This window comes from Rhinolophus ferrumequinum, chromosome 7 (assembly GCF_004115265.2).
Source record: "Rhinolophus ferrumequinum isolate MPI-CBG mRhiFer1 chromosome 7, mRhiFer1_v1.p, whole genome shotgun sequence".
In the NCBI taxonomy this organism is placed as follows: Eukaryota; Metazoa; Chordata; class Mammalia; order Chiroptera; family Rhinolophidae; genus Rhinolophus; species Rhinolophus ferrumequinum.
The window spans coordinates 34,583,505-34,871,862 of NC_046290.1; the positions used below are offsets into that span (position 1 = coordinate 34,583,505).

Here is a 288,358-nt window from a genome sequence, read left to right on the forward strand (position 1 = left end):
CTTTGACTAGGAGTTCCTCCAGGGCAGGAAGCCTTTCCCGTTGTTCTGTGCATCCCCAAGCACTACTCATGGTGGGTAGGAGACACCCAATCCTTGCTGTTGATTAAATGAATGGATGAACAAATAAATGCATGTGATTTCCACAGATGCAGGACCAAGGTTAGTATTCAAGAGCCCAATTTAATTTGGAGGCCCTAAGTCAGTATCTGAGATCTAGGAGGGAAAGATGGCAAAATGTAGCATTTCGAGATACATTAAGTCAAAGATAACTCAGTTGGGAAATGGGGTTGAACCACAGTACATTGTTGAACGTGTTATAATTCATCCTCAATCCACAGAACTCCAGACGTTTCTTTTGTGGTGAGCTCATGGTGTCCTGGTTTTCTGCATGCAGAGACTCTTTGTTCAGCCACTGTGTAGCCAGAAACGTGCCCTCTCCATCAGCTGGGAGTGGGGCCGCAAGGATGATTTTTTCACTCCTCTGTCCTGCTGCATGTGGTAGAAACAGAAGGTTAAATGTGGACACATTTATGTAATACCCAGGCTTTTCAAAAGCCATAAAGTGGCATCCAAAGCTCACCCTAATATTGTAAAAAGCTGGGAAGAAAGTCCAGAAGTAGGAATGGAGAAATGCCATGGAAAAAAGCCCAGAGAGCTATGAATAAAACATACTTAAACGTAAAGGTTAGGCACTTTATTAAGACAAGGAAGAGAGTGAGGGGTCAGTGACGGCGTGCGGCATCTGGAGTGCTGGAAGCTTCCAGCAAGACCTGCCAGACTGATAAACTAGCTCTGGAAGATCTCTTAATGGATAGAAGGGCTGTGCAGGGGGAAAAAAGACTTGTCAGGTGATTCAGAAGAAAAGTATTTTTAAGTTGAGAAGAGTGCAATTGTATTACCATCCCCTCATTTAGAAATGAATAAAAAAGGCACAAAGAAAGGAAGTGGGCTGTTCCATAACTACAGTCCAGCTCGGCTTCCTTATATAGGTTTCTTTTTGCACACATGCTCTAGGCTTAGGTTTCTAAAGCCAATGGTTATTATTTATAGGTTAAGCAAACCCCAATTTTTCTAAATACTCACTGAAGGCGATGCTGGCCAGACCCTAATTTGTGTTATCACCATGCCTACCGCCCTCTCCTTTCTCCTTCCTATCTGAGTCTCTTGAAGAAGCAGGGTGACCTCTTTATATCTATAAACTTTCCCAATTTTCTTCCCTTTTCTCTCTTTTTTTTCCTTTCTTTTCCTCTTCTTCCTCTCTTTCTCTCTCTCTTTCTCTCTTTCTCTCTCTCTCTCTCTCTCTCTCTCTCTCTCTCTCTCTCTCTCTCTCTCTCTCTCTCTCCCCCCCAACACCCCCCCTCTCTCTCCTTTCTTTCTTTGCCAATGTGTCAGTACAGCTGAGCCTTCTTGATCCCCGTTGGCTGCAGAGACCCAGCTTCGGTTCTGTCCCTTTACTGGAGAACTGATGTCAGCCCCGTTGGAGTACAGCCCAGCAACCGTTCTGTTGCTAATGACTTGGCAGGGAGAACAAAACGCTGCAACTCTCCTGGAATTATTTTGTCATCTATCGTTGGAACACATAAAACCTCAGGATTTGGAAAAGAACAAATGCCATCAAGCTTGCTTATTTGCCTTAGGATGTCAGGACCCCCAGCTCACCACACCCTGAATGTTTGTCTGATTACAGAAGTCATGCAAATGACCAAAGGTTAAAGGAAAACTCCACCCTTGCAGCATTTCTGTACTCATTTCCCACCCCCCACCCCCACCCCCCAGGACTGGCTGGCAAGCCTGGGTCAGGAAAATTCTTATATTTATAGTCCTGTGAATAGGGGAGCCAGGCTTGGCAGCTTCCAATGGGCTGAGCGAATCTTGGAGAACTGGGATTAAAATAGCCCTAAAGGAGCATTAAGGCCAACATTCTCCTCTAAAGAAGAGAAACTGAAGCGAGAGAGGTTGCCTAGTGCTATGGGTTGAATTGTGTCTCCCCAAAATTCACTTATTGGAGTCCTAACATCCAGGACCTCACAATGTAGCCTTCTTTGGAGCTAAGATCTTTACAGAAGTATAAATTAAAGTGAAGTCATTGGGGTGGGTGCTAAACCAATATGGCTGATATCCTTGTCAGCAGGAGAAATTTGAACACAGAGACATTTTTACAGGGAGAATGCTGTGTGTGCAGGAAGACGGCCATTGATAAGCCAAGGAGAGAGGCCAGGAGTAGGTCCTGCCTCATAGCCCACAGAATGAAACAGCCCTGCCAGCCCTTTGATTTCAGACTGCTGGCCTCCAGTACTGTGAGACAATACATTTTTGTTGTTTAAGCTCAGTGTGTGCTCCTTGGTTATAGCAGTCCTAGCAAACTATCACACCTGGAATGTCAGTTCTAGAGTGGCCAAGTCAATTGGCTCTCCTGACTCCTCTGCCCAATGCTCCCCTGGTCACATTGCCCCCTAGACTAGAGATAGACCATGAAATTATTTAGGAAAAACGAGTACTTTCAAGAGGGACAAAATTTGTCTAAGAATTTGAAGAGCAATGTGTCCGATCTTCCCTGCTGAAATCTGTGTGTGTAATTAAGGGCAGGAAGATGCTCCCCACCTACACCCATATTATTCAGTTTTAAAAGCTTCCCCCCTTTAATTTATTTCCTTGGAGCCTAGTAAATAAGCATTCTCTTTTTGTATGATTGACCTCATTTTTATATGATTGACCTCATTTGCTCATCGCGATCTGTTTAAAAAATTACCTGGCCTTTCTTTTCCTGTGAGACCATTCTCAGCTTAGCCACTGTCATCATCTATATTATTATATCAAAAGTTATGTTTCTTATTTGTTATTAATGGTAACTTTAGTTTCTAGCACCTTAAAATTATGAATGGGCTTGAATTTTATTTTTATGCAGATAAACCATGGCACTTTATTATTATTGGAGGAACCTATTTCAGGCACGGAAAGATATGAATAATTTGCAATAACTTTTCACCATAGAGTGAAATTCTGATCTCAAAGGAGTTAAATCAACAACAACAAAAACAGCCTTTACTATTAAGATAAGCTCTTTTCCACAGTGAAGGCCCTAATGGGGCATTAGGAGATCGGGGACTGACTGAGGACATGAGAAAGTCTATTCTCCCTCATGGCAAGGTGCTGAGGAAGGGGCAGGTATAGTAAAGCATTTGGACTAACTCGGGAAAGCTTAGGAACATCCCGAAGAAATCCTGATGGATAGGTAACGAGCCTGAGGACAAGCAGTGGGCACGAGGGGTCAGGGCTTAGCCAGCTAGTCCCAGAATAACATTCTGTGAGAAATCTGTGCCTCTGCTACCACCCCAAAATGTCAGTCAGGCTGGCCTATGTTGCCAAGGACCGGCCACTACACCAGCTTTACAATGTAGCTGATTTGTACAAACCCCTGAATCTGAAAGGGTGTATCCATGTGGGTTTGTGATCAGTGGCTCCCACAGTTTAGGATTTCATGATGTCTCCTCCCCACATAAAAGAGAGGCCCTGGCAAATGGTTGGCAGCTTTTAATTCTGCCAATAAGAATACTATTTAAAAAATAGTATCTTCTATCAACATGATTTTGTAAAAATATGAATATTTAAACAACTTATTAAATTAAAAAGACAAAACCTAAAAACAATGACAGTCTTTCCATCAAATGACGTTTGGCAATCCTGAAGTGAATTTTTTGTTCGTTTGTTTGAAAAAAGGATATATTTATAATTTTTTCAAATTAAAAAAAAAATCACAACATAATATTTTATTTATCATTCCTGCCTCTGGTACAGTTCCTGGTGCTTGAGCCTAGCCCCTCTCCCTGGGGTCCTTAGTTCTTTTAACAGGCCCAGTTCCCTCACTGCTTCAGCTGGATGGTGTCAGGTATGACAGGGATTCCTTGCCCTGAGAGTTACCCCCTTTTGTAGTTCCCTTGTTTCTACAAAAACAGATGCCTCTCCCAGAGAGTCTTTGCATCTTCTTACATTGTAAAGAATAAAATTTGTTATTATTTACAGGTAACTCCTTAAAATGCTTTGTTAGTCAGTATCAGTTCTCAAAAGGATATGTCACCCTCCCACTACAAAGGTGATGTATCCTACTGTCTTAGGTTGGGTTTTCTCAGAAGCAGATTCTGAGACAAGGATAGGAGTGCAAGTAGGTTATTTGCAAGGAGATCTAGGTAGGGGCATGGGGACATGAGACAGGGAAGAAAAGCCTGCCCATAGACAGGAAGCATTACTGAGCCTGTTACCACGGGGAGACCCCGGGGAAACTGCAGAGTCCCCCTTGGAGTGTTGTACCATAATTCCCATCTGTTGTAGTGGTTGAGTTCTGCTTCTGACAGCATGGATTGCCCAATACTTACCACCTACCATGTGCACAAGCCGCACGAGCTCCTGTAGCCGGAGCAAAACACAGAAGCCACTTGTGTTTATAACAGGGAGTGTTGGCGTACGTTTGTGGGGTATCAGAGGCATCAGCTATACCCTCTTCTGCAACCTCTGAACTCTTGATATGAAATCATATCACAGACTTTGCCCTTTGATAAAGAAAGGCCAAGGATCAATGACTCATCTTTACCCTTAAAGGAAAAAGGAAGGGCTTTCTTCCCCCCAAAAGCCACATCCTGCTTTTCCATGGGTAGCCAGACCACCTCCCGTGATCCTCGTCTCACATCCATGGGCGAGACCACTGATACACATCATGGTAATAACGTGCAGATAGTCAAGACAAAAACCTCCCACCACCACACAGAACACTTACTAACAATGACCTAGTCCAGAGATGGCAAGCTGATGCCACAATACACCAACTGAGATCAATTGGTAGTGGCCATGCAGAAAGCACTGTGTGGAGAAAAATTCTGAAGCTCGAGGAGAAAGAGTGGGTTAGTTATGGATTAGGGCAACTAAGTCCACTCCATAAGAGATGAGAAAACAAAAAAAAAAATCACTGGAAAACTTCAAAACTCCAAACATAATAAGGTGGAGAGAACAATATTTTCAAGAGCCTTTCAGAAACATACTCTGTATATATCTGATTGGAAGGAATTTTTTTTATCAGACCCTTGGAAGTTGGTGGGTGAGGGACAAAATGAAACCTTCAAAGGGCAGCATGTTCTATCACATCTTAGGTATATGTGTTGTGGGTGGTTAGGGTGGGAGAATAGTCTAGGCTCTGTTGTCAACACGGATGGTAAAAACCACTGTAGGCAAAATTTAAAAGTCTCTTAAAATGTCCCAAAGTCACTTGTTTCTGGCTGCTCAGAAGCTTAAAAGCCTGTGTAGTTAAATCTCCAAATGTATACATGATGCAATTCTACTGTAACAATTATGTAGTCCTTACTAGCCTTCTAAGGATGGCCATGTGGAGTGGGTCTGGGGGCGCTGTAGAGCTTTTATTTTGCTGAGTAGATTGCATATAACCTGGTGTTTGCCTTTAGCTGCATCCCCAAGCCTAGTGTTCTGCTCCTCCTTTCCTGAACCACTAGTGACAAACTATAATGTTAGGCCCCTACCTTATGTAATACATAAAAGGAAATTTCAGATAGGTTAATGAGATAAACATAAAAGACCAAGATTATTTTAAAAACTTTAATCAAATTAAAAGTTTGATAATCCCCAGTGTTGGCAAGAGTGTGCTGTCATGGGTACAATACAATAAGAGGACTGTTTCTACTAAAATTTTGGCTTCGTTTCTGGTTATCTCTCCTATGAAAATACACACTGAACTAAGATACCTGTACAAGATTATTCATTGCAGCATTGTTTGTAATAGTGAAAAATTAGAAATAACCAAAATATTCCTCAAAGAAAAATGACTAAACAAATTAAGGTTCACCCTTACAGAACATTACATAGCTGTCAAAAAGCATAAGGTAAATTTATACGTACTGACATGAAAATAGCTCTAAGACATTCCACAGTTTATTTGAATTAAATTTGTTCATCTGTAAGATGGGGCAGTTGGACTAAAAAAAAATCTCTAAGATTCCTTTTAACTTCATTCTGTGAAAAGGGAAGTGTGTCATATAACTCAAGCATTTTGTGCTGTTAAAAACAGAATTATCTCTTTTTCATCTTTTTTCCTTGGGAAAATCTAAAATTCACAAAACCAATTAACTCCCTCTCCACTTTTTCTCCTTTCTCAAGGTGAAATCTACTTTCTTTCTCAATTCAGATGATCAAAATATCTTGGAACCTAAAAGTAAATAAGGAAACTCTGAAGTTAAATATGTTCAAACAGCTTTTCTAAGGAAAAAATAAAACCCGAATGCGTGGGTTTCGAAGACAATATACTCCAGATTCAGCAATTGAATGAATACTCTAAGTTCTCTTTAAATATTTATTGGTGAACTCTATCGATAATGATCTGTTCAGCCAGAAGGGAGTTGTGTTTGTATCGTTAGGAGAGGCCTAAGCAGAGGCTCCTCATAATCTATGACTGGGGTGTCCTAGAGAAAATCGGTTCTGATTAGAGGGGATTCCAAATTTCTGTGTGTCAAAAAACAATCCCCTAGGACCTGATGAAATGGAAAGTATTTTATTTTAAACAAACAGGAAAGATCACCTGAGAAAGCAGAAGTTTCATTTCCATGTTGACTGGATTTTCATAACCACTTGAGAACCATAGTTTCTTTGTTGCACGAGTAGGAAATTTGCTTAACCTTTTTGGGCCCCCAGTTTCCCCATATGGAAAGCAGGTGGAACTTTTGACTCATTTTTCAAGGTCACTTTTGAAAACTAGGTGAATATTAGAAAAGTCTTCTGAAAACAGAAGGGAACACATCAATCACTGAGGAAAAACCAGGACATAGTGCATAATGAAAGTTATCCACTGCCTAAAGAAGTCCTGGATCCAATATAGACAATCATTTTGGTTCTTATTTACAGCCAGAGAAACCTCTAAAACTCTTTAGAATCTGGAATTACTTCATACACTGGATTGGAAATTTCAAAGGAAAATTTCAAGAAATTTTAAGGAAATTTCCAAATCCACTAGCTGGTTTGTTCTTCACTAGATGTTAACTGGATCATCTATTTTTAAAATCAGGCTGAATTCTGCACTGGCTGAGCCAAATTTTGCCTTTATCTCTGAGCAACTCTTGCTGTTGTCAATGTAGCTCTGTGTGGGGACAAGAGAAGAGAATATGGCCCATTGTCTTACTCGATGCAAATTATGGTCCCGATTCAACAAAAAAACATCTGTCCTCCATGCAGGGAAAGTAAGAAGACTCTAAAGCCAGAATGGTCTGATGTAACTTGGCATTCTGCTCTCGTAGAAATTCATGTTGTGGTTTGTGATAGCAAGCAAAACACAAAACAAAACAAAACAAAGATCCTGAAACTGATATGATTTGTCCTTTTTCTTAGTTTTCAGGCCTGTGCTAATGATAAAATCTTTATTAAAATTTACTCAGAGAGAATAAACTGATAGTTTTTTTTAAAGAGACAAAAGATTTTGTAAGAAAAAATTTTTATTCATGTTACATAATTGTACATGACAAATTTGATGCTTCTTCACTCCATCATTCTCTCTGGACCTTTAGGAAAACAATACCCACTAAAAAGCAGTATCAATAATACTAATTGACTAATTTCATAATAATCTTTAGTCACTGATGATTCTTTCATTGAGGGTATGGACGACTGAGTTAAAATGTTGGTGGACTACATGTAGATTGCATGCCTCAATTTTATAAAATACATTTAATTTCTACCTACTTTTGATAGAATAATAGTTTAATATTAATCTACTATAGTTTTCAATTCTTTGTACTCCTACCGCTCTCTCATCATTTTAGTGGCAGTGAAGGCTTTTGTTAAGCACTCTTCCTAAGGTAGGGTCTCAACAGCTAAAATGCAGAAAAAGAAACTGATTTAATGACTAACTTTGAGTTTTAAAAACCTGGTTTTGAAGATCAAGAGCCAAGTATGAAGGAATGTCCCCAAGTCACTGTACCCTAGTCAGCAGTGAGTACTATAATTGATTTCTTTCTCTTTTTGTTAATGTTAGTTGTTAGAAAATGGTGTTTCTTTGTTATTTTCTGGCTATTTGTACTTCCTCTTTTATGAATTGCCTGTTTTTATGTTCTTTTCTCATTTTTGAAGTGAAATCTTAGATTCCCGCCCCTGCCCCCATTTACCTCCATATTGCTGTGCCATATATGTAGTCATTATTTTCCCAGTTTAATATTTCTCTTTTAATTTAGTTTATGATTCATTGGATCTATAGAGTTTAAGTTTTATGCAATCAGATCTATAGCTTTTGCCCACAGATTTCCTCCATGATCCTTAAACTTAGGATAGTTTTTACCCATACAGAATTGAAAGAAATATTCACTGAGTTTCTTCTATTTTATTTGTAGTTAGATTTGTTGCAACAAATTTTTTATTCTGTCAGGTATTTTACTCATTCCATCAACAAGTATTTCCTGAATACTCATCTGTGTCTGACAAGGTGTTAAGGATAAAATAGTAACCCACACATTTAGTGTGGGAGAGACGAGAGAGTAATAACAGGTAATTTCCATACAGTTGAGAAGGGCTGGGGGAAGGTGGTTTGGATGTAGTATCGAGCCTAGTGAAGTCGGTCAGGGTGGAGAACTACTGGAACCTCTCCAAATCTTAGCTGTTTTTTTCTCAGAGAATTACAGTGCATAAACTTGACAAACGAAAACAATTTCTGCAGTAGGCTAAATCTGATTAACCATAGATCATTCATTATTCTCCATCTATTAGGCAAAAGGTCATCAGAAACAAAGGAACCAAGAGAACTATTTAAAAAGGACTTAGCAAAACAACAAAATATACCTTCACCAAGATTTCGAATCAGGATTCAGAGTAGCAGAGCTGTCTGACATGATTTAGACTTGGCCTGTACATAACAAACAATTAAAGGAAACCTCAAAATAACCACTAAATGTGGGGAAAAAAAAAAGGGAACTATTTCACGTAATCAAAGAGAGGTTCTGAACTTTCCATGAGAGAGCTGTCACCTAAATTTGACCTGATGCTACTTTTTGGGGTCAGTCTGAGGCCTGGGAGGTGCTGCGCCCAATGGACAGAGATTAGAACTGCCTTGTGAGGGCACTGTTTGCTCTGTGCCTTGCTCAGTGGCCTGACCACAGGATTAATTCACACACCTCACTCCAGGTCCCAGAGCTGGCTGGTCTATGTAAGCTATTCCAGTTGGGCCTTCTCTCTCAGTGCTTCAGGGATGCTATCTGCTGGACCTGCCATCACATGACATGCTGTTTCCCTACGATGGCACATCCAGCATCCCCCCTTGGACATTCATAGCCTTACCTTAGGAAATTTCTGGAAAACTGGCAAGAAAGAGAAGTAAGGAAACTGTTTCCAACCTGCTGTTGTGGTTTGTAAGCTGGTGAGCGTGATGGTTATTTTTGTGTTAACTTGGCTAGGCCATGGTATCAGATACTTGGTTAAACATGTCTGGATGTTGCTGTGAATATATTTTTTTAGATGAGATTAATACTTAATAAAGTAGATCCCTCTCCATAATATGGGTAGGCCTCATCCAATCACTTGAGGGCCTCAGAAAAAGACTGACATCTCCTGAGGAAGAGGGAATTCTGCCAGCAGACTGCCTTCAGACTCAAGCTGCTACATCAACTCTTTCCTGGGCTTTCAGCCTGCAAGCCTGCCCTGTAGATTTTGGATTTGCCACTCCTACAAATCACAAGTCGATTCCTTAAATTCTCTCTCTCTCTATCTTTCATATTGTTTTTTTTCTCTGGAAAATGCTGACTACTATAGTGAGTAAAGAGCTCAAGTAACTCAACTTTGGGCTTAAACCAAGGCAATAACTGGGGAGTAGGGTATTTCCAGTACTTCTTATATGCATGTAAAACAGTCACGGTTTTGCCAATAATATTAGGACTAAATAATCTAACTTGTTTGACATAATTAAATACACAAATATTTTGTGTCTGTGATTTCCGGGTGTTTTACCACCCACAGCCACTTGAAAATCACTGATCTGATTGTACAAGGGACATAAGATTTCTTTTCCCAGCCCACTGCCATGCTTCTCTTTGTAAGCTGTAAAACTCCTTAGAAGGGGTCTGGCCAATTCCATGAAGTATTTTCAGGAATGTAATGACATAATCCTAAAACTGAGTATTTGTGCAGTGTATCACAGTTTAATAAAGCACTTTTACATACAATGTCCTAAAATCTATGAGTTAGGTAAGAGAGGCATTATTATAATCAACCCTATTCTGCAAAAGAAGAAACTGAGGATCAAGAAGTATGGTATGTGTCATACAGTTAGTTCATTCAGTGAGTCTATGGCAAAGCCAGAATTGGAAACCAGTTCTGTGCCTCACCTAGCATTTTTTCTTACCACCCAAACACATTATCTGGCCAGGTAAGCAAACTCTGTGCCAGATTAGAGTGTCAACTCAGCATCCTAACAAGGAAATTTATTGTCAGTGATTTTTGACAATGAGGTAAGAAGAAAGTTGGGCCAGCTAGTGCTGAGGATAGCTGGAGAGTTGGAAGTTCAGGCAGTAACTGGTGAGTCATCCCCACTTTTCTGTGGAAAGAATTTCTAAAGTCTAGGGACTCAGGCTTTTAGTCTTCTTTCTATGCTTGTCAAAATAAGTCTAATTCAATGGACCCTAATTAGAAATTAGAAACAATTTCTAATCACCCCGTCAAAATTAATCATATCTTCTCTGTGTGCTCATTGCCATCTTTTATTTTGGACTAATTGTGTATTAGACATTATCTGTCTCCCTAACTAGATTACAAGTCTGTTAAGGATGAGGACAGGTCTTTTGCCAGGTACTCATCCAGCTGAGGTTTACTGCAAGGACCTCTTCTGTTGCAATGTGCTAAACCCAGTGAATACAAAGATGAAGTTCGTCATCCTGCTGGGGAAATATATACAAGCCAGTAATTACAATACAATGTGACAAATGAAACAATAAAAGCATGTATGAAGTGCTGGAGAGCATAGAAAAGGGAGCACCCAAATTATTTGGGAGGTAGTTAAGATAGGTGATTTTCAAGCAATGTCCTGAAAGATAAAAGGCTGTCAAATGTACAAAGGAAAAGGGACATTCCAGGCTTAGAGCATAGCATGTACAAAAGCAGATGGAATAAAAGTGTATGGACCATCAGAGAATAACAAATAGTTTTGAGTGAATTGGTCTTAGATGAAGGTGGAAAGGTATGAAGATTGCAAAAGGGCTTTGGATACCACGCTTAAGTATTTAGACTTTGTTCTCTAGGTTGGTCCCTCCCAAACTGCAGACTAGTATTTTTTCAGTTTTGTAGTGTAGACTGAATAAGTAAGCATGAAGTGTGTGTACTTGTTCAAATGTCTATATATACTGTAATAATATATTCAAAGCTATATATAAGTGGTATAAAAGGTACAGTAGCTTTTTGTCATTATTTTTATCAATCAATAAACACTAAAAGTACTATTGTGTGAGGGTCCACAGGATAATATCAAGAGAACCTTATAGTTAGCTTGAAGTGATGAGAAATCAGTGAAAGTTACTTTTTTTTTAAGAAACAACTTTTATTGCTTTTTCTCATAAAAGATGATACATTTTTACTTTAAAGCTTTAGAAAATGCAGATAAACAAGAAATAAAAAAGAAATACCTAACAGTCCTAGCACCCAGAGATACCTAATGTTCATATTTGTTATATAAACGTCCAGACTTTTATATATGTACAATCATGTGTCACATAATGACGGTCAATGACAGACCACACATACAACAGTGGTCCCTTAGGATTATAATGGAGCTGAAAAATTCCTATCACCCAGTGACGTGGTAGCCACCGTAATATCATAGCTCAACACATTACACACGTGTTTGTGGTGGTGCTGGTGTAAACAGACCTACTGAGCTGCTAGTCGTTTAAAACTATAGCACGTACAATTGTGTCCAGTATACAATACTTGACAATAACAATAAATGACTGTTACTGGTTGATGTATTTATTATACTATACTTTTCATTGTTATTTTGAAGTGTATTTTCTACTTATAAAAAAAAGTTTGCTGTAAAACAGTATGTTGTGTTACGCCGGTAGCAGCCTCATACATCTCGTGTTTACAGTCTCTTGATTGCATCATTTTCTCTTGTGCTTGGTTTACTCTAGTGTTTTTTTCTACAGTAACATACCATATAGACTTGTAGCGTGGGAGCAGTAGGCTGTACCATAGAGCCTCGGTGTGGAGTAGGCTGTACCATCTAGGTGTGGGTAAGTGCCCTCTACGGTGTTCGCACAATGACAAAATCGCCTAACGATGCATTTCTCAGAACATATCCTCATCATTAAGAGGCACATGACTGTATAAACAGATGTCTTACATTTTATACATATTTAATTATGATCTCTGTTCACTCATATCTATAAACATCTTTTTGACATTACATATATACATCTGCATCATCATTTAAAATAGCTACACAGTATTCCATAGATGGATATTCCATAATGTATCTACTGTTGGACATTTACGTTGTTTCTGATTTTTCCATTATAAATAATAAAGGGATGAACACATGAATATGTATGTTCATACTTGTCCAATTATTTCATTAGGATACACTTCTGGAAGCGAGTCAAAGCCTCACCTTGAGGCGTTGTGCATATGCATATTGCCAAATTACTTGAAGAAACTCTGGATCCGCTATTACACCTACCATTTGTATGTGTGCCCATTTTCCACACTTCTGCCAGGGTATTATTATTATTTTAGTGTTGGACAAGCAGAAAGCATTTTAAATTATGTTTCCTTTTCAGCTAGTGAGGATGAATATTTTAAAAACAGCTTTGAGTGAGGGATAATGTACATACCATAAAATTCAACCAATGTAAGTATACAAACTCAATGATTTTAGTAATTACATAGTTGTGTAACCATTACCATGGTCCACTTTAAAACAGTTCTACTACCCTAGGGAGTTCCCTCATACCCATTTACAGTTAACCCCTGCTCCCACCTCCAGTCCTAGGCAACCAGTTGTTTTCTGTTCCTATAAATTTGCCCTTTCTAGACATTTCATATAAATGGAACCATACAATGTGTAGTCTTTTGTGTCTGGCTTCTTAATGTTTTTAAGGTTATCCATTAGCATGGATCAGTAGTTTAACTCTGAACTTTTTTTCTCTTCATGTTTATCTGTAGTGTTTCCTCTTGAGAGCTGTCTGTCACAAAGGCCCTTGACCATTTTTCTATTGGAGAACTGAAGGATTTTACAGAGGAGAGATGTAATCAATGGCATATTAATTAAAGAGAATTCTGGCAGCATTGGGAAGAATAACTCTATATTTGCATTTCCAAATCTAGGACAGAAAGTAAAAGTTCACTGCACTGGATTAGGCTTTATCTACATACAAATAAGGACTATAATGTGGCACTAAGGGGTAATTATTTGAATGGTTTTAGTTTTCTTAAGTGTCATGGATTTCTAATTTATGCTCTAAAAAAAAAAGGTAAGTTAATCCTGCAAAATTGATTTTACTTTAGTGTAGTAGAAACAGATCCTTTCTGGAATATAAATAAATAAAAGTTGCCTTAATGTTGCTCTTGATAACTTGTTTACTGCATCAAGAGCCATTAAACAGTTCCTCATACCTAAGACTCATCAAATAGCTATTTGACCATTAAACAGTATTCTTTGAACTCTTTATTATCTCTATAAAAAATTAAAAGAAGACAAAACCCAAAAAACCCTGTAGGACCTACCCCCAAGTAAAAACTCTAATCTAAAAAAAAAAAAAAAAAAAAGAATTCCTATTTTGATCCCAAATTAACCATTACTGAATTTGTACTCCTTGCTATTTTGCTAAATCCAATTTGACTCTTCTAGAAATAAAAGCTCAGATCTGGTAAAAGTTGTAGTTCTTAAAGGTAGCAGAGACACTCAAAGCTTGACTTATCAGAGTGCCCCAAATTTTTCTTCATTACACTTCCTTCTGCCTTCTAAATCCCCCGCCCCTGGAGCAGTTTGTGGATGATTTACCTTATAGCTCAAGAAGCTATTCAGGACTGTATTCCTTAATTTGCTCACTCTGCTTGAGTATTTTAATTTTTTATGTTCTTAATTATTTGTGAACCCTTTTTATGAAGGGGCCTCAGAACTTTCACAAATTGAGGTCTGTTATTCAAACTCTTTCTTTTTTAAAAAATATGAAAATTAGATTTAAACATTGAGTTTGTGACATATCCACTAAAAGGTATATTTTCAGTTCTCCAATATGCTTGTGTAGTATCTCCTATTGATTATTCCTACAGGAGTATTACTATTATTGCCAATTTTTAAAACTTGCCTTAGATTAATAAAGGCATTGAAAAGAAAAAAAAAAGAAAAAAACAAACAAACAAAACAAACAAACAAACAAACAAAAAGAAGCTATTCAGGGCTCCTCACTTGTACGGGCACCTTCCTAGTTTTGTGTGTTTTTCTTTAAAAGGGAACACAAAATTATATAAACTTTAGGCCCCACAAAACCTGGATCTGCCCCCGTAATCAACGATCTCCCTCACCCATCCCAAAGGTTCTTTATAGATTGGTCTTCACTTCATGGGTTGAGTGGAGACTTATTTCCACAAGCCTTCTTTTCCATGATTTACCCTTGTGTTTTAGAAAACTTGTCATGCAAATAATAAAACATAAATGATTCACCTAGAATCTCATCACCTCAACAGGTCAGTCATGTTCATTCTTCTGTGGCCCCTTTCAGTTTTTGTCCACATATCTACTTAATTTTATGTAGATATAAATAAATGTCCTATGATTACAAAAGTTTCATGTTCACTTTACAAAGTCGCAGTTATTGCACCCCTATCCTGCAGGCATCCCTTGAAATTGTGTATGATGTGGCGTCATCACAGCATTCAACAGAGATGGGGCAGTAGGAAAGGGTCAAAGCCTGGCAATTCAGTGGCACTTAGTGAAAATGACCAGCTGCCAGTGCTCAGGAGGATGGGCAAAGGATGCTCAACTGCCAAAGCTGCATCCAATTTGTTCACCACTGTATGCTCTGTGCTTAGTGCAGTGTCTGGCATCCAGTAAATTCTTACATATTAACTGAGGGACTAATCTTGAACCTGACTGAACAATTGTGTTTTGAGATATGGAACAAAATCTTAGAAAACAGCAATTAACTTGTTGTTTCCCATTAAAGTAGAATCTTGCCTCATTAATTAATTGATTAACTAAACATGTGTATATTAAGTGCGGGCTATGACCAAACATGACTGGATTACTTGGGATTAAGAAAGGGCCACAGGAGGGAAAATCTGGAGAGTGTGCTCTTTCCAATCCTTATTCCACAGTCCTGTAGTTTATGGCCTGAGAGAAGTAAGGAGAATGGACTTTTAAAAGACTGCCTTATTTTATCTTTGCATTAGAGCTGGGAAATATAGGACATTGGGGAAAACGTTACTCAGGGAAGACAGAAAATTAGAGCTCTTTATTGCCTTAAATGGCTCTGGACGATTATGACCCCAAGCTCTGCCAGAAGCTGGGCTATACTTATCTGCAGTGTCACATTCATTCTGAAATGTTCCTAAAGGGAGAGGTCACAACAGTTTATTGTCAAAAAGGGATGATCATTTTAGGTTTTGGTTAAGATAGCCTTTACCTTTCTGCAGAATAAGAACACTAGGGAGGGCTCCTTATGGCTTGATGTGACAGATGCAGGAGTCACTTGAGTGACTTAATGTGACACATGTGAAGTCACTTGAGAAGTTTGACCCTGTAAAAGATGAAGTTCAGCTTCTTTTTGCCCTGGGGTCAAGTGCTAACCGACAATAGCATTTCCTGGCAAAATTCAATTAAACAAAATCCCACAGTTGTTTTTCTTCAAAATAATTTTGATTTAATTTCTTCTTTTATATTAAAAAAACAACAAATTACATTTCAGAGAGTACTGTTTAGGTTATGAGGTTCCCGTCAGAGCTGTTTTGCAAGACATGTTTACATAATCTGAAGTGAAGACGGCGGGGCAGTCCACTGTGAAACTGGGGCCAGCCAGGCCGTCTCGCACACATTTCACTTTGGATCACAAACTCATGTATCATTCTATTGTTTAGGTGTCAGCTAGATTCGGATTTTGTTTTGGACATTCAGATTGAGACGAGAAAACAAACCACCACCACCAGATTCTATCAATAAAAAGCAATAGGTCAGTGCTTTGTAAGGAAAACAGGCAGCATCAAAATTTTCTGCTCTTATCAATGAGCTCAAACATTTGACATTTTGATACTGCTATTTCAATACATCTTTGGAGAGAAAATTTTGTAGACGCTTTGTTTGTACTGCCCAATGTGCTACTAATTATTTCCCCTACTAATAGATAGTGCTTTGCTGTCCATGATTCAGAAGTGAGTAAAGCAGGATTAAAAATGCGGAGAACAATAAATGGTATCAGAAGCAGTTAAACACTTCTGATAAAACTTATCTTAGAGGAAAGTTGCCAAAATAAAAGCAATTATTTTACAAGATCCCATATGATGGTGAATGCATCAAATATCTAAAATTTTGGACCGTTATTAGAAGTGTGGAAATGGTCCTTGCTGTGTCACCACTCCGCTTGCTTCCTTTCCCAGCCCTCCCTGAAGATCCCAACTGGAAGGGTCGGTTTCTTTCTCTAATAGTCCCTTGCATTATAGTTAACTATATACATAATTTCTTTCCTAGATTAAAATTTCCTTCATGATAGGAATAATGTCTTATACATCTTTGCCTCCTCCAAAGCACTAAACATAGTTTACTCAATTATTTATGGAAATGAGTAAGTCAAAATACAGATCAACAATTCTCCTAATGAAGTCCAAGTAGAAACAAAAAACTCTCTTACCTATACATATAGTAGGTATATTGTGTTTGGAAAATATATTTAATGTAAATAAAATGAATATCTCCCTTTAATGTAGCCCCTTTTTGTGAGTAAGTGTATCGTTTACTCCAATATATTTTTTGGATATGATGATGAAACTGATTTTGGATGATCATCCATAGGTGTCAAATGTCAAAGGACATTTCTTTGTCCATTTTGACTTAGTGTTAGCATACCACATATTCATCCATGGGCCTTTTTAAGGAAGACTTTTATAAAAAAAACCCTCTTTTAATTTTATGATATCCTCAGTTGTGTGTTAAATAAGCTAAATTCAAACCGTATCAGAGCAAAAAGTGAAAGAAATTTAATTAGAAAATCCAAAGAGATCACAATAGAGAAAGCCTAAAATTAATTATAATGGGATCTGAATGAGTTCACATCTCAACATACTGATGTGTGAGCCAGGACACACACACCCACACAGAGTTTCTGACCAAGCGAAAACACAGGCCAGAGGAGTTGGTTTCATGACAAAACATGAAAGAGGGCAAAGTGATCATGACAAGAAACGAAAGAGGGCAAAGTCATTCAGCTCAAGTCCAAGGGAAGATTTTGGAAGTTCTGAATTATCAAGTCTTTTAAAGAAATTATCAAGTCTTTTCAAGAATTATCAAGTCTACTTAAAGCAAATACCCACATTGCTTTTTACTTCAGTAAATAATACATTCATTGTCATATTTACTTTGATCATTAAATGGGCAAAAATACATCAAAATATTTTTCCACGTAAAAATATTCAAGTATATATTTCAAGTATATATGAAAAGAGGCAATAAAAACTCTGTTTCTCAGGTTTTTAAGGACAAGAAGGCAAGCAGGGATAAACAGGGATTAAGCAAAGAGGATCTCTCAAGGAGCTACCTAGCTTTTGATTCCTATGTTTCTTCTAACTGAATAAGAGTCTGAAGTCATAAAGATGCAGGGACTTCCAAGCAAAGAGAGACATACTTTCTCCATGAATCATATTCCTATTCTAAGAGAGGTTAACCCAAAAATCCACGCACCTAATGCAGAATTTTCTAATTAATCCAACTTCTATCAGCAGTTTCTGCTAACAAACACTTTCGAGACTGTCTCCATCAATAAATGTAACTAAGTTCACAAGGCTATTTAGTACATATTAAAGTTTGTAGAGAAGAAACGACATAACATCTGAGACTGGCTTTAAATATTTCAGTGGAAAAGAAAAAAGGGGGATAGGTAAAAAAAATACAGCAGTCTAATAATTACTAAATCTAGGGGATGGGTATATGCGGGGGGGTGGATAGCATATTATTTTCTCTACTTTTTTGTATGCTTGAGAATTTTTATTATGAGGCTTTTTAGAAAAGAGCTTTAGGAAATATAGTTCATCAATATAGGTACGCATCTATGGACTGGACTGAAAGCTTTCTGAAAGTAATTATAGCTGGCCACAAATCGGGGGCTCTCTACGAGGTTAAAAAAAAACCATTTCACTCATCTTTCTTAAAGGAAGGAAATAACACAAAACTACACACTATTCTGGGATGTGAGATATGTATTAACACAATAGGCTTTTTAATGTAAGCCTGAAATTAGAGAAATCTAACTTTTTCAGTAGAACACTGAGGTGGTTACATGGGAGACATGCATTGTGATTCTGGTTTAGTTGTAGTTTGAATGAAAGAGAGGAGACTGTTAATACCAAGAATTCAGGTTCCCTAATCCTTTCCTCAGATCCAAGGAGCTTTCTTTTGGGATTTAACCTCTACCCTGCCGGTTACAGAAGTAGGGGGGTGGTAGGTCTCCTTCAGAAGTCATACCTCAGACAGAATTAATCCTTTCCTGTAGTAAAGAAACCACTTCCACCCCTCACTTTTCCTGGCCCCCTCTCTACTTCCTGTCTCCCTTGTAGGGTCTCATGTATCCCTCTCTGCCATGCTTCCTACATTCTTCCTCTCTGGTCCTATCATGACATCCTATTCAATGCTCAGAAATCCGAAAAGCAAAAGACACCCCCCAGTCACACTTGTCCCTATGCAAAATCTGGCCAGGAAACTAGAATTTCAACCTAAGTCACTGGTACTGGATTAGAAACAAAAGAGAAGTCAGACAGCAACAAACTCTCCTAGTTCACTTATTTTATATACTTTTCATGACTATGGGGCCTGTACTGACAAGGTTCCTTCCTCCCTCCCTCCCTCTCTTCCTTCTTTCCTTCCTTCCTTCCTAATAGAGATTGAGGACATAGTTAAAAATTCACTCTATTAACACTGATGTCATGGAGACCTTTTTTTTTTTAAATGAGGTATCTGATTTACTGTCCCAAACAGTAAAGGTTTGGGCAACCTGCAAAAATGGTCTAGCAAGTAAAATTAAAGTGAATATATCGAAACATAAAACAGAAACAGGATCTGGCCATACCCTCCTGTGTGACACCCTGAGAATCTTTATTGTAGCTAAAATAAACCCACCCACCTTATATCTACCAACCCACAGCATGATTTTTCCTAAGGGCAAATATTTCTACTCAGAAAAGACAATGAGAATAAAGAGGTGAGTGAATATGAAAAAGGTAAGGACAAAGATCATTCTTATTGTCCCTTTCCCCACTCTAACTGACATTACTTATTGATGGATCACTATTTCCCTTGTTTTCAAATTATCTTAGGAAAACATTTAGAATTACAGCAACAACAGCATTTACAAGAGAATTTATGTGGAACTGGTGTCAAAGTTCAAAATCCCATGAAAGATCTTGAGAACACTGTCGAGTGTTTCACATAAAAAACTGAACAATTAGGTTAGCCAGGCCCAAAATGATGATGAAAACATGAAAGATTAATTTCGCCCATGTCAGACGCTCTTCTTGGTGTAGGGAAATTATATAGATGAGAGATGGATATATGAATACAAAGGCCAGGCCGCATGCCGCTCCTGAATATCTGCAAAATAAAAGCTTTTAGGGTTAATATTCATCTTGCATTTTGCTTTTTTTGATTTACAATTAAGGTAAATACAGTATAATTTAAACCCTTTTTAGTCTGATATAACAAAATTATTTTTGATTCATCTGTTGTTGGCATAAAGCATTTGAGTTTAAAACATTTTACTTCCTGTTCATCTTTATGACATCTGCTTGACAAAGAGATTTTTATTCATCTCTCAAATCTCCACATTTCCTCTGAGTCTCCGTGATTGTGGCTACTTCCTCAGAAACATCTGGAGATAGTCTTCTATCTTTGATCTTTTATAAACTAATTATGCATTCTGAGTTTTTAAAGGACTGCTAGCATCTGCTTAAGAATGAGAACAGATGAGAGTGCCTCCCTGGCATTCAGCATAATTATCAAAGATAATAACAAAAATACCTAAAAATGAGACTGATAGAGGAACCTGTACTTTCTCCTCCTTTTCACTATGCTCAGTTTTCTTGAAGAATGGTTTAATAGGAACTTGTAAGTCTATTATATTCCTAAGCATCAGGCTAATAATCTCCCCTTTAATTTCTTGCTATTTTCTTCAGTAAGGTCTTCAAAAACAGTGATTCAGCCCCGCTTTCTATAGGTTAAGTAAGAGAAATCACATTAGTCTAAACCCCAGTCTTCCACGAGACTCTGTGGTCACAACTTTATTCCCAAACTACTTCACAATGTTTTTAGAAAAAGGATATTAAGGAAAGAGCCACCCAGGGTCTAAACTCTTATCTAAACTCTTACTTTCTGACTACAATTGACACTGAAACATGTTCTTGAGTAGAAATGGATTAAGAAAGTTAGGACATAGCCTTGATATATGAGACCTCCCAGGTACCGCAATATAATACATTATATATTAAAAGTTACTTTTTATTTTGGATAAGGAGAAAGGAATACAGTAGAAAATGATAAGAAAAAGGAAAGGAATATGTGGTTAAAGCTAAGGGGTAATGGAGCGTCTAGAATTAGAAATAAACAGAAATAGAAGGTAGTGAGCACCTTAACCGACACCAGAGAACTACATGTGAATATTACCAGTTTTAAATACTGAAATTTCACACAACTAAATTAAAACAACAATAACAGGAAAAGCATAAAAATAAAGACACTATATGAAGGGGCACAATTCCCTTACAGATAGTACCTTATGATTCCTCCTATGTTTGGGTATATACAGGCCATGATCACTCCAGCTCCCACAATAATTAGATTAAGAATCAGCACATGGAAAATGCTAGAAATTGAAGAGTTCGGAGGAAAGAAAAAATATAAAAACAGGCAAATTATAACCATTAATATGAGAATAAAATTCATTATTAACATCTTTAAATTCAGAATGTCTTAAACTTGACAATAAAATCACAGCAAAACTAGAAGGCAACAATAGTAATTGATGCTGGGATGGGACACTTGAACTTTTGTGCAATTATGTAAATAATTTAAGTTTTGTAGGAGCTAACTAGTAATGCGTATCAAACTAGTAATGTGTATTAATCCATAATTCCACGTGGAATATCTTATGAAAATAATCAAATCATGAAAAAGCTATTATCATAAAGATATTTCTAGAAAAATGGAAGATATAGAGCAAGGTACCAATTTACTTGATGGGATACATTAAAAATTATTTAAAATGCTTATCATTGTTAACTAGATGGTAAAAATTGACCTAGGTAACTTGGAAAAAAGCTAGTTAGATTTTTTTACTCCACTGGAAAATCTGAAAATATCTGAAAAAATATCAGAAGGAAACACACTAAAAAGGCAGTAGTGATTGTGGTAAGATTTGGGGTTTGGGGTAATTTTTCCTCTTTTCTATATTTTACAAATTTCCTATAATTCAGAATATTTTTTTAAAGTGTTTATTTTACTTTTATAATTAGAAAATAAATTATATTAAGGAAAAGGCAAAGTGGGCAGCTTTTTATTTTTTAAATTTGGCCATTTAAAGCTATTCAGTAGTCACCATAAATAGAATATTTACTAAACACTTGAACTAGATGTTAACAATTCAAGGTCTAAGGAGTCAATTTAGACACAAATAAAAATCAAGTAGATGAAACCTGATCCTCAAGAAATAACTCCATTTCCCAAAAGCATGATTCTTAAAAGCCAAACTGACCCATGAAAATAAATTTGAGCCCAAGTTATTAAAGGTTAATTAATCCCAGATAAAAATTACAAAGAGAATTAAAAATAAGAAAAATAACTTACACAAATAAGTGGTTAATCATACACCCTGAAGAAAGATATTCAGACTTCCAGATCTTACTATTTATCCAGAAACTCCAACCTTAAAATTGCTTCAGAGTTTTGAAACATTGGCTAGGCCTTTGTTATTTCTGTATCGTAAAAGGAAACAACTTTGTGTATTTTCCAAAGTAGTGGTTCTCAAAGTGTAACCACGAACCCCAGGGAAGTTCCCAATACCCTTTCAGGAAGTCCCTGAGGTAAAAATTATTTTTATAATCATACAAGACATTATTTGCTTTGCAAAAGCAATGGTGGGCAAAACTGCTGGCCCCTTAGCATGGACTGGGGCAGTAGCAACTGTCTCTATTCTACAGACTGTATTCTTTACTGTAAAACACCCCTAAAAAAAAGTTATATTAAATATTGTCCTTGATAAAGGAGTAAAAATTATTAGTTGTATTAAATCTCATGTTTGGAATACACATCTTTTTAATATTCAGTGTACTCAAATAGGAAGTAAATAATAAAGCACATCTACAGCATACTGAAGTACAATGGTTGTCTTGAGGAAAAGTACGTGTAACTGAGCTGGAGGGCAGCCTAGCCCTGTTTCCCAAATAACGGTTTTTTCTTGAAAGGCAGACAAACTATGGTCCCTTTGACTTGGGTAGCTGACAGACATTTTCTTGAAAATGAATGATACAAACTTGTCATTTCAAGGAAAACAACTGGTAGTCTATGCTGCCAATGCTAAAATCTGAGTTTTCAAGTAAAAATTAGAATTTTGGAGAACTTGTATCTGCCACCCTGAGCTTGACAGTTTTCCAGTATTTAGAGACATTTATAATGAAACTGGTGGTGACACTAACAAATGTGTGTTTTGAAACTGTATAATGAAGTGTGTCAATATTTGGAAGATCTGAGGAACTCAGTAAACCAATATATTCCAAATGACCAAACATGATGTTGCAAAATCATGCATGGGTAAAAAATCCAACATGTAAGATGGAGTAATGGGTTTTAATGTAACTGAGTTTCAGATTCAACCAATTTTTAAGAAACCACCACTTGTCAAGGTTTAGCATCAAAGAAGAATATCCATAATATCTGAAAAGGTTATTAAAAGTACTCCTTCTTTTTCCAACTATGTGTCTATGTGAGGGTGTATTTTTTCATATATTTAAATGAAAACATATTACAACAGTTTGAATGCAAAAAAAGATAGGAGAATCCAATTATCTACTAGAAAATCAGACACTAAAGAGTTTTGAAAATATAAAACAAAAGTTATTTTGGAAATAATTATTTTTCATGAACATGTTATGTTTATGTTAACAAGTAGTGGTTTTATTATTGCTTTTTAAATAAATTATTTTTATAAGTTATATATTATATAAATTATATATATTATAAATAAATTATATAAATTTATATATTTTTAAAATTCTTGGTTTTAATTTTAATATATGTTAAATATTAATAGATATAACCCATATAAACTAAAATTCCTGGGGGTCCTCAATAAACTTGAAGAGTATAAAGGGGTCCCAAGACCAAAAAGTATGCTTCAAAGTCTGTAGAGTACTTATAACTGTGGGATAAATGATAGTGTGTTCTTAGTGGTAGGGGAAGAAATGTAATATGAACACAAGGGAAATTCCACACTTTTTCCAAGAAGAAAAAACATTTTAACAGCCAACATTATGCAAAGTAAGGGCAGAAAACAGGAATAACATATTTACCCAGAATTTTTACATCTATGACTTCACTGTATTCATATTACTTCGGTGAACGTAAATACCCCACAGGGTATAAACACAACAGCCATCTTATATTTACTGAAATCCAGTCTTCTATATGAGCAACGTTGGAACTGTAGCTGCTGCTGTGCTCAATGCTAGAGACCTAGAACTCTTGACTTTTGGTTTTAATAGTTTAAGATCATTTATTCCCAATAAAATAGGTTAGGACTAGGTACTTTTCACTAGGATGAATCCATAATAAAATTGAATATAAGAGTAGGAGTTAATCAGGGGTCTATAAGGAAGTTTCAGGGAACTCCTGAAGCAGCATATGGAAATTTCTCTTGTGTGAGGGTGACTAGTCTGGACTCACAACTCCTCCATCACCAATAAGAGATAAGAAGTTATAGCAGCACAGGCAAATGAGAATTTAAACTTGTTATGTATCTCACCTTCAATTATAAATAACTATCATGTAAAAATGCATGAATGTTAATATACAGGTAAATATCAGTAACTAATAATTAAAATAAAAGTTGCTTTTCATTAGCCATACACTGCTAACACAGGTTCTGTATACTATTAACTTCTTGGCAAGGGGTAGGTTAATAGCAACTACATCATAAGATAAATATAACTGGTATCAGACTTAATATAACTACACCGAAAGGAATTGACTTTAAATCATTCTGGACAAGGGAGTGTCTTCTATTTTTAAAGCTCTTCAGGGAAAAGAACGCCAATGATCTATCCTTAGTAACCGTTTTCATTAGGCAAACTTTCATAGCAAAAGGATCAGTCACATTTTAAACTGACCTGTTTGCACAGTCATTTGTTGCTTGGCACATCTTGCTGGTCAAGAGAAGAGCTCTTACCTAGGATAAATGTCACCGAAGACATGGCCCAATAGCTGGACGCGAGCCAAGTAGCCTAGGAGTGGGTATACAGTCATCATCTGGAACAGCAGGAAGATCCTTGCAATGAAGGACAGGATGTCACTGCTAGGAAAGTTGTCTAGAAAATTCTAATCCAAGAAAGATAATGAAGTAATGTTAAAAATCAAATTCAATATATACAAACTTATAAAATGGAATGTCTTTTGCTTATTTCGAACACAGGTGCCACTCAGATTGTGATTTGTGGACTGGTTGGTGCCTGTCCACGAACTGTTTAACTAGCATTCTTCAATGAGCTAAGTACAGAAATTGAAAGTAAGTGTTTCGAAACTTTTACAGAAATTTGACATTGCCACATTTTTATTCTATTTTACCAAAGATCAGTCTGCAACTGATTTGACATTAAAACAGTGACAGAGAAAACCTTGTCCTGCACCACCACAGATCATTTGAGAAGCACTGCTCCATAAGGTTTAAACATAAATTTGTTTGAATATATTTAAGTGGCTAATTTAATTGAATACTGTTTCATCCTCACTAGCTCTCTGGCTTTGCCTCCTCTGAAGCACTTGTAGCACTTTCAAAGTCAACATTACAAAATAAAGTGAGAGCATATCTGTCACCTAGTACCTTTATTATTTACAGTCTATCACGGCATAGAAAAGGATTTATTTCTATTTCCTTTCACGAATCTTTGCTCCATTGTAGTTTGGCATCTAAAAACATAGTTAATCACTCAGTTTTTTTTACCCTTTCAAATACAAATACCATAGATATTCCTATTCCTAAGGGAGTGGACTTTATATGGGATTATTCACATCAGGGGGATTTTCAGCAAACATGTAGTTGCCAAAGAAGTTCTGGAATCAAGGAAATCAATAGAAGAACATTTCAAGCTATCATAACAGCAGTAACTCAAACCTATTTCTCTTACAAAGATGGAACATCATTAACACTATGATGTTGAAATAAGCTTTAGAATTCATCTGTAATAAATCACATTGTATATTCCACTATATTCTATTACAGAAATTTCTTTACGACCAGAAATAAAGTTACCTGTGAAATGCTATTTTTTTGTGAGAAATTCTGCAGTCACATTAAACTACAGACTATACTATGCCTAAGTTTATGATGGGTCAAATCAAAGAAAATATTACTTATGGCAACGTTTTAGTAAAAAAAAAAAAATGTTTCTTTTATTCTTTCTCTCAGTCTCTCCCTCTATCTTTTTAACAGCCAAATAGTCTGTCTTTGTTTTGCTACCTGCCATGTAGTACCAAAGTGAAATGTGAGACTTACTGTTAGGAACTGTTGAACTGAGGCACTAGTTTATTCAGGACATTTCTAGATCCGGTCTTTGAAAAATAAGGGAGGTGAATGTATTCTCTCTAGAGGCTTTATAAATTCATGACTATTACTAGTGACATTTTTCCACACAAAGAGAAATACTATGCATGCAATAGGAATCACCTATTTGAGTATCACAAGATGACAGCCTAAGGTAGGTTTTCTCAGAGAGTCCATCTAAAAATCTATGGTGAATGTATATGCCATTTTAATGAAAGAGGAAACTGACGTCCAAAAAGGATGGGAAAGGTGCTTAAATTCCCACATGTAGAATAAAAAGTAGAGGTGGCACGCAAACCCAGTCCTGTCACCATTATATTTTGCTACAGTATTACCCTGACTGCTCTGCCAATACAAACGTAAAAACAATCACACAGAGAGGGTACATAGTGCCTTACCTGTTCTATACAATCTTTGGATAATGGTGGTGAAGGAAATGACGCAAAAACCAGGACTCCAATATAGAGGTAAGTTAATGTCACCAACATATAAGCAATGGACAAATCCCTTACCTGTAAATAGAGAATACAAGTCTCACAATACTGAATCAAATTGCAGTAAGTCTGCCTGAATAGGCTAACTAAGAAGACTAACAAATAAATACAAGATTTATCTTTTTTGCTCAATATGTGTGCGTGTGTGTGTGTGTGTGTGTACGTATCCCATTTGTTCACACAAAGTAATTAAAACAAAATCCATATACTTTACAATTAGTCTGATTTTTTTTTTACTATTCTGGAGTATGTTCACTAAGCTACCTATTGGCAAACTTAGGAAGTTAACATAAATAGTGTTTTCCTCCTTAAATGATTGAAATTCTGACTTAATTTCAAAAAGTAATTTATTTACCAAATTATAAAATATTTAACTAAAATATTAATAATAAAACTAAAGGACAACAAGAAAGCAAGAATAAGTCACTTTCTGTATGACCCACAAAATTAAATTTTTTTTCTTTTAGTAAATTAAATCATCAAAGCATGCCTAGACCAAAAGAGACTGGTACATAATAAAATATATTAAATAAAGAAGGAAATCTAGTTAAAGAGCAGAGAGTAAGCAGGTATTAAAGACAAGCTTAATAAACCTAAACAGTAAACAAAAGGAAATTAAAAGGCAGCTGTTCAAACAGCTGCACAATGTTATTACTGGAATTAGTAAACAAATGCAGAACATTAAATAAAGTGGATTGCTATTCCCACCCTCCTAACCTCCCAGGCTCAAGCAAAGTAAAAAGATTCAAGATATTTAATGCAGCCAGCTGTCAGATCCAAACAGAACAGATCCCACAGCTCACAAATCTGGTCTCCATCACCACTAAAGTTATGGCCAAACAATTCAGTACAACTAAATTATGGCAATAAGCCTATTCATTTTTCATTTTAAACACAAATTACTTTGAAAGCTAAGAAAACAGATAAGAAAAAAATTATATACAATTTTACTTTAGTTTAATAACACAATAGAAAACTGGAAATTTGGTATTAGGGAACATTTCTGATTGTTTGGACAACTTTCCTCCTTAAATGGGCTAAAGCAATAGCTGAAAAGTTATAAACTTGAGCATTGATAAATTCATTTAGAAAGCAAGTAACAAGCTATGAGATATCCTAAAATCAGGTCTAAGATGACAATCAGCTTGAAAACAAACCAGGGATTCCCTACCCTTAATTCAATGGATAGGCCTAGGGAGCTAAAGGAACCTGGATTATGCATATTGGTTCCAGCCTTCTCAAAGAGCCTTTACCGGTAGTTATTTAGGATTGAGAAAGGAGAGGCTGACCAAGCCTCCAGGGGGGTGGTTTTCAAAGTTTCCCTTTTTAGTTCATGAAGCTCTAGGGCCCATCTGAGACTACACTTTAGTTACCCTGTGGGTTGCCTCATTGTCTTGGATAAAATGAACAGAAATGAACAAGGCAACTCTTATTTTCATATCAAAAAGTCGTAGTTTCCCATGATGATGTTTCAAAGTCATTCTCCCCTCTACCTACTCAATGCCACTCAAGAACAAGGTAGTCCTGTAAAATGCAAAATCTTGGGAGCCAAACAGCTGTGTCAGAGAGAGCTATAAGTAAAGAGGAACAGCTATCATCTTATGGACAGTCTTTAGCCTATATACCACCTGATCACCACATTATTTTGGTCAGGCTTCCTGCAAAGATGTGGAAAATATGACGAAGATGAACAGGCTAAGACGCAAGGGCTTCTCAATAAGACAGTTTCCCCGTTCTTATAGCACTGTACACATATCTCAAATACAGCATAATGACAATTATCATTAACTTTTATTATAAAAGTAATCCATGTTCATAACATGAAGATCTCAAGTGGAAAGAAAATGTCCCTTGACACCGATAAAGTCGCCAAGGTTAATAGTTCTCTTATCATGTTGGCATTTTAATTATTCTTATTTAAGTTGGTCTAGACCACTAGGCTGTGTGATCCCTGAAGACAGGGGCTGTGTCCTTTTCATCTTTCTATCCCCATACTCAGAACAACACCTGGCACATAGTAGGAACTCAGTAAACATAGAGAAGAAATAATAACTACATTGGCCATAATTATTAAGTGCTTCTAGGTATTAGTCTCTGTGCTGAGCACATCACATGTATTATCTCATTTAATATAGGTAAATCATTTTCTTCATTTTATAGATGAGTACACTGCACAGCAAGGTTACAAAACTTGTTTGTGGTTACAAAGTGAGTAGCTGGTGAAGTTAATATTCAAACCACAGTCCTTCTGGCTTTACATTGCATGCCCTTAGCTACTACGATGGAGAACTGACATCTCTAATTGATTTGTGTCACAGTTAATAAATAACAACCAGGAAAACAATGAAAAGAGAGGTAACAAGTTATGACTAACCAAAGATACAATAAAGCACACATACAGATGCAAGAGAAATACTAAAATCAAAAAAGTTCTATTTCATAGTAGTCCAAATGTACAGTCAGTAGAACTAGGGCAAAAGTTGCAGATCTGTTTTCATCTGCAAATCGTCTAATGAACAGAAATGCTGTTTTAATATAAAAACAGCTGAGGTTTAGCACGGTCCTGGGAAACATGCCACCTATGAATAGCATGCACACATGTGGGTTTTGCTATTCTCTGGCTTGAACACAAGCCATCACTGTACTAGGCCAGGACATACAGCCTCTTAAAACCCATTTAATGGAAAATGGTAGAAAAAGCTATCTTTTAGAAAATGAGGCTCAAAGAAAAAAAAAAGATTAAAAAAGAGGCACAAGTGACAACATGAACTGGTAATGTGTCAAAAATCCTATATATTTAATAAGGTAACCTGCTCGGCCTCATAAATAAGCAATGGCTGCCAGGGCTTAGTAGAGAACAAATGACAGGAAGAATGCCAACTCAGAATGAGGACTGGTTTTACAATGGGGCACAAGTGGGTCTGGGAGCATGTTCTATTTCTCAATATGGTTTGTAATTGGTTCCACATACCATTCATAGTGAAAATATTATCCAGTGGAACATTTACTAACAAAAGTGACAGAAAATGACCACATAGACCTACCCCAAACGTTTACATAAAAATTCTGCTGATGTATATAGTCAAGTAAACTACACAGATTCATATGAAGCAAAAAATTAATAACAAATGAAGATACAAAGCATCTCAAATCATTTTTTAAAGAACTAAGCAGGGTATAAAGCTAAATAAAGATAGGCAAAACGAAACAAAAAAGGCACCGTACAGTTTCTGATTCAATGGGTAAGTCAGATTGATTCCCTCTGTCTGCCAGAAAAGCATTTCTAGTTAAGAATTTTAGGGAGTGGAAACTTAAGCACAGACAGTCCTCTCTTTGCATGGTAGTATGAGACTGTAAAAATGCTTGGACACTTCTTTAAGATATGGCCACAGGTATGGAGGAACTCAGGTTCTCATGCCCCTGCTCCTGCCTCAGGGCTGTGTGCTCTCACCCAGGTTGGTCAGGAAGCAGTTCCACGGCCATACCTTACAGATTCCAGAAAGACACCCATAAAACCAAAGGTAGCCATTTACCGAATGAGAATTACCCTAAGCAGCCACAACGTAAAATCCCTGAAGGTGCATGCTGACTTGATCAGAGACACAAAGGAAATGAATCTCAACTTGTCACCCAAAGTGGAAGGACCAGTGCGGATGCCTGCCAAGACTCTGAGAGTCACTATGAGAAAAACTCATCATGGTGAGGGGTCAAAGACTCTAAGATTTTCCAAAGTCGGCTCCAGATGAAGATCCACAGCGACTCACTGACTTGTACAGTCCTTCAGAGATTAAGCAGATTACTTTCATCCATATTGAGTGGTTGAAGTCACCATTGCAGATGCTTATGTAAGCTATTTTAATAAACTGATTATCAATTGTTAAAAAAAATGACTGAGCAACATAATCATAATGATCAATGGGAAAAAGTATGATTGTTCCATGACTTTTACCAATATTTGTCAAAACATTAAAAACTCATTGTCAGTTACAAGGGTATAAGAAAATGAAAAAAAAAAGTAAACCTAATATTTATTTAGTATACTAATGTAAAACATCAGAAACATTGAGAATTAAAGTATTTTATTTCTTTGTAAAAACTTACCAAGAGTAGTTTGAACTGTGCTTCTCCCCACTCATGGTATAATTATAATACAGAGCAAGTACCTTTTCCATGCCTTGATGAACTGTCATACTCATTTCTTCTAAGTTTGCAACAACTTCCAGCATTGCATCCGTTGTGCTTTCAATGTAGTGAATTATCTCTGAGAATTCTTTCAATGTGAACTTCAATGGGAAGTTTCAATGTAACTTCCTCTGGGACATCTTCATTCTTTTCATCACTTTCCTCATTCATGTTGATAATTTCACCTTCCCTAAGTTCCTCTGGCAGCATATCAAATGGTAGCAGTGTCAACATTTCCACAATCAGATATTTGTTTTATGAGTCAATTTATGTTTGATTCAAATTTCATTTCCAGTGTTATTTCCAGTGTTTCCAGTGTTTCATTTCCACTTTTTATTTCATTGTTTCACTTTCACCTTTGTTTGCCAATTTCCTTTTTTGATTCTCCATTTTTGTAAAATATCACATGGGTTTACCACAAGGAGACAAGGAAGCAACTCAACTATCGCTTTGCAGTCTGTGTGTAAAGTGAATAACATCTATTTCATCTTCACAGGAATAGTGTATGTCATTAACAGTGTATATCTTGGTGCCAACTAAGTAACCTGTCTATCCTAAGCAACTGTTCTTTTATGACAACTTATACCAAATACCCCAGGAACCCATTTTGTGACGTAGGATTCTCATGCAGTGGATCATTCTATCCATGAGGCTATGCTTCCCAAACTTTACTACCAAAGTCTCTATAATGACAGAAGAGAACACCTTGTATACCTGGGAATCTGGGAGTGAAGACACAATTTTAATGAAATCTCATATTCGATCTTAAACAATCATGTATATTTTTAGTGTGCTCATAATTAGTTTGTCTTATTTATTGTGCTCATAATTAGTTTGTCTTACTCATTGTCTTCAATCTAGTTGTGGAGGGCACAGCTCACTGGGCCATGTGGGAATCGAACTGGCAACCCTGTAGTTCAGAGCTTGCACTCTAAGCAACTGAGCCATTGAGCTATCCCCCGATTTTTGCCTTCTTAATGACTCTGCCAAACATTACTTGAAGCCTTCTCAGAATCCCCAGGCACAGTGAACTCTTCTTTCCTTTGTATTTCAGTAACAATCGTATAGACCTTTATTAGACCTTCATCATGATTTTTGGTTACGTGGTTAGAAGCTATCAAATTGAGTTTAAAATCTGCAGACAGACCTTAAGTAAGTGCTTAACTTCTTGCTTTGGATTTAGTTTGTTCTTCTTTTTCCAGTGTCTTAAGGTAGAAGGTTAGGTTATTGATTTGAGGTCTTTCATCTTTTTTAATGTAGGTGTTTATAGCTATAAATTTCCCTCTAAGCAATGCTTTAGCTGCATCCTATGTTTTGCTATGTTGTGTCTTCATTTTCAGTAATCTCAAAGTATTTTCTGTTTTTTCTTGCAATTTCTTCTTTGACCTATTGGTTATTTAGGAGTAAGTTGTCTCATTTCCACATAGTTGTCAATTTCCCAATTTTTTCTTTTTTCCCCCCAAAAGTTATTGATTTCTGACTTTGCTATGGTCAAAGAAATAGTTGGTATGATTTCAATCCTTTTAAATTTATTGAGACTTGTTCAATGACCCTGCATATGGTCTCTCTTGGCAACTGTTCTATGTTCATTTGAAAAGAATGTACATTCTGCTGTTGTTTGAGAGAAGACTTTTATAAATGTCAATTAGATCAAATAGGTTAATAGTGTTTTTCATGTTTTCTATATCCTTACTTATTTTCTATTTGTTCTATCAATTATTAAGAGAGGTATCATGAAATCTCCAGTTGTAATTGTGGATTATCTACTTCTTTCAGTTTTGACAGCTGCTGCTTCATTTATTTGGAAGCTCGGTCACTGGGTGCACACATTTTTAGGATTATTATGGCTTCTTAATGAATTGATCCCTAAAGATCCTTATGTAATGTTCTTCTTTATCTTGGCAATACTTTTTATTCTGAAGTCTACCTTGATATTAAAACAGCCACTCTACCTTTTTTATGTTTAGTGTCTTTATGGTATATATTTGTATTTAAACTTAGTTTCTTGTATACAGTATATAGTTAGGTTTTTTTTTTTTTAATCAGTTTGACAATATCTTTTACAGTATAGACCATTTTTATTTAATGTAATTATCAATATTATTGGGCTTAAATCTACTATGTTGCTATTAGTTTTCTACTTGTCCCATCTATTCTTTGTTTTCTTTTTGCTGTCTTTTAGATCACTTGGGTATTTTTAAAGATGTCATCACCACTATTGACTATTAGCTATACCTCTTTATTTTTTCAATGATTGCTCTACAGCAGAGGTTGGGAAACTATCGCTCATGAGTAAAATCTGGCCAACTGTTTATTTTGGTAAATAAAGCTTACTTGAAATATAGCCACCACCATTTATTTACATATTGTCTGTGGCTACTTTATGCCACAACAGTAGAGTTGGGTAGTTGTAACAAAGACTACATGGCACACTAGGCCTAAAATATTTACCATCTGAATCTTTACAGAAAAAGCTTGCTGACCACTGCTTTACAGATTAAATTTAAAAATTAAGATCCAGTAACAAAAATCAATTCCTCAGATAATTACTCACATTGTTTTCTTGGTTCTTGTTGTTCTTTAACAGAGTGATAATACAATTATGAATAAAGAAAGCAAGGGTAAGCACACCAGTCAGCTGTGGAAACTGAAATCTTATCTCTAGGAGAAAAAGAGAGGGGGAAAAAACATTAAAACTGACAACTAGAAAATGAATATTAATAGCCAAAAGTTGATTACTAAAAACCAAATATCTCTGGAAGAATAATGTTAAAATGTTTTTACAAATTTCCTAAAAGCTAGCATTATACTTGAGCAAAGTACTTGAAAGAGAAAGAAATGGAATCAAGAAATGACTACTTTGTGATGGTACTTTATATCAGTTATTCCTGTTTGAGGTCACTTAACTAGTATATGACAGAGCAGGACTCAAATTCAGGGTCTATCTGACTCTTAAGTTCCTCTTTTTCTAATACTTGAATTTGCCAGAAAAATACTGTTAGAAAGGAATCAGGGAAGGGAGAATTGGTCATTTAACAAGAAAAATATTGATCACTTTAGATCAACAGTCAGCATTATATGTATGTAATTATAATAGAGGTACCAATTTTGGAAAGATGATAAAATGATTATTTACATTGACATTATCTGAAGATATTCTTTGCAGAGAAACAACTGAAAAACTCTTTAGTAAGAATTCAAAGTCATCAAGTCACAAAGGAAGAAAGCATGAAAGAAATTACAAAACAACCAGAAATCAATAAACAAAATGGCAATAGTAAGTCCATACCTATCAACAAGTACTTTAAATGGAAATAGACTAAATTCTCCAATCAAAAGATACAGAGTGGTTGAATGAATAAAAAAACAAGACCCAACTGGATGCTGCCTACAAGAGACTTACTTCAGCTTAAACAACACACAAAGACTGAAAGTAAAGGGATGGGAAAGATATTCCAAGCAAATGGAAGCCAAAAGAAAGCAGGGCTATACTTATATCAGACAAAACAGATTTTAAGCCAAAGACTGTAACAGGAGACAAAGAATGGCATTATATAATGATAAAGGGATCAACTCATTATGAGGATATAACATTTGTAAAAATGTACGCTTCCAACATAGAAAAACTTAAATATATAAAGCAAATATTAACTGATCTTAAAGGGAGAAATAGACAGCAATACAATAATAGTAGGGGACTTCAACACCACACTTGTAACAGTAGATAGATCATCCAGACAGAAAATCAATAAAGAAACATTGGACTTAAGTGACATGTTAGATCAGGTAGACTTACTTAACAGAAATTTACACAACATTCCATCCAACAGCACCAGAATACACATTCTTCTCAAGTGTACATGAAACATTCTCCAGGATAGATCATATGTTAGGCCACAAGACAAGTCTTAATAAATTTAATAGAACTGAAATCATATCAAGCATCTTTTCCAATCAGAATGGTATGAAACTAGAAATCAATTACAAGAAGAAAACTGGAAAATTCACAAATATATGGATATTAAACAATATGCTACTAAACAACCAATGAGTCAAAGGAGAAATCAATAAATACCATGCAACAAATGAAAATAGAAATGCAACATAGCAACACTTACGGGAGAAGGCAAAAACAATTCTAAGAGAGAAGTTTATAGCAATAAATGCTTATTTGCTATATAAGCATTTATTGCTTATATTAAATGCTTACTTGCTATTTCTTATATTAAGAAAAAGAACAATCTCAAATAAATAACCCAACTTTATTCCTCAAGGAAGGAGGCAAAGAACAGCAAACCAAGCCTAAAGTAGTAGCAGGAAGGAAATAACAAAGACCGGAATGAAACTAAATGAAACAAAGACTAAAAAGACAATAGAAAAAAATTGATGAAACTAAGAGCTGGTTCTTTGAAGCGATACACAAAATTGACAAACTTTTAGCTAGCTTAATCAAGAAAAAAAGAGAGAGGATGCAAATAAATAAAACTATAAATGACAGAAGAGACCTCACAACTAATACCACAGAAATACAAAGGATCATAAAAGACTATTGTGAACAATTATATACCAACAAATTGGACAACCTGGAAGAAATGGATAAATACCTAGAAACATATAACCTACCAAGACATAATTATGAAGAAATAGGAAACTGGAAAGACCAATTACTAGTAAGGAGATTGAATCAGTAATAACAATCTCCTAATAAAGAAAAGTCCAGACAGAACCAGAGAGCTCCACTGGTGAATTCTACCAAACATTTAAAGAAGAATTAATACTAATCCTTTTCAAACTCTCTGAAAAATAGAAGAGGAGTGAACACTTCCAAACTCATTTTATGAGGCCAGTATTACTCTGATACCACATCAAGTCAAGGACATTACAAAAAAAAAAAAATTACAGGCCAATATCCCTGATGAACATAGATGCAAAAATCCTCAACAAAATATTAGCAAACTGAATTCAACAATACATTAAAAGGATCATACACCGTGAACAAGAGGGATTTATTCCACGTATGCAAGGATGGTTCAACATGTGGAAATTAATCAACGTGATACCCCGCATTAACAAAATGAAGGATAAAAAGCATATGATCATCTAAATAGACGCAGAAAAAAGAATTTTATGAATTTCAACATCCACTTATAATAATAAAGGTCACATATGACAAACCCACAGCTAACAATATACTCAACAGTGAAAAGTTGAAAGGATCAGGAACAAGAACAGGATGTCCACTCTTATCCAACAACTGGATGTCCACCAATTTTATCCAGCAGAATACTGGAAGTCCTAGCCGGAGCACTTAAGCAAGCAAACAACAACAACAACAACAACAAAGAAAGAAAGAAAAAAGAAAAACCATCCAAATAGGAAAAGAAAAAGTAAAACTGTCTCTGTTTGAGGATGATAATAACAAATTCAGTAATGTTGCAGGATACAAAATCAATATACAAAAAATATATTCTATTTCTATACACTAACAATAAACTGTTCAGAAAGAGAAATTAAGAAAATTTCATATACAATAGCATCAAAAAGAATAAAATTCTTAGGAGTAAATTTAACCATCGAGGTGAAAGACCTGTACACTGAAAACTATAAGACAATGATGAAAGAAATTAAAGAGGACACAAATAAATGGAAAGATATCCTGTGATTGTGGATTGGAAGAATTAATATTGATAAAATGTCCATACTACTCAAAGCAATCTACAGATTCAATGAAATCTCTATCAAAATTCCAATGGCATTTTTTACAGAAATAGAACAAACAATCCTAAAATGTATATAAAACCACAAAAGAACACAAATAGCCAAAGCAATGTTGAGAAAGAGGAATAAAGTCGGAGGACTCACACTTCCTGATTTCAAACTATATTACAAAGCTATAGTAATCAAAACAGTATGGTACTGGCAAAAAACCAAAACCCAAAAAAAACCCAACCAAACAACAACAACAACAAAACAGACACATATATCAATGGAACAGAATAGAGTTAACCAGAAACATATGGTCAGTTAAATTATGACAAAAGAGCCAAGAATTATAATGGGGAAAGGATAACCTCTTCAATAGATGGTGCTGGGAAAACCTGGACAGCCACATACAAAAGGGTGAAACTGCACCATTATCTCACACCATACACAAAAGTCAACTCACAGTGAATTAAAGACTTGAATGTAAGACCTGAAACCATAAAAGTCTTAGAAAAAAACATAAAAGGTAAGCTCTTTGACATCAGTCTTGGCAGTGATTTTTTTGAATTGACACCAAAAGCAAAGGCAACAAAAGCAAAAATAAGTAAGTGGGACTACATCAAACTAAAAGGCTTCTGCACAGCAAAGGAAACCATTAATAAAATGAAAAGGCAACCTACAGAATGGGAGAACATGTCTACAAATCATGTATCTGATAAGGGGTTAATATCTAAAATATATAAATAATTCATACAACTCAGTAGCAAAAAAGTAAATACTCTGTTTAAAAAATGGGCAGAGGAACTAAATACCGTGTTTCCCCCAAAATAAGACCTAACCAGAAAATAAGCCCTAGCATGATTTTTCAGGATGACACCCCCTGAACATAAGCCCTAATGAGTCTTTTGGAGCAAAAATTAATATAAGACCTGGTCTTGTTTTGGGGAAACACAGTAGATATGTTTCTGAAGATATCCAAACAGGCAACAGGCACATGTAAAGGTGCTCAACATCACTAATCATCAGGGAAATGGAAATCTATTGACCTCTTGGAGACATACCGTGTTTCCCTGAAAATAAGACCTAGCCAGACAATCAGCTCCAATGCATCTTTTGGAGCAAAAATTAATATAAGACCTGGTATTATATTATATTGTATTGTATTATATTATATTGTATTATATTATATTATATTATACTCTGTCTTATAGTAAAATAAGAGTGGGTCTTATATTAATTTTTGCTCCAAAAGACGCATTAGAGCTGATTGTCCGGCTAGGTCTTATTTTCAGGGAAACACAGTAGAAGCCTCTCTCCTAGTTCAGCCAACTCCAAATAAGGGGAAAGGAAAGTCTCACAGCCAAAGTTATTTTTAGCTTAAGAAAGGTCTTCATGATCTGGCATTTGCCTCTTTATCTTTATCTCCTATCACTTCGCCAGCAAGTATTCTTTCACTCTAACCATCCAAATTCTTGAAATTTCCTAAATGGGTCATGTTATCTCAGGCCTTCAGGGTTGGTCAAACATGTTGTTCCCTGGATGCGGCATACATCCCTTCCTTGAATTCTTCATTTAAAGAATTCCTTTTGGCCCTTAAAACATTCTCTATTTAGCACCTGTCTTTGATTCCTAATTCTTACATGCAATTCTTCTACAGTACTATGGCTCTTGTGTATATCTTTGTTCTATCATCATTAATTCACAAATTGATCTTAGTGCTCCACTATAAATTCCTGGAGGGCACTTAGCCATGTCTTTTTTGACAATGATGGCACATAATCAGAGGCATTTATTTATTTTCGGAATAAAGAGCTCTCAGCCAGGGAAGTGGTCAAATTCTACCTTAAACTGTTCTTCAGAACGATTTTTCTTTCTGCTAAGATCTATTCGTTTTCAATAAGCTCATCAATTTAGCTGATCTTTCCTGTCTCTTAGGGCAATCAACATCTATCACTGTAAGATGCCTCCTGAAGCAACTTGTTAGTGGGTCATTTTCTAAGGCAGGTGATACTATTCTCGTTTCTAACTTGTCAAATTAGAGTGAGTAAATATCCAGTTTTTTCCAATTAACAAACAAAAACTATCTTTTGAGCAAATTCCTTAAAAACCTAAGATTCTTTTTAATAGCTTTATGAGATATAATTCACATACATCTCACCCATTTAAAGCATATAAATAGTTTTTTTTAGTATATTCACAGAGTTGTGCAACCATCACCACAATACTTTATTCCTTTCTATTGCCAAATAATATTCCATTATATGGATATACCACCTTTATCCATTCATTAGTGATGGACATTTGGGTTGTTTGCACTTTTTGGCTATTATGAATAAATAATGCTGCTATGAACATACATGTAAGAAAAATTTTTTTAATGGAAAATATGCCTTTTTAAAGAACCCAGGTATTTCCACATGCTCACTACATAGTGAATCAACAAAGACAGATTCCTTGACAAAGTGGTTTTAAAGAAGCCCCAAACTTATGATCATTTTCAAGATGCCTACTGTATTTCTTTGAGAAGACATATTAAGAAAGGAAGCAAGCAAAGGGGGAGGAGATACTTGTAATACATTAATATGATGAAGGATATATATCTAGAATGAATAAAGAATGCTTATAAATCAATAAATTGACAAAAATGGGCAAAAGACATGAAAAGGCACTAGACAAAGGAGGTGATCTTAACTGCCAATGAACGTATAAAAAGGTGGTAACTTCATTAGCCATCATGGAAATTCAAATTAAAACCACATATCCACCAGAAAGGCTAGATGGAAAAAATAGAAAATACAAGTGTTGATGAAGATGTGGGCAACTAGAACACTCAAACACTGATGGTGGGAACGTAAATTGGTACGACCATTTTGGAAAGCTGTTTGGCAATATCTACTAAGCAGAATATATGCATACCCTTTGACCAAGCAATGCCACTTGTAGGTTTATACACAAGAGAAAGCAGCCATATGTTCACTAAAAAATATGTACAAGAATGAAGAGTGCTTGAGCTGAGCTGCCGCTGAGCTCCCAGATGGCTCGGGTGGTTGGAGCACGTCCTCCAACCATAAGTTTGCTGGTTCGACTCCCGCAAGGGATGGTGGGCTGTGCCCCCTGCAACTAGCAACAGCAACTGGACCTGGAACTGACCTGCACTCTCCACAACTAACATTGAAAGGACAACAACTTGACTTGGAAAAAAGTCCTGGAAATACACACTGTTCCCCAATAAAGTCCTGTTCCCCTTCCCCAATAAAACCTTAAAAAAAAAAAAAAGAATGGAGAGTGCTGTAATAAACACATTAGTAGAAAGTTGGAGACTACTCAAATGTCCCTTAACAGTAAAAGCTAAACAAATTGTGGTATAGTTACACAATGAAATACCAATGGGAATGAATTAACTACAAACAACATACAACAATATGGATCATTATCACAATATAATGTGGAAAGAAGCCAGACATAAAAGAACACATGCTGTATATTCCATTCATATTAAGTTACAAAAACAGGCAAAACTAACCTTTGGAGTAAGAAGTTCGATCAGTGGTTATCTTTGCAGGGAGGTAATGACTGGTAGGGAGAATGAAAGGGACTTCTGGGGTGCTAGTAATTTATGTTTTTGATCTGGGTGTTGGATACGTGTTTTGAGTTTGTGAAAATTAACCAAGCTGTATACTCATGAGTTGTGCATGTTTGTGTGTATGCACACACACACACACACACACGTACACACATGGTGGAAAGTTTGCGAACTTAATTGTCTGACCTTGTGTATATACATTATACTTCAATAAAATGTTCAAAAGCAAAACCAAAAAAGGTGGGACAAAGACAAAAACATAAAAATAAGGAGAGAAATTCCAATGTATTTGGAGGTATTATTAAATTTCAATGAGTGAGTGGTAAAACATAGTCTGCTCCTAATGGAAAGTGAATGAAACTATTTAAAGCATATGTGGTTAGAAAATTATTTTTTCTGGTTTCAGATGAACACAATGCTGCTGTCAAATCACCCTATAATTCTTGAAAATCAGTGTCTACAGTCTCTTTGAAGTCAGTTTCAAAGCATTTAACAGTTTTTCATTTTAAAACTATAATCTTAATTGCAGTCTTAAATGTATACTAACTGTTAAAAGTTAAATTGCATTACAAGGCTAATAAAAACCAGGATTCTCTTGCTTCATAACTCCCATCCTGAATCCTATTTCTGAGTGGCAACTAATTCTAACTCTTCTAACTATTTAGCATATTTTAAATTTATAATCCTGCTTATTTTTAAGTAATATGCTTATATTTCTTGTCTTTTATTTTTAAATTTTAGACATAATCCATTGATTTTTCTACTGTAAGGCTTTAATCACCACCACCACTCATATTTTCCCATCTTCTATTTTCCCTAATCATAATTATCATTTTGATTTTGCAATGTCAATATTAAATGTTTTAATTTTTATGATTATTATGTATTATTCATAGTTAATACATGGACTGTATTATTACATATTCTTTCTTATATAAAAATACTTTTGTTGACCTGTTTTTTGGGAAGTAATCATTGACTTTTTCCTTTATGATTGCCTAATTTTCTAGTGACCTAATTCTTCCCCAAATTCTCCAACAGAATGGTAAAATTCCTCTCTATACAACAAATAGAATGACCTTTTCCATTTTACTTTTCTATTGGAAAAAAAGCCTCCTGGGCTCATTTGTCTACGTGCTATAATCTGGGCTGGTTGCTCTCTAGGCCTGTTGAACAGCTGTTTCCTAGGATTTCCTTTCACCATCACTCTGGGAATTTCTTGCTTTACCACTTCTTTTTGGTGGAGCACATGAAGCAGTTTTTTCCTGAGAAAGAGTGCATGGAAGGTAAAATTTTGTGAGACTTTACTTTCTGAAAATAACTTTATTTTTTTTAAATTTTTATTTTATTTATTTATTTAATTAAAAAAATTTTTTTTAAGGAGGGTGCAGCTCACAGTGGCCCATGTGGGGATCGAATCGGCAACCTTGGTGCTATTAGCACCATGCTCTAACCAACTGAGCTCACCGGCCACCTGAAAATAACTTGATTATGCTCTAACACTGGAATGAAAGTATGGCAAGATTTAGAATTTTAGGTTAAAATAACTTATTCTGTGAACCATTGATGACACTTCTATTGTCTTCTAGCTTTCAGAGTTGTTGAAGTCTGATACTCTTCTGATTCCAGACCTTTTGTATAGACCTGTTCTTTGCCCCTAGAAGCTTTTAGGGTCTTCTCTTTATCCCTGGTGTTCTGAAATTTTATGATGATATGATTTGTCACAGGTCTTATTTACACTTCTGGGTATTTAAGCCCTTTTCATCTAGAAATTTATGTTCTTCAGTTCTAGAGAAATTCCTTAAACTGTTTCTTTGATAATTTCATCCACTTCATTTTTTCTCTTCTCTATGGAACTATTTTTAGTTGGATACTGGGCCACCTGAATTAATGCTCTAATTTTCTTATCTTTATTCCCCTTTCCTTCCCCTCACCCTCATTCCCTTCCTCCCTCCCTCCATTTCTCCCTTCCTACCTCTTTTCATTCTTTCCTCTATCCATCCATCCATCCGTCCATGCAACCATCCATGATTTCTAGTCTACTTTTTGGGAATTTAGCTTTGTCTTCCAAATTTTCTCTGAATTCTTATTTCTATTATATTTTTTTATTTCCAAAACCAACCTTTCTCCTTTTTTCCTTCCTTCCTTGGCATCCAAATATTGTTTCATGGATATGTCACTTTGAAGATATAATTTTTTGGAAGTTATTTTTCCCCCTCTTATTTGCTTTTTCCCTTTATGTTCCTTCCACCTCCCCCCTTTCCTATTTCATTTTCATGTAAGAGGCTTTCCACAAATATCTAGTGCTCTCTGTCTGTTTATATTTAAAAGTGAAGAAGTAATACCATGTATACTTAGTAGATATCTAAATGGTTTGATACAAGCAAAGTACCTGCCTTTTTTTTTTTTTTAATTTTTTTTTTTGGCAGAAATCAAATATCTGAGACTCTAGGTCTTTCCTCTTGGGCTTGTCAGTTTCTCCAGAACAGAATCCTCTGTTATCCTATGCTGTCAGCATTCTTGGAGCCAAGGAGTAAAGAAAAGAGAATTGGAGAGGTATAGGGAGAGAGTATGGTCTCATCATTTAGCATATACTCTTTTACTTAATCCCTGTTTTCAGACTAGAGCCTTATCCCTACCCTTTGTTAAGCTAGATGAACCTGAGTTCAGAGTGTGATTCAGTTTAGTCTATGTCTTGCTAGGTTGAGGAGGGAAGGAGAGGGGGTTATATCTAACTATTCCTGAGGTAAACTTTTAAGGAATTCTCCCATTTTAAGTCCTTAACTTACCCTTGCTTTCAGAGTTATCCAAATGGCTCCAAATGCTGAGGCTTTTAAGAATTGTGTAGCTCAAACTGGTCTCTTTTGTGCTGGAATCCATTTCTACAGATACTTACATTCTCTACTTTGCTGTCAGTTACCAACCATCTATCACTTTTCCAGCTTCTAAAAATCTGTTACTATCTCTTGTCTGCTACTATCTCTTCTGTCTCTTTGTGTTTGGTTTTTACATTTATTTATTTACTGTTGTTTTAATGGAATTTAGGAGAAAGTAGAAATAAACACATTTATTCATTCAACAGTTATTTACTGAACACTCACTATACACCAGGAAGTATTATAGGCCTCAGGGATACAACAGTAATAGGGATGCAACAGTAATAGAGAAGTATAAAAACAAAAACAAAGAACATCCCTTTTCTTGGAGAGCTAACATTCTAGTTAGAGATAGAAACACAGGTTAAAAAACAAACAAACAAAAAAGCAAACAAAAATCTTACCATTTATTCCTTATCATCTGAACTTTCACTATCCAAACACAAGAACCAAATAGATTCAGAAACATTTTGGATAAATCCCATGTTATCTTAACTTCTGCTACCTTCTCTTTGAAATTCAGGAACCAAGTCCATTATAATAATAGATATCCCTCAATATTTCAAGTCATTATCAGAATCAGGAACATAATAGATTTAGATAAACAGGGACACCTGCATGTAAGATTTGGTAATGATAAGAACTCTAAAGAAAAATAAGACACAAAACAAGGCACATGAAAAATAAGAAGGGGTGGGAGTAGGCAGGAAGTCAGGGAGGACCTCTCTAATTATACTAACCATGTAGATACCTGAGAAAAGATAAGGGCATTTTATGCACTGGGGACCGTAAATGGAAAGATTCTGAGCTAGGAGTGTGTTTGGCGCTTTTGTAGAACAGCAAGGACAGTGTGGCTGGAGTGTACTGAATGAGTAGGAAAGCAGAGGGGGATGAAATCAGAGAAGAAGCCAGGAGTCAGATCATGTATGGCTTATGGACTATAATAAAGAATGTCTTTATTCTGAATGAGATGGGAAACCATTAAAGACTTTTTAAGGTGGTATATTAAAAACATCATTCCGGCTGCTGGGTGTAGAACAGGCTATGGAGGGGGAGACAGACTGAAAACAGTGAAACTAGTTAAGAGGCTACTATAATAATCCAGGTGAGAGATTAGTAGCTTGACATAACTGTTTTCGGGGTAAATGATAAGAAGTAACCATATTCTCAGTTTATTTTGAAAGTAGAGCTGACATATTTTGTAGATGTGGGGTGGAAAAAAAGAACAGTCAGGTATGACTCCAAAATTTTTGGTCTGCTCACGTGGAAAATTAAAGCTACCATTTTCTGAGACAGAGATGCCCGGGAGAAGAGCAGGTTAAGCAGGTTAGTGGGATGGGGTGGATGATGAAGGAAACATTTGGTTTTTGTAAATTTATGTTTGAGATACCTAGTGGACATCCAAGTGGAGATATACAAGGGACAAGTAGATATATGAGTATGGATTTTAGTGGAGAGATCTGGGCTAGAGATACAAAATTGGGAATATTCACCATATAGACCATATATAAAGCCAGGTGACTAGGTGACATTACTTAGGGAATAAGGGTTGAGAGAAAAGAGGTTTGAGTTCTAAACCCTGGATGACTCTGTCATTTAGTGGTCAGGAATATGAGAAGGAGCAGTTATGCAAAAGAATCAAGACAGAATAGGGTTTTAGAAGTTAAGTAAATATAGTGGTTTAAGATGGTAGAAGTGATCACATGTGTTCCATACCACTGATATGTTGAGTAAGAAGAGTGTGAGAATTGGTCACTGGATTTGGAAAAATGGAGTCATCGGTTGTCTAATAGAGTGACATGACTGGGGCCAAAGCCTAACAGAAGCCAGTTTAAGGCAAAATGGAAAAAAAAGTGGAAACAGTGAGCACAGACAACCCTTTCAAAGAGGGAAGCAATAGCTAGAGGGGAATGTGAAATCATATGAGTTTTTGATTTTTAGTTTGGGAGATAGGTTTTTACACTGACAGGAATAGTTCAGTAAAAAAAAAAAAAGATGATACATGATTAAAGACAAAAAAAAGAAAGGACAACTGCAAAAGTGAAGCTTTTGGCAGAAAAGAATAGGATAAAATATATGACTAGGTTTTTTTCTCATTATTTTTCCAATTACCTAAGAGAAAGGATGATAGGGTCTACAGCACTAAAAAAATTTTTTTAGAACTAAAGAGTATATTCACAAAGATTCAATCAGAACTACAAGTTTATGTGAATTATTCATCAAGATAGGAAAGATTCACACCCTCCAAAGTTCTTTGATTTTTTTTTTTTTTTTTTTTTTTACGTCAGACGGGTAATGTGCCGATGTCGTAACAAGGTTTATGGGAGGCACATCTCATGCAAAAGCGTGACCACCCAATCATCACACTTATGAACTACAAAAGGATCAGTTCTTTGATTCTTAATTAGCCTTTACTCAAAAAGATTTATGATATATCTTTATTCTTGAGAAATTCTTATCACAACAAAGTAATTTATTTCAGGACCATAAATATTAACACAAGTTAATAGTCCTCATAATTCTCCCTTCATGTCACTTAGAAATAAAGGGAAATAAATCACTTAATAACTATTTAAATATGTTCTCTTTTTCATCTTATAAATAACTGTTTATACTCTCTCTTTTCCTCATATTTATCTCTCATGTCCTATCATTAGCAGAAACTTATCCCTAAGATTCTTAAAATAAATCAATATGGATCTAATTTTAGAAAATAATATCCTAGACTATTTTTATCAATCAACGGAAGAACTAGCTTAAAGTTGCCATTTTCATCGGTGCCCAATTTTAAATATAATCTGGGAGAGAAGGATGCCTTTCAAGCCCTAGCACTTCCTTTATCCTGAAATTACACTGACTTTTTATTTTCAGTCTTTGTGGGCTTCTAATGGAAACAAGATATGAGAGCTAACACAGCCTGGGGTGGCCTGCTGGCTCAGTTGGTTAGAGAGAGCATGGTGTTGATAGCACTGAGGTTGCTGGCTCGATCCCCTGCATGGGCCACTGTGAGCTGCACCCTCCTTAAAAAAAAAAACACAAAAAACAAAACAAAACAAAACTAATGCAGCTAGATGATCTGAAAACAAATAACTATGGTAACATAAACAACAACTTCCAATGACCACAAAACCAATACACCTGAAAAGCCCAGGAATGTTGTAATAAAAGAAACAAAAGGACACCAAAATTATAACTAAACTACAAAATAACCATTGAGAATTGCCTGAAGTCTTGCTGAACTGAAGTACTACTACAACTAAGGGTAGTACCAACTAAGAAACCATCTTGAGACTGGTAGGAGGGGCAGAGATGCAGAACGGGTTGGTCCCACACTCACATGTGGCAGTTAAAAACCGGGAGGACTATCAGCTGTGGAGGTCCCCAGTGGAGGAGTGAGGGATCCCAGCCCCCCAGACCCGGTACCCTAGCCCAGGGTCCCAGTGCTGAGGAGCAAAGTCCCCATAACATCTGTCTGTGAAAACCAGCAGAGATTGTGGCTGAGTGAGAAGGAGGGGGGCTGGAGTTCCAGGCTGTCCTCTTAAAGAGCCTTCAGATGGACTTACAGACTCGCTCTGAGCTGCAGCACTAGGACAGCAGCTCGAAAGGTGCCAGGACATACAGGGAGGAACTGAGTTGTCTAGCTACAGGGTGAAGGCTGGAGGGGCAGCTTTCTCCCAGATGGAAGTGCTGGCAGAATCCATTGTTTCTTTGTTGAGCCCTTCCCCTTCCTGGAGTGGAGCCATTGTATCTGAGTCTCCATAAACCTGGCTAACACCATTTGTCCGCCCCATCCTGGTGAGTCCCTGAGACCCTGTACCACCCAACTTTCAGGCACACCCAAGTGTTTCCAGTGGCTTATCCATACAAAGGGACCATCTTGGCTCATGCTGCATACTTTCCTAAAATTTCTCAAAGGTTCACAAATCCTAAACAAGAAGCATCTGGCTTCTATGTGACCCATACTTTTTCTTGAGAAGCCCCAAGCCTGGTACTAGCAGCAGCCAGCTTTGGTTCCCAGCTTGACCTCTCGAAGCACGTCCAAGCACAGTGCAAGTGGAAGCATCTGTGGATTCTTTTGTGGCTCATGCCAGATGGCCCCAGGCAGGGCACAGGCTGCTGCTGAATTTGGCCTGCAACGGGGCCCCTTCCAGGAGGCCCCCGGGCTGGCACACCTGGTGGCTAGCTTCAGAATATGTAGGAGGCTGCCTCCAAGGATGACACTCCCAAAAGGCAGACTGGGCAGGCACCAAGATCTTGCTAAAGTGAATCCTGCTCTGTAGGGTCAGCCACTGCACAACAGTTCCTCCACTGGAGTCACAGTCAGTCCTCACAACTAATCAGCCTGAGGGTCAATCCCTCTTACTGATGTACAAACAGCAACCAAGGCTCAACTACAATAGGAGGGCACACACAACCCACACAGGGTACACACCCGGAGCACCCAGCTCAGGTGAACAGAGACTGTGCCATAGAAAACCTACTACATAAGGCCACTCTACTAAGACAGGGAGTCATAATACATAGAAAAAAACACAGGGAGGCAGCAAAAATGGGGAGACAAAGAAACACGTCCCAAATAAAAGAACAGAACAAAGCTCCAGAAAAAGAACTAAAAAAAAATGGAGACAAGTAACGTACCAGATACAGAGTTCAAAACACTGGTTATAAGGATGTTCAATGATCTCAGGGACAACGTCAACAAAGAGATAGGAAACATAAAAATGGAGATAGAAAACATAAAAAAGAACCAGCCCCGGAAATAAAGGAAACAATAACTGAAATGATACATTAGAGGGAATAGACAGTAGAATAGATTAAGCAGAAGATCGATCAGTGATTGAGAAGGTAAGGAAGTGCTGGCAGAAAAACACTACTGTAAGGTTGTGTTTTCTGTAAGATTGCAGAAAACATCCAATCAGAACAGCAAAAATAAAAAAGAATCCCTCTAATTGAGGATAGTTTAAGGGGCCTATGGGACCTCATCAAGCATAGCAACATTCATATCACAGGAGTACCAGATGGAGATGAGAGCACACGTAATTAAAAATTTATTTGAAGAACTAATGACAGAAAACTTCCCTAACCTGGTGAAGGAAATAGACATAAAAGCCCAGGAAGCCCTGAATCCCAAACAAGATGAACCCAAGGAGCTCACATAAGGACATATCATAATTAAAAATGTCCAAACTTAAAGATAAAGAAAGAATCTTAAAAGCAGTAAGAAAAAAGCAAGAGACCTACCTACAAGAGAGCTCCCATAAGACTTTGATGTGATTTCTCAACAAAAACTTTGCAGGCCAGAAGGGACTGAAATGAAACATTCAAAGTGATGAAAAGTAAGGACCTACAACCAAGATTACTCTACCCAGCAAGGCTATTATTTAAAATCAAAGGACAGATAAAGAGCCTCCCAGATAAGAAAAAGCAAAAGGAGTTAATCAACACCAAACCAATATTACAAGGAATGTTGGAGGGACTTCTTTAGGAAGAAAAAAAAAATTATCAAAAATATGAATAATAAAATGGCAATAACTACATATCTATTAACAATTACTTTAAATGTAAATGGATTAAATGCTCCGATCAAAAGATAGGGTGGCTGAATGGATTAAAAAAACAAGGCCTTTACATATGCTGCCTACAAGAGACTCACTTCAGATTGAAAGACACAGATTGAAAATAAAGAGATGGAAAAAGATATTTCATGAAAATGGAAAAAAAACAACAAAAAACCTGGGGTAGCAATACTGACACCAGACAAAACAGACTTTAAAATAAAGGCTATAACAAGACATAAAGGAGGACGCATTAATCCCACTTCTGGGTATTTATCTGGAGAAACACAAAATGCTACTTAAAGATGTGTGTATTCATATGTTCACTGAAGCATTGTTCATAATGACCAGGATGTGGAGGCAGCCTCTGTGTCCATCGATGGAAGAATGAATACAGAGGTGGTGGTACCTATATACAATAGAATATTGCTCGGCCATGGAAGAGAATGGGTTCTTGCCATCTGCAGTGGCATGGATGGACCTGGAGGGTATTCTGTTGAGTGAAGTATGTCAGACAGAGAAAGACAGATGTAATGTGTTAATAATTTCACTTATATGTGGAATCTAAAGAAAAAAATGAAGCAAACAAAATAGAAACAAGCACATATACAGAGATCATTTTGATGGTTGCCAGATGGTTAGGGGGATGGGAGAAAAAGGGAAAGGGATTATGAAGTACAAATTGGTTGTTACAAAGTAATCATGGGGATGTAGGGTATAGCATGAAGAAGACAGTCAATAATATTGTAATTAACTATGTATGATATCAGATGGGTATTAGATTTATCAGGGTGATAAATGGGAAGGGCATTGGGGGGAAGAGTGAAAAAAGTTAAGGGATTAAGAAGTACAAATTGGTAGTTATGAAACAGTCATGGGGATGTAAAGTAAAGCATAAGGAATACAGTCAATAATATAGTAATAACTCTATGTAGTGCCAGATGGGTACTAGACTAGTCAGGGGGATCACTTCGTAAATTATATAGATGTTTAACCACTGTGCTGTACACCTGAAATTAACATGGAATGTGAACTATAACTAACAAATTAAAAAAGGAGGGAAAAAAGGGGAATAAGAGGTTCACATTTCTCGGTATAAAACAAGTCATGGGGATGCAAAGTACAGCATAAGGAATATAGTCAATAATATTGCGATAGCATGGTATGATGTCAGATGGTTGCTGGACTTATGGTGATCACTTCTTTAGATATATAAATGTTGAATAACAATGGTGTATAACTGAAACTAATATAATATTGTATGTTAGCTATATTTTAATAAAAATCTTTCAAAAAAGAAATAAAAAGGAGTGGTAGACAACTAAAACTGCAGACTTTAGAGAGTAACACCAGATCCTGAATAGAGACTTGAAATTTTAGACCACCTGAATCAACAGTTGAAGAACGGAAAGAAAGCAGTCTTACTAAACCAACAACAGAATTTTGTACTACTCTCTTTTTATTAGTTTTCAAGAGACTAGTGTAACAGTCACTTCCATTTTCTAAGCTGTCTCTCATTGAGCATTCATTATCCATTCATTGGTTCTTGGTGCTTTTATCATGTCCAAAATCTCCTAAAGTTGGGTGAAATGTAAAAAATTGCCAAGTTTGAACCATAAGGGAAAAAAAGGAGGGAGGGGACACTTAATATCACCATCTTAATTAGGCTGAAAAACAGGAATATTAAAAAAACAAAACAAACAAAAAACCCCAGAAGGGGAACAATGATGTCAATGAGCAGTATATCCACATATATTAATCACTGACCATGTTTTAAGTCTCTGAAATTCTAGAGGTATGTTTTCTCAGAAAAGTCTAGAGAATGCGTTCTTGATTTTCCAATTGCATTGTAACTTAAATGAACTTCAACTCCCACGGAGAAATGACAAAGGGCCCTGGTTACCCCTAACTGCAGGAAAACCAAAGTAATTTCAACTGTGGTCTTATTTTTAGCTCAACAGCATTAATAAAAATGCTCATATAAAAAATACCATTACTTGTTTTAGAATAGCAATGGTTAAAAATAGTTAACTTAAAGATCGCATTATTACAACTTATTAATTCTTTATTTGTCTGAAACAGCTCACCTGGTACAAAAAATTCTGTTGGCACAAACCAATGAAATTCCAGATGAAATCCCAAGCGAATAGCCTTCAAGGTGACAAGGAAAATCAAATAGAGAACGGACACTGTACCTGTGAAAAAAAAATCGAGAAACGATGTATCATCTTTGTATTTTTACAGACTATTTTAAAATCAAGCTTTGTTTCTATGTTCTCAGCAAAGGTTGGAATATTACTAACTTCACTGATTAGGCACACTAAAACCCACGTGGGATACAGAAGAATAGCAACAAGCTATGTTAGTTATCAGAAAACAAAGCAAAAAACTTGTAGTAGGCCTAAGAAGAACCACATGAAGGTTGCGCATATATTGCTTAATGCAAAACTGTCTAATTTTCTCATGAGCTGAATTTAGTGCAGGATACATGCTGAGTCCATTACAAAACTGTTAGGTTACAAAGGGGAAAAAAGACAACATGAAAATGTCTTTTATTCCTGTATTGAAACTATTAGAGACGGTCAATAAGTTGGAAAAGTCTGTTACAACACTTAGTGTACGATGATAAGAAAGTAAAGTAGTGAATGTGGATCATACATCTATTTGAGAAAGGCAATAAGCCAAGTAATCCATGACTAATCTGATCTAGTCTCTAGGTGAGGTTTTGATTGGGTAGTATTACTTGCTAGATGGAAAGGTTCCAGGTTCCATTCATAGGTATTATACACAGGATAAAGTGGACATTCAGAATTTTTCAGTAGTCTAGAAGTTAGAGGATTATTTCTGTTAAGGAATTAAGTCCAGTCATTATGGAGTTCAGTCCAAGAAGTTTTCTAGAGGAATTAGATACTGATTTCTCTAAAGAAGCTACAGATTTAACAGAAATGGAAAGTACCAAGAAAAAGGGCAAAAGCAGAATATCCTTAAGGAGGTGGAGAAAAATCAACCTGGTTAGAAGTCTAGTGATTGTTTTGCCCAATTGAGCAAATTCTTCTATAAATTTGTATGCTAACTTTTAAAGATTTGTTCCGTAGGAAAGTCAGCAAACAAATCAGGAAACCACAAATGAGCTATATGAGCTCTTTTGTGGGCTTGGAGATTAGCTGACTCACAAAGGAAGAAAACAAGAGTCCAAAGCTTATATAACCACAACTTTTCATTTCCTGTGTGTCTTTGGCAGACTTACAGTGAATCCTGTTGTGAGGCAGAAAGGTACAGAGAAATAACCTTACCTGCTCCTTTGGTCTTCTGGAAACCCAGAAGCTACCTCCTGGCTGTGATGAGTAATCTAATTATTTTGTACTCTAGGCTGCCTACCAGGAGATCAGCTCTATAGGGAGGAGGTGAAATCCTATGCTGTATTTGGGGTTATCAATTCTTTATGAATGATATCTTTGTCTTTAGTTAACCAGATCTGAGCTTTCACTGGGGATTCCTTTTGCCATCTTAAGACTGTAAAAGAAGACACGGTCAAACATAGCTTTATTGATTCAGAAATTTCTGAAATTTTTTCAGTGATTTAAAAAATTTCTGAAAAACAGGGCTCACAGAAAGAAGTGTGTTCCCTTAAGGAGGCAATGGTGTTCCAAGAAAAAAAAAAGCACTGAGGAAGCGAGCAAAAGCAGAACAAACCTTAGGAATTTGAGCTAGAGAATGATATCTCAGGTTGAAAATCAGGTGATAATTCTGTGCTATATACTTAAATAGAAACCATAGGAAAAAATATTCCGGTAACCTCCCTTAGTAAGTTCTAATGTTTCCAACCTTTAGAATTGAGAATTCCTATAATATCCTTTGGATCTCTCTTCCTGAAATCTTAGTCTATTTCCTGTAGTTATATCCTCAGAGGAAATGAGGAAGGCTTAGTTGTTCAGTAAGGATGGGCTGGGAAACCCAGTAACTTAAAAGGGACTCGAACTTGAAACTCGAACATCTACATTTTCCTCTGTGCCCAACTCCATAGAGAAAACCAAAAAGCAGGTAACATACCAGTGAACAAATTAAACTTAGGCGTACAGGACTAGAAGGTAACTGTCTACCCAGCCAGACCATATTTCCACAGAATCCAGCATGTATTCTCCTACAAAGTGGCTCTATAACTGTGCCTCAGCTTACCTAAGATATTAAATTTTGAAAAAAATGAAGGGGATTTGAAATTCAGCAGTGGCAGGAGGAGCCCTATGAGGTAGAAGGGCACAGTCTTGGACTTATTCCACCACTTTTCAAACTGTTGGAGTCCCGTGTCATTGGCATAGAAAATCACAGAGCTGTTGTCAGGCTGGCCACCACTCCCGGCACTTGGACAAATCACTGCAACAGGAAAACATCAGATTAGGGAAGACTTCAAAGGACAGAAAATGACCCCCAGAGACTGACACTTGCACTACCCACCTCAACTTTTACCATGAATACTAAGTTTCTCCTTTCTGGGAAAAAACTGAGGGTTATATTTAAATATAGTAAAAATATTTCACCTATAAACAAAGATGGAAGAATGTTAGAAAATTTTGAGGTATCTCCTTCATTTCTACTGGAAACTATAGTTTCCAGTGATCGCATCAAAAATCCTCTGGTTCCATTGCCAGAGAGAAAATATTGGGCTGGATGGTATTTAAACTTATATAACAAATACAATTTAGGGTAACTGTTTGTTGTGCAAATAACCCATACAAAGGTCAAAGAACAGGTTTCTTCTAACAATAAACAAAATCTTGGGTTTGGATTAAAAAGTTGACATCATCGGAACAGCAGTCATGGTATTGCCAAAACCTAACTATTGCTTATAGCTTAAGAATCCTGAATTCCAGCAATTCAGAGTAATTCTCCTGGAAGTTTATCACATGTTATAGTGGCCCAAGAGTCTAGAAGATATCCAGAGAAAAGGGAAATGAGCAAAATGTATTTTTCCTAACACTGACCTAAAGTGGCAATAGCTTCTACTAGTAGAATACAAATCGTTCTCACTGTGTTACTAATTTCATAATAGCACTTTTGCTAATAATCAGTTCTTTGTAAAGAACTCTTAATGCTGGTGAAAAATATTCATACTGAGCAACAATCATACTCATCACTAGTCAAAGAGAAAATGATGTATTCATTGTAAGTTCTGTTTTCAATTTTATTCTGTCTTCATTATTTGGCATGCCACAAAGCCAAACACTTGGTTTTCTTTCTCCTTTCTTAGTCAGCATTTTGACATGTACTGTTTTCTTCTATGCTCTGGACAGAAGTAAATTAACTTCACTTTTTCTTGTGCTAGTAACAGTGGTAAAGAGCATAGGCTAATGGAAATAAATTCACTGAGAAATGAGGTGACTCTATCACCTAACACGTAGTTAGGCAATCTTGGGCAAGTCACTAACTTCTCTGCTTTGGTTTCTACATCTAGAAAGTGGAGGTAACAGTATCTACCTTACAGAGTTGCTGTAAAACATTTAGAACAATGCCTGCACACAGTATCCAATAAATGTTGGCTGTAATTTTTTACATGAACTGAAATGGACTGTTTCATATACTGCTTAATACGTTGTTCAAAATAAACACAAGAATCAAAAAGTGCTAGTATCAACATATGATATCACTATGCAAAGTAAACGGACTTTGTTATTGGTGGTCTCTCCAAATCTTCAGTGTAATTGTGATATTTATAAACTCAACAATGGACTCCCTACTGAAGAAATTCTATTAGATATTAATAAACTAGTTTCATCAATTGATACCAGAATAGCTATAGTAAAATGAGTTTCTCTTTTAAGACAAGGATGTTATTCGGGCCTTTGAATATTTTGAGGTAAGGAATAGGATGTAAGAGATATATTTTAAAATTGTACTATTTTAGTATAACTATTCAAAAGTGTGTGTGTGTGTGTGTGTGTGTGTGTACACGTGTGTGTCTACAGAAATAAAAGCTGGTACTTCATTCACTCATTTTCTAGTGAACAAAAGAAATTAAACAGTTAAATTAAGGGCAAAGTAAGACACTGGAATGAATGTATGTTTCATGGGAGGGAAGACTTTTGTCTGTTCATTATATTCCCAGTGCCTAGAACAATAAGTTGTCCTTTTGGTGATCAATGTGTACCTCCATCAAAATGATATCAATTTAGTATTTTTGAAACCTAAATACGTGAAAGCTTCAGGTGATATTCAAGGTTAACAGTATAATTGTTAACAAAGTTACATTAGCTTTTATATTCACTTTCACCTATGACTGCCATACTGGATAAACCCATAGGCCACAAACGTTTATTTTTAACAAATTAAAAAAAACTTTTCTACGAAATTAAGATTTTTTTTTTGCCCAATCTTCAATTTATTTTTCCATATTTACTAACCTCTGTTCATTACAAGGAAATTAACTATTCTAAAGGACACATATTTGTATATTTTAAATATTAGTAACTAGAACAATAAATGTCTAAAACTAAGTTAAACTGAGAACTATTCTGCCAGACTAAAACAATCAGCAGTGATCTAGTTTCCTGAAAATACGTAATGATTATTCGTAGGCAAATAGGGATATGATAAATGTGAGCTACCGTCGTGAATTGTACAATGTGAACTAAATATTGTTTAGCTCACATTAACACAACCTTTTGTGGCATTGTTTTTTGGTGTTTTTTTTTTTTTAACACACGGATGCCAACAATTTAATAGTGGCCCAGTTAACATAATGATAATGATTTTGCACTAATCATTTACCTAAAATACAGTTATAGGTTCTACCTGAAATCATTTTTGAAGTAAGGTGGGGAATAAAAAACAAGCTAAACTTTAAATTCCAAACTACTTACCAGGGTTGCTATCATTGGTTCTCAGCACAGTGTCGGTGTCATTAATGTGATGGATAAAATCTAAAAATTAAGGAAAACTATAGTTTAGTACTGAATGAAAGATGCTAAACTGATCACCCTCTAAAGACTTTTGTCTATAAAAATCCTTTAAGATCTACTGGGTGGTAATATTAACTAGTTCACTGAACCAAGGCAGCCGCACTGTTAACATGGCTTCACCTTCTTCAGCTTTCTCTACTGACAGGAATGATGTCATTGGCTTCACAGTCCCACTGTGGAAAATTTTACATGACTGAAGAGTTTTAAAAAAACCTACCTACAGGCGAATTTAGTTAAAAGCCCTGGAATAAACAGAATGTGTACAATTTTTTTTTCATATACTCTCACTAATTTACGCAACTGTAGTTACATCTTAACATAAAGTTGTAAAGTCTGTAAAAGGGGAAAACCAACACTTGTCACTGCCGAATTTATCTGGAAAATCATTTAAAGTTTTTACAAAGTGCAGTACGTTCCTTTATAGACCATAGGCTATAGAGTAATTAATTGCTTACAAGCACTACTAAGTTATACTAAAGGGAGTAGCAAAGTAGAAAGCATATGCAGAAACCTGACCATTCAGATCATTCTATCGCAAATGAGAGAATGGGTAAAGGATGTGTTTTCTTGCTAGCCTGATTGAATTTATTTGGTTTGATGTTAACCTTTTATAACCTTAGTAATGAGCATTAATAAGATTGTCTGATTAAAACTTAAATGAGATGGTAAAAATGTTGGATTAAATTTTAAGGTCATAAAGTAAGTTAAATATGTGAATTATTCACCTTCATTGTATGTATCTCAAGATAGAATAAAAGAAGTAGTTTAGTGCTCGAAGTTTTTATAGTAACTCCAAAGGTTATTAGTGATTTAAGATTAGAAGTTATGAATCTTTATGTAATTCTTGACGGCTAGACTTACGTATGGCTGGCTAGTAAATCCTGATACCAAGTATACTGGGTTGAACAGTGTCTCACCAAATCCATGGCCACCAGGAATCTTAGTATGTGATCTTATTTGAAAATGGGGTCTTTGCAGATATAATCAAGTAAAGATGAAATCAACTGGCTTAGGGTAGGCCCTAAATTCAATGACTGGTATCCTTAGTAAGAAGTGGGAAATTTGAATACAGACATATTAAGGGAAGACAGCCATGTGAAGACAGAGGCAGAATTGGAGTGATACAGCTACAAGCTAAGGAATGCCAAAGACTGCCAGCAACCAATCACTAGAAGCTAGGAAGAGGGAAGGAAGGATTCTTCCCGAAAGGTTTCAGAGGTAGTAGAGTCCTACTGACACTTTGGTTTTGGACTTCTAGGCTCCAGGACTGTGAGAGAATAAGTTGCTCTTGTTTTAAGCCAAACAGTTACGATAGTTCGTTACAGAAGCCCTAATACACAAAGGCTTAACAAGGACAGCATGAGAAAGAAAAACTATAGGCCAGTATCTCTTATGAAAAGACACAAAAGTTCTAAAAAAAATATTAGCCCCACTCCTCCCAAAAGTAAACTGAATCCAATAAGAAATGTAAAAATATGACCAATACACTAATTTATGTTTTCCCAGAATATAAGAATGATTTAAATATTACAAAATGTTCATTTAATTCACTATATTAACAATTTGAAGGAGAAAAGCTTATCAGCATTACAAGAGATGTAGATTAAGTATTTGATAAAATCCAGCACACTTTAATAAAAATGCTTAAGAAAACAATAGGCAGGAACATCTTTAAATTACTAAAAGATACAACCGATATCCCACAACAAATTCTGTGGTATGTTAATAATATATTTATTACATAACTTCCATTACTCTATTATTTTCTAATTTTTAAATCTTAATATTTTTAAAATAAGCGATTGAAATTTGTTTCCCCAAGACTCTAAACATCAAATTCTTTAGTAACAAACACCAATGACCTTCATGAATTCTGTTATACTAAAATTTTGTGGTAAAGATTGAAACAATGTTTAAAATATCTGCTGAAACTCAGAAAAATTTTATATTAATTAGAGAATTTGAAGGAATATTGTTTATTCAAAAATTAGTTTTTGAAAATGAACATACACATTATACTTGAGATCATAACGATAGAAAACAAACTGAATCGAGTGCATTTTCCAGAATTACAAATATTACTTTTTACTTTATTTATTCCAACTTCAGAATTTAAGGTTGAAACTAAAACATTACAGTAGTTATTGTATCTGAAAGTAACTGTGTAAAAGCACATGCTATCGATACTTACTAAAAATAAACTTTCCAGTATTAAAAAGAAAATTAGACATAAGCACCCAATAAACTATCATTGCTCCAATGAGAGACACCAAGGAGAAAAGGAGACTCGACCACTGCCCAAAGGAGCCAAAATAATATCTGCAGACATCTGGATATTCCCAGGTAGTGGTATCCACTGAAGCTAGATAAAAACAAAGGAAAAAGAATAAAATTAGATGTTAATTATATATCCCATATTCATAATTTGTTTTTCCCAAATTAACTCAAAATATTTAGTAAAAGATTATGGGTATTCCACCAAAAGATATTCGACCATATTATGAAACAACAGAAAATAAAACAAACATATAAAAAGAAACATAGGTCAATGGAATAATACAGATAATCTGAGAAATAGATTATAGTATCATAAAATTTTATAATTAATAGAAGCAAGTGATAAACCAAGGCTACACAAAATCATCAGTAAGGAACTGAAGACATTACCCAATAATATTTGACATACTTAAATAACAATATGGAGAAAACTTTTCTTGAGTCACATTTTATACCACGTGCCAATTTAAGTCTTAGACAATTGAATTAAAAATTAAAAAATTAAGTAACAGAAAAGTTAGAAGACAGTGTAAAATTGGAACCTGAAAGGTTATCCTTTTTCTATCAACTGAATAACAATGGAAAAGATAAATATAAACAAACTCATACATATAATATAAAAGCCATTCAAGTATTGAATGGCAAAAAAATTGACAAGAAATAGCAAATAAAGGGCTAATGACTAAATCATATAAAGAACTTAGCAGATCTATAAGAGCACCAAGGGACTTGTGGATAAATGGGAAAGGGATATAAATAAATACCACAATTAAGAGAAAATATACTACTGCTTAGTAGAGACAGAAAAGAATTGGAGCCAAAGCCTGGTCTGTTGGGTCATACTTGGTAAAATTCAATTAAATAATCTATGTTTATTTAGGTCCTAAACTATTTTAAAACAGACTAGATCTAGACTTTAGAGACATGAGTGTAGGAAATGCATTGATACAATGGAATTCACTGCAAGGACACATTGTTCACATTTTCACATTTTTCTAGTTACAATTTCTACATTTAGGTCTTTGGGTAAGGATAGGTCAAAACAAGCCATCATTAACTGATAAGAATCATACATTCTCAATTTAGTTCCAGCAAAGACCTTACTTTCAAAATATGACTTTTAAAATTATTCTAATGAGGAAATTAACACCAAAGTGAACGCATTCTGCAAAGAACTCTCAGCCTCTTTGAATTTCAGAGGCAGTCACTATCATTCAGCCTAATGCTATGAAATAGAGAAGTAAATCTATAGGCACAAAATACTAATAGTTCACACACACGCGGAATGTACACACTAGGAAATGTGTACAGGAAATACTTAACAGGAAGTACTTATTAATACCAACTTATTTTCACTGTGGCAAATTCTTACATATCATAGCTCGTGATTTCACTACTCTGTAGCAGCAATAAAGGGTTAAAAGGCCCATCAGCATGATGACGCACATTCCAGTAGTAAATCCAGCCTGTTTAAAAATAACAATATAGAACAACATATATCATCATGTTAGAATACATATGCAGTCATTATGCTACCCTAAACAATTACGATAAAAACCTGACAACTAATGAGAACTTAAATATAATAATCTATTTTAATAAATTTTATGTAGATTTATTAAAATCTCCATTGTAAAGCTTACAATGTAAAAAGAAAAAAATTCAGGCAAAAAGTATGCTGAAAAATTATATTACCTGTTTTATGCCCCAAGGAATACTTAGTATAGATGTTCCCATCATGGTATTCCAAATCATAAAACTGAAAAGACAGAGTAATAACAGTAAACACATATTGAAGTTTGACTCTTCAAACATTTTAATTGAGACAAAAATTAAAATAACCAGAATTTTCATTTACATACAGTCTAAGTTATGCTCCAAAAAGTAGTTTTACTCACATGGTTACTAAACTGGTGTTTTTACCATATCCTTCATTGTAACCTTGAAGTTTATAAGCAGAACCCAATGGACTATATACATAGCACTCTTCTGGAGCTGGAACTACATGATCTGGGGCAATCTGGTAAAAAGAAAAACAAAAACAAAAAAAGGAAGGAAGATAGGATGGAAGGAAAGAAGGAGGGAAGAAAGAAAAATGTTAGAACCAGTTAATGCGCAAAATAGGATATTTTCTATACATCAGAATATCTGACTCTAGACACGTTTCTAAATATCATGAACATATATGAGTATGCTTCCCAGATTTACAAATATATATATATATATATATATATATATATATATATATATTAAATGTAGAAGACCTAAAGGAGCAAGAATTTAAGGACAATAAACAATAAACTGTTCATCTGAAATGAGAATGAATTCCTAGAATATGCAACTATCAAAGTATTTTTCTCTTCATTTTCATGAGAAACAAGGAAGGAGAGCCAGCAAAGATTGAGATCAGGGAATTTTAGATGGAGGAGACTTCGGCATTAAGTGAGGAGAATTTCAAGAATCAAGTGGTCACTGAACTCTTATCTTATGTGAGGGTGGTTTTAGTAGAGGCAGGTAGGGAACTCAAATTATAAAGAAATAAGGAGTCAATAGAAGGTAAAGAAAGGAATAATAAATATAGATGCTCTTTTCAATGCTTTGGTAGAAGGAAAAGGTGAGCTAAAGTGGCTGAGGGAAAAGGCAAAGAAAGGATTCTTAAAGATGGAAGATGTAAACAAAAGGGAAGGAGCCAAGAGAAAGAGGCTGAAGACATACAGAGAGAGAATGACTGAACAGATAACTGTTTCTTATACACATAGCTCCTACCTTACCTCCACACTTTTCTTCCTAACTCTACCTCCCTATTTTGGAGGGGGAAAAAAAATACAGTCTCCTGATGGAATTCTGCCCATGTCCCTGAGACTAGTCCTTTGAAAATATGTAGTCCTTACATACAGTAGTTAAAGACATCAGAGTTGACTTGTATAAATCAATAATCTTTTATATTTAACACTGACCACACAAATCTCCAACTTTGTGTCAGGTTTAGCATTCAAGAAATAAAATAATATACAGCCCCTAATTTCAAGAAGTTTAAATTCTAGTTGGAAGACATATGAAGCAATTAGACAAGGCTATATAAGACAGAATAAAAATTAAGTGTTCAACTCTATTGTATACTGTAACACAGGAATGATGAAAAAAAAACCAGTGGGACTACAACAGTTTGAGAAAGACTTCAAGGAACTGATGGAACATTAGGCCTCAGTAGGTAGACAGAATATGGACTGGTGGACTGGTACAAAATGAAAAAGTGTCCAGTCCTTCTCTCATTATGCATATGACTGGTGGTGTCTTAGGGGCAAAGAATGTCTCGAATGCTTGACTGGTGTGACTTTGGAAACAACTAGTACTTCCTAGAGACACAAAGGCATATATGGAAATGGGTCTGCTGCCTTCTCTCTACCCTAACCCTATTGGGTTTGAGTTCTGTTGTTTTATGCCATGGAGTAAAAAGAAAAGAAAGGGGCAGGACCTTATCTGTATCAAGCCGGAGATAAACCATGACAGCTAGCAAAGCAAGTTCTGGAAAAGGGAAAAATCAAAAGTTGCAGGGGACAGGATTAAAAGCTAGAGTATAAGAAGTGGTAAATTCTTAGGAGATAACAGAAAAATTGGAGGACTGGATCCCACATTCTGAAAGGGGTCTAGAGCAGTGCTGTTCAGACTTGAATGTTCCTGTGATTCACACATGGATCTTGTTAAAATACAGATTTTGATTCAGTAGGTATGAAGTAAGACTAAGCTGCATATTTAACAAGCTCTCAATGATGCTGATCCTTCTGGCTATGCAGGACACACTTTTATTAGCAAGGATCTATGAGACGTTGGCAGCCAAATAATTTTCTTCCCTTCCCCATTTTAGAATAAAAATATTAAGGCAAATGAGGAAATTTTCAGAAATAAAAAGATATTAGTCTGTAAATACCTAAGACCAGTGGTTTCGTATTGTTCTTCCTTTAAAAATCCTTTGGAAAAAGTAATTTTGGGATTCTCAGAAAACGATGTGGATGTATAAACGCATTCATTAAAAATGGTCATACCACATTGTTAATTTTAGATCACAGTTTATGTCCTTTGATATACTAGAGTCCTCTCACAATCAGTTAATAAACGGGATCCAACTTGGTGAATAATGCTGATTTAATTTTCAGGCAAACATACATTCAGGCCTAGATTGGCCCAGCTGGTATCTCTGAAGTATGCTTTCACAAGCATAGCCTCTAGGTCCAAAGATACTGGATTACTTCTAACTCCCCAGAAGGCTTAAATAATTCTGTTATGAAACTAAGACTTTACCATAACTACTAATATAAAGCCCTAGGGAAGGAAAAAGAAAAAAATGGGGAAATAATTATCCCACCCAGAATATTTTGGAAGTCTCTACTTTGGTGATACAAAAGAAGATCTTAATACCTCACATTGCTTAAAATGAGATATCTATGTTCAAGTGACTAGCCCAAACCTTGGCCCCCTTAGTAAACATATAAAGAATGCTGGTTCCCTTTTTATTATTACCTATAAGAAAATCATTATCTTTTCTCCCAGAATGTTCCCATTTTTCTTTATGCTTTCAAGTTTCTGAAAATCTTACATGTGGTAATTCTTATAAGCAACAAAATTAATGATAATACATAGTATTTTTGACTCTAAAATAATAATACATATTTTAGGATCAAGAGTCAACAAACTATGACCCAGGGGCCAAATCTGGCCTTCAACCTGATTTTTTTACAGCCACTTTGCTAAGAATGATTTTTATATTTTTAATGTTATAAAACAAAAGTGAAGAATATATGACAATATGTGGCTCACGAAGCCTAAAATGTTTACTAGCTCCCCTTTGACCCTTGTTTTTGATAGACAAAAGGACACTGCTAAAGAGAAAATATTTTATATATTTGTGTGTGTGCGCGTGTATTTTTCAGTTTCCCACCCCTGCAGAAAATTTCTATAAACATTTTCTCCTCGTAGCTTCATCTTAAAAACTGAACACACTAACCAGAACCTATTATTATTTATATTAATCAATGACCTAAACTACTTCAAAAGTAGTCTCTCCTCCTCAGAGCTTTTAGGATTTGGGATTAGCAGAATATAATCCAACAAATCTCTAGACGTGTTGTCAACACAGAGAGATTGTTTCACATCTCTCTACGCCAGCCTAGATAAGAATGAACTAGCCGGAGATGCAGGACATGTATTAATTACTATCTTTGACTTTCCATGATGCTATCCTGGGAACATGGCCAGCAAAAAGTTCAACCACTGGGAGTTGCCCTGGCTTATGTTGTTCACTGTTCCTTTCAACTTAACCTCAGACAATCAGCAGCCCCTTGCCCCTTACCAGTGCCTTGTCTGTAGGAGCGGTGAGCCGGCTGTAGTAATGAATCCTCTTGTTCATGGCAGAGGCATGGTCGCTAACCCTCTGAACGACATCATTCACATTGACGATGTTTGTGGGCTCTATATGGAAAGGCCTAGGGAAGGGAATATACACTTGACAAAGAACATTCAGCCAGAAATTCTGGAAGTCAGCCATTGAAGAAAGTAACTTCTTGTCCTCCATTAGAAATGGGATATACCAAGCAAGGCATTTACTTCTCACTTTTAGTGGGAAAAGAAAAGAGCACAAAAGAAGTATTATCCAATCCACAGAATAAAGCCTTTGTCTCATAATGCTATTATTTTAAACACTTTTTTAAACTTAAGGAATTAGCAATAGAGAAGACATAACAGAAAGAGCTTTAATCAGTTATTAAGAAGAAATATAGCAGCTGTCAATTTTCAACCATAAACTTTGGACAGACACAGCTTTGAATATTCTCTCAAAGAGCTTTTGGCACTAAATCAGAGAAATTATAGACAAAAATGTTCCTCTACTAACGAATGTCTACTCCTTCTTCATGGGCCAAAGTTACTTCCTACGATAAATAGGATTCTTATTTCTTGGTTCATGTACTAAGGATTAGTGATCTCAACCATCTCCCTTGTGAAATTTATCCAAGGTACTATGAAATGGAACATTAAGATACTAGAAATATTTTGTCATCTTCTACTTTTCTTGGATTTCAGTAATATACCCTATTATGCTACTATTTATGTATATGCCTCCTTCTCATAACTGTCCCAGTGAACTGAAGATTCTGGTTTTCAGTTATCATTTTCAGTCATTAACCCCTCAATTCCTAACAGAAACTCTCTCCATTTGCTTCCTAAGCTTCGAGTAACACATTATGCAAAACAGGAAGACCAGGCAGAGTCGCAAGAAAGGACTGCAATCCTCGGATGATTCTCAGATTCCTTGAAGTCACAGATGATTTTGTGCCTCAAATTGTATATAATTTGCTACTTCAGATCATATAATACATAGATCCAAATAATGAAGGGGGAAAAAAGGCCAGAAATTTATCATTGGCTCCATATTATTCCTCTACACTTATGGTTCCGAAAGAAGCTTAAAATGTATTAAAGTATGGTAATCATTTCTGGAGACACTGTTAATCTAATCTTGCGGGAAGCACTTGAAAAACTAAGTGACTGAAATTTTAGTTTCTGCTATTTTTCCAACTAACTTTGTGATATCAGAAAAATGGTAGTATATTTGTTTAATTTAGTCCTGTATCTCTAATTAGCATACAGAATCTTTGAATCTTTACTATTTACTCTCCACCATAAATATGGTGGGTACTTTCTAGTTTAATCCAACAAATATCTAAGTAGAGCACTTATTACAGTAAATATGTGCATACGGATCAATATGACTATCTATCAACATGACTATATGTGGATATAGACCAGCATGACATAATTGCTAAATGAATTAAGTGGTGTCAATAAATCTTAAGTGGATAAAATGAAAACAGAAGGCTCAGAGGCAGAATAAACTGTCCGTACTTATGAATTTGGTAGCCTGAGATAACTACCAGTTCTCGCAACGCATTATAGAGTTCTATATAATTTACATCTCTACTATGACACTAAAAAGCAATGTAAAAATATTTATGTCTAGGAGACAGTTTGATCATACCCAGGGCCACATTCTAATAAGAGTATTCCCTTCTTGTTTTGCAAGAATGATACCCCCCAAAATTCAAGGAAAAAAATATAGCTTTAATGCCAACATAAAGCAGAGATTAAAACTAATCATGGATTACTAAAAGAGACGAGTAAGTTTTATATTGATGGAAAGGTATGTAGAGGTTCTACTTGTAGCTTATTACTCTGAAAATTCAATGGTATTAACATCAAACACTAAGTTGGCTTGAAGGCCTGCTGAAAAGCAGTCCAGGAAGTGCTACATTTCTTGGCTCCTGGCCCCCTACAAAAGTGTTAACTGTACCAGTTTAGTTGGCTTGGGTACACTGAGAGCAGAATGACTGAAAGTTTTTCTTTTCCAACAGTTTTCATCGAGATGCTGTGTGCCTGTTCAAACAAATATTGTGGAATCTTCAAAACAGATTCTCTTTAAAAATATACAACTCAGCATATTTTAACTGAGTTATTAGAAACATATGCTTAAAGCTTCATCTGAGAGAGCAAATATATAAATTACACCTCTGAATTGACTTTAGTTGGATCAAAACACTTTTAAAATTAATACTACTATATAGAGAATAATATTCAGAATTAAAGACTTTTGAAACGTGGGCTTTTTCTTTTGAACAGTTTCACATGACTGCTCCCTACCAATGGTACTCCCCATTTGAAATGTAGCTCAACTGTTCCTTAAATTATGATATTTATTAATACACCTTAAATTATGATATTTCATGTAGAAGTTATGTTTGTCTCACATTATAAATATTTATGGTCATGCTACAGAAAAATATTTAAAAATTCAGCAAAATTTAAAAAATATTTAAAAATGTGACTCAAACCCCCATATTTTGTTAATATACTTAGAAACAAAGAAAGCTTATTTCTACCTAATGTCTTTTTTTAGGTTGCACTGCTTAAATTCCTTAAAATTTTTGGCTTTTAAATCTGTCTCCACCCTTCTACTGACCAGTTACGCTTCTCTGAAGCTTAATAACAATTCCATGACTCTTAAGAAGGTTCATACTCAATGTGAAGACCCTTGACTTAAAACTGTTCCTTTATTCACATACCTGAAAGCTGAAGCATCCAAACACCTGCCAGCTTGGGTAGTTTGTTAAAAAATGAAGAGAGAATCAAGTATTCAAAAAATATCACGCAAATATTCAAAATAATGAACCTACTATACTTTTTTCTATCTCCTTGATAAAACATTGTTTGTCTGTCAGGGAGCTTTTAAGCACAAACAACAGGAAAGAAGTTAATCAGCCATTGTAGCAGGAAATTCCTTGCTGCTACCAAAAAAATGATTGGTAACCTCTGGCTGGCTGGCCTGTTTCTCATCGTCTCTGACACATATACACCATCCTCTTTCACAAAAGCCCTGCTCCACACTCCAACTTTACCATCTGTCTCCAAAGGCTCTTCTCTTTCTATTATGGTTAATTAATTTATATTGGTTTTCAAATGTATTAAGTATTACTCGAGTGCCAACCACACACAAAGCATGGTACTAAACATTAAATGAGGAATGGGATGTGGAACCTCAAATATCATAATCTCCTGGAGGAGAGAGGTAAGTTAGCAATTCTAATCCAGAGAGAAAAAAATAGAAAGAGAGAGTGCTCATGAGCAACAATGGAAGAAAAGAGTGGAGAGGGTTGTGTGAGGCTCGGTAGGTGTACGGTACACAAAAGGGGAAGCTAAACCACTCTGCAGGCCACTTAGGAAGGTATAGTTGAGGTGAATCCTAAAAGATATATAAAGCTAGTCAGGGTTGGGGGAAAAGGAGGAAAAAAAGTGTTTCAAAAAAATGGAAAAGCGCGTAGAACAAACCAGGAGAAAGAGAGCATGATGTATTTTTTAAAACTGTAAGAAGAGATGTGGTTAGAGACGAGGTAATCCTTGGCTAGTACATGGAAGATTTCAAATGCCAACAAAGGATATAATCCGAAAGGGAAGAACCCTCAGTCTCAGTCTCCTTTGCTGATTCCTTCTCAAGCCCCCAAACCTGAAGGTCAGAGCAAGCTAGCATTTAACCCATGGATACTTTCTCTTCCCTATCTATACCCAATCTCTTGGTGGATTCACCTAGTCACATAACTTTAAATATAATGTACTGCATATGCTGATGGCACTCCAACTCTTATCTCCAGCCCAAACTCCTGATTCATATATCAAACTGCTTCCTCCCCCACCCGTCTCTTGCCCTTCCTTGCCCACACTAGCCTCTTCGCCATTCCTGAAACATTACAGGCAGGCACCTACTTCAGGACCTTTGCTATTAATTTCCAGTAAAAAAGCAAATGCCCTGAAGACCTTTCCCCTAAATATTTGTATAGCTTGCTTCTTTACTTCTTTCAAGTCTTTCCTCAATTGCTCCTTTCTCAATGGGGCATTTGGCTATCCTTGCCACCATATTTAAACTTCAACCCCTCTTCTCCACCATTCTCATTTCCTATATACACCTCTGCTTTTCTGCTTTACATTTTCTCCCTGACATTTATACCATCTGACATAATATATGCTTCTTATTTACTTATTATTGATCACCTCCAGTAAATAAAAGCTCCATGAGGGAAAGGGGTTTTTGTCAATTTGGTCACTACTATATTCCCAGGGCCTAGAATAGTACCTGGCATATTGTAGGAACTCATTAAAATATGCTGAGTAAATAAAATATGCTGAATAATATGGTGTATTACTTAAAGAAAAAGTTTATTTTGAAACAATTTTAGAATCACATAGAAGTTGTAAAATAATACAGAGCGTTCCACTATATACTTCACTCAGGCTCCCTAATGATGACAACTTATATAACCATAGTATGATCAAACTTGTATTACTTTTATAATCAGGAAAAAAGTTAATGAAAAATTATGGGGATAATGCTTTCAACTTTTCGGTAGGTTTACAAATTTTAAAGTAAATACTTGGGGGAGAAATGATGGAGGAAACAATCAAAGTATCCAAATGAGAAGAAGCAACCTATAAGAAAATCAATTTAGTGTGGTATCCGCAAGCCAATTAAGGATTGTTTTCAGGAGCAGAGAATGATTGTGTCAAGAGCTACTGCTAAGTAAAATGAGATGAGACTGACCAATGAAAGGTGTCCTGGATTTGAGCAGTTTTAGTGGAGTGGGAAGGGCAAAAGCCTGTCTAAATTCAATTTAGACAGAGAAAAAACTTGATGTGGTCACCTTGCAAGGAGTTTTCTGCAAAAATGTGTGAGTGAAATGGAGTGGTAGCTGAAGGGGTAAGTGTAAAGACTCTAGAAAGTATTAAAAATATAAAAGTCACCTATATCTCACAACTAGAATCATTAATAACATTTTGCCAACCTCATTCTCTTGCAAAAAATAACTAGTAGGAAGTAGAGCAAATGGAAACTCTTATACACTATAGTGAGAATGTAAGTTGGAATAACCCCTGTGGAAAATACACGTAGAAGCTAAAGGAATAAAATACTAGAAACCACTGGAACTGAAAGAACTATAGTTACACGCAACTTGGATGAAAATTACCATGCTGGACAAAAATCACAAAATCATACATACAGTATGATCCCATTTACATAAAGTACACAAACAGGTAAAACGGAATTCAGTATTTAGGGATACACAGATCATAAATTATTTTAAAAGTACGGAAATAATCACACAAATGTCAGGAGCGTGGTTACCTGTAGGAAGGAAGGGGGATGCTGTGGTGAAGTACATATGGGGTAATTTGTGGGGTGTTGCTATTTCTAGACCTAGGTATTGGTTGGATGGGTTTGGCTTTATAATTATTTAAAAGTTGTACATATGCATTATGCACTGTTCTATGATACATTACGTGATAAACTTTAAAAAACGTAATTTAAATTAACATATTATTTCAAAATTTAGTAATGAGATCAAGAGGGACCAAAAAAACCTTTTGTACTATACAAAAACTTGTTCGTTGTCTTGTGGCAACATAAGGATTTGTCAAACTTAAATACAAGTTACCTTCTTTTCTTGTATAGAAAGACCACTGTTTGAAATTGGTTGACCTCTTCTCTAATGACATGTGGCTGTCAACAGTATGCTACATGGGTACACAGTAGGTATTAAAAATGCCCTACATTCTTAATCTATCTCCCTTCAAGAGAAAGATAATATTTTAATAATGACTGAGAAAGTAATTGCTATTTTAAAAATACTTACATTATAGAGAGAATATTCTGATAACTGATGTTTAGAAATGTTTCCACCGTTACATGATTATATTGCTGAAAATGTCTATCACTATTAAAAATTATTTGTAATCTTATATACATAGATTAAAATTTTTCTAACATTTAAAGACTGCCAAACAATGAAAGTAGATAATGGTCTTTGAACCAATTATTAAACATAAAAAAAAATCAAGGTAATAATTGTAATAATGAAGCAAATGACAACACTAGTATCTTGGTATTTATTCCATGCAATACAAGGACTAATACCAGTATTTTCACTACAAAAATGTTTACAGTATAAAATGTTTAAAAATCAGTGAAATTAAACATTCAACATTCCAAATATGGAAATTTGCAAACATTATAACCATCAAATAAAAGATTATTTTATAAAAACATAAATATTAAAAAGTTATAATTCTAATGTAAACTGTTAAATATGACTATAGCTAATGCTTTTATCCCCTTTGCATCCTTCTGCCCAGGGTACCTTCCAAACTGACACCTCTGAAATAATCAGTCCAGAAAGCCTTCAGGACCTTCCTAAAGTATTTAGTGCTTCTCCAGTGTAGTTTTCAGACCAGCTAGGCAGCTCTTACTCTCTGTCCAGAAGCTACTGGGTTATAGCAGTTTTTTAAATTAAATTTAATTTTTTTTATTAGTTTCAGTGTACAAAACAATGCTATAGTTAGATATTTCACCCCTCACAAAGTGATAACCTCCCTTCCCCAATCTACATCGTTATAGCAGGTTTGATTTCTCTCCCAGGATGGTTCTGTCTATTAACTCCTCCCCTTCCCCCAGCAGAAAGAGCAACCATCTTCTGAAGGTGCTCTATAAATCAATGCTTTCCCCCCCCACTTCTGGGGGAGTGTGTGTGTGTGTGTGTGTGTGTGTGTGTGTGTGTGTGTATGTTGGGGAGTAACTGGAGGCACTGAGTGGTAAAATAGATGTAGGAGGACGTCAGGAATGAAGGAGAGGAGAGGTTTGGGAATAAATTGGAAAGAACTAAGGAAGGGGAACAAAATTACTGGTTCTTTTCAAATGAACAGTATTAAACCAACAAAAACATTTGTATTTTGGACTTTCAAAATAGCATAGGATACTAGAATATACAAACCAGCACTGCAATCACTAAATGTAAGAATTGAGCAATATCAAGGAGCATGAAAATTTACCAGGCAAATTTCAACAAAAACTTAAGACATAATTGTTGAATAAGACTGAAATAAACTTCAAATCAGTTTGAATTATTGTGTGACAAAGTGTTATATGATTTTCAAAAAGCAATAAAGCCAAACAAGTGTTGGCAAGGATGTGGAGAAAAGGGAACCCTTGTGCACTGTTGGTGGGATTGCAAATTGGTGCAGCCACTATGGAAAACAGCATGGAGGTTCCTCAAGAAATTAAAAGTAGAACTACCTCAGAACCCAGCAATTCCACTTTTGGGTATTTATCTAAAGAAATCCAAAACACTAATTTAAGAAGATATGTGCACCCCTATGTTCACTGCAGCATTATTTACATAACCAAGATATGGAAGCAACCTAAGTGCCTATCTATAGAAGACTGGATAAAGAAAAAGTAGTACATATATACAATGGAATGTTACTTGGGCATAAAAAAGAATGAACTCTTACTGTTTGTGACAACATGGATGAAGCTGGAAGGTATTACACTAATTGAAATAAGTCTAACAGAGAAAGACAAATATCATATGATCTCACCTATATGTGGAATCTAAAGAACAAAATAAACCAACAAAACAGAAATAGACTCATAGATACAGAGAACAAGCTGATGGGAGGAGGGTAGGAGGGTGGGATGAGAAAGGTGAAGGGATTAAGAAGTACAAATTGGTAGTTACAAAACAGTCATGGGGATGGAAAGTACAGTACAGGGAATATACTCAATAATATTGTAATAACTAGTTCCAGGTGTGTACTAGATTGATGGGGGGGTCACTGCATAAATTATATAATTTGTCTAACCACTATGCTGTGCACCTGAAACTAATATACAATAATACTGAATGTCTACTGCAATTGAAAAATAAAATGATTATTAAAAAAATATTGTGAATCTAAAATAAATAAAAAAATAAAGCATACTCAATTGCTATTGAGACTATAATATAGCAAAAGCAAAAGTTTTAATGTACTGTTAACAAATAAAATTTAAAGTTAACTTTATCAAGATTGGTTATTACTCCTTATAATTTTAAAAACTTCCATTTTCACGTTTCATAATGTATGTAATATAAGTACAGAAGTACATAATTTGCAAATGCATACATGCGCACACACACCTATATGCAGTCCCATGAAAACTTTTTAGGTTGCTATTATTATTTTTTAACTGATGAGTGTGGTATGATGAAAACAGCAAATGTTAACAAACATCTGGTTTCTGGATTCCTTATTTTAGAATGCTGGTACTTAGTTGCAAGTAAACATCTTCATCAACAATATATGGACAAAGAACTTGACCTGAATATTAATTCTCAGGACCATATATCTTGATTAAATACAGATTTTTACTAAGAATGAATTTCAAATTCTTTTAATGCAATTCATGCTTTCAAATTTTGGTTTTAGAAAAATCTATAAATTATTTTAATTCTACTGTCGTGAAAACAATCTCTTATTTTATGACCAGTAACAGAAATGCAAGGGTTTTTTGTTCTTACTATCAGCACTAGAATGAGACTAAAAACATTATATAAATACCAGGAGCATTTCAATCAAGTTAAGATACTAGGACCACCTGTAAGTAAATACCAACATAACAGTTCTTCAGTTTTTCTCTAGATTGATATAAAACAGTACCACCACCACCACTGGACGACTATCTTCTAATCTAGAAAAAGCAGTCCCAAATGGGTCATGGTGAGTGACATTCAACAAAGAAAGATTAGGAATGTGGGAAAATTCCCAAGAGAGCACAGTTCTCCAGGCATCTCCTCCTTCTATCCACTTTATGAGAATGCCAAAATAAATCACAAATTGTCTCAATGAACTTAAATGCAATAAATTAAGAGTATTATTAACTTAATACTTTGAAATAAACAGCTTGTCTTAATTATAAATAAAGGGTAGGCTTCAGCCTGCAATGTCATGCCAATTACTCTACTTCTTAAACAAATCTATCAAAAGAATTTCTGGGAAAAAAAACCTTTCCAGTTTCATAATCTAAGTATTCCCCATTAAAAAAAAAAAAAAGCAGGAAAGAAGAAAAATGCCAGGCCAGCATTTTTCTTTATATTTTATTTAGTTATATTTTAACTAAATAAGTTATATTTTAACTAAGCCAGCATTTAGTTATATTTTAATAAAACTTTCCTTTCCTTAAAAACTGAAAAGGTAATGAAAAAGATAAAGAATTCAGCATGTGTGTATATATATTTATATATGTTAAGATAAATCTTATTTTTAATATATACGTGTGATTCTTCAAATGAATACTAAAATTGCTTCCTTCATCTTAATTCAGTTACCTAGAAACTGAAAACACAAAAAACAAAACTCATCTACTCTTTAAATAGATCACCAAAGAACAAGAGACTCTTTCTTATTCCTCTCCCATAACTTAAGAATGGGATAATATACGTCAAGCCTTAGAAATCTTCATCATGGCTCTCAAGAAAGGTAGATGAGCTAGAAGAACTTCTACTTTGCCACTGGAAAGACACGAGCAAAAAACAGTTCACACAAAGTGGTCTTTCAGGTGATGAAGGCTACATTTTCAACCCAGATGGCAAATACTGTAATAGACTGATCAGAATCCATGGTTGGTTGTAAGGCATGTTACTAAGCAGACCAATCACAGAATAGTAGCATAGACTGATAAAGGCAAGAGTCCAACAGGAAACCTGTCCTGCCAACTGGGTCCTATCAACTATTACTAACTAGTAACGTTTGTTATTGTCATTGAGATTTCTTACCGTCAGTTATTGTGATTTTTAGTTCCAGAATTTCAGTTCTTTTTTAATTCAACAAATATTTTCTGTGAATTTGGTTCTTTGTTTTATTTCTAGCCAGTGCCAAAATTCTCAACCTTATTTCAATTTCCTGAACATATTAAACATAGTGTGTTAAATGTCTATTTCTGATAACTGCATTATCTGGCTCACCTGTCAGTCCTTATTTTGTATCGAGTCTCTTTATTTCTAATCATGTCTTGCCTCCTGTTATGCCTTCCTATTTTAAATTAAGTACCTGACAGTGTACTTATGGAATTCCAGTATATGGAAAACAGTGTAAATAAATTGAATCCTAGGATAATATTATTTTCATTAGAAAGGATTTACATTTGCTTTTGGGAGCCAATTTGAGATGCAGCAATCCTAGATTACTGTCATCCAGTTTTGGGGATTGAGTTCAAGTTGAGTTGCAGTCCCTGCAAGAAGGTCACTCTATTTCAAGTTCACTCATATTTCTAGGCTTATAGAGCTTAGGGCTTCCAATCCAACGTTTGTATGAAATCTCTTAGTGAGCCCTGGATTCCAATTTTTCTCCCTCTAGCCTTGTAAAACTGTCAAAGCTCTGCTCAATTTACCAGCCTCTCAGCTAATGAACTGGAAGTGGCAGATACCCTTAAGGAAATGTTAGACTCTCCTTTCTGGGTTTCCTTCTTCCTTTTGATCTAGATCTCATTCTTCATTGTCTTAATAGTTCTCCCGTTATCTTTTAAAGGATTCAGGACAGACCTCCCCAAGGTGTGCTACTTTGGCATGTTGTTTGTTTTGATCTAAAGGCAATAGAAACCCTGTGGGCTCAAGATGAACATCTGCCCCCCACCTTCCTTAACTACCTAGAAGAATTTAAATTAGGGGCCTTGCCCATAATAGTTAAAACCAAAGATAAGTTTTTATGGCAGAGCAAACATCTAATTACTGATCATCTGCTTTTCTTATCATCCCCTGAGGCCTGAAGCCTGTTAACTCATCCTTAGTTCAGAATACCCTATATACCTCATTTTATCTTTCTGCCTCTGAACCCCTCATATTTGTGGGCTCTCTGACTCTCATGTATCTGAGGTTCCCATATATATGTACGTAATTAAATTTGCCTATTTTCGCTTGTTAATCTGTCTCATATAGATTTAATAACTAGACCAGCCAGAAGGGAGGAAGGAAGGGAAGAAAACAAAGCACAGCTAGTTTATATGCAAAATAGAAAAAAAATAGCAAAATCAGATAGAACACATGGATCTAGAGATGGAAATGGAAGCAACTCAGGCAAGCAGATTTGGGTACAGGAGGGCAGTTAAGCAAAGAGGACTGGAAGGAGAGGAAGAAGTGAAAAATGTAAGAACCAATGAGTTAGAGAGAATAAAAGGATTCTGTTGGGACTAGAAATAAGATCCTACTCTAATAAAGCCTCTAACTTTATTGATATTTATATTTAAAGCATCTCTAACTCCATGGCTAAGATTGTCCTTATTAAGCATTTAACAAAAAGAGTTACACTGGGAAAGAATAACGGTGGAAAGTGGAGAGAAAAGAGGTGAGAGAAGTGGACTCACCTCTTTTGGTGGAAAAGAGGTGAAGAGGGAAATAAAAGAGGAGGAGCAGTAAGAGAATAGGAAGAAAAGGAAGGAGAGGGAAGGGTACAGAAGTAGTAAAACAATCAGTTAAGTTGGTCATCAGCTCCACGGCACTGATAAATGGTCAGGCCCTCATTCCATCTACGTCACCTGGATGGCAAGTTCCTCAAAAAGCAATTCACGCAGCTCTGGAAACCAACCCTCCTGGAAAAACTACTTTTCTATCTTTTGTTGTAGATCTGTATAATCCCCAATTATGAAACTACAAAGCCTCAGTAATCACTTCCAATCACTGTTTTTGAGCCAGAATCTACCTTTACATATTAATTCATAAACTCCTCTGTTTGCTTTGTTATTCCCTTTCTCTTCTAGCACTATAAGTACCAAAAAGAGTCAATTCAAGCTGCTACTCAGTGATAGTATTAATGACAAATGAAAGTGAGAGAGGCCATTTTACAGATGCACCAACTAGTAGCCATTCTAAAAAACCGGGGTTACAGCATATCCAGTGTGTTTGAAGGGCACCAGGAATACCACTGGCTTACCAGAGCACTTAAAATGTTATCAACTAGGAAAACCTAACTTTTAGGTAAGAGTTTTTTATATCTAGGATTCTCCACATTAAAATGCAAACAGGCATAGAAAAGTAATAGACTAGGTCTCTGACACATCAGATTATTTGCCATTCTAACACTAAAGAGACAACAAAGCCCTGCAAGAATAGGACAGATAAATACTGGTGAATAAGGGGCAGAAGAAAAGTATGGTTTACAAAGCATTGCAGAGGGAATTCTTGAGTGAATTCTTGCCCTGGGGAAAACTGGACATACAGAGAAGAGCTTGAAAGCCTTAGTCTCCAGGAAAATTGGAAAAACAGAGTTAGAGACAACTGACAAAGGAAAGCTGAAAAACTAATAAACCACTTCACAATTTGGTTTCAGGCTGGCTGGGATGATCATTTCCCAAAGGGAATAATCCCAGAGCAGCAGCAGAGTTATGAAGCAATCCTGAATACCAGCTCTATCTTTGATTACCAGAAAGTCTGAAAAAGGCAGGAAAACAATCTCTGTGATTACCTTGGGAATACAGCAAATACAGCATAGGAGATTTCCAAACATTTCTGTCCCTTCACCCACATTCCTCACTTCACCAGGTGAAAAACTGATGGGGGAGGAAAGAAAAAGCATGCAGAGGGGAAAGTGGACTTGTGTAGTTTGCAAAAGTTCCCGAAATGATCCAAATGATTATGTCATGTACCTTTCCTCTATGATGACAATCTCCCTCATCCACATAAGTCTAATTAGTACCCATGTCCACCAAAATGATAAGCAGATCCAGCACATTCTTTCAGTGCAAAGGAGTTGTTAAAATTCTTACGTTTGAACTGATATATAGTTTTGATTGCCACCTAGTGGAAGAGATAGAATTAACCACAAGCCAAACTAAAGGTAAGATCCTAAAAGTATCAAATGTTGTTTTCTACACTCTGTTAAAAAACAAACAACGAACAGGCCCAAATAGGGTCACTTCTGCTAATCCCATTCAGCAACAAACAATACTGAATTTGCAGTTTCAGCTTCTCGCAGAAAAGTAACCTTTTACCAGTCAATCTGGAATTATCTGGTCAACACTAATGAGGTAATCTGCCTGATCCCTGCTTTCCCCTAAATGAAGACGACCTTGCTTGCCTGAACTAATTCACAATTTTATAATAACTTCCTCATTTTTCCTCTTTTCTGTCTTTAAAAGCCTTCCATTTCAGAAAGCTCCTCAGAGCTCCTTTCTATATGCTAAATGGGATGCTGCCCGATTCATGAATTGTTGGATAAAGCCAATTAGATCTTCAAATTTACTCAGTTGTATTTTGTTTTTTAACAACTGCGACAGCTGGAGACAGTTTCCCAAAGTGTGGTTATACGTAAGATAAATAGCACAAGGATGAATGCTATTTTAGCTACCTGGCATTTATTGCAATGCATATAAGAAAAAAGTATAAACGATACCTCAAATCCATCATTTACCAATTATGTGAAGATGAGGCTAAATTAACCCTAATTTTTAAAAATTAAATTAAAAACATACATTAGAGCATAATATACAGATGGTAATATCACCAAAATCACATCGTGACTCTAAAATGACTGAAATTTTGCAAATAGCTGTCTAAGCTGATTCTTCCAATGGAAGATAAATTCCCCTCAGTGTGTCTGACTTTTATTTACATATATAAAATGAAGGAACTCATAGTTTAATAGAAATAACAATGTTTTAAGGTACTCCTACTTTTTCCCCCCATCAAATAAGTTCTGTTTTCAATATAAATTATTTCACAGGCAAATTAACATTCAGTACTGCTAAGTCCGTACCAGTTTTTGCCTTCCAAAACGTGCTTACCTAGGTAGTTATCCCATAAATGTAAAGAGTTGATTCCCTTTCATTTTGACAAGTTTCATTATAGAAAATATATTCCCATTTAATCTACACAGTTAACAAATCCTCAGACAACTGTTTGAACTCCTGTCAACTTATTGCAATGGAATATACTGTAATGACCTATGTTCTATTGTCACAATGGTCAATTACTTATCATAGAATTTAGAGGTTTCAAAAAATCCTGAGATTCAATTAGCATTCATTAGTTCTTATATTCACTGATGTTGGAATATACAAGTAAAAATGATAAGATTCATTTCATTATTTTCTCTGATGACACTATAAATGACGATGTTAAATTTGCGATACATCTCACATTGCTACCTCTCAGTGCAAGAAAGGCTAAAAAGTTAAGTACAATCATGTGCCACATAACGATGTTTTGGTCAATGATGGACTGCAGATACGATGATGGTCCCAAAAGATTATAATGAAGCTGAAAAATTCCTATCACCCAGTGACATTATAATGAAATGCATTACAATTGCCTAAAATATTCAGCACAGTAACATGCTGTATAGGTTTGTCCTAGGAGCAACAGGCTATACCATACAGCCTAGGTGTGTAGTAGGCTATACCATCTAGGATCGTGTAAGTGCACTGTGATGTTCGCACAACAAAATCACCTAACAACACGTTTCTCAGATGGCATCCCCCTCATTAAGTGACACATCACTGTATCTGGAAAATGAAAACAGGGTTATTGAGACAAGCTTAAACCAATCCTCTTTCACCTACTGGGTTGGAACCTACTGCGACCCTTAACAAAATTAGGAACAAAATTAGGATTCTGTTCGCAAGGAATAGGTGGGGTTATTGAATATTTATCTAACAGTATCTGCCACACCTCCTACCTCAAGCACTCAGTTTCTCTATAAGGGGGCAACTGCTCTTACAGTTTCCTATTAATTCCCCCAGAGTCATTTATACATATTGTATTATATATAATTTATTGATTTATATTTATCCAAATGGTGGTGTACCATACACACTGCTCTGCACTTCACTTTTTTCATTTTAACAAAATAAGTTGAAGACTTTTGCATTTTGATATGTAATAAAGCCACTGCCTTCTTTTTAATGGGTGAAAAATATTCCTTTGAATCAATATGCCATAATTTATTTATCCAGTAAGAAAAGATATTTTACTATTATAAAAAAATTTGCTATTATAAAACAATGCTGCATTAAACAACCTTGTACATATATTATTTGACATTGCCAATTAATGCTTAGATGTGAAATTGCTGGACCATGTAAAATTTGGAATTGGCTGCTTGCATTTTTTTTGGGGGGGGAATCACATTAAATTTATGGATTAAAATTTAAAGATCAGGACATTTTATTTTAGAATCCAACCACTGAGAGGAGAATATGCCTTTTTGTTAAATGTCATATTTTACTAATTCTAGTATACACGTTCAAACATTTCTAAAATATGGATGCATCACATAATCCAGGACATATTTTAATCACTGTCAGCCAGTAATTATTCCTGGTGTCATGACAGATAACTGTCATCCCTAGTCATTTCAGTCATCAAAATATTTAAGGACATTTGAAGAAGAAATATGAGCCACTGTGCTGTTAGAAAACCTTTGGTGACACCTTCTGGTAAGATCACGAAAGTGCAAGCATCAAAATTAAAGTGTCAGTGATTTGGAAGAAAATTCTTTCAAGAAACGCTACATTATTAATGCTCTTAATGGTATAAAGGACAATTTTGTATGGGGGAAAAACACTGATTTTGATGACTCCAGGTCAAAAAGTGATTTAAAAGAATCAGATTCCAAATGTGAAGAATCAGATTAATAAAATCTTAACTGATATACTTTGTTTTTATAGTTGCACAAGAGATATATGATACATGATAAAATACCAAAAAGTCCAAGAGTTCTTTCAGTAAATAAAAAACCAACAACAACAACAAAACTAAGTCCTCAGAGAATATTGCATAAGAGGTATTGGTAGCAGTTTATCTCAGTGTTATATTTAAAAAAACAAACAGTACAATTTAAAATGAGTAGCTCAGATCTGAAGAAATATTCTAAATCTTATTTTAGGTCCCTCAGTAGTATTTCAAAGTTTCTCTCACATAGAGTTTGCACGTTTTTAAAGCTATGTATTTTATCTTTTTTTATTACATTTTTTCATCAGAATGCTATTTATTTTTCCCTATTTTGTAAATAGCTGTCTTACTGATTTCTCTTACTATTTATAACAATTTTTCAGTGGATTCTGTTGAATTTTCTAGGGGTGCAATGAAATAACTTTTAAACTCAAATCTTAAACTATCTGCTATAGAATTTAAATTTAAAGTCAATGAAGGTAAGGACTGTGTGTTACGTTCATTGTTCTATCCCCAGCACCTAGCATACAACCTTGCACAAAGTAGGTAATCAATATACATGAATTATATGAATGCATCTTACTTCATAAAACTTACCCCGCCCAGAGATGAGTTTAGTTGTAAAAGTCAAATATAAATGAGGAAATAGAATTTACATTTATTCCCTCCAACTACAAACATAAGATCCTGTAAGAAACTGGATTTTTTTTTATAATCAAAGCTATTTATGCGTGGTTATAATTAGTTCTATTTTAATAATTAAAAACCTTAATTATGAAACAGATGTTTTATTTTAAACATTTACCTTTTGGATCTCAGATCTGATGAATCAAACTGGATATTCATAGGTCCAGGATTTATTTCATGATCTACCTCAGGGATGAGAAGATGCCTAGAATCACTATTCATATTTGCCATTTTTCTCAGACTCTAAGCACTGGAGAAGTCAGTCCTATATACATCAAAAAAGATAAACAATTTAAAGTTTAATTAAACAATTATTTTACTATTATTAAATAACACATTTTTATGCATAAGGAATTGGAAAAATACGGGAATATATCTTAATGTGGTAAATGCCTAAAACATTTATTTTATTAGAAACTTGCTAAGTTAAAATGGAGTTACTGCTTATTTTTCAGCTTAATAAAAAATAAGTGGGGTAATCCATTTCTAGTAATAAAACAGATTAGGCTATTTGGACCTATTTTTCTGCATAAAACAAAAAATACTGGATAAAATATAAAAAAACATCTTTTGAAAAGCTTCAAAAATAGTGAGAAAAATCAGGCCATTTGCAGGTAAAGTCAAGGAACCTAGAGAGGTAAATAGCTCAAGGAAGTTTCTTCTGCTCTGAAGGTATTTTCTGTACCAGGAGAAATTGGGCTGAGGTTTTCAAGGCCTTGTGAAGTATTAGGGAAATAGAAGACAAAACCTGGGATTCACTCAAAGTAAGGAATGATTATAAGAAATCACCCCTACTTCCCATAATTTGGCTGGGACTACATAGAGCTTTACCATTAGATTAGGGGTTAACAAGTAAAAGTGCCTCACTACCTCACAAGGGAACTACAAACAAGTTTTCTTGACAATGACCATAGCATGTGCGTGCATGTGTGTGTATGCCTGTGTGTATGTGTGGTGGGGGAAATGGTATATACCACAAACTGCACCTCATCTGGATTTGCAAGGCAGTTAAAAGAACACATAAATCTGTGAATATAATTTAAGGCTCATTTGCTTGGTAGAGCTTCTAGGTAACGGGCAGAAGCAAATGTAAATCTTTTCAGTAAGGACACACCTTCATCCTAGTCCTCAAAGAAGAACTTGCTGACAATCTTTTAAGGACAATAAACAGTATACAGTCCAAAGTCACCTAGCATGTAAAGAAATAAAATACTGTTAGTGAGAACCAGAAGAAACAACTGTAGAATGATCCACAAGGACTTTAACTATAGGAATTAATCAGAATAAAATTATAAAACAATTACGCTTCTTATGTTTAAATAAAAGAAAAAGAGGACATTTTCAAAAAGTAACTGAGGATGTTTGAAAATCACGAAAGTGAATTTTTAGGCCAAAAATTTAAAAAAATAAACAAATACAATAGCTAATATTTTAAACTCAATGAATGGGTTTAAAAGTTGAAAATTAATGAACTAAAAGATTAAATCAGAAGAAATTATCCAGAATGTGGCAGAGAGAGGAAAAAAAAGAAAGGCTGAAACCGTGGAAGAGAGGTATGAAAGAGGGGAGATAATATGAGATCTAACATGTATGTAACTGGAGAACCAGAAAGAGAGAAGTGGCAAAGGTAATATTTGAAGAGATAATGGCTGACAAATTTCTAGAATTTATAAAAGATAACAATCTGCAGATTCAAGAAATTTACTGAATCCAAGCAGAATGAATAAACGTTATAAGACTAGAAAAAAAGTTAAAATTCCAGACCAAAGGGAAAAAAAGTCATAGGAAGGTCTTGGAATTAACGTGTTCGAAGGCCCTTGTATTGTCCAGGTCAACATTACACTTTGATGTGATGCATGTTGTAATTTTAAAGGTAACTACTAACACTATAGAAAACAGTGTATCATTAAAATCTAGTAGAGGGGGAAAAGAGAATGCTAAAAATTGACCTAAAAAAGGGCAAGAAAGGAGAAAAAAAAAACATAAAAGAGGAAGCATAAAATAGAGAAGATACAAAGTAGAAAGCATAAAATAGAGAAGATTCTCCCATTCTCTCTTAAGACCATGCTAATCAGGGTATCTTCCTCATCCCTACACAAAAACTGCTCTTGTTAGGTCACCAATGACCTCCAGATGGGTAAACCCAAGGGTCATTTCCCAAGTTTTAACTTACTCTCCCTATCAGAAATATTTGCCACAAGGGATCACTCGCTAATAAACTAAATTCACTAGGGCTCTGAGTTTTCTTTACATACTCTGGTCCCTCCTCTTCCTCCTCTGTTTCCTTCACTGTTTGGTCCATATCTCCCAGACTTCTTAAAATTGCAGAGTCCCAAAGTTCAGTGTTGGTCCTCTTCTCTACTTACCATATTTATTAGAATGGAGAAAGTTTAAGTGGTTTAGATAGATCAAACCAGTCACAACATTCCCATAAATCAAAGCCTAATCCAGAGCAAGGCCCTGATTCTCTTCAATTCTATGAAGGCTAAGAGAGGTAAGAAAACTGCAGAACAAAAGTCTGAAGTTAGCAGAGGTTGGTTTATGAGGTTTAAGGAAAGAAGCCGTCTCCATAACATAAAAGTACAAGGTGAAGCAAGTGCTGACATAGAAGCTGCCGCAAAGTATCCAGAAGATCTAGCTAAGACAAGTGATGAAGGTTACACTAAACAACAGATTTTTCAATGTAGATGAAACAGCCTTATAGTGGAAGAAGATGCCATCTAGGACTTTCATAGCTAGAGAGGAGAAAGCAATACCTGGCTTCAAAGCTTCAAAGGACAGGCTGACTCTCGTGCGAGCGGCTAATGTAACTGGTGGTGACTTTAAGTTGAAATCAGTGCTCATTTACCATTCTAAAAATCCAAGGATCCTTAAGAATTATGCTAAATCTACTCTGTGCTCTACAAAGAGAACAAAGACTGGATAACAGCACATCTGTTTACAACAAGGTTTACCAAATATTTTGAGCCTACTGTTCAGATCCACCACTCAGAAATATATGATTCTTTTCAAAATATTACTGCTCATTGACAAAGCACCCAGTAACCAAGAGCTCTGATGGAGATGTATAAGATTAATGTTGTTTTCATGCCTGCTAACACAATATCCATTCTGCAGCCCATGATCAAGGAGTAATTTCCACTATTCCATGCGTTTCACCAAAGAACTTCCCCGAGTGACAGCCGGCTGGCTGCAAGCTGAGCTCTTCCGCTGCAAGCTCAGCTCTTCCTCCGCTTCCCTTTGGTTCTCTCCGCTCCCTCCCGAGGCTACTTGCAAGACCAGGGAACGTGCTCTACCTAAGTAGACCAAGCCCTCAGTTTCCGAGAAGTCGGCAAGAAGGTGGAAAATCCTTTCCATATCCTCTTAACTTACCGCAGCCGGGCTTCTTGTCCCCTGATCAGGAAGAGGCAACAGTCTAGGCCGCGATGGCCGGCGGGGAATGGAGTTCTGAGAGCGTTTAGCCAGCCGCCACTGTCAAACCTCCCGGCGCTGCAGACTACAACTCCCGGTGGCCTCTGCGACAGACAACACGCCCCTCTCTGCAGAGCCCAGCCTTTGGTCATTGAGAAGATGGTCAGCGCAGGTGAGCAAGTCTCTCCTGATCTGCCGCCTGATTTCCGGCCAGTGTCGGATGCCTGCCTGAGACTCTAAGGCATCTGGAAGGAGGGACACTGTAGCCTGCAGTCCTTACAGCCCCGGAAGCCACATGAGAAAGGGCTGATGTGGCATTATCATCTAGGGATGACCTCTCATTATCTGTTTCTCTTCCCAGGTTTGCCTGGCTGTTCTGTACTCTCATCACGTGATTGAACCCTATGGACACCAAGGGAAGCTGGTTTGAAAAAAATGTGTTGGGTTGGCCCTCTTCCTCCCTTGTCTAGACAGTTTTCTTTTTTTTCCTTTTAAATGTGTTGGCAAACCAATCTCTAGGCTAAAAAAAGGAGCTGTGGGAGGATTTTAGCACCCTCTGCCCATCCTTAGCCATTTCTCCCAAAGCCAACCCAAATAAACAATCTAAGTAATGTTAATGTGCGTATACATAAAAGTGCATTTTTGACTTAACGATATTTTCAACTTACTATGGGTTTATTGGGACGTAACCCCATTGTAAGTTGAGGAGCATCTGTATTGCCTGTAAGACAGATAAAAGTTATTTTGCTGATTAGGTTTCCTTATTGAAAAATGTTTGCAACTGCTCCTTGGCCTGCCCTCAAATCATCAGTACATTTTTTGAGAGCTTCCGTGATAGCAAAATTTTTTATTTCTCTGCATTCCAGGCCGAGAAAATAATTTTAGGCAAGGCTGAGATGCACAGAAGTAAATGGTATGGAGTGACATCACTGAAAATGGCAGAGTAGGGAATTTGAAAACTGTCCCTCTGTAAAAGCAACAAATAAGCTGGCAAAATTGCCAGAATCAACTTTTTTTTTTTTTTTTTTAGCTCTGGAATCTAATTTAAAAAACTTAACAACAGCCAGGGGAACATTTAAGACAAGACGGATGAATTTTGGTAAGAGAGCTCTGTGATCATTTCCTACTCTCCAGCTTGGAAGTGGCCTTCACGACAGCAGCCCATATTCTTGGTGTAGTTTGCTGATACCAAGGAAAGCAATATGGACCTTATTCTCAAGGAATTGTAATTATGTGTTTTAACTTATCTGGTGGTTCCTCAAAGGTTTGGCTGAGGGTTTTGTTTTGTTTTGCCTGCCTTAGAGCCTCCCCAGGGCTAAGGCAGCTGCCCAGGCAGTGTTTGTTGAAAGCATGTAAAGCAAATGTATTAGCCACTGCCAGCAGAGGCAAAGTATAACAATCAGAGCAAGCAATAAACAGACCAGAAAGTTCAGGAAGGATGAGGTGAGAGAAGCAGCTACTTGAAGAAATAAGGGTTTTGAAAAGCTCCCTGCTATTCTGGGGAATCCAGAAGGCCATATGCATACCCTGGTCTGGACACATGCTCAGAAAACACCTGAAAAGACCTAAGTTCTCACCTCTGGCTGACCTTCAGGCTCTGTGAAGACAGGAAGTAAAGGCTAAGGCAGAGTTGTACACTGTTTGGCTCAGCATTGAAGGAGTGCCCCAAAATATAGCTAACTGGCAAAGAATGGGAGAAATATTTTTGCGTTCGGCTTTTTTTTTTTTTTTTTTGCTTCTAGGTATTTAATAAAGACACTAGCTGACCACTAGGTTGATGGAACAGAGACTTCAATGGCCACAAAACACAGAATACAGACTTCATAAAATTAGTAGAGTGGTAGTCAAGTTTAGAACCTTGATCGTATTCAAACTTAGTTTTTTAGATCAAGCCTTATAGGTGGTGTTTTGTACTTCCTATATCACATCAGGTCTTTCATTTGTGATATTGAGACTGTACATTGGGCTCAAATATTGTCTCTTACAAAATTCCTCTTCAGTTTTTCACCAGCCATTGATCATTTGCTAGATCACAGTTTTATGTTACCCTCTGAGTTTCAGTAATTTTTTTTTTCAGTATCCTTAGTTTCTGTTTACTAAGTAGTTAGGTCCAAACAAATTAATATGTATTTTTGTCCTAACAACTTAGTAGCCATTTAAATACACACACACTCACACACACACACACATTGAAAAAAATACTTTATTTCATTCTTAACCACAATTGCTTACTAATGGGGTGTGTACACCTGTTGGGCACTGTATAACTTCTCAAACCTTGAAATCAGATGGGACACCACTATCCTCATTTCCTGTTTCACATTGGATTTGGCACAACACTTGCTTGAGATCATAGGAACTGCTGAAAATTCAACTTTTCAAAGGTATCATGTTATCCAAAAGAATTAACTTCATCTAATGCTGAAACTGTGAATAACCTCAAGCTAGTCATTCACCTGGTGTCTGACAGATGTTGCTGTGTTTTTCTCAAAAATTTAAAATACTCTGGCATCCCTGTGAGTTTCCTGTAGTCTCACAGTTTGGGAGGTGTATGTCACTAGCCATTATTTTCCTGGTCTAGAGAAAGAATTGGCAAACTTTTCCTGTAAAGGGCCCAATAGTAAATATTTTAGGCCTTGTGGCTGTATGGTCTCTGTCAACAGTTACTCAATTTTGCCTTTATGGTATAAGTACAGCCAAAATAGACAACATGTAAACAAATGGGGTGGCTGTACTTAAGTTTATTTATAGAAACAGTTATTGGGTTGGACAAACAGCTATTTGTCTTCAGGATCATAGTTTCCTGATCCCTGGCCTACAGGATACAGAGTGGAGATTTTCATTAATTAGCTGGAATTTTTCTAAGGAAGAGACTTTTCCCTGAACAACTTTGTTACCCCAAATGCAGTATAAACACTTGTCTATTTGTTTGTTTTCTTTTGCCAGTTTTCAAAATGAGTTGGTTGCCTAGCGTCTTGCAAAGGTGACCAATGGAGGGTTTATTGTTTTAGTGGTTCTTTTGGTATTTTGTTTGTTGTTATTTTTTTTTTTTTGTATTTTTATGACCTCACAGAGTTTAAAAATATCTTTGATGTGTTTCAATCCTTTGAAGATATATATATATATTTAAATTATAAATAATTTCAAGCTTACAAAAAAGTTTCAAAAAATAGCACAAGGAACTCCCATATAACCTTTATTTAGTGTTATCAAGTGACATTATTTTGCCATATTTGTTTTATCATTTTTTCTCTCCCTTCCTCCCTCTTTCTCTTCCTCCTTTTCTCTGTCTCCTCCCTCTACACACACACACACACACACACACACACACACACACACTTTTCCCTAATCATTTGAGATTAGGTTGTGGACAATATGCCTTCTCCTGAATTCTTCACTATATATTTCCTAAGAACAAGGATTTTCATAGTACGGTGAGCAAAATTAGAACTTTTAAAAACTTACACAATGCTCTTACTCAATCTACAGACCTTGCTCAAATTTCACCAACTCTTCCAAATATGTCCTTTATAGGAATTTTCTTGTCTCATCCAGAGCCCTACATATGATTGATCATGCATTGCATTTAGTCTTCATGTCTCCTTAGGCTCCTTAAATTTGGAATGGATTCTTAAGCCTTTCTTTCTCTTTTATGATGCTGACATTTTTGAAGAATATAGGTCATTTAGTAGAAAGTACCTCAATTTGAATTTTATCCAATGTTTCCTCATGATTAGATTCAAGTTATGCATTTTTTGCAGGAATAATACATGAATATTGTAGTGTCTTTCTCACTGCATCACATCAAGAGGCACATGATGTTGACTGATGTTAAAGGTTCTAGTACCAATTCCAGCATGGGGGATGGGGAGATGGTGTTTTCACACCACCAAGCAATTCTTGGACACCAGCTGGCTGTCCTACACTTTAACTCAATTCTAACACTATCTACCTGCAGATAGCATCAGATCCACAGGTTAAGGGTTCAGTCCTACAAAAATCCCCCCCCACTTTCATCCTCTATTTTAGATGTCAATTGAAAGTCCAAGATGTCACCTGTGATTCTGACCTACCAGCTACTATCTGAGGTTGCCATGACCCGCTCCGTGGGTTCTATTACTTTGCTAGAGTGACTTACAGAACTCAGAGAAACATTTTACTTACTAGAGTACAAGTTTATTATAAAAGGATATAATTCAGGAACAGCTAGATGGAAGAGATAAATAAGATGAGATACGGGGAAAGGGCATGGAGCTTCTATGCCTTTCTGAGCGTGCTACTCTCCATGTGTACCCCAACCCCGAATCTCTCTGAACTCTGTACTTTCGGGTTTTTAAGGAGGCTTCATTACATAGGCATGATTGATTATATCATTGGCCATTGGTGATTGAGCTCAACCTCCAGCTCCTCCCCTTTCCTCTCCCTGGAAGTGGGTGGGGGACAGGACTGAAAGTTTCAACCCTCTAATTACATGGCTGGCTCCATTGGCAACCAGCCCCCATGCTGGGTGTGGTCCAAAAGTCAACTCATAAAGTGCACCTTTGTAGCCCTCATCACTTAGGAAATTCCAAGGGTTTTAGGGACTCTGTGCCAGGAATGGGGTTGAGGACCAAACACATATTTCTTATTATAAATCACAATGTCACAGGTCATATTGGTCATCATTGATAGCTAGCCCTTAAGATCTTAAGTGAACTATGTCTCCAGTTTTCATTGCTTTATACAGCCCCTTCTCCTTGAATTACAATGGCTCTGTGATTTTTTTTTTATTAATTTATTTTTAATTTATTGGGGTGACAATTGTTAGTAAAATTACATAGATTTCAGGTGTGCAATTCTGTATCACATCATCCATAAATCACACTGTGTGTTCACCACCCAGAGTCAGCTCCCCTTCCATCACCATACATTTGATCTGTGATTTTTTTTTAATTTTTAATTTTTTTTTTTGTAACCAATAGAATGTGGCAGATGTGACGCTGTTTCTTCTTATGCTAGGTCTGAAGAAACCTTGCAGCTTCTGATTTGGTCTATTGGAATTCTGTCTTTAAAAAGTTTGTTCATTTAGAATGCTGAATCTAAGGGTAGGCAGCCACCATAAAAAGTCCAATGAAGACCTCTAACCTATGAAGAAGCTCAAGTTAGCCACTTGGAGGAAGAGAGATATCTGGTACCCAACTGTACCAGCCGTCCTAGCCCCCAGATATCTGTGTAAAGAAGCCATCTTGAATGTTTAACCAAATTGATATTGAACCTTCAGATGAAAATAATTCCAGATAACATCTGACTGTAACTGCGTGAGTGATCCCAATTGAGCCCACTAAATCCACAGAACCATGAAAAATAATAATTGTTCTAAGCATTTAAATTTTGGATGAGTTTGTTATGCAATACCAGATAACCAGAATAGTGATTGTAACTTTGTTCCCTTGCTTAACATAGTGTCTGTCAGGCTGCTCCATTCTACAGTTAGTATTTTTTCTTTAAGATTGGTCAATAATTTGTGGGGAGACAGTTTAAGACCTTATTAATGTCCTTTTCTTCATCAAGCTTTCAGCTACTAGATTTTGTAAGCCAGAATCAAATGTTATTGTGATGACTGCAAAATGGGGATTTGAAAAACAACAAAACTTTAGTTCCTCTACATGAATTAGTTAGAATTCTGTTTTAAGGAAAAGCTTTGCCTTCTTTCTTATTTACTTATTTATAATCAGTATATATGCATGTGTTCTTATTTTATTCAATGGGTTATAATCTGTTACAATCATGGCTTACTTTGTCCCATATTTGGCCGGTAGGAGCCCATTTCAGTTGGCTCCTTAGTGCTTTGGTAGTTTTTGAAAGCTTTCTTGCTTTTTGGCATGAACTGATGTTTCAGGCTGGTCTTGTATATTTCCTGCCCCAGGCCTGGTATCAGGTTTTTCTCTTTGTTTCCCCCCCACACCCCAATAGTGTTGGTTTCTTGCAGTGGGAAATGATATTTAAAGACCACAGTATAGACTTTCTTCAGTGGACAGAGTTAGGAAATCCTATTTTTCTTTTTAAGGAGATATATCATGATGAAATTGGAATATTTCCAATTCCAATTTAGGGGTATAGAGTTATTTCTTAACCTCTTTGGTTTTCTATTTGAATCCCTTTTCTCTCACACTGAAAATCTTAGTTCTTAAAAAAAATTAACTTAATTATATACCATTTTATTATTAACAATATGATTATAGAATTAGTTTATTTTTTGCAGTTCTTTTTGCCTTATGATATATCCCAGTAGGGACATAAGTTCAAATTACTGTATTTTTAAATCACTTGAAACAATTCTTATTTGTGTGGTTAAGCCATTAACTCAGTACATATTTATTTGTGTGTGTTTATTTCTTTTTGCTTTACATTTTAAGATTTTGATTTAATTTTGTTTTATAATTTTGCTTAACAATCACATGGCTTCACAATCAAACCATTCACTCAGACAAGGCTAGCACACATTCTTATCCTTCTCAACCTGTTCCTTCTTTTCTTTTCATAGATAGTCATTTTATAAGTTTTTGGTTTATCTTTTCACTTTTAAAATATATAAGCAAATGTATCTCTTTTTAGATGTAAGCTAGCACACTGGACATGCTACTCTGCACCTGGCTTTTTCCAGTAATATTTCTTAGTGCTCACTCCACAGCATTGTACAGAGATAATCCTCTTCCATTTTTACAGCTGCAGAGTACTCTGAAGGGGAGCAGATATGCTACCCCCAAATAAGTCATTTTGGCATATTGATTATTTTGAATTAAAGTTACCTGGGAAACAGTTAGTGCAAGAAGGACACTCTGACTCTCCTTTGTCTCCCTGAAAGCAAGAGATGAATCTCCCATATGAAAAGAACCACCTTCCCCTTTCCTCATTCGGAGGGGAGACAGCATCCTTATCATCAGAGATAGGAAATTAGGGCCCAAAAGGCTGTATTGACAAATCTTGTTACTATTTAACCAATTTACTACCCCAAGACCAAACCCCTTTGTCCTGTCAATTCTTCACAAATTTCTTGTTTCTTTATTTAAAAGTTAGTGTAAGAGCTTCCTGCTTTAAGTCACTTTTTGAGTCTATTTTAATAGGGGGATCCTGTATATATAAAACTAAATATGTTTCTTTTCTGTTAATCTGTCTTATGTCAATTTAATTATTAGACCAGTCAAAAAACTTAGAAGAGGGGAAAATTTTCCTACCCTTACAATTCCATGAGTAGATGTTTCAGTCTGCTATGCAGTGTCTTTTGAGTTGTTTCCAATCTTTACTTTAGCTTTTCATTCTGCATAATAACTTCGTGTATACATCCCTTTAAATTTTTTGCCTGTGTATCTTTAAGATAAATTCTGGAAAGTAAGATTCCTGGATCAAAGGGTAAATGCATACATAATTGCTAGATATTGTCAAATTTCCTTCCCTCAGGGTTAGGCCATGGTGCATCCCCAACAGCAATGTATGAGGGCGCTTGTTACTTCGCAGCCTCTCTAACAGAGTACATTATTAAACATGTGCCATTTTAATAGGAGAAAAATATACCTTAGTGTAGTTTTAATACACATCACTCTTAAAATGAACGGAATTGAGCATCTCTTCATGTATTTAAAGGCTGTTTTCTTTTTCTGTGAACTATTTGTTTATATCTGTTGCTGTTATTTATATTTGTTGACCTTTTCCTTTTTTACTTTTATATGTCCTCCCTGTATGACTGATGTTAACCTTTTTTCTGGATTATGTTGGAAATATTTTTTCCCACTTTTTCATTTGTACTTTGGCTTTTTTTTTGTCATAAGAGTTTTACTTTTTCATCTTTATGTCATCACAGTATATAAAACTATTGTTTCTGGATATCAGATTATAGGTAGGAACATTTTTCCAAGTATAGAGGAATTCACCAATATTTTCTTTTAGTATTTGCATGGTTGTATTATTTTTACATTTGAATTTCTTATCCTGCTATATGGTGTGAAGAACTGGCCCAACTTAATCTTTTTCATATCGCTATTCAGTTACACACAGAGTATTTTTAAAAAGGAGAAGTAGTCAACAGTGTCAACGACTGCTAAAAGATCTGCTAGATTAAGAATGAAAAACTGTCAATTGAGTTTACAAACAAGGAGGTCAGTGTTGCTATTGACCTTGCCAATAGCAGCTTCAAATGAAGTCATGGGACAGAAGCCAGATTGCAATGGGTTCAGCAATGCAAGAAAGTGGGAAAGTGGAAAGAGCAAGTGTAGATATGTCCTTATGAGGTCCTAAATTAATTAAATCTTTTTATCAGGCACCATATAAAAGATTTAGAATTCTAAGACAGAGTTCTGGCAAAAAAATCCCTGTATCAGTCAGGGATCAACCAGGGAAATAGAAACCACTGTAAATATTTAAAATAGAGGGAATTTAACCTTTGTGAGAATTAGAAAATGGTACTTCATATGGGTAGAGGTAGCTCTGCAGGTATGCGGCTTGGTACGTGGACTGCAGGCTGAATTCAGCTTCTTCTTGCCTTTTGGCTTGGTTCATTGATGAAGGGCCCAACCTCCAGAACTGTACCTCATGGCCCTGGTTATCCCCATTTTACAGAGAGAGATAAAATAACTTGCCCAAGGTCACATGGTTAATAAATGGACGGAGATTACCGATGCTGACTTCTCAGCCAATTGCTAGTGATTTCTTCCTCCCTAACTGTTTGAAAGCTTCAAATCTTCAGTCTTAAGAGATAGACAAAAAGAGATTCATCTCTGGTTATTGACAGGACCTTGTCACTTCTCCTTTTGAGGTGAAATACTTCCCTCTTTTGTATTCAGGATGACTGACAGTGATGGCATTCACAAATCACTTTTCCTTTGCCATTTGGGATGTGGAAAAGTTACAGCGAATATCTATCGGGAATGAATAAAAAGGGCTAGACGTTGGTATATTTCCTAGTGACCGTTCACCAAATTCCACAATTCACAGATGAAACATTGTTTTTCAGCGAAGGGCCAAGAAGACCTCTTAGTCTTAGGAGAGATTGTCCAAGCTACCCTGACACAGTATTTGACTATCTACCTTTCATTCACTTTAAGATTTCATTACATACTCTTGTAAATACACTTCTGGGTTACTAAACGTATTATGTCACCTAGGATTCTTGGTTGATTACAAGCAGAATCTCTCAGGAACACTAGTTCAACTCAAATAAGACTGATTTCTAAACCCATATTAATTCATAATGGGGAGCAAGTAAGTCTTATCCACTGCACCTCCTTTCTCGGTATCAAAATACTTGGGGGAGTTGAGAATTATTAATCAGAAAGTTGCTAAGTGAGCATGGAATCAGAACAAGTGCTAATGAAACACCTTTACCTCATAATGGAGAAAACCTCTGTAGTGATCTGTCCCCTTTTCCATTTGCACCAATGTTTCCCACACTTTAGTCATTTAAATATCACCTTCATGATTTCTGCCATTGCTGCATACTATTAATACTTAGTTTTTATTTAATTGAGTAAACTTTAAAAAACTTATTTACTTTAGACCCATTCTAAACAATTATGTTTTTGAAATCATGTAATTTTCTAATACATATTAAAATAAATCTTAAATATTAACACTAAAATAAGTATCAAAAAGAAAGTTGTCTATGAATTGCCTAAAATCAGTGGTATGTGTACTACACTTCGGTAAATATTGCCTTAGCCATTACTGAAAAAATACAGAGATTTTTGTCTCTCTCAACCCTGCTAGATGTGCTGAAAACCCTTCTCTGGCGACTTTCTTCCTTAGATATGTTACAAGCACCATGGTATCTTAGAGACATTATAACTCCCCATCCCTCCATGTTGTGTTGATTTATAGGGCTCCAACCTTCAATACTTAATTTTAAAAATATTTTGTATGGTTATGTGCATAGTAGGAGATTCTCAAATATTTATAATATCTAAGAATGAACATCTACTCTCCCTGTTTGAGGTGATCCATTTTGGCTTATTGGTAGATTAAAATAAATTTTAAACAGTCTGTGTGGTAGGCACAGTCCACATCAACAAAATATATCATTATTTAGATAATATAGAAATAATATTGAAAACATTAACAATCTAAAATGTCAGTTGTCTTTATCTACATTACCTTGGAGAATTTAGAGCCTCTTTTAAAGTGTGAAGGGTCTTAACTACAAACTTTGATTCCAAACTGTGAGAAATCTTTGAGGACATCCTTGTCCTACCTTACTATGTGGGATTTAGAGAATGTGGAGAAACTGTATACAAGCTTCCCAGTGAATCTTGTGAGACAGGAGTCTTAAGGTTTTAAATTCTATTAGCCACTGCCATTCTTTTCACTAGACTGTTTCTTGAAAGATTGGCTAACTTTACTTATAGTACTTAGCATAGTACCTGGCATAGTACATAGCAGGTGCTCATTTAAAGTCTATTTAACAACTAAATGAATTCCTGTCTTTTTTCTATGTTGAAATTTATTACCACCACTAATCCAAGATCTGTCAAGAGAATCAGAAAATAGAATATACTGGCTTTACTTTCTTGGGACACACATCAAGGAGCAAGTGTTTACTGAACTGTGTTTGTCTTTTTCACTGTTGATGTTCAATTTTTGAATTATATTATTTTTATCCATTGCTTACTTTTCCTTTCCTCAATATTAAACTTTAGTTCTCATCAGAATTCATTTTTTCTTAACTCTTAAAAGTTATATATATTGTTTCATAAAGAATCATTTCATTGTAATACCTGAAAGCAACAAAAATCTGTTCTTTCCAAGAGTGAATAGCAGAGAATGTTTACTAAGTGCTTAAAAAATGTTCATTTTAGAAAATATCTCCAAGTTTTTCATACTTAAACAACTAGTTGGTTATTTTATCTACACAATATCTTGCTCTTCATATCTTGCTCTTTTCACTTAATATTTTCCCATTACATAAAACATTTTGAAAGGACAACATTCAATTCAAAATGAAGTAAAATACCTCAGAGGATCTTGCATACAAATTCAGAGTACCAGGAATATTGGTGGCTCTCTTCCACACATATACAGTGTACTAGCCACTTCAAGGATGATGTGAAAATTTGGTTTAAAAACAGAAATTATTAAAAATGAGAGTTATGTTAAAATATATTCTGGTTTGACCTTTGTTATACACTATCTTTTAAAAACAATTCACTTTGAGTATAGTCTTACAAAGTTTAGTGCTAATTAGATATATCCTGACATATTCTTGGAGGAAGAGACAGAACCAATAATGGTGATTCTAGAGATGAAAAATATGAAGTCAGAAGAACCTGTAAAATGCCTCATCCTCTGTGTCTGAGTGTGAGACTATATTGGGATTTATATTTCTCAATGAAATATTCAGGAATTTCTTCAAAGATTCAGAGAGTGGAAAATGATGGAAATAAAACCAAAAATAAAAGTTACACTTTGCAAGCAGTCCATTGTTACACTTTTTACAGGGATGGGAAAATACTATGGGATTTCATCTATTTTTTGTGGAGTAGAACAAGAGTATCTGATTGATGAGGTCATGAAGTACCGAAACGACCAGTACTCCCTAGTGTCAGGTGGCTCACAGATCCAAGCCTTGATGTACGATCTACGCCAGCACAATTTCCTTCTTCCTTCTGTATCAGAGGGCTTCTCCTTTCCAAAGAGTTGGACCCCCAACTCTATACAATAGGCTAACTTTCTTTACAACTTCCTGGGGTACCAAGGGTCTCTTTCATGCCCTCATTGGGAAGAAAAGGAAATATACCACTTCCATCGGTCTTCGCCTCACCGTCAGGCACCAGAAATCCCCGGATGGGAAGCAAGCGCCTCAGAAATAACCAGAAGGACCAACTGCCAGCGGCCTCAGTAGGAAAAGGGGCAGAGAAAGCTAAAGGAGTAGGATGGAGAGCATTACCCCTTTTCCCTTTTATTTTTGGTGTTAGAAAAAGGGAGGTGGCCATCTCTGGCTTTCACTGCTTACATAGGGAAAATCTAGAGCCTCTCCGGATTGAAGACCCCACTCAAGAATCTAGAGACAAGTGGCACACAGCGTCTCTCGTACCCACAGGCCCAACGGGCCACTCGGTGAATAGAACTGTGGGTGAGGCCACCGCAGCCTCGAACGCGAGCAAGTAGGGAATGCACGGCTGGAGATGGGGGTGGGACGACGCTGGCATTCTGAGCACTGATTGGCTCGTTTCCTGAGTACTGATTGGCTTGTTTCCTGAGCACTGATTGGCTCGTTTCTTGAGTACCGATTGGCTTGTTTCCAGGTGCCATTTTTTGGTGGAGCGGCGTCCTGCACGTGCAGCCGTTTAAGCGGCGTCCGGGCCTGCGAAGACCTGAGAGAGCAGGCCGCGGAGAGGTGAGTGGGGCAGGTGGCTTTTCTGGCGGCATGGATCTCAATCTGACATTTTGGGCTTCCCAGTAGCCGGACTTTGGGCCAGATGAAGGACTGATGGGGCGAGCGGGGTGGTGGTTTGAAGTCGTCCCTTGGGGCCTTTCCATTTCCTGCCGGAAGGTCATAAAGCCCCGTGGATGCTTGAAGTCTGGGCTCAAGGCCTGCAGAGGAGGCACAGGACCTTTTTTAGCCCACACCCTGCGCAGCTCTTTTCCTTCAAGGAAAACTGTGGTACTGTTTGTGTACAAACACTCGGTGAAATGAGTTGACCTTTTTGCTGGAGGGATTTGGTCCGCCTAACCCTTCTCCCCTTCCCGTCAAACTTCAAGGCCTCAGTTCCTGGCACCCTCTCCCTGCAAGAAATTATTTAAAAAACCCCAAACCAAACATCTTAAATACTTTTGAAGGCAGAAACCTTGAATATTATCAGAAAATTTCCCATCCCCTTGATATCTAATGAGCCATTTGGGGACCCTTCCAAGGAGAAGGTAAATTCTGTGAACAGATTTTAGAGCAAACATGGTGATTGTTAAGAGTAATTAGGTAAGTGGTTCCACTGATTTTTAAAGATAAAAAGGATGCATATGAATGTCACCTCTACATAAAAAACAAAACTTAATTCCCCGTTTTGCAGGAAGATCAGCACCTAGTTGAGTAGTTTCAGGAAGTGTATGTGAAATGATGATAGTTTATGCTTTTTAAAGATACAGTTCTGATCTAATTGAGGCCAAATGTGCATGTTTGTATTTTTATAAAAATAGAACTGGAACCCAGCATGGGAGATGAAGATTGGGAAGCAGAAATAATCAAACCTCATGTGTCTTCCTACGTTCCTGTATTTGAGAAGGTAGTAAAAGTTTAAGTTTGCGGTTATTAAATGCTACAGATTTTATCAAAGTTGAGAAGTGCTGTGGTGGGAAAGGATTTTTTTTTTTTTCCAATTTTTATTGGGGAACAGTGTGTTTTTCCAGGACCCATCAGCTCCAAGTCAAGTCCTTGTTTTCAATCTAGTTGTGGGTGGGAAAGTTTTAAATTACAGTCTGTTTCAGTATGCTGTGCTTATCTCCATGTGACTGTTGTTAACTTTCTTATAGGGAAAAAGGAGGAAGCACGCTAAGTCTCAAATAGAATAAATTCGTCTGAGGCAATTTGATAATTAAAATCTGAAATATGTATTAAAATCTAAAATACATGTAATAGTATTATTAACAACTTAATGTAAATCTCAATGATTTAGGACATATGGTGGGTGAAAACAAGTTTGTCCAAATGTCTCTGAGACACACTTATATAGAAAATTGAAAAATATAGTTTGGTTTTAGGTGATATTTTGAATTCTGGAAATTGGTTTTATACAAGGAGGACTCTCAAAATAAATATGTTAGGTTGATTCAGATGGTATCATCAGTCTGATCTTTAAATATACAAATCATCAGATCTTTTTCCATAATGGCATTTGGGGGGGGGGGTTACATTGTAATTCAGAAGAAGGGTCCTGGAGACGTTTTTTTGGGTTTCAGTTCTGACTTGAAAAAACGACTTAAAAAGATTAGCATTAGGGAGACCACCTCAGGGACGATTTAGATGCTTGATCACTGCACTGTACACCTGAAGCTGAAGCTGAACAATAATGAATGTCAACTACAAGTTCATATATATATATATATATATATATATATATACACTTACAAGAAGCGGAGTACAGCATTAAGAATAGAGACAGTGGAAATGTAATGGCTGTGTGCGATGTCAGAGGGATAGTGAGTGGGTGGGGGGAGTGGGGTTGACACAGTGTGAGGGATATAAATGATAAACGTCTAAGTATTACTTTGTTTTGTGCACATGAAACTAAAAAAAAAAAAGATTAGCAGATGGTACTTTAGAAGATGATATATTTTAAAGGATTATTTTTGCAAAATTGTTATCTACTTGAAAATGTATCCAAAAGTTGATTTTTCGAATTTCCAGTTTGAGTTTGTTAGTTAGTTCTAACGCATTCTGATTTCAAGTGATATAGTGGAAGTTCTTATTTCACACAAAAATGTAAAATATGCAATCCTTTGTTTTCACTGGATTTGGTCTGTATATAAATTTTATATTAAAATAACCCTAGATCTTAATCTGAATTTATCATATTTCTTGTTTGGGAACTTACGCACTCCCATTAAATGTTTAGTAAATGTTCTGTTTTTCTCAAACATGTTTTCACGTAGATTGTAATGACAGTACACTTACAATTATAATTTTTGATTCCAGCTTTTTCAATTTTCACTATTCTATGTTACTAATTTCCTAAAAATAATTTCTTGTGGTTACGTAATATTTCATGGAAAGGATCTACCATGATATAATTGATTTTCTGTTGGTGTAAATTTAAGATAGTGTTAGCTTTTCACTGTAATATTGTCATGACTATGTACAACTTTTTCTTTGTTTTAATTTTGGAGTATTTTTTTCAAAAATGGAATTACTTGGTCAAAGGATATTTTATGGTTCTTTTCTTCCCTGGTTCTCAATAGATTTGTTATAATATAAAGTTTAATTCACAGATACAGACTTTCTTCCGGTGGTCTTTAATAGTCACCTGTGTAATTTTTATTTTTCAGTCTGAGATTTTATCTTCATTAAGTTTCTTTAAATACTATATTGAACTGTAGCATGTTGTGCATGTTTATTGCGTAGGGTGTCTGAAATGAGTATTGCTGACTATCATATCTTTCAAATGTACTTTTTAAGAATTTTTGTGCTATTCAGTAAAGTACCTTGTTTCTTGATATTGGGAATACTAACTTGAATATAATTTTTGTTAACAATTCTAATTTCTGATTCTTAATACATGTTTTTCTGGAGCCAATTTGTAGTAAAATTTTTGCATTTGTCTGCAAACTTAACACCTGGTGCGGGTTTTGCAATAATTATTTGGCCTATTTTACTTAAAGGAACATGATGCAATTTGTTGCCTGCCTTGGTTAAATAAAAAGTGCAGAAACTAAGGATGAATATGTGACCTTTTTTTCATGACATTTTTATGTAGGAGAAATCTGAGGTCTTTTATTCAGCTTAGTTTCTATTAAAGGCACTATTTTGATTGGTTTTTATAACTGAATTTCTATTTCTAGTGACAGTTGGGCTTCCCTTTTGTTAAGTTTATAGTGTCTCTGAGACCATCTTGGATTGGTATCATCTTAGACAATATCTGTGATCAGCTTTTGCTGAATGCGTCTCAGGATCTTACTTGGAGATTTAATGTTGACACCTGCTTACATAATTTTGAATACTGTCTACTGTTCTGGTAGTTCTTAGAACTTCCCAAGTCTAGATTTTGAAGTGAGTGTACCACCTGGGGATAGAACAGTGAAAGACGTGAGGTGAAGGAAAATTTGATAATCTAACAATTACGTTGTCCAGAAATCTCAGTGCTTAGGCATTTGTACATTGCATTCAAGTTTTGCTGGAATGGATGAGTATGGTGGTTGTAATAGGATATTGAAAATGAAGTTAGAGAAGGAAATGGAAAAGAAGGGGAGGGAGAGGAAACTGGAGATAGTCATGGACATAGAATTAATTAGACTGGATGGACTGGATTTGGAGTGCAAGAGAGGAATTAAGGGCAATGGCTAGGTTTTTTAAGTTAGGCAGCTAGATGGATGGTGGTGCCATTTACTGAGATGGGGAATCTGTGGAAGATGAACAAGTTTGGGAGGGAAAAAAATCAAGAATTCTGTATTTGTTGTGTTCAATTTGAGATGACTATGAAAATGTATTACGATGACAGATTATATGAATTTGTTCCCTACGAGAGGGATCAGGACTATAGATATAAATTTGGGAATTATAAGGAAATAGTCTGTCATTTCAAATGCTGCTGAGGCCTTTCGTCAGATGAAACATAAAAGTAGTAATTTTATTATATAATTTCCTTATTAAAAGCATTTTCAGTATAGAGGTAAGGCTGGAAGCTAGACTGGAGTGGCTTGAAGGAAAAAGTAGGATATGAGAAAGTTCAGGCAGTAATTGTAGACAATACATTTTGTTTTAAGAGGGTCAGAGAAGAGGTGCAGTAGCTGGAAGAGAATATGAAGTTAATTTATTTTTAAGGTAATGAAAAAAGTTAGTAATTTTTTATTAAATGAATTATATTGAAAAGAAATTTGATGTCTTGTTTCAAAATTTGCCTTGCAGTGTGTGAGTTCTATGTATGTATGTGGGATATTAAATTCCACAGCCTGAAGATCATCTAATAATAGTAGTTTTCAGTTCTCTAGTATTTCATTACCTTTCATCAGCTTTATAACACTTATAAAACCAGCCCTGTTTTGTGCTCTACTCACCCAATATATTTTGGCCACTAGAAAAGAGAAAAGAGTCTTTAGGATTTCACTTTAGGGAAAACTGAATCTCTCTTCTTGTTTGCTTTAATGTCTATGGTAATCATAAATTGGGACATTTTACTGTACCACAAGCCCAAGGCATTTCAAGGATACATTGTCTTTCTGTTCTTAATAATTCAGAAAAATAATTGGAAGACTCAAGCTTTATAAAAGTAGTTTTTTTTAAATTAGTTTCAGGTGCACAAGACAAAGTAATACTTAGACGTTTATCATTTATATCCCTCACACTGTTATAAAAGTAGTTTTTAAAGTCATTTAGTGTCTTTTGTGAAAGAAGTTTTAGAGAATCAGTTTTACCTGAAGATACTACTCACCTGGGTACATTCCCTCCAGCTTTGGGTTTGTTTAGAGGAACTTATTTGAAGGAATGTTGTGACTGTTCTAATGCAGTCAGTTAATTAAGGTATCATCTGTAAGTTTTAGGTCACCTTTCATCCTTAAATTACTGAGTTATGATTTTCATGTACAAAAATTTCAGAGCTCTATATGAAAGTTTTGCTGTAAGTAGAGAAAACTTAGGTGAGAGGAAATAAAGGAGTGGATTGAAGATAAGGACACTCTAGGAGTTAGAAGTGAGAAAAAAGTTACTCAGGTTGTCCTTAACTCTGAGATACTCTGTGAAATATTAGAAGGTTCCAAAATTAACTTGACACTAAGCTATTGATTATATGAGTATAATCAAAAGTTGAATTTTCTGAGTGCAATAGTCATTATACACTGCAAGTGTAATGCATAGCATTAATATTTAATAATTTTTTGAGACTAAAGTAACATCAAAGACAGTCTTCAGATATTGCTGTGACAGGTTTGATTGAAATTAACCATGAATATTCTGACCTTATAGCTGACATATGCCACTTAATTGGATATGTAGTACACTTGCAAGATGTAATACATATATAGATACATGTTTTTAGTGCATAAGTGAGGTGTTCTTTACATTAGAGTGAATTCCTTTTTAAAAGATGTGAACACATGAATTTTTCATTTTACATAAACGCAATTGAAGTTTGAAAAATAAATTTCTTTAATATTTACTGTAGAAACTTATCCACTATGCTTTGTCTAGGCTCTACTTTGTTCTATACAGTATTGGCAAGTATACTGTAAAACAGTGAATGAACTCTGTAAATATATTGTGTATTAGCAGGCATAGATTTATTCATATATTACTTTGGTCAGATTTTATTTATGTAATAGTATTTGATTATACTTTTCAGATATTTGGGTGGCTAAACTTTCAAGTCAGGTGTCAGCAAAACTCTGTAAAAAGCTGGATAGTAAATATTTTAGGCTTTACGGTCTCTATTGTAGCTTTGCCATTGTAGTGTGAAAGCAGCCATAGATAGATATACCTAGATGAATGAGGGTGGTTGTGTTCCAATAAAACTTTATTTACAAAAAGTGGTGGCTCACCAGATTTTTCTGATGGCTGTAGTTTGCTGATCACTGTTATAAGTGATATATTGATATACACACGTTGCTGAAGTGAACATTTTGGAATAATTTATAAGGAAACATCCGGTGACCCAGAAAATCTTACAGTCTACCATTGTTTTGTTTTGAACAAAACCCAGTTGTTAAACTTTCTAGTATTTGTGAAATAGATTACACATTCTTATTATTCAAAGCAGAAAACTAATCTTTTCTTCCTTCTTACAGGATAGATATTTTTCTGGAGCAAATGGAGACACATTTAACAGGACTCCAACTTCATCATCAGGTACGTGTTAAGGCAAAAGGTGGGACCCTTTTTAGGTTAAGGGCTTCATCTAGTGAATGAGGGGCAGACTGGTAGACATCTTGTAGAGGTAGTTGTAAAATTTCCTAGTGACACTTCATTCTTATTAGGATATTTTGGGATGGGGGCCACTTCTAGTTAGAGGAAGGGAGAGAGGAGAGTGTTAAAGACTCTTATTTGATTTAGTGGGTTTGCTGTAAAACTTTGTCCAATCTGGATGTTGCATGTTTGGCTTTCAGGCCGCTAGGGAATTGTCAGGGTCCCTGACAAAAGGGAGTAGGAGATTGAACTATGAAGTTGAAGCAGATTGCAATAGTGGTAACAGCTGTTTAAACCTGCCATACCATCAAGATGCCATGAGTTTCTTTGATATCCGAAACCGAATGTAGAAAAGGTCCTAGGAGAATAAAAGAGACTGTCAAGATAAGAGAGCTGCTGTTTTCCCTCCACCATTTGTTTCCAGTTGGGTTGCCTAAATATTTTATAGAGTTGATGTGGATGGAAAGATTGGGTGGAAGTGATAGGACTGGGCTAGAAATTAAATTCATGGCAGTAGTCTCATATTGTTGAAGGCCAAAGCAGGCTGAAATGCTATTTTTACTGTCTTCAGTTTTTTTTTTAAATTGTGGTAAAATACACGTAACATAAAATTCACCACTTTAACCATTTTTAAGTGTATAGTTTAGTTGGCCCTTGAATCAGGTGGGAGTTAGGGGCACTGACCCCCTGCATGGTCAAAAATCCGTGGATGTTCAAGTCCCTTATATAAAATGGTATAGAACAAACAACGCATGTAGTCGGCCTTCCACATCCTCACATTCCCAACTGTGGATTGAAAATATATACATTCACTTTGCTGTGCAACCATCACCACCATCCACCTCAGGAACTTTTTTGTCTTCCCAAACTGATTCTACTTTCTATGAATTTGAGTTACTATGAATTTACTATGAGTCTTTATGAATTTGAGTAACTACTACTCTTAAGTCTTACTGTAGTACAAGGGCGAGAGGGGCTAGTGGCACCAGGTAGTTTCATCATTTCTATCATCAAAAATTAGTGGATGAGGTGATACACTTTATAGTCCTGGGAGCTACTGGCTTACTGAAGCCTGTGCTAACGTGAAAAAACCTGTGGAGAAGTAGTTTCTAAAATGTGAAGGGGAATTTGAAAGTCAGAGTTCATCAGGTTAAAGCAAATTTAATTCCTATGTTCAGAGTAATTCACTTGCTAGAAAGAAGTTAAATTTAGAAGAAATGCTTTTGTTCTTGTCAAGATATAGTTATCTTTCATGAACATTTAAGTGCAGTGGTTTAATATAGAGTAGTATTCAGATTTGCAAAAGTTGATGAAATTCTGCCTATTGAATCCCCAGCAAAAGACTAATTGTTGCTTCCACCATATGAACTGTGTGTATGCATGTATACTTGAAATATTCAGAAAAGACCAATAGGAAAGATAATCTGTGCTTTTTAACTCGTCTATTTGCATAGATCGTTGTGTAATCAGGAGAAACCTCATTCTTTGAGGTGTCAGAAACCAGTTTTTGTAAAGGGATGAAAGTTTACGTCTATTGTATATTAAAGTATGACATTGTTTTGTGGTGAAATCTTTAAGAAGCTACTTTGGTGGAGCCCATTTTCCTGAAGCTTCTTGAGAAAGGAAGCATGGGAAATAAATTTTCGATATTACAAATTTCTTTATCTTCATGCTTGATTAATGGTAAAATTTTAGTTTGGAAATAATTTTTCCCAAAAACTTCATATTGCTTCATTGTGCATGAAATTCTAGTCTTGCTGTTGAGAAGTTTGATAATTAATCTGAGTCCTGGTCCTTTGTATGTGACTATTTTTCTAATCTAAAGCTTTTAGGATCTTACTTAGTCTTCTGTATTCTGAAAATTTTATTATTATTTATGTATCTTGATGTGTGGGTCTTTTTATTTATTATACAAGACACTTGGTGGGTCTGTTAAATCTGAAATTCATATCCTTCACTTCTGAGAAATTTTCTTGGGTTATTTTTTCCTCTGAGGATTATTATAATTTAATAATCCCTTTATTGTTTCTTTGCATTGTTTGTCCTATGTTTGTTTTAGTCTATGTGTGCTGTCTTCAAAAGTCTGGAGATCCTTTCCTGCCTTTTTGTGTTTAACAGTGGAACATTAAAATGCTGATTGGAAACTCAACTATATGTACATGGACACAGCTTGTTGACTAATGGGCTCTACTATCAAGTGATTGGGCTAGGGCCAGGCTGTTTTGTTGGGGAGAGCAGTTTCCCTAGAGAGAAATCATCTAGTCTTTTGTCTAGAGGACTTAAGTTTTTTAAATTATATTTTCTATTTCATTTTCCTGTTTTGTCCTTCCTTCCCTCCCTCCCTCTCCTCTATTGTACAGATCCTGTGATGCCTTGGCTGATTTCTTTATTACCCATTTTTGAATGATTTAAATTCTTTTTTTAATGCATAGTTTTTTTTTAATTTATTTTTTTTAGTTTCAGATGCACAAGACAAAGTAATACTTAGACGTTTATCATTTATATCCCTCACACTGTGTGAACCCCCCTCCCCCATCCACTAACCCTCTGACATTGCACAGAGCCATTACATTTCCACTGTCTCTATTCCTAATGCTGTGCTCCGCTTCTTGTAAGTATATACATACATAAATATACACACACATATATATAAATTCATATATAGTTGGCATTCATTATTGTTCAGCTTCAGGTGTACAGTGCAGTGATCAGGCATCTACATCATCCCTGAGGTGGTCTCCCAAATGGGACAAGTGTCCATCGGATACCCTACAAAATCTTTACGACATTATTGATTACATTCCCCAAATTAATTTTCAAAACCCCGTGGCCACCTTGTGGCTACCGACTGTTTTCTAGTCCCCTCACCTTCCCCCCCCACCCCGCCCGCCCATCTAGCAAGCCTCATGATTTAAATTCTTTTAGACCAGCTATTTGTGAGAGGGAAGTGTTGGGGATTTTTTTTATCCCCCTCCTTCAACCTTTCGTTTAAAGGAAGCACTTTATCACTTCTCTTTGGCATATCTGAATTGCCAGCATCACTACTCTTTGGGGCCATTATTTAGTCAAAATAAGGGTTATTTGAACACAAGCACTGCGCTACCGTGACAGTCCATCTAATAACCAAGACAGTTACTAAGTGACCAGTGGGCAGGGAGCATATGCAGTGTGGATACTCTGGACAAAGGGATGATTCACGTCCTGGGTGGGACAGAGCTGGATGGCGTGAGATTTCATGCTAGTCAGAATGGCACAGAATTTAAAGCTTAAGAATTATTTATTTCTGGAATTTTCCATTTAATAATGATAACCATAGGTAATTGAACCATGGAAGGTGAAACCATGGGTAAAGGGGACTACTCTATTATCTTGTTCTGCAATTTGAATTTTTTACTCAGTATTGTTTCTAAGGTTTATTCATGTTGCCAGTTACTAAATTCATTTATAATCGTTCTGTGTGTGAATATACCACATATATATAATACTGTATAAATATAGTATAGAACACAATATATAGGTCTATATATTATATATAATGCTTTGTTGTCCAACTGTACCACATATTTTTATTCTTGAAGCACGTTTGAGTTGTTTCTTTTTTTGTGGTTATGAACAAAGCTGCCATTAATATCCCTTCTTTTCCTAATTTGCTAAATATGTGTTTTTAAGTCATGAGTGGTGTTGAATTATATCATATACGTTTTTATCTATGGAGATAGTTTTGTCTTTTCAATCTGTTAATTACCTTTTTTAGGTGTTTTGATGTTAAAGTACCCTTTCATACTGGAATAAACCCAGCTTGGTTGTAATGTTTTATCTATTCAATTTACTATTGGGTTTGGTTTGCTCATATTTGTTTTTGAGATTTTTGTATCTACTTATGATTAAGAGAGGTTTATAATTTTCTTCTGTTCTTGTCATATCAAAGTTAGGTTGGCCTTCTAAAATGAGTCGGGAAATAATTCTTCCTATTTCCTGGAAGAGTTGTATGACATTGGAATGAGTTGTTCTCTGAGAGTTTTGGTAGAACTCACCTGTAAAACTATATCTAGGCATGATGCATGGATATAAGGAAGGATTCAATTTCTGTAGGGCAGTTTGGTTTTTATTGCTTTTTGAGTCAGTTCTGGTGAGTTAATTTTCTCGGAACCTCTTCATTTTCTTTAAGTTTTAAATTTAGTGGTATACAGTTGTCTGTGGCAGTTTTTGTTCCTTACTGTGGTACAAAGCACGTAATGTGAGATATATCCTCTTAAACTTTTAAGTGTTCATTGCAGTATTATGGTTAACTACAAGTACAGTGTTGTACTGCAGAACTCTAGAACTTTTCATCTTGCATAACAGACTGTACTCATTGAACAGTAACTCATTAATAGTTCTTATTTTCTGGTATAAAAATTTAGATACTGATAAGTAATATTTTTATCTTAAAATTTTAAGCAGTTTTAAAGTTCCATTCTCATTTGTTTTCTTTGAGCTGTGGGCTGTATAGAAGTGTTTTTAATATATATTTCCAAATGTAACAGGATTTTAAATAAGTTTTTTTTAATGTTTAATAACCTCTTATTTGACTGCATTGTGATTTAAGAATTTTGTGTGTATAATATTGATTTTTGGAATTTGGTATTGAATTTGCATTGTGGCCTCCTTCGTGGTTAGTTTTTATAAACATTCTATCTATTGTTGAAAAATGTAATTTCTTTAATGTTGCATGCTGTAAGTTTTGTGAAAGTGTACAGTATTCTGTGGGTGACTATGGTTTACCTATTTTCCTTTGATCAGTTTTTCTTGCTATTACAAACAATACTGATAAAAACATCTTTATGTAACTGTGTTACCATGTGATTATATCCAGAGGAGAAATTCATACTAGTACACTTTCACAATATATATATTTTAAAATTAGGATCAAGAGTGATTCAATGTATAGCTTCAATATAGTGCACTATCGTGCTTGTTTCTCTATGTCCTTGATGATTTTTTGGTATTAGCAAACTTAAAACTGTTTTCCAGTCCATCATGTAGTTGAAAAAGGTATCCCTTTTGACTTCCAAGTTCTTTTATGAGTGACATATAGTCACCATTTTTTTTTTTGAGAACTACGTATTCTTATTCATAACTCATTTTTCTAGTCGGGTATTCATCCTGCTTATTGCTATATAAAATTCCTCATTTGCTATGTGAGTGGCACATTGAAAAGGTGTGAAGTTTGTCTACAACCAAAATACTTGTTATTTTGACTTGCTTCATAATATTATTTGTTTTAGAAATGGATGATGGACCTCGAAGAGATCATTTCATGAGAAGTGGATTTGCGCCTGGGAGGAGTTTGGGAAACAGAGGTAAGTAGCTTTGTCTCCTTAATTTTTTCAACTGTTGAATAGTGGACTGAATAGAGGATTTTATGGCTGTTTAATGCAAAGCTAAATCTGTTATAACTCAGTGTACAGTAGACTTTGTTGGCATAATGAGTTGATCATTTTTTCAAATCCCATTGTTCTTTTTACTGTTTTACTTTTTGGGGATAGTAGGAAATAATTTGATTAGATAGATTGGTTAGATAGGTTGGTTAAAGATAGTTGCTTCACAAAGCTACTTCTTAGTGTGTTTATGATTATTGATTTCCAATAGTTGTCATGGGATGAATGTAAAAGCTTCAGAGTTTAGGGTGAGAAGGACCCCTTTCTTAAGTTTCATTTTTGCATTTCTGCTATCGCATTAATACGAAGAGGTTATTTTTCCAAGCTTGGAATTTTTTATTGTCACTCTTAGAACAACCAGCTCTTGATCTGACTGATAATGACACAGCAAAATAACTTCCTACAGTCCATCTTTAGATTTGATAATAAAATGCTGAAAATATTCTGTTCTGTGTTTTATTATAGTGCAATAAGATAATATTAGAATTTCAAATTACATTTTTTAAAAAATCCATATGACCATTTCTTTTATGTGATATCATAAGCAAGGGTTAATTGGTAGTTTTAAATATATGTAACAAGCATTGAATTTATTAGCTGTTATTCTTTGAAAAACTTTATTGATATTTCTAGATAAAATAATATCTTAATATTACACTCAAGGGAATATTTAATATTTCGATATATTTTAAAATCCTATTTTAGAATAGGTTATGTGATATTTTTTGATGCAAACTTCTAAACATTGTTGAATAAAGCTTTTTTTGATGAGAAAACTGTAATTGAAATTCTACAACAAACTGTTAATTCCATATGTTTTAGGTTGAAAACATTAAACTTCTGATCAGAATTCTTTGTAAAATGTTAATACTTAAAAAAATTATCTTTATACTACATATAATCCTGGAAATTCATGAGTATAACTTCTTCCCCTTATGATTCATCTGACATTTTAGTTTCAATCTCTATGGTATTTTTTCTCAGAACTTGCATAGCTAGTAATGTGTTTTTGAAATTGACTCTGAATTGCTTAGAATATAATATTGATTAACTTTTCATATTCTGTGAAGTATGGCCTAAATAGCATTAACTTCTTGAATCACACACATCTTTAGAATCTGATGAAAATAATGATAGTTACTCATACACAATATTTTTTTGTTATTAAAATTTTTTTTTTTTTTTTTTTGCTCATACAAAATTTTGCATGTGGCTTTAGGATTTTCATAGGTCCCTCAACTACCTTTTTTAGGATATTACAGAGATAGATAAGACAGTTTATAAGGATCACAAGACAATGCTTTAATTTTTCCCAGCAATAGTTTATAGTGGCAGTTTATGCTGTTTTGGATGTCTGTTGTTACAACTTTTTGTTTTCTTGTATTTATTTTTATTAGTTTCAGGTGTACAAAACAATGTAATAGTTAGACATTTATCATTTATATCCCTCACATAGTGATAATGCCCCTCCCCCCATCTACTACCCCTCTGACATCAGGTAACAGCCATTACATTTCCACTGTCTCTATTCCTAAGGTTGTACTCCATTTCTTGTAACTATATATTATATATATATGTATATATATAATATATATATAATATATATAATATATATAAAATTATAGTTGACATTCATTATTGTTCAGCTTCAGCTTCAGGTGTGCAGTGCAGTGATCAGGCATCTACATCATCCCTGAGGTGGTCTCCCTAATGGGACAAGTGTCCATGGATACCCTACAAAATCTTTACAACATTATTGATTACATTCCCCAAGTTGACTTTCAGTTCCCCGTGGCCATCTTGTGGTTACTGACTGTGCTTCCCAATCCCCTACCTTCCCCCTAACCCCCCCCCCCCAATATTTTGTTTTAAATAACCATCCTACTTGCTATAGCAACTCAACCTTCAATAGTCTTAATGTAGAAGTAGAGAAACACATGGAAAGAAGTTTTACTAAAGGGAGATACAGATAGTTGTCTGTGGGAATGTGGAGGAAAAATTGATTATGACTGGAGGACTAAAGGAAGACTTCACCGAAGAGGCGGCCTTTGAACGGGGCTTTTGAAGAATGAAAAGAATTTTGGTAGGAAAAATAGGAAAGCAGGGAATGCCATGCTGAAGGAACAACATTGGGAGAGACAAAATATTAGAAGGCTATGTAGAGTATGGAAAATTGGTGTGAATTAAAATGTTTGGTGTTCAGAGTTATGTAGTGAGTGATAAAGCTAAGAAGGCTAATATGGAGAGCTATGTAGAGGGGGGGAGAGGGAAGGTGAAGAGGAGTGGTACTCATAGCTTTTTTCTTTATTGTGTAGTCCCTTCCTAATATTAATTTTAAAAGTATAAAGATTAAGAGTGATTTAAGTACAGTAAAAATGAGTAAATAATAAATTGAATTTATTAAAAACAGGATAAGAGTATAAAATTTTCCTTAGCAGTGATTTTCACACGGGCATAGTGTACGTGTAAGTAGCTGGCTCTATCAGAGTAAGGTTTAATATACAGAAAATCAGAGAGTTGAAATTTCTGATTAAAGGTCACTAGTAAAATAACTAGTAGAAAGCTGTATTTCACTAGTAGTATAGTTGTGTTCATCTTGATTTCATAATTTAAAAACTTTTTAAAAAGAAGTTGGTATATCTTTATAATTAGTTTCTGTACTGTCTCCTATCCTTGAAAGTCCTCTTACCCCCAAAGATTCCTTTAATACGTAGTTTTGATGACATGCTTAATTTTTATGTTAAAGAATTTTAACTCTGTCTGAACTTTTTCAGATGCTGGCGAGTCTAATAAAAGAGAGATTACATCCACAATGGGTGGTTTTGGAGTTGGAAAGGATTTTGGAAATAGAGGTAACCTGCTTACATCTTACAATCAAAACTTGAGTGACCATAAGTTTGCCACTCTTTGAGTTCATATTTCCCTTTATAATACTTAGAAAGTATGTGCCTTTCCCATGAATTTATGAGGATCACAAAGGAATGCTTGCACTTTCTTAGTCGTAGTTTAGAGCAGCAGTTTATGCTGCTTTGGGTGTGTCTGTTGTTCTAATTTAGCTTTAGCTTTTTTTTTTTTTTTTTTTTAATAGCTATGCTAGCTGCAGCATCTCTTCAAATTGATTTATCCCACAGGTGGACCCCAGTTCTTTTCTGTATTCAAGATTCCCTTTCCTGCCCCCCAAACAAGAGATGCACCTTATGTTTCGAAAGGTGAATTGAAGTCTCCATCTTTACTTGAGCAAAGAATCAGTAGAAGCTTTGAAATTAAATGGTTTTCCTTAAAAACTTTAAACACTGTGCATCAAAGTTTTTCCCTTAAAAACTTAAAAAGCTCTAGATCAAAAGTTAAGTTTACGTTCAAAACCAACAGTGTGTGGTCTTTCCCTAACATGTGAAAGACTTTCTCTAACATTTTGGAAAACCCACAGTTGACTTTTTTGGGTTGGGGAGTATGGAGAGAAAGGGGCAATTGTAGAGGGTAGAGTAGTAGAATATAATCCTTTTCTGGGCCAACTTCAAAGATTGCCAATATTTAAATGAATAAAGTAACTCAAACCTTAGGTTTTGTGATAATATATTCTTTCTGCAGAGATTATCTATTTTGAAATTAAATATCCGCTTAAAGAACAACTTTTTTGTCATCCAGTCATATATTGGTACAGGGTACTTAATTTTATATGGTAATTGTGTATTAAATTTCCATTGAGTTTTATGCTGGAAGGGATGTTAGATTTTGGTTGAATCAGAGGTGTTAAGTGACTTGTGTATATACATTTTGTATATAAATTTAATATCTGTCAAACAGTAATTGATTAGTCTCTACATTACAGAAACTGTAATGTAATATTTTGTAATTTGGATTAAATACTGACTGACAGACATCTTATATTGACAGTTAATTTTAAGGTGTATTATTCTTTGAATATCTTTGCAGTAAAAATCATTTTATTAAGACTCAACGTTTTAAAATTTTATAAAGTATTACTGATGGATGCTTTTAAAATTAATTTTAGAGGCAAGTCTACATACTGCAGATACATAAATCTAGACGCAGGTTTTCATTAAATGAGATTTTGACAGCAGAGCTTGACAAATGATTTAAAAATTTATTTATTAATTTTTTTTCCCCCTTCTTTCTTCTCTTCCCGCCACCAACTCCGGTTCAAGCCGTTGTTTCTCAGTCTAGTTGTGTAGGACACAGCTCCCTGGCCCATGCTGGTATTATGAACCTAGTGCTCCCCCCTGGCTGAGGCAGTCGGTTGCCGGTTGTCGGTCCCTGGTCATCGGTCGGCGGCTCACAGCAGCCCACACCGACCTCCCGCTGGCTGCTCATGGCAACCCACTTCCAGGGAGAGCCATTATTCACAATCGTAGCTGTAGAGGGCGCAGCTCACTGGCCCATGTGGGAATCGAACCGGTGACCTTGGCCGGCATTAGGATTACGGCGCTCTAACCACCTGAGCCACTGGACTGGCCCTAAAAAAATTTTTATAAACAAAAAAGTGGCAGAATTTTCTTGTTACTGAGAAGGGAAAAATTACTGAATATTGGATTATAATTTAGTTGTCCGTCCTCTGGCAGAAGAAGAAATTATGAGTTAATTTATAAAATTTTAAAAGTTTGAATAGAAAGTATACAGTAGTTATACTGACTATTTTGCCCAATAACGTGTCGGGGAATATATGACATTTGAGGTAATGTAACGTTGTTTGACATTTTAACCTTAGTAAATTGATACAAGGCAGAAATTGTAATACAGCCTGTATGAGTTCTTATTCAGTATTTATATATACAGTTGTATGTGGTTTATCTTGTTTTAAAGAAGCATCATAACTAGTAGTCCCTGTAAGGGTGTTTTTGTTTGTTTGTTTTTGTTTTACACCACAGAGGTATAGGTGATTGTTGTTTTTAGAAATTTGCAAGTTTAATTTTATATAGGTTTTTCAAATAACAAATTTGAAGAAGGTGATCGCTTTGGTTTCTGGAGAGGTAAGTCAATTTTTTTTTGTAGTGACTTTTATAATTTAATGTCTATAGTACATGCTAAAGAGAAACTAAGATTAAGTAGCTTAGTCTGTTCTAATTCTAATTTATCTAAAACCAGATTTATAAAGCAGCTATAGCCAAAGCCTTAACCAAGAATTCAGGTATCCTGATTTGGCCTATCACCACATGCTTTGATAGTCTATAAGGTGCATCTTTTGAATGCTGGCTACCTTAAGGACAATATGATAGTAAAAAGAGCAAGTCAACAATGAAAATTATACTTCCAAGTATAAATACAGTATGGGGCCTGTAGGTCCCTATTCAGATTCAAATAAATCTTTGACAGTGGAAAAAGATTAATGAAGATGTAGGTCACCGCTGAAATCAAAGACATTTCTGCAAAAGGTACAGACTGCGGTTTGGAGGAATACAGAGAATGATGAGAATAATGTTACTAAAATATAGACTACAATAATTAACAGTAATTTCTCAGGAGAACCTGATTGAGTAGATTTGAGTGAGGCCTTGGAACTTGTATTAAAAAAACTTCCCTGGTGAATCTGATGCCGTTTTGTTTGGTAACCACTGATATATAGAATCTTTATAACATAATGCCCTTTGGAGTTTCAGACTTCGTTTCATGTCCCTGCTCTGCTACCTGCTAGTTGAATGATTTGGCGCAAGTTGCTTGCTTTCTCGGATCTACAGGTTTCCTATTCTGTAGAATGGAGGCCATCCATTTCCATGGGTTGTTAGGCAGACTAAATGAGAATACATATAAAAGTTGGAAGCTTAGTATCGGACACATTCATGGTAAACAATAAATTCCATCTATTTTCATTAAGTATTTGAGATTTGATCTTATACTCTTAATAGTGATTCTCAAAATCAAAACTAAACTTAGACCTGATTACCTTAAAACCCTTTTGGAATAAGGTGGGGTTTTAATATATCAAATAAGACTGTTCCCTCCCAAACTAATGTCTGTCTTAGTTTCCCTGCTTCTCTCTGCTTTTTCTCATGTCCCATTTGAATGAAAACATTGAACTGATATTTGAGTGAAGAAAAACCATCACCGTTTTTATCTATTTCTATTTCTTCTTGACGTAGTTTCTTAGTTTTTAATCAATTAATATTCAAGATCATTTCCACTTATCAAAGACCTTCCCCTCAGTTGACTTCTTTCAATGGTGGAGTGCTTTTGAGCACAAATTCCTTACAGCACGTGAGAGAACTTCTTTCCTCCAAAATGCTCTGCTTTCTTTCCTTTGGTCTAGTCTACTTTTTTCTGTTCTCATTCTTAGTTCCCCTAAAATTAAAAAAAAACCATGGATTGAATTCTTTCATTCTCACATTGCCGGCAAGCTTAGGAGCAGGTTTTGATATAATGATGGAGGTTTCCACTCTGCACACAAATGCATAGAGTTTTGTGATTGCTATTTTCCCTACAATCTACTTTCCCCTAGCTGGTATCATGTAGTGATAAGGAGTTCAGATTTTGGACGTGGACACCCTAAGTTTGGGACCCAGATCCTCCTCCTCCTCCTGTGAGTTGTATTTTTCTGAAAAATATATTGAACTTCTCTGTATTTCATTTTCTCCGTTTATAAAATGAAGATAATAACCACCTCACAAGGTTTTTATGAGGATTTGAAAAGCTAATACATGTAATTCATTTAGAATGGTGCCAAACACATACTAAGTTCTGTATGCATTGTTATTTTTTTACATAATTAATAGGTTGTCACTAATCTTGGGATCGTTATCGTATTTTTGTTTGTTCTTGTCTTTACTTTCTAACTTTACAGAGATTATATATATAACTTTTTATTTTGAAATAGGTTAAGACTCAAATGAAGTTGCAAAAACAGTACAGAGGGTTTCCTTCACCCTTCTTCTCCTAATGTAATCTTACTTTTCATCCAATTTCTTCTAATCTCATTAACCTATTTTAATTCGCAGTGTAGCCAAAATAACTATAGGTTTGTTTTAGGGGAATAATTGGCTGAAGATAATGTGAGACTTACTTCTCCTTGACAGGTCTCAAAGTATTCATAGATTTTTCTGCTATACAGTATCAAATGTTAGCTATCGTCATTATTTCTGGGATAACCTTCTTTCCAAAATTCTTTCCTATTCAGGCCCTTGTGGTATTGTTAAATCCTGCTTCTAAGAAAGTTGTCTTGATATTGGATGGCTCTTGAGGAATATTTGTCAGTTGACTTTTGCTCAAATAGGCACCTAATAAGAAATAAGAGCTCTGGGTTGTTTATTGTTAAACAATATTAATTGTTAAATAGATTAGTACTTTTGCACAGGAACTTAACTGATAGCTTCTCACCTGTTTAGCTACTTGATGTCATCACTGAATAAAGGTCTCATATATTAAACATTAATGACATATATAAAGATCCCTTGAAACCATCTCTGTATTTTCCAAACATGGCTTTGTTGAAATACTCTAGAAAGCTTATAGTTATTACTAAAACCTATATTAATAACATAATTTTCAATTTTGAAAAATTACTTATTCCTTTCTGTCATTTTACACTTTCAAAATAAATATCACTGGGCGTGGGTCCCAGGAATTTATTTTTAATCATCTTTCCAGGTATTCTTTCCAGGTAGTGATCCTCATGCCTATTTAGAAACCCTGGTAATGTTACTTGATAACATTGTTAAAAACAGAAAAGCCAGGATATCCCCAATTTTTTCATTAGTATGAATGGGGAAAAGTTTGCTTATATTTTTACAAACACTAATGCTTCAGATTTTTTAAAAAGGCAAATTGCAGAAATAATGATGACATAAAAAGAATAGTCATGTGTTTCTAGTGATCAATGGCCCACATTTGAAAACCCCTTGACTACTTAACAGTTTAGATGTTTCTGAAACCATTTTTAGTCAAATTGACATTTATGAAATTCTCATTTTTTGGCTTGTGTCTAGCACTTCGCAAATAATGGGTTCTCAATTATATACTCACCACTTAATATTTAGCTATATTACGTGATTTGTATAGGGAATAAACTGAATAATGTCTTTACATTTCTGTTAAAATTATTTCAATAGTTCATATTTTTAACTTATGAAAATAGTTTTCTTACTAACATATCTTTTGACTATTTTAAAATTTATTTTTAAAAATTTTTAAATTATTTTTTATTTTTCAATTACAGTTGGCGTACATATTAGTTTTAGGTGTATAACATGGTGATACAGTACTATTTTTTGATATTACATCTTAATTATTTAGTTAATTATTTCAATGTTACTCACATGTTAAATTTTTATTCAAGAGGCTTATAATGACTGTGAAGATAATCAAACACGGAACAGAGGGTTTTCTAAGAGAGGAGGTAAGGACCACATTTTGGAACAATTTGTACTTATGATAGAGATACTAAACTGACAAAACTGATTTTGGCAGAGATGAAAGAAAGAGAAGTTCTGGTGGTGCAAACCTTTGAAGAAAAATACTTTGGTATATCTTTTATGCTTTTAATGCTTGGGTGAATATTCAGTAGGTGTTCCTCCTTCCACTTTCTGCTGTCACTGGATTTTTTTTTTCCTCTAAGATCTCCAGAATGTGCTATGAAGTACAGAGGTGGGACTGTAACTGTGAATCTTGGTCAGTCACAATATAGATGATCTGGGATGTCTCTGAATAGGACATAATTGGAGATGTGGGAGAGGGAAGAAATTGCAGATTACTTTTTCTTCAGGTCTAGCAGTACTCCACCATACTCTGCTAATCCTGCATCTAATGAAGTTGACTTGAGGTGATATAAAAAGTGTCATGCTTAATTCTTGATTATCTATAGACAGACATGTTAAAATAGCAAAAAATCTATACTGAATTTATCATAAAATTGCTACTGATGTGCAAATCTACATATGATAAAAAGTTTATTACATAGTAATCATACATCAGTGTTTTTTGCTGCAATTTGAGGACATCCTTTTTCCTTGCTCATTGGATAGTTAGCTTGTCAAATAGCAGGCCCTCCCTTGTGAAGCTGGGACTTGCTGTGGATTTCACTATAGCCTTGTTAGGGATGTGAGGTGGGAGGAGTTTGGTGGTGAATAAGGGATGGTTATATGTCTCATTAATTGAATCTTTTTAATTGCAGGGAGCTGTGTAATGATGGGGAAAAAGTTTAGCTAAGGAAAAAAACGGGATGACTCTTCAGTATTCCTTCCCTCCCCCTTTAACAAGCAGTTTTTTGACACTTAATGTTTGTAAAACATTGCTTTTATTTTACAATTGTGGTTGTTTTCTGCAGAATAGTGAATATGTTCCTCACTATTATATTTTCTTTAAATCAATTTAATTCATATTTAAGTGGTGATATCAAAAGCCAGTTGCAGCTCTATGTGCTTGAACCTGGCTTATTATTGACTAATAAGGTGTCTAGCAGGGACAGTCATTTTTCAGGGTTTCCTTGATTTCTGTTCTCTATTGATGTAAACGTTTGAGGGTGGTCACTCAGTAAATCTAAGTGTATTTGTTTATATAAGTGTATCTAGGTTTATATTGAAGTATGACATGGTATAGCACCAGACATGGGCACATATCATAAATGGATAGCCCAATGATTTTTCACTAACTGAACACACCATAGTGAAATGTGTTCACAAGAATCCAGATCAAAAAGTAGAAGTAACTAGCATAACAAAAGCCCCCCTTTAAGCTCATTTTCAATCACTAGACATCCCCCCCAAAGTTAAACTCTATTCTGACTTCTAGCAGCCTAGATTAATTTTGTCTGTTTTTGTACTTAATATAAATGGAATCATACAATAGGTACTCTTTTGTGTCCAGCTTCTGCTTAATGTATTTGTCAGATTTATTCATATTGTTGATTGCTTTGTAGATCATTATCACTGCTATACAAATAGTGATTTTGTTATTATTGTTCTACTCTTCTGCTGATGATGGGCATTTGGATTTCTTTCAGTTTTGGGCTATCTTGAAACTGCTCCTGTGAACATGCTAGTGCATTTCTTTGGTGACATTGTATATTTTCAGAAGTAGAATTGCTGGGTCATAGGTTATGTATATTTTTGGCTTTAATAGCTGTTGTCAAATGTTTTCAAAGTAAATATACTCTGATTCCCATATCCTCACCAATATTTGGTATTTTCTTTTCCTTTTATTTTAACCATTCTGCTAAGTGTGTGGTGGTGTATCCTATTGTGGTTTTAATTTTCATTTCCTTGATGGACTGCTGAAATGTGCAGTGCTTCATATATTGATAGGCCATTTGGACATCATCTTTTGTGTAGTACCTATTCAAGTCTTTTGCCCGCTTTAATGTTGGGCGTCTTTATTTTTACCTTTTTATTTGTAAATAATTTAAAACTTACAGAAAATTTACAAGAATAGTACAGGTAATTTCTGTATGACCCTCATATTGGGAGCCCTCATTTTAATCAAGTCCAATTTACCCGTCTTGTCTTTTATTGTTAGCGCGTTTTCCCCTCCTTTTCAAGAACTCTCTGCTCCCTCTAAAGTCATAAAAATATTCTTTTCTATTTTCCTTTTAAAACTTTATCTTTTTAGGTTCCACATTCAGATTGTAATTAGTCTGGAATTTTTTTTTGTATATGGTATAAGGTAGGGATCAAGGTACATTTTCCCCCCATATTGATGTCCAGTTGATTCAGTATCACTTATTGAAAAGACTGTTCCTGCCACTCTACATTACATAGCCGCCTTTGTCTTAAATTAGGTGGCAGTATATATGTGGACTGTTTCTGGATTTATTTCCATTCCATTGGTCAGTTTCTCTATTTTTACACCATTGTCATATAGACCATTTACTGTAGTTTTATAAGAAGGTCCTGCTTTCTGGTTGTGTAAGTCTTCCAAGTTTGTTCTTCAAAATTAACCTGATTTAGTCTTAATCCTTTGCATTTTCATATGATTTTTAGAATCATCTATTCCTAGAAAAAAACCTAATGGGATTGTATTGAACCTGTAGAGTAAATTGGGGAGACTGAGCATTTTTACAATATTGGTCTTCCAATCCATGAATATCCCCATTTATTTAGGTCTTTCATTTTTTTCCTCACTATGTTTTGTGGTTTTCACTATAGAGCCCTTATACATCTTTCTGCACCTGAGTATTTGAGATTTTGTGATTCATATTTTGTTTGTTTATACCACATATAATATAAATGTAATCATTTTAAAGTATATACTTTAGTGGTTTTAAGTATATTTACTATGTTGTGTGACTATCACCACTATGTAATTCCAGAACATTTCCCTTTCCCCACAGAGAAACCCTCTGCCTTTCAGCAATTCATCCTGTTTTCCCTCTTCCCACATCTTCTGGCAACCATTAATCTATTTTCTATAGTTAATCTATTTTCTATAGTTATGGATTTGCAAATTCTGGACATTACATATAAATCAAATGATATAATAGGTGGTTTTGTGTGTCTGGCTTCTTTCACTTAGCATGATATTTTCAAGGTTCATTCATTTTGTAGCTTGTAATAGTACTTCATTCCTTGTTATAGCTGAATAATATTCCACTGTATAGATATACCACATTCTGTTTATTCATCAGCTGATGGACATTGGGTTGTTTCCACTGTGGAACTGTTATGACTAATGCTACTGTAAACATTTGTGTATATGTTTTGTGTGAACATATATTTTTATTTTTATGGATTTATATACCTAGGAGAGTCTTATGGTGATTCTTATGTTTAATTTTTTTGAGGAACTGTCAAAATAGTTTCTCATAGCAGCTACACTATTTTACATTCCCACCTATAATGTATGAGAATTTCAGTTTCTCCACATCCTCACCAATGCTTATTCATGTCTATCTTTTTAATTGTAGCCACTGTAGTGAGTATAAAGTGGCATATTATTGTACTTTGATTTGCATTTGCTGATTACTTTGATGTTGAGCAGCTTTTCCTGTGTGTATTGGCTATTTGTATATCTTCTTTGGAGAAATGTCTATTCAAATCCTTTTCCCATTTAAAAAAGTGGGTTGTCTTTTTTATTTTAATAATTAAGCTTATGTATTCGTGATACAAGTGTCATCAGATGTGTGATCTGAAAATATTTTTTCCCTTTCTGTGGGTTGTTCTCTCACTTTCTTGATATTCTTTGAAGCACAAAAGTTTTAAATTTTAATGCAGTCCAATTTATCTATTTTTTTCTTTTGTTCCTTGTGCTTTTAGTGTCATACCTAGAAAACCTTTGCATAGTCCAAGATCGTGCAGATTTTCACCTGTTTCCTTTTAAGAATGTTACAGTTTTTGCTCTTATATTTAAGTCTTTGATCAATTTTCAGTTCATTTTTGGATATGGTATGAGGTAGAGATCCAACTTAATTCTTTTGCTTGTAGATATCCAGTTGTCCCAGCACCATTTGTGTGTGTGTTTTATATTGACATGTGTAGGTGTAAATCTCTTTAGATTTATCTTACTTGGAATATATTATGCTTGTTGGATATGTAGATTAATATTTTCCATCAAATTTGGGAAATTTTCAGCTCTTTTTTATTGTGGTAAACGATAATGTGAAATTTGCCATTTTATCTATAAATACATAAAATTCAGTGGCTTTAAATATCTTTACAGTGTTGTGCAATTGTCACCACTATCTAGTTCCACAAATTTTTTTAATACCCAAGCAGAAATCTGTATCTATTAAGTAATAACTCCCCATACCTTCTTACTCTCAGTCTCTGCTAACCTTTATTCTGTGCTCTCTATGAATTTGTCTGTTTTAAATATTTCATACAAGTGGAATCACACAATATTTACCCTTTTGTATCTGGTTTAATATATTTAGCATTATGTTTTCTGTGTTCATCCAGGTTGAAGCATGTATTAGAACTACCTTTGATTTCGTTGTATGTATATACCGTATATTATTTATCCATTCATCTGGTGATTTACACTTGGGTATTACTTCTTTTGGCTGCTGTGAAGAACACATGAACACACATATACAATTATCTATTTGAGTCCCTGCTTTTGCATGTTTTGGGTATATACCTAGAAGTGCAATTGTCAGGGCGTGGGACTGGAATAAGTTAAAATATGACACAAAGTTAACTATTCTGACAGATATCAGCTTTTAAAAAATATGTTCTCTGAAGCTGCTGCAAGTTTTTGATTAATTTTCAGAGTTTGGAAAACATTAATTCTGGCATATTTGTGCCCATTTTTTCTTTTTTTTGGAGAAGCACATTTTGGATTTCCTTACTTTGCCATTTTTGCTGATGTCAGTAATCCATATCATTTAAAAATTTACAATTGTTTGCTAATATATAGAAATAAATTGACTTTTGTATATTAAAGGTTTAGTGATCTTGCTAAATTTATGGTGAGTAGTTTCTTTAAATGAAAAAAAGATCTTTATGTTTCTTTTATACCCAGTTTAAATGGTTTATAGACTCATTTGTTTCCCAGAGATTGTTACCCGTCTTTAAGACTGTAAGAGATTGTCAGCTCTCCCTTATGAAATGCGGAATATACCTCATAAGAGGACTCATGTCACTTTAAAAAATATGTTAATATTATCTTTCGAAAAGTGACAGTTAAAGGGTAAATATTGAAATATTTCTATAACTCAGGAAAGCACAGAATATTCTATTACAGTTACTTTTACAAAAAGCAAGTTCATTTAGATATTTGAGTTGCTGCTGTGTGTGGAGTTATTAAGCTGTAGATATCAGAGCTACTGAGGCATCATGTAGTCGTTGGCTCAGCAGAGAGGGTAGATTTGAAAAGGAACCAAACTGAATTTACAGAAAAGAACAGAGTGATTAAAAACATGATGGCTGAATTAAACATTTAATACAGATGAATAGAATAAATGAATCCAAAGATAGATCAAAGGAAATTCTCTAAATTTGGAAATGGAACACATGAACACCTTTAACAGATATGGAAGATAGACTAAGAAGTCCTGTTATTCCAACATATGTTTAAATATCTTCTGAGGAAGGAACAGAGAAAATTGAGGGAAGGGAAGGAGAGGAAACGGGACTATTCAGAGATAGATTAGACTTTTCCAGAGATAAAGAGGTATAAGAGTTCTGAGCAAATTAAATCAGAACAAATTCACACCCTTGTGCATGTACTGAAATTACATTACAAAGATAAAAACATCTTTAAAACTAGCAGAGAAAAAAAAGCCAGATCCACTTGTAAAAACTAGATTGAGAGCAGAACTTTTTTATTCCATAAAGGTAGAGATCCAATTATAGTAGAATTCAGAATTCTGAGGGGAATAGCTTTAAATTCTATTGGTATACTTGTATTCATATAATTTAGGTGTCATAGAGAAATAATACCATTTAGATAAAAATGGTGTGTAGTACTTTCAGACCATGGAGGAAAGAAGTACTAAATCATTTTTATAAGTAAGAAGGAAACTGAATAGGAAAAAGGAGTGGAAAGCAATGATGAGCCAAAATAAGTAAATAAAAATTTTTAAGTTGGTAAACGTATTGATAGCCCTATATAAGTATTGACTATATAAGCTAGCAATAATGATGACTAATTAGGGGTTTTAGAAACATGAAAGAACTAAAATACTATCATATAAAAGACTTAAGTTTTTTTTGCTAGCTTGGTAGGAAGGAGAATAGATTGAAACTCATTTAATGATTTAATTATGGTAAAATTGAAGGGTAATCAAAAAAAGGGTAAAATAAAAAGTATAACTTACTAATGGAGGCAATCCAATAGAACGACAGGGCTTTGTAGGAAGGAGTCTAGGTTGAAAATAATTAAAATATTCATGGTGAAATTAAAGGATATCAATAAAAGCATAAAACAAAGTACAGCGTTTGGGGAAATCTAATAGGACAGAAAGGACAACAAAAAGCATTAAAAAACAGTAAAGATAAAACAAAACATAAAACGGTAGAAATAAAAATCCCTATATGAGTAATCATAATATATGTAAATATATGTCAGTGAAGAACTGAAAATAAAGAGAAAAAAATGTCAGTCTAATAACCAAAAGAAGCTGGTATAGAAACAGGAGATAAAATATACTCTGAGGCACACATATTAGTGATAAATAATTATTTAATAATGAAAGACACGTTCACTGGGAAGACATTACAGTTCTGAGCACGGTTTGAATCTAACAACATATTCTTAAAATATGTAAAGCAAAAACATACAAGAAAAATTTGCAAATCCTAGTTAAACCCTTATTAATCCTAGATTTACACCATTTTCCCTTCAGAAACTGATAGCCCAAGCAGAACGGAAGTGAGTAAGACTAAAGAAGATTTCAACACCAGTTGCTGAGCTTAATTTAATATTCCAGTTTGGAATAATACAACCCCAAATGATGAATTACATATTCTTTTTCAGCAAATGGAAAATACATTCAATTTGATCATTTATTACGGCCAAAAGGAAGTCACAAAATATACCATAGAATTTATATCAAGACCAGATCCTCTTGTTAAAATACAATAAAAGTAGAGATCAATAGCAAAAAGCCTAACCCTTGTGGTTTGGAAGCTGAGTTTCTCAGTTTTTAAATAATAATTTATATGGAAATAATGAAATATTTAAAACCGACAGTAAAAACAGAACATCAAAATTTATGGGATGTAGCTAAAGCAGTTAGTTTTTAAAGGCAATTTTATAGTCTAAAATGCATCCATTTAGGAAAGAAATTAGTGAGCTTAGTGTTCACTTTAAAAAAGAAAGAAGAAAACTCATTAGAGGAAGTGAAAAAGATGATAGACAAAAGAAATACTAACAGATACAATGGAGTGTTACTCAGCAGTAAAAGTGAATACAGTACAGTTTCACATAGCAACAAAAACAAAGGTTATAAAAGAAACAAGACGAAGAATATATTCTGTATGATTCCATTATATATTAAAGCTTAAAAACAAAGATAAACAATACGTTGAGAAAAGGTAAGTACATAGTTGGTAAAATTAAAATAAAACCAAGGCAATGAAAAACAATTCCGGATATTGGTTGGGTCGGGGGAGGTTCCCAGGGGAAAGGAGGGAAACGTAGGGCAAAAGACAAGCATGGATGGCAAAAGTATTGGGAACATTTTAGTCTTAAACTGGGTGGTGGGTCTATAGGTTTAGATTTTATTTTAAACCTACATATGTTTTATACGCTCTGTTATTTATACACACACGAAAATAACTTATACCTAAAAATAAGAAAAGCGGATGAAAAAGATACTTTCTTGAAGAGAGAAATTCTGACAAGGTTTCTTAAAAGACAAAGAGGCACAAATAAATAATTTAGAATACAGAAGTGGGTATAAGTGTTGATAAATAAATTGTTGCTAAATTGAGGAGTGCTTTGTAAGGTGTAGGTAGATAATAGATGCATAACTGTGAATCCACTTTGAATTAGTTCTGCCCCGTTTTATAAATAGGCTTTAAAAATACATATAATCCAGTATCAAGAAATAATCATATGTAGAATTTTTACCTTTATTGATCAGTTTCTTTAAGTGTAAATAGTTGCAAGTTCAAAAACAATCTCAATTTTTAAAATTTCCTACCCAGTTAGCATTTTGGTTTTGAATTGATCTCATTCTGTCGTAGGTGGGATCACATTTTACTTGAACTGTTTCTACTGAAGTTTTGGTAGTCAGTTGAGTTAAAAATGTATTGTTTATAACAGGAAATCAGACTTTGTAGGTGCTTATTTGTCTGTGTTTTGAAAATATGATGTTTACTATTTTCTATGGGGAGCAAATATAAGCATAGATTTGTTTGATCCTTTTGTGGATTGTGCAAATCCTTTTAATGGTGCAATTGTGGCAGCTTTCAGTATTTTACAAGTGACACTTTTTCCTTTTAGTCATTTTTAGTTTTGATTCCCAAAGCAAACAGTGGGATTTTCTTTTTTAATTGTAGCCATATCTACTTACATTAGTAAAGTTGAACATTTACAGGTCAATATGGCATTTCATTTTAGTAACTATCTAAAATAGTTAATGCCTTAAAATATTTAATGTCATTGAATTATGCAAGGCTTAAGTTAAATCTGGCCACTGGATCCCCAAGATTTCTTTGTTGTTTTTTTTGTGTTGTTTTTGTGTATGTGTTTTAATATTTTAGGTTATCAAGATGGAAATGATTCAGAAGCTTCAGGGTCATCCAGAAGAGGTGGAAGAGGCCGTGGAGGATTTGGTCTAGGAAGTCCAAGTTAGTAGTGGATTGCAAATTGTGTGCTTCATTAAGAAGGAAATGATTTAAAAATAACACCTATCACATAAGGTTGTTATGAGGATTATATCAGAATAGCTTAGTATAGTGGCTGTACATAATCACCGATAGTGTATATAATATTATTTTTTAGACACATATGTAATTGCATACTGGTTAAGTTGAGATATGTGAATCTTTTTAGAAGACTGTGTGACTTAGTTTTTTAATGTTAAGTACTGTTGTTTTAAAGCCTTGATAACGTAGCTGACCTTTTAAGTATGTGGCCTTCTCTATGTCTCTATCTCCCAATATACCTTCTTTCACCAGTGTAGCTTCCTACCTTGAATTCCTCCAGCCATCTTTCCTTGGAGCTAAGATACTGTCTTCAGAAGTCACTGTTGGGTTGCATGTATCTCCTAGCAGAGGAGGACAGATAGTGGTTTTGGAAGCTAAAAACATAAATTTGTAATAATGGTTTACTAGATGTGTAGCAGATTAGTGAATGTTTACTTTAAAAAAGAATAGGGACCTGGAAGGTTGCTGTACATGACTGGTAAGGTTTGATTTGACAATGGTGGGTGCAAAGGGTGCTTGCTATTCTGGAGAATAAGCAGTGAGATGAAGCCATGTGAAGTTTCTGGGACAGTAACAGTGCTACTTTTTTGGGGGTGATTTAACTTTCGCTTATATCATATTTTGGCATAGCATTGGTCCTTCTTTTATAAATGAATTTGAATAACAATTTAGAAGAAGTAATTTGTAATTGAAGGAAATAATTTGTGGAGAATCCTTTGTGCAATACTTAGAAAAATACTCATTGTGATTCCTGTTAAATTTAATTTATCCCACATCTTTTAACTTCTGGCACTATAACTTAGTTATTTCTTTTTACTGCATGATTTAAAGACTTCTTAAAAGTAACATAGTCTAATTTTATAATCTACAAATCTAGATAATGAATGTGAACAAGATGAGGGGACACAGCGCATTGGTGGCCCTTTTGGATCCAAAAGACCAACTTTAAGTGGCTCAGGTGAGAAATAGAATTTATTACTGAATACTAATCATTTATATATACTTTCAGCTCTAGGATTAGTAAACTTAACATATATGTTTAAGTACACATATACTAGATTGGTTTATGATTTTCTCTGCTTTTTAGATCTGTAGGCAAAAATAGATGGACAAGTTTGCCTCCCTTATAAAATTTGTACACTGTGAATTATTTCTTCTCTCTTACACCAGTTAATTTGAAGTGTAAATTATACTTTTAATTAGAGGAAGGAAAATGCATTTTGCATTGGTTTCAGAGGAAGGATTGCGAGTCAGGAGATTTGAGGAGAAAGGGAAAAAATTAGAACAATTGTTGATGAATGCTCAAATATGGGTAAATAAACTGTGGTACATGGGATATTATTCAGCACTAAAATGAAATGAGCTACCAAGCTATGAAAAATATGGAGGAATCTTTAATGCACTCTACTAAATGAAATATGTCAATCTGAAAAGGTTAGCTACTACATGATTCCGACTATGTGACATTCTGGAAAAGGAAAAATTATGGAGAAGGGTAAAAAGATAAGTGGTTTCCAGGAGTTAGTGGGAAGGGATAAATAGGCACAGCATGGAGGATTTTAGGGCAGTGAAAATACTTTATGATGATGGATACATGTCATTATGTATTTGTCTAAACCCTTAGAATGTACAACACCATGAATGAACCTAATGTAAACTAAGGACTTTGATTATGTGATTATGATGTCGCTGTAGTTTCATCAGTTGTAACAAATGTACCAACTGGTGGGGGTTGCGGATAGTGGGGTGGGGTATGCTGGTATGGGATCAGTGGTGTACATGAGAAATCTCTGTGCCTTCTGACCAATTTTGATGCGAACTTAAAACCGCTCTGAAAAAATGAAGTCTTTAAACAAATGTTCATCTGAGAAAGAGGTTTAAATATAATGTAGACTTAAGAGATAAATGGATTAAGGGACTAGGAATCATGAGCAATTACTCGATATTTGAATAGAAATAGCTATACGGTTGATGTGCTTATGGAGAAGCTGTATTTCTCTAAATATTCTGCAAAACAATGCCTTACAGGTAATGGTGACATTTATCAGAGCAGAGGTGGCAGTGGAAGTAGACGAGGTGAGTTTTTATTTGGTTAAAATTACTGTAATCTGTTTAATTTTTGAACTTAAAGGTAACTAACTGTTAACTGCTTTTATACACTTTAAGGAGTATATATTTGCACAGCCTGTTTTGTAGAGTTATTTAATACTCTTCAAGCCAGCAATTCCATTATAGGAATTATATACTATAGCTATATTTGCTCAATACATGTACAAGGTTGTTCACTGTAGCTTCATTTAAGTAAAAACGGAAAATCACCTAAAGTTCATCAATAAATAACTTTAATAAATAATATAACCATAAAATAGGATACTGTGCAGATGTTTGAGATTGAGCGATATCTATGTGTACAAACCCTTATTATATTAAAACGATATTTTTTATCATGAGATAGTTATGTGATTTGGTATAGGGGATGAAGAAAGTTCAGTATACATGATTTGGTACTATGAAAGTTTTTTTCAGAATTATAGATGCTTAACTGTCATAGCAAAGTTAAAATGCTTTCCTGACTAGTAAAACAGTGAAACTTTTTTAATGTCTCTGAAAAATTACTGGTGAACACTATTAATCTGCAAGCATTCCAAGCTACAGCTCCCGTGAACTATTTATTCTCCCCTGATTCTTGGATTCTTCATTTTAGAAAGAGTTTATTAATGGTTAGTTAAACCATATCTTCTACAAATGCTCACATGTTTGAAAAAGGATTTCAAGATCTTTTTGTGGACAAGAAAATTGGCAGACTCACATGTAAAAATATTATATCTAGTTAGCTTTTCAAGTCTAATGCAGAATTTACTCTGTTTTGTGATAGTACCTGAAAGTGGCATGAGTAGTTTAAAGATCAGAAAGGTAGTGTATAGAAAAGAGTTAACAGGCCTGACTGCTGTTTGTTAAGTCCTGCCTATTGCAAGGTTGGTCCTTGCCTGGCATCTGGGTAGTTGGATTTGGGCAGGGCTCTCACCACCGTGACTGGTAAGAATGGCTCATTGTGCCTGAACTGTTTGTTCAACAATATGGTTTATGCTGAATACCTGCTTTGTTTCTGGGAGTCTGGAATTTTGGTATGTGCCAGGCATGAAGGTGGCTACATTATCAGCCCCTCATAAAAACCCTGGATACTGAGTCTCTGGTGAGTAGACAACATTTCCAACGTGTTATCACAACTCCTTGCTGGGGGAATTAAGCATGTCCTGTGTGACAGCAGTGGGAGAGGACTCTTGAAAGCTTGTGCCTAGTTTTCTCTGGACTTTGTCTCAGGTACCTTTTACCTTTGCCGATTTTGCTCCCTATCCTTTCACTGTAATAAGTCATAGCCATGAGTATAAGTATATTCTGAGTCCTAGGAAATCATAGAACCTGGAGATAGTAGTGGGGACGCCTCAACACATGTGGATTTTTAGTTCCTTTTAGAAAATGTATTCCTTTGCTGAGTAATATAGGAATTAGGTGACATAACAGCTCTAACAAAAATAGTAATATGTAACAGTGTTATCTGCATAAAATCAGCATTTTGAATGCTAAGGAAACTTAAAATGTTCAGGATTCTATTTATCTTAATTGTCTCAAGTGTTATTTGTACAAAGGGACTTTAAAGATGTCTGTCCAGTTTTAGAACTTGTTTTCTTGGAAGATATGTAATGAAAATGAAGATGTGCACAGCCTTGTATCTTGACTGATTGTCACTATGGATTTCTTTACTAGGTGGTTACAAAGGTTTAAATGAAGAAGTAATAACAAGCTCTGGAAAGAGTAAGTTTTACTTTAGATAAGGTATTTGATTTTTATAGTGAGAATTCTTTTACCCCTCAATTTTTAAAAACACTTACCTCTTTTTGGGTTTGATTCCCTTTAAGATTCTTGGAAGTCAGAAGCTGAAGGAGGAGAAAGTGGTGACACTCAAGGTACATTAATTTTTGTGTGGTCCACAGAATGTATATTGCATTTTAATAAAAATGCAAAATATTTAAAAGGATTAACTTTTTAAAATTTGAAGTGAAAACTTGAACGGTAAATATTGGGAAGTTCTACAATATTTCAAATTTGATTTTGTCACTTTTTGTCTATTTTCCCTCTTATTTTTCTTCTAGTCCTTGTAATGTAGATTCTGTTTTTTATTTAAATTCCAAGGACCAAAAGTGACTTACATACCACCTCCTCCACCTGAGGATGAAGACTCCATCTTTGCACATTATCAGACAGGCATAAATTTTGACAAATACGATACTATTCTTGTAGAAGTATCTGGACATGATGCACCACCAGCAATTTTGGTCAGTGTAATAATTATTTCTGTATTGATTATGCAGCAAACTTTGGTTTTAAAATATATGGTATATTTCTTTAAGTTGATATTAAAGAATAGGAAAATTTCATCTTTAGTATCTAATGTCTTAGGTTGGAAATTTAGAACCATGTCTACCATCTACAGTAGAATGAATTGCCATGTCGAAAGAGAGGGTACTGTATTTCATCTCCACCTCTCCAAACCAGGATGAAAATTTTATTTAAATTTACAAAAAATGATACTTTTCTTAGAGATTTAAGATTTCTGCTTCCTAAATATGTGAGAAAGTGTGTCTTAGGGGTGTGCTTTACTAAGGAGTTGGGGAACTCACAGTCCCATTGATAATGAGCCACTGTTATGGTCAGATTTATTTATCTCACAGGTTTTAAGGGGGCAGAAAAAGTGTTTTTGGAATCACTGTCTACTCCTTAATTCTATCAAGTAATAACAGACAGGTTCTGGATGTTACTTTGAGTGGGGGCATATTAGTAAAGTAACTTTAGTATATAAAATGGAAATGACAAAAACTTGAAACTAATTCAAATGGAATATGTTTATGGAATGATCTTCATATGATACATGGAATTTAATTACCCCCTCCCCCACTTTTAGACTTTTGAAGAAGCTAATCTCTGTCAGACACTGAATAAAAACATTGCAAAAGCTGGTTATACTAAGCTTACTCCTGTGCAAAAGTATAGTATTCCTATTATACTAGCAGGACGCGATTTGATGGCTTGTGCTCAAACAGGATCTGGAAAAACTGTAAGTCATTTTCCCACATGTATTCTGCCCTATTTTCAAATTGTTAATGTTTTTTGGACTTTGGTTCTTCCCAAGTCACTTGAATCTCTTTTGTTGGATTATAGGTTTGTAGATAATTTCAATGAACTGTAATAAATAGTCATGTTTTTATTTCTGATTTCTGGTTTTATCGGGGTTTGTGTACTTCTGAAAAAAGAATTTTGAACTATTTCTAGAGTAGTTTTGCAGCTAGTAAATGTTTAGTCTGTTTCTAAGTGTGTTCAACTTCTTCTGGAACATGGTAGTATCTAAAATAAAATGATTGAACGTTAAAGCACCAGAGGTTATAAAACAGAAAGGGAGAAAATAATTTATGTAATAATTTATGATACAGTTTTGGAGTCAAAATGAGAAACAGCTGTATGCATTGCATAGCTGTATGAAGTGACCTCGGGTTATGCTAACTTCAAAAGAACTCTGATGAGACCAGATTAGTTTTAGGACTAATCCGTGGGATTTTTCTATTAAATAGGGTTCTATGAGTTGAGTCTTAAAGATCATCATTTCCAAAATCATAGACTCTTGGTTTTAGTCGTATCAACCTACATGGTAGAGTCAAAGGGGAAATAGGTGAACTGTGTGATATAGCAGCTGAAGTACAACTTAAACATAGTTTTGGAGGTAGATTTTAGTGTCTTATTTGTTTAATGAGAAAACTATTTGTCTTGCCAGATGTAATTTCAATAACGGCGATGTGTTTAGTAATCCAAATGAATGATTGTGCAATATTTACCCTGCTTGTGGACCACCTATGTCATGCATTCTGATTGATAATTTTATTATTACCCCCAAAGGACTCATTTAGAATAGCTGCTAAATGCAGTGATTTCCATCAAGTTAGAGCTATATTTCCCTCTACAGATAAGTTAATGTTCCTTGACTTGTTTAGAATCCATGGGTGTGTTTTTTTCTTGACTAAAAATATTTTGATAGGGTAGATTAACTTTATTAAACGTTTTGTATAATATAAGCATAAAGACCTAAATGTTAAAAATTCACTGAAGTAAAAAAATTCTTTTCCTTTCTCATTTTAAATTTACCAGCAAGATGGAAGGAGACCCTAAAGGCTATAAGGGCATGAGGAATAGGTTTCCGCAGGGAGAAGGATGGTGTATTATAAATTTGTAAATTATGCAATTTAACTTCTAGGCAGCTTTTCTCTTGCCAATTTTGGCTCATATGATGCGTGATGGAATAACTGCTAGTCGTTTTAAAGAACTGCAGGAACCAGAGTGTATTATTGTAGCACCAACTCGAGAACTGATCAATCAGATCTATTTGGAAGCCAGAAAATTTTCTTTTGGGTAAGTACATCGGGAATGCCACTCACAAACAAATTTTTCTTTAGAGATTTTTCTCACTTATTTCAGGAAGATGGTTAGTGTTACTAAATCGAAATGTATTTTTTCATGATCTTGTTTATGGAATCCCTGCTTATTTTTATTTAAAAAAGAAACATTAAAAATTAGGTGATAATAGAAGTAGAATGATAAGGAAATATTTAACATTGGTGTATTTTCTGGTATCTTTTAATGAATTTTTAAAAAATGAACTAGGGTGTTCCTAATAATTTTCTGTTCTTTTACACATAACTTCGTAATATGGAAAACTGCTTATTTTGTAATCATACCTAATTTTTAATGACTTTTAAGATTGTTCATGTATATATATTTTACTTCCCTATTTTGGGGCAATTAGGTTGTTTCTAATTTGGGGCTACTCTAAATAAAACTAAAATGAACAGCTTCTATAAACTTTTTCTATCTTTATGTTTTTAGTCTTTTCTTAGATTTTTATAAATTTAATGCTGAAGAGTATGAACTTACTTTAAAGCTTGCATCAATGTACATTTCCACCAGCAGTATACACTTTGGATACCAGCAGTATCTATTTCACTATACACTTTGCCAATATTTGGTATTATATTAGTTATCTATTGCTGCTTAACAAATTACCCTAAAACCTAGTTGCTCAAAACAACAAATCTTATCTCAGTTTCTGGAGGTTAGGATTTGGAGAACATAGCTGGGTGCTTCTGACTTGGGGTCTCTTACGAAGTTGCAGACAAGATGTCAACCAGGATTGCAGTCATCTAAGGCTTGACTGGACCTCTCCAGAAGGATTCTTGATGTCCTTTGGAAATAACAAAGGGCTTCCCTTAGATAGAGTGATCAATGAGAAAGAGCAAGGAGGTGACTGCAATGGCTTTTCTGAAATAGTCTCAGTCACTTTGCCACATTCTATTCATTACTAAGCAAGTCACTAAATCTAGTCTATACTCAGGACTGGCTATGTAATTTGCTGAAACTAGTACAGCAAATACTAGTTTTTGTACTAGTATTTGCTGTACTAGTTTCAGCAAATTACAGGTTCTTTGTTCAAAACAAGAATTTTAAGACAGTAAGTAGAGCATTAAACCAAGCTCAGGGCTCTTTTAAGCTTGGAACAGATTGCACACCTATGATGCCAGCCTTGCACACTCTTAAGGAGAAAGGGAGTTAGGATCCATTTTTGAAGGAAGGAAGGCGTATTGAAGAATTTATGTACATTTTAAAACCACCAGTCATCTTCCTTTTAAAAATTTATTTAATTATTAAGAAGTTGAACTACTTTTTGAATGCTTAATAAATTTTCTTTCATGAATTATCTACTTATTTTCTACCAGCTTATATATTGGGATCTTAGTGGTTTTTTTTTTTTTACATTGTTTTTAGAACTTCCTGTGTAGAAGCTGTTTAACCTTTTATTTTGTATAAATCATTTTTTTTGAAATGAGAGAAGAAAATATAATTATTAAAATCCTTTTAATATCAAGTTTGATAGGTCTTTTGAGAAAAGTAGATGTATATTGCTTATACCAGTGTTTATTGTTAAGACCCATGTACTACATTGCTTTTTCTGATTTTACATCAAGCTAAAATATAGCAATATTTTTTCTCTTTTTAAAATTTATTTTTTTTTTTAGTTACAGTTGACTTTCAATATTATATCAGCTTCAGCCATACAGCTTAGTGGTTAGACATTTATATGATTTATGCAGTGATCCCCCTGACTCGTCGAGTACACCCTGGTGGTATACATAGCTTTTGCAACATTATTTGACTATATTCTCTGTGTCGTACTCTATATCCCCATGACTATTTTATAACTACCAATTTGTATTTCTTAATCCCTTCACCTTTTTCACCCAGTTCCCCAACCCTCTTCCCCTCTGACAACCATCAGTTTGTTCTCTATGAGTCTGTTTTTATTTTGTTTGTTCATTTATTCTGTTCTTTAGATTCCACATATAAGTGAGATCATATGATATTTGTCTTTGTCTGACTTATTTCACTTAGCGTAATACCCTCTAGGTCCATCCATGTTGTTATAAATGATAAGATTTGATTCTTTTTTTATGGCCGAGTAATATTCCATTGTATATATGCACCACATCTTCTTTATCCAGTTGTCTATTGATGGACGCTTTGGTTGCTTCCATATCTTGGCTATTGTAAATAGTGCTGCAAGAACACAAGGGTGCATATATCTTTTCAAATTAGTGTTTTGGATTTCTTTGGATACATACACATGAGTGGAATTGCTGGGCCATAAGTTAGTTCTGTTTTTAATTTTTTTGAGGAACCTCCAAACTGTTTTTCGATAGTGGCTGCACCAGTTTGCAGTCCCACTAACAGTGTATGAGGGTTCTCTTTTCTCCACATCCTCGCCAACACTTTAAAATATAACAATATTTTTAAAAAACAGAAATGTGTATAGTAAATTCAGATAACATGTATACACAAAATGAATATTTGTACATGGATATTTGTTGCAACATTGTTGTGGCAAAAGACTGAAAGTAAATGTTTATCAGTTGAGGGCTGGTTAAATTATGGTACATTTGGAATAATAATGCTAATAACTAAGTTATTAAATAGTTAGCATATGCTAGGTTTAGGTGTTTTATATATAATTCATTCAGTCCTCACAATAGTGGAAAACAAAGAATCCATTTAAAGCTGTGAGTTTATTTAATAAAACATGATATTTTCCTATACTCTTGCTCCCCAGTTCTTTAATTCTCTTCTTCACAGTTACACTATTAACAGTTTCATATGAATTATTATAGAAATAGCTGGTGCACACGTATGAATGTTAATCCTCTTTTTGGCAAATGGTAGCATACTAAGCTGCTGTCATCCTATTTTTTTAAATGGTGTATGTTGGAGGTAATGCTTAATCTGAAACTGTCCCTTTCTCTTTTTGAATGCTGAGTATCCTTTTGTATGGATGGACTATAATTTAAGTCTTCTATTGTTAGATGCTTAGTTTTCGTCTTTCGATACTAAAAATAATGTTGGCAATGAATCTCATTGTACACTCATCTTTGCCCATTATAGGAACATATCTGAAGGGTGAATTTCTATGTGTGAATTTATTGGGACAAAAAATAAATTTTTAAATTTTAATAAAGACTAAAATTGTGAAAGGGGTTGTATCAGTTTACCCTCTTGAGTGTCAATTTATGGCTAACATGGTATCATAAGTAAGAAAAAATGTGTTAGTCTTCATTTGTTTTCCTTTTAAAAGTAATGTTGAACTTAAAAAATGTTTAAAAGTCATTTGTACTTTTAATGAGCCATTTGTTCATGTTTTTGGTCTGTGTAGGGGTTGGTAGTATTTATCATGGTTTTTGAAGAGCCCTTTATCAGATCGGTTAAAAAATATTTTTTTCCCATGGTTTTTCATTTGTTTTTCAACTTCTTCCTGGGAAGAACTTAACTTTTTTAAGATTGTTGAATGTATTAGTTTTTTGCTTTATGGAGTTTGTTTTACATCTTGTTAGAAACAAATGTCTAACTTTCAAGTAACTAGAAAATGACATTTATTTTTCTTGTCAATAGGACTTGTGTAAGAGCTGTTGTTATATATGGGGGAACCCAATTGGGACATTCCATTCGACAAATAGTACAAGGCTGTAATGTATTGTGTGCTACTCCTGGGAGACTGATGGATATCATAGGTAAAGAAAAGGTAGGCTCTAGAGGGATAACAGATTTTAACAGAATTGATTAATAATTTTTTTATTAATTTTTTTATTAAGGAGAGAATGGGGTAAAAATAGATATATGTATTAGAGCACCATTTATATATTAGGCCCCCATCATGTTTTGAATGTGTTCTTATGTAATTCTTAAAATAATTTCAACAGAAGATAAATATAGTATTTTCCATTTCATACTTGGGAAAACAAACAGTGTAATTTTGTAATTTATTTAAAATCCCCCAGTTAGCTCTACTAAGTGATAGGGTTAGGGTTAGAATCTGGATCTGATTCCAGAATTCATATCCTATACCCAACTACGGTACACTGGGAGAAAAATGCAATGAATGCTTTTATCTAGCTACATATATGTCTTGATGAAATTGTTTTTTTCCTGGGTCATAGCCTTTGTGGCATCAGTAATTTTGTTTCCTGTTTTAGGGTGGGAGTGTTATTAACGAGGATTGTTAATTTTCTAAGTCTTTAAAAAGAGATTTTAAGGCTATGTAACTATTTTAGGTATTCACCTAACACATTACTCCACCTTTAAATCAATATGCTAAGTTCATTTTCATGAACCTGATTTGCTTTTGATAGCTCTTCTCTAAAGGAGTTACTCAAAACATGATCCTTCTGTGTCAAGGCATTTTTCTTAGAATACTTAAGAGTATCCAGAGAAATCCACCTTGATTTCTCACTGAATATTTTCCACGGTGGTACCAAAGTCAGTTGTTTCCTTTTTGCAAGTGTGTGTGTGTGTGTGTGTGTGTGTGTGTGTGTGTTTATAGCAAGAAGTGTTCACACAAAGGTAAGAGAAGTTTCCCAGTTGCTCCTGAGTGGTTAGAGAATTTATTAAGGGTTTAAAGGAGTTAGAAATAAATTTGCCATTTATAAGACATTTGAATATGTCGTCCTGTTAGGAAATTTTATTTCTTCCATTAAAGAGTCTCACTTTATCAGATAACACAATCTAGATTTGTGCTGTCCAGTATTCACTAGCCATATGTAGCTATTTTAACTCTAAAAATGATCTAAAATTAAAAATTCAGTTCTTCAGGCAACTAGCCACATTTCAAGTGCTTAATGTCTGCATGTACCTGTGGCTAACATATTGGACAATGGAGGTATAGAATGTTTAAATAAGGTCTGTTGTGCAATATTGATCTAGATTTTTGGTTTCTTTTAGCCTTAATTTATAAAATATTTTACAACAGTAGAGAAAATTGAGAGCTGAAGTAAACAGTGATAGTATTATCTAAGCATAACAGTTCTCATCATTTTATGAATTGATTTCTAATCTTCATTTTTAAGAATATATTAATAGTTGGAATTGTGGAGAATATCTTTAGTTTAATATATTAACTAGTATGCATTCTCTGCTCTAACCTTTGAAAATATCCTTAAAGATTGGTCTCAGACAAGTCAAATATTTAATTTTGGATGAAGCTGATCGCATGCTGGATATGGGTTTTGGACCCGAAATGAAGAAGCTAATTTCCTGCCCAGGAATGCCATCAAAGGAACAGCGACAAACCCTTATGTTTAGTGCAACTTTTCCAGAAGAAATTCAAAGGTAATTTTTTCTTTTAAAAAATAATTGTACATACTTTTATGGAAGCAGAAGCAATATGAATATCATATTTTTGGGAGAGTTGATTTTTTTAAATTTAAGATTTTAACATAAGTAGTTTAAAAAGTCAATGTATTCCTAAGACGTTTGCCATATTTTTAATTGTTTCTTAGCTTTATTTCTCCTTGTGCATTAGCACCACATTTTATTAAAATGTGTATGTGTGTGTTATAGCACAGAACCTAGGTAGGATTTAGAAAATGCTTACTAAGTGAAGTTATTTTTATAATTGTACCTTCTGTTCAAACCAACATTGTAGAGCTTGGGAGAATTGGGCCTTTGGTAGAAAATTGGCATACCAACTGTTGGCAAATATTTGGGTATCATACTACATACCATGTGGTCTGGTGAATTCTGAGATTAGGATGACACATCCCTGCTAAAATGGTGACTCTTCTTCCTGCCTGCTGGTCTCTTGGCTACGAGGGAGCCTGAGTGCACAGAGAGCAGTTTTAGCTTATAATCCAGTGAGACTCCTGCAGTTTTCTCCGGTGGATACTGATCTTTGAAAATAGTACTTCGATGATAAGTATCTACCTTATTATATTATAGCTGTTATAATCTATCTAATTAATATTGAAGTAACATTTGCAGGATTTCAGTGAATATTATGAGTGTTAATGAAAGAGAATGGAAGTTAAGGAATAATCTTTTGTCTTTCAAGGTTGGCTGGGGAGTTTTTAAAGTCGAATTACTTGTTTGTCGCTGTTGGACAAGTGGGTGGCGCATGTAGAGACGTGCAGCAGACCACTCTCCAAGTTGGCCAGTACTCAAAACGAGAAAAGCTTGTCGAAATTCTACGAAACATAGGTATCTGACATTGATATAATGATTTTTTGTTATAATTTTGATTTCTTTAAAAGGCTAATTTTAAAAAATTACTCTTAAGAATTGTTTGGCATGAGTTTTAGTAAGTTTGTGTTCATTATTTCCTCTTTTTCGGAAGGTCTTTTTATTTTTAAGGGGAACAGGACTTTATTGGGGAACAGTGTGTACTTCCAGGACTTTTTTTTTTTTTTTTTTCCCAAGTCAAGTTGTTGTCCTTTCAGTCTTAGTTGTGGAGGGCACAACTCAGCTCCAGGTCCAGTTGCCGTTACTAGTTGCAGGGGGCACAGCCCACCATCCCTAGCAGGAGTTGAACTGGCAACCTTGTGGTTGAGAGGACACGCTCCAACAAACTGAACCATTTGGGAGCTCAGCGGCAGCTCAGCTCAAGGTGCCGTGTTCAGTCTTAGTTGCAGGGGGCACTGCCCACCATCCCTTGTGGGACTCAAGGAGTTGAACTGGCAACCTTGTGGTTGAGAGCTCACTGGCCCATGTGGGAATCAAACCAGCAGCCTTCGCAGTTAGGAGCACGGAGCTCTAACCGCCTGAGCCACTGGGCTGGCCCGGAAGCTCTTTTTATAAAAGGTTTTATGACTCAATTTTCAGTGTAAGTTACATAGCAGTATAATCTGTTCTCACCCATAAAGGTTAAAAATAGGAAGGATTTGAGACTTTATTTAGCAGTAAATATTTGACTAAAAACTATTCCAGCAGATATGTCTATATATCTATATCTATATATACTGGGGTGCCAAAAAAATATATACAAGTGGACACTTTGGTCTATGTTGCTCAAGCAGTAGTTCGCCATAATCAGAAGTGTCTGGACACTGATGGTAACCACTTGGAGCACTTCTTGTAATTGCAGAAGCTGACCGTGACTTGTATTCATCTTTTGTTATCGGTATATAGTGAGTATTACAATTTTAATACAGTTTTCCTTTTTAAAAATGGGTATACATTTTTTTTGGCACCTTCTGTGAGTGTGTGTGTGTGTGTGTGTGTGTGTGTGTATGTGTTTGTGTGCATTACTTTTAGTTGCAATAGAGGTATAAAAGAAAAAAAGACAGTAAAAAGCACAGATAACCCTGAAGGATGTTCTAAACCAGAGGTATCCAAACTGCGGCCCGCAATCCATTTTTTATTGGCCCGTAGCAAATTCCAAAAATATATTTAGTTTACTTAAATAAAGCAGGTGAGGCAATTCATACTTCACCTCGAGTGAGTGGCCTGGCTGTTTGTGTATTTTGCCACATATGGCCCTTGGTAAAAAAATGTTGAAAAAAGTTTGGACAATAATCTGTTCTAAACAATAATCTTTTTTGCTCTTTTCAAAGTATTTCACAATTTTTCCTGACAGCCAATATCCCCTCATGATCACAGTAATCTCAGAGATTATTCTTGATCACAAGACAGTCTGGTCTCATTAACAATATAGGCTACCTTGAATTTGTTGTGCAAATCTAATATTGAACAGTTACTAAAGTCTTAAAATTAACTTCTGTCTGGAAGTTTTCATTAGAAATGTGAGATTGAATTTTTAAAGGCTTCATTATTTGCTATCTGAAGAATAGAAACTAAGTCTAAGAAACTCTCTACCATATTTCATCCGCAATTCCTAGAAATTTGAGTGAATTACTCTCTCTTCTAAAGGTCCCCCAGATTTTTAATGTAATTAATTCTCGTTTCATTGGCTCTGTTAGCAGTCTACTTTTCATGATTCCATCTACTTCTGGACTTGTCCTAGAAACCCTGCTCAGTACAATGATATGATCCAAAAGTTGTCAAAGCAATGCTACCTTAGAACTTTCTACCCAAGACCTTATTTGAAGTATCAATAGTTTGAAGAGCCTGGTATAATCCTTTCCCACAAGCTTGGAGTCTGTCCTTGGTTGAAGATCCAAATGCTAGCTTCTAGCACAGCCTTGAGGCAAGCATCAAAAGAAAACAAATACTATAGTAGACAGAGACTTAATGATTGTGGTTCATTTATTACTGATAATTGTTAAATAGGGAAGACCTGATGAGGGTTTAATAAGAATGATGCTACTAATAAGGAAATTTGGTTGCTTCTATGGCATGCAAAGTAAAGGTAATAAAGCCATTCCCAAAAAGTAATAGCCAAAATGTCTCAAATGATGATGATGAAGCAAGCCTATTTTCAAGCCTATTTTCAAGACATGACTGTACATCTGATTTGTGAAGGTGGGTAGACAGTTTTTCATACCAAGAATATCAAGTAGATTCACTAAGTGTAGAATAGGAGTCATCTGTATTTTCACAAAATGCCATATGTAAGTCTGATGTATGTCCCTAGTTGAGAACCATTGGCCTAGAAGATGGTAGATTCAAATTAAGAAAGTAGGGTTGTCTGAGAAACAGTACTTGGTTACCAATTTAATTGAAGTGACAAAGCATTTAAAAATAAACGAAAAAGGTAACATGATTGTAAAGGTCGATGGCTCTTTCATAAATAAGGGACCTTTGGCTCTTTGGTTTTTTTTCTTTAATCAAAGACATAGTAATAAAGTCAACAGAATCTCTGCTATCTAGGCTAATTACAAAGAAAAGAGAGAATAACATTTCATATCGTAAGTAAAGGCATTAAATAGTAAACCATGAAGTAATTCCATCCAAATTGATCTTTGCTAAACTTTTAACACATTTCATAACTTCTTTTAAAACACATGTATTATAAATCGGAGCAAATAAAATTGTTTCCAAGTTTTGGCCTTCATTGTGCTCTTTCATATTTTAGAGCAAACCGACACTTTAGGATAAAATGAGTTCTCAGGGTCCCTGAGATCCTCTGAAGGGATCTGTGATGTAACAACAATTTTCATAATAAATAAGGATTATTTATTTTAAAATATACATTCAAAAATAATTAAATTTTTCTTGGTTTTAGTTTTTATTATGGTAAATATCAGTACTTATAAACCACATAACTGAAACTCTTTGGAATTATCAATATTTTTTAAAGAGTATAAAGAGGCCACAGACCAAAAGTTTGAGAGCCACCACTTTAAGGAAAAACTATTCTTTTTTTCCTTGAAAAACAAAAGCATATATAGTTTATTTCCTCTATCACTATTGCTCCTAGTATAATCCCAACTACTTTTGTTAATTATAACTTAATCACAGTAACTTCTATTTTATTGAGGAAACTGGAGGTGTCTCAGAGGAAGGACAACTGAGATGTCATATGCAAGCATTGTAGCTGGTTACCAGAGCTCATGAACTTTCTATACTACTTTCTACACCACACATATCCGTTTTATGCTTTGTTAAAGTGGCAAAAATGAACATGCTCATTAACATGGTTCAAAGATACTGCCTTTCTATATAGCAAATGAAAAATAAGAAACAAAAGGATATAAACTTATGTTTAGTAATTAATGTTGGAGAATTCTATATTCAGTGGTTATCAATTAACTCAATTAGAGTCTATAAGTTACCTAAAGCTAAAGATCTTGGAAATTATTCTTAAGATGACATTCTGCAAAACATAAATGCTATTGAATAATGAGTCAATTTAATTGAATAGATTTATATTTTCATACTCTTAAAAATTATGGAGAATATTTATTTGACTGGCAAACCTCTATATGCTAAGAAAAACTCAAGTAAAATAAGGTACATGTTTGTATTATTCTTACATAGTGATAAATTAGAGAAAATACATGTTTTTTTAAAAACACCGAAGTTAGTAAATTAGTCTTGTCTACCAAAGACTAATTATGTGAACTTGAAATCCTAAATGTGTCTCATTTAGTTCCCATAAGAAGAATTTTTAAAAATATTTAATATAATTAAAGTATTAGTTCAGTTTATTTTATGGGAATTTTAGGAATATTTATCTCAATAAATTATTTCTCTATTTTGTTTATCTCTATAAAGCAATCAGAATTGAACTCCTTTATTTTAAAATTTAATTTGTTAATACTCTTTGCAGGGTACAAACATACTGATTATACATAATGATAGGTGAAGCCCTTTCTGAATTATACATAAGGAGTTTATAGTTTCAGTTTTACCACTTCAACCACAGTTCAAAGAATGAATACAAAAATATAAAAGATTTACAATCTAGCTACCAAAGCTGGAATTCTTTTTAGATTCTTAATTGATTTTAGCTCACAATGGACTAACAGACAAAAGACTAACAAAATGGATGCTCTGTCATTTCTCACCCAACAGAATAGGTAACTGTAATTCATTAATCCTTTTACAGAGATCACCAAATTGTCCAATCATAAAACTAAATTTGCAATTACTTCTGCCACCAATGGGGTATAGATTATTGTCTAAACTAGAACAAATACAAAATCAGTAGAGAGGAAAAAAACACTAGTCAGCAGAGTTAAATTTTTATGGCCACTAGGGATTCACACAGGGAACCAAGAAAAAATGAGACCAGGGTTTAAGTTGCTCAGTGGTGTTCTGTACCTGCCTATCCCATGAATCAATTTTGGCATTGGGCATCTTGTTGGATGAACTCCAAAACTGTTGAATGATAATTTCTGATAAAACATAAAATCATTACTCTCATAAATAAAATGATTGTGTCTCAAAGATTTAGCTCATTTATTATTGCAGGAATCACTTGCCCTTTTGATTTTTCTACTTTGTTGTCTAAAGCTGAGACATAATTAAATACCATCTTTAAACCTTTCTCGCACACCTTCTATCTTAATGTTAGTTCCATTCTTCCAGTTGCTCAGACACAGCATCTTGGAGTCATCCTTGATTTCTTTCTCTAGCTACATAGCTGATCTGTTAGCAAAATCTTCTTGGTTCTACCATCAAAATATATACAGAATCCATTAGCTGCTCAATTAAAAAATAAAAATCAGATGTTAATCACTTCTTTGCTGAGAGCCCAGTGGCTTCCTCAAAGTAAGAAAGCTCCTGCATTGTTCTTCAAGACCCTATGGAATGGCCTTTATTCCCTCTCTGTCTTCATCTCCTACTGTTCACCCTTGCTCACCCAACTTCAGTTACACTTTGCTCATTACTATTCCTGGGAGGCACACTTCTGCCTCCCAGTCTTGGTACTTGCTGTTTGTTCCCTCTTGCAGAAAGTAGAGGCCATATGAGGGCCTATTTTCTGTTTTATTGAGCTTATTAAGAACACCCACGCCTCAGAGCCTTTCCCACTTTAAAAATGCCCACTCTATAAAAAAAAAAAAAAATGCCTTTGCTCTTTACCTCCCAAGATAATCCAGTATTTCATTATGCCTTGATTGCCCAAGGTATTTATAATGGCATCCAACCCAGAGCTGACAAACTCTAGAATATTTCATGTTCCAACTTTATCTCTTAATTCAAACCTCTTTATCCCCAAAGAATCTTACACGTGATGATAATTAAGTGATTTCTTCCCGCTGCCTTGTAATGCTCTTTCCCCAGAAATCTGAATAGTTCACTGTTTTATTTTATTCCTGTTTTTACTCAGATATCATCTAATTAGAGAGGGTACATCTAAAGTAACCCCCTCTTGGAACTCTTTATCCTGCTGATTTTTTCCTTTATGGGACTTTATGAATGATGTTTGTTGATTGTTTGCACCCCTACAATAAGAGCAGGGGCTTTGTTTCATCGCTGCATTTCCAACACCTAGAATAGTGGCTGGCATTTACTACACACTAAATATTTTTTGAATGAATGAAACCAGGTGATAGGGAGATGGGGAGAAGGATTATGGACAGTAATACAGCCTTCCTTTCATTAAGGCTATAACTGTCATCTTTCTAACAGAGAAATTCCTTACGTGGAAAAATCTCTGGCTTATGCTTGAATTTCTACCAATTAAATACTTGAAGCTAGCAAAGAAATGATCTTTGATGTGTTAAGACTCTGGGAGAAAGTTATCACTTAATTTTCTTCGGATATAAGATGCTTTGGGGATAAAGAGGTTTGAATTAAGAGATAAAGTTGGAACATGAAATATTCTAGAGTTTATTAGCCCTGGGTTGGATGCCATTATTATAAATACCTTGGGCAATCAAGGCATAATGAAATACTGGATTATCTTGGGAGGTAAAGAGCAAAGGCATTTTTTTTTTTTTTTTACAGAGTGGGAAAAGAAAGGCCTGAGACAAATTTGGAACTGCTAAGAGTTGGCAGGTAGATAACATAAGTCTCTACTTCCTGCTGTTGGCCTGGGAAGAGCAAAGGGCAAGCTGTTTTTTTTTTTTTTTTCAGTCCCTAAAGTAAGAAAATAGCCCTTGTCTCTTTATCTTTGACATTCATCCATTCAGGAAATATTTGAGTCCCTAACGCCCAGCCGGCCTGTGTCTAGGTGCTGAGAATAAAGTGGTAGGTGAGAGTTTTCTACTCCTCCCCCCTTTTTTTCCTGTTCCGGATTTTTGAGTTTGAATGTTCATCGTTGTTTCATTGTCTTGTAGGTGATGAAAGAACTATGGTCTTTGTTGAAACTAAGAAAAAAGCAGATTTTATTGCCACTTTTCTTTGTCAAGAAAAAATATCAACAACAAGTATTCATGGGTGAGTAAATTAATATGATTTCCTGGTAGGGAGGTGACTTCTATTTGTCATTTGTTAAGAAACATCAGTACATATAACTAATATGATATAATCTTAGGAGTAGGATTCAGAATTCTCAAAATCTAAACTGTTATTCTTCATCTTCATTTTAAATTTTTATAAGAACTGAGTGGCAGGGACGGGTGAGTTAAAGGTCTGTCTTAAGACTTCCACGTGAGGAGTGGGAACTTCTCAAAAGATGTCACTTAAAGTTCTCTGGTCCTTACATCTGAGATTTTCCTCTGCTGAATCCAATGTTTCTGATGTCTGACATTATTTTATTGGAGTGCTTAAAAATGTCATATTAATACAACTTTGTTGGTACTTTACCAGTGGATCTAAAATATCAGTGAATATGTAGAATTTGAGATTACACTTTTTAAAAAATCTGTGTTTTTGGAGAAAGCACGCTAATCAAGTAGTTGTGTATTTTTTTCAAAACTAGAAAGATTATTAATAGAGATTATTAATAGATGAGCTTTGTCATACTTGAATTTATATTTGGCTGTTTGTATTAGCTGTCATCTACGAATGGGGATAATTGTTCCAACCTCAAAGTATTGTGAGAATTAAATAAAATGATGGCTTGAAGGGAATTAGTATAATACATGGTATGTAAGAAGTAGACATTAATGTTAAATGTTCGTATTTGTACCATTATTAAAAAGAAATTTATATGTTTCTTTATATGTTGAACTTTAATGGTTCTCCTTATAATTTTCTTAAGAGCTGTCCTAAAATACATGTTTTGTTTTCTTTCAAGTGATCGGGAACAGAGAGAGAGAGAGCAAGCTCTTGGAGATTTTCGCTGTGGAAAGTGCCCAGTTCTTGTGGCTACTTCAGTAGCTGCCAGAGGACTGGATATTGAAAATGTTCAACATGTTATCAATTTTGACCTTCCTTCCACCATTGATGAATATGTTCATCGAATTGGGCGTACTGGTCGTTGTGGGAATACTGGCAGAGCTATTTCCTTTTTTGATCCTGAATCAGATAGCCATTTAGCACAGTCTCTAGTGAAAGTACTGTCGGATGTAAGTATTAAATTTTTAAAACTGAATGGAGAGTGTTCTTACCTTATCACCGAAAGAAGACATTTTATACCTGTATATTCAGGAAAAGTAAATTGTTCCAATCTTTGAGACTTTATTTATGCATATCGTATATGAAGTTAATTTTTTTTTTTAAAGGCTCAACAGGATGTTCCTGCATGGTTGGAAGAAATTGCCTTTAGTACATTTGTTCCTGGTTTCGGTGGTAGTACAAGAGGAAATGTGTTTGCCTCAGTTGATACTAGAAAGGTTAGTTGAGGGGAAAATTCAGAACTTGGCTTCTAGTTACTCTTTGTAAATGTTGTGCCTAGTATCATGTAGTAACTATAACAGTCAATATTTTTCCAAACCATTATTTTTATACCTGGGAGATTAGTATTTCTCTAAAATTTTATGTACATATGTATTTTTGGTCTTAAAGGTGAGGCATTAACTTCGAGGTTTATGCTCAAACAACCTGCTTTCCCATATTTGCTGGCATTTTAAATTCTAAGTTGGATCTTTCGAACTTTCTGTACGAATTCCTTACTTTTAGAATTCGGAGCACATTATTAACTAAGATAAAATACTAGAGATATGAGTTTATGTCTTTTCTGATTTGTCAGTTTGCAGGCAACATCGCCTTTATACAGAAACAGTGAGCATACTAATTATTAAATATTTATGTTTATTTATTGAAGTGTAGAGCTTTAAGATTTTCCACTTGCCAAAATTATTGGCTTAAAAATAAAGTGGTTTTTAAAAAAATGTTTTGTGCAATTTAGACTTCCCAGGTTGATATGAGCCTTTTTTCAAATGGACTAGGTTTAGTGAGAATGAAGTTCTTATATATATTTGGGGAAAACATGGTGGAAAGCTTGAGTCCCTGCTCTCAATGTGGGCAGTGTAACTTTAAAGCTGTCATAAAATTAAGTCTTTCTTTCTTTCTTTTTTTTTTTTAAAGAATTACCCGGGCAAGAGCACATTGAACACAGCAGGGTTTTCTTCTTCACAAACTCCCAATCCAGTAGATGATGAATCATGGGATTAAAGCTAAAACAACCTGCAAGTTTGTGGTACAGTTTTGATGCAGAGAAGAAAACAGTTTTGAGTTTTGGTTTTTTAACAGAAGTGTGAAACCCGACACTTGTTCATCTCCTGTCCTTGTTCTTACTCCCACCATTAAAAAAAAAAAAAATCCTTACTGACTAGTTATGTGAAATGCTAAAGTTACAGCGTTGCAGTTACTGATAGAAATAATGTTAACCAGAAAGATTAAAGCATTCTAAATGTCTTGTTTATTTCTAGTGTATTCTTCAGGGTCTTTAGATATGTTTCATGTCTAAATGCTAAATCTTAGTTTAGAGTTTATTGATCCTATAACGAACAATAAGATATATGATACACTTTTGGTTAACAATTACTGGTTCTCGTTTTTACTTAAAAGGAGGCTTTAAAAAATAATGTGTCACTGAAATGTTAGAACATAATTTTCATGAAGCAAACAGTGAAAGACATAAACCTCTTAAGGTGATTTTGACTTTAGATTATTAGATATGTGATAAACATGGTTAAATGTTTGCAATGTGAGCTCTGTACTCAGTGACATAACAAATGTTTGTTTTTATAATATACAGACTTTCCTTGAAAATAAAGGATAAAACACTTTCCCCCCTAAGTTTTCCAACAGCACTTTTAATTTTCGTTTGTTACATATCATACTTCTCAGCTCCTATATTTTGAAATTTTGTTTTATTGAGTCTTATGAAACCAGTGAAGTGAACAAGTCTTACATGAATTAAATATTAATGTACGAAACATTAATACACAGATGTAATGATGAAAATCATCCTTTGAACTCAAGCTATATCAACAAAAGCAATGTTCACTCTTGACATAATTAATTTTTGATATTTTAAGATTAATGAGAGAAAGAACCCTTTTTTCATCTACCAGTATGTGTTTTAAACTTACTGTGTCTATAATGTAGGAAATTCTTAATAAATCATTAAATGAATGAACCAAAACATTAAGACATAAAACAAGTAAAGTATAAATATTAGGGAGACAAAAATGATCAGTTTTGAGTGTATGATGATATTGTTCACTTAAAAAAAATCCAAAGTGACATGTCCTCAACATATACGTTGTAATAGGAATTTGGTTAGTAAATGAGGCATGGCTTATGAAAAGAGGAGTATTCAACAGATGTTGTTAGAATAAATAGATGCCTACGACATACCATATTCAAAATCAGTTCCATGTGAATTATAAAAACTTTGAACTCCAAAAAATAGAGTTAAATATTAAATCTTTGAATCAGGGATGAGAATTGACTAAGCTCCAAGGATAGGAATCATAAAGGAAACAACAAATTTGATCACTAAAGGATTATTTACTTACATAAAAAGTAAAAGCAGGCAAGGAAAAATATTATTGTGACTACAGTGGACTATCAACGTCTAGGTCTTCATATGTGGATATGTAGGAATGCCAATAGACAAATGCGCAAAAGACAGATGACTCAAAAAGGGAAGTTCAACTAATAAAAATAAGGGAAATATTTACCTTATACTCCATAATTTCACTTTTGGAAAAGGCTAAATGAATGAAGATGTTTGCATTGTTACTGTAATATCTGTGTCTTCATTTTCTCTTTGCTTGTTTTGTTCACAGAGATTGTTTATAGGCCATTTGTCTTTGTTTTGTTTTTTTTTTCATTTCCTCAGAGAGCTTCTTGGTCATAGCCTGATGGCTTTAAAAGATTTTTTGAAGATCCTTTGTGTGTCAATTACTATAGTCACATTACTGAATCAAAGTAAAAAGGGAAAGAAAATTATACATAATTTCACCATCGTTACAAACCAAGTGTAAATGTCCCTATGTTCAATTACTTTCCTCATTTCTAGGTATAGATTTGAATGATTTATTTAAAAAATATCAAAGTAACAGATACACATATGATTAGAAAATAAAATCTAGAAGGGTTTAAAATAGTAAGCAATATTCTCTTGCCTCTCCCTTTTCAAATTGCTGTTCCACATCCTCCTGCCTTTAAACATTTTTGGTGGTTGCCATCATATATTTTCTTTTTGTCTCACCAAGGTCAGACTTCTATTGACTTTATGTATAAGAAACGATTTAACTCACCTCACCTCTTACTTCCTTGGTAACTTTATATTTTCTCTACAGTTGTATTGTGATATAATTAACATACATCACTGAATAAGTTTAAGGTGTACAGCATAATGATTTGACTTACACATATTGATAACCACAATAAATTTAGCATCCATCATCTCATACGGATACAATAAAAAGAGAAAGAAAAAAAAACTTGGTAAAGCCACCCTTTTCCTTCTTTCTTTTTATACTGTAATATCTGTAAATATCTGTAAATTTACACTTCCAAAGTTAATATTCGCATTCTATTCTATAACCATAAAACTCCCTTGTTTGGTCTATAGTCTGATTTTAAAATTGGAAATCTATAGGCAGGGTTTACATTATGTAAATATTCTCTGAATGGGCCAATTAACGCAGTCTGATTACCTTTACTATTCTTCCAATTTTATGACCTCTGTTTATGGTTCCATGGAAAATTTATGTCAGGATCAAATAAAAATTGATCAAAACCATTCCACATACTAGTTTGCTATAAGCTTGGACCATACTCTTTGAACAATTTGTTCAGCCTGTAGTTTGCCTTTCTTCCTTGCTGGGAGAAGAAACATGTCCTTTTCACCATATTATTATGTTTCAAGGTTTAGTTAGTGTTCTCTGAAAGCTTGGTCCCAAAAAATTGGTATTCTTAAGTTTTATAATGAGTGGGCCATTTAATTTCAGCTCGTACATGGTGTGCTTTGCAGATCATCCTTTTCTGGGGAGTGTTTTATATCTATGCTAGTTTTTCCTAAATTTTCTGTGTTCTTTATGGAACTTCTATTAGTCAGATGCTAGAAGTAGAATTAATTTCCATATCTTATGTTTTATGTTTTTTCATCTTTTTGCTTGTTGTGGTAGAATTTTTATTATTCAGTCCTTTTATCTATTTAGTTTTTTAGCAATTATTTATTTTTAGGAGCTTCCTTACTTTTTGTCTTTCCAAATGTTGCTTAATAGTGCATTTTCTGCTTCATTAATACATTTTAACCCTGGAAGAACTTAACCTAAGAAATCATTTTTACATTTGTTTTCCTGCTGTTTGGCATCAGAAATCTTAAGCCTTCCATTTATAAGGTGTATGTATTTTAAATGCTAGCTTAGCGTTCAGCAGTCTGTCCCAGCTTTGTACCTTTTTCTCCAGCTCTTAGAGTCTAGATTCTAGTGCTCTTTCCTCCTTCTCTGGGTTCATCAAAGCCTGAACTCAAAAGAAGTCATATATTGAGATGTGAATAATAAAGCTTCACTCTCCCTGAATCCTTTGCATTTTTATGAATCAAAGGCTCTGGCCTAAGCTAAAATAAGAAGCTCAAAATATGGAATATGGAGTATCAGTTGTACATGTGAGGGTTTGGGAATAATGGTGACGTAGTAGTGAATGAAGGTGAGGAGTGGTCCTGATTTCACGCAGGGTAAATGACCTCCCTAGTCCATGTCCCCAGGGTCTTGGGGTAGAGTAGTAAAGGTTTTTCTGATTTGTTGTTCAGCATTGATAACATTTTTACATAGGGCAGCAGCATTGAACAGATGTTTACCTTTCCTATAGCTTTTCACTTACACTGTTTGCATAGTTATCTCTTTATTGGTCCCCCATCAAATTTGAGAGAAGACAGCTTTTCATTTTGTTTGGTTTGTGTGCTCTTAGAGATTATTAAATGTGTTGAAAAATGGGGTACCTATCTAGTTTTTAAAGCGCTGTCCTAAGGCCCTATTAAAAGTTGAGCCACTTGCCAGCATGAGTGATGCTGTGATCGGAAAAGCAGCTGTGCTCACTGTTGGCAGGCAATTCGGGCGGGTACCTAGCGCCTCCGTGGTAAAAGTGAGCCCAAAAAGCACTCGCCGTGTGTCCTGAGGCCCTGGCGGTAAGGAGAGGCGCTGCCTTTTACGATCCGACCGGGAGAGAGCCGAGTTTCGGCAGTTGGGTAGCTGCGTGCGGCTGTGGCCACCGTGAAGCTGCCAGTACCGGGAAGCAGCTTCCGCCTGCGTCTGGGCTCCAGGAGGCAGATTCCAGGGGCGTCCCCGACCTCGTGGTCCTCGCGCTCCTCCCAACCTGGCAGCGTTTGCTCCCGGGCTGTAATGACAGCTAGCGAGGGCGTGGAGCTGCGGGAGCCTTTCCTCCGGGCGGGATGGAGCGGGAGGGTGGTCCTCTGGGGCTCTGGGACCGGGCTGAGCAGCTGTGAAGGGGTCCCTGTCCAGCGGAGCTCCTGCTGATCGCATCCAGGTGAGAGGCAGGGGGCGCGCCTGTGGTGGGGTGGCACCGTGCGGGCTTTCCTTGGGCTCTCCCTTTAGAATTTCAGTTCCTAATCATTTGGGATCATATAAGTTTATAGACATAAGTTTTGCATACAACCTCCGGGATTTGCCCGCATCTCTCAAATCCGTTCATAGGCCCACCCTAAGGGGCTGGGGAACCGCAGATTGAGACTCCAGCTCTAGAGACCCGTGGTGGTGCCATGAGAAATTCCATGTCAGGAGAGGGAACAGCAGTTAATGTGCCATGATCCTGCAGACACTGGACATTGAAGCGAGCAAAGGAGATCTCAAGTTTGGGGGCTGGCGATTTACGATTCCTTAATCCTTTACCCAAGAGATTCACTAACTGTGTTGCTATAATTTAGGGGATGATTGTCAAAGTAGGGCATTGGAATTTACCCTTCTGTGGGGGATTTTGTGTATGAATTCCTTGAAAGATTTGTCTCCATCAGCTAGTGTTTTCTGGATTTGGAGTCTCGTGTTTGTGGGATTGTTTTTCACCATTCAGGACCAAAAACCAACTTTTCCTCCCCTTCTGAACATGTGAACTTATTAATTATCCCACAGTGTTGGATATGTCTATTTTAATTTGATTTTCGTCTTAGTTTTGGAAGGGTGGTTACTGTGTGGGGGATTAAAAAATATAACAAATCAAAACATTTAAAATACTCAGTTAAAACTTATGTGCAGGAGGAGAAGCTCCTGTATAACAAGGTGGGCATAACTCTTCATAATAAATCATTGGAGTAGCCTTAACTTTGGCTTCATTTGTTGATTTGTGTGGTGCCTAGTATTATGAGGGATCTGCGTTAGGCCTGGTTTGCTTATATATAAAAAGGTAGACAGTAATTGGGTCTTTCAATGAAGAAGTCACACAGTGCATGCAGTTACAATAAAATATTTTTAAAGAGAGGAAGCCTTGTGTAAGAATGCAGGGTATCATAGCTGAATGCTGGTGCACTTGTATTTTAATGTTCACGAATTATTCTAGTATGGTATAAGCTGCTTTATCAATGTTAGATAGCTGAGAACTCAAGGGATCACATTTGCGACGGTAGTGGTTGAAACTCTTATTATAAATATCACACAGTCATAAGTGATGCTTGTTAATTGACCATCTTGGCATCTTACTATATTCTTCATCTATCAATTGTTTCATCATTCTTAGGATGTTCACTGCTGGAGATGTATTCATGATACACATGCTAATCAGCTATGTGTTCTTCCCAGTTAAATGCAATGCAAGTTCTGACAGTTTCATCTTAGCATGTTTATTCTTTAGCTGAATCATTGCGTTACCAGTCATTTGGCATGGTGCATAATATGGTTACAATAATTTATTTCAATTCTATAAACAGAATTACTGTTGAGATAATGCCACAAAGTTAATACCAGCATTTGAAGTGGAATATAGACTGTGTCAGTGCCAAAATAATTATAGTTTATCATAGTGTGGATATTATGTATAAAATATGTACAGAGTGGTGCTAATCATGTACTTAAGCTAAGTAGTAACAGAGTTTTCTCATCTGTTTATATAATTCAGTAGGAAAATGAACCCTACTGTAGTGAAAAGACTCAAATTGACCTAAGTTTGAACCTTAATTCAACCTCTTAGTAATTGTGTACTCTAGTTTTACCTTTGTATACTCTGTATAACAATCACCAAAATCAAGATATGTCATATTTCATCACCCTCCTGCCCCTTTCCCATCAACTCCCTTGTACGGTAACTACTATTGTGATTTTTATCAGTGTAAATTAGGTTTTCCTGTTCTTATACTTCATAAAGATGGAATCATAGAGTATGCTTTCTTTTGGGTTTGGCTTTTTATCAACATAACATCTGTGAGATTCATTGATATGATGTGTATCAGTAGTTCGATACATTTTATTGTGCAGTATTCTGTCATGTGAATATGCTACAAATTGTTTTTCCACTTTCTTGTTGTGGAGCATTCGAGTTTCCAGTTTTTTACTATTATGAATTAAGCTCCTATGAATGTTCTTCTACAAGTCTTTTGGTGAACATAAGCACTCAGTTCTCTTAGCTGTGTACCTAGGAGTGGATCTTAGTGTAGATAAATGTTTAACTTTGTTAGAAACACCCAGTTTTCCAAAAATGGTTGTACCCTTTAACACAGCCACCAACATTGTAAGAGTGTTTCATTTGTTCTACCCTCACCATTAGCTGGTATTGTGGTGTTTTTATTCTGGCCTTTCCTGTGGTTTGACTTTGTATTTGCCTGGTGATTAGTGACCTTGAACACCTTTTCACATGCCTGTTGGCCACTTTTTCTTAACCTGTTTACATGTCTCCCCACTCACAGTCTTGCAAGCAATACACCTGGGAATGGTAAAAGGGGAGAAGAAAAGATGGAATCAAGGGATGGGTGGGGTGCTATCTCGCTGCTCAGTGGTGACACCACGTATTGTGAACAGGGTTTCTTCTTAGGCTCAATTACAGTGATGTTAGCTGCTTTTGCAGTCCCCAAAACTTAAGTGGCCCTACAATCTCTGATACATGGCTAGCAAGGTCTTTGTGCTTCTCTTCATCAAGCCCGAGAAAGGAAAAGAGTGGGGGCAGGGGAGGGAGGAGGTGGACATATGAAAGATTTTCATGGGTCAGGCAAGGACATGACATACACATCTCTCCTCACATCCCACTTCTGAGAATTTAGTCACATCTAACTATGGGAGACTGGAAAATGTAGCCTTCTGCCCATGAATCAGCGAGCACTCTCTGCCAATACTGATGAAATGGGTATTCTCAGGAACAGTCAATGGATTTCTATATTAAACTGAGTCAGGACGAAGACTAACTTCTTGATCTGCTTCTAATAGCAAGGAATTTGTATAAATTGCTAAGAGGGTTTACAGACACCTTTCCATTCTCTGCTTTCTACGGCTTGACTGCGGTATAGGATTTGGAGACAGACCACAGAAGTACAGATGATAATAACAATAAATCCATCCTGTGATGGCTTAAAATGCTTTGGTGAAAGCGCTTCTCCATTATAATTTTATTTATCTAATCTCTGATCATTTATAGACTAAATCTAATTTAGAATAAGGTAATAAGATTACTTTATCTTTCATTAATATTTCAGGACCTTGTGATTTTAAAACTTTAAAAAGGTGTCTAAGTAGTTTTTAGTGACTTATTTGAAAGCTACTTCTAAGATGTCCACAGGGAAATGCAAGGCTGTTTCTTTGACACCTTTCCCTTGAGTTACTTATATACTCCTAATATATTGGAGTTGCTAAATCATTCCACTATTCTTTTGTAATTAAAATCCTCCAACAATAAGAGACAGATTGCCTTGAATCGTTTAAATCCTAGGTCATTACTCTTTCTAGCTCTTAAGAGGCCAGTGCACATCACTATTAGAGGGGGGAGAAGGAGAAGAAAACAAGGGAAGAAAGAAGAGAGGGCACTGGAAGAAAATGAGCATGAGCTGAGGTGTAGCTGAGCCCTGAGTAGCCTTGTGTTAAAGCTTTCCTTGGGCAAATTATTGCTCTAGAGCAGTGCTGTCCGATAGAAATAAAATGTGAGCCACAAATGTTATCAGTCTACCCCCAATACCATTTCAGCATGTAATCAATATAAGAATTATTGAGATAATTTACATTTTTTTATTAAATCCAATGCATATTTTACAATCACTTCACATCTCAATTTGGGAGCTGTTTTTCATTGGAACTACTTGATCAGTATTTCGATTTAATAAAATATGTAATACATTATGATTCACACACCCCATATAAAGTCAAGTGTCCAAGTTGTTCCAAACATACTTAAAAGTTTTCCAATAGCTGCTGAATCAAGTCTATTTTTGAATCTAAATTTACATTAATAAAATTAAACAAAATTGAAAATTTAGTTTCTGAGTTGCACTAGCCACGTTTCACGTGCTCAATAACCACGTGGCGCTAGTGGCTTCTATATTGCCAGTGAGTTTAGATGTATACGATCTGTACTGAGTTTAGATTGTAAGCTCTAGGAAGGCAATAAGAAAGTACACAAGAAATATTTGTGACTTGAAAATATCAAACCTGGGCGGCCGGATGGCTCAGTTGGTTAAAGCTCAAGCTCTTAACAACAATGTTGCTGGTTCAATTCCCGCATGGGATGGTGGGCTGCACCCCCTGCAACTAAAATTGAAAATGGCGACTAGACTTGGAGCTGAGCTGCGCCCTCCACAACTAGATTGAAGGACAACGACTTGGAGCTGACGGGCCCTAGAAAAACTGTTCCCCAGTATTCCCCAATTAAAAAAAAAATTAAAAGGAAAATATCAAGCCTATTTTAAAGTATTCAGAGTTGAAAGTGATGTTAATAAATAAGCTAATTTAATGGAACAGCTGGAGGGAAGCCAGTCTTCCAAAGCCACATCTTTGCTTCCCAAACTTAATTGTATCTAATAAGAATTCACTGTGAAGCTATTGAGACCAGACTGGCTATACCTCTTTCCAGCCCAAAGGCTGGCAACTCTGAATATTACATATTAATTGTCACACAGTGGAATTGGTAAACCACTATGGGGGGAAATATTTAAGCTGTCCTTTCTGTAATCCATTGGTTTGGATTTGGGGAATATAAACTAAAGGGAAATGAATGTAGGTAAAATAATTAAAGTTGAAATCCTGAAAACAAAAGTCATACACCCCATTACATGTCACTCTGCAGAGGAAACCATTTTGTAGTTACAGGGGTAGACACATCTAATTTACAAAAAAGTCTAACTGACAAAATGTTCTCAGTGTGAAGAAAAGGCTCTTTATATTCTTTGAGAATGGGAATCTTACATTCCACTAATTACCCAAATTTTACTAGTTCAATGTTCTGCGTAAGTCATACTTCTTTCACGAAGCCTTCCTTAATTACTGTAGTTCATACCGTGTTTCCCCAAAAATAAGACCATGTCTTATATTAATTTTTGCTTCAAAAGATGCATTAGGGCTTCTGTTCAGGGGATATCATCCTGAAAAATCAATCTAGGGCTTCTTTTCCGGTTAGGTCTCCTCCCTTCCCTAAATTCCTTTTTCATAAGAACCACATAGTTTGTCATCCAAATATGTATCTACAGTGTTGTGAATTGTTCCCGTTTGATTAATGAGATTTGTCATGTCTAGCACACCCAACTTCATGTTTAATGAGTAGCAGTTGCTTAACATTTGCTTGAGTACACAGAGAACAAGAACAATATGGAAAAATCCTGGCTGGCTGGTAGGATTTAAGAACCTCTGGCTGTTCCCATGCTTTGTGTTCAAATTGCTTTCCTGCATTCTGCTTGACTTGAGCTGTGACAGAAGCTCAGCTGAGCTGGAAAGTGGGCTGAGCTGCCAGGTGGTGAAATACTCAACGAAACAAGCCAAAGTGAAAGTGACAGTCTAGCCTTTAATCACTTACTGTGATTGTATAGAATCTGAACCAGAGAAGGACTCCCCCTGTTCCACTTCCTCCCGTGGAATGGCCCCCTGGGATGATGAAGGGTCCGCTGGATTAGCACAGATGTGGGGGGTTGTCTCACTGTGGAGGGAGGCTCAAACAAAAGGCTGCTGCAGATTTCTGGACCCCCGGGCAGCAGAGAGGAAGATGGTTGGCATGTCCAAGGACTCGCTGCTCTTGGAAGTGTTGTTCTCTCCACCTTCCTGACTGCTCAGTCTCTGTATTTGGAATGCCCTTTGCCTGCCGCCTTCTACTGGTGTATGTCTGTCTACTCATTCTTCAGGATTTAGCCGGAATGTTGAGTCCTTTGTGCAGCCTTCTTTGAACTTCCCAGGCAAAGTGAAATGCTTGCCCTGAACACGCCTATGTTTTCTTAACTCCTGGATTTTTCTTGTTGTGTGATGATTGCGCATTTCTCCATCTACTATATGATGAGCCGACAGACTGTTAATGGCTGAGATCTTCATCTCTGTATCGCAGGGCCAACCACAGTCTTTGTGGATAATAACAGATGTTTAGAGACTGAAGGAATCAAGTAATTGAGCTGGCATATAAGATATTGAGACCTGGTTCAAGGCAGAGGGACCACAAGAACTTCCCAGTGGAGCAATGTGTTAGGTTAGCATAAAAGTAACTGCGGTTTAAAAGTTTAAAAATAATTGCAAAAACCACAGTTACTTTTGCACCAACCTAATAAATGGTGGTCAGTCAAACTGTGCTTGTTCAGTCTCTTGATGACTTGACACTCTCTCCTTTTTAATCCTCTCCCCGGATTTGGATATCTAGACTGGGGCCTGGAACAATCAACATGCCATATCATAAAAGAAAACTTGTCTGCTTTTTATTCAGAGAGCCTTTTTACTGCTAGAATTTCCTAGCGGTTACCTTTATTTCCTGATCAGTTTACACTTTGACATTATTCATATGTTTAGTAATTACCATTTATTTCCACCTCCTTATATTTTCTTCAAACCAAGTTCCTCCCGAGCATCATTGTTAAATCGGGGATCATTTGATTTCAAGTAACAAAAACTGGTTCAGTCTAACTTGACTCAGCAGCGGATTATTGCAGTGACATAATAGGTACTGTTATGGACATCTGCAGGCCAGGAGTTTATCAGGGTCTCGTATGTTTTGCACAAGCAACTGGGACGTCGAGTGCTGAACTGTCTGTCATCACATGGACGTTCACCTTTGCTTCTTGCTTTGCTTTTCTTCACTGTCTTGTAAACCACCTTTTCTGGCACATCTAAAACATGGCTGCCAGTGCCCATGACCTGACAGCCCCATTGTCCACCACCATCTAGCTGACTGCGTTCCTAGGTGAGAGAATCAGGTGGGTCAGCCTGGCCTGGGAATCACACGTCACCTGGGATGGGGAGGGTGTATCAGTTTCCTTGGGCTACTGTAACAAGACACCACAAACTTGGTGGCTAACAATAGACATTTATTCTCTCACGGTTCTCCAGGCCAAAAGTCCAAAATCACGCTGTCCGTAGGGTTGGTTTTCTTCTGGAGGTTCTAAGGGAGAATTTGTACCATGCCCCTCTCCCTGTTTTTGGTGACTCGGGCAATCTTTGGTTTTCCTTGACTTGTAGATGCATCGCTCTTAATTTCTGCTTCTGTGGTCACATAGCTTTCCCCGTGTGTCTCTGTGTTTGTCGCTCCTGTTCTATCTCTTACAAGGACACAGGTCATCAGCTTTAGGGCCCGGCCTCCTCCAGGATGATCACATCTAGAGATCCTTTCCTTAGTTACATCTGTGAAGACGCTTTTTCCAGATAAGATCATATTCTGAGGTTCTGGGTGGAGATATCTTCTGGGGTCCACTATTCGACCCATTACAGGAGGTGTAGTCGGGTGCTACCAGCATGGCTTCTGGCCCCATCCCAAGTGCCAGTAAATGTCTGGCTCTTACACATCTCTGCCAGGAATACTTTTCGCTTTATACTGCAATTTGGGGCATTTATTTCTAAGTAACACGTTCTGCTAAAATGTACCTTTCTCTTAGTTATTTTCTGAGAGCCACTGCTTCCCTTAGGGTGGAATTACTGACTCTCCTATTCCAGTTCCTGTAGCACTGTACACACCTCTTTGCCAGTGGGTTTATAGCACCTTGTTGACATGTCTATTTTCCCACTTAAGTTGTGAACTTTTCCTGGGTGGGAGCTCTGCCTTCTTCAGCTGTTGCTATAGTGCCAAGTACAGGACCTGATATTGAATTATGTTTGTGGAATTGAGTTGAAAGTCTGGACTGTATGGATTGAGTCTTTTCCTCTCCAACCTCAGCGTTACTTTACTCAAGTGTACAGTCGTGTGTCACTTAATGGTGGGGATACATTCTGAGAAATGTGTTGTTAGGCAATTTCATCATGGTGGGAACATCACAGAGGGCACTTACACACACCTGGATGGTAGAGCCTGTTACACACCGAGGCTGTATGGTACAGAGCCTGCTGCTCCGAGGACACAGCCTGTACAGCAGGGTACTGTAGACAACTGTAACGCAGTAAGTATTTGTGTATCTAAATATATCTAAACATAGGAAAGATACAGTAAAAACACAGTATTAAAGATTACAAATGGTGCTCCTGTATAGGGCACTTACCATCAACAGAGCTTTTAGGACTGGAAGCTGCTCTGAGTAAGTCAGTGAGTGAGTGCCTGTGAAGGCGAGGCTGTTAGTGGACACTGCCGCAGGCTTTGTATACTCTGTCCTCTGAGGCTACACTGAAGTCGTAAACATAGTTTTCTGTTTTCAATAATAATTAACCTTAGCTTTCTGTAACCTTTTTACTTTGTAAACTAAAATTAAGCTTTTTGGCTTTTTTTGTAATAACAGCTTAAACACATTGAACAAATATACAAAAATATTTTTTCTTTATATTACTATTCTATAAGCTTTTTTTCTATTTTAAAAAACATTTTATTAGTTTTTACTTTTTCAACTTGTTTTGTTGTTAAAATCTAAGACACACACATTAATCGAGGCCTACCCAGGGTCAGAACCATCAATATCACTGTCTTCCTCCACATCCTGCCGCACTGGAAGGTCCTCAGGGGCAGTCACACGCGTGGAGCTGTCGTGTCCTATGTAACAATGCCTTCTTCTGGAATTCCTGCTGAAGGACCTGCCCGAGTCTCTTCTTGAAGAAATGTCACTCTTTTCAGATATATGGAGGTTTGCTTGGTTTGTTTCTTTCCTCGTAGATTTGCTTGGAAGCAGATAATTCACCATGAACATTCCTCTCTATTAATGAAAACTGTTCGGTGGTGGGATCTGTGTTCTCAGACTTTTTAAGGAGCTTGTTGAGGTCTGCAGAAGCTTCTGCCAAACCCTTCACTGTGAATTTTCTAAGTTTCTGTGAAACTTCTCCTGAAGTTTCTTGTTCTCTTACCTCTTCTCCAGCTATGTGTTCCTGCTCCTGTTCCGACATCTCGCCATCAGTCATTTCCTCAGGAACCACCTCCAGGGGCTCCTCGTCCTCACCCACACCGGGTTACAATTGTTTGTCATCTCAGCCACAGCCTCGCTGGTTTTTGCAGCCTCCTCATCCTTGGCAAATGCTTTGAACTCATGGACAAACTTCTGAGTGTCTCCTTCCAGTTGCCATTCATACACTCCTTGGTGACATCACTCTAAGCCTAATGAAGGTTCTCGATTCAGTCACAGAGGTTGCATTCCTTCCAGAATTGTACCAGTGTCTTCTCAGAGTCTTCCTCAATTGCAGCAATAGCCTGGCCAAAGGTCCTCCTCAGGTAGGACTCCTTAAAAGCTGCTGTAAGTCCTCGATCCACTGGCTGGATCAAAGAGGTGGTGTTTGAAGGGAGAAACACAACTGTGACATTGGGATGCAGATCACCAGTAAAAGGAGGATGTCCGGGAACATTATCAACAATAAACAAAACCTTGAAAGGTGTGTTATTCTGCAAACAGTACTTCTCCATGTCACTGGCATGGCAATTCAGGAGGGCATCTTGGAAGAGGAGCTGGGTCACCCATGACTTGTCATTGCTCCTGTGGCACACTGGCCATGTGTGCTTATTGATCTGCATGAAGGCCTGGGGCTCTCATTGTGCCCGATCACAGAGGGTTTCCATTCGTAACTTGTAACATTGCCCCCAAGCGAGACTGTTATCCTGTCCTTAAAAGTCTTGAAACCTGGCATTGACTTGGCCTCTTTAAGGATGAAAGTTCTTTCAGGCATTTATTTCCAGAATAGGGAGGTTTCATCCATATAGAATATTTGCTCAGGTAAGTAATTTTCCTCCACAATCAGCTTATCTAGAGTTCCCAAAAGTTCTTCAGCTGCCCTCACTCAGCACTTGCAGACTCACCACGCACTTTCACGTTATGCAGTGGATAATGATTCTTGAATCATTTAAACCTCCAAAGCTAGCAGTAAATTCAATGTCATAGTTAGGTCCACCCTTTTCTTTCAGCATCACATGCAGACTGTTTGCTTTGGCCATGATTGTCGTGGCACTGAGAGGAATGCGTGTCTGGTCTGGTCTTTAATCCAGGGCCTCAGAAGCCTCTCCATGTCTGATATGGGCCCTTCTCAAAATTTTGTTAGTCTCATTGCCTTTAACGAAGGAGATCCTGTAACAGCTTCTGTCACTTTGTTCATAAAACATATGAAGCTGGAAAGCGTATCTTGTTTTAAAGCTTAGGTTGGGTTTCTTTCCTTAGACATCATAATCTCTTCCTTAGTCTGTTTATTTCTTTATGATGTTGTCCGTAACAAAAGGGTGTAAAATTATAGTGCTCAAAGAAATCCCAGAAATCATCTAATTTAACCTTTTGATTTATAGGAAACTAAGGTTCTATTCCTGGCTTCACTGTTACTGAAGGCAGAAAGAACAGGGCTGCCGGGAGAGAGTGGGGAGGAAGGGAAGGAGGAAGTGCGGGGAAACGAAGGAGGAGATAAGAGCATTCTTAAGAAAAGGTGTAGCTATAGCTAATAGTACTATTAGCATCGTGGGCAGGGAAAAATCTCCACCTGTGTTGTCATGATAGTTTGGACAAAGGGAAAAACAAGGGAATCCCACCTCCCTATGGGAAGGAGTGGTCAACAAAGACCCACTCCGGGAATGCCAGCGATGCCTCCCCTGAATATTTTGCACCCTCTTTCAAATATAATCCTAAATTTCTTTGTTTTTCGGTGCAGTTGCCCTTTTTCCTGTCCTGTCTACTCCCATTATTTTGGGAGTGTATACTTTTCCTTTATTCTAATAAATCCTCTGCTTGTTTGGCTTTGTTCATGTGGCTTATTTATACATCTTCGAATGCTTTCCTGCGATGATACAAGGACCCTTTTGCTCTCCAGTAACTTCACCACTTACTTTGGACACATTTCTCAATTGTTTTGGCCTTAGTTCCCTCATCTGTGAAATGGAAATTAAAATGCTATTGATATCATAGATTGTTTTTGAAGATTAAATTAGATAATTAAAGTTCTCAGTACCATGCCTAGCACATGGTAAGAGCTCCACATATTAATTATAATAAGCTGCTGAATTAGTGGCCTCTCAGTTCAGTATACTTTCCTTTCTTGGGGGTTCTTCTTTTCCTGGATGCGGCCTCTGCCTTCCTCCTTTACCAGTTAGCCACTATTATTTTCTTTCCTTCATGTCCTTTAAAGATAATTACATGGTTACATATTTCTTTTTCAAGCTAAAGATATGTATTCTCAGCATTTCACCCCTTGCCACATTTGTAAAGACTACCTGAATAGAAAATTTGAAATTTAGTCATTCCTTTTGTTTATGGCACTTTCAAAGTTGAGTAGTCTCACAGAAGTAGATTTATTTATTTTTTTGGTAGTTACAATAACGTACTTCACTTCCCAGCATAAGTGCATTAAGTACCACCCTGCCTTGGGCTGGGCTTAAAAGGAAAGGAAAATCCCCAGGCAATCAGAAAGGAAATACTCACACATCTCTATGTACATAAATTCCAAATCACCCTCCATATCCTGACTTGTGCTGTGGGAGACAGCATCTTTCCTGTGGATTCTTTGAATCAGCAGGACATCTACAGGACACCACCAGATAAAGGGAGGTGAGTGCCACACTTACTTAGAAAGAATCTGATAACTCAAGCCCTTGCAAATTAGGCCTCTTTTTCTATTATGTAACGATCTTTTTCCACTTTATTTAGGGAAATTATGGGTCAGAATCTTCCGCATGAAGTATTTTTTGGTTAGACTGGTGGTTGATAGTTACGGGGCACCCAATCTTTTGGTAGCTAATATTTTAAAATTCTAGGGTGGGGATGGGAGAGTCATGGGTGTCAGAGGTCAGGGGCTGGGGAAAATATATGAACATAATGGATTTATTTTTCTGGAAACTCTCGGCTAGAGAAAATTAGACCTAGGTGATTCAGAGGAAAATTCTTGTGTGTATTGGTGTTTTGTGGCAGGAGGGCTGAAGGAGAGTAAATCACTAATAACTACTGCTTGATTTTGCTGGAAAGAGTCTAGGCTTTGGAATAAGACACTCTTGGGTTTGAATCTCAGCTATGCCACTTACAAACTATATGGTTTTTGAACTAGTTACATAATATCGCCGAGCCTCACCTTTCACATGTGTAAAGTGGAGATAATAATACCAACTCCACAGGAATTTTTAGAAAGACAAGATCTAATTTGTGTAATGCAATTAGCACTTTGTACATTCTCACTATCGCATCCTGACTGAGGTTTTGCTAATCTTGCTGCTGACCATTTCAAACAATCCAAGTGGATTGGATCCATCCACAAGTGACAATCCACTGTATATTCTAAGAATTAGTCCAGCATGGATTGTTTGTTGATAGTGTTGTTTGAGAATTCTAGGTCTTCATTAAATGCTGTATTCAAATGCGGCCCTTCTAATGAGAAGCTGTGTATTTCTAGGAAGTGACCTCTTATTGAAGACCAGTTATTCAAAGCTGCTGCATTTTAAAAGTTAGGGCTGATTACTCAGGGAATGCAGGCAATGGTTTGGTGGTTTTCCTCAAGAGCACAGCATAATCTTTGTGAATTTCTTGTGGTTCAGAGTCTTGCTGCACCCAGAACTACTCAGGTTTGGAGAGACTGCTTCACCTCATTGAAGACTTTGAGACTGATGTATTTAAACAAAGGGAGGATAGCCTTTCTGATGACAAGCAGGCTCACGTCGCTTGTTCAGGGCCCCTTCTGCTAAATTAATAATCAGAGAAAGCTTCACAGAATCAGAGCAAAAAGGAGATTTTGGGTTTTGAGGTATCTTTCATTAAGGATGTGGTAAGATCTGACTGTTGGTTACCTTGTTTTAGAGTATATCACTCCAGTAACAGAAAATTTCACCATTTCCTCCCATAGATAGCACTGGATAAACACTGCCAACTTCTGTTTATTTATTTTTTTTGACCATCAATGTTTTACATTCTGAGATAACCCCTGTTCTCAAAGTCTCCTTCCATTTAGGATATAATTAGCCAAGTAAGTTTCTGCAACTAAGTGAAATGACAATTTTCCAGATCCAGCTGTCTGAGATTATACCCACGTTTCCTTGTCTGGAGTTTGGGGTGCACTCAAGCTCTTCAACTGCATATTTATCCAAACGTCTTGATTTACTCTCACAGATAATTAGGATTGCTTTTGTGCACAGATTTTGCTAGATAAACTCTCAATTGAGCTTATTTTAAGTTCCGGGGAGGCACCTCACACTTGTTTGCATATACTACCAACAAGCAGTCACTTTGTGGTGATCTTCCGGTGTGTGTAAGGGGAAGGGGAAGAGGTACTGGAGGGCAAGCGAGTGTTAGAATGAGGGGCATCAGCATCACAGCAATGCTGGTTGGCTTTCCTCAGTCAGCAACTCATTCTTCTCCTTAGATGCTCTGTGCTCTCCTTGCTCCGTTGTAATAACACATCTCTATAGCTGTTATAACAGCTCCGTTGTAATAACAGCACTTACCATGTGATATTTGCGGGTACTGTCCCGTGCTTCTGTATCTGCAAGTAGATCAGTGGTTCTCAACCCTTTTCCTTCTCAAACCCACTTGAGGGGTATGACACAGAGCGGTCAGTAACAGAAGCTCACTCTGGAATTTGCCATCCTTTCCTTCCTCTGACTGCCTTCTCCTTGTTAAAAACCACTGAACTAGAACGAAGTTGGAGCAGGCACTCTTTTATTCCAAGCACCTAATGTGTGGCTGGGACAGTGCTGAATGAATAAGAGAATGCCCGAGGTCACCCGCTGATTCATGAGAGTGCCAGGGCTAGAACTCAGGCGGCGCCAACTTCTCGAGGGCCACACTCTTCGACTTTTCTAGCGTTGTCTCTGGGTGTAATTTAGTATTGTTGATTGTTTAAAGTTTTTTTTAAATTTTATTTTAATTTTACAAATGTTATTAATAGGCGAGTATTGTCATTGTAAAGGAGTCAAGCAATAATTACCATTAATTTAAAATGTTTTGTATACTAACATTTAATATTATAAGATTTTAAAAATGCAAAGCCCTATTTCAAAATAACAATTTTAGCTTTGGCATCTGTTATTATTCACTTATTCAATTATTGAGACTGTCAACATCACAGCTTTTATAGAGTTTTCATGGTTGGGTCTCCCGCCCTTTCCAGGATGCTTTCAGGACTTGTAAAGGCCTGTCTTCTGGCTAAGAGACTGAGAAAATTAAGACAGCATTTTGAATCATTAGACTTTAAAAAATGCTATTAGTGTTGCAATTATTTTTTTAAGAACACATTTATTCTTCATTGAAAAATTAAACACTTTCCCTTTAAGTTTTGTACTCATTTAAATCAAAATGGCTCTTTCTTGAGAGAATAGCTATTGCCATCGAGTAATAGGTATTCACTGTTTCTGTTTTGTAACCAGTCTCTTATTGTTTCATGATGGTATTTTTGTTATTATATATACAAGTTCTCATTCTGTTTTATTGCCCTATGCATTTTCAGTTAATTAGCTATTTCAATTGGTTTGTATATGAGAACATTTTATCCTTGTGGTTTTCTCCAGAAATGCTACATGTGAATATTTCTCAAGTGATTTATTTTGTTGAGAACTCTTTTTTTTCCCTATAATGATCTTTCAGATGAAAATGTACCATTATTTATTTCTTCCTGAAATGAGGTATTGCTTTTACATTTGCTTTATCTTTAGATTATCCCACTATCTCATCTGGGATGAGATGAGAAGCCAGCAGTCTTTCTGTTCTAATTGATTCCACAAAGAATATCGAATGTCTACCATATACCAGGCACTGCCTTAAATACTCAGGCTTCGCAGAAGAATAAGAGAAGCTTTACTCTTCAAATGCTCACTCTGTGAAGAGAATCCAACAGGTACACTGGTAAAGGCATTTTGTGTGATGCATGCTATCCTATAGATGGCAAGGAGCGGGGTAGGGCACAGGGAGGGCTCCGCTGGCAGTTCAGGGAGGGTGTAAAAAATATTTTAAAAGAATAAAGGACTCTTATTCAAAATCCCCATAATCTATCACTGGAAATTGAGTTGTTGGAAAGAGACAGAAAACTAACTCTTGACTGACGACACTTTCAGCTCTCTCCCCAGCCTGCCTGCATTAACTTGGGGACAATGTGGGCCTGCGCACTGTGGATGCTTCCTCTACTTTGCAAATTCTCCCTAGCAGGTAGGTTGGCCTGTGCCATTTCATGGTTATGTGATTCTTATTTAATTTTTTGTACAAGAATTGTTAACTTGAAAGCAAAGGGGCACCTGGACCATGGGCACATGTGGATGGACAACAGAGAATGTGTGAACTCTCTGAATTTGTGTGGGAGGGTGTGTACATGTTGATGAATCCTTACGCATGTGCAAATTTGGCAAGATGGCCGATCACAGTATCAAAGGGCGATATGACACCCCCCCTCAATAGGTCAACATCCACTGTTTTCAAGTAAAGGTAAGTACTTATGTCAGTAGTTTTTGTGTTTAGTCCAATTGTTTCATATAGAACACTCATATAAAAACAAAAATATATAATTCTCACACTATTTGCAATAAATTCCAAGGCTATGAAGGGAAATGATGAAACAAACATATTTCTGCTGTGGTCCAATTCAAAACTCTGGGCCTAATATCCATACAGTACCTTGCAGCTCTAAGATCCATTGGGTACATCATGTTTTATGTTGTGTTTTTTTTTAAAATTAAGACCAGAGGGGGAAAGTGGGGCTTGGCACGGGGAAGGTAGAAAGGCATCCCAGTGTGCTAGTTTGCTAGGGCTGCCTTAACAAAATGCCACAGTCTGGGTGGCTTAAACAACAGAGATTTATTTTCTCATAGTTCTGGAGGCTGGAAGGCCAAGATCAAGGAGCCTGCCTGCAGGGTTGATTTCTTCTGACATCTCTCTCCTTAGCTTACGGATGGCTTGCCTCTTGCTGCCTCTTCATATGGTCATCCCTCTGTGTGTCCTAATCTCCTTTTCTTATAAGGACACCGATCAGATGGGATTAGGGCCCGCGCTAACAGCTTCATTTGAACTCATACCTCCTAAAGGCCCTCTCTCCAAATATGGTCACCTTCTGAGGTACTGGGGGTTACGGCTTCAACATATGAATTTGATACAATTCAGTTCATAACAGGTAGTAATTGGGGATCACCAAGAGAGCGGTTGTGACCCACAGATAATGAGAATGCATTCTAGACCTCTGTCCTGGCATGACCTGCCTAGTAGCCCTCTAGGGTTATATTTATGGCACTCAGGAACTTTATAGATAATACAGGCAAGTAGGCCTGTGTCTCCCTGTCTCACTTAGCCTCTCCTCGCCAGCTCAGAAATCAACAATTATCCCCAGTTATCCCATTTTAAAGTTCTAATTATGTGCATCATGGCTTCTACCAACACACTCTTTCCCACAACTTGTCTTATTCTATCTTCTATCTCTGAATTTTTTTCGTATCACATTTTACTTATACCATCTTCTATATAACTGGCTCTATTTTCACCCAACTTCCCTTCTAGAATACCCTTACTTTGGCCTCTTCTTAGTTTTGTCCTTCTTCTATTTCAAGACATTTTTCAAGACGCTAACTTTGTAACAGCACCAAAGTGATATGAGCATAGACGGAAAAAGAGAACTTGAAAGTATCTTTTTAATTTTGAAAAATATTCTACTTCCGTGTGGGAAATTCTCTAATAAGCTAGAACATTCTCTCAATCTTTATTAGAGAAAAGTTAATGAATATTTTCCCTTATTTCTAGAAATAGGGGAAATCATTATTTCTAGAAACGTAGGACTATAGTTATGGGTCTTTTTCTTTATTTATTTGAAGATGGGGGGAAGGATAGATGTGTGCAAGTGGTATATCTTGCCTTCAGTTATCCATTTTTAAAAAATAAAAATTCTGTTTTGGAATAATTTTAGATTTACAGAAAAATTGTCAAGATTATACAGAGTTCTTATATATGCCTCGTCCACTTTCCCCCATTGTTAATTTCTTATAATATGATAGTACATTTGCCAAAACTAGGAAACTGATATTGATTGACTAAATTCCAGACTGTATTTGGATTTCACTAGTTTTTCCATTAATGTTCTCTTTCTGTTCAGAGTACTAGATTGCATTGAATTGTCACATTTCCCTAGTCTCTTATGGTCTGTGACAGTTTCTTAGTTTTTCTTTGTTTCTCATGATCTTGACAGTCTTGAGGAGTACTTGCCAGTACTCCTGGGTTTTTGTAAAAAATAAAACACAGGTAAAGTGCCCTTTTTGCTTTATCACAATTTTACACATGTTTGTGATAGTCTTTTGATATAGAGTTCACATTCTAATTACAGATAAATCTAATGAGACTTACAATAGGCACATTGGTTGCCCACAAGTAGAAAGGAGGGCAATAGATGTATAAGCTCTGCCAGCCATGGCAGTTCTGTTGCATAAAGTAAAGGCAGTTCAGATGTGTGGGAGAATACCAGATAACAGGCTGGAAATGGTAATTATAAGTAAGGCAAGAAAGTAAAAGAGAAGCCTAATTTGTTGATTTGCTTCCTTTTTATTTCACTTCCCCCAACTCCCTAATTTGTGATAAAAACAAATATAAAATGATCTGAGATACATATGCAGAATTAGAACGTCATGAGGACACCTGAGAAGAAGATGGGAAACTATTGTTGAAATGAATTCCTCCCCCAAGTCTTAGGAAGGCAAGGAAGTAAAAATCTTCCCAGATGTCCAGGAAGGGGAGATATTGATGAACACCGGAAATATTGCTGAGCATTCATTTTATCTATCACAAAGCTCTTCTGTAATACCAAGGTAGAGGATCAGAGTATGCCACTTTGACAAAAAGATTATTTTGATCTGGAGGCAAATGAAAATCAATAGATGCAGAAATCAAGTCTTCCTGGAACTTCCTTTATTTGACTAAAAGCAGAAATTTCTGAAAGGTGAGGACTGCCGTAAATCTCTCCTGAGAAAGTTTAATGGAAAATTGGTGCCAAGATGGACCTGCACACACAAACCTTACTCCATTAGTTGTCCACATATATTTACCTTCCCGTAGTTTGCCACCTTCAACAGCCTAAATTCCTTTTCCTGTCTTGTTACTTCTCTACAAATTTATTGTATGTATTAAAAGATGCTATATAAGCCCATGATCTAACCACCTGTTAGAGTTGCTTCTCACTGAGGTTTGTCCCGTGTGATGTACACTGCATGTATTAACACACTGTTTTTCTCCTGGTAATCTGTCTTTTATCTAATTCTATAAGGCCCCTGCAGGAGAACCTAGGAGGGTAGAAGGAATGGGACTTTTTCCCTCTCCTATGCCAATATCAAGTGGCCTCTGTAAGAATGTTGCTCTCTTGTCATATGTCAAGCAGTAAGGGAAAGACACATGTAGCTCCATAAGAAAGCTCTGGTGGAGTGGAAAATCATCTTTAGAACCACTTTTTCTTCTCCTGACGCCTGGTGACACTTATGGTTCCAGATGTTTGACTCCCTTTCTGACTGATAGCTTTTTGTATATTAATCAAAGCTTCTAAAGGAGCAAAGGACAGGTATTCAAGAACAGGAAAGTAAAGGCACTGAGGTTTGCTAGGAGTATATTTGGGTTCAAGAGGATCTATACCTACTTTGGTTTTTGGTAGCTGGCTTTGGATTCAGCCAGTGCAAGGCAGAGTAAGAATGAAAAGGAAGTAAAATAAAATATGATGGTAGGAGGCCATAATGAGAATAGTGCAAGACCAAAGAATATTCTGGGGCGACTGGGAAAGGCCTCTTGTTTCTTTGGTTCTCCAGCAAAGTATCAATTTGACATCCTGCTAAGAGTTAGTGTAATTGGTATTTGTGAAGAGGAGATTGGGGGGCAAGCTAACATTTGATGCGTATTTATTTAAAAATGTGGCAGAAGGACTAAAAACAGACCCACATGTGCACGCCCACACACACGCACATGCATTGCCATCATCTCTGAGCCATGGGGACAGGGATGAGTTGGTCAATGTGAAAGTCATCCCTCCGGGAACATTGTTGGCTGACTCTTGTTTCACAGCCTTGCAGGATTTTGCACATTCCCACTGGCAGTTGTGAAGTGTGGAATCTGTTAATATTGTTTGCTGATCCAGGGAATCCCCAGGGAGAGTTTCAAGCTGTGTGGGCTCTTTGAGGAATGTGTTATTGGTCCAGTTTCTAATTTTCATGTAATTTGCTATATTATTTGCTTCAGTTCCACTTAATTTTGTTTTTGTTTTTTTAAGTCTTTGGGCTTGGAGATCACCAGCTTTGTCATGGCTTTCAGCATGCAAGTAGAAATGACAGGAAATCTTTGACTCAACTGCTGACTAATTTGTGCTGCGGGAATCAGGTTCATATGTAGGACTCAGAGAAGACAGAGCTGGAAATGTCGGCACAACATGGAGGCACCAAGCTCTCCTTGACTCTTGTTTGTCGTTCCCAGGGGTTCCTTTACCCCATGTGGACAAGGCTCATTTCATAGACCAAATATATGGATGTATATACAAATCCAAAAATCTTAAACCCGAACAAAACAATGATTGCCGCCCATTCTGGAACCCTTTACTGCTACTGTCTTCCTGTTAGAAGGTAATACCTCTGACAGAGTTCAAATATATGCAGTATTAGTCAGATGTGCACAGAAAATATAACATCCTTATTTTCTGTGATCAAGCTAATCAATTTCAAAAGTCCCCTCTCCCCTAGAAAGCCAGGTAGGGTTGAGGAAAGGGAGGGGGTAAGTAGCGCTTACATTTGTTAGCAACATCTCAGTTCTTCTGGTTTACAGTGTGTTTCAGCTAATTCAGCCTCTGTGGGGTAAATGCCCACTGTTCCAGAGTTCCTGCCTTTCCCCTGCTCCTCTTATGTGACTTCAGAGTCTTAGCAAGGGCTCGTGAATCCATGTGAGCAAGTCCTGTGTTGCCCTCTGCTCTGCCCTGGACTGTCTGCTGTGGTCTGATCCCTCCACTGCTATCTACTGCGGGACAGCTGGGTTTGCCTGCGCTTTGACAGCTTTGACATATCGTAGTGGAACCTACTCCTGAAGTTCATGCCCCAGTGTTTGCCTGTGGTCCTAAAGTCTGCCTGTGCACAGAAGCCTCTTCATCTGAATCCCAGGCCAGGACCAGCCTTGCGTATCTACAGCCACCTCCCTGCCCCACCCCTCACCTGAGACACAGGAGAATTCTTGGTCCCTGCATGCTGCACTCACCTGTATGGCGCTTACCACCTGAAGAGCTGCCCCACCGCACCCTCTGCCAGGCAGCGTTAGGACTTTCCTGCCATGCTGGAGTTGGTGCTGAGTGAAACATGAGGCTTATTCCAGACTATAGGCTTATAATCTTTCCCAGGCTGTGCCTGCTGAAATAGGCCACTAGTCCAGATGAACTTGGTTCATCAGACCCATCTGTGTGTTTGTACTGCTCCACCAAGAACACTGCCATCTGAGCTCTTTGCTCTACCTTACTTTCATACCTGCTCCTCCCTCCCATTATTTTCCTTGCTAGAAGTGATGGGCTTTTTCCTATTTCTTGTCTGGTAAGGACATCCTTCCCAGAAACACTAGAGCTTTATTTTGATATGTAAAGATAACTTAAGTTGCCTTCCTCTCTCAAAAATGCTTGCTTCTTAAGACTGGTCTTACCAAAAGCTCAAAAACAAGCTAATTTGAGCCTCAGAGTTGAATATTGCCCTTAGTTTCAAATTGCCCTTAGTTCTTTACTGTGTATGTGTGCGTGTGTGTGTGTGTGTGTGGGTGGGTGTACACGCATGTGCGCACATGCACGCTATGCCTCTTGCTCATCTGGTGAAGTCTATGGACTGCTTCTGAAAATATTTGTAAATACATAAGTAAGATACACAGGATTACAAAGGAACTCAAATATATTGAAATGATGTTATCAAAATAGTACAGAAACAAATTTGTGACATAGTAATGTATGTGCTTTATTAATGTAATAAATAAGAAGGCCTAATAATTATATTAATTTAGTAATAGTGACAATAGTATTTGATATTTCAAGGTATTTGCAACAACTGAAATATAGTATGAAAATGACTGACAAACAATGCTGACAAACTCATAAGCAATGATATTATTGTAGGTTGTTGACCACATTCATGACAGAAGGAAATTATAGATTTCAATAATAGGTTAGTGAAAAATAAAGATAAAAATGTTTTCCCATTTAAGTTCATGCATTCCTCAATTCTATTTCTGGACCCCTTTGGGGGCTAGATCCCTGTTTCAGATGTTCGTACCTGCTCTCCCTGTGAAGGGATGGATGTTATTGGGTGGAGAACTATAAGAAACAAGATTTATAAGATATAAAAATACAGCTGAAGATATTTCATAAATGTTCTCTATTATACACTCTACTGGGGAAAAAATTAGTTTTGCATAAGATTGAAGTGTGGTATAGTTCAACATTTTGTATTTTTCTCTTCTCCCCACATCATCCATTGCCCAGTTATCCAGAGCCAGAGTGGTTCAATTATTCGATGCTTGACTTTACCTGGTGTTTTAATATAATTTTTGCTTCTCAAACGTTGCTTTTGAGTAAGAATGTAAAAAGTATTTTTTAAAAACTAGATCTCTAGCTCTTCAAAGGGAATAATTGAAGACATGGAGTTAGCTTCTTTCCACAGACCTGATTAGGAGAACCTGTTATACTTAGCAACTAACCAGCAAACCCAGTATTTGATGACCTGTTTTCATCAAAATGTTCAAATGCTGGCAATATTTATCAGGTACTGAAGTTATTATGTTTGTTTGTTTTTTCAGTTCTGCCAGCTAAGCCTGAGAATATTTCTTGCATCTTGTATTATATGAAAAATTTTACTTGTACCTGGAGTCCAGAGGAAGAAGCCAGTTATACATGGTACAAAGTCAAGAGAACTTTGTAAGTATGGGAGCTTGTGTGCTGTCAGTGAGAGAATAAGGGGAGGAGGCAGAGGCTCCTGGTTCACTCGTGATTCAAGTTGCTAATGAAGTAAAATATTTTCTCAGTTACAGCTTCTGGGTGACCACTATGTGTATCCAGTGGCTAGGATGACATCTTGGGTACTTGCAGCCATGCTGACAGGCTCTCCAACTGCCGAGGGAGGGGAGGTCTAGCTGCATGATAGCTTCCTCCTCGAGTTGCTGGATTGACTGACAGTAGTCACTGGTTATAAGCACAGTGGAAACATCTGTTTATTTACTGTATTTAATGACATTCTTCCTCTCTCTGGAGTGTGTTATAAAACTGTTCATTTTTCATGGATCCAGATATAGTAAGTAGGGTATAAACCCAGAACTAGCAGGCAGATTTACCTTAGTTTGCCATGAGCTTCCTGTGTGACCCCTGTCAAACAGTATTCCACCAGGGCAATGATTGCCAACTTTTTCACTACCTGAAGCATCCCTTCTTATTCTATTTCTATTAAAATAAAATTGTAGAATTTTTGTTATAATTCTGCCAAAATCTAGGTGTTTTAGTGAGAATGTACAGGGACTTTTTTGAAATTTTGAAAATAGCTCATGAAACCCCTAGGAATAAGGAAACCCATGTTGGGAACTGTTGGAAGGTATCTTTAAGTCTTTTCCATTTCAAAAAGAGAGTCGTCGATCCAAGTTGTTTTTGTTTTTGTTTTTTAATACAAGATCTCATTGTGTGCTCTTTTTTTTTTTTTACTCCTTGTAATTGGTAACTGGTGTTGTAACAGAAGTCCACTTCATGTTTTAGAGCAGAAGAAAGGGAAAAAGCACACAATATTCTTTGCAGCACTGATATATCAATGAGTATGACAGAGAGGTGATTTAAAACAGGGGTGAACACATTTTTTCTGAAAGGCTCAGATAGTGAAAATTTTAGGCTTAGAGAGAGCTGGGTTTCTGTCAGACTACCGCTGTAGCAGGAAAGCTGCCATAGACAATATGTAAACCAGTGGAACTGTTTTCCAATAATACCTTATTTATAGACACTGAAATTTGAATTTCATATAATTTTCACATGCCATAAAGTATTCCTTTTATGTATATTTTTTTCCCTTCTTCCGCCCCTCCCCGCCCCACCCCACTCCAGTTCAAGACATTATGTAGGACACAGCTCCCTGGCTCATGCTGGTAGTATAAGCCTCACGCTCCCCCTGACTGAGGCAGTCCGTCACCAGTCAGCCTGCTCACAGCAGCCCACAGCGGCCCACGCCCACCTCCAGCTGCTCACGGCAGCCCAGCTCCAGGGAGAGCCATTGTTCAAAATCTTAGCTGTGGAGGGCACAGCTCACTGACCCATGTGGGAATCGAACCGGCAACCTGTTCTTAGTCTGTGGGCCACACAAGAACAAAGGGTGGGCTGTATTTGACCTGCAGTCTATAGTTTACTGACTTCTGCTTTTGAAAATAAGAATGACAAAGGCCCAATAATCCATGGTCCATATGACTTATCTTCTCCCATGCTTGTTAGTTTTAGGCCCAATGTACTAAACAGGAAGTGTCAGTAAAATGGAAATCTGGAAACCTCAATAGGTTTACTCCTATTTTTCTGTTTTAAAGAATCATCCCTCCCCTCTTCCTGACTCTCTTCCATTGTCGTTATTATCACCAGCTGGTCATGTAGAGTTAGGAAACCCCTGGATACCCTCAGGCCTATGTAAAGCCACTCTTGATGGCTTCAGTCCTGCTAGGCTCTGCTGGATTCCCCCACTGGCTTGTTTTTTGTGTGAGGTTATCACCAAGAATATCACTTTCAAGCAGAATGGAAGAATTTCCTTGTGGACAGTCAATTCTGAGAGCAGATGACGGTAAATCAGTTGTATGAACAAAATACCTCCTGATGCCCAGAAACAATAGGGATTGATGTTTCCTTGGGGAAGAAAAAGAGGACTTGGGATACCTTCATGGAGGTAGTGGTTTTTCAGCTGAGACTGTAAAGATGTATAAAAGGGAAGAGAGAGTATTCTCAAAGGTTACAGTATGAATAAATGCAAAAAAATTCAACAATAGTTGTAGTATAAATAACACCTCATATTTAGACTATGTCCCTGACATTTTAAAAGTACTTTATGTGTGTTAGCTCATTTCATCCTCACAACAACCCTATGCTAATGTTATATTACTATTCTCATTTTAGAGATGAAAAAACTGAGGCACAGGTAGGTTAAGATTTTTGTCCAAGGCACAGGGTTAATAGGGGCAAATCCAGGATTTAATCCTAGTTTGCATCCAGAGTTTGTGCTTGTAACCATGACACAACATTGCGCTGGAAGCCATTTTTGTATTTTCTAGTAACCACAGAAGACCCTGGAGGTCCTTTTTACTTTCAAAATGCCATGATTCTATATGTCCAAGCTCTGTTTCCTTGTCCCCACCCCAGCAAACTTTGACAACTTGTAACATGGGCCTCCTTTTCTATTCTCAGCCTACTCCATCTCCTGCATAATCCCCAGAGCCATGGGGACTATAGCTTATCCACCCTTCTGAGTCCTACCAATATGTGTAATTGTTTTCATTAAGTTACAGCTTGATAGGGGGAAAAAGATGTTTAATGAGTTTTCTGAGAACAATATACACCAATGGTAAAAAATTCAATCTGAAAAATATAAAGACTATTAAAAAATCATCCCAAGTCCCACCACTAATGGTAACAACTTCAACATTTTGATAAAGACCTTTCCAGACATCTCTAAGAATAGTTACAAAAATATATAAGTTTAGCTAAATGTGAGTATTCTGTACATAATATGCATCCTGCTCTTTTTCACCCATCATAGAGTATAGGCATCTTTCCATATCAATAAATATAGATGTATTAAAAAACTGTCATTTTAAATTCTATTTATGTATCTACCATAATTTATTTAATAAACCCTCTTTGATATTTTTTCTTTTAAAAATAAGTTCTCAAGGCTAGAATTTTCAGGGGCATGTTCATTATTTGTTACCAATAGGAAATGCATTACAAGTATAGCTTTTGATGGACTTATAGGGTTCCAAGGTGGTCTCCATGGTTCATAGCATCTCAAGCAGGCAGGACACGGTTACCTTTTATCTGTTCGTGGAGGTGAGGGAGGATTTTGGAGAGAAGAGTACCAAATTCTGGACTACACGGTTCTAAGAGAAACCCAGATTGAAACAAACAAATACATGCTTAATACATTGAGTATGACTATGTTTTCAAACTGCTGTGCTAAACTGATGTTGAATCATTTTTTCTTTCAAAGCATTTATGGAAAAAGAAACGATACTTGTAATTCTACAAGTGAAAATCGTGCTTCATGCTCTTTTCTTCTTCATATAACAAATATAGATAATTATACCATTCAAGTGGAAGCTCAAAATGCAGATGGTATAATTGAATCTGATATAACACATTGGCGCTTAGATGATATAAGTAAGTGTTATTTTATATTCTTACGTACTCTTTCATTAAAAGATAATCCCACCCACCTTTTTAAAGAGATACCTGTAAACTCAAAAGTAGACTCAAAGCTCAAGGATATAGTATGTGAATGTTATGGATAAACATAAAATTTGTCCTCTTATTGAAGAAGGAAAGGAGGGAGAGAGAGAAGAAAGGAGGGAGGGAGGGGAAGGAGGGAGGGAGGGGAAGGAGGGAGGGAGGGGAAGGAGGGAGGGAGGAAGGAAGGAAGGAAGGAGTTGACCAAATATAAAAACAGAATGAGAAGAGACATTTTGCTGGTCCTGATTTCCTCTTGCAGTTTGTGCCATAAATTGTACTCAAAGAAGCAGAGTTTTTCCTCAAAACATCATTGCTCATGTAGGAGAAAAGAGTAAAACTATTATTTAAAAAAATGTCTCGCTAATTCTTATCTTTTTAGTATTTTTCAAAAACTCATTTTCACATATAATTTTTTAATACCAGCTTCAGTGAGATATAATTCACATGCCATAAATTTCACCTTTTACAAATGACAATTCAGTCTTCTATCATATTTACAAAGTTGTGCAAACATCACCAGTATCTAATTCCAGAACATTTTCATCACCAACAAAAGGAAATTTATACCCATTTACAGTCAGTCCCCAATCCTTTATTTTCTCTTTTCCCCATCCTCTGGCAGCCACAAATCTATTTTCTGTCTTTATGGATTTACCTGTTTTTGACATTTTATATAAATGTGACAATACAATATGTGGCCTTTATATTTGGTTTCTTTCACTTAGCATAATATTTTCAAGATTCATCCATATTGTAGCACTTGTAAGTACTTTATTCCTTTTTATAGCTGAATAATATTTCACTGTAGGGATATAACACATTTTGTTTATCCATACATCAGTTGATGAAAATTTGGATTGTTTCTACTTTTTGGTTATTATAAATACTGCTGTTATGAATATCTGTGTACAGGTTTCTGTGTGGACATATGTTTCAATTTTCTTAGATACATACCTAGTGAAATTGCTTGGTCATATGATAACTCTAGCTTTTTGAAGAACTGTCAAACTTTACCAAGCCAACTTAGAAAGGTTCCAACTTCTTCATATCCTTGCCAATACTAGTTATTGTCTACCTTTATGGCTATAGCCTTCCTAGTTGGTGTGAAGAGGTAGCTCATTGTGGTTCTGATTTGCATTTACCCAATTACTAATAATGTTGAGCATCTTTTCATGTGCTAATTGGCCATTTGTGTATCTTCTGTGAAGACATGTTTATCCAAATCCTTTGCCCATTTTTAAATTGTGTTGTTTTTTTTATTGTTGAGTAGTAAGAGTTCTTTATATATTCTGGGTACAAGTTCCTTATCAGATATATGACTTACAAATATTTTCTCCCTTTCTGTGGGTTGTCTTTTTAATTTCTTGATGAGCTCCTTTGAAATAGAAACAAAATAATTTTTTTTTAATTTTTAGTGAAGTTCAATTTATCTCTTTTTTCCTTTATTATATGTGTTTTGTGTCAGATCTCAAACGGTCATAAAGATGTACTGCTATGTTTTCTTCTAAGAGTTTTATTGATCAAGCTCTTACATTTGGTACTTTGATCCTTTCTGAGTTAAGTTTTGTGTATGGTGTAAGATAGGAGTCAAACTTCAATTTTTTGTATGGGACTATCCAGTTGTCCCAGTACCATTTATTGAAAAGATGATTCTTTTCCCAGTTGAATTGTCTTGGCACTCTTGTCAAAATCAGTTCACCATAAACGTAAGATTTTTATTCCTGTGGGCTCTCAATTCTGTTCTATTGATATATATTTCTATCTTTATGCCATTATGACACTATCCTGATTACTGTAGCTTTATAATAAGTTTTGAAATTGAGAAAGTAAGTCATCCAATTTTGTTCTTTTTAAAGATTATTTTGACTGTTGGGTCCCTTGCATTTCCATATGAGTTTTAGGATCAGCTTGTCAATTACTGCAGAAAAGCCCGCTGGGATGCTGATAGGGATATTGCTATCAATAATATAAAAATTTTGCAATCCATGAACATGGGATATCTCTCCACTTATTTAGGCCTTTTTAAATTTCTTTCAATAATGTTTTATAGTTTTCAGTGTACAGATCTTGTACTTCTTTGGTTAAATTTATTCTCAAGTATTTTATTATTTTTTATGCTCTTATAAATGGAATTGCTTTCTTAATTTCATATTCAGATTGTTCATTATCAGAATATACAAATACAATTGATTTTTGTATATTGATCTTGGAACCTGCAACCTTGTTGAACTTGTATGTTGGATCTAATAGTTTTTTTTGTGTGTGTGTGTGTATTCCTTAGATTTTTTTTAAATTAAAAAAAAAATTTTTATCCAAGATCATGTCATCTGAAAATATAGTTTTACTTCTTTCCTTCCAATCTGGGCACATTTTATTTATCTTTCTTGTCTGGTTGCCCTATTTAGAAACTGCTATATAAATAGAAGTGGTGAGAGCAGACATCCTTTTCTTGTTCCTGATCTCAGGGGGAAGGAATGTAGACTTTCACCATTAGGTATGATGTTAGGTGAGGGTTTTTATAGATGCCTCTTATAAGGTTGAGGAAATTCTCTTCTAATCATAGTTTATTGGATGTTTTTATCATGAATAGGTGTTGGATTTTGTCAAATATCTATTCTGTTTCTATTGAGATAACCATGAGTTTTTGTCCTCTATTCTATTAAAATGATGTTGACTATATTGACTGATTTTTATGGCAAACAAACCCTGTTTCTTGGGATAAATTTCACCTGGTTGTGGTATATAATCCTTTTTATATGTTGATAAATTTGGATTGCTAGGTTTTTGTTGAGGGCTTTTGCTTTTGTATTCATAAAGGATATTAGTCTGCTGTTTTCTTGTGATATCTTTGTCTGTTTTTGGTACCAGGGTAATATTGGCCTTGTAGAATGAGTTGGGAAGTGTTTCCTGGTCTTCTATTTTTTGGAAAAATACTTGAAAGATTACTCTTACTTCTTTAAAGCTTTGGTAGACTTCATCAGTGTAAATAACTGGGCTTGAGATTTTCTTTTTGTGAAGTGTTTTTTATTTGGGTCTCTTAAAACTTTTTTTAGAACTGCCTGTGGAAAGCTTACATCACACTATGAACGCTGACTTTATCTCTGAAGATGGACCCGAAAGGAACAAGATTATTCACTTTTTCTTTATAAACCTTTATTGTCTTTGCTTTCTTAAAATGAACGTGTATACTTTAACAATTAAAATGTTAAAAAATAAATTGTCACAAGATAACAAAACAAAACAAAACAAAAAAACAAAAGCCCCAAAACTTCCTATCCTTGTTTCAACTAGAAGTAGTAGATATATAAATATTCTGTATTTTGTCACTTAGAGTGAGGAGAAATTTTGGTCTAAATTAGTAAAACACAGATTTATAAAATTAATCTCTGAAGAAATTTTGTTTTTCTAATCTAAGACCTGGTAAAGTGTTGCTAAGTACTAAGATATATTCAAAAAACTAATTAAGAAAACAATCCAAATTACAATAACATCAAAAAGAATAAAATACTTAGGAGTAAATTTAACCACGGTGATGAAAAACCTGTACAGTGAAAACTACAAAACATCAATGACGGAAATTGAAGAAGACATAGATAAACAGAAATATATCCTGTGATCCTTACCAGAAGGATTAATATTGTTAAAATGTCCATACAATGCAAAGCAATCTACAGATTAAATGCAATACCTATAGAAATGCCAATGACATTTTCCACAGAAATTCCAAATTCATATGGAACCACAAAAGACCCCGGTCCGAAAAGCTAAAGCAATTTTGAACAAGAACAAATCTGAAGGCAAATTTACGGTCTTACATATAATACCCTAAAGTTATAACTAGCTAATTTGAATTTCTACCAACTTAACTTTAATTGCATTCAGAAACTATTCCTATACAGCCGCGTCTCCGGCCTCCACTTTGTTATTGATGTCACAGATTACATCTTCATAATTGTATTCTCACCAACATTTATAATTCTTTTTTATATTAGTCTTTTAAATTCTGTAGGAAATAAAAAGAGGAGTTACAAACCAAAATTCTATAATATTGATTTTTATATTTGCTTATATATTTACCTTTTTGTTGTTGTTGTTCTCCGCGGGGTATGGGGCGGAGCGCGGACACCCCGCCCGGCTCCGGTCCCTGTCGCGCGTCACCGACTGCCAACGACGGCCTATATTTACCATTAATGCAGATCTTTATATCTCCATCTGGCTTCAAGTTATTGTCTAGCATGCTTTCATTTCATCCTGAATGACTGACTCCCTTAGAATTTGTTGTAGAGAGCTATAGTGGTTATGAACTCCCTCAGCTTTTATCACAGGAATGTATTTTCTCATTGGACGTTTCATTTTGGGGAGTGGGATGGTGGTGGTAGCAACATTTCCTTTTCACTGGCTTCCTAATACCATCTACATATATTAGATCACAAAATATGCACTATCATTTCATTTCTAGTTTTTTGATTTTTTTCAATTTGGGATGGATGTTATTTGTACTTTCTGATCTTTTTGCAAATATGAGAACTGTATGATTTTTCTTTTCAGTGAAAATCGAACCACCTAATATTCGCAGTGTGAAACCAGTTTTGGGCCTCAAACGAATGGTTCAAATAAAATGGGAAAGGCCTTCGTTGGCACCTGTATCATCCACTTTAAACTACACGCTTCGATTTAGAATAGTAAACAGCGCCCGCTGGGTAAGTTATACCATTACAATGTTTCTATTAGGGGGCCCAAAGAAGAGAATTACTGACAACTTTTGTTGGCCTGGAATCGTTTTTTCTTTTTTATATTGAAAATAGAAGATAGAAAAATAATGAGTACTTGTCTTCCCAGTTTTCCATTTGGGTCTTTGAGATTGGAAAAGCACTTTACTGTAGTCATCTTGCATTGTGAGCACATGAACATATTAAAGAGCGAGAAATTTACTTTTGCATTCCATCCTGGTTTGTATCTAGCTATGTTGGCTGCCAGAGATTTTATGGCTTGGCCGTTTCTTTTTTTAGTTTTCCAATCTTTTGTGAAATTGTTATATATAATACACATTTAGAAAAGTGAACAAAATATAAATGTTGCATTTAATAAATTATTATTAAGTCAGTGCTCATGTAAAAACCACCAACGTCAAAGATAGCATGCTAGAACGCCCTGCCTACCTGATGACAATCCTCTCCTCCCCTTAGAGCTAACTGTTATCCTGATTTTCTTGGTAATTCCTTCTTTGCTTTTTATTATGGTTTTAACATTTAAGCCTGCATCCCTGAACAATATAGTTTGAGATACTATATAAATGGAATCCATCCTTTTTGACTTTTTTTGTTTGGCTCTTTTAATATTGTGCTTTTAAGGTTCATTCATGTTATATGATCCTGGAGCTTATACTTTTTATTGCTGTGCAGTATTCTATTGTAGGAACACAGTGGAATCATGGCTTTAGTTTGCATACACCAGACTTTTAATGAGGTTGCATACTTTTCATGTATTTATTAGCTATTTGGAGTCTTCTGTGAAGAGTTGATTTAAGCCTTTTGCACCTTTTTTTTCTATTGGACAGTCTGTCTGATTTTTTTACATTGATTTGTAGGAGTTCCTTATGTATTCTACTTATAAGTCTTTCTTTTAGTTAAAGTTTATTGGGGTGACAATGGTTAGTAAAGTTACATAGATTTCAGGTGTACAGTTAGTTCTGTATCACACCATCTATATATCACATTGTGTGTTCACCACCCAGAGTCAGTTCTCCTTTCATCACCATATATTTGATCCCCCTTACCCTCATCTATCACCCCCTCCCCCCGTACCCTCTGGTAACCACTAAACTTTTGTCTGTGTCTGTGAGTTTTTGTTTCTTCATTTGTTTGTATTGTTCTTTTGTTGTTTACAGTTTTATATACCACATGTCAGTGAAATCATATGGTTCTCTACTTTTTCTGTCTAATTTATTTCGCTTAGCATTATAATCTCAAGATCCATCCATGTTGCAAATGGCAATACTTCATCTTTTCTTATGGCAGAATAGTATAAGTCTTTCATTTGTTATGTGTATTGCAAATATTTCTCTCTATATAGCCTGACTTTTCACTCTCTATGGTGATTTTGGGTGAATAGAACTTTTAATACTGTCAAATTTTATCCACCTTTTCCTTTATACTTAATGCCTTTTGTATCTTAAGAAATCTTTTCTTACCTCAAAGTTCAGAAGATAATCTCGTATTTCCATCAGTGCAGTCTAAAATTATACCAATTTTGTAACCACCTTACTTTATTAACTCTTAGCTCCTAGACAATTAAATCAGTTAAATCTTTAAAACTCAATCCCCCCCCACACACACATGATTTGCTAGTAAAACATGTCTTCATTATCTTAGAACTTGTTGGTTTTTAACCTAAGTGCAGGTATTTTATTTAATTCTGTTGAATTTCTTCATGTTGGTCTTATCTATCATTTCAGTCTATTTAGAATCTTTATTCTAACATCCAAAACTTACAGTTAACTTTCTACTTTCTAACTTTCAATATCTTCAGATTTGATACACTTACTTTGTATCTTAATTTAATCATTAATAAAAATAGTGACGACATCAGAGCCCTATGGTAAACCAGCAGAGGCCATCCAGTCACATCAATCTTTCCTTCTTTGAATATTGTCATTTACGTAAACTTCTTGCAATATACCTAAATAACACCACAATTGGTCAGCCTACTGGTTTCATCTTGCCCATGTGGCTACCACTGGACTTTTTTCTTTGCTAAAACCCATAGGCACTGTGTTTACTGAGTCCCCTCCTAGTCTAGAACTCTTTCAGAAAATTGGTTTACTTTCTCTTATCTTGTGTTCAAGAAAAGAGAAATAATGATGCCCACTTCTCCCCTCAGCTTCCTTTCTATGCCAGCTCTGGAACCATGCTCCTAAGACCTGACTACATGTAACATAAGACTCACTGATTTATAGTTTCTGGAAACTCCCTCCGTTAGAAGGGAACGCCTAAGCAGGGAGTTCCTGGCTTATCTTCTTTCATACATGTTGTAGTCTCACCAGAGGCATTTTTTCTGTCTCGTAACCTATGATTTCTTCTATTTGTCTGGGCCCTGAGTCCTGTGGTTGTTGCAATAAGATTCAACAAGAAAAATAAACGAGGACTATGTCATTCTGGAAAATTACTAAACCATGTACAACACTAAATGAGGACAGCGAGTGTAAACTACACCAACTCCCAGCATCCTGTACCCCACCTCTTTGACAAACTCACCTACATTGGCACTCATCTTTATTTCCTTCCTTCTAGTCCCTGAGGTAAGAGGTCCTTCTTCCTGCTTCCCTGGAAGAAGTGGGAAGGAAAGTGGAATGTGTAGCCAGTATCTCTCTACATCCAACTTTCAAACACAATGAAGTCTACGCAGTTCTAAACCCAACTTCATCAACCCAGCCTTCTATGGATGATTCCCATTATCTATAGAAAGAAGTCCACATCCTTAGACCTCCAAGACCTGGCCCCTGTCGATCCCTCCAACCTCATCTTTCATCTTGCCCTGGCTCCTCTACTAATTCCGAATTGCTAGTTTCCCTTGCCTCACGTGGCGTCACTATTCTGTGCCTCCTCCTAGAACACCATCTGCTTTAGTACTCTACTCCTGCCCCAAACCTTGCTAACATATTCATCTCTCAGAACTCAGTTCTAACATATTTCCCTCTGAGAGTCTGAGCTAGGTACATTTGACAGCCTACATTTGACAGCCAGTGTAGTCATTGAAAGCTGTCTCTCCCTGCTTTAGGCTATAGGTTCCTCACATACAGAGACCTTGGTTTTCATCTTTGTTTTCCCATTGTTTGGCACATGTACTCAATAAATGTTTAACTAAACTGAACCATATAAAAACTAATTCTAAAATCCCAATATGTCCATATAGCAAGACTCATATTTGTATGACGCTATGTGGGTTACAACGTGCTTTCTTATACTCCGAACTATTTAATCCTTGCAAATATCCTATAAGTGAGGCACCACTATTTTTATTTTTGTAGATTAGGACATTGCAATGTAGAGAGCTTAAATCACTTCTCCAAGATCACAGGGTCTATAAGTTGCAGACCTGAGTCCAGGTTTCTGATTTCAAGTTCAGGCATTCATTTAACCATACTTCAGCAACCTCCAAACAACTTTCCTATGGCCCTAGTCTAAATGGGTTCCACCTTGATAAAATGGAACCATAGGCACACTCTACAAAAGGATTTCAAGACTGTTTTAAGAGTTTAGTTTAGGCTTTGCACCAAAACTTCTGACTCATCTCTTAAGACATAAACACTTTGAGTGAGCCAGCATTTGGCACAAAATATAGATTGTTAGAAACAAACCTGATGAAGTTAATTAATGTTTTGGTTGGAATCCATTGTCTGTGTTGAGTTGGGAAAGTTTTAGAGTTAAGCCTGCAAATGGAGGATCAATTGATCCTGGACTCTGTGTGAGCCAAAGGCACCTCGTCTGTACAAAGAGCCAAAGTAAAAGAATGCTGAGTGAAAGACTGAGCAGCTTTTGTTTCCTTGGAGGCTAGGGCTGAAGAGAACAGGCTTGCAGAGCTGCCTGAGGCAGAGCTTTCTGAGCATGAATGTGAGAATACCTAGCAATCTAGCCAAACTTGTGCTGAATGAGGGTACTAGCAAAGCAGGAGGAAAACTTAAAACGATTTTTTAGAAAGAATATTATATATTTTTAAAATCGTGACAAGTAAAATAGAACTTTATTAGACTTCCTTGCACATATTTTATGGATTAATATTATTTTAATTTTGATTTACATGTGATCGGCCTTCTCCTAAAAGTCTTAATTTTGTGCACATTGGGCCCCATAGCTAAAGTAAGTTGGGGAGGCAACTTCCCAGAGATGATGGATTATCCCAAGTTATGTTTCCAAAAACCCTTTTCTGCCATTGCAACATCTCCAGGGGCTGTTGGCTCAGGGACCCTGGGATTCAGCAGCGAAACTGCTTTCATGTTTGGATCCTACTTCCTTGCTCCAACACCATCTCACTAGGATGGGAGTTCGGAAGTATCCATCTGGAGCTGGGATGCTCAGCTTGTTGCCACATATACACATCCTCATTTTGCCCAATTATAGGCCTAGGACCTATAATTATGTACTTAACTTCACAGCTGTTATATACACATAAGAAATATCTGGACTTCCTTCTCTCACAGGGTTCTATGGGACTATTGTGCATGGTCACAAAATGAACTACTAGTGCAGTTTATTTTTACTAATCAACTGAATATAAACCAACAGCTAAAAGTTCATACGCTCAGAGAGAAATAGCTGAGTTTTTAAATTTCTCTTGGAGGGTTGGGTCCAGAAGGGGTGTTAGAGATTCTATAAAGCAACACGCTCATTTTACTAATGAGGAAACTGCGGTCTAGGAAGGAGAAGTGCTTTATTTACCTCTCCCCCTTTCCCACCCCGAGATGGTGTCAAAATAAATTTATGCATCCAGGCTGCTGAGCTCTTTAGCAGCTTGACTGGTCATCCAAAGACCAATGACTTGAAATGGAAGATTTGGGTAAAGGGAAGGAGTCTAGGAGTGAGGAAATCTGTGTTCTGATCCTAGTTCTGCTGGTAACAAATGCTGAGAAAGTCCACAATCACTTAACTTTTCTGGGTCTTGTCCATGACACGAGGCTGACTTTAATGTCGCTGAAGTTTCAGTTACCTACTGTCCCATGAGGCCTTAGTTTTAGGTGTTGGAGTCACTGCCCACTTTTACACTGAGGCCCAAGTTGCCCTGAGTCCCAGGACTCTACCTTGCCTCTTCCAGAACGTCAAGACTCTGCTCATTCACATTCAGCCCAGAGGCAGGAATCTCTGCCTCACAAGCTTAGAAACAGGAAGTGGTTCAGTGTGGTTACTCACATCTATTTAGGTGCAAATGGTCCCCTGGCATGCATGGAGGTTTATTTATGAAAATTATGTATTTTAAAATTTGAGATATAATGCTGCTAGTTCTGAAAAGGTAAGAGAGGGTTGGGGAAGAAAAATAGGAACATAACATGTGGTCTCCTGTCCAGCTCAAAGTTGTCTATCTCTGTCTTTTAGATGGAAGTCAATTTCACCAAAGAAGATACCAATAGCGAGCAAACATACAACCTCACAGGGCTGCAGGCTTCTACAGACTATGTCGTAGCTCTGCAATGTGCAGCTAAGGGGTCACAGTTGTGGAGTGGCTGGAGCCAAGAAAAAATGGGAACAACTGCGGAAGAAGGCAAGCTGGTCCCTTGTAATTCCTTTTCCACCTGCTCCGGTTTAGGGCCTGGGCATGGCCTGTGTGGGTTTTGTCAAGTGCTGTACCTGGGAATCTGTGTCATCCCACCATCCTAGAGCTTGGAGTGTCTGTCCACTGCCCTCCTCAGGGCCCTCCCTGCGCCCACCTGAGCCCACAGGATAAGCCAGCCTTCCTCGGATGGCATTAATTATGGTAGCAGCTTTTTGCCCAAAGGCAAAAGATCACATCGTAATGTTCTGAATAAGGTCTTATACTATACATGAAGCTGTGTAATATTTAAAGACATCCTATGATAAATTAAAGGTATATATTGTAAACCCTGGAGCTATTACTAAAACATAAATAAAGGTATAACTAAGGAGAAACAAAAAGGTCTCACCTTTAATGACAGCAAGGAAAGGAAAGAGAAACGGACCACACATTGATTGAAGTATGGTAATTCGGAACAGTACTTCGATCTGTGTGCTTGGCTTAAATCCCAGCCTGGCTGTGGGTGACTAAAGATTAAGGAAAGATACTTCATCTTTAAGCCTCAGTTTCCAACCTGTTTATTTCCCTTTCCCGTAATGGAATATAATTTGTAAAATTGAGTTAATAGTAGTACCTTTTAGTGTTATTTTAAAGATGAAATGAAATAATGTGTTTAACCCAATAGTAAACATTCAGTAGATGGCAGATTTCCTATTACTATTTTAAATTCTCCTAAGAGCCCTATAAAACATGTAGAATCACCCCCATTTGGATTTGAGAGAGCTGAGTTTGAGAGATGTTAGTAAATTGCTCAGGGTCACTCATCACGTGTTGCCGTTCTCTATAAATCAGGAGCCTTGCCCAGTGCCTGATCTCCCTTAGATGGTCAGTAGATACTGGAATGTGTGAGTTTTCTATGGCTGCTGTAACAAATTACCACAAATTTAGTGGCTTAAAGCAACACAGATTGTTTTCTCTGATAGTTCTGGAAGTCAGAAGACCAAAATGAGTTTCACTGGACTAAAGTCAAGGTGTCAACAGGGTTGTTTCCCTTTGGAAACTCTGAGGGGAGAATATGTTTGTTTTTTGTTTTGTGTTATTTTGCCTTTTCCAGATTCTAGTGCTGTCTATATTTCTTGGTTTGTGGCCCCTTCTTCCATCTACAAAACATATCACTCTAATCTCTGCTTCCATCATCAGATTACCTCTTCTCATTTTCTGTCAAATCTTTCTGCCTCCCTATTATAAACACCTTTGTGATAACATTTAAGGACCACCTGGATAATCCAAAATAATCTCCCTATCTCAAGATCCTCACTTAATCATATCCGTAAATTCCCTTTGGCCATATAAAGTAACATTTAGAGTTCCAGGGATTCGGACTTAGATCTTTGGGGTTCGTTTTTCAGCCTAACACAATGAACGAATGGATGACTAATTAGATGAATACTTGCTGATGTCTACACATTATTTTTCTGAATTATGGAAAAGAAATGTAAAAATGCTGACCTTTCTAACTTTCTGAGGTTTTAACCTTATTTGTTTGTAAGACATGTGGCTTTTACACAATGAATTTCTCTTGACCCCACGCCTGGCTACCATTTCAGGGCTTTATTATTCATCCTTATAGCTAAGCCTGACATTGGTCTCAGGTGATATCTGAGGTCAATTTCTGAGCTCCCTCATCCGTATTATAACAGTTTATTCCTCTGGATCGGATCCTGGTTGAGTTTCCCATGAAACCAGGTTAGTATTAACAGATGTTTGGCCCATTTATCCATAAGGTTAGATGTCTGGAAACAATCTGGTGCCTTCTGAATTTTGAATCCCCCACTGGAGATGTTCATGCTGAGTCTGGACTACCCCGTGGTGGATGTGGTTACACAATAAAAATTCATGCAGCACATGGGGAGTTGCACTAGATGGCCAGTGAAGCCTCTTCTCACCCCAAGATAACATTCCTCTGTGCCATTCAGGCATCCAGTCTTCTATGGCAGGCTGTGGCCGTACAGGAAAAAGTCATAGAAATTTATAAGTCATTATGTGTTGAAGTGCTTAGAACAAAGTCTTACAAGTGGTAAGCACTATATAAATTTTAAATAAATAAAAATAATTATTTATTTTAAAATTTGTATTAATTATTAATTTTTAAATTAATTTTGGTTAAAACAAAATTAGTCAAGTTGTAGATCTAATGTAAACATTTGATTAAAATTATATACAATATTTGGGAACACATTTACATTCCACAGACATTATCTCAAAGTGTCCAGTGAATGCAAATATAATAGCTTATAAATATCAAACAACACATAAATTGCACAGAAAAGAAAGGGTCCAATAGTCATAAACTATTAGAGTAGTTAATTATTGTTGTCTGTGTCTTTGTTCAGCCCATCCTTTTAAAATATTAGAATGAAACACACGAGTATTGTGGAGCAAATTGTCCTCTTCCTTGCTACACCTTTCAGAAGGCAATCTGGGAGATTAAGTTTTAAGTTTTATCTGTGATCTTGTTTTGCACAGGTCTTCTCCCTGCAGCCGTCACTCTTCTCCTCAGTGACCTACTGGTGCCATTGATGGGTCAGTGTCTTTAGTTAGCTCATCACTGTTGGGCCACCCTCTAATGTCAATTTCATCCACTCGTTTTGCTGCCAGAAACAAGACTTACCATTTCAGCTGATTTATTACTTCAGCTAGCTTGGCTAAGATGAATTAGCAAAACACTAGATGCTGGTGTTCTCTGTACCCTTTTCTAATTAAATCAAATCAACACTCATTTATCAAAGTCACCACTAGAGAACTTTCACTTTTGTTTTTCTTCATTTTTTCATGATCCCAGAGGAAATTGATGAGAATACACCCCTCTACCCTTAAGAAATCTTAATTTATCCTTTTCTAATTCATAAACTATTTGTTTCCCTATTTTACAATGAAATTCCAGTCATTTAACACATACCACCTCAAACCTTTTCTAATTGTTTGAAAATTTCTATTCTGAGTTTAATATGGAGCATTATTTTATTTTGGATTTCAACATGTTGATTATTAGGGTTATTTACCCACATTTAAGCATGACACAGATATAATCATATTCAAATCCTGGCTTTATTACTTAAAAACTTATGGTGCAGTTGCTTCACTTCTCTGTGCTTCAGAAATGGAGATAATAATATTGGTATTCCTAATTGTAGGGCTGGAGCGATTAAATGAGATTCATTCAGGTACAATGATTAGTACAGTGACACTTGCTAAAAGCTAGCTACTCTTATTGTTGGTCTTCAGCAAGGGTACCAGTATGTGTCTGAGCTGTCTGACTGGTGGCATGGTGGGGATTCCCAGACTGTAATAGAAATAACATAGCATCAAAGTGTTACTATATTGGTCCAAACAATTGATGCCTTTGAATGCGTAGGTTTTTTGGCAGATTTGGAAATGTTAATTTCGTTCTTTCATAAATACAGAATTATTACTTTTTCCTCTTTGATTAAATTGTAGATCCATTATTAACTCATGGCTAATGGAAAATTGGCTGTGATAATTGTAGAAGACTTACATGCTAGTGAGGCAGTGGTTTTACTAAGAGCTGCATTGCGGGAAGGCTATAATGGGAAGACTGTCTTTGAACCGTATCTGCAGGTAATAGTGGCCTCAGCGAAAAAAGAAAATAACTGGTTAAATTCATTCATCATCTCCATCTACCAAAGCTAAATGGCTGCCTATGGGATAAATCTAAGGAGAATTTCACTCATATTTCTAATGAAGTGACTGGAAGGGTTGATTATTTAATAATCAGTTTATTTTTGCCTCTATACATGCTTCACATGAACCTTTGGGACTGGATTGTAATGAACATTTGCCTTTGGATTTTTCCCCCTTGCTCTCAACATTATTGCCCCAGTGTCTCACTTCCACATAACTGGAACAGAGAGACTCTGCAAGTAACAGATGGAATGAGAGTCCTTCCAATTCTGTGGGTTACCTTTGAGGGTCTAGTGACTTTGTAACCTTGTATAAAAGCTGTCGTCTGGGAAGAAGAACTCTGTCTCTGCTTACTTCTCATTGGTTTGTAGACAAGCTGAAACCAGCCTTTACTCCCTGTCTGACAAAGTTGAGTACTGGCTGTCCTTTCTTCCGATTAAAAAAAAAGACCTTTAGGAAATCAGAAAACTCCTGGAAGAGCTTGTAAGATAACATCTCAATGGAACACAGATGAAGTCATATGTAAAGTCTAAACAATTCCAATTTACTTACACGGAATTACAATAGCTCTAATTGGGAGACCCAGGGACTAACAGTTAGACTGTGTTACTCATACTTTATTTTCTGCAAGAGTCATTGTGGAAATGTGACTCTCCATTGATGACAAGACAGGTTTTACTTAATTGCCTCGTGGCACATTTTTCTAGATTATGAAGTTGTCTTTAGTTGGAGTTCAGTAATTTCACTTTAAGACACTCTATCACCACAAGTTAAAAAGATTCTGAAAACAATCTGTTAGTGCTAAAATAGTTTAGATCTTGGCCTGAGTGGCAGACCCCATTCTTTGCAGATCTAATTACATTATCTTCAGCCATGTGATTTCCTCAAGAAAAGATTCAGAGTGCATCAATGCAGCTTCAGTTAGAGACATTTCCTCACTTCTCCAAATTGCAGGTCCCTAGACTTATGGACAGTTCTTTAGATCTTTCTCTGCTTTCCTCTCATGGCTAAAGTGTGTGGTTTATTTTTTAATCAAAAGCTTAGCATTTTGAAATTTTAGGTGTATGTCAGATCATTGAACCATAACTTGTGGGTAATCCACTCATTGCCAAAACTTGCTTGAGACAAGAGATATAGGAGATATAGTCCACATATCAAGTGAAGTGCAAATTCCTCTTATTTTTGTAAGTTTTATCCTGTATGGTTAGATCATCAGAAGCTAACACTTGAACTATGTTGTCTTAGATTATGTTGTTCACTGGAGAAATGCATGAATTGAGTTCAAAATAATTCCCTTGCATTTTAAATATACACATGCCATATTTCTGTACTTTTGCTCAATTGTGATTGCACACATTGGTCTTTATGTTACCCTGTGTCTTTTTTGAGAGGATTCCCTTATAAATTCCATTTATGAATTCAATGCCCATAGCCAGAAAATGTTTGCCTCTTCATATGAATTCTGTGTTTCTTTATCAGGCCATGAGAACTAGGCAGCTCAGTATGATTCATTTTCACTTTTCCTGCCCAGAAGATCGGCAGTAAATTTCGAACTCAGAGAGGAATATAGTAAAGATTATCTCTTTGCTTCTTTTTGCTTTAATTTTTTTTCTTATATTTTATAACATTGTAAGTACGCAGTTTCATCCTTTTGGGGAGTAGATACGGTATAAATAATATATATTTTCTTATCAGTTATCTGTGTCATTTCCAGCTTTAATGTATGTAGATAGGATATCTTAGAGGACATGAGATGTCACATTTCAATCCAGATTGAGTGATAAATTATATTACAATGGGGATGGGGTCCAGTGTACTTTTTTTTTTTTTTTTTTACCTTACATTAAGTCATCAGATCCAAGAGGAGTTTTATTTTTTACCTTTGGTTAATTCAAAATCCTTCAGCCACAAAATGAAGACACCATTGGTCATTGTGATACTGCCAACAAGCTATTCCCTACCGTACTCCTGCTGGCTCCCTTAAGCAAATTCTTCCTAACTGCGTTTTCTAAAAAGGTAGCCCAGTTAATTTTCACCATCACCCGTTGCAGCTCCCTTCTGTCTGAGTTGAGCACCTCACTCTTTTTCCTTATAGCTCCACTTAGCCCGGATCTGTGGAGAGTCCTGAGACCAGCCAAAGTGGATGGAAGAAGGACAGTAAAGCTGTTGTGGAAGGTGACCTCACTCTGGGTTATTTATTTGTTTGTTTGTTTTTTGTTGAAAATCCTTGGTCTCTTACACTTCAAAGAACTGTGATTATTGAACTTTAACTTCCTGAATTTCCTTCCCAAAAGGCTTTATGATGCCCCAATCTGGTTTCCCTGCTCACAAAGCCCTTCCAGGTCATCTTATAGATGGCCTGAATGTGCATTACAGACCATGGCCCCCCCCCCCCATTCTTTGGTCTGAAACATTAACATTTGGAACAGGTACAAAGTGCAAGTGTAGGAGGCACCTTGATCTTCTGGTGAAAATCATCACTGGCTGGACACCACTAGAAGGCAATGTAAAATTCTGTAGCTCACATCTTACAGTGGAGAAGAGTACTGACTTGGGGTCAGCTCACCCATGTGTCCTCAGGTCACTGCAAACATATATTGCACATGTATCCTTTTAAGTACTGGTATAGTGGGGTGCAAAGACAGACCAGGTCCTTTCCAGGGTGGAGTCCTGGAAGTGAGGAACAAAGGAGAAGTCAGGTAGGTAAGGCAGAGAAGAGGAGGAAGAAGGAGGAGATGATATAAGAAGGTAGGGAAAGGGGCAGAAAAGGAGGAGCAGAGAAAATAAACAGGAAAGGAAAAGGACACATAAAGAAGGAAAACATAGCCAGGAAATAGGAGAGAAAAGATGGGAGTGTTGAGGGGAAGAAAGGGAGGAAAGCAGTGAGATGCCAAAACTCTTTAGTATGTTTCCAAAATTCTCAGAAAATACTTATCATGTCATCTGATACTTGCTAAAGTCCAGGCAAATTTAAAATCCTTTTGAAAATGGAGAAGTCACCCTTCTCCATTTGGCTTTTCCAAATGACATTCCAATCCTTATTACTTCAGTGTTGGAGTATCCTTCAAACTTTTTCGTCTCCCTTCAGCCGCGCCCCACCCCTCCCACCCCCCCACTCCCCCACTCCCCGCCCCCGCCACCACCAAGGGCTGTGGGACACCCTCCAGTTGGAGAGGCAACAGACAGGGAAAAGCACAATCAGGGTGTCAGTGTATTTGAGGGGAAAGAAAGTAAACAGTGGCACATACCCACGTGTGACCAGCCACATTGCAGTGGGTCACCTGTGAAGTAGAGGATATGAAATGCCGTGCCCTCCTCCTTTCTCCTCTTGCCTGGGAACCAGTCTTCCTTTTGTCTCGATAGGAGAGTTTTCTAAGAATTAGGGTTGGTTAAAAAAGAATGAACTAATATTAGATAATGGTGATTATTGCACAACACTGTGAATATTCTAAGAGCCACTGATCCATATAATTTAACACAATGAATTTTACAGTATGTGACTTGTATCTCGATAAAGCTGTTATTTTAAAAAGAGAATGAGTGTCTTAAGAGACAAAAGGCTCTTCTGACTGACCTTCTATGTCATGGGAGCTGTAAAGGAAATTCCCACACTAGGAGGGTAATGGGCCAAAGTGACTTCTGAAGTCCTGTCTGACCTTATATTCAGTCGTTCTGCTCCATCTGTGTGTGTTATCAGTAACAGAATGTGAACAACTGGAAAGTCCTATAGTTCCTGGAAAATACTCAGCATTCTGATCCCTATGTAAAACATCTGGTTTGTGGTCTCAAGTTCAAGGCTGAAAAGAAGAGTTTGGCTTGGAGCCTCTAGAGTCATCTTCGGCTTCTCACCAAGGATTTAGAACTGATAGAGCAGCTCTGAATGTTTTAGTTCTTCTAGCTGGGATGCCTAGGGTGCCTGATCCAGAGAAGCTAGCTCCCCTCTTAGAAGGGGAGCACAGTTACCCTCCAACCCTTGGAGGCTTCCAGCCTAGGGGTGATCCAGGGCCAGAACAGACTTGGGATTGGCTCGGAGGGAATGCCTCAACATTTTACCTTATATTCTTCTGTCCACATGGGATAAAGAGAAAGATACAGCCAAAAGGAAATGGAGGTGGCTTGCTTACATTGGCTCAGGCATTCTCCTAGTTTAGCCTCATGGACTTAGACTTAGAAGGGTTGATACCAAGGGACCATTTAGCAAATCCCCTCTTCTAGCACTTGAAGGTTTAATGTCACAGCACCGGGTCTGTAATTCATCCCAGGAGGGCAATTGCCTGCTTGTAGGTTAGCAGCTAATAGTTAACGTTACCCACACACCTCTCTACACCACTTAACACCAGCTCAGTGCCTTTCCTTTTTTGTTTTTGGCAATAAATTTTGTTTCCTTTGTGTTTAGAAGGCACAAGGAGCCCCAGCCCTAGAAAAAACACTTGGCTACAACATATGGTACTTTCCAGAAAACAACACTAACCTCACAGTGACAGTGAACACCACTAACCAGCAGCTTGAACTGTATCTGGAAGACAAGACCTATTGGGTGTCTGCGATTTCTTATAATTCTCTTGGAGAGTCTCCAGTGGCTACCCTGAGGATCCCGGCGATTGATGAAAAGTGTGAGTACAGTGTAAACTTCTTACTTAGATGCCTGCCCCCATCCAATTGGCCAAGGAGTAGTCCATATCCTCTCAAGGGTGACTGTTTCACTTGAGTCAAAATGAAAATTTAATAGACACTTTTTAGGTTCTGGTGGGAAGAGCAAAAGCTTCTGGTAATTAATGAGCCCCTTGAAGTAAAGTGCCTGTGTGGAAAATCAGACTTCATAAATCGTATTATACCAAGTCATAAGCCCAGAAGTTCTATGTGCAGCTTCTATTTGTTTTGGTCTAAGTGAATGTAAGCTGGGCTGAGCCCTATACAGCTGTCAGATCTGCCACATTTGTTCTCAGTGACTGAAACCTCTCTTTTGAAATCTCCCTCTCACAGTATTGACCACGCCTCAGCCTTGGTTTGCTTACTCTCCCTTCTTCTTTGCTCACTCTCCCGTTTTCTTCCATCGCCCCCTTCTATTTGATTACCAAGTTAGGAAAAGTTCTAATATCTATACTTGACAATAAATTGGTCACTATACTTTTGAGTAAGTAGTTTTTAATATTTTACTGCTCCCTGGCAAACTCATACCCTATATCTTGTTTTGGAATAAAATACCTTCCTTGACTTTTATTCAAGGAACTGCAAGCAATAGATTTCCTCTTCCCTGCTTTTCTCTACAAACCTTACCATTCCTCATTCTATAGATTTTCTCATTTATTGTGTTTATTACCTCTCTCTCCCTCAGTAGGATGCAAGTTCCATGAGGGTGGAGATTTTCACCTGTTTTTCTCTTCTCCTTTTCTTCCTTTTGCTCCTCCTCCTCCATTTCCAATACCTAGAACAGGCATAGAGCAGTTGCCTAGAAAAATCATTCAGAAGCGTTTGTTGAAATACACCATAGGAATGCACCCTCCAGTTTGCCACCTTTTTCTATTTGCTGAGACCTAGACTGGTTTACGTATCTACACCACTGGCTCTAGGCTTGTCTGCCTATGCTCCCTTTTTTCTCTTTTCCTTAAATTTAGCCCATTTCTTCCCTTGCCTCATTTTAAAACTCTTAGATGTACACATTTTGTGTTTTGAGCTATACTTGGTATTATTTTAGTTGCTATTTAATAATATTCCCCACAGTCCTTTGTTCCGGCCTATTCAGCACCCCTGGTTCTGAAGTTTCTGACAAATGCATGTATCATTTAATACACATTCGTTAATAGAGTTGTTGCTGGTTGGTAATCTCAGTTTCCTGGCGTAGCCCTGGAGTGGGAGGCAGTAAAGAGTAGGGGATAAAAACATGGCCTTTGGAGTCTAACAGGCCTGGATTCAAATCTTTGCTCTTTCACTAGATACATAAACTTTGGGCAAGTTATCTAACCTCTCTAAACCTTAACTACTTGTAAAATGGGGCTATCATATAGTAATACCTACCTCATAGAGGTGTTGTGTGTGAAGATGAAATGAGACTGCGTATGTAAAATGCTTTGTTTAGTGCTAATTATTATTACTGTTATTCTTAATAAAATTTCTGATTGATTAAATTTTTTTAGACATGGATTATCAACTTTAAAAATATTATAAAATATACTTTAACTAAAATTATGCTAAATTTACATAGAATTTTTTGTTCATTTTTCCCAATTCTGAAGGTACTTGCTTTGTGTCAGAAGCATCAGTGCAATCAGTTATAGTGGTCCCAGACCAGGTGCAGGCAAGTACAGCTTGTGGGCCAAACCTGGCCCGACACCTGTTTTTATAAATAAATTGTTATTTGTACACAACCACACCTATTTGTTTACATATGGTCTGTGTCTCCTTCTGTGCAGCAATGGCAGAGTTGAGTAGTTGTGACAGAGACTATTTGGCCTGCAAAACCTAAAATATTTACTATTTGGCTCTTTACGGAGAAAGTTTATAGACCCCTATCCCAGACATATAAGAAGGTAATGTTTTATAGAATTTTGTTTAATAACGCGGAGTCAACTAGAGAATAGTTATAATAATTGTTGTAAGTATAACAATCGTTAAGTCAGTATAATAATCACATATTATCCATTAGTATATGTCACACATTGTGCTAAGATGACATAGGTTAACCTAATGTTAGCCTGGAAATAATCCATGAAGTAGATGCTATTAGATCCAATTCATAGATGATGAAGCCGAAATTCAGGAAAGCTTAGTAATTTGCCCAAGGTCTCTCAGGTGGAATTCAAGCCCAGGCCTGTATGATTCTAAATTTATACAATATAATTTATCCTAAAGTTTGGACTTGGTATTAATGAAGTGACTTATTATTCTGGTCACAGATGGTGTGTGATGCTGAGCTGTTACTCAGCTCTGTTGGCCTCTATTTCCCCATCTTTAAAATTAGGGAAAGGAATAGATATACCTCCAGTTTCCTTCTGGCCTAAACATCGTCTGAGTTCTAGGAGACCTTAGGCAACAGGCAGCTGTGAAGTGGTCTGAGGTGGGGCCTGGAAATGCAAGGCCACTTGTGTGGTGAGAGGTTGGGACTGAAATGGGATTGAGTTGAGATCGGCCTAGGAGAGCTGGCAAAGGTGAGGCACCATCTGAGAGGACTGTTTGATCGGCCCAGAGTGACTGCCTTCATGCAAGTCACAAGACATTAAACATGTTCATTGTCAAAGCACCTTTCCTCAGGAAGGATCTATATTTCCTACCACCCCTGGGTGTGTGTTGTATTTTGAGAAACTGCTCAAAAAGTTCTTGTTGAATGATGGATGGATCCAGCAATTAGTTTATGTTAAGCACAGTGTTGATTTGGAAACTTCTCTTTCAGCACCCTTTAATGCTGCTTAGACCCTTTGGTCTTTTAGGGTTGACTCATGGCTTAATTGAACCGTTTTTGCCATCCCGGTGGTTCCGCCTGGGCTTGTTCCCTCAGTCCCTGCAGCACATCTGGCTCTTTCCACCTGACTCCTGCTCCTCAGAGCACCAGTGTTGATAAAGGGATGGAGCGTGAGCTTAGAAACCAACACTCACTCTGGTCTTTGGGCCAGGATTTGTGTGCATGTAATTTATCAAGAAAGTGCCTCTAGGGAGACCAGAAAAGGAAGCAGAGGAAGCAAGGCCAGGGAAGGGGAGGAAGCCAAGCCAAAGTGCTGTTTAGTTTTCCCAGGGCTGCCCAAAAAAGTGCCACAGACTGGGTGGCTTCAAAAGCCAGAAATGTATTGTCTCATTATTCTGGAGGTTAGAAGTCTGAAATCAAGGTGTTGGCAGGGATATGATTCCTCAAAAGCCTTTAGGGAGAGGATCCTTCCTTACTTCTTCCGGTTTCTGGAAGCCCCACATGTTCTTTGTGGCAGCATGACTCCAATCCCTTGCCAAGGTCTTCACATGGACAGCTTCCTGTGTGCCTGTGTCCAAATTCCACTTTTCTTATAAGGATACCAGTCATATGGGTTGAAGGGCCACCATCTTCACTACTTACATCGGCAATGACCTGATTTCCAAATAAGGTCACCTTCTGTGGTATTGAGGAAGTCTTTTGGTGGGGGATGGTCATTCCAGCCGGACACTGCCTAGGACTCTGGAGAATAAGTCACATTTCAAAGTTATCCTAATCAAATAAAATACACAAAAAACGGTAAGAAGAAATCTGAGAGGATCTGTGAGCACTCACCTTATCTGCCACAAGAAGCTAGGCAGGGCTCCCGAGGCTCCAGTAATGACTCTCAGCCTGTCTGGAATGGAAACTGAGGGTGCTTAGAGGCTGTTAGTAGTGGCGGGCAGGGAGGAGGAACTAGGAGCCCCAGGGATTAGGCGGGTTGATTTCCTGGCTCTGTGCTCCTGGCCCTGGCCCCTGCCCCTAGTCCTACTTCACATTTCCTTCATGCCTCAGTTGCTCTTCCTCAGAGCTACCTTGTTAGGGTGACAAGTCACCTAGCCTTGCTTCTGGGACTAGCAGCTGGAGTGTCTCATAAAGGCCCACTTTGGGAAAAGGATCCATAAACTGTGTCCTTCAAGAACAGAGACTCCTATGTATGCACACAGCCCTCCTGTTGCCTAGAAACAGCAGGATTTGGTACCCCCAGCCTCCACACTAAATCCCTACACTTGGCCTAGGCGCCCAGCTTCAAAAGGCTTTTGGGGTTTTTTTGAGGGACACCGTCTCCTCTTTTGCCCTCATCCCGGACTGTCTCTGATGTTCATTTCAACATACAATGTTGAAGGCTCAGGTGTGTTGTGGGTGTGAGGAGTGGATGAGAGGGGAGAGCCACACCTCTGGTCTTGTGAGCACCACTGCTTTGTGTCCTCCTACTCTCCTAACTGCACCTCCAAATAGTTCTCTTCTCTTAGGCATATTCAGAACATTTTCAATGAGATAGATCTCTAATTCTGATTAATGCCCAGACTGGATTGGAAGCCACATGTTCAACTTTCTATTAAAGGAATCCTTGAGACCTGTTTCCAGACATGAGTTTTCTGCTGGGTGGGCAGAAAATGTTGTCATTTGCATATCGGTCCATACCTAGGTGCTTTGTGGTACAGACACAATTCTTACTGCCTTGAGGAAAGGAATCCATAACCAGGTTGTGTAGGGCCAGCCCAGGTAGTTGAAATTTGAAGCTCTCTCCCTGGTATGCTTTATGGGTCACCATCTTCCAGCTTTCCACCCACAGAATTACTGGTGCCTGAGATTCTGCCTTTACAGATTTATTCTTGGTCTCAAGCTTGCTTTCCTTTTGACTTGCAGAGACACCTGTAGAAGGGTAGTCTTTTAGTCATCACCTCTCTATGAGACCCTTTTCAGGAAACAGGTAAATTTGGGGGAGGTAAGGAATGATTAAGAAGGCACTTAATCGTCAAAGATGGGGAGTAAAGAGAAGGGATACAAGAAAACGGGTGAAAACAGTACCACCAAGGGAAACTGCAGTGGAGAGCCTGAACTTTGACCTTCTTTGTGATTTGGGCAATGAATGGATGCCGATGCGTTTGGTGCATTGGGAGGATGAGTTGGGTAGTTGTGAAGCCGTCTTTTTCTCTCCTTTCAGCATTCCAGTGCATTGAGGCCATGCAGGCCTGCCTCACTCAGGACCAGCTAGTGGTGGAGTGGCAAAGCTCCATTCCGGAGGTGGACTCATGGATGGTTGAGTGGTTTCCAGATTTGGATGCAGAGCCCTCCACCTTTTCCTGGGAATCTGTGTCTTGGGCCAGGAACTGGACAATCCAGCAAGGTAGCCAATGCGGACCCCCCACGCTCCTTCTGAGGAGGATTCTGTTTCATTTTCATCAGTTTTTCAATCTTTAACTTTGGCTTCACAGCTGTGAATGTGGTTAATAGCATTTGACAAGCTACGGCAAGCTTAATGAAGTGACACATTTCTTAGCATTTCCCAGCAATAATGCCGGGACAGGAAGCCATGGGTGTCAGACCAGGTATCGGGCATGTTTCCAGGTGAAAAAACACTATTTTGACACCCACCGTCAGAGAAAACTTCCCAGGTATCTTGATCATGTGGAAAGCATATGGGTTTTGTATTCCATCTGTCCTACTCAGGGGACCCCCTTTAGTTCTGGTTTCCTGTTTCAGAGGTAGGCCCCTTTCCCAGGTGATGGATACAGGGAATAACCTTCTTTTCAAAAAAGGCTCTGATCCTTGTAAGACACATGAGTGAGGTTTTATGCTCACATTCCTGTCAGTCCAACCTTTTCCTAATACTTAACAGCATCCACATGAAGAATTACACTCACGCAGGGAAGCAGGCAGACAGAAGAGCTAAAATTCATGGTATCTGCTTTCTCAACAGTGATATACTATTGACAGAAGGATTAAGTTTATTGTGTAGTACCCCCAAGTCAGATAACAAAATCAGTGGTGGAGAAGGAACTGGATCTCTTACTTCTCCCTTCCTGGGTGGCTCTGTCATTTCATCAGATTGATGCAGATTTAGTTCTAAGAATTATTTTAAAATGTTAGAACTGTAATAGACATTACAGACCCTCCAACCTAAACTCCTTATTTTCCAGATATGGAAATGTAGAGAAATAGAATCTATTCCATAAATCTAGGCCATAACTCTTAGCATTGTATTCCTTCTGCATACCATACTTTGTACTTACTGCTTGCTTTTATCTCTCTCTCTTTCCTCTCTCCCTCCCTTTCTTTTCTTTTTTTTTTTTAACAGACAAATTAAAACCTTTCTGGTGCTATAACATCTCTGTGTATCCAATGCTGCAGGACCGAGTGGGCCAGCCATATTCCATCCAGGCTTATGTCGAAGAAGGCGGTATGTATGGACAAGGTCCTGTGGGGGAATGAAACACTGGGGCTTGTCTAACAGTCAGACAAGTCTGTGAATACCCGTAGTCCTAGTGCTCACCCATGCTGCACCTTTAGCATGCAGTAAGCTATGTGTGACACAATGGTGGTTAGGTTATAGATTCACTGAATTTCAAAGTGGGGGTAGACATTAGAGATTGTCAAGTCCAAGCCCCTCACTTCACAAATGGAAAATTGAGGCTTAGAGAGGTGAAACAACTTGCCAATGTCACAAAGAAACTTAGTGTAAACAGCGCTGTAAGCAGAAATAACATTTAGTTAGGACCCCTTAGGGACCCTACAGAGTAAATCATAAGTTGGACATGCTAAAAAATTACTTTTAATTGCATAGCTGTAAGTAAGGGTTTTACTGGTGAGCTTCTCAGATTTCATTTTTGTCCTTTTGGAAGTTAATATCTTCCAAATTCAACAGTAGAAAATATATCTTGTCACTCAAAGGTAGCCCGTGGAAGCATACTCTTCAACTATATGACAGTAGCTATTGCAGATGTGAATGAAAGAATGGGATGCTAAATTAGAGTGAGAGGTCTATACGAAAGTCCTTTTACTCTGATCTTGGACACTGCTTCTCTTCCTGTTCAAGATGGATGACTCCAGAAAACAATTTCCCTAAATGAGTTGATTCATCAATTCCCTACTCTGCCCCCATCTCCCACCTCTCACACTGATTTCAGTCTGAGTACTGACCAGAACCTTTGTTGGGGGCAGGATCTGCTGGGGTGTGACTCAGTGTTTATTATGTTATTTATTTCCCTTCCTGGTAAAGTTCCATCAACAGGTCCTGTGACCAAGGCAGAGAACATTGGCGTGAAAACAGTCACAATCATGTGGAAAGAGATTCCCAAAAGACAGAGAAATGGTTTCATCAGCAACTATACCATATTTTACCAAGCCGAGGATGGAAAGCAATTCTGTAAGTATGCTTATAGCCAAGTTGAAAATACCCCAGAACCCCAAATAGATGCTATGGATAGACCTGCTATGGGGGTGTCTCCCATGGTTGGTGTGCTGCAACCTTGCATGAGTCTCTTAGCTTCTTTGAACCTTTCTGAAAATGGGACCAAGAGCACCTGCCTCTTGAGATTTTTGGAGTCAAATGAGAATGAAGTGGCAGTACCTGAGAGTCCTGTAGGAACTGGAGGAGTTGATATAATTTGTCAGGCTGTGAAGAGGTTCGCCTCTGGGGAGCTTCCTCACTATTACGCCAGAGTGGGGCATGCTTGGATTAAAGAGGGGAGTGGGGACAGACCACATTTGGTGGCACTCACCTCAGCGCAGGACAGGAAACTTGACCATGATTCCTACTGCCCACTGCTAAGTCATACTTTTTTCTTGAATCTACAGTATCTCCTGACACCCTAATTTCTGTGTTAGGCTTTGATTCCTGTTTAAGCTATTTTTGTTGTTGTTGTTGTTATTGTAAAATACATATAACATAAAATTTACCCCTTTAAGCTTTTGAAAGTGTATGATTTAGTGGCATTAACTACATCATGACGTTGTGAAACCATCACCACTACCTATTTCCACCCCAAATAGAAACCCTGTACCCATCAATCAGTCACTTCCCGTTGCCCATTTCCCACAGTCCCTGGCAACCACAAAACTGTTTTCGGTCTCTATGGATTTACCAATTCTGGATATTTCATAAATGGAATCATACAAAATACGGCCTTTGTGTCTGACTTCTTTCACTTAGCATAATGTTTTCAAAGTTTATTCATGTTGTAGCATGAATCAGTACTTCATTCCTTTTTATGGCTGAATCATATTCTATTGTATAGATGTACCACATGTTGTTTATCCATTCATCAGTGGATGGATATTTGGGTTCTTTCTACCATTTGGCTACTATGATTAATGATACTGCTAATATTGGTGCTAATATCTGTCTGAGTCTCTGCTTTTAATTCTTTGGGGTATATACCTAGGAGTGGAATTGCTGGGTCATATGGTAATTCTGGTTTCACTTATTGAGGAACTGTTTCTACAGTGGCTACACCATTTTACATTCCCACCAGCAGTGTATGAAAATTCCAATTTTTCCACATCCTTACCAACACTTGTTATTTTCTATTTTTTAAAAATTACTATGGCTATCCTAGTGGGTACAAAGTGCTATGTCAATGTGATTTTGATTTGCATTTCCTTAATAACTAATTATGTTGGCCCTTTGTATATATTTTTGGAAAAAACCTTTTCAATTTCTTTGCCCATTTTTAAATTGGGTTGGCTTTTGGTTGTTGAGTTCTAAGAGTTTTAAAAATATATTCTGCAAGTGAATGAACTAATCAGAAACAGTTTTGGAGACAAAGAGGAAAAACTGAGGGTTGCTAGATGGGCGGGAGGGGTGGGGGGTTTGGTGGTTACCAGAGGGTAAGGGGGTTGGGGGGTGGGGGATGAGGGTGAGGGAGATCAAATGTATGGTGATGGAAGGGGAGCTGACTCTGGGTGGTGAACACACAGTGTGATTTATGGATGATGTGATACAGAATTGCACACCTGAAATCTATGTAATTTTACTAACAATTGTCACCCCAATAAATTTTAAAAAATAAATAAATAAAAATATATTCTGCATATAAGTTCTTTATCAAATACATAATTTGCGTATATGTTTTTCTTATTCTGTGAGTTGTCTTTTCACTTTCTTGATAGTGTCTTTTGATGCACAAAAGCTTTTAATTTTCATTAAGTCCAGTTTAATCTATTTTGTTGTTGTTGTTTGCATGTTTTTTGTCATGTCTAAGAAACCATTGCCAAAAGGCCATGTAGATTTACCCTGCATTGTCTTTTAAGAGGTTTATAGTCTTAGCTCTTATATTTAGGTCTTTGATTCATCTTGTTAGGCTAATTGTAAGCATAGAAAGATTGGGGTATGAGTTGGCCAAGCTTAGATGTCGAGGTTCTAGTGCTCTTATTTCAATGCAACTAAAGCAAATTTCAGCTGGGCTTGACTTTAGTGTTTGACTTCTGTTGTTCCTTTAGCCAAGACAGTCGACTCCAGCATCCTGCAGTATGGCCTGGAATCCCTGACACGAAAGACCTCTTACACTGTTCAGGTCATGGCCAGTACCCGTGCTGGGGGAACCAACGGCACCAGAATAAACTTCAAGACATTGTCAATTAGTGAGTATTTCCTTCAAGCCCTGGATACGTCTCCTTGCTATTTCCCTTAGTCCAGTCAGAGATGCTGTTTGCTGAAGGCAGGGGGAAGCCCAAAAGAAGGGCAGACCTAAGTGAGAAGAGCCATCTGCTTTCTGGTTCATTGACCTTCCTGAAAGGCATACGGGTGAGGGGAGAGTAGGTAGAGAAGGCAACACTGAATTTGAAAGCCTGGTCATTTTGCTCCTTCCTCCTGGGTGGCCCTATGTCATCCTGAGGAGGAGGGATCGAGTTAATACCGACTTCATTCTCAGCCCCAAACCAGCTCCTGCCACAAGGCTGTCCCCAAGTTCACAGTCACTAGTTTCTGATGCCAGAGGTTACTGCACAGCAGGGCCTTGGAGGGAAAACATTGGTTGAACAAAACATTGGTTGACTCATTTGTGGAGTTTTTGAGCAAAAAAAGTACATAATATCTTCTACTTATCAGCTTTTACATTAAAAAGTAGGGAGCAGGAGGTGGCCGGTTAGCTCAGTTGATTAGAGACCATGGTGCTAATAACACTAAGGTTGCCAGTTTGATCCCCACATGGGCCAGTGAGCTGCGTCCTCCTTAAAAAATAAAATAAAATAAAATAAAATAAATAATAGGGAGCAAAAAAGATTTAATAAATATAACAAAAATGTAAAATACAATGTAGTTTAATATGACGGTTATGGGGAATACTAAAGAGGGGAAGAGGATGGAGATGAAGAAGAAGGAAGGAGAATGGGAGAAACAGAGAAATATGTTAATTTTTTCCTAGTCCTTGTGTAAAAGAGATTTGATTTTAAGGATATATTAAAACTGATTAAGGAATGAACAACCTTTTATATTAAAAGTGAAGGAACATCTCCAAATTTTGCAGTAACAGCTAAAAATAGTCCGCTTTCAGTACTCTCGAAAGCTTCTTGCTTTTCACATTTTCAAAAGAATAGATATAGCTTTAAGATTCTGGAACATGTGAGTATAGCATATGTTTTTACGTAGAAAGCATATTCTGTTTTTATGGACTAACATTGCCTTTTTGGAGTTCTTGTTGATATTGCTCTTTAAAATCTTTCAAAATCATGTTGTATTTTCACAACACGAGGCACAAATTGCCTTCTGTGATGGAATTTTCTCAAGGGGTCAAATAAGGCAAGAGCCTACTTTAGAGCCTGGAAATTTCTTACCCTTGGTCTACAGATTATAGATCTCGCTGCTTTTATCTTTGATCCTCTACAATCTATTCTCCACATAACAGCCAGAGTTTAAAACTCTAGACCCCTTGCTTACAACCCACCAGTGGCTTCTGCTGTATTTTACATAAAATCTAACCTCCTTCCTATAGCTTTCATCATCTCTCCCTTACTCACCTTTTCTCCTACCACTTTGTGCTTCTATTTATGTTCCTTCACTTGTTCCAGCTTCAAGGCTTTTGCATGTGCTGCTTCTTCTACCAGGGATGCTTTCCCCATATTTTTGCATGATGGTTCCTTCTCATTATTAATGTTAGCTCAAATTTCACTTCTCAAAGAATTCTTCCTTCACCACCCTAGTAAGTAATGTTGCTAATCTTCTTCCCATCTTACCCTGGTTACTCTCTATTGCTGTTTTATCAGAAACAATCTTATGTTATTTATTGTCTGAATCCTTCTACTAGAATGCAAGCTCAATGAGAGCAGGGATCTTGTAGTTCTTGTTTATTGCTGTTTGTTTTATTACCCTGAACAGTGTTCAGCAAATCGTAAGTGCTCAATAAATATTCACTGAATGAATAAACTTGGAGGACGGACCTGGTGTGTGTCAGTATTGTTCAGGGAGATGAGAACTAGACGGGGAACCACAAACACCAAGTTTTTTGTTTGTTTGTTTGTTTTTGTTGTGTTTTTTTTTTAATTGAATGAATTGGAAGAAAACTAACAAGGAATGTGTTGCTGAAGCTACTGGAAGAAAAGTTAATCTTTGATTTTTATCAGAAAAGTGAGTGGCTAAGCCTGGTACTAAATTTTGTTCTCCTTTTCTCAAAGGTGTCTTTGAGATTTGCCTTATAACTTCTCTGGTTGGAGGAGGCCTACTTATTCTCATCATCCTGACGGTGGCATATGGTCTGAAAAAACCCAAGTGAGTTTAGAGCCCACAGTATATGCCCTCAAAAGCAGGCCTGGAAAAGGGTGGAAGGCATCATGGGTGGAAGAGAGTTCTCTACCATTAAGGAGGTGTTCGTCCATTTATTATTGGGTACATATTTATTGAGTTTATTGTGTGCCATACACTGTGGCCCATCAGAATTCTGACCAAACAAGAGGACTTTCACGCCCCATTGCCCCCTGCACTGGCCTCGGCCCTATTGAGGCCAGGGGAGTGCCAGCTGCCCCTCGGCTTTGTCTGCTGTGTTTGGTATCTGAGACCAGCGTCGGAGAGAAAGTCTTTTCTCTCAATGTCTAGAGAGGCTCCCTGGCTGTAGCAGAAGGTCTCGAGGCCACGAGCTTCTCTCCTCGGCAGAGCAGGGAGCTAAGTACCCATGAATTTAGAGCGCTGGCCAGTCGTATGCCCAGCACAGACTGGTGCCTTGCTTGTGGAACGGTGTTGGAGGGCTGGTGGCAGGGACATTTGTCCTGCCTGCCCTGGCGACTCTTGGGAAGAAAGCTTGTCCTCCAGGTCTTGTGCTTTCTCTCTCCAGAGAGCCTCATGCTACGTCGAGGGCCCCTTTCCCAGTAGACTTTTCTCCCCAGAGTTGCACAGTTGTGGGCCGTCTCTGCCAAGCAGCTGTGTTTAGTTGTGGCCAAGCTCATGTCAACCTCGGTTCCCAAATGCAGGTTGTGAGCAAGTCACCAGCACAAATCCTTGTATACTTTGCATGTCTAACAAGTTCCCAGGCGATGCCGATGTCGCTGGGTAGGACAACGCTTTGAGAATCACTGCACTAAAGTGTGTGTAGCGTACAAGGTTTAGAGTACTAGAGTTCCCAAAGAATAAATTTGAAAGAAATGGCTCTGTCATGGTCTGGGTGTCTGGCATCGGGGCCAGGTGTGGAGAATGGGGAGGGAAGGCCTAGCAGCTTTGAGTGTGGAGAGATCTCTTCCTATCACATCCCATGGACGACTTGTATAATAACTTCAGCACCCTCCCAACACACCGGTTTGCGTCCCCAGTTTCAGGCAGGAGGCTGGGTGCTTGCCCTTATTTCATAGAGAGCCACACAGTTTTCTTTAGCAAAGCCTCGTGCTTTTGGCTCAGCTATATTGTCCAAGGCAAATCCTTCTGGGACTCATTTCTATTTTAAAATCTTATCTTTCATCAGCAATTTGAAGCACCTCTGTTGGCCTGATGTCCCCAACCCTGCTAAAAGCAGTATAGCCACATGGCAGGAAGATGATTTCAAGGTAAACACTCCTGTTTTTGTTGAGGAAATCATTGAACAGGCTGGTTGTGGGAGGTGGTCGTGGGCGCTGGAGGTATGGAGCCGTGCAGGGCTGAGCTTGTACAGGGTTCCCACAGACAAAACTCAGCAGTAAAACTCCCCCAGGAATGGCTGGCAGATGGAATCAGCCTTCTTGGAATGACACTGACCTCATCCTTTGGACAAGAGAAAAGGGCTTCACCAGGTTTACAAGGACCCAGTGTGTGCTGGGCATGGAACCGGTCCTACAAAGGATGCCCTGGAAGAAAGACGCTGGCCCTGCCTTTCAGGACCTGACTGTCTAGTTAGAGAGCAACAGAGCCTGACTATAAGATTTGAGGTCATTTAAAATACAGCCAAGAGCAAGTTAATCTAGAGACCACCTGGAGCCTCTGAGGGGCCGCTGAAGTGCATGGACTGGAGAAGTGCATGGTCCAGAGACTGGAGAAGGCTGCCTCACTTTGTTTTTATCAGATTGGGGAAGTTATAATCACACTCTAACTGGCAATGGGTTTTTTTAGTGAATTAATCATATGTAGAAACCTCCTTTTTCATAAGTTTTTAAATTGAAACTGTTCTGAAATTTTTACAGTTTAGCTTCTTGCTTACGTAGAAATAAGCCCAATCAAATATTGCCTTTAAATCCTTACTATTGAAATATTGTTTCCAGTATTTCTTGATGCAGGAATTTTTAATATTGGCCCTCTTTCAACTCAGAAGTCTCTTTTTAACATGGACATTTTTATTATTTATTTTTGTTTTTGTTATTTTGATTTCTATTTTCCTCTCTCCTTTATCAGTCCTATATTACATGATCTGCTTTCCTACTTATTAAAAGTTATTAAGAGAGTAAATGAACTCATAGGCACTATTGTCTGATGTTTAAAATGCTTTCGCAGTAATCTGTCGGTCTGGCCTCTACAGCAAACACTTACTAGTCGCTTACTGTATGTCAGGCACTGGGCTACGTAGGCTCTGGTGATACAAAGTTTACGAAGACAAAACTGCCCCTGCCATAGGGCCACCTTCGATCTCTGGTGACATGGGCAAGTCATTTGTCTTTATGATTATGTTTTTGCCATTTGGAAGAGTTCTAATTTTCATGCTCCCATCTCAGCTGGGTTTTTGTGAGCGTACAGTCATGTGGAAAATAGCCTTGAGCTCTCTAAAAGAAGAAATTATTTGAGTACAATGTGTTCTTTCTCAGGAAATGGGCCACTCTTGCCAAGCTCCTGTTGAAGGGCATGTAGAGGAGATTGGCCACCACTTCTGGGAGGAATATGGGGAGATGGTCAACAGGTGGGGTATTGGGTGTCCCAAGCCCCATGAGCTTTTGGTTACATCATATGTAGCCCCCCAAGTGACCATTGGGGGTGTCCCTTTCTCTTTTCCAGGATAAGCTAAATCTGAATGAGTTTGATGAGTCTCTGAACACGGAAGAAGACAGGATTCTAAAACTATGTTCTGCCCCTAAAGACTTTATTGACAAGTTGGTGGTGAACTTTGAGAATTTTCTAGAAGAGGTTTCCACAGAGGAATCTGGAAAGGCTCAGGAAAACATTTTGGCGGGGGAAAAGAATGAATACGTGACCTCCCCCTACAGGCCTTATTGTCCCCCCGAGGAGACTTTCGTGGAGCCCCCCATTTCAACCGAGATTCCATACAGAAAATTCCAACACCTGTATTCTGGAATGCTAGAGGAAACCTTCTCAGAAGCTGAAGAGCTTGTCTATTCTGCTCAAAACTTAGGGCCAGATTATCTCTGTGAGGAAGACGCACCAACTCCATATTTGAAAAATTCGGTGGTATCCAGAGAATTTCTCATGTCTGAAGAACTTCCAGACCAAACCAAGAGAGAAGTCTAGATGCCACCATGGCTGGAATCCCTCTGTGTCTCAGTGTGGGTGACTCTTGCAGAGACCGTGATATCACAACTTGGACAGAAGAGCTTCCTTGGTCTTCTCCCCATCCTGCTTGTGTTAGAGAAAATCACTCATGCCCCTGAACGGCTAGTTGAGCTTGGTTAGCACAGACATGTAACTTGCCTGAGAAGAATAAGGAATGGTGATAAACCTGCGCGCTTTGCACAGGAAAAGCAGTTTATTTTCTTTTGTTCAGATAACAAACTCTCACTGAGGCCTCTGACTGATTAACTTGGGGGACAGTGGACCCCCTGCAGTGGATGTATCTGGCCTTCCCAATGAATTGGGTCACGGTCACAGCCTTTGCTGGGGCTACTCTTCAGAGTTCCATCAGAGACTTTCCCCGTTGCCAGAGGACAGTTGTTTAGGTGGCACTTGGGCAGTCTGATGGGAGGGGAGAGCCTCTCTCCCTTCACCTTGATCTCCTCTGAGCTCCCAGACTCCCCCTTTGAACTCAAATCTTACTCTGAAATCTTACCCTGAAATCTTACTCGTGAGATTATGTTTCTCCATGAACATATGGCAGGAAGTGGAGTGGCCTGCGGTTCCTCATTACCCTCATTAAATCTCAAGTGTCGCAGCAGCACCCCCACCCGCTAGGAGCTCTTGCTCCTAGTTCATAGCACACTGGCTGCTGGTAAATGCAGCACTGAGGGAGGGCCTCCGCAGGGTGCTGGGGAATGGACTGCAAACTGGGCCAGCAGATCGGACCCCCTCTCCAGATCGTTGCCCAGCCCTGCAAATAGTTCCTGGAGGGAGGCCCTATCTGCCCCTCTGTCTTGTACCCAAAGTTGGAGGAGAAAGGCACCAACACAGCAGTGGTTTCCATACTTGTACCTTACGATGACTCAGAGCCCAGGAATGCTGAATGAACACACTCTTCAAAGGCATTCCCCAGAAGCACCTGAGCAGCACCTGGGAACATGCAATGATTAGCGACTTTGCTGCTCCAACACCAGAGCTCCCCTGCCTTTGCCTGAGCTGAGCACAGAGCTTATGACAATCAGTGGAGCCGTTAGCCTAAGTGCTGACGGCAGGATTCAGCTGCCTGAGACCCAGGAACTTAGGAGTGGCACTGGGCTTGTACCCTGACCACAGTGATGTCAGATGCCTTCCTAATGTGTGGCTGTGACTCATCTGGCCACTGGGGGAGGTTGTTGAGAACCTGATGAGATGGGAGAGGCCAGGCAATGAGTGATGGATGGCCAAGGTGCCACGCCAGAAAGGCTGATGGTAGCTTTTTCTAGGAGAGGTTGAGAAGTCAGTACTTGTATAACAGGCATGAACTTCACAGGCCACCAGCTCTACTGTGCAAAAACATTGCTTTACTTTCCTATAACTAAAATTTCGAGCCCAGGCCCCTGACACTTTGAAGTAACTACAGCCCAATTTGGTGACGGCTGCATCCTGACCGTGGGCACACACAGGTGGGGCTGCTCTCCCTCGTCTGCAGCACCCCCATCCCCCATGAATTCTTCACTCCTAGTTTATAGAACAGTGACTACTGATAAATCAAGGAAAGAGGAAGGCCTGGGGCAGGGCACTGGGGAACGGCCCCTTTGTCTTGGGAGTAGAAAGGGACCAAACAGAAGGTACACACTGGTTCCCGGCTGTGTTGAGCTCCCTACCCTGATATCCACCGGCCCACTGTTGTGACTTGGGCACTTCTATGAGATTGTGTCCCCCAGAGTTCCAGATGGGCCCTTTCCACTGCTGCTGTTGGATTTGTGAACTTATAGAGAGGTTCTAGCCTTGTGCCCACACTGTTCTTCTCTTTCCTCTGACCCTCTGCCTACCTGCAGCTGAGGGATCTTCTCAAATTCTGTATGAGGTGGGTGGTGGGGGAGGGAGTGCCTGGAATGTGTGCTAATCTTGTCTGTCTCACACCTGGATGAGGCTTTTGAAGCTAAAATCCAAGAATGTGATGGCTTGGCAGGAAGAAGGGGTCCCAAAGGCTCCTGTGAGTGGGTTTCAGAGATGAAGCTGTTACCCTCTGCTCTCCTTCCCTTAATCTTTCATTAAAGCCTGCCGTGTCTTCTGACGGATGGTTTGTGAGTGCCACACTCCTGGCCCTTCCTGTTTCATTTCTTCTTCCCTTTTCTCGCTTTCCTTCCTGCCTCCCGTCTTCTGCTTTTTCCCCACCACACCCAGCAGCTTCTCATCTTTTTAACTCTTCCTTTTTTTCATTTATTTTTTCCCTCTTCCCATCAGCCTCCTTTGATCATTTTCCATATTTACTTTGCTGTCTTTGAGGGCTGGGAAACTGGGGCTCTGTTTTGTTCTAGAGGGATGGACAGAAGTAGCTTCACAGGAGTCAGCGTTTCCTGCCAGTAAGAGGAGCAGTTTTCCCAGGAACTCAGAAGCTCGTTCAGCAGCCACACACTGCTCTTTAGAGCAGATTCACAGGACACAAGCCTAAAGGCTCAGAAGTCACTGGTGACCTTCCTCTCCTGGGATCGAGTCACGAACTGTCCCCATTCCTGGCATCCTGGGTTGCGTCTGTGGCCGGAGAAGGCCATCTGCATTCTTTCTGTTACTGTCAAAGAGCCATCAGAGGACACAAACAGGAAAACTTGTGTTTTTGCAAGATAATTACAAACTGATAAAATTCCCGTAAGTTTTCTGGGGCTCTGGGAACTATGCAAACAGCTACGTGAGTGCCCTATGGATGGCCTGTTTTGTTTTTTTTTACAACAATATCATAAAATTTAAAAGAGCAGCAGAGACTCCAGTCTGTGGATTAAAAAAGGTGATACCTTCATTCTGGTTTCTCAGGAGGCAGCAGTAAAACAGTAAAAACATTATGCAGGGGGCTTTTGAAAGAGGCAGGAGATGGGGAGAGGTGAGAAAGGAGAGGCTCCTTTCTCAGCATGGATCCCAGTGAACTGCTGCTGCCTCCCGCTGTGTGGGGAAAGCCTGTCTGCCTGCTGACTGTGTCAAGGGAATCTGTCCCCCTTTCCAGCCGTCCTTAGTTACTTCTGCTGCTGCAGCCGAGCTCCAGCCAAGGGTTCAGCAAATCGGCCCTCGGGCCAAATCTGGGCCCTGTTTTGTAGCGCCCATGAGCCAAAAAAACAAAATCAAAGGGAGAATAATGTTTAAAGACATGTGAAAATTCTATGGAATTCCAATTTCAGTGTCTATAAATGAAGCTTAATCGGACCACAGCCCACAGTTTACACATCATCTATCACTGCTGTCCCCCACAAAGGCAGAACTGAGTAGTTGTGACGGAGGGTTTCTCTCCTACAAAGCCCCAAATGTTCACCATCTGGCCCTTTACCAAAACAGTTTGCTGTCCCCTGTGTAACCCACAGACATGAGGCTCTTACTGCACTGTGGTGGCCCACGAAGTGTTTTAACATTGAATTAGCTGGCATCCAATGGGTAGAAACCAGCAATACTGGTGATTAGCCTACAAGACACATAACAGCCCCCCAGACAAAGAATTATTTGTCCCAAATTGCCAGTAGTGTGAGGTTGAGAAATCCTGGCTGAATTAACCTCTGTCCTGGACGCACAGCACGTTCCGTGGGTGAGTCAGCATCCATAGATAGATGGCTCTAGGTGTCCCTCTGTTTTATTATTTATTTTTTTTGGTAAGTTTAAAATTTGTTTTGGACTCAACTTTGCAAAACTTCGAAATAGCAATTACTTATGCCATTTTCAATTTATTACGGCTATGATCTGTGTGTATTTATATACATTTCCATCGAATTGCAAGTTACATTTTATTTTTATTGTGTTTCACTTATTTCACATATAAAATCCCATGCATGAACATTGTTTATAATGGTAGCATTTTGAATGGCCACTCAGAACTCCACAGCGTGCCTGTATATTGTGGTTTGCTGAGGCACCCTGAGTTGATAGGATTGTTTTCAATGTCCTCCTCATACAGAGAGCAACTTAGATAAACAGTTTTGTACAAAATTTTCTTTTCTCATCTTTGTCCTAATTCCTTGGGGCTCTTCCCAAAGGTGGATTTCCTGGATCAGAGTTTTACAGTTATTATCACATATTGCAAAACTGCCCCCCAAAAGGCTAAGCTCATTTGCAGTAAAACCAGAGATGTCTGAGACATCCTTTGTCCTTTTCCACTGATAATCAGGTGTTTACTGCTGTAACCGGATTTTGTTCATTTATGGGGGTAATGAAACTTCGTAGCTATCTGTGCTGCTTAAATCATTGTGAAGCTAATCATTGTGTATTTTTCTCTCTGCATGTCTGCCTGTTGACATTACAGAAGCTTTTACTTCTAAGCTCCCGGGGGCATTAAGAGACCCGCTGCTAGAAGTTAGAGGCACTCAGCAGGGTTTTAGAACAATTGGTGAACTTATTTGGTTGACTGTTTAAAATATGTGGGTTTTGCAGGGCAGTTTAAAAGAAAATTTCACACGGATGTACTTTGTTAATTATTTTATGTAAATGTTAATTAGCGACAAGGCTTCTTTGTAATCAAAGTGTGTGGTGTTCTGTGTCTTGCACAGAATGGGGGCAGGAAGAACAGAGTATGACAAAGGTGTGACAAAAGGTCATCAGCAGTCCTTGCTCCCTCTGCAGCTTTTACCAGACACTGGGGTCAGGAGGGAGTTTTCTCAGAAGCACAAACAGCCCCTCATTATGTTTGCAAAAGCCTTGAGGCCACCTTTACCCTCAGCACTGAGCTCCGTCCTGTCCCAGATGCCTGCCTGTGCTGGTGAGAAGGGGGTGGGAGGCGAGGGGAGTAGCTGCAGGAGAGCACAGAGCCAGCAGTCAGCAAGCCTCAGGTGGTTGATCCTGGGAGTGAATCTAGATGCATGTACTGCTGACTGCACATGAAGGAATGGAATTCTCTGTCCTGCCCAACTTCACTCTATGTGTGAGGTGAAACACCAGGAATGTATCCTGAGACCTGGACTTTGAAATACAAATCAAAATGTGCAAACCAGACTGGACATGCAGGATATTCCGAATGATTATCACAACGAGGAGGACAACCCAGGGAACCATCTCTGTAGGTCGAGCATGTTACCTTTCCCGTGTATTGTTCAAACACGTCACGCAATATGGAATGCCTGTGCATGAAAGTCCTGTACTCTAAAGTAGAATATGGAAATATGGTTACTGTGATGGGAATCGCCTTTAAAACGCTTTATTATAAAGGCATTTGTATTTTGATCTTTTGAATAATAAAGCAGTAATACCATTTTTATGTAATTCTGTGCTTCCCTTTTATTTTTTTATTTTTTTATTTTTTTTTAAATTTATTGGGGTGACAATTGTTAGTAAAATTACATAGATTTCAGGTGTACAATTCTGTATCACATCATCTATAAATTACATTGTGTGTTCACCACCCAGAGTCAGTTCTCCTTCCATCACCATATATTTGATCCCCCTTACCCTCATCTCCCACCCCCCAACCCCCTTACCCTCTGGTAACCACTAAATTACGTTCCCCAGATGAATTTTCAAAACCCCTTGGCCATCTTGTGGTTACTGATTGTTTTCTAATCCCCTCACCTTCCTCCTTACCCCCACCCCCCCCGCCCATCTAGCAACCCTCAGTTTTTCCTCTTTGTCTCCAAAACTGTTTCTGATTAGTTTATTCACTTATTCTTTTCTTTAGTTCCGCATATAAGTGAGATCATATGGTACTTATCTTTCTCTGTCTGAGTTATTTCACTTAACATAATGTTCTCTAGGTCCATCCATGTTGTTGCAAATGGTAGGATTTTTTCTTCTTTATGGCTGCGTAATACTCCATTGTATAAATGTACCACAGTTTCTTAATCCAGTCATCTACCGATGGGCATTTCGGTTGTTTCCATGTCTTAGCTATTGTGTATAGTCTGTGCTTCCCTTTTAAAGCTGTACCTGCTTAGATGTTAAAAATGAGACTTCAAAATGTAACTGTCCACTTTGTTAGAGATCAGGGAATCTCGTGACTGTGGAAAACCCAGAAGAGCTACGCGTGACCAGGAATCAGATGTAGGGAATCCTGCCACACACCTCCCACCAAGGATGCACTTGGGACTCACCCCTGAGCTCTCACTGTCTTCCTATTTCATTCCTCAGGGCAGCATTTTCAAATTCCTTCCAGCTCTTCAAGTTCCTTTGGAGTATCCCCTCACTGGCTCTTAGCAGATGACGTGGTCCCCACTTCATGGAGGATGTGCCACCAGCTGGTCTCTCTTCTCCTCTTCCGGCCAGACTTCTAGGGAGTCTCAGAGGTGGAGACAGCCCTGCTCGTGTCCATCCAGCTGCTGCCTCTCCTGTACTTTCAGCTTTTCCCTCTCGAGCGACTCCTTCCCCTCCACTTCTAGACATGCTCAGGTCACTTTCATCTTAGAAGAGAACAAAAGGTGCTCCTCGATTTCCATCTCTGTCTGACAGCCCGCTGACTCCACAGACCAGCCTGTGAGTGCTGAGTGTTCCACATTCTGTGCAGCAGCTTCTCCAGGGAGCTGAACTTTTCCTTCTTTCATTTTTACTTTTTTGGTAGTGAGACAATTTCATTGCTAGCACTTTCTAGAGGTATAGAAAGCAAGCACTTCAGAGAAGACAGTTTTGGGAGGGGAGCAGACTAGCCTCTGAAGTACCCAAATATGTCTCCCTGCTCACTGGGGCTAAGCTCAGCCTGAAACCTGAAGCACATCAGTAAGGCCTCAATCTAAGCCTTGCTCTCCATCTGTTAACTTTCTCCTGAGGTGCAGCGTTTGTCTACTTCTCACTGTTTTTGGACCATGGACTAGCCTTGTCTGAGACGAGAGTCCAGTGGGAGCCAGATAGTAACCAAGCCCACGCTGAGATCAAGATGTCCTCTTATTGCTAACGAAGTTGCCTGGCGGCCCTGGTCCGATGTTTGGCCCAGTGGGCTAGCTAATGGTCACCCCAGAATTAGACACACTAGGTCAGAAGCCCGGTTGGACTCCCACAGGCCTTGCTCTGCAGGGATAGGCCCCCCCTCCTACGGGGCAGAGAGCTGACCAGGGCACATCATCTTCCAGACAGGCTGGCTCCCAGACAGAAGCCTCAGAGAGCAGACCTGGGGGCTGCCCTCGGCTGGCTGTGCCTGTGAGAGCCCTGTCCCATCAAAACCACAAAAGCAAGGCCCTGTGAAAGGAGAAAGGGCATGTGGGGCCAGGTCCAAATGAACTTCCGTCTCAGTTCATAATTCCAAAGTGTTAACATGACATTTAGGACAGTGCAGGCTCAGCATTCTATAAAAGCACACCCCAGTTTGTGGGTGCCAGGGTGCTGGTTGCTCAAAACCACAACGTAATACTTACACACCTCCGAGCTTCTTTGCTCCAAATCTTTTTTCCTAAGAAACAACCCAAAGGATGGAAAGCACTTCCAGTGGCCTTTCCAAATAAATAAGTATTTACTTAGATGTTGAGCTGAATGTTTTTTCTGTAAGAGTCAGCATGTAAGTCCAGCCCCTCCCAATACATGACTTATTAGTCAGCCTATGTTGTCTTCCAGGAAAAAAAGTATGAGTTCTAGGAAAAAGGGCAGGCTTGCTGGTATTGATTTCCTGATGGTAAGATAACAACAGCCTTCTAGGCTGACAATTCCAATCTCATGGGTTGGTTTCCAAGAACATTTTATACTTTTAACCAAAGGGAGAGTGCTTCATCCAAAGGCAGTGTCTCTTGAACTCAAAGAAATATTTTCCATTATAGTTCACACTTCTCTCTCTTCCCCAGATAGCAGTCCCTTTGCTATATGCCCCCTGCCAAAAAAACAAAACACAAGGAAAAAAACAAAAAACACCAAAAAAACACCCCCCTCCAAAAACAAAAATTTCTAAAGAGAGCAACTCCAAAACAACAAAATGAAAGGCTCCTACTGTCCAAATATCATCTTTGAGTCCCCCTGCCCCTCCTTGGTCCCTGAAAAACTCACTGGCTTGGATACTGTACCTCTTATGCTAGGATATAGAATATCTCTGGCTGAGTGCATAACTGAAAACCCCTGCTGGCATCTAATTGGGAACCGTTGTGAAGGCCAATATCTTTAAAAGGGAACATGGAGCAGAAGAAGGCAGTGCTGTTTCCTCGGAGGCAGGGTGGTTCCAGGTGGAAGGCTCAGGAGTCAGATCCCGTTGTGGGCAGAGAAGCAGGGCAGTACTCGCAGGGCTGACAGGACCCAGCCCACAGTCCAGTGGAGCCTGGCTGTTAAGTGGGATGCACAGACAGGGAATCTCCATGGGTCTTTGCTGAGTTTGGAAAACGGGGTCCAGGGGAGCGAGTCTGACCCTTTAGGTGAGTCTGCCTCCGACATCACCTGGGCCCCTCCTTGCACATCTCCCACTCTCACTACAGGCCCATAATGTCAGAGTACTGAGTGCTGCGTCTGTGCAGGTGGTAGAGGGATGGTGTCTGAGGTTAGTTTCCCAAAACCTAAGACACAAATTCAGGTGTTAACTAATTTATTATGGACTTGTTCCCAGGAGAATCTGGTAAAGGAGTGAAGGAAGCAGAAGCCAAATCGGGTGGGATTTCAGACCAAGTGCTTGGAAAGCAGCCCAGACTGATTCAGCCAGGGACGATGGAGGTAAGTGACTGGGGCCCCAGAGTGTGTCCCAGCCAAGGTAAGGGGCCTGGGCCCTCCGTCATTGTTAAGTGCTTCCCTCCCAGGCATTTAACTTCCAGGCACTTTTGACTCTGTGTGTGGAGGCCCAGGAAACCTGCCCCCCCCCCCCCCCCCCCCCGCCCCGCAGCAGGAAACAAAACTCCAGATGCTAGAAGGACGAAGGACGGGAGGTACTCTGGGAGGGCTGCCAAATTTAGCAACTAAAATTGCAGAGCACGTGTTTATTTAACATGCACCAGGTACTATGCTTTGTGTGTTTTCAAACGTTGTGTTATTTAATATTCCCCTGGTGGCCGTCTGAGGGGCAGGCTCCTGTTTTTAGGGTACAGCTGGGTGGCTTGGAGCCTGAGCATTGTAGTGGGACCTGCTTCCAGCGCCAGCTTTGCTGCTTGCACACCTGTGGCCTTGCATGAGCTCCTCTGACTCCCTAAGCTTCAGTTTCTTCGTCTATGAAAAGGGGAGAAATAATACCACGTTTCCCCAAAAATAAGACCTACCCCGAAAATAAGCCCCAATTAAGATCATCAGCCAGATGGACTCATTTAGTACATTATGACGATGTTCCAGAAGAAGATGACATGACTATATTTGAATAAATGTAGATTGTTGTACATGAAAAAATAAGACATCCCCTGAAAATATGCCCTGATGTGTCTTTTGGAGCAAAAATGAATATAAGACCTGGTCTATTTTCAGGGAAACACAGTAGAGTCACGGCACACGCTGAAAGGGAGAGTAAATGAAGTAATGACTGTTCTGAGCTGAACACAGTGCTTGGCACAGAGGCAGTGCCCAGGGAATAACAGATCTGCTTATTGTTTTGTTTTGAAAAATTGTCATAGTATTTTGAATGGGGGGCAGGCTCATCCTACAAGAGAATAAATGGCAAAGGATGTTTTGAGAAGTGAAGAAAATTTAAACAACAGTTCTTGCAGTGATGAAGGAGTCGTTTTACATTCGAGGTTGATCAGTCACCAGGCTGGTCTGCCCGAAACATTCGGTGTGGAGGAGAGGTAGGCAATGAGGTTTCTCCAGGGCAGGGACTTCCAGATGAGTATGACAGAGGGGAGGACGGGTACTTGCTGAGTTTTGGTGAGGGTGAAAGCAGACCACACTGAGAAGGGGGGAGGGTGTTGGTTATTGAAATAGAGGCCTTAGTGAAGGCAAGGTTTTCCAGTGAAACTATCAGAGAGAGTTGGGAGCAGGGGGCGTTTGGAGAGTGCGATGCAGCCTTAGTGACTTGGAGGTGCTGAAGTGTGGAGAGTCAAATTCAGGGTGTGAGGAAGGCTTGTGTGGCTGAGGGGACTCAGAGGAAAGGAAGTTCTCTGGAAATTTTGTGGTCAGGGAACTCAGAGGCCACATGGGTTGTTTGCTTCAGGCCTGAGGGCCCTGCCTCAGCATATCTTACGGTTTTTCCTCTCACTCGGTATTCTTCAGATCTTGAAAAACAATTACTGATACCTTCTTTGTAGGAAAACTGAGAAAAACGGTACCACCTGTACTTGTGATTCTGAAGCCTTTGCCTCTAGCCCAGCTATCGTTTCCGTTCCGGACTCGTCTGTTCACGTGCGATGCACACATTTCTGAAGCCAATTGAACGTGGACGCCCCCAGTAGTCTCTTCCTGCTTCGGCTGCCTTTCCTCTTCCACTCGGTAAAGCAGCTGGAATAGATCATGGACTGATGACCCTACCTCGTTACCACCCTTTGCTGTCCATTCCTTTCTCTGTGTCTTCCTGACATAGTTCCAGCCTTTATAGCTCTCCCTGCACTACAGCAACAGCCTCCCCACTGCTCTCCTGGCCTCTGTTTTCACACCCAAGTATTTCTCCCCCTTGAAGGCAAAGTGGTCTTTTAATGGTTTAAGGTATATTCCTGCTTAGTTGACTTAAGTGGCACTGACTTTCCGTCAGCGTCTCCAGCCCAGGCTTCTGCCATGGCCCTCACCGCCTGGCTGTACCGGAATGGCATTCTTAAGGCAACCTGGGGGAGTTTGTGCACAGGCAGGAGATACTCCCTTGTCCTTCTCTGCCTGTTGAACTCCTTGTAAGATAACATTTGGTACAACTATGGTGGAATCTTTCCTACCTCCCGATAATCAAAACTCCCATCTGTCGTCTGTTCTTCAACTGATATTCAGTCTTCCTGAGATATATTAAAGAAAAACTTAGAAATCCAGGTTCTGTGTTCTTTATTCCTACTTTCCATATAATTTTACTAACATTAAATGCCATTTACTGAGTACTTAACTATGGACCAGTCACTATGCTAAAAGTTTTATGCATCTTATTTCATTTAAGCCTCACAGCAACTCTGTGAGCTAGGTTCAACTATTACTCTCATTACAAATAAATAAATAAATAAATAAAAATGTAGTGTTAATAAGAAGATATTGCCCAACGTCATAACATGTGAAAGTGATGGAACCAGGGTTCAGTAAAATTCAGGGCTCTCTGAGAAAGCCGTGTTTTTAATAGACTTAATGCCTCTCTCCATCTTCACAATTAATTTCAGTGTTTTGCAGAGTGATCAGGAGCTCACATGAATTTAGTTTAGGAGTTTAATAGTTTCAGGTATTATGTTCAGACTTTAATCCATTTTTGAGTTTATTTTTCTGTATGGTGTAAAATAGTGGCCCAGTTTCATTCTTTTACATTTGGCTGTCCAGTTTTCCCAAAACTGTTTATTGAAGAAACTGGCATTTCCCCATTGTATATTCTTGGATTCTTTGTCATAAATTAGTTGACCATATATGTGTGGGTTTATTTCTGGCCTCTCTATTCTGTTCCATTGATCTGTGTATTTATCTTTATGCCAATAACATACAGTTTTGATTACCACAGCTTTGTAATATAGTTTGAAATCAGGGGTTGATGCCTCTAGTTTTGTTCTAATGATTACTTTGGCTATTTGGGGTATTTTGTGGTTCTCTAGAAATTTGTTCTATTTCTATGAAAAATGCCATTGGAATTTGATAGAGATTGCATTGAATATGTACATTGCTTTGGGTAGTTATGGACATTTTAACAATATTAATCCTATCAATTGATGAGCATGAAATATCTTTCCATTTATTTGTGTCTCCAATTTCTTTCATTAATGTCTTATAGTTTTTCAATGTACAGGTCTTTCACCTCCTTAGCTAAATTATTTCTAAGTATTTTATTCTTTTTGATGCAATTGTAAATGGGATTTTTTCTTCTCTTTCTGATAGTTTGTTGTTAGTGTATAGAAACACTACAGGTTTTGTAAATTGATTTTGAATCCAGCAACTTTACTGAATTCATTGATTATTTCTAACAAGTGTGTGTGTGTGTGTGTGTGTGTGTGTGTAATCTTTACACTAGTCTATATATAATATGTCATCTGCAAATAGTGACAGTTTCATTTCTTGCTTTCTTATTTGGATGACTTTTTCTTGTCAACTGCTCTGACTGGAACTTCCAATGCTATGTTGAATAAAAGTGGCAAGAGTGGGCCTCCTTGTCTTGTTTCTGATCTTGGAGAAAAAGCTTTTAGCTTTTCACCATTGAGTATGATGTTTGCTGTGGGTTTGTCATATATGGCCTTTATTATATTGAAGTATGATCCCTCTACCCACTTTGAGAGTTTTTATCATAAAAGGATGTTGAATTTTGTCAAATAATTTTTCTGTGTCTGTTGAGATGATCATATGATTTTTTATCTTTCATTTGTTAATGTGGTGTATCATATTGATTTGCGTATGTTGAACCACACATGCATCTCTGGACTAAATCCCACTTCCCACTTGATCATGGTATATGATCCTTTTAATGTATTGTTGAAGTCAGTGAGCCAATATTTTGTTGAGAATTTTTGCATCTCTCTTCATCAGGGATAATGGCCTGTAATTTTCTTCTAGCGTCCTTGTCTGGTTTTGATTTCAGAGTTATGCTGCCCTCGTAAAATTAGGGGTGTTCTAGCCTCTTTAATTTTGTGGAAGAGTTTGCAAAGAATTGGTATTAATTCTTTGAATGTTTGGTAGAATTCCCTAGTGAAGCCATCTGGTTCTGGATTTTTGTTTGTTGGGAGGGTTTTGATTACTGATTCCATCTCCATACTAGTAATTGTCCAGATTTTCTATTTCTTTATGATTCAGTCTTAGTAGGTTGTATGTTTTTAGGAATTTATCCATTTCCCTCAGGTTGTCCAATTTGTTGGTATATGATTATTATTGTTGTTGTTATTACAGGTGAGGTAAACGAGAGTCCCAGAAGGTGAGTGAGGTTTGTCCGCCTCTGAAGCCCATACTTTTCCTAATGGGTAACCTTGCATTGTTTGTTAATTTCTGTGTGTGTCTATCTGTGTAATTGGGGAGGATTGAACTTATGTGGTATGTGAACCGAGCTGTTACTGAGAACCTGGGGAGTGTCTGTGGCCGTAGTCCCACATTTTCCTACCTCCTCTGAGTGCCATCTTCCTTGATGCTGTCCACAAACAGAAGCTCAGATGAGGCCCGGTCATGGCATGGCAATATTCTGGGGGAGTGTAGGCAGTTGATGCTGGAATACAGGAAGGACGGATGAAGGCAGATATTGATTGGGCAGGGGTATTGACTAATTGTCTTAAAAGAGGAACAGCTATGTCTCAGCTCTTTGCCATTAGTGGTTGCCTGGAGACATACTTGTGAAGTTCCCTTTATAGTCACACCCTGGAAACCCTCCCTTGATGTGGCCACATGCTCCCTCGCTTGTAGGCTCAGGCAGAGGCATGGCATGGGCATGAGCCCCTGAAATCAATAAACTGACCTCCCCAGGATTGAAACTTGCCAGTGCAAAAGAGGAGAGATGGGACCTGGTGTTATAGGCCAGGGACCTAGAGCCTCAGGCTTCCCTCATTGTCTGGAGTCTGTCCCTCCTTGGACATGTTATCCAAGTTAGCTTCAAAAGTAGGGTCACCTCTCATTTGCATCCCTGACTTATTTACCCAGATAAACCTCCTTTCCCTCTTTCCTGATTGGCAAGGTGGCCTGTGAAATATCTCATGAGCTGTCTTTACCTTCCTATTTTCCCTTGGTCTAAACTCCCTTCAGTCTTCATCAGCATCAGAGACACTCTCCGTATCAGTTTGCCATCCCAGGCTTTATTCTGTTTAATCCTCACTCAAGTGCTAGAATAATTTTCTCAGAGTCATCGCATTTGCCAAGCTGGAGAACCGACCTGCTGCTAATCTCATGTGATGATAGAAAGCCCAGGCCCGAGTCGGCTACACCATCCCCACGCAGGGTGGGGCCTAGGGAAGCACCTGCTCACCCCAGGGTCACACGTGCACACTCAGTGCCTCCTTCAGTGCTGGCCTCATCCTCATCCCAGTCTTGTCACCAAGCTCCTGTCTGTCCTACCCACTTCACTCTGCTATGGGAGGCCCTGGGGAGGCCCTGTGACATCATCAAATCAGGACACTTCGATTATCATGGGATCAGGAGAGAATCTGGTACCTGCAGAATTATTCGCACAAAGCCTCCTTGTCTGGAAATGGGACTGGCTTGCTTTTCATAATTCTATTGGAGAAGAGAGAAACCTGCTCCCTGTTGCCTAAAATTGAGTAAAAATGTTGCTATTGCATGTGTGCCTTGAACCTTCCTCAATTGAGGTCAGAGGCCTAGGATTAGATGTCACCTCAGGCTTTCCTGTGTCTCTCATGAGAGACCATCTCCCCTCTTGCCCCCTCCTTCTGCCCCTCAGCACTTGAATATGGATTGCAGATCAATCTGACTGTGGTCATGCAGAGAGTAATGGAAATATGACAGCTGGGGGATGGATCCGTGATTACTCGAGGAAACCACACTTTTGGGCAAGGCTAGAAGCAGGGCAGGTAATGTCTGGGTGTTGCTCAGAGAGGTCCACAAAAATTGTTTTGCTCAATTCTGAAATTTAAATCTCATGACAAAAGTGTATATAGTTTAATCTGATCCAGAAAACCGAGGCAACATTAGTTTGAGAACAGTTGTCACACTCTGGTCCCTCTTCTTTTCACCAGGTCATGCCCGTCACTTCTTCAAAATTCCACAGAAAATTATTTTCTTCCAGGAAGGCATGCCTGATGAATATAAAATGAGTGTTTTCCCCAAAATCATTTCCCTGAAAAGTCCCCTAATTGTAATTCCTTACGAAGTTTCTCATATTGCATGTTCTCTCTTGATTACTTTGAAAATAAAAATAAAAATGTTTGGGAAGGACGCATTCGCCAAAAAGACCTCAATCGTGCTAGTTTGGGAGGCATGTGGCGACCACCAGAAGAATTGCCAAAAAAGGAGCCAAGGCAAAAAACAAAGATTTAGTAATTCCTTCTGTGGTATCATCTCAATATTAAATATATTAGATTTCATAGTATACGACTTTTTAAAGACCCATTTAAAAAGGACAATGATAAGAAATTATGTTACAAAGATGATACATACACACTTCTAAGATAATCGGGGGGAAACTGTTACTATTATACAAGTGGATACTTAGGGCCTGGAATACTGTTTCTAATGACAGTGTCATCACTCTGTGTCTCAAACAACTAGATGGAAGTGACAGGGACGAGCTCTGGAAAACTGTGCCGATTCAAAATGGGAATCTGGTGATAACCAGGAGAAACCCTGTTGTCCAAGGGCATACGAAGATTTGAATAGAATTATTTCATAAGGTCTGAGTGATAAAACATCAATATTCTATGTTCCTGGATTCTATATAGTCTGATTTAGAATATATACTACAGGTAGACAGCTGACTATTTAATCAATGTCTCTAAAGTTTATACATTCAAGTTGTCCCAAAATTTTTCTTTAGGGTTTTCTTGTTGAGAAATTGGGGGATCCATATATTTGGGGCTGCCTTATACTTAAGCCCAGAAGTAACTCTGGTTTGCATGGCCTGTATCTATTTGCCTTTTCTGACATGTTCTTTTGAGTTTATTTCATCTTCCTTTCCAGACCATCGCTTCTGAGGGCAGGACTGTCTCCTTTTTCTATTATAACCTCCTCCTGACCAATCGAGTTTTTTCCTCTGATGGTGTCGGAAAGTTCACTGTCTGCTCATTTTCTTGTCTGCAGCATAAGATTGAACAAAATGATCTTAGGGTCAATCCTGGCTTTAATTTTTTTTTGAATTATTGTTTCTTGACTCACTGAGTGTATATGTTGCTTTAAAAAAGCTTTTGCCCTTTGTGAGGGTGGGTGTGAGGTGGGGATGGGAATCAGGAAATCCTTTCATGTTGGAAGTGTAGAAGAGGGCAAATTTCTGACTGTCCATGGTGCTATGTGACTGGGCAAAATGAAACCTGAGACACATGCTAAAAATCAAAGAATTTATTAAAAAATTTAAAAATCTGTTCTGTCTACGAGGTCTGACAATTAAGTTCGAGAACTCATCCTAGAAAAAGTGCTACAAACCTCATTGCTGAATATCACTATAGTCACCTTTGAAATACTCCCCTTGGGAAGCTATGCACCGACCGACTCCAGTGCCTACTCCACCCTTTAAAGCAGTTATGGAACTCTTTTTCTGGAATGGCCATCAGAGCTGTCATCATATTACCCTTGATGTCCTGAATGTCATCAAAATGTCTTCCCTTCAATATTTCCTTTATCTTCGGGGTAAAGAAATAAATCACTGCGGGCCAGGTCAGGTGTGTAGGGAGGGTGTTCCAATACAGTTATTTGTTTACTGGCTAAAAACTCCCTCACAGATAATGCCGTGTGAGCTGGTACATTGTCGTGATGCAAGAGCCATGGATTGTTGGCGAAAAGTTCAGGTCGTCTAACTTTTTCATGCAGCCTTTACAGCACTTCCAAATAGTAAACTTGGTTGACTGTTTGTGTAGTTGGTACAAATTCATCATGAATAATCCCTCTGATATCAAAAAAGGTTAGCAACAGCGTTGCAACAATTTCGTGAACTTAATTGTCAGACCTCATGTTCAGCCACACATCTCTTGCTATAAGAAAGATTTGACACACACACACGCACACACACACACACATACACACACACCAAGCACTGTGCTAGGTGCCAGGGACTCGGAAATGAATAAGGTGGGGAACCTGCTTCCAGGGGGTTCAGCTCCTAGGCAGCGAGAGACAGACACTGGCCATTTGTTTGGTTTCAGGATACAGAAGGCCTTAACTCTTAAAAAAAGGGGGTGGGGAGGGGAGGTGAATGGAAGGTGTCACCCAGGACGATCTGTTTGAGTCTATTCTTGGTGAGTAGCTAAGAATTTTCCAGCTAAACAAGGAATTTTGCCAGAATATTTTAGGGGAGGAAATAGTATGTGTAAGGCTGGGAGGTAAGAAGAAACATGGTAGGTTCCAGGGACTAAAGAGTCTATATCTGGAGAGGAGGCTATGAGGCTGGAAAGAGAGGCACAGCAGGACCAGGAAAGAGGATGGAGCTGGAAAAGGAAATGTGGGCAGTACAGCCAGAGTAGCTGGACAGCAGCAGGCCCTTTATGTTGCTAGTGCTGCCCCCTAGTGGACGGGCAGGAGCTGGGCGGGGGCAGCTGAAAGCCACATTGAAGGAGCAGCCCCAGAGGTAGACAGGCTGAGATGGGTACGTGCACTTGGCAGCCGACTGGGGACATGTGGCAGAACCACCTGGGCAGGAGGAGTGTGATGTGAGCACTCAGAAAAGGTGTCCTGCCCCTAGATCCTTTTGTTACCGGCTGCAATGGGCCAGATTCCACCATTAGAGGATCTTTTCTTTGGTCAAAGAATGAGACTGTAGGAGTTGTGTTCAAATGCATTCTGCTCAGGAAAGGACACATTTACCTCCCTTTTAGGTGTTACTATATGTGGTTAGAGCAAATGGACGTGCTGCGGGGGAGAGGGGTGGAGGGAAGGCTTCACAGCTAATTCAGATGAGGGCATAAACAGGGATCCAGATTAAGACACACTGATCCGGGTTCAAGGCTCAGGACACTTTGAAGGGAGTCGTTGCGGAAGGGAAGCTTGATGAGACTAGATGGTGGTACGGAGGCAGGGAGGATGAGGGGTAGAGAAACTTGGAAAGTTAGCAAAGTCTGGGAAACAGAAGCGCATTCCTGTACAAGCTGGTCTCAGGCATCCCAATCATCAAGGTTTTTGTCACAAGTAGTTGGGGACAGTTGGTACACACAGCGTCGGCACACATGGGCTTTGGAGTCAGGTTAGAGTTGGAACCTCATTATGCTATTTGTCAACCATTATGATCCAGGTGGTTCAAGCTCTCTGAGCCTGAGTCTGTAAATGGTTCTGGTATTTGCCACGTAAGAGTTTTTAAGGATTTAATGACTCAAAGTAGATGGTACTTGTTTACCTTTATACACCCAGCACCAACATGTGGCCCCCAGTAGGTGCTCAGAAACATCTTGGACATGCAGGGAACAACCCTGCACCCCAGAAACATGAACATTTCTAGTCACAATTTTAAAACTAGAACTTAGACTTCTCAGAGGTCCTTTCCTAGGCTCTGACGCTGCTGGGTAACCCAAGTATGTGTAAGTCTAGACTGAACAACAGGCAAAATCCACTTTGACCTGGAGCCAAAAGTGGTTGCCCTTTCCTTCTTTGAATGCTTGTGCAGAATTGTTTTGTCAGAATCTCAGTGTCTTTGAGTATCTTTATACTTATTCTCTCTTAGGTCATTCATTTAAAAGCATGATCCCTTTCCTGGAAGTATATAGAACCAATTCCAGAGAAATTTATATTAATTCATTTTAAAGCGATCGCTAGTTAGTCCAGGCCTTTTCTGGCTATCGCCAAAACTGGAAACAACTTCCTGTAGGGACAGAATCCAGATGTGTACTTACTAGTTGTATCTTGGACCCATCATTACAGTTGTTCTAGCAAAGGGGGCCTGCACTGAGTTAAAAGGTGTTTGAGCAAGTGTTGTGGGAGACAAAGTATTTCTGACCGCTTGTTATTACTCGGGCTACTCTGGCTTGAAAGGACTGCCCATGGCCGTGATGATGAGGCAGCTGGAGTCAGAAACCTTTGATCTGAATTTGGTTTCCCCCTCACTTTTATTTTTGTGTGAGAATGCCCACTATGTATCTCACCATGTTATCCCAGTAAGATTCCAATTTCATAAAGTGCGTAAGAACCATGTAAGGGGGTATAATTCTTACTAAAAAATGTTCAAGAATGATAAAAGACAGTTCTACTTATACTTTCCTATATACAAAATGACATACCATAGTCAAGGAAATGTAAAAGAATCAGGTTTTGAATATCCAGATTTCTAAAACTAAGCTATGCCTTCCCATCTCTTTAAAACCTTTAGCAGTTGGGAGAGAAATTACTGTAAAAATATATGAACACTGAATTTAAAGGCAGGTTTTATTCCTCCTGGGAGATAGAAGTGTTTTAAGCTGTTGAGGAACCAAGTAGCCTAAGGTCTTTTTAGGTAAGCCGGGAGACGACCTAAGTGAGTAGCGACAGGAACGTGAGCTACTTACCTGGGACAGTGGTCGGCGCTTCCCTCTGCTTCCCCGCACTTCTTTTTCTACCTCACTTCTCCTTTCCTCTTACTCTTCTATTCACTAGCCAAAGCATCAGACTTAAACACGTACATATCAGCAGTTTGTTGTACTGTACTCAGTTTTATGTTTGTATTTTGAAAGCATGGAAGGAATCATTTATATTACTTTAAAAAGAAAGAAGTTTAAACTGAAAGTTAAAACCGTTCCTCTGCCTCTGGGCGACGGAAACAGAATGCTCTGAGGGAGCTCTGTGATCTTTTCGGAAAAGGGATGGACTGAATCCATAATATAAATTTGGGTAAAACAAGAGGGACCACAAAGATGTCAGGCGGAGCCTAAGAGCCATAACCAAATAGCTTTCAAAGGAACACATGGCCCAAAGCCAAGGTATTATTTCTACAACCTTTAGCTTATGTGAAGGGAAGGTTAACGTGTCTGGTTTGTGGATTCATTTTTGACTCCCTGCGTATTTTAGGAAAAATCACAATGTGAAGATGAGCAGATCTAGTAGTTCAGATTTCTTCCAGGTGGAACTGTTTAGTTTCATACACTCAGCAACCTCAGGGGTATGAGTGAAGTGCTGTGTATCAATGGGCTTCATGCCTCACTGTGACAAAGATGAGACTCTAGAGTGCGGGCACAGACAGGCCACAAGATGGCATAGCACTTCTGTACTTGGTTGGCCCCTTGTCAACACAGTAGGAAAAAATCCACTGGGAGCTACAACGCTAGGATTCCAGAACTCATCTTAGTAAATAAATCTGGAACACAAGTACATGAATTTGCCATCTCTAAGTCCATTCTATATGTTACGAAGGTGAAGATAGTGTTATCAATGTTCTTCTAAATCCTATTCCATTATGCTCGATGAGCATTTGAAAAGCCATGGAACCCTCGTAATATATGTAGTTTCAATCGAGACCCAACACCAGTAGTGATACTGTTACCTCAACTATTGTACGTAATGAAAGCAAACAGTAGTAACACACAAAAAATCTGAACAAGAATTTATTTCTTAAACTTAAAGGATTAGAGCTGATATATAGGAGAACATTTACGGTAACATTTAGAGTTATGTCAACATAAAAACAATAGTTGTGGTTACAATTAGCACATGCAATTCACTACAAAGATAAAAATACGTACAATACTCTCTCTACACAAGTGAAGTCTTCTATACGAAGTTAGATTAGGTGGGGGTAAAACAGTAAGTGAACTTGAAAGGATTACACTTACAAGTAAATGGGACATAGCTGGGATACAAAGAGGAGACATACTTACTGCTAATTACTGTACTGCAGTACTAGCAAATTGCACACTTATTTTTAGAGTATATTATTCAACATATACATTAAGACTAAAGAATTTTCAAACATCTACCTTTTAAAATATCCCTTTATTTCTGACACATCACATTTTGATATTCGTGTAACAGCATTTGAAACATGTAATTACCATTCAGACAAAGCTTGTGTTTAAGGGATAAAAAGATCTGGAACATCTTACCACCACTGGCCTTAAATGCATTTTCATCATGACCTATCAACTTTAAACAACTGGTTAATGAAGTTAAACTAACCTGAAGGACCTAATGGCTACAAAAAGCTCTTAGAAATGTAGGAACAAAAGGGTAACAGAAGAGCTCACCCAGCACTGCCTTTTTATTTTTAATGCAATATATACTAGATTATCATTATGCTAATACACATACTAGTGGCATATGATGAAAAAATATATTAGTCCAAAAGATACTATATTTGGCTTTGAAAACTTTTATTTTGACCTATATCTGAATAGTTTATAATCAGTCTAAAAAAGAACTGCTGTCAAGGACCAGTCCAAAGAAGAATTAAGCTGTAAGTCTGCTAGTTTATACCTTCTTTGAAATCAATGACAATGCCCAATTTTAGTCTAAAACTAAATACCTTGCCATTTTATGGCTCCATATTCTCTTAATTTACAGAAAAGTGCAAAAAAAATTTTTTAAAGTAATCTTACCTAGGCAATAGAATCAACATGACCTACAATAGAAAGCTACCCCAATAATTTTTAACAATTGAACTTTAAGTTTTATGTGGCTTATTATTTTAACATTTTAACATTATCAAAACAGAACTGTACGGTTTAGAAATTTCTTCAACCAGAGGAGAATAATGTGGAATACAGACATACCTCGTTTTATTGCGCTTCACTTTACGGCGCCTCACAGATACTGCATCTCATCAATATCCAGGCAAAACCCTCCACTAGCACAAAGATTACAACTCACTTAAGGCTCAGATGACGGTTAGCATTTTTAAAATTAAGGTATGTACATTTTTTTTTTAGACATAATGCTATTGCAGTTAATGGACTACAATATAGTGTAAACATAAATTACACTGGGAAATCCAAGAATTCGTGTGATTTGCTTTATTGCGTTATTTGGTTTATTGCCATGGTCTAGAACCTAACCTGCAATATCTCTGAGGTACGTCTGTGTAACAAAATGAAAGAGCTCTCCTACTTGAATTATATTTGGTCAACATAAGCCAGTTAACAGAAATATTTTAGGGAATGCTATATAATTATTCTACCTCTACATTTATGTTATGATTTTAACTAGTTAACTGTGTTGGTTAAAGAAAAGACATCTTCCAAAATTTGTTTGATTTCTCTTTATAAAACTATTTTAGATGTTCCACTTTAAATAGGACCTATCATAAACAAACATTTTAAAAGTATAATTCAACTTAATTGACCTTTAACTTCACTGAGCTAGGGTTACTGGATGAATTATTGTGTAAAATCTCTTACCAAGGAATAAGGTTGAAATTCAATGAACAACTAGGTAGAGAACAGATAGGAAACCAGTATGTGTGAGTGATTTTGCTTTTTCCCCTGCTTCTCCTCACACATTGATATGTTCCTTAGTGATGACTGATCCACGTTTAAAAAAAAAAAAAAGATTTAATTTTGATTTTAATGGGTTTGAGAATAGTTTTCCAATAGTTATTCAGAATCATGCTTTGATGAGGGATAGGAGTAGGATACCAAAGACACTGGTGACTAATAGTCCAATTACAACAGCAATACATATCATTAGATGCTTATTATTTTTTTTAGTCCTACAAGAGGGCAACTGTACCAGAAGCTATGAATTAGGTTTGTCCGTGAAGAGGCTTTCTGATGTGCTAGCATTACTTTAAACTCCACTTTGGATACTAAAGATTTAATGAGTGATAAATTCACTAACTTTTAGGTGGACTAAATGTCACATAAAAAACCAGGATTTGTTTCTCTGCCCACCTAAAATACAATTTAAATTTACATGCATCAAAACTGATTATTCAAGACATGCCTTAGCAAAGTTATTTTGTACTTAAAAAACAATTCATTTCTTTTCTTTTTTGGGGCAAAAATATGTATTACGTGTTAGTGATGAAATTATGTTTATTTCCTGAATAGATTTTTGCACAGTAACCATATCCATTTGTCTGAAGTGATCGTGTGGTGGGGAGGCATTCACTCACAGCACCATGTTCTGTTCAAGTCTCAACAGAGAAATGTGCTTATACTATATCCTTTCTTAAATGACTTTTCATTCTCATTCTCTTATATCACGAGTCCACATTTTCTAACTGACCCCCTCCATGTACAAACTTCACAATATAATGTTCTTCTATCACTGCTGTTTGTTATGAGAAAGTTTACAACTAAACATGATTGCAATAACGTGACTACTTATTTTGAGGAAATGAAACATAAATTTCTTGAGACATTTAACAACATAAATCTAATGCAGCTTTGGACCAGCCTTTGATGCCTAACTTAAATGGTGGTGATGCCATTATTCTGTAGTGTGAGTCTGGGGTCTCTCTGTCCCTACTTGACCTTTCTGTGCCTAATTTTCCTCATATACTTCTAATTCTGTCATTCTATCCATCTCATGTTGGTCTCACCTAAAATATTACTGGATATATAAAAATAAAGCATCTGCTCTGTCTCACAAAGACCATACATATGTAAGAACTCTGAAAAGTATTAGGCAAGAATACAAAGGATGAAGTGTAACAAAAAGTCTAATGTGAACAAAATTCTGATAATGAGTAGAATTCTATTTCAACTGTGAATGTATACCAATTTTTCTTAGCCTTTTATTCTTCATTAACTTCTACAAACTATTGTAAGTTGGCCTGATTTCTGTAACCTAAATGACAGAAAAACAAAACCTGTTTCTCCAAACTTACTTGATAGCAATACTCAGCAACTAATGATTTATGACAATTTTTTCTTATGTACTCAGCTCCTACCCTTAGCCCCTACCTCCTCATCAAATGTTGGGGCTGGGAGGAGGCATCAACGCGAAAGTGGGTTGAGCACTAAACTCTGGAGGACTGGCTCACTTTCCCCGAAAAACAGAACGTGTGGGAAGAGGTTTAAAATATTCCTAAATCACAATGTAGAACTAAGTTCCACCTACCTCAGACTGGCAGATATTAAAATAGTAACTGTGATATTTACTAAGATCAGTATGTAGATTTTTGAGATTGTGTTTTGTTTTGGTGAAAGCTGCCCAAGTCCTCTAACTTAGTTTGCTTCAAACATCTACTAGAAAAAAGAATTTTCAATCTTGGCCTACATAAAAATAAAAACTAAACATATTAAAACACATTTCAAGCTGAAAACATTGTATAAAGTGCTTCATCAACTAAATTCTCTGAACTCTTAACAAGAAGGGTTAATGTTTATATAAAAAATGTTAACAATTTAAGCCTTTATAAATGGCAAAGAACTTTTTAAATGTTTTAGTTTGGCTTTCATTCCTAGCTCTTATCTGGGAACTTGGCTGAATTTGTAAAATGGACCTTCAAAGAGATTGTTAATAATGATAACAAATTTTTGGAAATTTAGATTACTGATTATATTCAAAAATTTATTAATTTGCCAAGTTAAAACTCCAGAGTTTCTCTTCTCCAGTAACTGGCAGCATCATTACCAATGAAAGAAAACTAATATTTTATGTGTTGGTATGAGTACAAATGAGCGCAATTTTTTTTTTTTGGAGGGCGGGGTCAGGCAACAAAAGTTAGGCTCATACATAATAGTTAGGCTGCCTGGACCTCTTTTAAAATTGTCGTCAGCTGATGTAGCATAAATTAGCAAGGTCTAGACCTTGCTCCTCTAATTCTTTATATTATCTTTCCCTAGGGCCACTTTATTTGATGGCTATACGCATTAAAATCAGTATAGCTGTGCTAAGTTTATCACCGCTTATTATTTAAATACACTTTGTTTTTTAGGTAACCGTTTTAGTTTATAAATTTCAGAGAAGCTTTCTGTTTTTCTTCAGTGCAAACATCCTGAAACAGCACAAAGTCATTCAGCTATTCAGAGGAGGAAGTCAGTTTCTGTAGTGCTTAAAGTAGAATCCCAAGTTTTCTGGGATAGAAATAGCCCATGTGGGAGGACAGTACATTCTTGTCCTTAAGGGCAAATGATCATCTTCAGTGAGTGAAGATTATTTTTATCTGAAATTACAGATAAAATATTTTTAGCTTTACTTTACAGGTACTGCTGAAATTTTAACAAGAACTAGTCTTTCACTGAGGCATGTAGCCACCTCGTCTTACAGTCTGTGGTAAGTAACTTTTTGGCATTCCTTCATCAATCACAGCCTCCATCCCAACTGTTTCAAATCTCTCGACTTGTCCCTCAGTACCTGGACCAAAAGCATCTGCTGCAGAAACTTCCTGAAACATTTTCATTTGCCCAGATCCATAGGACTGTGAAATATGATCTGAAATCTGCTGCTGTTTAAGTCTAACAAAATCTTCATCATTGACTGATGAAACTTGCTTTGACCTTTCAAATTGTGAAACATCTGGACTGGTTTCATGTTGACTGCAGTTTTGTTTGAAATACTGTTGCCTGGGCAGAATGACGTCACTGCCATCTACATTATCTACCAGCTGTAGCTCTTCTGGCCGTTCTTCAGAATCCAACAAGGGTTGGGTAGATTCAGATCTTGAGAACACTTGGACTGATGGAACTTGGTGTCTGTAGCCACTATGTACCACAGTGGAATACTGGACAGTGCTTGAAGTGTTTTGTGCAGATTCATTTTCATCACTGCTAGAAATGCTTGGCCTAGAAGATGACATGCATGAAGACCCTCCAATGCCACTGCTGTGTCCTTCAGTACTAATTTTCTCCTTCTTGAATAGGTCCAATGATTTCAGATCTTCTGGAAAAGGCTTTTTGTCATTAGCTTCTATTTCCACAACACTTACGTCAGTGAAATTGCCATCTGAATACATTTGATCTTTTGAATTAAAATTATGCTAAGAAAGAGAGAAAATGGATTATTACCTATGGCATACGTTTATTTAGAAACTCTGAAATACATATGCCAAACGGTAAAGCCAACAGAGCTAATGCATCTCTGAAACTTCTCAATAACTTTTAATGGTGCAGAGATAATCTATATTACCAAATCAGTCAACTACTTGAATCACAGAGATTGTGAAATGATTCTAAGTAGTATGAATAAATCAGGCTGTATTTCCTCAGAATTCTAAATCATACCCTTAATGTGCCATTTTGATAAGCTAATGGTCTATGAATAGTGGTTCTTATTTCATGCTTAGACAAGGTAGCATAGAATTAACTGGACAGAAAAACTAGAAAACATTAAGAAAAAACAAACTCAAATGACTCAAGTTTCATAGAATATATAATATGTAACACATTTTAGTCTGTTAATGTAAAAATTCAAGGATTAGAAGATAATACATACAAATCATACCATCAGTGTTAAAATGCGGTAGACTATAAATTTAATATATCCAATCCAAAATGCATGCCTTACAGAGTTACCACATAACAGTATTAACACTGTTTTCTTTTTTTAACACTAAGTTTTCAATTATGTAGTATCAAGATACTAATAACTGATATTAGTAATATCAAAATAAATATGCTACAATGATAATGAGCTAGAAAACGTACAGGTATTATTTTAAATTTTGATTAAAATTCTCATTTATGCGCTATTTTGTTTTCATTTACTTTTCGATTCAGTCTGATTATCTTTTGGTTGAACTCTACAAATGTATACAAATAGCCATGTGTATTATAAACAAGTCAGAAACATTTTGTCTTACCCTAGGAGGTGTGTGAGGTGACCACTGGGCAATATGACTCTTTGAAGGATCTGGAACATTAGGCCAGATGTGTTTTTTAATTCTGGAGAGGAAAAGAAATATGGCATATGTAGAACCAACCACATGTAATAAACAATGAATAGTCCCTATTTCTAAACATGTTCATCTAAGAATCAAACCAATTAAGTAAAAAAACAATACCTACTGTATCTCAAAGCCAATAAAAAATTACTTTCCTTGTAATCAGTAGAAAACTACTATTTAAAATGCTTAAGGATCTTAATCCTAGTCAAAATGAAAAATTGTTAACAAGGATAAAACTAGTAATCAATGTTCAATTAGAAAAATATCTTAAATTAAATTCTGCAATAAAAACCACTTAAAAACTTTAGCCAGGTCACAAAATGTTGTGGCACACCCTTTTCCAACAAAAAAAGCAAAAATGTTCAATTTCCAACTAAAGGAGTCTAGATAACAAATAAAATTTCACACTGGTACCACATAAAATATAATAAATTTGATTTTTCAAAAGACAGACCAACAATATTGAAAACACCCAATTAATACAGAATATTCTCATCATTAAAAAAAACTTACTTCTGTATGTTTTACTTTACTATAATTTGTAGCCCAAAGTTAGAGATCTATTAGTGTATTTAAGTATATAGGAAGTGAGTCATTTTGAGAATAAGTTCAAACATAAAAATGAAAATGAGTAATAAGATTCTACCAGACCGACTCTCCAGTGGGAACAAGTATAAAATCTGGACCTAATATAAAAAGCAGTAAAGTTAACAACCTAGATGAACAGACCAACTAATCAATGGATGAATTAATTGAAAGACACACATTACCAAAATTAGACTAAAATAACTTCAACAGCCCTATATTTATAAAGAAATTAAACTTTTAATTAAAAATCTTCCCACAAAGAAAACCTCAGGCCCAGATGGCTTCATTTGTGAATTCTATCAAATATTAAGAGGAAGTAATACCAATCCTACACAAAAACTCTCAGAAAATTGAGGAGGTAACATGTCCTCATTAATTTCATGAAGCCATTTTATGGAGCTAATCAGTATTATCTTGATTCAAAACTAGACAAAAACATCACCGGAAAAGGACAGAGCTCATGATGTATCACCCATGAACACAGATGTAAAAATGATTAACACAATGAATCCAGAAAACTCCAATGAATGCAAGGATGGTTTACCATCTGAAAAATCAATGAATAAAATCTACCATATTTATGGAAGAAAGAAAAAAAAAAAAATCACATGATCACCTGAATAGATGGAGAAAAGGCATCTGACAATGTTCAACACCAATTCATGACAAAAACTTTCAGCACAATAGAAATAAATATAAGAGAATTTTTCCAACTTGCGACTAACATCACATGCAATGGTGAAAGACAATACTTTCTCCCCTAAAATCAGGAATAATGAAAAGATGTTGGCCCTCACCACTTCTATTCAACACTGCACTGGAGGTCTTAGCCAGTATAGTAAGAAAAAAAACTAAAGCACAAAGATTGGAACAACCATCTTTACATGCAGGCAGCATGATTATGTATATAAAAAATCCTAAGGAATCCAAAAAGCTATTAAATGAATTTATCAAGGTCTCAGTATACAAGATCAATATATTTTTAAAAAATCAATGGCCCTTCTACATATTAGCAACGAGCTAGAAAATAAAAAAAATTTATGTCCATTTACAGTAGTATAACTTAGGAATAAGTTTAACACTAAGATGTGCAAGACCTCTCCAATGGAAACTACAAAACATTGCAAAAGGAAATCAAAACCCAGATAAGTAGAGAGATTTACTATGTTCATGGGTCAAAAGACTTATGAACATGTGAACTGTTTCAGATTGCATTTTCCCCTAAATTAATCTAGAGACTCAATCAAAATTCTAGCAGGATTTAAAAAAAAATGATATTGGTAAACTGATATTAAAATTTACGCAAAAAGGCAAAGAACTTGGCCAAAATAATTTTGAAAAAGAACATACTGGAGGAATTCCACTACTTGCTCTCAAAACTTACTAGAGAGCCATAATAATCAAGAGCAGTATTGACATAAATAGACATAGAGATCAATGGAACAAAATTGAGAGCCCATAAATAGATCCAAACCTATATGGACAATTGATTGTGACAAAGCACAATCAAGGCAATTGAAAAAAAGATAGTCTTCTCAATAAATGATGCTGGAGGGGCAGCCGAGTGGCTCAGGCTGTCAGAGCGCTGTATGCCTAACGCCAAGGTTGCTGGTTCGATTCCCACACGGACCAGTGAGCTGCGCCCTCTATAGCTAAGACGGTGAAAAACGGCTCGACCTGGAGCTGGGCTGCCATGAGTGGCTGGCGGCCAACATGAGTAGACGGCAGCCTCCGAGAGCTGCCATGAGCCACCGTGGTCGACCAACAGCCGGCGACGGACTGCCTCAGCTGGTGGGGTTGGGGGGTGGGGAAGCGCAATGCTCATACCGGTAATACCAACATGGGCCAGGGAGCTGTGTCCCCCACAACTAGACTGAGAACAACAGCTTGAATCGGAGTTGGGGGGGGGGAGGGAGAAAAGGGGAAGGAAAATAAATGATGCTTGAATGACAAGACATCGATGGGAAAAAATGAACTTTGACCCTGACCTCATGCCATGCACAAAGATTAATTCTAAAGAGCTCATAGACACAGTGCTAAAATGATTCAACTTCTAGAGGAAAACGTAGAACAACATATTTGTGACAACTGGGCTAGGCAAAGATTTCTCAAACAGGACATAGAACACAAGGACTATTAAAAAAACCCGATAAAATGAACTTCATCAAAATTAAAAACTTTTCCTTTTCTAAAGTCACAATTAAGACAACAAAAAGGTAAGCCACAGACCAGAATTTGCAAAACACATATATGACAAAAATTTTGTAACCAGAATACATATATAAATAAGAACTCTTACGGCTCATTATTAACAAGACACACAATTCAATCTAAAAATCACTAAAGGATTTCAAAAGATACACCAAAGAAGAAGATATATAAGAGGCCCATGAAAAGATCCATTACTAGTTCTCAGGGAAATGGAAATTAAAACCACAATGAGAGCACTACACACCCATGAGAAACAATGGCCCTGACAGTATCAAGGGCTGGTGATGATATGGAACAACTGAGACTCTCACATTGCTGGTGAGAATACAAGATAGTACAGCTACATTGAAAACGGTTTGACTGTTTCTTATAAAGTTAAATATGTACTTACCATATGACCCAACAATCCCACTAGTAGGTACTCAAAAAAAATGATAACATATGACCACACAAAGATTTGTATGTGAATGTTCATAGCAACATTATTCATAATAGCCAAAATCAAACAAACAACATGAACTTCCATACACAGATGTATGGAGGAACAAATTTTGACATATCTATACTAGAGAATACTATTCAGCAATAAAAAGAAAAAAATCAGTATATGCAACATGGATGAATCTCAAAAACATGCTATAGGAAGGATGTCATACACAAAAGCACAGTCACAGAGCAGGTACGATTGCCTGGGGTTGAGGGAGAGGATAGACTACAGAACAGAAGGGAGGAGACTTTTTAGGGTGATAAAAATGTTCTCTATATTGATTGTGATGGTAGTAATACATCTGTATAGAGTTACAAAATTCATCAAACTGCACACTTAAAATGTATGAATTTTACTGCATGTAAATTATAGCTCAATAAAGCTGGATAAAAATGCAAAAATATGAATAAGGGTACTTACAGATCTCGTTTATTAAAGCAGAACAATACTCCCAAAAGGGTTGTCAATAGGAATGCTAAGCAAACAGGTACAACTATGGCTTCAATCTCTCCTTGAGCTAAATTAAAAAACAAGACAGGTGTAAGTAGGAAAGTAACTATTGACAGATATGCTACAGAAAAACAATGCAGCTTCCCAACCTGATTACAGGCATACCTCATTTTACTGCGCTTCGCTTTATTGCTCTTTGCAGATACATTTTTTTTTGGAAGACCCTCCACCGGCAAAAAAAATTATGACTCACTGAAGGCTCACTCAGATGACTGTTAGCATTTTTTAGCAATAAATTTTTTTGATTAAGATATGTGCAGTTTCTTTAGGCATCATGCTATTGTGCACTTAAAAGACTACAGGAGAAACATAACTTTCAATATGTACTGAGAAACCAAAAAAATCATGGGACTTCCTTTATTGCGATATTCACTTGACTGCGGTGGAACTGAACCTGCAATTTCTGAGGGATGCCTGTACTATTAAAAAAGATGAAATACCATCCAATTTCTTTTTATAGCGTTTTCAGACTTAAAGGCTGTTTTTCTTTGGTAAATCATGTCCCAGCCACTTATGCCTTTACTCAGTAACCAGGCCCCATAGTAAGCATAAAATACATATACGTATGTTGGTTGGGGGAATAAGATGATTAGTTCAGTTTATTGGATAATCTACCTGGTAAGTTAGAGCTTTCATACTTAACCATTTATTACATTTATGATCTGCACTCAGCAGAATATTAGCAAAAAATTATCTTTGAGTTTTATGAGTACTGGATAGAACTGGAAAAGCGGTAAAATAATCATAATAACTGAACTTCAAATGTAACTTTCTACAGGGAATAAAAATGCAAACTTCAGATAATTTTTGAGTTATTTACTATTTTCAAGAAGATGATTATCTCTCCTATAGGGCTAAGAATTTTAGGAGAATCTTAATAGGCACAGGAATGGCAAAGGAGGAATATTATCATCTAAAAAGCAGTAAGCCTAAGATTCCTAAATACCACATGAATCCCCTATCTGCATTTAAAGGAGGGCTCATTACTAATTGGCATAATTTATATTGGAGATATTTTTTTAATAATTTGCCTTATGGTTGCTTCTGGTTAACTCCTCCAGTCCCCTTTTAATTAGTATTTTACAGGAAAAATGTATGCAAGTAACACTGCAGTCACATGCTATTTACTTAATCTTTCCACCACACATATCTCTTTGTAAGTGACTTTCTATCCTATGAAACCTAACAGAAATCAAGAAATCAGACCAATGCTCAGGAATAAACTATAGGATGGCAAATATTAACTCTTGAATGCTAAGGTTCTCACATATACACCGAAATTCAGGCAGAACCTTCCCTTTATTCCTGCTAAACTTCTGCTTATTTTCATGCCTTGGACCTTTGCGCATGCTGCTCCAAGATGCCTTCTTCCTCCTCTTTCCACATCCTAACTTCAAGACTCAAGTACAGTCTCCTCCACAAAATCTTCTTTGAAAGTGAAACTCCACACCATACTGATATCTTTAAACTCCCAGTCTATTTACTGTCTACATGGCCCAAATGACTCTCCATTTTTTTGTTTACTTATGTCATATTTCAACTAAGCTGTAAGGTCCTTGCGAGCAAAGTCAATGCTACGTGAAGAAGCCGTAATAGATCCATAAAACAACAGAGAAGTCAAGTGAAAAAAGCAGATAATGAAGTAATACTGATAATTATCTAATTTTGGAAAAAATGTATGCATAAAAAGACCAGGATATACAAATTATATTAAGAGATGACTTGGAGGAGGGATTTAGGAGTGACTTTTCTTCCTCTTTGTATTTTACTATATAGTCTGAATTCCCTATATTGAACATTACTTTTATAAACAGGATAATATTTTAAAAGGTTGTTATTTTTATTTTTCTGAAGATCATGGCACAAAGTTTTATTTCAAATATTTATTACATATATATTCTATTAACAGGTCACTACAAATCTTATCCCAGAAACTATATTCATTATTGGCCATCACAGCAAAGTTCTGGATCTTTTATTGTCTATTTTATGTAGTTGCTCATCCATTTACATATTCTCATTTAACAATCATTTAACCAACGAGGAATATGGAGCTAATTATCACTGAGTGTGTTGGTATTTGGCAGTGGGGGTTACAAATATAATTGTAATAAAATAAGGTAATTTCTAGAATGATTCAAAATGTACTACGAACAAGAAAGAATGCTGCTTAAATCTGCTTAAGGAAGGCCAAAGGAAAAGCTAAAACAAACGAAGCTGAGGACCTAACACAGGGCAAAGCACTGGGAAAGACAGAAAAAAATGAGAAGCTTAGGGTGAATGAAAGAGATTATGAAAGGGCATGCACAAGCAATAATTAGAATGTATGATCAACAGGACTTGATACTCAGGTTATGTGAGCCAAAAAAAAAAAAAAAGCTAAAAATTGACTAAAATTGCATCCAAATTTCTGGCTTAGGCCAGAGTTGGATAGTTGTGGCATGGAACAAAGAAAGATAAGTATATATGGAAAAGAACGAGAGGATGGCTGAAGTCATGGACAGGGAGTAGACAGACTGAATTGGCAGATAATAAAATAAGAGTCAAGAACAGGGCTCTGGAGAATACAAACCATTAAAAACAGAACAGAAAAGCAGACCAAAAAGGAAGTAGCTGAGAGGAAGAGACTCAAGAGAGTGCCATTTGAAATACCAAAAAAAAAAAAAAAAAAAAAAGGTTAGAAGAACCAAGGGAAAAGGCAGTTTCAAGGGTGGAGAGGCCAACAGAGTCAAATGCTGAGAAGTGTAGGAAAAAAATATGAAGACTAAAAAGCATCCATTGGCTATGACAACTAAGAGGTCTTCTATAAATGACATCAGAGAGGTTTCAGTGGAATGGTGAATTGGTAGCCTGGTTTCAGCAGGTTAAAGACGGAGCTGGAGGGGGCGGCCGGATGGCTCAGTTAGTTAAGAGCGCGAGCCTTGAATAACAGGGTTGCCGGTTCGATTCCCCAATGGGCCGGTGAGCTATACCCTCCACAACTAGATTGAAAACAATGAGCTGCCGCTGAGCTACTGGAGCGGTGGCCGGATGGCTCAGCGTGAGCTCTCAACAACAAGGTTGCCGGTTCAATTCCCGCATGGGATGGTGGGCTGTACCCCTTGCAACTGAAGATTGAAAACGACTACTGGACTCGGAGCTGAGCTGCGCCCTCCACAACTAGACTGAAGGACAACGACTTGGAGGTGATGGGACCTGGAGAAACACGCTGTTCCCCAATAAAAAAAATTTGTTAAAAAAAGAGACTGAGCTAGAGGTATGCAGGTAGAGTGTGCAAGGGTAGACTAGCCTTCCCAGTAACCTGCCTATAAAAGGAAGGAACAAGAAGGAAAGAGACCACACCCAAGTTTTGCCAGTGGAATAAAATGAACCCATATAGAAAGATACACAAATTCTTTTGGGATTTATTAGGGTATAGGTAGAATCAGTCAGAAACAGTTAAAGAAAACAACAAAAAAGGTGAGGAAAACTATTTTCTATAGTTTAAAGAAAACAATTAAAACCAGATAAACAACACATAAATGTCATAATTTCTGAACACTTCATTTCTATGAATCCAAAGATGTACTTTTAACAAAATTTTAGCATATAAACTAAGTCCATTTTTAGTCTGATTAAATTTTAAGAAGAAAAGGAGAAAAGGAAGACTAAATGTCATTATTTCTTACCAAACTTTGGTGTAGTAAAAGTGAATTCTGGACCATCCATTCCACCTTCGTCTGTGTATGCTGCCATTCGTACCATATACAAAGTGTCACTAGTTAAAGAGGACAGCGTATATTCTGTGTGGGAAGAATCCACATTCACAGCTGGAAGAAATCAATAATTATGCTTTATTCAACTATTCAATGTTTTTGCTTCATATATTTGACATTGTGAAAGTACTAAAAAGAAATAAAAATATATTTGACCAGAAAACAACTTTCATAACTCTGATATAATATCCTTCTTTTATAAGCACAACATAATATTTCTTTAATAGAATCATGAATGCAACCATAAGGTATATTCTCAGGTATCTCTTTTCTGAGGATAATATACTAAGATGTATAAGAAGGTGAGACTTAATATTTGAAAGCTTAAGAAAAAAATAGTCTGATTCTTATTAACTGATAGTTTTACCGGTTTCATTTCCAATGTTGGTTTTATAAAATATTGTGTAATTTCTGATAAATCCATTCTGAACATCAACAGGAAGCTGGTCCCACTCTAAGACAGCTTCATTTTTCCCCACTTTTTTTGTCCGAACAGTAGGTCCTTTGGAAGGTGCTGGAACAGAATAAAGGTATTTGCTAACTGAAAATCATTAGAATTAAGTAAAATTTCATTATCATAAAGTTATTTGAACATAATGAGACATATCCTTATTTAAAAGGAATAAAATGTCTTTTTTAATACAAAGGTCAACATTTTTCAAAGAAAGTGAGTTTGGACTTACGAGCTTGTTTAAGGTATGCCTTTATAGACTGGGGGCTTCCTGGTCCATTGTCATACACTGGAGTAACTGTTATCAAATAACATTTGCTCTCTGCTAGGTTTCCTAAGGTAAGAATAGTAGATTAAGCATTGTTTTTTTCTATAACGAAAAAGCCTAATTCCATTATTTATTTTTACATTATAATTTCATGATCACTAAACTTTCTTTTAAAACTGCAGCTTTTTAAGTAAGCATTGTCTTTTGTGTACTGGATTCAAGCTTAATAAAGTAAAACTGTTTGTGAAAGTAAAAGGTTACTTTTATTGCCAATACAGTGGATAAAAAATTATATTGTCAGTAAAAGCAATGATTGCATTTATATTCAGGATTCATAAAATACTGATCTCAAATTATCCTGGGTCTTACTTTTAGTTTAACAGTTTTTGTAAATCTTACCTAATTCTCTGGTAACTGCCTAATGAGCAAGATTCCACTAAGTAAGAGCTAGAGAAAGTACTAATGGCCCTGCTTTGTCAGGTAACTGGGGAAAAAAGAATTAGTGTTATTTCCCCAGAAAGTAACACAACTTTAAAAGAAAAAATAATCTTGAATACTTATTTATAATCTCTCCAAATTAACAAAGTTTTCTATTCCTTTAGCATACAAATGTTTTCTTTTTATAAAGAATTTTATCTGTCCACATCAGAAAATAAGGTGTTATACTGAAGTTTATACCTTCAACCGTAATTTATATTTCCTTAAGTATTATTCATGAAGTAATATATGCTCCGTTGCTATCTTTTTTTTTTTTAGTTAAAGTTTATTGGGGAGATAATCGTTAGTAGTTACATAAGTTTCAGGTGTACAATTCTGTAATACGTCATCTATATATCACATTGTATGTTCATCACCCAGAGTCAGTTCTCCTTCCATCACCATATATTTGATGCCATTTACCCTCACTTACCACCCTCCTCCCTTACCCTCTGGTAACCATTAAACTATTATTGTCTGTGCCTGAGTTTTTGTTTCTTTGTTTGTCTTGTTCCTTTGTTGTTTTCAGTTTTATATACCACATATCAGTGAAATCATAGGGTTCTTGACTTTTTCTCCGTTGCCATCTTAAACAGAGTAATTTCACCTTTTCTTGATAACTCAATATTACCAATAAATGATTTTTTTATATTCTGCTGTAATACAGTGACGTTACCAGGGCTACTGATCCCTGTGCAACCTGAAGGTCTCCAGAGCCTATGCTGGGTTTTGTTAAAAAGCTGCTACTGTCTAGTTATTACCAATCTGTCTCCTCTCTAGCTTCACCATGCTTTTAATTTGATAAGGTTGATAAACTAGACAGCTGAGTTTATTAGTTAATTATAAAATTTATTATAAAATTGTAGTAAATAGTAGGTTTATTAGTTAATTATAAAATTTATTATAAAATTGTAGTAAATAGTAGGTTTATTATTTAATTATAAAATTTATTATAAAATTGTAGTAAATAGTAGGTTAATGAGGGCCAAACACTCTATTTTATGAATAAAGCTTACAAACTTTACTTTGTTGGTATGGCATGTATGTCTGCTTAGAGCTTTTCTCTGATTATTCACATTATTCATAGCTGAATTCTATTTATCCTTCTTTACTGAAAAAACATACATAAGCTGAGTGTTTTTGTTTTCTTTTTAAAGCTGTTATAACACTTTAAAGCCACCTAATAAGTAGTACCTTAAAACACAGAGCAATCCATTTTGGAGCTCTATGATATCATTACTTCCTGTCCTTAATTAGTATTTCCAGTGAAAATACACAAGGAAATCTGAGTTCTAGGTATGTTTCCCCCATTCGACAGCTGTGAGAAGTTAGCAAGTCATCCAGATGCTGTAGGAAAAGTATTTTCTCACTGAAGGACAAGACAGTTAAATCGGATACAGAGACCATACAACTAGTTAGCAGGAAAGGTTATATTTCTCTCATAGTTTACAGTTTTACGATCAAAACAATACTGGAGTATACAGAGAATATAGTAATACCCTACTTTGTCCATAAACAGATCCTGCAGTTCACAGAGGTTAAGTGTGACTTGCTGAATCACATATCTAGTAAACTAGATGTACTAGTAACTATGATAAACTGGAAGTCTTTTCAATGGACCATAATGCCTATAAAGCAGGAGAGAAGACTCTGTCTAAAGAAGACTCTGTCTAAAGAGTTAAAAAAAAGTGTATCAATTTAAATATTTAAGTTAGGTATACCTCTTAAATAGGTGCGATGTACATTACCATCTTCTTGTTGCCAGTCTGGGACGCAGGGTGATTTATCTGATAACACACACCACTCAAGTATGTACTTGTTTACGGGTTCATTTGGAGCAGTCCATTCTACCCAAAGCATGTTATCTTTGGGAAATGCTTTAAGATCCGTTACGGGGCGAGCAGCTTTAAAACAAAGTTTGAATATCAATATGAAAAATATCATTTAAAAATTTGAAATTGTGATATTTTACATTCATTTTCATAACCATGTGAGCTATCTTGCTATCAGTTTTTGTAGCATATACTGGGGGAGCCAAAAAAATGTATACACATTTTAAGAGATGTTATCTATGCTCAAGCAGTAGTTCGCCATAATCAGAAGTGTCTGGACGCTGATGGTAACCCCTTTGGGCACCTCTTGTAATTGCAGAAGTCAAACGTGACTTGTATTCATCTTTTGTTATCGGTATATATTGAGTATTGCAATTTTAATCCAGTTTTCCTTTCTAAAACGTGTATACCTTTTTTTGGCACCCTCTGTATTAACATGTATAAAAGCACTTCATTAAAATTTACAGGTAATCAATGTATGAAACTTAAATCCTTCCTTTTCCAAAATTCTTCAAATGTTTTGTGTATGTAAATTGCAATTGTTCTTCTTTGAAAGCGACAGATAATTAATATATTTAAGTCATAAAGTTCCCAAATCTTAAAACAGTATTTTAAATAAACAGATAAATAATCAGAAAAAGCTTATTAAGGAGCTTATAGCAAAGTTTAAGACAGCCATGTAAGGATGAAACAGATTATTTGGCTGCAGGCTGATTTGTAAAACTATGTTCATCACTGATACTGAGCAGACGGTCTTAGAATATTTATGTTTTTTACAGGTGCCCTGTCCATACCTAACCACCATTTCCAACCCGTCAATCAGCACCCATCTCGCAGACACAAACCTTGAAAGTCATAGGCAGGGATAGGTAAAACAGATGCATCAGATTTGCCAACCAGATTTCTTGCTGTCAGAGTTGCTATATAGTGATCATTTGTGAGATTTACTGTCAGTTTTGTGTCATTAACAGTGTAATTTTGTAAATGTGATTTCCATCTTTTGAGAGTCACTTCATAATCCAAAATTTTTCCATTGGCTTCAAAAGGAGGCAATGTCTGTAATAAAATATTTTAAAAACATATTTCATAAATCTTGAATAATCATTATTTCTTCATGTTCATGAATTCTATTAGGTCAAATCTCTAAATATTTATTGAAAGGGATTGGCAATCTCATTTTGAACTCACTACTAAAGTAAAACTATTACTGAATTAAGAGTAAAAGCATGACTTCAACTAAGAGGAAAAGTAGCATCATTTTGTTCGCTTTTAATTCTGTATACAATTATGCACTGTAGCTATCTGGGCCTTAATTATTTTATGCCTGAGTATTTTTCTCTACCTGTTTTCAGAATGATTCAGTCATGGACATTTATGGAGGGCACAATGATTTTTATTTCCTGTTAATGGCATACATTTTGATTAACCCAAAGTATTATTTCTTGAGGCACTCAGAAAAGTTCAACAGAAAACAAGGTCCACTTCTTACAGAACTTTCATAGAACTGTACTCAAGTATCTATGAGGTATTACCTGCAGTTTATGAACCTGACTTCTAGATAGTATATATAAAGTTTTGTATTTCTATTTATTAAAAATAGTTATCAAATGCCTTGCAGATATTAATATGAATAAAAATTTAAGTTAAAAGAACTCCACTCATACCATATAAAATATATTCACGTAAGAGATAAAAGAATCATACATTATGTGATTTTTTTACCTTCCATATGAGTTGTACAGGTCTACAGCCATGAGTATGGGATGGCTCCATCTTATACCAGAAACTTGGTGCCTTGGATGGTCCTAAAGAAATGACATAAACTCTTTAAAAGTGTTCATTATAACAGTAAAATAAAAAATTCTGGAAATTATTCTCTTACTTTATTTTTACTATTCTTGCTCTCCAATCACATGGTGTCTTTCTTTATACCAGCATTTTTCCAACCCAGCATGATATGTCTGGGTCTTTCTTTAGCCAGGGTGATAGCGTGATGATTTAGATTATATCAGACTCTTTTGTAATCTTAAAATTGTAAAGCTACAAATATATCCTAAGATGCATCACTATTTTTTTAAATTAGTTTCAGGTGTACAAAACAACCTAATGATTAGACATTTACACCCTTCACAAAGTGTTAACTCCCCCAATCTGCTACCCCTCTGACATGTATATAACTGTTACTATACCACTGACTATATTCCCTGTGCTGTACTTTACATCCCATGACTATATATGCATCGCTATTTCTTATTGCTAAAAAAAAATTGAAAAATCTTATTTAAATATATGCTTAAAACCCCTATATGTATAAATATAAGAATATAGAACGAACTTAAACAAATGGAGTAAATATAGTATAAGTTTATTACCTTATGTTGGGATGATTCAGTATAATAGGATATAATAGAAATTAATTCACAAGACTGTTGTGATAATCACCAACCATGTGAAAAAAAGCACTTTATAAACAAAGTATCAAATGCTAGTAATTAGGTTTTTAAAATTCCTGTAGGATCAACTGATTTAAAAAAATTATAAATATAATTGCAAAATATGGTATTCAATAGAATTTAAAAAGGGATCTGAATAAAATCTGAGCAGTGATGTACTGATGACCATGAAGAGAAAAGGTAATTATAGCTGATAAAACAGAGAAAAGAGCAACGGCAGACTAGCAGGCGGGGGGAAGGCTGCCGATGCAAGGGGTTCAAATAGGTAAATTCATAAGTACAAAAATGCCCGAGTAAAGAATATGAAATTATAAAGAAAATTGTATGGGCTAAAGATATTTCCTAACATAAAGTGAACCAACCTAGAGGCTTCATTCACTAAGTTAATGGTTCATAACTTTTTGGGTTCCAGTTGCTCTCTTTCATTTGACAAAGGTTATGTACCATCTCCCCAGAAAATGCAGAGGTGCTAACCAGCATATTTTGTCTACATTTTAAAGCAATTCAGGAACTCGCCCAGAATGACCCAAATACTTTTAAAAAGGCGTCAAGAATCCAGTTTAAGTATTCCTGGTCAAAACAAAGGAATCCAGTTGAGGACCCCCAAACCAGCAATATAGCAGGATTCCTTTCTTTCCTGGTATTTATGAGAATGAGAAAAAATTCTTAGTGGAGAAGAGTACTTTACTTTTCGCTTTTGACATTCTCAATTCACCACCTATCTAAACCTCTAGTAGAGCTGGAAGTGAAGGGATATAGGCAGTTAGGGGAAGTTTTAAAGCCATGATTGCTGCCACTGACTCCTCAAGGGTGAAGATTATGACAGGAAAATGTTCAAAAAGAAAAATCTACATGCAATAGGACCACTAGTTCTTGATGGCTACAGAAGAAATTAGTAATGTTAGCTGCTTTGGAGAGGGAATCTTTTTTGAAACTGTACACCATTTTATGTATACATTTTTAAATTGCATTATCATGGGGGAAAAATGAAAATCAACCAACCGACCAAAACTGAAGGATCTTTTTCCAGGGGTTTATCAAGTGTTGTTAGAAAAAAATGAATAAAAAACTTGGCACAAATGTCTTTTTTGATGTAAGGATCTGAGGTGTATTTTGCTAGCTAGTGTGATTTTAATGATTCAGGCTATGATTATCTAATTAGGGATAGCTATGGACCACTCTTCTTTAATAAAATGTCCTGGACCTATAAACTGTTAAGTCATCATTCCAGGAAATTTTAATTAATTAGGTATCAAATACATTCATACAATCAACAATGCACACTAAATTTGGTATCTTAATGTCCTTAAAAATAAAAGTGTGAAGTCCTAGTTTGAATAAAATGATCACAGTATAAGCAATAAGGTCTATATTATTAAAAGCAGACAGAATTTAAGCCAGAATTCCAATAGCTTAATTTCTTTATATACTTATTTACTTACTATCTTCATATGTAATCCCACTTTCTTCTGCACTCCAGTCACTCCAGAATCCTTTACCATCTTCCTTCATACAGCGAATCCTAAAGACATATTCTGTAAAAGGTTTAAGGTCCTGGACAGTAAATGAAGATCGGGTGGATGCTGTATCTTCAGGAGGAATCTGAAAACAAAGCAAATCAATCAATAAAAAAACCCAATGGTATTTATCATAGGTCTTCCAAATTACATAAGATTTAGAAATGAATTTAATGAAACAACACTAATAAATTAACTCAAGCTCTGGAGAGAAATAAATGCAAGTCAAAAATCAGTCAAAATCAAAGTTAATAGATTTGGGAAGTATGAAAACATCTATTTAATTCTTTCTTCCTTTTCTTTATTTTCACTTCTTGCTTCCATAGGGCCTATAACACTCAGGGTCTCAGCAGGAAAAAAAAATGGCACGTTCCAATTAGAACTTAATTCAAGGAGGGTTTACTAAAGGGAATATGGGCAGAGTGTAGTGAAACCTTAGATAGTGCAGTCACTACTCTGGAGCTTACAGCTGTTACCACCCCTTGGCCCAAAAGGATAAGGGAAGGTACCAGAACCTGGAAGAAAAGGGTTAGAGGGTTAACTTGAGAGGAGCAGTGACCTTAGCTTGAGAGACACTGGAAGCTCCAGGGAGGAAAGAGGGAAAATATGCTGATCTCACTTCTATCTCTCCTCGCTCTTGCCAGGCCCCTTCCTCCCATTAATCAAACTCAATAGGAAACTAGAGAAAATGGGAAACTACAGATAAAATCCATACAGGTCAGTATACCAAGACAAGGAGTAGGGTGGAGAAGGATCTGGACAGGCAAACGGATGACACATGCACCCAATCAAGAAAAAAAAAAGCTATCATTGTAGATAAGCTTGGTTTTCAGGGGAAAAGAGACTACATATAGACAACTACTTTCTTTTTACTACTCTGAGACTTTAATACTGGATACAAAATAGGTGTCAATCTTTTTTGTCCCAATGAATTAAAACTGTATCAAAAGATATTTTGAAGAATTTCAGGTATGTATCCTCTCTTTACAACATGAAGCATTAATCCATTTTGGTTTACTGCTTTTTCTAATTGTATTCTGAACCCTTTAGATAAGTGGAATGGAGGACAGAAATAGTAAGGTCATGGGCTCAATTTCCTTATGAGCTCATTACTGCAAACAGAGAAACAAAACAAAAGCATACCGTTAGTGATAAATAGAGTTATAACAAAGAACAGTATCAGGATCTCAAAGCTATGGTGAGAAGACATTTTAAAAAAGGTCCAAGTATTTTTCCTGACAGCATCATCTTTGGGTTACCGTCCCTTTCCTTTTCAGTGTTACAAGTTCCTCCACTTAATTTGCTTATTATTTGTGTTACTTTCACCTCCCATCAAAAATGCTATTCCCTATCACCCTGCATCACTTCCATATTTCACTTAAAAGCTACTATATTTAGCAAAACTTTTTTTTTCTATCTAGAAGTCTTCCTATTTGCCCTTGCTTGAAATTGATCTAGAAGAGGTATCAAGCAAAATATTTCACTTAAAACATTCAGAAAATGATTGAGACTTTTAGGTTAGAAGGTTACAAGAAAAACTATTTGAACAAACAGTAACTTTCAATTTACCTGGCTCCAGGTGGAAGCATCTTTGGTCCTATACTGAATGTCGTATTTCAGTTTCATAAAACTCTTAATACTTGAGTTGATCCACGTCAGTTTTAAGATACTAGACAGTTCCTCTGAGTTGCTGACTGATAAATTATGTGGTGGAAAGGGCTTCACTAAAGAATAAAATAAATCCTAATGTTTATCAACTTCTTACACAAACTCAAATATACTCTTTATGTCTTCTTTCACAATATTCATTTATTCTCACTAAATGAACTAATGTCTCTGAAACCAATGCTATGCCATACTATTATAATGGAAAAGTTTCTAAAAAATCTTTTACTTGTCAGTTTATTACATTTGTTAATCTTTTTAGGTTCAGATATCAAAACAATTAAATATTTATAATATATAAAATTTTTAAAAAGCAATAAAAATGGAACATGTATACTATGATTACAATCCTGTAAAATGTTTGATAACTGAACAAATACCTGAAGATAACATTCAAAGTAAAAATAGCTGTTACTGTGGTTGGATTATGGATATTTTTCTTTTTTCCAAATTTATTTTAATGTTATTGATAAAATGAATTTGTAAAAGTCATTAAGATAAGAAAAATGCTTATTTTTACATTAATTAAAATCTTAAAAACTACTTTAATAAATTCTCAAATTCAGGTTTATAACTACCTTTATCTACAGGATCAAAATTGATATGATCTGATGCAACTTTCCCAAGTGCATTTTCTGCTTCTACCCAGACTTCAATGTTGACAAAATATACAGGAGAATAATCAACAGTGCATGAGGTAGGGTTGTCACGTTTTGTTTTACAATCATCAAACTTCTCTGTCGCCCTAAATACAAAAATGGAAGAATTGGTCATTAAAAATAGATTTTAAAAAATTAAGAGTGAAAAAGGTTACCTGAAAAGACTTTGATGAAACCCAGATTGTTACAATTTAGAATAAATAAGTTGATTCCCATAAGTTTGGAATAAACTGTTGATAACTAAAACAAAAATTTCTTAAAAAACTGCTTTTCTGTAAAACTGAGTTTAATTTGTATATTAAATACAAAAGTATTTTCATATTTTATTCCAAGAATATTACATTTAGAATGTTATGCTCTATCCCCGTTGACCCTTCTACAAAAATTATCTATTTCCTGTGGTCTGTATTTTGTCTATTTACTGTTTCTTTCTTTTTCTGAAACAGAATCCTTACTGTACCAGCAATGTTTTTAAGCACTGTATGCTTTTCTAAGCACAATATGCTTAGAAGATAGGATGGGGATAAAAATTTCATCCCAGAAAGTTCTCTTAGCCTCTTTCCAGCTTAATCCAGGCAACCACTTTCTGATTTCTATCACTACAGAAAAGTTTCAAATGATGTTATTGCATTTACTTACATGTTTTTTTTCCCCTCATTAGTTTGCTCATTTATTCTATTTTTTAAATTCCACATATAAACGAGATCATATGGTATTTGTCTTTCTCTGACTTATTTCACTTAGCATAATATAAGTCTCTAGGACTTACATATGTTTAAATTATGTATCAATTAAGAATACCTATACATACACATTATTTCTTTAAATAGAAATTTTAAATCAAAACCAAACCAAACCAAAATAGTTATAGAGGAAGGGAGGAAATAAGATACAAGAGACAGGGAACTGAGACTTCTGTTAATATACCTTATTTTATAAATCTGACCTTTTGGATTAACTAGTTTATAATTTTAAGAAAATTCCTACAAATAAGAGCAAAACGAAACATGAACTCTTGTACTGAGTTGGTGGGATAACACATAGAACTATTTCAAGTATCTTCAATATAGTAATTTAACTACATCTTTAGTGAAAGAAAAACAATCTTAAAATTATTTTTAGGATTTCACTGAAAAGGCCTAAAAACAATGACAAACCAGTAGCAACAAGTTCCACTACCACCCAAACTGTAGTCTGTAAATAATATTTCACACTAAATGGAACCATGGCTACTAGGGAGGAGGTCAGTTTTAGGTCCGGGGCAAGAAATATATCAAGATGAACCTGGAAAACCATGTCATATCAGACACCAAGGAAGCTGATTATTAAAGATTAATGAAGCTGTGTCAAAAGGATGAGCCAATCTAAATAGGTTTCCACTAACCAAAGGTGGGACAATTTAAGTATCAAGAAGAATGATAACCATAATGGATTGAAACACATGAAACATTTTAAAATATGAATTCATAATGAGGGGAAAACCCCCTCATTATCTACCTTTGTAAGATACCAGGGAACCAATTCATTATAAAACTGGTTAACAAAGGGGAATATTAACACCATTTTGTTTCTCTTATATGAACTGTACCTCAAAGTAACCAATAGTTGATAAAAGAAAGTTTTAAATATTTCAGGTTAAAAACAAAAAGAATACCACTACTGTGCACCTCACATACAAATAATGATCACCGATAACTGCTGAAACCTTTAAGTAAAAAAAACTATACGGAAGTAACATGGTTAAATCTCTAAAACATTCAGCTGAGTCATAAAAACCTTTCACAAAAGAGCAAATACTGTCTGATTCCATTTATATGACATTCTGGAACAGGCAAAAGTCTATAGTGAAGAAAAGCAGACAAGGAATTGCCTGGTGGGACAGGGTGGTGGCTGGGATTGACTAGAAAGGGGCATGCGTGAACTTTCTGAGGGTGTTAGTAATGTCCTGTGTCTTGATGGGTTTGAGTTACACAGGTGTATGCACTAGTCAAAACTCACTGAATGACACATTTAAGATATGTAAGTACATTTTAAGATATACATAAATCTTACCTAAAAACAAAAACATACCTACTTAATTATATCTAATTAATGCTGTATATGCTAAAATTTTAAGGGTGAGATACTAATGTCTGCAACTCACTTTGGAATGCATAAAAGAGATGGATTGATGGATGGAGAGAAGGATGCATAAACAGATAGGTGATAAAGCAAATATAGTAAAATGTTAATTGTAGAATCTAGGTGATGGGTATACATAAGCCTTCACTGTAAAATTCTTTCACTGTTTATGTTTGAAAAAACTAATGGGGAATTTTATAATGAATGAATCAGGCTGACAACACCTGAAATCACTGCTCAGTCTTGGTACTGGAAAAACAATCAAACATTATGTGGTGGCTCCAGATATAAGTACACATCACTCCTATTTATTATTTTTCAAAAAAATAAAAATAAAAATAAAAGCTGAATTTGATCTCAAGTGTCTAGATCTAATAGCAATTTTTAGAAAATAAAGGGACAGAGGAATATGTTAAACAGTAAATAATTGTTATTTTTAACAACTGTATTGAAAAGAGAGAAGCAGATGGAACCTATGGTTAAGAGAGATTTACAAGACGTATCAATCTGTAATGTATGGAGGTAATTTAGATCTTGATTTGAACAAATGTAAAAACCACATATATATTTACGAGACATCTGGGAAAATCTGACTACTAACTGAAAATGTGACAATGTTAAAGTATTTTCAATTATATTTGGGTGTAACAATGGTATGTAGTTACGTTTTTTTTAAAAGTGTCCTTATCTTTTAGAGATATATACTAAAATATTTATGGATGAGATGACTGAAGTTTTCTTTAAGACAATCTGGGGTGGAGTACATATAAAATAAGACTGGTCAAGAGCTGGTTATTAATGAAGCTGGAAGACGGGCACATGGGGATTTGTTATACTATTCTTTCTACCGTTATGTTTCAAATGTTCTAAAATAAAAGATTAAATAAAATGTTTAGCATTTAATAGTATTGTATGACAAAATAAAAATTCCAGCACAAATGACTAACTTAATTCAACATATGACAAACTTGAAATAACTTGCCACTCAGATTTTAAAGTGAAGTTTGTTTCCAGGTATGTTTCCCTTCCAGGATCCCACTGACATGTCATTTTTTCTCCTTCCTTCACAATGCAACTCAAATTCTTAGGTTTTTCTGGAGGCACTAAAAAAGAACAATTAGCAATTTTCAAAAAGCTTTATATATCCACAAATAAGATGCAACTTAATAGTACCCCAAGATATTTACAACCTAAATTAGAAAAAAGAAACTCAAGCCAAAAGTATGGATATAATGAAAGAATGGTACCTAAAAAATTACTTTATTTAAACTCAAACTTCATTTTAGACATTAATATACATTTTCTATCATAACTGTCACTAACTAGTATGTTTCAAATTAATTTTCTACATAAGATCAATTTTCATTTATAACTGGATAACAGTATCAACTGATTTCTCCATTAAGTGTATTTTAAAAAGTAACATTTGCATGTTAGTAAGAGGCAACTAAATATAAGCAAAAATGATTCATTTATATGTCTCTTTCTATTGCCTTCCCAAACTCTCCTGGAAGAAAAGCAAATGGAAAAGTTATAGTTTTGGGTTATCCACAAATTTGATAATCCACTATCAGATCATATTAAATTCACTTATTTACTTTGACAAAGAAGACTTTCTCCAGTACTTATTTGCCTTCTTCAGGTGGCTGCTTAATGTGCATTCTCTCGGCAATTAAGGAGTATTCAAAGTTACTATGAATAAACGCACAGATTTCAATTCAACAATACTCTTTCGGGGGTTTGTTGTAAGATTTTTCTAGAAAACTGACAGATAGTTGGCTTTCAGGAAGATATAAAACTTGCGTTACTCTTTATGTTTTTTTGCATATTGGTAATGAAACTGTAGTTCCACTTCTAAACTCATTTTTTTTAAATAAATATGTCCAAAAGTCACTGAGCCAACAAGTTACTGCATTTCATTAAGACCAACATACAACATTAAAAATGTAATTCAACAGTCATGACAAAGTCTGAAATACGACAAAAGCAAAACTTACGGCCTGAAATTATTCTGATTCCATACACGTTCTGATCAATCTGTCCAAATGTACGAATGTTGCAAGTGAGTTGAATATTTAATAAAGATATATCTGTAAAAGTGACACTAGATGCTGTTCTGTTTATGACAGTATATTGTTCATGAGGAACAGTAGCATGATTTGTTTTCCAGAAAATATAATTAGCATTTACATGAAAATAATCCATACATTTTTCCTTTAGCACACAAACTGCAGTGAAATTAGAACCAAGTTGTACAACTGGAGATTCAGGGTTGATATAACCACATGGATCTAGAAGTTCACCTGAAAAGGAATAATAATAGAAAATATAAAAATGAACTGAATTTTTCTGGTACAAAATAATATTTTGTATCAATGCAGTCCCTCATTCTTCACTAAAATATCTCTCAAGACACACAAAAAGAAGCGAAAATTAATATGGTCAGAATTCAAAGCCAAAATTTGTAAAGAAATACTCAAATTATAAGGAAGATGGAGCTGGATTAAAAAAAAATGATAAAAAAAAAACCTAAGCAAGCTTCAGCCCTTTTTTATAATATTCTAACTGCTTTAGGAAACACAGCCTGCCTGCAGCATGATTCATTTGCTCCCCCACCAATCCTGTTCCTCCATTCAGACCCAGGGTCTAAATAAGCCCCCCAGAGAACAGGCAGTGGTAGTCTCTACTCCTCTCCAGTCCTCAATGTGCTGGGGGTGTGAATGGGGGCATGGAGGGAGAGTATACACTGTTCAAATATAAAAATTCAGACAAAAAAGGAAATAGCAAGGGAACAAAAACCAGAATGAATAGAACAAGATGACCAAATATATTAGTTTTAACAGTAAGTGTATAGAATAAAATCCCATATTAAAAAATAAAAAATCATACTGTATAAAAAATTAAACACAACGATATGCTTTAACTGTCACCTACTCCATATTGATGACATCTAAACCCCTATCCCTAGCTCTTTGTTTTCAACAGCTACAAGACATATCCACCTGAGATAGTCCAATAAGTATTTAAAATGAGCATTTCTAAAATGATATGCACAACAGCCCCTTTCAAACTTATTTTTATTTCTCTATCTCTGCTAGTAGTACCACTCCCATCCAGTCATCGAGGCCAGATACACTGCAGTCACTTTCAACATCTCTAATTAGGCTCCTCCAACTTAACGATACTGCACTGAATCTTGTTGGTTCTACACTTGTAATATGTATACCAACCCTATTTTGATTGCTAAAGCTCAGACCATCAGATTATATGACAGTCTGACCACCTTCCAGTTTATCCTACACACTTCTGCTAGAGTTACTATTAAAAAATTATTATGCCATTTCCCTATTGTAAATTATTTAATGGCTACCTATTCTCATCAAGATAAAATCCCCAACTAGTTAACATGATTCTATTCTCTTTCTCTAGCCTCACTGTCCAGAGTTTTAAGGTAGCTTTCCTTAGTGAATCCCATCTGCCAATGGGTTCTTGGGTGGTTGGTTACCCATCCTACTTGAGCTTGTTTTCTCACTTGGAAAATAAAGTTAATAATGGCTATCTTAAAGAGTTTTTTGAGATTAGAAATTACTTATGTAAAACACCTCCTGCAATGCCTGGTATTCAACAGGCCTCCAATAAATGGTAGCATTATCATCATTATTATTAGTCTCCAGACAAAAGTAATCCAGCCACACTGATAGGATTTGGAAGGTTCCCTTAGGGGTGACTGGTTCCAGCAGTTAAGGTAAAATGCACAGAATGACAAATTATAAATCTGAGAAGAAACTTGGAGATCATTTACTTCAACTCCTTAATTTATAAAGAAACCTGAGATATTTTCATAGAGTCAACCTAAATTATCAACCAAACTCTTCCAAATCCCAACTTGGTTTCAAGCTAGATCACACAAAGGATTAAAATACCTTAAAAAGCTAAAAACAGCTTTTCTTATTCTGGATCTCTCAAAGTAAGCAGGAAGAATTAAAAACAGATTTTGCAGTCAAAATTGTATTGCTAAATGGAATCCTGGCACCTCTCATAAAGGCTACAGGGCCCAGAGTCGGAATGTGTATTTCTTTGTTTCAAAACTTATAATGTAGCCTGTTTACATGAACTTGCCATTGTTTATACATGTCCCAGTGCACGTCTAACTCTAAATTTCCTAGTGCATAAAACTTCATCTTGTAGGGAACTAATAAGTTACTCTGTGATGCTGGGCCAGTTCTTCCAGCTCCCTAGACCTCACTTTATTCCTTGGTAAAATCACTTCTGTTTCACTTTCTCTAAAGTAATTACTGGAAACAGTAAATATGAAATATAACTTAGAATATTACAAACAGAAGACATAACCAGAGACTCAATATCAATAATTTTTAATCACATAGTATAACAGAAATACTAGACATGGGCAAGTGAAGTGAAACAAAAGCTCACTAAAACCATCCCATGCCAAAGTAATCCCATTTTTATAGAGCTACCAGGTTACTGGAGATTAAATTATAGCTTTTTTTAATTTAAAAAAAGGTATTTGACAAAATTAGTTGGGGTATTCATATGAACAAGATGAAATGTGGGTTAGAATATACTATAACAAATATTAGAATGAACACTGAAAACTGGTATTTGGCTGTTGTTGACCTATAAAAACTGAAATTTCATAGGTTCAAACTAATAAATTTTTAATTGATGACATATACATGTATATATACACAATATATATAATATATAAAAGTATAAAACATATTTATAATATATATTTACATATGTTTACATATATAAAAATACATATAAAATACTAAGAAAAAAGTCAATGAGAAGGTCTTGAGTAGAATATGTAGAAGTGCCCTTAGTCCTTGGGGCAGATTGTATTTTCCAAAGATGGTCACCTTTATATACCTATTTATCCCATCCCACATGCTCTTCTTACGATATGACTGATAGTCTGTCCACAAAGAAGTGGGGTCTGTATTCTCCTCCCGCCCTCAGATCTGAGTGGCTGCTTATGTCTGCCTCAGCCAACAGAGTAAGCAATGTGACTTCCAAGGCTAGCCCATTAATAGGATACAACTTCCGACTAGCTCTCTGTTCTCTTGGGTCATTTGCCCTGGAAAGCCAGCCAGAAGTTGTAAGGAAGCCAAGACCACATGTGGTGTTCTGGCCAACAGTCCCAGCAAAGCCCTCAGCCTACAGCCGGGGTTAATACCAAACATGTAAAGGAATGAGCCTTTGGATGATTCCAGCCCCCAATCTGAATAGTCCAGCTGAGGTCCCAGAAATCATGGAGCAAAGATGAACCAGTCTGGCTGTGTCTATCTGTATTCCTGATCCACATAAACCATGAGAAATAATATTTACTGTCATTTTAAGCCAGGGAGTTTTGGAGTAATTTGTGAGGAAGCAATAGATAATGTAATCCTGTTATTTTCAACACTACTCAACTCAGGGGAAAACAGAGAGACAGTGAGACATAAACACTTAGCAAATTAGAAAAACAAGGCAATGAAGGACTGCCAACACTTTGGATGATAATGTTAGGATTCAAAATTATGTTGAAAGATTAGACCAACAGGCTAAAACTAATATAACGTACTTTGCAAAAGAGGAAAATATCTCCTATTTAGGTTGGTAAGAAATAAATATAGGGTAAGGGAGAAATGGCTTAATTCATGTGAAAACAACCTAAGAATTTTCACTGCCCGGTAAGTAGCCTGACATGAAACTATAGTGTATCTTAGCTGGCAAAAAAAGCAACCAAACAAACCAAACTATGTTGTTTTAATAAAAACGATGTTCAGATCCAAGTAACAAAGTCACTATATTCAGATCATGTCTAGCACTGTATTATATTTATTTTTCTTAAGAGCATTTTATTCAAATCTTAATAATAAATATATAATTACTATCCTTTTTTATAATGCTTATTATAAAGGCGTTGCCCAAATGCCTTCTGTATATTAACTCATTGAATCTTCCCAATAACCCTAGGAGGTAGGGACCATTATTAACTCCATCTTACAGACCAGGAAACTGAAGCACAGATTAAGTGACTGGCCAAACTCTTAAAGCTAATACGTGGGAGAGATAAATGTGATACGGGCAACCAAGAGGAAAATCAGGAGGGTAATCAGCACACACAATGTTGGAATCCAAGTGCTATACAGAATGACTGTAAGTTTAGTTTGGGGAAGAGAAGGCTCAGAGACACATGAAAGCAGTCCTTCAATACTTGAAGAGTTGAACAGTGGGAAGGGAAAGTGGTTCAACTCTAGAACTTGGATTAACAGAAAAAAGTCACAAGGAGGAGAACTGGGGTTCAAGAATAAGGAAAGACTTTCTAAATAAGAAAGATTTTCAACATAAACTTTGTGTCGCTTGAGGTGTTCAAAAGGAAGCTGCATTCCTGGATTTGGAGAGGCGTTGATTCAGAGCAGTGCTTCTCAAACTACATGTGAAGGACCCGTTTGGTTTCCCCCACCAATGTTTCACAGATTTATACTTTTGTTCTATACTAAGTTCCATGAGACAAGTCCACTGATTACATTCTTGGATGTCACAGCTATGTGAAATTGTTATAAGAGTTTCTAAACATTTACTCTTAATTTCTGTACTTATTTCCTTGTGGACCACTGCCAACCAGTTCTCAGACAGGCATCAGGCTGTGAACCAGCTTGAGCAGTACTGTGGTAGGTCAGTGACCTCTTTATTCTGGTCACAATCACACTGTGGCTCAGTGACACCTTTGACCATTAAGGAGTGAAGGGCTAAAAGTTAACAGATTTCCTCCTATTTTTTTATTTAGAAAAAAAGAAGAAAAAAAAACCAAACAGCATCTTCTTTTCCTTCTCCACCTTAAAGTTATTGTTAGTACTGCTAAACAACATTTAAGATTACTGAGTGACTGTTTCAACTCAAATTACACAAATTATAATTTATCAAGAGTATTTTTACTTTTTAAAATCATAAGACAGTATTCTCTTAATAATGACCTTAGAAAGAATATGTAAGTTTAATTACAGAATTATATAATTAATAAATCTAACTTGTGGGGTTGGAAGGTAGGGCATTTCATGAAGCTTACCTAAAGATTCAGTGCTGAGAAAAATAAACAAGGCTTGCACTGTCCAAGTTTGCAGTGTCAACATCTTGCATAGATACTTCTGTAAAAGACACACATAATATTTTTCTCTTATTACACATAAATTAGGGCACAATTTCTAAAGCTCTTTTGTTCTCATTGTATAGCTGTTTTCTAAAAGTTGGTAAAATTCTTGTAAGAATGTAGAAAACAAATTCAAGTCTTCAGAACATTTTTCTTTATTCCCATTGAAGTTATGGCTATGTAAAATACTGCTGGAAAACAATTTATACTTTATGGCGAATTCAAAGAACAATCCTGCACTATTAGTAAGTACTCTGAGATTGAGAACTTCAGAGAGACAAATTTCTACATGGCAAAACCCACCATAAACAACCTCAAAAGTTAGGTGACAAAATGGAGAAAAAAAAAAGTTTGTAATTCATGGCATGACCAAAAGTAATACCTTGATATATGAAGAATGCCTACAAATCACTAAAAAATTCCAACACCTTGTTGAAAAACAGGCAAGATGAGTTGAATAGGCAATTCATAGAAAAGGAAATACAAATAACTCAAACATATGAAATGATACTTTCAACCTCACTCATAATGAAAGATGAAAACTAAAACTACTCAGATAGGACAAAGAAATGGAAAGACATTCCATGTTCATGGATTGGAAGAATCAACAAAGTTAAAATGGCCATATTACCCAAAGCAATATACAGATTTAATGCCATCCCCATCAAAATCCAATGGCATTTTTAAAAGAAATAGAACAAACAATCATCAGATTTGTTTGGAACCATGAAAGACCCCAAATAGCCAAAGCAATCCTAAGAAAAAAGAACATTGCTGGAGGTATCACACTCCCTGACTTTAGCTTGTACGACAGGGCTACAATAATCAAAACAGCATGGTATTGGCAGAAAAACAGACACATAGACCAATGGAATAGAATTGAGAACCCAGAAATAAAACCACATAAATATGGACAGATAATTTTTGACAAAGAAGCATAAAATATACAATGGAAAAAAGACAGCCTCTTCAATAAACGGTGCTGGGAGAATCGGAAAGCTACGTGCAAAAGAATAAAACTGGGTTGCTATCTGTCACCATGTACCAAAATTAATTCAAAATGGATCAAAGACCTAAGCATAAGACCTGAAACAATAAACTGCATAGAAGAAAACATAGGTACTAAACTTATGGATGTTGGGTTCAAAGAGCATTTTATGAATTTGACTCCAAAGGCAAGGAAAGTAAAAGCTAAAATAAATGAATGGGACTATATTAAACTTAAAAGCTTCTGCACAGCAAAAGAACCATCGACAAAATAAAGAGGCAACCAACTGAATGGGAGAAGATTTTTGCAAACAGCGCCTCCGATAAGGGGTTAATATCTAAAATATACAAGGAACTCATACAACTCAACAACAAAAGAACAAACAACCCAATTGAAAAATGGGCAGACGATCTGAAGAGACATTTCTCCAAAGAAGACACACAAATGGCAAAGAGACAATGAAAAAATGCTTATCATCACTAATCATCAGAGAAATGCAAATAAAAACCACAATGAGATATTACCTCACCCCAGTCAGAATGGCTATCATCAACAAGACAAATAGTAACAAGTGTTGGAGAGGCTGTGGAGAAAAAGGAACCCTCATACACTGTTGGTGGGAATGCAGACTGGTGCAGCCGTTATGGAAGGCAGTGTGGATGTTCCTCAAAAAATTACGAATAGAATTACCATATGACCAGCAATCCCCCTCCTGGGTATCTACCCAAAAAATCTGAAAACATTTATACATAAAGACACGTGTGCTCCAATGCTCATTGCAGCTTTATTTACGGTGGCCAAGACATGGAAACAACCAAAATGTCCTTTGATAGATGAATGGATAAAGAAGTTGTGGTATATATACACAATGGAATACTATTTGGCAGTAAGAAAAGATGAAATAGGACAATTTGTGCCAACATGGATGGATCTTGAGATTATAATGCTAAGCGAAATAAGTCAGACAGAAAAAGCAGAGAACCACATGATTTCACTGATATGTGGTATATAAAACTGAAAACAGCAAAAGAACAAGACAAATGAAGGAACAAAAACTCACAGACATAGACAGACAATAGTTTAGGGGTTACCAGAGGGTAAGGGGGGAGGGGGTTGTAGAAGAGGGTAAACGGGGTCTAATATATGGTGATGGAAAGAGAATTGACTGGGTGGTGAACACACAATGTGAGATACAGATAATGTACTACAGAATTATACACCTGAAATCTATGTAACTTTACTAACAATTATCAACCCAATAAACTTTAATTAAAAAAAAAAAGAAACTACTCAGATAGGAATGTAAGATGTTACACACTCTGGAAAATAATTTGGCAATTCTTTACCAAGTTAAAAGCACATCATAAGACTTCGCATTTCCACTCCTACGAATGTACCCAAGAGAAGTGAAAATATACAACCACACAAAGACTATACTCAAATGCTCACAGCAGGTTTATTCATAATAGTCCCAAACTGGAAAGAACCCAAAAGTCCATCAACTGGTGAATGGATAAACAACTGCCCAAGCAAAAGACTACCACTCATCAATAAAAGGAAATGAACTAGTGATAGATACAATAATATGAATGAATCTCAAAAACATTATGCTGAATGAAAGGAGCCAGATGCAAGAGGCTATATACTGTATAATTCTATTTATAGGAAATTCAACAAATGGCAAAACTGGTGACAGAAAGCAGAACTGGGGTTGGCTGAGGTGGGGAAACGGGATAAATGTAAAGGGGCACAAAGGAAGTTTTGGGGGAGATAGAAATGTTGTCTGACCTGATTGTGGTGTGACAAGTATCTACATTTGTCAAAATCCACTCAATTGTGTCAAGAATGGTGAAGGCTGCGATTTTACCCCACTCGCAGGCTAATGAGTTAGCCTGCCGGTGCCGTGGATGCCAGCAGAAGACACGAGACTCTTGAGTCAGGGACGAAGGGCATACCAGGAGCAGCAGAGTAGTATCAGCATCTTCTAGTGCCGATTGCCTGAGCCCCAATTCCCACATGGTGTTGTGAACTCAGGTAACACACCTGTACACACCGTGGGTTGCATTACAGGAATAGAAGACCAAGCTTAGGAAACATGATTCTTTTAAAACGGCAGGAAGTATGCCTACCCTTTCCTCGGGAGGGGGACATTATCTCTAATTCCCACGGCTGTGAGCAAACCTGTCCTTTGCTCTAGGAAGAGACACTACTTCTATCTTCCAACATCCTTGAAAAGATTGTCTAGAAAAAAGGCAATCAGGGCTGTGCTCATAAGATTTGCAGAAATGCAGGGGACCCATGGGGGTATTGTTTCCTAACAAACTCTATGCTAAAAACTGGTGAATTTTATTGTTTATAAATTAGACCTCAATTAAAAACAAACAACACGTACCCAAACAAGGTGTACAGCCAAAAGAAAGGAGTGCTTAATTTCCCCAAAAGATATATACAAGAGTATTCACAAAAGTTTTATTCATAAAAGCTAAAAAGTAGAACCAAAAATCCACAAACAGTAGAACAGATAAATTGTGATACATTCAAATAACTGAATCACAGAAACTAAAAAGAATTACAGGTACTCACAGCAACATGACTGAATCTCACATATAACACAGAAGAAAGAAACCAGACACAAAAAAAGTACACACTACATGATTCCCTTTACATGAAGTTCAAAATCAGGGCAAACACTCTGCAGTGATAGAGATCAAAAAAGTGGTTATCTTTTGGGAGTGCATGGGGGGAAGAGGGCAGATGAGATGCTGCGAATGTTCTGTATCTTGACCTGGATGGTGGTTAAGAATTCATCGAACTGTACACTTAGGATTTGTGGACTTGTATGTAAGCTGTACTTAGTAAAAATAGTAAACAAACGAAGAAAATCTATCCCGATATCATTCTCACCTCCACTATTGGAAAAAACATAAAAACAAACACTATCAACACAGTGCTGGAAGACTATGACTTAAAGGGATTCTCACACACTGCGGGTTCAAGTGTAAACTAGCATAACCTTCCAAACAAGTTGTACAACTAAAACTGTGAATTTTATGGTTTGTGAATTAGGCCTCAATTAAAAACAAACAAAACGTACCCAGACAAGTTGTATGGCCAGGTTAGCACTATTGACCAAAAATGAAATACAAATACGTTTAAATCTAATGATTCTACTTCTAGTATTTTATCCTACAGATATAAGCAAAACAACACATGTACAAGGTTACTCACTACAGCAGTTTTTAAGTTGTAAGAGCTTGAAACCACCTAAATGTTCATGAATAGGGGACTAAATTATGGCCTATCCAAACATACATGTAACCATAAAAATAAGAAAGCTCTGTATGTACAGATATATAGTATCTAAATCGTTAGGTACAGAACAGTATATTTGTGGGCAAAACCAACAAGATAAAACACACATTAATTTACTTATATATGCATAAAATATCACTAGAAGAATAAAAATTCAAATACTGGATCCCACTGGGTGTTTGAGACACCAGGGTAGAAGGAAGATACTCTGCTGCATATACTTTGCACCTTTCCAATGCTGTACCATGTGACTTTAGTACTTAGTCAAAAAATAAATACAATTTAAATTAAAAAATACTTGTGTAAACTTTCTCTCACAAATAAAACTATTCACTTTGTGATGAGGGTTTCATAGTACTATATTTGGAAAACAGTGTTCTTTTATTAAATCTAAATACTAACTTGACTTTTTGTACTCTCTAACCATGTAACAGTCACTCTGTAACAAAATTATTTGATACTGAACTGTTAGACTATCTCAGGTAAAGGTATAAAAGAACTAAGTTGCAGAAACCATTTTCTCCCACTTTGTTTCATTCCTTACTTCCCAACTTTAAATAGTCCCATATTAGAAAAGTCTACCACATCACATAACTATGTAACTGTTCATGAAAACAACAAACAAAAAAAAATATCTGAGCACGTTGGTAGAGTAGTATGTGGTCATGCCATCCTGACCATCCAGCCTATTAGATACCTTGTTCACACTGTAGAGAGGTTTTTCTATAGTTCCTGAAAACTGGCAATCTTTCTATTGATGTACTATATTCTTATAACAAAACTCTGAAACAAGAGGTCCCACAAAGGTATTTATGATCACATCAAAGCAATCAGATTTATCTGAGCAGTGCCATGAAACACGACTAAAAGGGAAACAGGCAAGGGTAGGTTTCACATTTTAACAGCTAGAAAGTAATGTTTCCTAATTTTTAAAGGATTATCATTGAGATGTGACGAAGGAACATCTATTAACAAACTTGATTGCATATTTCAAACCTAAGAGTTGGAGATACAATTAGCACCTTCTAAAATATTGTATTATATACAATATAGTCAACTTCATTTGGGGGCTCATCTTGTTTCAAAATTGACAGTATTCTGCTTATTTTCCCCCTCCTATCATTCTGTTGACAGCAAATATTCAATTTAAAAGTCTATTATTAGCACTATTCTCTCCTCATCTCTTGCAGAATTTTCTATGTATACATTACAACCCCATATTGCATATACTGATTTTCCTTGAAATCTGCATGTTATCTTGGAAGCTTCTATGAAGCCAAAACATGGCGACTAACTATAGATATAGGAAAGGTTTATTCCAAGAACTGAATGGTTCTTCTACAGCAACAATTCTTCAACTATGATAGTTCAACACAATGTGTTGAAACGAGCTATAAGATGCACCGTAAGTAATTCACTACCATTAATGTTAAAGTAACAAAGTTTATGAATGCTTTACTTAAAAAATTAGAACAAATTCAAGATTATACCTATAGTTGTTCATCCTCATTCACTTTCATTCCTATGGTTTTTTTCTCAAATAGGAGAAAAAGTAGTGGAGTTATAATTGATAAATATGTAACAGTATTGCCCTTTAAAAGTTATTGTTATTACCTACGGATTGTGATTTTTGAGTTTCATTTTTCTTTTTAATTTGCCCCGAGGACAAATAATACACTCAGATTTACACTGCATGTGAGGAAGAATGTCAGTATAAACTTTACTGTAGTAACATTACTACTATAATTGTAGAATAGTACATGATAAACGAACCACAGTTATAAAATAGAAGGCAAAGTAATGTTTACTGAATGAATAAACTGAGCAGGGATCAGGATGGGAAAAATTTCAATACAGTATCTTTTATATCATGTCATACACAGTACAGTGTTACTTTGAATAAATTTGCAAAAAATTGGTTGTGCCTACTATTACATTATTTTAAAAAGTATGCAACTCTGCTCTATTCCACTAGTGTTAATTATGAATTAATAATATCTAACAAGCACTTGCGTATACTATTTTATATTAGTGTATTAGAAGTGCTTTCATTTAAATTATTTCACTTGATTCTCCTAAAATCCTAGGGAAGCATGTGGATAGGGCAGGGATCATTTTATTAAGACTTTGTTTTAGGGCAATTTTAGGTTTACAACAAAATAGAGAGGAAGGTACAGAGATTTCCCACATACTCTCTGACCCCACGAACGCATAGCCTGCCCCATTATCAACATCAAACACCAGAGTGGCACATTTTACCAATGAACCTACAATGGCATAATATAATCACCCCAAATCTGTAGTTCATCTTAGGGTTCACTCTTGATATTGTACATTCTATGAGATTGGAATGGCAGGGATTAATTATTGGAACTTTACAAAAGAAAACAAAAATTGAGATACGATAAGTTACTTACCCAAATCATAAAATTAGTAAGTGAAGAAGCAGGGGTTTGAAACCAAGGTTTTCGCCTCCAAATGTCATGCTCTTTTCATTGCGTCTCACTGTAAAGAGAAGAGAGCCCTGTTCAGAAAACCAGCTTTGATAATATTTATTATATGTGTACTTCTTAAATTCCTGCCTGCTATTAGGTTTTCAGGTCTTTAGAACATATCCTATTTTAGATACCTTCTGAGCTTCAGCAGAAAACAATCCCATAAACACTTGCATGAGTATTCAAACATCCTACTGTTGTTTGGATACATACTTGGAAACATTATCGGCTCCCCCATGCCTAATCCCAACTTCCTTGGTGTCTGTATAATGTCACAGAGACGTGAAAGGGACATTTTGTTGAATTTAACAAAACCAGTTAAAGCAAATATTTAACAGGATCATACCTTTTGTCTTCCATTAGCATAAGATAAGGCTATTGACTCTTCAACTGTCAAACTATTTATGCACATAGGTGTAAAAATTAATTTTAAGATTTGCTCAGTATCAGTTAAATTCTAGCATTAAGTAGTAGTGGATCCTCTTTGAAATGTAACAAGGTAACTTCAAACTTAGGCAAGAAGTTGAATTCTTTATTACTGTGTCACACATATTAAGCCTTTGATATAATAACATACAAGAAATTAAATTTATAACACTGATATTTTAAAATGCAAATAATTACTTTTAAATTTTCAAATGAAAATTGAAAATATGTCATGTGCAAGTCCTTATAATCTCACTGATAACAACTGACCAATTATTATAATTATTATTATTTTTGTTTTAGTTCAGCATGGTTGTCATTATTTGAACCTTGAAAAACAACACAACTTTTTAAAAATTCCATCTCCCCGCCCCCTCTGCTTTGGCAACCATCAGCTTTTTCTCTACCTCTGTGTGTCTGTCTGTTTATTTATTTATTTCATACTCCACATAGTATTAGTGAGATCATATTGTATTTCTCTGTCTGATTTATTTCACTTAGCATAATGCATTCAAGGTTCATCCATTTTGTAACAAATGGCAAGATTTCATTCTTTTTTATTGCTGAATATTCACCCTTTTCATCCAGCCCTCCAACCGCCCCATTGTTTATATACACGTCTTCTTCATCCAGTCATCTGTTGATGGACATCTAGGTTGCTTTCATATCTTGGCTATTACTAGTAATGCTGCAGTGAGCACAGGGGTGCATATATGTTGCAAAATTTTCTGTGTGTGTATTATAACTATATTGTACCAATATATACTTTCTTATTTTATAAAAGTGTGATCACAATAATGTTCTGTAACTTGCTTTTTCCACGTAACACTATATATTGGGCATCTTTCTAAGTCAATATGTAAAGATTAATTCCTTGCAGCCTTGCTCAAATTCGCCTTCTCACACAGGTCTTCCCTGACCACCCTGAATTGCTTATCCTCTTTCCTGTTTTTCCCTTCTTAGCACCTTCTAAAATAGGTTGGCAAACACTTCTCGTAAAGGGCCAGATAATAAATATTAGGTGGGTACAAAAGTAACTGTGGTTTAAAAGGTTAAAAATAATTGCAAAAACCGCAATTACTTTTGCACTAACCTAATAATTTAGGTTTTGTGGGCCTTTAGGTCTCTTGCAACTAGTCAACTGTTATTGGAGTGCTAAAGCAGCCAAAGACAATATGTAAATTAATGGGCATGGCTGAGTTCCAATAAAACTTTATTTACAAAAATTAATTTGAAATAGTTCACAGACCCAAATGTAAAACCTAAAACTTGTGACTAGAAAACATAGGAGAAAACCTTTGAGAATTTGGATTACGCAAGACTTCTTAGACGCAACACTGATTGGTAAACTAGACTTCATTAAAATGAAAGTTTCTGTTCTGTAAAAACCACTGGTAAAAGAATAAAAAGGCAAGCCAGACAGAGAGACAATACTTACAAATCAACTTTCTAATAAAGATCTTATATTCAAATTATATTTTTTAAATTTTCAAAACATAATGAGAAAACAAACCCAATAAAAAAGTGAGCAAAATACTTGACTAGATACTTCACCAAAGAAGACTATGCCTAAACATACAACTACCATATATTTAGGTATTCCACCCCTATTTTCCCAAGAGGAATGAAAGCTTATGTCCACTCAAAAAGTTGGGACTGGTTAAATTACAGTATATTTATACACTACTATACACCTGCCCATAACAAGGAAGTCAATTCATTCATCCAACAAATATATTAAGTGCTTTCCATGCTGGGTATGTTTCTAGATGCTAGGAACACAGCAGGGAACAAAAGAAACATCTTAACTAATTACATCCCAACAGCCCAATTTCCAAACAGGGTCACCTTTAGAGGTACTGGAGGCTTAGGATTTCTACATTTCAACGCATAACAGACAATAAGCAACATAAGCAAATTAAATAATGTTTTAGAACAGAGGTTGGCAAACTATGGTCCACAGATTAAATCCAGCATGCATCCTAACTTTGTGATTCACGTTGGTTTAGTTTTCATCATAGTTCTTGGGCTTAAGAGTTTGTTGAGCTTCCTGAGTCTATTGGTTTATAGTGTTTATCAAATCTGGAAAATTTTCTTGCCATTATTTCTTTAAATATATTTCTGTCTCTGCCCCTCCTTGAGAACTCTAATAACATGTATATCAAGATGCTTGAAGTAGTCCCACTGGTCACTAATGCTGTTCATTTTTTTCTTTTTTTTCTGTGTTTTATTTATGATAATTTCTCCTGTTGTGTCTTTAAGTTTACTAATCTTTTCCTCTGCAATGTCTAAATTATCATTAATCCTATCTAGTGCATTTTTCATCTCACACATTGCATTTCTCATGTCTAGAAGTTCATTTTGGGACTTTTTCATATCTTCTGTAACTCTACTTGACTTCCTGAACATACAGAACACAGATATAACACTTGTTTTAATGTCTTTGTCTGGCAAACCTAACATCTGTGTCAGCTCTGGGTTAATTCTGATTGACTGTTCTCATAATACACTGTATCTTCATGCTTCTTTACATGCCTGATAATTTTGACTGGATGTCAAGTATTGTGAATTTTATCTTGCTGGGTGTCAGATATTTTTTATATTCCCATAAATACTCTTAAACTTTGTTCCAAGACACCGTTAAAGTTACTTGGAAACAGTTTGACCCTTTCAGGTCTTGCTTTTAAGATACATTGGGTGGGACGTTGAGCAGTGCCTATTTAGGGCTAATCATTCCCCACACTGAGGCAATACACTTCTGTGTCCTCTATACAATGTCTCATGAATCAAGATGTTTTCCAATGTGGCCGGAAAGGTACCATCCCTGACCCTGAGGAAGCACCAGCACTGCTACCTCTAATTCCTTCACGAGGTTCTTTCCTAGGCCTTCAGGAGTTTCTTCACATGCAGGCTCTGGTCAGTAATCAGATGCGAGTTAAAAGGGACCTCTGCAGCTTTCAAGAATTCGTGTTTCAAGAGTTCTCCAGTACAGGTTTCCCTGCTGTCTGAAAGGACAGCATCCTATGGAAGCTTTCGTAAGTCCAAACGGTGTAAAGTGAAAAAGCAATTCCCATAGTACACATCTTGGTAGTGGGTGCACAAAACAGGGATAAAACACACACTCAAGACACAGTTCAAAGCTATGGTGCTTGATGCTCAGATGCTGAGCGTAGTTCCTGAGGAAGGAGCCTGGCAGTGCCACTGCTGCTGCCTCGAGAAGGGCTCCTTGCAAGACAAACCCTGAACACTAGTTTTGCTTTTTGCCTTTTTTTGAAAAGCAAAAATCCTCTTTGGATTTCTTCCAGATAGCGAAAACATGTCCTAACGTAGGTCTTTCGTAAAAGTGAAGTGGCATAAAGCAAATTTTTGAAAAGCAGGGGACACCTATGTTCTCTTCTGTGAACTCGATCCACTTTGGTGTCCCTGCCATCTCTTCTGCTCAGACTGTCCGCTGGGCTTGGCATGGATTTCCCCTACCTGGGCCATGGTCTGGAAACGTTCTCAAGGTAGTAGGCTTGTGCCATTACAAGGTTCACCTCATTTGTTTCCCACAAGATCATTGCCTTTCATCATCTATTGTCCAGTTTCTTGGTTATCGCTGTTTCACGTATTTTTTTCTGTTTTATGGCTGTTTCAGGTAGGAGGGTAAATCTTATCCCTGTTACCCCATTTTTGCCAGAAGTGCAAGTTGCATAGTCATTTGGATACCAAATCAAACAAGAATTACACAATAACACTGCTGTCAAACTATTATAAGTACTGGTGTGAAAAAACCTAATTAAAGTATTTGCAAATTTATGTTAGCAATGCATTTGAAAACAAAACAAACCCACAAATGCCAACAAGTATTTAGCTAAAAATACAAGTATGGTTCAACATAAGAAAAGCTACCAATGTTACCCATTATATTTATTAATAGATTAAAGAAGAAAACTATACAATCATAAAGTTCTTGAAAAGCATCTACTAATCAACTGTTCACTCAAAATTTAAAAATAACAAAATGTCAGAAAACTAAGACTGAAAGAGATCCTTCTTATCTTGATGAAGTATAATAAAGAAGATAAGAGGATGGACTCTGGAATCAGACTGCCTGTGTTGAAATCCCAGCTTCTCTATTTTTTGTAAAACATCTTAGGCAAGTTATTTAATATCCCTTACTTTTTAAATTTAATTTAATTTTATTATTAGCTTCAGGAAATACCGTCATGCGGGGTCTCTCGTCCTGCTCCCGGCATAAGAACGCAGGACATGGTGAGGCCAAAAAGCAACACCCACGGAGCCATGGATAGGGGGAGTCATACTACTATGGTCTCGCTGGCGGCTGGGTTGGAGACACAGGAAACAGGAGCCGCAAGATCTGCAATCCGCTGTCTGCTTCTCTGCCAACCAACCAACCAACCAACCAACATAGCCATGGCAGTTACATCAGTGGCTAATGGCTAACCGGTAACAGCTGATGGCCAATTAGCCACAGCTGATGGCCATCTACTACCCGAGCCAGCACCTTTCCACATGAGGCCGAGAGCCTGGAAACTGCTCTCTGGGACTATTTCCCCACAATCCCTTACTTCCAATTTTCTTATGTGTAAAATGAAGATAATACCACACCTACCCACATACTACCTACTAGGACTTCTGTGAAGATTAAATAAGTCAATACACAAAGTGCTTAGAATCTAACGGGCTCATAGTATAGACTCAAAAATGTGTAACAGCTGTTATCATCAGTGCAGCTCCTGCTGTTGCTGCCACAGTACTCCATCAGAAACCTCTAGTAAACATCTTATTTAAAGATAAAAATTATAAACATTCCTATTAAAGTTAGGATTCAAAAGAGATGTTTGGGAGTCATCATTTATTCAACACAGTTCTAGAGAGCTTAACTGAAAACATAATAAACAAATAGATAAGATATAAAAGTGGAAAAAGAAAAACCTGTAGATAGTATGATAATCTATCAAGAAAAAGAATGAGAATTACATGCCAAACTATTAGGTATATTGAGAGTTTAACATAATAGTTGAACAAAAGATAAAAAAATATAGCTCTCCTATACACCAGTAATGGCAATAAGCTATTCACAGCAGCATCAAAAACTATAATATATCTAGGAAAAAAATCTAATCAGAACTATGCAAGAACTTGATGGAGAAAACTATAAAACCTTACATTAAAAGGTTCATTAGTAAAACCTGATTATCATGGAATGAAAACAAAATAGAGACATCAGTTCTTCACAAGTTAATATATTAATGCAATATAACTTTAATCTAAATTACAAAGTGGTTTATTAAGGAACTTCACAAACCAACTTAAAATTTCAGATAAAATAACAGAGAAAAATAGTCAAAAGCCAATTTTCAAAAAAGAATACACAGAATACTTGCCGTACCATCTGCTAAGACATACTATAAAGTTATAGCATTTAAAACATGGCATTGGCATAAGAACAATTAAATCAACAGTATAAAACAAAAAGCCCAGAAACAGATGTAGGGTTCAGAACAGGCCTCCCCAAAAATGTGCCACTGTGGCACGTGAATTATTTTCAGCTGAATGTAATCAAGACCGTGTGGGGTCATGAGAAACTTTCAGCTCTCTCTTAAAGAATTTAAATTTGGGGCTTTGCCCATAATAAGAGTTATCACCAGAAATAACTTTTCATGACGAGTTATAGGACAGGGCAAACTTCTGATTACTGAACATCGCTTCGTATAATCCTGCAATGGCCTTCCTCCTCTCTGAAGCCCCAAGTGATCCTTAGCTTAGAATGTCACATACCTCATTTTCCCTTTGTCTTTGAACCTCTCGTTTAGGTCGGGTTTCTGACTCTCTCAAGTATGTGGGTTCTTATGTGCATGTATGTATTTAAATTTGGTTATTTTTCTCTTGTTAATTTTTCTCATGTAGATTTAATTACTAGACCAGATGAAAGAACCTCGTGGGTAGAGGAAAGTTTCTTCCTCCCCCACATAGATTCAAGTATATATAAGAATATATGATTTTTAAAAAAGCATTTGATATCACTGGGGAAATAAAGAACTATTCAATAAATAGTACTGGCACAACTGACTTCATAAGAAAAAAATAAAAATAAAGAGCCCTACTTTATCACAGATACATACACACCTGATTAAGAATCAAAAAGCAAAAGCAAAATTGTAAGAACACTGGACAGAGTATGTTTATGACCTTAAGAGTTAAGAGAAGAAGGCCTTTTACAAATTATCGTTGACTGTTTTAAACTCATGAAAAGGTTTTTAAAGAGTAGTTTGATGACCATCTCTGTTCTCACCATAGCTTGACAAACAAAACATTACAAACACTATAGTTGAAGCCAAATAAACAGTTCTTGCCCCTAAGAAGTTCAAAGTATAGAGGGGCACAATATGCAGAGTGCTACAGGAACACAGAGAATACCCAGTTCCAATAGGGCCCAGGAAAGCCCAGTTATGAAATAAAAGTAAAGGTTTTCTAGACAGAGAAAATAGCATACACATGAGCTATACATCATCATGGACTCTAATTGTCAAGTAAAGATTACCAGTGGCAAAATCCAAGAGCATGCCAGTGTATGAACCAGAGCTGTGTTAACTGAAGCAGTTCTGATGAGTTTACCTTGGGTGGGGGCTGGGCGTGGGGAATACACACAACAGTATATGCAAACACAACAGACTATGCAGAAGACCAGTATGAAATGAACTCTTCAGAAGTCATGAGGAAACCAATCTACCTTAGAGCAAAGCATGAAACTCATTAGTTTGACTAAAGGGAAAATGATACTTTGGAGGAAGAATATTCCAATATTAACAGAGCAACAGGTTTATTGTACTGAAAAGAATGAAGCTCCTGTTCTGGATACGTATACATGCAGCTTTAAGACAATAATTTATACTATAACCACATTTCACGATCAGTTAGCTAACTTAATTCTCATTAAATCTCACTAAGATATACTAGATAGACATAAAATTAAAAAAAAATGTAGCCATTGTGACACTATCACAAGAGTTTCTGAAGCATTTCACATTGTTGGCCATCTCTGCTGCTTGAATTTCTCCCATCCCCTGGTTTCTATGTAACCATATCATGCAGCTGAATTCTTTCCTTTCTCTACTTTACTGTCTCCTTTACTGAATTCTCTGCTAGGTTTTATTTGCCGGCTATGATAAACAGAAAAGTATTTGGCATCTACTACTATTTTAAAATACCAACTTCTTTGAAGACATAAGACTTCAACTATTACCTTCAAACAAAATAATTTCAAGAATTCTGGCTGGGACTTTATATGTATCATTGTCTTTAATATTCTGCCTCTGACAAAAATAAGTTTAACAGGTCTAAAAACAATATACACATGTACACACATGCTCACGCACACATATATACATAAAAATGCACGCCACCACCCCTTTTTTTTTTAAATCACAGTACTTATCTTTCCTCCATCTAAAAACACTCACCATTCTTGAATTGCCTGTCAATTGAGGTCCATGTTGTCTCTTACCTATTCAACACATTCTAGCTTTTCTCAATTACAAATCATCCAGCCTTCTTTCAAATTGTCTTTCCATTTGTCTCTTCTTTTTTACCCTCTATTATGACCAACCTAATTTAGGCACTAATCCTCTTAATATTTATAACTGCCTTCCTGCTTCCAGTCTCTCTGCTCCCTCCAAATCATTCTGAACATTATTGGTGGGTGAATCTCTAAAACAAAACTTTAAACTTGTCACTTTTTTTCCTAAAAAGCTTTTTAAAGGGTGGATAACAATGTCAAATATTTTAGCTATTTAAGAACCTGAAAAATTGGCTTCAGTGCGCCTGTCCAATCTATCTTCTCCAAGGTTAAGGTCTATTCTAAAAAAAAAAAAAAGAAACAACCCTCTACTCAGACTTTTTCCTCAAGCTGCCCCACCACTAACTATACTTCTAGAGAATAGCAAGCAATCTGGTTTCTACTCCAGTCTTGCTGAAATTATTTTTGTGTTTCCCAAATGCAAAGCAAACATTTAAGCTCCTCATTTTACTTGACCTCACCACGCCATTCACGATTTGGTATTACCTTGTATCATTCCCTATGAGTCACTCCTACAGAGTCTAAGCGCAAGCCACAGCCAACTACTTTCTCTAATAACCTTGGTTATTTCAGAGTTTCTGCTTCTACAAAATGCTATTCCCTGTCTCTAGAATCTTTTACTTGGGCTATGCCTTGCACTGTTTGTAACTCAGATGAACCATCTTTTCTGTGAAATTTCCTCCCACTGTCACAAACATCTTTGCTCCCAATGTACTTGTATATAGTTCCCTAACAGGATTCATAATGCTGAACTGTGATTTGTTTCTATGTCTTGATATCCTTAGAATCTAACATACTTTAAGGCACATAATGGACAATTAAGAGTGCGTTTTTTAAAAGACCTTCTGGTACTGCCATATCTAGTCACTATCACTCAAGTTTACTATATGAAGAGGCAGTATATATATCATGGTTAGGAGCTGAGTCTGAAGCGAGGCTGTCTAGGTATGAATTTGGGATCTACCATCTATTAGCCATGTGGCACTGGGCAAGCGATTTGTGCCTCAATTTACCTCTTTGTAAGAGGAGGATAAGATCAACCTCATAAAGTTATAAGGATTAAATGAATTAATATGGGCAAAGTGCTCAGAACAGTGATGCACAAAACAAGCATTGCGTATGCATTGGCTATTATAATTAATATACCATGGTTATTTCTGGCTCTTTCCACATAGACTTCTATTTGGAATGGGCTCCCTTCATTTGTCCCTTTATCCAAATCTTACCCACATTTTCAAGACTGACCTCTGGTAAATCCTTTGATCATTCCAAGGCTTAAATGATCACTCTGCATTTAATTAAAACTGCCCTGAATCCTTGTAATTTTTCACGTTTGTCAACGGAATTTCTGTAAACTCTTTGAAAATCGACATCTCTTGCACATTTTTGAGTTCCTATAGCCAGTAGTAACTGCTTAGTATTTGCTGTGTAAAATAATAAAGGTCAGTAGAAACTTCAATTCTGATCAGACTGCCTTTGCAATTAAAGAAATGGAGAAGGCAGTGAAAACATTCCATGCTTCTCTAGCCCAGATGCAAATGTATGAGGGCCAGGGAATACTGCCTCCCATTAAAATGGAATCTCTGAAATAGCTTCTGGGGGAAAAAAAATTCTCACTGCAGAGGAGTTATGGGGAGTCAATGAGCTCCCAAACCAAACTGCAGCAGTACATCCTCTATGAGAAATGTGTCTGTATGACAAAATGACTGAGAGTCCAGGATTTGGAATTACACAGATCTAGGTTTCACAGGGACACTGAGCCTCCTTTTCACAAGGACGCTGAGTTTCCTTTTTTTTTTTTTTAATAAGATAAGTATCTTAACACGTACTTCCCCGGTATATAATAACTGACATTCACCTTAGCATGTAACTGAACAGCAATGCCCTTGGGAAAAAGTTTAAATAAACTAAAAACACTGCAATATGTAAGTAAAAAATGAGAACACTGAGCATTTTTCATTGCATAAGAAAATGTATTAAATTAGCTGGCAGCAGTATTTATAATATTCTAAATTACCTATGAGAAAATTAAACATGTACAGTATTGTCAACAGAGACTTGATGAAGGGAAAATTCCACTACAAACTTTACCCTACTTTTCTGATACTTTCTCCATCCTGTAATTTTCTTCCACTTGTGATTAAAAACAAGTGTTCAAAATTATCCCAAAAGAGAAAAACACTTGGAAAGCACAGTTTAACTTAGTATCAAGTGGGTTCTATAAATGTAGTATTCCCCTTACAATTGGAAAACACTTCCAAGTAGGAATTAACCTGAATTTAAGAAATCAAGATAATGGTAAACAGTGCAGATGATCTGAGTCAGTAATTTCAAATTAAGAGTTGTCCCAACTGGAAGCTGGCAGTCACAGTCTAAAGGGTTTGTTTACTGCACTGACTAAATCAAACACTCCAATTTTTAGAAGATTCATCCTGACATTCTAATAATTACTTTACAGCAGGATAATTGCTGAAATGCCCAATACTACACACACTGATATGGGTTTCCTTCCGAAGAAAAAAAGAACAAAAGGGGCAAATCTTATTTTTAACCTGTAATTTTTTTTTATTTTTTTTTTTTAGTTTAGATTTATCAATAAAATGCTGTTCATCTACTGCAAAACAGAACCTTGCTGCTTGGAACAACCTTTAAGCTTGGGGTGGGGGTGGGTAAAATTTTAAAGACATACATTTGGTCACTTTAGGATACAGAGTATATGGGATCGATTAGGACCCATACAAATAAGAAAGGAAAAAGAAAAAAAGAGAGAGCCAGAGAGAGGTTAGTTAAGAATATAAGTATGGTGAACTTTCAGCAGTGTTGAAACGTTACAATTTAAGGATTAAAAGATAGCTTTGGGGAAGAGAAATAAACCTCCGGGTAGAAAACTGAAGAATCCAGTGCGTGGTTAATGTAATTTAAAGGGAGATGGAAAGAGGATTGGGAAGAAAAAAAAGGGGATTTGATAACCAAAAAGCGGTATAATCCAGAGGGGAGTTTGGAGGCGAGGTCTTAAGGAGAGACGGAGGCAGGGGGAGTGGGTGGGTGAGTGTGTGTGTGAGTGTGTGTGTGTGTGGTGTTTGTACTTTTTTGCGCGTTGAGAAATCTAGGTGACAACGTTGTAGCAATCAAATTCGGAGGTGTGGGACTAGGGAGAAGGAATGTGGGGATTTCCAGGCTGGGGCTAACAAGTTTGGGGCGTGCGCGCTGTCGGGACGCCCTTCTCTCCCAGGGAAGGGTGGCTCCCACGAGTGCCAAGTCGCCTGGCCCATCCGCCTCGACGGAGCCCTCACCCTCACCCTCACCCTCCCGCAACACGGCCCTTCTCTTCGCTCCGGCTCCTCCTCACCTCAGGCCGCGGCGCCTCGATCCTCCGCGTCTCCAGAGCGCACGTCCTTCTCCTTCTCCGCTCTAGGCCCTATCCGGGCTGTCCGCCCGGCGACCGCGGCTCCCGCTCAGCTGCGTCCGGGGGTTCCCCGCGCGACTCCGCGGGCCTCCGGGCCTCTTGCCTCAGCTCCCACTGGCTCCCTACTCCTTCCCGCAGACACGGCACGCGGCCCTCCTCCCGCAGCGGGGCAATGCGCCCCCTCGACTCCACCCCGAGACGCCCCCACCGCGCCCCGCCCCCGAACTTGGGGTCTGTACGCTGATTGGCCCCCGCGAGACCCGGCGCGCCAGGGCATTGGCCCAGCGGCCTCCCGACAGCGAGGGGGCGGGACGCCAGGCGTGAGCGATTCCCGTAACGCGGCTCCCAGCGTCCCGGATTTCGGTGGCTGCATCCGCGTCGCCTCTCCCAGACTAGATCGAAGGGTTCCCCCCACCTCCCCTCTGCGGGCGGAAGGAGCGGAATGTTCCATTTTTCCGTGGAATAATGGGGTCGTGAACTGAAGCCCGGGTGCTACTCGTGCCTGCCACTCTCCTTTCTCGCCGAGGCTCCTTCGGCCTCCTTTCGCATCCTTCCAGGAGGGAATCAGAGCCGCGAGAAACCACCGGGCTCCCTTGGGGACAGGAGAGGCGTGGGAAATCCTCAGGGAAAGTGAAGGGCTTGGTGACCGCGACTCCACACAAGATTACCGCAGATTGGCCGCGGCGGCTTCGGTCCAAGTCTTATGTAAATGAACCTTAAGTTAGTAAATGAGTTTGGGTGTGATTGATCAGTGAACCCCAGAACTGGTGACACGCCAAGAAACTAGTTTTTCTTTGCGGTTTGTACCTCCCAGTCAGTGATAAAAATACTGAGTGAAAACCAGTTCCATTACACGCGTCCCCCAAGCCTGGTAAATGGCCCGTCAGACTCCGTTGATAGGTTTTTTCCCAAAGCAAAATGAGAAATTTAAAAAATAAAGCCGTGTGTGTGTGTGTGTGTGTGTGTGTGTGTGAGAGAGAGAGAGAGAGAGAGAGAGAGAGAGAGAGAGAGAGAGAGAGAGAGAGAGAGAGAAAGCCATAGGAGGGCAATATGGTTTGTTTAACGGACTTGAACAAATCATACCCATATAGTGACACAATTATATGGTTCTTCATTGTATTGAGGATCCAGACGGAGTACAACAAATTATGACCTCTTAGTTGTGAGCATATAATTTTTAAAAGACAGAAAAGTGGGTCTGCTATGTGTCTACTGCTAAAGGAGACCCAGGCAAGCATGGGGATGGTGCTGCAGGAGAGACAAATCTCCCCTGTGTTTAGCTGTTGCTGCTGTCATCCTATATTTAACCTAGGGAGTGTGACTGGATTGTATTCTAGTTCTGCCATTTATAAGGGTGTTTGTTTTAAAACAAACTTCTATTAAAAACTTTTTTAAACTAAAAAATTTATTTAGATCTAGCAAACATTGATTTAGGGACAATGCATACTGGTTAAGTATACCTTCTGGTTCCAAATTACCTGGGTTTAAATTCTAGTACTGCTACGTGCCATGACTATGACCTTGAGATCTTCTCAGTTTTTTCATCTACAAAATGAGAGTAACAGTACCGACCTAATAGGATTGTTGCAAGGGTTAAATGAGTTAAAATACATGAAATGCTTGGCACATAGTAGATGCTCAATAAATGTCAGCTGTTAACGCTGTTGAATGTCTACTACGTCATGCTTCCGAAACCTTTTTGCATCACAGCGTATATTGAAAATGGTGATATTCTCTGGCACAGGGAGTAGACAGAGGGATTCAATAACTTACAGCCTGCCTTGCACAATAGTCAGAAAAACAAAGGACTGAGTTAGTTCTTTTGTGGATATCCCTGTACTGGCTCAGCCCAGCCCTAACCTCCAAGAAACTCACATTTTGTGGGAATGGATAAAATCTTAGGCTAAAAGAATGAATTGATATTGGAGAAAGATTTTCAGAGCAAGAGTACTTCTCCCTTCAGCTGGAATTAAAAAACTTTGTAGACACGTCTGTAGGTATTGGCCCTAAAGGACTACTTTCAGGGTAAGGATTTGCCATTAGAAAGCCCTGTCAAAATGCAAAGATTAGTGGGGAGAAGTGTCATATAAATAAATAACTTTCCATTTATACCTTACGAACATTTGGAATTTTAGATAATCAAAAGCAGAGAACGGGGAACAGATGCAGAGAGAGGGCTACAAGAGGACACTGAGGTCATTTGAGAGTAGGTGAACAAAGCTAGGAAAAGATGCTACAGAACAAAGGTGATAAATGTCGAAGATAAACTTTGCCTTGCGATTTGCTTAAACCGGGCCCTGACCAGGATATCATTTACTTCCTTGCCTGTGCCCAGTTGTGCTTCGGAAACTCTGTGTCCTCTTTGGAAATATCCCAATGTCCTACCTACATCAACCTAATGATTTCAGTATCCATGATAATGATTCAGTTAGCATGCTGACCTCACAATTTCTCATCCTTCTCTCTTCCAATGATCTTCAACTTCACTCTGTATCAGAAACCCACAGATGTAGCCACACCTTTAATCCAGTCATCAAATGCCACCTGCAAAATTTTGACTTGTGAGTTACCCTCTCCACCCACAGCCACCTAGCCTTCTACCTCTTACTCCCATTGAACCTGTAATTTCTCCTCAATGACCTCTAGTCTTTGTTCTCATAGTTTACCAGCTATTTCTTACCTCCTCTTCCGAAGCTGTGAAAACTCTTACCAGCCATTTTAACTGCACTCTCATTAGTATCTTCAATTCCCTTCACCTTCAGCCATGTTTACCTTGTGAATGTTATTTCCTATTTCCCTTTTCCTTGAACAACCAGCCCCACCCCAACATTTGTTCTTAGTACAGACCATTGTTTCTTGATGCCTTGGAAAAACAAAGACCATCATTTGTGAGCATCCTTACTTTTTCTCCATTTTAGCAGGCAACTATATATCTATCCTTTCCTATTGCCTAAGAGGAAGGATCACCCTTATTCTTTTAAAATTTTTCCTTCTGTGTTCTTGGTCCTACTCCGACCAAATTTAGTCCCCTACTTTTATGTTGTTCATTATTAGCATAAAATACCTTAGAAACATTTTCAAAACTATCAACTCAATGGTGAGTTGGGGACAGCTTTTCTGTATGTGTTAAAAAAATCTTTCTAACCTAATGGCAGCTAATTCAGCAAACAATTAAAAGTATATAATTCAATATGTGTCTCACAATGAAGCAGTTTATAAAATTCACTTAGTAAAATAAGTTTGAGATGAAATATGATCTTAAGTTGCAACTAAATTTCCAAGCTAGAAAACAGGAAAAATTCATTTCATAGCAATAAAACTAAGCAACATTTTGATTCCACTTCACAAATTTTACTAAAGAATAATATATATTCAGAAAAACGAGCAGACCATAAGAGTACAACTTGAAAAATGTTCATAAACTGAACACAGCCATGCAATTTGCACCGACGTGTAGATCAAGAAACAGAACTATGTAGATCATGGTCAGTGCCCCTGAAGGCCCCTCCTGCTCCCTTCTCATTATTGGAAGGCCACTGGTGACCTTTATTCTGACCTCTAACACCGTAGTTTCACAACTATCATTTTAAAATTGAGAAGTTAGCAGAAACTTCTTAATGTTATTAGTATTTGCTTATTTTATTTCATTTTAAAGAATAACTACTGTTGAGGAAGAGTTTGAAAGGAAGGAAGCAGCTCTGTATAAAGTTAAACACAGATGCAAACTGAAGTGGAGGGAGTCTAGCTTTCTCATTCTTCCAGACCTCTGGGAAACCCTGTCAAATGGCTGTGGACTGGTGATCTTGCATTACCCTCTTTCATGGGGAGCCTGGCTTCAGAGAAGGAAGGCCAGTGCAGAAGTGAGAGCAGCAGGTAGGTGCATCCTGTTCCCACATACATACATAGGAGGAGGAAGTCAGGTATATTAGGGCTGCAGCTTTGAAATGGCCCAGATTAGCTCCAGAATATCATCATCCCAAGGAGTCTGACATAATTAGCTTTTGTTACTTCCTACACAACTAGTGAAGAAGCAAGAGCTTTTCTTTGTTGACCCTCATTTGAAAGAACACACTTCAGTTATGAAGTAGATTCCTTGGCTCCAAGTCTGATACTCCTACTAAAACCAGAAGGTGAGAAAGTACCAACATGAATTTAAAAAAAAAAAAAATTCATCTTGTGGGCTTGTATGGCCCCTTGCCTAGGATTTGGATAAAGATACGGTATTAATTGTATTAAATAATAGCTTAGGCAAATGTGTGTCTGTCTCCTCAAGGGAAGACAGCAGTGCCTACTAAAAAGGCAATCCTAGGGCTAAGAATGCAGGACTGATAATTCTCAAGAATATACGTTTACTATAAGAATTTTTCACCTTTCCTTCTTCTTTGTAACACTTCTGGGTTTTTGCCTACCTGAGTTCCCAGTTCGCAAACTCCAAATCTTAGAATAAATCTTTTATCATTTATTTCTAGCCGAAGCCTCCAGACTCCTTTTGAGTTCGTTCAACAAGTCAAATATGGAAACTTTGGTTTAAAGGAACATAAGAAGTTAGAGAATTGGGCAAACACTCAAGTTAAATAGGATTTTTTATTGCTTAGGGTTAAGGCATGACGATAAACACTTTGTGGATAACTAACTGAAAGACTGACATGTCCCCTCTTTTTCTTGGGAACCTTATATATAGTTGAACATTAAGCAAAGGATCCTGGAAAGGGAGGTGAGAAGTCTTTTACTATCCTACATTTGGCTGAAATAATCTGACATGTAGAACATACACATTATGCTTTTCTTTGGAAAACCTCATTCCATGTGCAGGGCATATGATCTGTGAAGGGGGTGGGCCGATGACTAAGTTGGAGTCAAAACTTCTCTGAGCCCTGGCTCTGCAACTTCCTGACTCTGAAGCCTTTGGCAAGTTACATAATCGCTCTGAATTTCACTTTCCCAAAGGGTAAAATGGGATGAGAAAGGCTGTCCTGGGCTACTGCACGGGGATGGTATGAGGGCCAAATGAGACAACAGATGAGCAAGGGCTTTCTAAACCATAAAGCGCTGGCAAATGTAAGTTGCTAATATCAACCATAGAACTTTCTAGCTGAGTGTGTGACTCTCCCCGATAGGGTGGTGGGTTAGGGAGGTAGTGTAAGGAGTGTTGTGCTAAGAAGAATATTGGCAGTTTTTATATTCAGATGCTAAACCACAGCTGCTGGGCAGGCAGAAAGCCAAGGCAAAGCCTGCTCTCTCTAATTGCACTTGAGATTCCAGTTTACTCTCTTTACTATTCATTCACTGCCCTGCCCATGAACAGGGAAGCATAAAGCACTTCACCTCCCACAGCCACAGGGAGGAAGGAAGCTGGCATTGAGTGACAGAGAGATTGGCTCATTAACAATGACTACTATTTATTGAGTGCTTACTATGTGCCACGCAGCATGCTAAGTGTTTTTACATACAAGATCTTATTTATTATATTTCTCACGTCAGAAAATGAAGTAGGTGTGATTTTTACCCCCATTTTACAGATGGGGAAACTGATAGAGAAATCAAATAACTCGCTCTGCTCCACCCCAGATAGTCTCCTCCTCTATAAGTAGACAGCAGTCTCCACCAAGAGTCAAATCCCAGTGGTCTGATTCTAAAACCCACATCCTCAGACACTAAGCTGTACTGTCTTCTTAGAAGCCAGAGCAACCTCTAGCTTGTGTACACTCTTAGCTTCCTGCCACCAAACACAACTCCATTGGTGTTGTCATTTCTGAAGAGAGCAAATGCAGAGAAGTGGGTTGGGAGCTAATAATGGTCTGGCAAGTCCATTTCCTAACACCACATAGACACCTCCCCCCACCCCCCACCCCCTGCCACCTCAGTACAGTAATGTCCTGTTCTCTGCAGGTTGCCAAGCATTTATCTAGTAACCGGTATCTTTTTGCTTCAGGAGATTCTGGCTAATAGATGTCATAAAGTTGTCTAAGTCTCGTTAGAGGCCACAGTAGGATTACAGTTGTAATTAAGTCAGGGTTTGGTGTGGTGGTCCTACACAAGGAACAACTGTGACGTGGGGTTAAAATGCATTTGCTAACCCAATACTTCATCTCCATAGACCAGTGGAATCACCATTTACAGAAAATATTTCCTGAGCATTCTTGGAATGCCGCACTCCATACCAGGTACCAAGTACTTACACATGATAAAACATGTGAGAAAGCAGAAGTCAGCATAGAATGAAAACAGATCAGGGGCTCAGAAAATATGGGAAACTGAATTCTGAAGAGGAGGAGACAATTTGGGGTGGAGCAGTCAGGGTGACCTTTATGGAAGAGGGAGTGAATTGGACTTTGAAGGAGGGGTAGGATATGACTATGTGAAAAGTAGGGATATTGAAGGGAGAAATGTGTGAGGGGATGGCATTGTGGGAGAAGACATAGTGCACAGATAGGTTCAAGACAAGTGGGAATGAGCATTGATGTGTAAGGATGCTTTCAGCTAGTTCAAACAGAAATGACTTCCACAAATTAATTTTCATGTAGTCCAAAGGTTGGATGGGCTGCTTGATCCAGCAGCCAAATAGTGCCAAGTTTTTCTCACGTCTCTGCTCTAACAGTTCACAGTCACCTTCCACAGTCAGGTAATGTGTTTCCTTGTTCACATCCAACAAGAGAGAGTTTGATTTATCTTGCCCAGAAATCCCAAACTAGCCTCTTTTTATGTTCCATTGGCTCAAACTGGCTTTATACCTGCCTGTTCCTAAACCCATCACTGATGAAGGAAATGGAATATTACGATTGGCTTACACGAGTGGATCTCAAACTTTAGCCTGCATTAGAGTAACCTGGAGGACATGTAAAAACACATAATCGCTGCGCTGTCCTACCTCAGAGTTTCTATTCAGTAGGTGTAGGGTCAGAATTTATATTTCTAACAAGTTGCCACATGATGCTAGTACTTCTGGTGGGGGACCACTGCCTTAGAATAATCACTTAGAGTAGAATGGAGGTTGGGGCAACAACCATAATGTCTCCTATGGATAAGGCCACCAGATGTCCTGGTTTGCCTGGCACTGTTCCTGTTTATTCCTGTTAAGCCAGTGTAATTATGTCCCCTTCACTCTTAAAGTACCCTGGTCATTTTCAATATAAATCACATGGTCTCCTTACTATGGGGTGCTTGAGCTCAAGTCAAAGACCCTTCTCTAAGTGAGCACAGGATAGTGAATTGGGATTCATCAATAATATTTGTGTTCCACTTGGGAGATCTCTTCTTTGTCCTGTGTCCAAGGATCTGAGAGAGAGAGAGAGAGAGAGAGAGAGAGAGAGAGAGAGAGAGAGAGAGAGAGAGAGAGAGAGAGAGAGAGAGAAAAGGGAGAAAGTCATCAGTAACAACCATATTTTACACTGTTGGATCCTGACTGATGTGTGTTAGGAGAATTGCTCTTAATTTACATGGAAACTATTCTTTACTCATACAATTTTTGATATTTTTTTTGTTTAACATTCTTAACAGAATAATTTATGAAATACTAAGGCATCAATTGCAACTAACTCATTTTATGTCTCATGTTTATCGACTTACAATTTTTATGAAAATGTGAAACATATTTTGTATTAAGCTGAAATATCATATTTTAAAAATTGACTATAATGCAGCTTGCGGTAAAACAGGGTTCAGAATTAATAGTGTTGATTGCCAAGTATTTCTGGTTCACCTAGAACTCAAAGTTTTTATTGAAAATTTACTACATCTGGCAGTCATAGCAGGAGGCCATGTAATTTCTGGAAGAAAAGTAGTGAAAGAATATTTCTGTGTTTCTTTCTTAATCTAGTTTCTTTTTCTTGGCTTTTTCTACCTAAAGGTTACCAAAAACTAGGTTTGAAATGATCTTACATATTAGACACCTTTAGTCTTATTCATGGACTCAGATTTAACCTGTTTGAATTTCTTTAAAAAAAACAAAAACTGATAACAAGCAGTGTTTGGGATGCAGTTTAAGAGTTTACTTAAACCACTTCCTCCCAACCCCACACAAAAATCATAAACTTTAGCAAAATCCCGATGAAAATCGTAGACATCTCATTGCTCTTTGCAAAACCAAAAATTATGAAATTTTACTTAATCCAAAATTGTTTAAATTTTGTTGGTTTAAGCCTTTTACTAGACTTTTCTTCTCATGCCAAAATAACCACATATGGTTTCAGTACTTTGGGAGAAGGATAATTTGGGTTGAATCTCGTAGAATAGCAACATTTAAAACGTTTAAATATGGTAGAATTGGAGAGCAGTCTTCTGCTCTAAACTTCCATTCATTGTAAGAATCTTCCTCCCAACATCATGGAGAGATGGTTCTTTAAACTGAGTTACTATTTTCAGTGATAGGAAGGCCATAGCTTCAGAGAGTGGACAATTGGCTTCATTGTTGAAGAGCTTTAGCTAGAAAGTTTTCTTACTATGAGTTACAGTATGTCTTTCAATATGTTTACTTTAGAGGATGATACACTATGCTATGGACTGAATTGTGCCCTCACCAAATTCATATGTTCAAGCCCTAACTACCAATGTGACTGTGTTTAGAGATAAGGAGTTCAGGAGGTAATCAAGATTAAATGAAGTTATAAGGATAGGATCCTAATCTGATAGATTAATGGCCTTTTAAGAAGAGGAAGAGGAAGGAAACTTTCTCTCCCCACTGCATGCATGGAAGAAAGGCCACATGGGAACAGATGAGAAGACACCAATCTACAAGCCAGGAAGAGAGCTCTCACCAGAAACTGAATAGGCAGGTACCTTGATCTTGGACTTCTAGCTCCCAGAACTGTGAGAAATAAATTTCTGTTATTTAAGCTATCCAGTCTATGATATTTTGTTATAGCAGCCTGAGCGAAGACAAACTATATGTACTGCCTTTTCTTTACCGGAAATCCCAGCTATTGTGACCATTCTAATACTTACATTTTTTAAAATGACAATTCCACAATGCGTTCCATTTTTCTTTATCTGATACAATTTCCAGATTGCTCTCTAGACTCACCGCCCATTTTGAGATCCCTCTAGCTTGTGTCTGTCTCATCAAAATAATGTTGTTTATAACTGAACAAAATACTGTAAGTGCGTTCTGACCAATGCAAAAATACATTAAGACATTACTTCTATGAGCTAGATTCCATATCTTCTTGTGGGTCATACATAATATAATGTTGGTTTGGGTTTTTCAGAAAACACATTATATGTAGGTTAAACTTGGGTTCACCTAAAATCTGCATATTTTTTAGATGAGCTTCATCCTGGGCCCTGTAATCAACTAGGCTTTTGGATTACCAAGAATGAGACCATATGAAGAAACATAGATGTTTAAAAAAAAAAAAAAAAAACCTGACACTTTGCCACACAGATGTGA

The 288,358-nt window shown here is 36.8% G+C and overlaps 5 protein-coding genes and 1 non-coding gene across 12 annotated transcripts; 3 read left to right on the top strand and 3 right to left on the bottom strand.

Annotated features, from left to right (window-relative positions):
• Positions 1–235: 235 nt before the first annotated feature.
• SLC38A9 (solute carrier family 38 member 9) lies at positions 236–82,895 on the bottom strand. 5 transcript variants are annotated; one of them, XM_033110997.1, is made up of 16 exons: positions 82,781–82,888; positions 80,523–80,597; positions 79,527–79,673; positions 62,998–63,130; positions 59,549–59,670; positions 59,346–59,409; positions 59,023–59,116; positions 57,565–57,735; positions 55,275–55,334; positions 52,597–52,791; positions 50,508–50,615; positions 33,258–33,364; positions 26,426–26,539; positions 24,657–24,805; positions 20,991–21,080; positions 19,568–19,813 (listed from the first exon to the last, which is right to left on the bottom strand). In XM_033110997.1, exons 3-16 carry the CDS (start codon positions 79,637–79,639, stop codon positions 19,648–19,650), a joined length of 1,686 nt encoding a protein of 561 aa, XP_032966888.1. In that variant the 5' UTR covers positions 79,640–79,673; positions 80,523–80,597; positions 82,781–82,888; the 3' UTR covers positions 19,568–19,647. The 5 variants fall into 5 exon arrangements, with proteins under 5 accessions (XP_032966890.1, XP_032966889.1, XP_032966891.1 ...); XM_033110999.1 differs by lacking the exons at positions 19,568–19,813; positions 80,523–80,597 and adding an exon at positions 236–489 and having other exon boundaries at positions 82,781–82,895; XM_033110996.1 differs by lacking the exon at positions 80,523–80,597 and having other exon boundaries at positions 82,781–82,895.
• LOC117025380 (small nucleolar RNA U13) lies at positions 45,148–45,251 on the bottom strand. The gene has a single exon (XR_004423593.1). It is a non-coding gene; the product is annotated as a small nucleolar RNA U13 (small nucleolar RNA).
• A 963-nt stretch (positions 82,896–83,858) lies between the features above and the next one.
• DDX4 (DEAD-box helicase 4) lies at positions 83,859–145,348 on the top strand. Its single transcript, XM_033110682.1, has 23 exons — positions 83,859–83,918; positions 95,089–95,180; positions 95,978–96,063; positions 101,270–101,330; positions 106,655–106,729; positions 109,582–109,659; positions 111,745–111,795; positions 115,092–115,151; positions 123,898–123,984; positions 124,940–125,020; positions 126,091–126,138; positions 127,828–127,875; positions 127,980–128,027; positions 128,254–128,396; positions 129,023–129,175; positions 130,364–130,518; positions 134,101–134,230; positions 135,647–135,813; positions 136,535–136,680; positions 143,106–143,205; positions 144,008–144,278; positions 144,435–144,545; positions 145,240–145,348. The coding sequence occupies exons 3-23, from the start codon at positions 95,992–95,994 to the stop codon at positions 145,324–145,326; spliced, it is 2,172 nt and encodes a 723-aa protein (XP_032966573.1). The 5' UTR covers positions 83,859–83,918; positions 95,089–95,180; positions 95,978–95,991; the 3' UTR covers positions 145,327–145,348.
• Positions 145,349–161,119: 15,771 nt separating this feature from the next.
• On the top strand, positions 161,120–213,477 carry IL31RA (interleukin 31 receptor A). The gene is made up of 16 exons (XM_033109803.1): positions 161,120–161,206; positions 164,293–164,474; positions 164,692–164,782; positions 171,395–171,512; positions 174,814–174,983; positions 179,601–179,752; positions 185,138–185,303; positions 191,092–191,171; positions 193,393–193,609; positions 198,599–198,781; positions 199,733–199,834; positions 200,654–200,800; positions 202,876–203,016; positions 205,045–205,138; positions 206,319–206,400; positions 207,812–213,477. Exons 3-16 carry the CDS (start codon positions 164,728–164,730, stop codon positions 208,280–208,282), a joined length of 2,178 nt encoding a protein of 725 aa, XP_032965694.1. The 5' UTR covers positions 161,120–161,206; positions 164,293–164,474; positions 164,692–164,727; the 3' UTR covers positions 208,283–213,477.
• A 17,236-nt stretch (positions 213,478–230,713) lies between these two features.
• IL6ST (interleukin 6 cytokine family signal transducer) lies at positions 230,714–279,150 on the bottom strand. 3 transcript variants are annotated; one of them, XM_033110204.1, is made up of 17 exons: positions 278,917–279,150; positions 267,482–267,569; positions 260,684–260,762; positions 255,603–255,908; positions 254,588–254,708; positions 251,404–251,570; positions 250,730–250,884; positions 249,086–249,245; positions 246,913–246,995; positions 246,036–246,246; positions 245,080–245,262; positions 242,846–242,947; positions 242,530–242,676; positions 242,076–242,216; positions 238,318–238,414; positions 234,528–234,609; positions 230,714–233,705 (listed from the first exon to the last, which is right to left on the bottom strand). In XM_033110204.1, exons 2-17 carry the CDS (start codon positions 267,488–267,490, stop codon positions 232,965–232,967), a joined length of 2,784 nt encoding a protein of 927 aa, XP_032966095.1. In that variant the 5' UTR covers positions 267,491–267,569; positions 278,917–279,150; the 3' UTR covers positions 230,714–232,964. The 3 variants fall into 3 exon arrangements, with proteins under 3 accessions (XP_032966095.1, XP_032966096.1, XP_032966097.1); XM_033110205.1 differs by lacking the exon at positions 278,917–279,150 and adding an exon at positions 272,190–272,208; XM_033110206.1 differs by lacking the exons at positions 250,730–250,884; positions 251,404–251,570; positions 254,588–254,708; ... (2 more) ...; positions 267,482–267,569; positions 278,917–279,150 and adding an exon at positions 248,642–248,688 and having other exon boundaries at positions 249,087–249,145.
• On the top strand, positions 272,194–279,455 carry LOC117024594 (atherin-like). Its single transcript, XM_033110014.1, has 2 exons — positions 272,194–272,239; positions 278,800–279,455. Exons 1-2 carry the CDS (start codon positions 272,194–272,196, stop codon positions 279,453–279,455), a joined length of 702 nt encoding a protein of 233 aa, XP_032965905.1.
• Positions 279,456–288,358: the final 8,903 nt, after the last annotated feature.

Excerpts from the sequence above, each read along its gene's own strand:
- SLC38A9 (XM_033110996.1), bottom strand. The coding sequence starts at position 79,639 with ATGGCAAATATGAATAGTGATTCTAGGCATCTTCTCATCCCTGAGGTA. Across the intron at positions 63,131-79,526 it reads TCAGATCTGAGATCCAAAAG|GCCTTTCCATATAGAGCCCA; the intron begins GTAAATGTTTAA and ends TCCCTTCCCTAG. Across the intron at positions 19,814-20,990 it reads AACATAGGAGGAATCATAAG|ATATTCAGGAGCGGCATGCG; the intron begins GTACTATCTGTA and ends TTTATTTTGCAG.
- DDX4 (XM_033110682.1), top strand. The coding sequence starts at position 95,992 with ATGGGAGATGAAGATTGGGAAGCAGAAATAATCAAACCTCATGTGTCT. Across the intron at positions 96,064-101,269 it reads ACGTTCCTGTATTTGAGAAG|GATAGATATTTTTCTGGAGC; the intron begins GTAGTAAAAGTT and ends TCCTTCTTACAG. Across the intron at positions 106,730-109,581 it reads GAGGAGTTTGGGAAACAGAG|ATGCTGGCGAGTCTAATAAA; the intron begins GTAAGTAGCTTT and ends GAACTTTTTCAG.
- IL31RA (XM_033109803.1), top strand. The coding sequence starts at position 164,728 with ATGTGGGCCTGCGCACTGTGGATGCTTCCTCTACTTTGCAAATTCTCC. Across the intron at positions 174,984-179,600 it reads TTGGCGCTTAGATGATATAA|TGAAAATCGAACCACCTAAT; the intron begins GTAAGTGTTATT and ends TTTTCTTTTCAG. Across the intron at positions 203,017-205,044 it reads CTTCAAGACATTGTCAATTA|GTGTCTTTGAGATTTGCCTT; the intron begins GTGAGTATTTCC and ends CTTTTCTCAAAG.
- IL6ST (XM_033110204.1), bottom strand. Across the intron at positions 250,885-251,403 it reads TTTTGATCCTGTAGATAAAG|TGAAGCCCTTTCCACCACAT; the intron begins GTAGTTATAAAC and ends TTTATTCTTTAG. Across the intron at positions 238,415-242,075 it reads TTTTACTACACCAAAGTTTG|CTCAAGGAGAGATTGAAGCC; the intron begins GTAAGAAATAAT and ends TTTTTAATTTAG.
- LOC117024594 (XM_033110014.1), top strand. The coding sequence starts at position 272,194 with ATGCGGGGTCTCTCGTCCTGCTCCCGGCATAAGAACGCAGGACATG. Across the intron at positions 272,240-278,799 it reads GCATAAGAACGCAGGACATG|GGAAGGGTGGCTCCCACGAG; the intron begins GTGAGGCCAAAA and ends CTTCTCTCCCAG.